The sequence below is a fragment of the Python bivittatus genome, unplaced genomic scaffold (genome assembly GCF_059951505.1).
Source record: "Python bivittatus isolate LINGU-HERP-01145 unplaced genomic scaffold, Pbiv_v1 ctg000700_np1212, whole genome shotgun sequence".
Classification (NCBI taxonomy): Eukaryota; Metazoa; Chordata; class Lepidosauria; order Squamata; family Pythonidae; genus Python; species Python bivittatus.
Genome location: NW_028277098.1, coordinates 16,940,621 through 17,228,978, shown reverse-complemented (window position 1 = coordinate 17,228,978; position 288,358 = coordinate 16,940,621). Strand labels below are relative to the sequence as shown.

The 288,358-nt window shown below is 38.4% G+C and overlaps 2 protein-coding genes across 4 annotated transcripts; one reads left to right on the top strand and one right to left on the bottom strand.

Moving 5' to 3' along the window:
- The first annotated feature begins 40,429 nt into the window (after nucleotides 1-40,429).
- Nucleotides 40,430-55,153, top strand: ZNF281 (zinc finger protein 281). Its single transcript, XM_088153712.1, has one exon. It carries the CDS (start codon nucleotides 40,776-40,778, stop codon nucleotides 43,497-43,499), a length of 2,724 nt encoding a protein of 907 aa, XP_088009838.1. The 5' UTR covers nucleotides 40,430-40,775; the 3' UTR covers nucleotides 43,500-55,153.
- Nucleotides 55,154-131,908: 76,755 nt separating this feature from the next.
- Nucleotides 131,909-252,422, bottom strand: NR5A2 (nuclear receptor subfamily 5 group A member 2). Of its 3 annotated transcripts, none has more exons than XM_015889777.3 (7): nucleotides 252,121-252,422; nucleotides 230,864-230,982; nucleotides 228,986-229,127; nucleotides 224,559-225,208; nucleotides 171,817-171,936; nucleotides 162,728-162,875; nucleotides 131,909-136,674 (listed from the first exon to the last, which is right to left on the bottom strand). In XM_015889777.3, exons 1-7 carry the CDS (start codon nucleotides 252,182-252,184, stop codon nucleotides 136,427-136,429), a joined length of 1,491 nt encoding a protein of 496 aa, XP_015745263.2. In that variant the 5' UTR covers nucleotides 252,185-252,422; the 3' UTR covers nucleotides 131,909-136,426. The 3 variants fall into 3 exon arrangements, with proteins under 3 accessions (XP_015745263.2, XP_025029104.1, XP_088009436.1); XM_025173336.2 differs by lacking the exon at nucleotides 252,121-252,422 and adding an exon at nucleotides 238,524-238,659; XM_088153310.1 differs by lacking the exon at nucleotides 252,121-252,422 and adding an exon at nucleotides 237,404-237,753.
- Between the last annotated feature and the right edge of the window lie 35,936 nt (nucleotides 252,423-288,358).

Sequence of the window (288,358 nt, the reverse complement as noted above, 5' to 3'; positions counted from 1 at the left end):
GCTATAATGACAGTATGTGGGGAATACATTTTAGTAAGATGCTATCTTTGAGAATGAATATTATGAAGATAACAAATAAAATATCACATTGTTACAATTTCTTCCATCTTATTGTGTATTTGTTCTTTTTATATCAAATCCAGCTCACAGCTAAAAATGTACCAGAAGATGAACCATCTCCTAATGGAAATGTTTGACTTTTGTTCTTTGAAAAATAGGTTCCATGCCAGGGGAAGCGGGAGTTCAACAATATCTGAAGGACCACAAGTTCCCCATCTCTTTTCTGTCCTTGAGAAGATCCCACTCTATTTGCAAGGGCATTTGGGATAGACACTGTTTTGGACACATAGATATAGTTGTACTAACAGTTCAGGCAGCCCTTGACTTATGACCATTTGCTTAATGACTGTTCGAAGTTATGACAACGCTGAAAAAAGTGACCTATGACTGGTCCTCGCACTTATGATCATTGCAGCATCCCCACAGTCACCTGATCAAAATTTGGGTGCCTGGCAACTGCCTTGTATTTACGACAGTTGCAGCATCCTGGGGTCACATGATCACCATTTGCGACCTTCCCAGAGGGCTTCCAACAAGCTAAATCAATGGGGGAAGCTGGATTCGCTTAATGACATGTGATTCACTTAATGACTGTGACAAAAATGGTCATAAAATCAGGCACAACTCACTTAATGACCGCATTGCTTAGCAATGGAGCTTCTGGTCCCCGTTGTGGTCATAAGTCGATAACTATCTGTAGGATCATAACCATATTGCCACCTACATGCCTAATATTTAAGACTGAAATATATTCCATTTCATGGACTAAGAACTCAGTTGGGTTGCATATTAATACTCTTGCATAAATATTCTTATATGGCATTGAATTCTTGGAGATGAACAGTAAAAGTATCCTTTACCCCAGGGAGCTTTCATATTAAATGTTGATTGTACCAGTGATGATTTGTCATACTGGAATGTTCAAAAAGATTCTGTGGGTTTTCTTGCATGTTATATAAGCAATATAATGGTTAGTGTTCGCGATATAAATGTTGCTCGTCAATGACAGAGTATTGTTAGAGCTCTTCTTCATTTCTCAGAATGTCAGCTGAGTTGATGATGTATCAGCATGAGTCTGGTGTATCAATTACCTAATAAAGCATGTTACAAAGCTTTGAAAAGAGGATGAATTTGCCCTGCTATCTTAACAAAGTGCTCAAATAATTCTGAAGAATGAGTAATGATCTATAATTGCCACTACTTGAATCCACCTCTTGAGGAAAGATGTTATACTTTCAAACCTGTTTGTTCCTTACCACCTACAATATGGAGTGATGACTGAATTAAGAAGTAGGCAGTCAACTAGATAATTACTCTAAAATTATTTTTGAGATTAGATATTTAATTATGTACTTAACACAACAACATTGTACGCAGTTCGAGAGATCACTAACTTATTTTCTAACTTTTAACAATTATTTAAAAGTAAACATGCAGTATTTGATTATTTTGTATTTTATACAGACTGTTTACTCTTCTAAAGGCTTATCATGAATTCAAGTTTATATGAATGAGTCAGTGCACATGTGAATGTAAATGTGAGTCAGTGCAACTGAGATAGAATTTCATCTCTGTTCATCTCAACCTCAGTATTATATATGTGATCTCCATTTCCAGAATATAGAAGGTCTACAGACTCCTGTAGGTTCCAAGGAATCTACAGTTTAACTTCCAATACAGGAAATGAGAAGAAGGCTTAATTCCTATCAACCCTGCATACAGCTCTGCTCACATGAAACGATTAACTGAGTATTGAAGGGCGGGTTAGTGTGTTGGGTGAACTAAAAAATTAATTGATCCAGCCAGTTAACCCTGACGGAGTTAGTTAGCCCCCAAAATTCAGGTTTGTTTGACACTAATTTAATTTTCTCTAGTCAATAAACTGCCACTCTGTTCTGTGAACTACTTAACCCAACATAAATAATTTCCAACATCTGTGATTGAGACAAATCCTACTATTCCATTTCTGTAGCTATTTCACCCCACATGGGAGGGGCTAAAAAAGGGACACAAACAGGTGGGCAGGGGTTCCATGGATGTGCTGACCCAAATCTTGAATCACAGATTTTAAAATGTTTTTTTCTCACTGCAGCATAAGTAAATAAATAAATAAACAAACACAAGGAGTGGTAAGGGCAACAATAGCCTCTTGATCTCCTTTGCAGTGGCTAGGAGGATTAAAAATAGGGTTGTTCCATGATTGCCTGAGATATCCCAGATCATATACTGCTGGTGCACAGAATTTGGCCAGGGGAATGAGATTAGACAGCTGTGAAAAAAAAATCCAATGTATGAATTATGTAAAATGCAGCTGACCCCTCTTAACTTCCTACCTTCTTTAAACTAAAATCTAAAACACAAAATTTTTAGGCTTATTAGTAGCATGCCACAGGCCATATGCCAAAAAAGGTCAGGAAAAAGAAGACACGGTGTAGGAATAAAAACTAAATTTGATTTAATTTTAATGATAATTTAATTTTACTTACACTTGCATTAGTTAAATAACATTATTTATTCCCATGTATTTAATATCTCTATGATACCTCCAAAGTTAGCATTTTTGGACAACTTTTGTAGGGCTTTGGGGGTTATGTGTGACACCTGAGATCTGAGGTTAGGGTTCCAAGTGTAAAGTAGCAGGACTGGGCCCTGGTTTGGGCCCTGGTGCACGGATTTGAAAACTTTAAATTTTCCCACCAACTGCTTGCTTCCTCAATCTCTACCACTCAAGATTTTTTTTTTTAATCAATTGATGTTGATGCTAAATTTAAGAGACACTCCTAACTGAAATTATTTTCATTCAGCAGAAAAAGAAACCCAACCCCTACCTTTAATACATTTAAATTTAAATTCCTTTATCATAAGTTGTTTCTCTTTGTACTGTTTGTATTTTCACTGTTTCAAGAGAAAACATTGTGATTGTGGACACTTAAGGCCTGGGTTGCTATATGAACTAAACAGTTTGGTGGAGTCTGGATGTGGCCATTTTCACTTGGTGTGCTCAATATAGCTGAAAACAGGCAAAGCTTTGATCGCAGTGTTCTGGCCACCATTTTGACTTTTTTGATCACACTCTGCAGAAACCCCTGTCTGCCTCCTTTATTGTAAGAAGTGAACTGGCTACTAAATGGGGTGGCCAGGGCACAGCATGCAGGGAATAATTATGGTATCATTAGCACTGGTACCTGAAATAGCAAAATATTTAGTTGGAGTATAACTTCACTGACTTCTGTTGCTCTGATTTTTATGTCAACATCATTAAAATATCAGTGATATTAAACAGATTATGAGCCTCAACCAAGAATAACTGAAACCGTGAGAAAGACAAAACAGATAAAGTAACTAGTCAAGGAGAGTGGAATAATATAACACTTTTTATTTTGGAATGATCAATTGTGTTTTATATATTTCTAATACAAGTAAGTTAAAATATGTTCCAAGTTGGAAATTGGAAGGTATTCCATTTTTCCAAGCAAAATGTTATTATTGATGTATTTGTTAGATTATTGACGTATTTGTTAGATTTATATCCCACCTTTCCTCTAACAATTCAAGGTGACATATATATAGCACTCCCTATTCCATTCATTCCCCACCATCACAGTCTCATGGAAGACATTGGGCTGAGACACAATGTTTGTTCCAAAGTCACTAAGTGAATTTTCACGGCTGAGAGTAAACCTGAACCTGGGTCTCCTCATTCCTATTCTAGCACCTTAACTACAATAGCATGCCTACATTCATTAAAGATTTTAGTTTGTTTCTGTTGTTGATTTTATAGTTGCTGAGATTTTACTATTACTCTGAGAACTGCTCTGGAATTTTTAATATAAAAAATTTAAATGCCAGGTAGGCTACTTTGCATTATATGGTAATTAAGATGACCAGATGTGGCTGCTGGAAAATGGCAACTCTGCTCAGGACCTTTTCACAACACTCAGTTAAACTATTATCCATCAATCCTTGAGTTTGCATAACACTATACTGGTATAACATTTTCGGCCTTTGTTGCCAATCCCTATTTGCCTTTGTTATCTCTGATCTAAGTCACTTCTGAATGCTGTTCTGGTAATACATGTGCTGGACAGGCTAGGAATAGCTCTTGGTTGTGCTCTCTCTTCAACATGTCATTACTTGCCAGATAAAACATCTGCCAATCACAACAGGAACAGGATGGGTCAAGCATCTCTAGGTCTCTTTGGCTGTTCTTCCTCCTAGACTCCATTTTATCAATAAAGTGAGAGAGAGAAAAAAGATAAAACAGAACTGAGTTTGGAGAGAACATTCTTATTTAGGATTTCTTTTGTTTCTTCTTCGCTTCTCTTTTTCTTCATCATCACCATTTGCCACCCCCCTCCCCAGTTCCTCTGTGTTATGAGGCAAAAGGGGGTAGTAGTGAGTTGGCCATGATGTTTCACTGTTATGCTTTTGCAGACTGTTACATGATTATGCTCTTCTGCGATTATACTGTTATTCTATTTCACAGTTATGCTATTATACTGTTATGCCTTTTAAGATCAACATTATATGCCAAGTCTTTTCTTAATGTTTCCCACACTGCTAGGTCCAATCTCTGTTGGGAGTGGGTAGCAAAATAGCAGAAGACGACACTCAAAGGGGACCAGAAGGGAAGAACCTAAAACGGCCCATTAGGCCTCTCTCTGATCATTCCCACTACTGGTTATTTAACTTCACCTTCAACCAGGCGTGATGAAATCTAACAGGTTTTATATACCTTGAGGCTGCTGCTGGAGGTTGTTGGCATAAGGGAGAAAATATGACTTTAACCCCAGTTCATCTAAGGATGACATAAGCCTATCTCTCTCACGGGCTGGGGGAAAGATGAGGGCAATGTTGCAGGGGTAAGGAGAAAAAGGCGGTGTCAAGGAACGGTTAAGTGCAAGTGGGGACATGTAAGCATAGATACTTACTTTTGATTAAGATTATTTTAAAATTTAAGCCCTGGTTTAGCACACTGCGATAATGAGTATCTTTATGAGCTCTGCAACAAATTTTATGGTGAGCCGCCTCTCCCCGATTCCATGCACCAGTTATTTACTCAATATCATTTCATTTTTACTGAATGTATCTTACTCTAATATTAAACATTCTGTTTTTGTAGTCAAGATCTGGCAAACCAAATACAGGATTAAGAAGCCAGAAAATATGCTGTTACAAGACTATTGGCAGCATGCTTCTCCCAGCTAAATTAGGCTATGATTGTTGATGTACTTCAAAACCTACAGTTTATGGTGATGCTGTTTTGCAGTGGTGGAGGGCAGAGGGTCCTACTAAATCTAGGAAACGTTGTGGTTAAGGCCCTGTTTTCTGTTTACTGTCTGGAACACCAGCTTTGACTCTAAACAGGCTCTGCAGAATGAGTGGTTGTCCCTCCATGTAACACATAAAGACAGCTGTGGAGAGTTTTCAAAGCAGCCATATGAGCCTTCCAAAGGACATGGCTACTTTAATGCTAACACACATTGTAAAGTGTTTCTCTTGAATGCTTTGCATAGCTTTACTAAACAGTGCTATGACACAAAATCCCTAAGAAGCCAAACTGCAGAGAAAAGAGTTTAACAGAGTTGGAGTTGTTAACAACAACTAAGACAATAGAGATATCATTATCCCAGATATAGGCACACATTTCTCTTGTCTCAGTATCACCCTACTCAAACAGGTTTTGCAGGTTTTAAAACATGACATCATGAAAGACCTTCTAATAGAAATTACAGTGGAATTAATGTCTGAATTGGCACCTATCTTCTACAACACTCTGAGAAAAAAAATCCATCATTGCCTGCCTGTGGTCCTTTATTCAACTTCAAGTGTTCTTAGTTGACAGTTCTCAGTGCATAATTGCTGACGTATTTTTTTGTGATATTATTTTCATAGCTTGATCTCCGAGCCTTAATTAATTTCCTTACATACCCCTAGGATACATTTTTAATGACTCGCTTCATTCTGGCTAGGGTAAAGGTTAGCTTGTAATTTAGTCACAGTAAACAGATGGGATTTAGGCTGCCAACAATGAAAAGTCTGCAGTAACACGTACAGCAAAGCACCCCTCACATGAAAATTAAACAAGACATTTTTGAAAGAAATGGTGAGAGAGTGCAAAAGAGTCCTACAAGGTAAAAGGCTTGTAAACATGCTTTTTAAAAGAAAGAACAAAAGGGAAGAATTGCATTAATACTTGGACCATAACTAGGAACAACGGTTCTTCTGTCACTTCCTCAGATGAACAGTTTTTCAAATGGATTACAAGGCTGAGCAGTCAGTTTTTGAGAGGTGGAGTGCAGTAGATCTGGGGGGCCTGCTGAGATTGCCATTGATTAATGCGTGTTGTGATAAGCAGGGAAAAAGATCAGTGTGGGCTTATCCTGATTTCAGCTGTTACAGCTGCATCTCTTCACTCTTCTAACTCTATCTGTCTCTCTGGGAGCTTTTAAACTACCTCCTTTTTTTTGGCAAATAATTTAATCAGATGCCAAAGTACCCAGAAACAGCTGTTTCTTTGGAAATTTGCTTCAGGCTTACATATTTGGTATGGGTAAGAATATTGCTTGCAGCAATGACTTCTTGTGGAAATGGTGACTAGGGTGTGTTAGGGCCCTGAGGATTGTGGTTTATCAAAAGCAGTTTAGTAAAAGGTAGCATTTTGGAACAGCAAGTGTCCATTCTCTCTTTTGGATTTCTCATAAAACAACACAATATTTAATATATGAATGTGGGTGTATCATTGATCTGTGCAATGTAAACTTCTGTACTGAAACATAATTTGAAATGTAATGAAAGTCCAACAGTGTTGAATCAGTGTTTGCTGTTCCACATATGCAAGTTTTGACTGAAAGATGAGGGGAAGTTATGGTAACAGCAGGGCTGGTTTCAGTTTGTTTAATTTTGTTCATGAGAATTGTCCCGCTGATGTCAATTGACCTACTTATCTGAGCATACTATAGTCGTCTTTTAATGTGCATTTATATACTAAACGTCCGTTTTGAAACCCTTTGACGCTTGGAATGACTGCAGTGGAATTATGTATTCAAGATGCCGGAAGGTACTAAATGTTTGTATCTCAAAGTTTTTCCTACCTGCTGCTATTCAGAGGTACTAGAATGCATCTAACATTATCTCCAACCATCATATGGAGAGCACTGATTTGGGACTGGAAGCATGTGAGAACTACATCTATAAAAACTAGCTAGAAACCATATGCAGGTCACTCTAAGCTTTCTGAAAGCAGAATAGGGTATGAATCAACCTCTTCCAGTATAATTCTCCCCCCTTTGAACATGATCAAAGAAATGATGGGAACTGAAGTAACGAGTGTTGTTAGAGAGAGATTAGTATAATATATAAAAGAGAGTTGGGATCCAATGAATTTCTAAGTATGAAACCAGAGAATTTTTACTATTTTTCATTAAATACAGAAGCTGTCTTTTCTTCCTTAACAAGGTGAAGATTTCACTGAGTCACTCTTGGATGTCTACAAGGATGTGTCCATGTTGTTTTCTTGGCAACAGTTTACCATACCACATATTATTTTTGATATTCACAGAGACATATTGGAAGATGACAATTAAGTGACAATAAGTTCTGAATTTCTGATGGATTAGGAGAGCTTAATAAGGTGGTAGCTGTGAATTATAAACATGTAAAAATTATAAGAGGACGACAATTTTTATATAGATAGACAGGGTGAACATTTTTAGTGATTTAAAGTAACGATTTTCAGACAGAACCAGCAAAATTCAAACACACACATAAACACACAAACATACACACCACTCATGGTAGAATAAAAACATTTGGAATCTAATGAATCAATGGATTTGTGTTTCGCACACACTGCCTCTCCTCAAAGGTACCACATAAACTCTTTTTATAATTGAGGGACTTAAAAAGCATATTGTTACATGACGTAGATGTGGAGGTGGGTGGGAAACAGTTCATTTTTCATTTAAGTTAAAATGTCAATAAACCTGTTCTTTAAATTCTAGCCTTTGAGCATGTTTAAAATCAAGGACCTTATCAATCCATAATTTGCCACTTGGAATTTCCAGAAAGTTCTCCTGAATTCCTTGGGAGAACTAAGTACACCCTTATAATTATTTCACTAAAATGAATGAAATTTGATTTCCAGATCTTCATTTTGCCTTGGTTGTGCCCTAAGATTTCAACAAAATGACTACATTCTTCTGCAACCAAATTCAAATTGAGTAACTTATTGCCTGTTCTATCATTATGGCCTTTTGCTGCTATAGGTTTTTGCTCCTTTTCTGTTGGAAAATTGCTTGCTACTTTTTCCATAGCGTATGCTAGCACTTATATATGACAAACCTTACTTTAGTTATTTGTAGCTGAGCAAGACACATTTGATGGAAACCTATTCCATTTGCATCAAACAAGCAAATAAATCTTGGGCTTTAAAAAAGAACATTACTTTACAAAACATATCTAAGAACCTTTGTATTTCAAAATCAAGCTATTTATTTATTCAAGTATAATACCATGTGTCAGCCATGTCTTGTAATGTCTTCTGTCATATAAAAGCAAACAAAGTCATGTTACATTAATGCCTTGTCTGAGATCATATGACTGACTGGCTATAATTCCATGCCCCTTTGCTATTAAAAACATGACCCTGAATGTTAAGCAGCATTTGAATAAAAGCACCTACATTTTGGACACGGTTACAAAAGCTGGTGAGATTATTTATGATTTCAATGTTTGTACTGTGTATGTTTGTTTGAATTATCTCATGCATCCCATGAATGTTACTGAAATTGGATAGGAATAAATTCTTTTTTTAACAGATGTGCACCACAATTGTATACTTGTTTACTCGGAATTAAATCCCATATATGTATTTTTCTCAAGTAAGTATGCATTGGATTACCACCTTTAAACCTGCAGGTTTTTAATACTACAAAATCCATGAAACTCCTTTCAAGATGCTTTCAAGATTCTGTAACATACAGTTGTTTCTTGGGAATGAAGTACATATTTCTTCACCTTGGAGACAAAGTACAAATTTGGTTGAATCCCTCTCTTACATGATAAGAAAATCAACTTTGTGTGTGCCATTTTATGAAGAGCTATTGCTGGCAAGGAAAGGGTTGAGCTCTAAGCTTCCTGTCCAACCTTCATGTTCAATCTTTAGCTACTGCTTTTTTTATAGGTGGGAAAATTAAACTTAAGAACTCTGTGAAACATGTAGCCAGATTGAAGGCACCCAAATGGCTGTAGTTTTCTTACTGAACATTCTCAACCTCTTTCATGAAGTATATTCCAGCTTAAAACCACAAATATTTCATATAAACAAAGTTATGTTTACATTCACCTTAATTAAATGAAGATTTTAGTTTAGAGCTTTATAAACTCAAAGAAAGTCAAGTTTTTTTTTTCATGTGAAACAAAGATCTTGGTTTTTCAATATTTAGGTCCCTTACTAGAAAAAAAAATCCATGCAATTTCTCCCACACTTTTGTCTTTCCTGTTATTCCAGCCTGACCATATCCCTCTTTCCCTGCTCCAGCAAGCGAATGTGCTCACTTTTACAATAATTCCCTTCAGCATGAAGCAGATTTTATTCTCTTCAACAAGTGTTTATGGGAAAGTGTTGATGCTTATTAATCTGTTTCTTGTCTAGCAAGTGGGTTTGTGCATGATTTGTGGCAAAACTGGCATTTCTGCTAGCTCTCAATGTGTGCTGCAGGGTGGTTACACTGAACAGATGTGGTTTGGAATTGTTGTTCTTTGTAATTACCCTCATTAAATGAAAGCATGTGTCAATCAGCTATGTACTTTATACACACCAATCACTTGCAAGAGATTTACATGTATATATTTTATACACATATGTGGGAAAAATATCTAAACAATGTGAGTACTTCATTAGATTTAATAATTTGGCAAACAAATGCTAGTTACTTGAGATCTGTTGATAAATAACTACCAATTGGTTTCAGTTAAGAACTGGCAATTCCTTTGTGGGCTGCAATATTACACCCTTTATGCATGAATATTATGGATTGAATCCTTCAGAATAAAATTCTATCTATCTATCTATCTATCTATCTATCTATCTATCTATCTATCTATCTATCTATCGGATAGGAGAACCATACACAACCCTGGAGTGCAATAAAATAACTATTTCTTCCTTAAAACATACCAGCAGATCTAGCTCCCTTCAGATATTTAAAAGTTATAAATATGGAAAAAGCAAAGGACACACATTCTAGTTTTATTTCTCTCCTCCCTACATTGAATGAAAATCAAGTCATTCTGCAGGAGCAAACAGCAGTACTCTTTCTCCAGTTTTTCCCCACAATAACATTGGTAGGGCTGGTACATATTCTCTTGCTATTTACACATTTTGAATGCCAGAAGATTTGGGGGAGACCCATTTCTAATCTAGTAAAGCGTAATATAGCTACCACATAGGTCCAATTTGTCTACTTTCTTTCAGTATTCATACACACACACACACACACACACACACACAAGAATATATAATATTCCTTGCCTCCTTATCAAGGAATCAAAGAATGAATATATATAATATTTTCCTCTCTCCCCGACTGTGCAAACGATTATATTTTATTTGTTATACTTTATCTGTGAGGGTCAGTGACTGTAATAAAAAACTGAACTAAATGTAGAAGTAATTATTAGACCTTCACGGTATATAATACATAGTCAAGAGGTCTTTTTTTTTTTTAGTGTGGTGAAGTATGTAGTGGATCAGCATTTGAAAAATCTCTCTAAAATGCCTACCACCTGACAGGAAAGGAATCATAGGCCCATGCCAAATGGCTCAGTATTATTTAATACAATAACAAGTGGTATCCCTCCGACTGCACAACCTATTTTTAGATGGCCTTTCTCCAAAAAGACTTAAGTCCTCCAAAAATATGTCATCAATTCCATTCTCTATGGCTGTGCATGCTTCAAAAATCATTAGGAAAAAGTGCTTCAGACTTCACATGAATAGAGCACCTCTCTGGTATTTGTTAAAGCAATCCAACTTTTTTCAGGCTTCTATGTGAGCTTGAAAACAGATATCACTGCTCTAAGGAGTCTTCTGTTTAAAGGTAATGAAACTCTTAAATTGGTGGTACCTGTTTTTCAGACTCTTTGCAGAAGCTTGAAAAGATTCAGGCTGGTTTAATAATAGCAGGGAGATGCTCATGTGAGGTCTAAAGGACATTTTCAATGCATGCATGGCTGTATCGGAGTCCATGTTTTGCCACAGGATCCAAAGACAACCTGAATATCTAAAAGTAGACACTTTCGCTTGTTTCACACTTAAAAGCAATGATGGTGTGTCCTTGGTTTGTATTTGAACTGGGCCTAGGAAATACGTTTCAAAGATTTCTCTTGAATAAGGATATTAATTATCCTTACAGTGGAGGATGCAAGTGAAGATGTTTTGGATTACTCAATTATCTAACTATAGATGATGGGTATGAAGGTGAATAGATCCTCATCTGTAGAAGACAATGTATTTTTCCAACTTTTGAAAGTACAGTGTTCATATGGACAGGTGTGAATACAGTGAATTTGAGCAAATTTGTGGCAAAAAGAAAACAGAATGCAGCACATCCATTATGTTGAGGAGAAGGAGGAGGATCAGGAAGAGAAGGAGAAGAATTTTTGATTACTATTGTTATTATTATCATTATTAAAAGCAGCCACAGCAGTCTCAGAGCATCATTCTGTACTGTTTCCTGGATTTAATTTGCTCTCCAAACCTAGTAGCTCTCCAAAACTAGTAGCCAGTGGAGAAAAAACTCTGCAAACCCTGTGAAATGCATACATGAATATTCACAGGAAGTTTTGGGGATAGGGATACAGTGGTCTTGCAATTTAGGATGCAATTATAATGTATAATTATACCACTACAAGATGCCAAACCATGTTCTTTGTGTGTATACCCAGAAATATTTTAGATATTTTCTGATGATGCCACCTTTTTTATACTTTTGACAACTTCACAATATTTATCATGAAAAAGTCCTCAACAGAAGGTTGAGAAGATGTTTAATATTGTTTAACTTCACCAGCTCACATCTTGCTAAGTCACTTGTTGAATAACGCATGCTAGCAGAGTTCACAAATCATCCTAAGCCATCAACCATGATTGCCTAACCACAATTACTAGGTTTAGTCAGCACACCAAACTGCAATGGAACAAACCAGGGTATAGTTTAGTGTGAAGTGTGGACTTAGCCTAAGGCTGCCAGAATTGGGCTGGAAAAGAACATTTCTCTGCATGTTTGCACTCCAGATTTGGCAGCCCTAAGTACCTAGCCAGTGTTTGGCAATAGTAATCTGGGGTTTCAGAGCAGAGCCTTTCTCTCTCCTACTTGGAATGGTAAGGGATAAAACTGGGTTTTCATGTTCTTTTAGCGTGTTGCTCAAATTCAACTAGAACCTCCAGCAGCAGATTTAAATACTTTTTTAAAAAAATAAAACATTGGGAGATCAAGGTCTTCTGCATCATATACAGTATCTTTATCTTTAGATTTGCCTCTGAAACAATACATTAGAAGTATTTTGTCATTTTAATTATTTCTGGCAATAGGAATACCTACTGTATGTTCTGGAGCCCTGATGCCATTGGCAAAAGAAATGAAAGGGGGTTATTAACATTTTTTCCCTTGTCCAGTTATCTCCCTCCTCTAATCTACGGAGCTCAGATGTGTGTTTAAAAAGAGCAGGTGGGATCCAGATTAAAGTTTCAGTGTTTATTAATGGGGCTTGCAAATTCTCTGACAGATCTCTACATTCATTGTTTCAACTTTCTTTGATACCTTTTTATATCTTTAAACTTTTTAATACGCCTTTTACTTTCCTATATATCCAGTTATACCATTTGATTTCATATTCAATGTATTTGAATTTACTATAAATTTGGATAGGGCTTTTTTGGTGCTTGACTCCTGGTGACTGGCTGGACTATCCCTGAAGTTTTCTTGGCAAGATTTTTGGAAGTAGTTTGCCATTGCCTCCTTCCTAGGGCTGAGAGAGAGTGGCTGGCCCAAGGTCACCCAGCTGGCTTTGTGCCTAAGGCTGAACTAGAATTCACGCTCTTCTGATTTCTAGTCTGGCGCCTTAACCACTACACCACAGTGGCTCTCAATGTGGGTAATACTAACAGTAATTATTAGGCATACTCCTGAAATGAAGCTAAATGTCCTACTGTAATAATAATGCATAATAAAGATAGGCCTGATATGGTAGCCTGGTACCAATCTATCCTGGTTTTCTATACTGAAAGCTCTCATTTTAGAGAAGCAGCATTACAGGTGGGGGTACAGAATCTTTCTTTGTTTTACAAGGTCCATCATGGGAAAATAACCTATTTTATTTATTCTCAGAACCTGGCCTTTGTATTTTCTACTGGACAACTAATTACAAGTTTCTTTGGAATTTGGAATCTTTACTCAAATGGGATCAGCTGATGTATAGTGTTAAGAATATAAAACATCATAAAAATCAACACATTATGACCACTATCCCTATTAGCATGTATATGTAATTCTCAGTATTATTAATTATAATTATGAGACTATAGCCCAACATATGTTATAGGCAGTAATTATTAACAACTTTGGCAGACAAGTACATGATATACAATTGAAATATGTACAAAGGTCTTAGCCAAGGTAGTAACATTTTTCTTCATTTGTTTTCTTTGGTGATTACTTTTTAGAATATAATTGCCTTCTTTTGATAACCTTCCTTCCTTCCCTCCCTCCCTCTAACCCTAACCCTAACCCTTAGATGTATATTGATGTATGTTCAAAAGCAGCTGTCAGAATGTAATGAAAGAAAAAAAAAATTTTTTTCTGACCTATATGTTAAAATCTGAGTTTTGATAAACTTTTTTTCTCATGCTGAAAAGTAATACTTCTCTTTCTCATAAAATAATCAATCTATGTGGTTTTTGTGTGTGTATATATGCCAGTGTCTATGTTATATGCAGAGTACTATAATTGTATTTTGAAATCAATCAAGAATCTTGGTTTGGCAAAAATGGTCACTTAGGCAACAAGGTGGCTTAAGATACAGTTCAAAATAAGAGGGAAGCTTCTTCCTTATTTGCCTTAACTAACTCCCCTGTCAGAGGGAAACAGAATTTCATAATAAAAGGACCACAGGAAGAGATGAAAACCTATGTTTAGAATCTTTTCTTTTCTTTTTTAAGAGCACATGTTTTGTTTAAATGCGTGCACATCCTCCTGGCTGGAACATCTGTTTCTAACTGGTTGTTCCTCTTGGCTGCTTTTCAATTGGATTTCCTTGAGCAGGTCCAAAGCTTGTCACCTTAGCCAGGGTCTGTTAGCTATCACCACTGGTCCCACATTAAGTAGGAGGTTCAGGGCTAAGCTAATAACTCTTCTGCCTTTCTGACTGATCACAGCATTTCTTGTGGTGGCTGCTTATCATGTTAGGCTCCTCAGGGAAGTTGCCTTCTTTGTCTGCATCTTTCAGCAGAAACTGTCCTCTTTCGTCATTCCTGCAGTTGCATTACGAATAGCAAGAGAATTCTTGCTTGCATGAAAACACTGTTTAAGCCTCACCTGCTGTCTGCATGCCACTCCAGCCCACTTAGTGCTGCCTTTTACATCTAAATTATCGGCCTACCTATATTCCTGCCTCCTTTCCCCCCTCCATGGTCACTTATGATGAAAGAAACAAAATGGAGTGCCTGTGAAAGTGAGGTTGCTGCTATGCGAACAAGGGCTGGTTTTCAGCTCAGCCAGCCCTTATTAGCATAGCAGCAACGTCACTTTTGATGATTATTTTCAATTTACTGAACTGTTTAATTTGGTAGGGAGTTTTTTCCCTCCTCTCTCTTTCCTGCTCTCCTTCTAGAATATCTAAACAGATATTTCACACATGCAGCTATGAAAAAATCTAGCAGCCTTGAGATTTCCACTGTAACCTCTGAATTCTGATGTTGCCCCATTTTTTTCTCATCTAAACAAAGAGGGGGCTTCAGGATGGATTATTCTAATATACTAGGTATTTTGCCTTGTCCTAATACAAAGGCATTGGGTGGCTATACCATCTTTTCCTTCTTAATGGATTTGTTTGTGTGTATGATAAGAAAAGCAGTGGAAGAAAAACATTTAATTCCTATTCTAGCCCTTAGGGGAAGAGCCAGCTCTTTCTGCCTCTCCAGAAGGTTAAGAGGGTGGGGGCCTGCCAGATCTCCAGGGGAAGGGTGTTCCATAGGACAGGGGCTGCCACAGAAAAGGCATGCTTCATAGGGCCCACTTGAAGGCAACATTTAAGGAAAGGGGCCTGGAGCATGCCCCCTCTATCCATCTGGTGGGATGGGCAGATACCCTCAGGGAACAGACAGAAGATGACCCCATCCTAACCACATTTTTCCCTGTCCAATCCTTCATAAAATTAAATATTGGAATTAGGGCAACCACTAGGCTGGGCTGCAAAAATCAGGACAATCACTAGATGACAACAGAGATACAGAACATGCTAACTCTTTGTTGTCATCTAATGGTCATCTGGACTTTTGCAGTCCAGAAATGGCACCCCAAGCTGAAGAGAGTAATAACATACTCTTCTTTTCCTCCAGTATTTATGTAAGGGAGCTAGAACATGATGTAAGTTACAGTTACTATGGGGGGAAAAACAGACATAAAAAGTGCTTTAACAAAAAAATACAAGAGAGGAAAAAAAAGTGTTAATATGTCATTATAACAATAAATAATTAAAATTCTATATATGCTTATCTAATGCAAATATTATTCAAATATATATATATATATATATATATATATATATATATATTTAATAGATTTATAAGACTATCATTTTTAACCTACTGTGTTTTGTATAAATGAGTCCCATATTTCATTATACTTGTCCATACAAAACCTACATCTATAGGCAATCTGTTCATAAGTGGCAAGTGCAATCAGGTCTTCAATCCGTTGAATAAACTGAGCCATACATTTATCTTTCCAGTGCTGCAATATCAGTCTTTTGGCCATAGTAAGGGCACAGAGAATCCATTTATGTTGTCCAGATGTCAAATTCCATGTACTAGGTATATAGTTCAAAAGAATATTATCCTTTGAAAATTTTAGCTTTTGTCGCACAATTATATTTATATAGTCCACTCCTTTCTCCCAAAATTGAGTAAGTATAGGACACTGTAAAAACATATGCTTTAAAGAGTCACTGTCTTTATTACATCTCCAACAAAATGCTGTTTTTGACAATCCTTTTCTATACAGATGGAAGTCCAAAAAATTCTAAATATTTTTTGTTGTATAAGTCATAGTTTGAGGTCCACTGACCTTCTTGCTATATAGAAACCTCTAATTCTTTATTCCATTCATCCCTTAATATCTGCATATCAAATTGATTTATTGATAATAAATATACAAACTAATAGTAGGTTTTTTAGTTTTAAAGGATTTAACAAGTTGTTCTAATAACACAGGTGTCTCAGAAGCTGAAAATGCTGCTGGTCCAAACAATGTTGTTAAATGTTGTAACTGTAAATATTGCCATTGGGTTACATCTGATAGATGATATTTATCTCTTAACACAGCATATGTTAAAAATTCATCTTTATCATCTATCAGTTGGTCCAAAGTTAATATCTCCACTTCCATCCAATTTTTCCATATCACCATCTTTTTCCCAGTGTTTAAATTTGGGTTTCCCCATTAAGTCAATTTGGCACGGGAAAAAGGGTCAAACTTTTTTTTATTAGACATTACATTCTATAGCTTTCTAACTGATGAAACTGGTTGTAGCGTCTTGCTAAAACCAGCTGACTCTCCATATTCTTTACCTGTGGTAACAATCGGACAACACATGGAATTAAGTTAAACTATGGAGTTAGCCTTGTAATTTGTTGAGGATCATATGCCAATAGTGGATGGGACTGAAACAAGTTGAGATGCTAAATTAATGTACTTTCTGTCTGACCACACTTGGAACACCTTCTTGTCTCTTTCCTAAGCAGGCTGTCAGGGAAGGAAGGCTACTTTTTACCACCAGTCTGACCTGAGTTCCTATAGAGGACTTTTGAAATTAGCCAAAGGGCTGCATTAAATTTGGGTTGAGGCTATCAGATTAACCTTGCCTGTTGTAGACTAGATGTACATTACCTGAAGCTCCAGAGTTGTAGCTAGTCCTTGAAAGCCTTTAGTGTGGCCCTACAGACCTCAGCAAATGACCAAATTATGTCAGAAGGGGAAAATTATGAAATATCTTAAAAATATTTAAGGTATTTCAAATATTTTTTAAAAAATTATGAAATAAATATATCGATAACGTTGATCTTATTTACTTTTCATTAACATTTGAAATGTGAATGACCATCACATTAAGGTTTGCCCTGGCTCCACCTGCTACTTTTTGAAGTGTGGCTTTAGCAAAATATGCATGTGAATTCTGCCAAACTTCTAGCTGAGAGCAGAGATAGCTTTGTGGTCTCTATGGTAACTGGGTTAAGAGTTCAGGTGATTTTCTGGCTCTTGTAACCTTCAGTCTGATAGACTACATTACTATTTTGTATATGTTATAGCCAATATAGCTAGATTTTATATTGTCTTTTGATGCTGATTTTATGAATGTTCTAAGACATGTCGATGTAGCAATAGTATATAATTTCACATGCAACTTTCTCCAGTTATACGATTCAGTTATGCCTAGTTATACGATCAGACCTACAGAGTTGCATGTACGTCTTTCTGTGTGTAGAAATAATGGATGGTAGGAGGAAAACAGAAGGGAATATGTATTAATAGGCCGATAATGATATGGAGTTTACTTGGGAAGATTGAAGTAAAATTTAATGGATCATAAATAGCAAATCCATTATGTTTTTAATATTCAGGTTATAATAACACCATATAACAACTTTATAGTACTATTAGTACCACTTAATCCTGGGCCTAACTTAGAAATGAACATTCTAGATTTTTTTTTTCCAGATTTAAATGGCCAAATAGATTTGTTACAAAAAATAAAGATTACCTATTATTGCTTTGCGGATAAGGATACAAGTAGTCTTTATTTTAAGTTTATGTTAACACAAGACTTACTCATTGTTATTACAAGTTCTTAAAAGCCACATCAAGATGAAAGGTCAGATCCTCAGTTAGAATGATACACAATCATAAAGTCATTTGTCACTCAGCCTGTATTAATAACTACAAATCTGTTGAGCCTAAGAAATGTGCATGGTTATTAAATATGAATTTATAATAAGTACTTACAATTACATGTATATATAACATTTGTTAGCATGAATGTTAATCTTCAAAATATATACTAAAGTTGCAGTTTTAAATTTGGAATCAGAACAGAATCTGAGGTTGGACATTAGAGCGACTAGCAAAATGCTAGTAAAATATTAATAACTCAAATGAATACTTTAGCTTATTGAAATGCACACACGTATACACCCAAGATGATAATAAGTATTCAGAGCTCTTCATGTTGCTTTGGAAGGTTAAAGAGAACGTGCCAAAATGTTTCCCATTAACATGCTTTAATTATTCTAAAGGGTTCTTTCTTGATGTTGATTTTAATAATTCATTTCTGCCTTCAGGTCATTATAAAATAAATACCTGATTGGGGAGACAGTCCGTTCTATGAAGAATGCTATGATAATTCTGTCACATATTGTCTTAAGTCTTTGCATCACTGTAACATGGCAACGACAAGTCTATGTTGATAATTAATAATATACTTGGCCTTTTCTACACCTTTCATGTGATAGTAGAGCTTTGTTTCAGCATGCAGTCCTTTAAAGAGATGGTCGGTTTTGAGATAGGGTTACCAGGTGACTAAAACTGTTGGACGGCCAGACCCTCCTTTGGACTATGCTATCATTCACTACTGGGTGTCCTTGAGGGCCCTTGAGTGAAGTGATAATTCTGAAGAGTCCTCTGTGATAACACAATGTGTTAGGGAGGAATGCAAGTCAAACCAGAAGATTGCCCTGGCTGGCACTTTTCCCTGAATGAAGTTGTCTGAGGCCAGCAGCTTCACGAGCCATATGGTGTGGAGAAGCAAGGGCAGCTCAAGAGAAGCTAGGAGAGCAATCTTAAGATCCAAATGATCATCTTTGTTTCAGTTTTTTGAGATACTTGCCTTATGTTATTATTTGTGGAACTTCTACTTGTATATCTATTCAGTTAGCATTTTATAAATGGAAATGTAAGCATTGTATGAGAAGACTGAGTGATTTATGTGATAGAAGACTGGGAGCTTTCCAATGAACCATGTAAAACAGTTCATTAAAATGTTTATGCATTTGGCTGCTTAATGAAACGGAAGTTTTATTGCTGACTTATACAACCTTGGCAATGTTTAGGCTAAAGTAAAAGGGAATTGATTGTTATTTAATCCAAGTTGTGATCATCTTCGTCTTCTCAAGTTCACATCATCATCATTTTCATCATTATGACAAGCCATTATTGAATTTTGATGTTAGTGATTCTGACTCCTTAGGAAAAGATAAACATACTTGGTATTTGTAGTCCCATGTGGGCAAGAGATCTCCCCCATTCAAGACTAAAAAAATACACCATCTAGATTCCTCAAAAAAAAAAAAAATCTCTACATCCCTAAAGCTCCCTTGTGTACAGTAGGGAGAGTGAGAGTTGGTCCCATAGAATGGGGATCCACAGAGAAGGTGCCTCTCTGTTAAATGGTCAAATGACAGCCTTTAAACTGTGGCACAGAAGCCTGGGAGGCTGCTACCAGTGGAAAACTACTTTTAGGCTCCAACTGGTTAACAATTTTAAATACTATTGGTAGTCCTTGAGTTACAATGGCAATTGGGGCTGGAATTTCCATTGCTAAGCAATGCGGTTGTAAAGTGTGATGTCACGTGACTGCATTGCTTAGTGAAGGCAATCCTGGCAGTTCTGGTTATTATCATAACCCCAGGACTGTATGGGTCATTAAGCAGGAAGAGACGGGAGTCCCAGGCAAGCAGGCCGGTGGGTGAGAGCTGTGAGTGAGAGCTACAGGCGGGTGGGTGAGTGCTGTGGGCAGGCGTTATGGAGCACAAGTGAATGTGCAGGCACTGCAGGAGTGTGAGCAGGTGTACAGATGCTGCAGGAGGGTGGATGGGTGCCGCGGGCAGGTGCTATGGAGTGCAGGCAGGTGGGTGGGTGCTGCTGGCAGGCAAAAAAGTGCCAGGAGTGGGAGTGACTTGCAACCACCTGCCAGTTTTCCCACTGACTTTGCTTGTGGGAAGCTGGCAGGGAAGGTTGCAAATGTGACTGTGGGATGCTGTAATTGTCGAAATTACAAGCCAGTTGCCAAGCACCTGAATTGCGATCACATGACTGTGGGGAGGTGCACCGACTGCAATTTTGCAGACTGGTTGTAAGTCTGGCTCATTCAGTGCCATTGTAACTTTGAACAGTCGCTGAACAAGTGGTTGTAACCCGAGGACTACCATTAATTCCAAATATCTCAAGGCCACTGTCAAAACAGCCAGTCTGCATCTTGCCCTAAGAAGCTTCTATCTGGGCCTAAAAGCCAACACTTTCTCTTCCTTATTCCATATTCAGAACTATATTCATTCTGAAGATGGAGATTCCATTTAGCATTCAAAATCTTTATTCCAGCAGTAATAATTCTCAGTTGTGAAATAAAAAATATAAATAACAAGTAGCAATTATCCATGCAAAATGCTTAATCCTTAAAAAAATAATCTGATAAGAGACTGATAATGTGAATGGGGAAATCTGAAATGAAAAAAATGGGCCAAATTCAAAGTACTGATCATGCCAGCAAGGAATAAAATCTCTCTTTCTCTGTCTGTGTGATGTCAGATTGGGTGGTTTTGTGGAAAAGCAGGTGTTTGATCTGACTAATCCAAAGCAAACTGAAGAAAATTTTGTTAGCACTTTGAGGCAGTCCAGACAAGAAGCACAACCATGCGTACAAACCCTGTCTTTATTGTAAGGTTACATTAACAGAATCTTGCAAGACTGAAAGTATTTCTCCCCTCCTCTCCTTTTACTCTCTGGAAAACTAGGGAGGGTCCCTTCTGAAATGCTTCCCATGCCCCCACTCTCCTTCTGTGGATTGAGATGTCTTTTACATGAAGATTGTCCAGTCTGCAGCTCTTCCTCCTGTCCCCCAAGGCCGTTCCCGCATACCATTACAATTATTTATATTATTGAACACAGAAAGGCAGAGGTTTCCATGATAATAATTGCGAGACTTCTGAGTGAGCATTCTACCATCTTGAATTTTCAGCAAGCAGAGAGAAGGCTCTGTTATACCCAAAACAGTATCCTGTTATCAGTTATATATAAATATACTATATCTCTTGGATTGCATTGGGAGACCCAATAAGTGTCAGAAAGAAATTCCTAATGCATTTATAAATAATAAATTCTCATATTCCAGTTGCAAAGATTCTTGTGCAGTAGTTCTTAATCACAGTTTTAAAAAAACTTGCATTAAAGGGAGCTTTGAAACTGCCTGTTGCCAGACTAAGCATCAAGTTTCTAAATGGCCACTCTCTTCTCATCCTACTTGAATGAACATAGGCCATCAATTTCTTTGTAAGGTGAAGGAAATGTAAAGCAGTGGTTTAGCATCCTATACATTATCTTGCTTTTATGGTTACAAATTGGGCACTTACGTGCACTGACCCATATCTCATACTGGTTATCAGTAGCTAGTTGCAGGTTACTTTCCAATTGTGTATTAGGGCCTCAAAATGAAATCTGGTCCCAAACATATCTAATGCAATTGTGTGATTGGGACAATTTTGTTGTTTATCATAGTTGTGAACTATACATTGCGACAGGGATTTAAAAAATTGGAGCAAAAGAATGTATATATGAAACCCAATGAAAGGCCAATTCATTGAAATAATTGTCTCAATTAATATTCACCTTTTCTGGTTCCACACTTTATAAACTTACTTTAAGAGAGCTGAAACCTCTTTTTTTTACCCATTCTGGGTTTCCCCAAACTCTACTGACTTTAATTGCAAACGTAAATGCCCCTTGGTCCTGGACCATATCAACTTGATGTCTATAATTGATAGGCAAACATTTTTTACAGCCTCCTAAATGGTAAGACTAAAATATTATATATATATAATGTTGATTAAAGTACTTTTGTACAAAGGGGTCAGAGACATTAGGAAGTTAAAAGAGAGTGTGAGCTCTGCTTTTGCACTTTTAACCTGTTTGCTTGATGTGTTTCCATAATTGATCCCATACGCTGGCTTTTAGAGCATTTCTTGTCAAATATCAAACTGCAAAAAATCAAATTTATTTAGAAAGGAACTCACATTTGGATTGGGACACTACACAGAATGCCCAGCAATTCAGATTGCTCATTTAATAATAGAAATGATTACAAAGGGAGCAATTGAAAGCACCACAGTAGCTTATAATTGCCTCTCTTGATATCACAATTTTAGGTGAGAAAGAAAGAAAGAAAGAAAGAAAGAAAGAAAGAAAGAAAGAAAGAAAGAAAGAAAGAAAGAGAAAGAAAGAAAGAAAGAAAGAAAAGTCCTAATTTAACAGTAAATCTGAAATGGATTAAAATGGATCCCTGCATGATAATTGCTACATAATTTTGTTTGGATTGTAATTTGTGGTGTTATTTTTATGGCTGACATGAGACATAATATGTTTTCCGGGTTTTGCAATTGCCAGCCAACAAATGGAATCTGTCACAAAATATTTGCAGCTTCCCTTTGTGAAGGTTGTAAGACTCTGGAATACAAGTGCATACCACAATTATTTAATACAGAGATCCATGAAATACTGCTCTAACAAAGTAAAAATAACTACAGTCAGATTCAGCATAATATTCTTGTTCATTATACTTTACTTCCAGCAGTAGATTTATTTTACAGGATTTCAGATCAGCATCTCTTTCATTCTGCAAACAGAAGCATTCCTCTATGCTCAGCACTACATATCAACCAGATATAAAAAAACCCAACCCCAAACCCTAACAGTGTCATGATGTTAGGAAATCCTAATTTCAGGACAAGGATTGCCTTTTTTTTTTTAAAGACTACAGTTCCTGTTAAACACTAGAGTCAATTCTTTCGAAGAGTGACCTGACCAAATCAAACTGCTACCAAAGTGGGCACCAAATGCTTATTATCTATGATGCTTGCATTTATTTTATATAAAGTTTTGGGGATGGCTGGTTCCCTAGTCCTACCTGACCAATATTATCTGGTCACAGGCTGCAACAATACCACCATCGCTTGGATTTTATCATATTTAATAATTGTATTTTATGCTGTACTATTTCTGTTTTTATTGGTTTTAACTGTTTGGTTGTGAACTGCCCAGAGTCCCTCCTTGTGGGGGAGTTGGGCGGTGATATAAATTTGATTTATAAATAAATAACAAACAGAAAGGTGTAGCCCATTGCAAAAATAGTAATTGTATTTTAGATATAAAATTATAAGCATCTTAACTTCCCAAATTTAGAGCTTGCACCCTGTTTCTATTTTCTAGTCTCTGTTCCTACTTTACCCTCTTTTGAGGGACATGCTGAAAAGAAATGGGTTGATAGCTTTTAAAAATCCAAATAACAGACACGTGTCTATTGGACTTCTTTGGGTTTCAGCCCTCCACACATCTATTTCATCTCTGACTGAACAGCAGATACATCTAAATTCAACTTCACACTGATATAAAATACTGTATGGGCAGATGTTACATAATAAGATACATAAGTTCTTACTTAAGTTCCATAAGTTCTATCCAAATCATATATGTTACTGATTTTATTTGAGGATGTGAAGACTGGGCCTTGTGTATGCAATTCATGTGAGCCAGGGGCAGGGAACTAGGAAACAGGGAGGACCTAGTAGTGAACCCTGAAGAGGAAACCAAGATGCAGTTTTGTTCTGCAATCAGAACTAACAGATAAAGAAGGATCAAAGAACAGTATATCACAGTCAAAGGTGAATAATAACCAAAGATATAGGACTATATTAGAACTCAATAGGATTTTTTCAAAGAATCATAGAGATGGAAGGGGTCATCTAAGTCAAATTCCTGCTCAGTGCAGGATCCATGAAACCATCTCTGACAGATAACCATCCAACCTTTGTTTGAAAACCTCTAGTGACCTCACCACATCAAATGGCAACCTGTTTCACTGGCTGTAAAGAGTAAGGAAGATGACCTTGATAGACATAGGTCAGATCCGTTACCAAAGCAACAAGGAAAAAAACAAAGAAGCAGAAAGTATGTGTAAACGGCTCAGACAGAAACCTCCCTAATTCACATGGCTGTAAGAAGGGGAGGATACATAACACAATCAGACTTGCAAGATTCTGTTCTTATAGCTACTCTCAATAAAAGTAGTCTTAGCTTTCCTTTGGAGTTGATTCTAGGTCTGATCTACCTGGTGGGACTGACACTGGCTGACAACTTGTATAGTCAAGAAAGAGTGCTGGATGGAAATATGTACTTTAATTCATCAGCAATGTACCACAAGGAGGCTGATTTTATTCTTTATTTTTTATTATTAATTTAGTTAGATGTTAGAATGTTATTCTTTGACAGGCATGAGTTTTTAAAACCCTAGTGATGTACTGAGGCCAGAAAAAAGAGGTGCTTGAAGATGAAGAAAAAGGAAATAATAGTTAAATGCAAAAGCTTTAAGTAAGATGTACAATTATTCAAATAAGTTATGTGAAATTGAACTGGTTTGAACTCAGTTGTAAACTAGGTGAACCAACTGCTTTGACAGTACAGTAAATTAAAAAAATGCGTATGATAGATTTTTTAAAAATAAAAAACATTTATTTATAAACCACAGAAACAAGTAGTGATGCACATAATATTTATTTATTTTTTATTTTAAATAGACTGACTTTAAGGCCACTACTGTTTTTCTCTATTTATCTTATACTGTTTTGGCATTTATACTTATTGAAAATTAGTTATGTTTCCAACTGAATAATTTTCAGATCAGAAGCTCATTAATTCAGTCATGACTGGCTTTGGCAGAAGTTTCATTTAAGGGACAAGAGCGCTGAAGTTAGAAACATGTTTGTGTCTTTTTTTCATGAATAGCCTATGTCTATTCTCTATGAAATTGATGTCAAAAAAGTATTATATATTTTCTGTGGGAAATAGAAGGCTGCCCTCTACTATCCTTGTCAGGTCGTCGTATCCTTTTAATCATACTTTTCATTTCAGTACATTGAAATTTCCGTTACCAAGGACAACATCATAAATAAAAGTGTTTGTGAAATTTTTACCTGCAGCTTCCTAACTTTGTGCATTAAGCATGAGACTAGCAGAGAGGTGGTCAAATGTGAAAATTTATAATCATTTATTACGTACGGCTGAAGCGAGAAGGGAATAAAAGCGTGAAGGCATACATCTATAAACTGGAGCAGAAAAGCTTAAATGAAAAGTAAAGTGAATTTCTGTGTCTTGTCATAAAGTAATGAGAAGCTAGAGCTTTTATTCATAGCAACCCAAGATGCATTTACTCTCAATCTAGCTTTAGCAGTAAATGCTCCTCTGATGTATTGCTTCACACTTACAAAGAAATATTTGTGCTCTACATAATCGTATAGTTAGGAGAATTACTGCACGGTTGAGAAGATTCTATAAAGGTTTATAGCTGATGATGTTACTGTAATTTAATCATGATCTAGCTAATGTAGTACTTTAATATCATAGGTTACTTTTTTATTTACCATTTATTAGTAACTGACAGAGTCAATCATCACTACATCATAAACAAATCATGGAGAATTCTGCTGGAACCTTACAATCCTGGAACAGATGTAGTGTAGTGTTTTTATAGAAGGAGTTCCATAATGAGTTAACCATCAAATTGTTATTTAACTGAGTAGCCATATAAGTGAGTATTGCTCTTCTCAATCCACTGGTCAGTGAAAACCCTGGGGTGCATTTACTCTATGAAAACAATTAGTACTGTATATGGTACAAACACACCAAAACATGCTGGCAATCATTATTTGCAGTGTTGAGGGTTGACATCTCAAGCAGTTTAAGCATCTCAAAAAATATTAAGCAAGCTTGTAAAGAGGGCTTCCAAGATTCTTCTCTCTTAGGATTCATGTAAGTTTTATTCCCCATGATCAATATGTCAATCCAAACTAGTTGATGGTTGTCTTTGACTGGAATTTCGGTGACTGTGTGTTTTCCACTGGGTGTTTTCTGGTATTCCAAAGATAGGATTCATGTGAACTGATAATATTGACTACTGTTGATGGTTTTCCCTTATATTATTTGCCTAGCTTAAGCTGTCCTTCTAAAATTATTACTAGTACCACTGAGAGAAAGCAACAACACAGATGCAGAGCATTAGTACAATTTGGTCTTGAATCTTGGTGACAATTGCTTTAATATAACCCAACCTTCCACATCACGGTGTTACCAAATGGGGTGGGATTACAAGACCCAGTGTTCTCAGCGAGCAAGGCCATCATCAGATAATTCTTTTGAATTTCTTTTGCGCATGGGACAGTGTCATTGCATAATGTCCATCTTCTAAGGTTATTAGATGGAATGGGAAATTAATATAAATTAATATATTGAATATGCTTGTAAATGTAATTAAGATGAGCCTGTTATATGAATGAGTGTCTTGGACTGTGGAGTTAATGTAATGACACATATTAAAAAAAGCGATAAGAGCATGCAGCTACCAGGATTTTATTCATTTAAATTATTTGCATAGTAAGTGTTACTTATTTACTTGATGACTCTTAATAATTTGGGAGATTATATTTATTTTATAAAGTAGTTATATGTATTTTGCACAGCAGTAGAAAGCAGAAAGGTGAAATGATAGCACAGGTTTTATGAAAGCTCTGAAGACAAAGGCCGAGAGCTGTTTGGTAGTATATGTGACACCTTCAACTAGTCTAGTGTTTGCTGTGATAAAGATGTAGAGTATGAATGGAAGATGCACCACTCTGAACACTGTATTTGTCTCAGATCACCACGCATGGCTATGGTATATTGGAAATGTGTGCAAGAAAAAAGTGTTTTATAGCAGAAAATGCTTTTAGAAATTTTAAAAAAATGTTAAAATGAAATACATTTATTGTAATATTTTGTCTCCTTATTCTGAAAGATCAGCTGAGCTTTTCAAATAAATAAATAAATAGTTAAAAATGCCAGCCAGAATAGGATAACATGGAGAATCCTAAGGTATCTTATTTTGAATATATGTCACTTGGGGAAGTGAAAGTGAGGAAGCCTAAAAGGAAAATAAGATGCTACGGTATTTGCAGCTTCTGTAGAAATGAAACCATCCACTCTCAGCTGTCATAACCCTGAGCATACCTTCAAAAACCAAACACTTATTTCATTGCACATCACACGTATCATATTTTTAGGTAAAGCAATTTTAGCTATGAATATGTGCTTTAGAAATCTTAGCTATAAATATAAAAGCTAGTTTCACTTACACAAAGCAAAATAAAATATAGTTGGACATCTGATTTCATAGGAAAAAATTGCATAGGGAAAAATTCTCAGCACCACAGCATACCCTCTCAATATCTTGCTATCCAGTCCTTCCTCCAAGGAACCGAGGACACACAATGAGTCCCCCCTCCCCCCACTTTATTTACACAATATCTGATGAGATAAGTTAGAGGTCATAGTTTAACTCGGCTATGATCATTCTGCAAGCCTTAAGGCTGAGCAGAGTTTAGATCCTGATCTTTTCCTCCATGTATTCCACTATCTATCTGATAGTGAGATGAGATGAGCTGAACCTGGATGGGCAGGATTGCCTCCTTCAAACTTCTGATGAGTTGGATGATATCCAGAAAAGCTCCTGACCTGAAGCCTAGTATCTAATACCCTCCAGGAATCCTCCTGCTATCAAACTTCCAGTGACTGCTCCCTTGGTGCTTCTGAGTAAAGAAAGGCAGCATTCCTCTGTTCAGCCAGACATTGGGAGCCACCAGCTCATCTTCCCTGTGCTATATGGAATCAGTTCTCCCTCTGCTCTGAGAGTACTGAAACCCAAAGGAAGGAAGGAACAATGACTTTATCTTCTTTCTCTGCCCTGTAGAGGAATGGCATGGAGGTATAATTTGGGGAGGTGGAGGGACCTTCCTCCTGATCTCTGCTGCAACCAGGTGTGGTTGCTTCAGAAACTGCATCTAGCATCCTGGTCCCAGGATGGAGCTTCCCCCCCTGCTGCACTAAACCATATTCTGAGGCATGCCAAATCTATCCGGCCATTAGTTTCCTCCTATTTTAATCAAGCTCTTCGTTTCTTACTAACTTAATCCTGGAAATGTGGAGGTGCAGCAGTTTGGAAAGCTAGCATGAATGGGGATCAAGGAAGGAAGGAAGGAAGGAAAATGTGTATAGCTAGGACTTTTAAAATGTATTTATTACTGTCAGTTTAGATACTGCTGAGGGAGCTCAGTTGTTGAAGGTTTCTCTGAAATTCTTTTAATTTTATTTTTACTTTAGAGATACCCCACTCATCAAACCAAAATGGTTGAACTGAATGGGGATCTCCAAGCACTCAGCATATTAAATAATAGTGCTTGCAAACCGTTAGAAGAAGTGCAAACTTACCCAGGAGGAGAATGTATATTGGCCTGTATTTCTATGAGTTTTTTTTGGGGGGGGGGGGGGATTGCAAAGCCAAGGACTGGGATTACTTGCTCACTTACTTAATTAATGGGATTTATCTACCACTGCTGTTCTAACAGACTTAGATTTCTGGTATTTGGAAACTGGTCCCAGGGCTTTTTTTTATATATATAAAGAGGATGGCAAAAATATTTTTAAATTAAGTAAATTGAAAAGTATAACTTGTAATGGATAATGTAGGTGAAGAAGCAGGAAGGGCAACAGGGTATCTATCATGTGTAAGTAGATTCTGATCTGCAAAAGGTTTAAGATCAGCCGTGCCACCCAATCTGTAGGGAAATGTACAGGTAGCCATGCAAGTGCTCTTAGGGTGATACAATGAGCAATTTTGATATGGGACTGAGGAAACATGTTGTGATACCCTAGTACAGTGTTGTCCAAACTTGGCCACTTTAAGATGAGTGGACTTCAACTCCCAGAATTCCCTAGCCAGCATGGCTGGCTGGGGAATTCTGGGAGTTGAAGTCCACTCATCTTAAAGTGGCCAAGTTTGGACAACACTGCCCTAGTACATCTATCCAGTCTGCTGAAATCATATGGTTCCCTTGACTGAGTCCAATTGCTGACATCCTGCACAAGTTCTTATAATTTCAGTAATACCTTCAAGATGCAACAGTGAGATTCTCACATGAATGTAAATTTAAGATAGGTTAACAGTTAAATTAAGAAATATTTTTTTAGCTCGTGTCTAACAGCCCACGTACTGAACTAGCAGCCCTGTCCTCATTGATGCATAGCCAAGAAGGAATATAGCATGGCGCATGGCCCAGAAATGATAAAATATTTTATACATGTACCTTCATCAGGAACAATAGTCGATATGATTTCCTGTGATATCTGCTGCATTATTTGCATATATAATGTGACAATTTCTTAATCCAAAAAGGCAGTTTTTAAAGATTATAGCTGATAAATGCTAAGGTAAAACATGCCCTCACACTTATTCATGACATAAATAAATATATTCAATTATTTGTGTTTTCATATAAATGCTTGCCTTTCTTTGCCTAACTACCCATGCTATTCTTTATATAACTGTTAAGTTTCAGTATAGGAGCTTATTTCCTCTAATAAACAGTTTTATTAGATTGTTAACATCAAATGCATTTGTTAAAGTGGTCTTCATTTATTCATATTGATAGTTTATTTGCTAAGGGTGTTATTCTGACTTTGTGTATTTCCTTCCTGTTTTATTTTAGTAACTGAAAAATGTAAGCATTGAAGCGAAGGCTGCCGACAGGTAAAGGCCTTCACTGTGTTTTAACTGTCCTGTTTTTAACTGATTGGTCAATTACACAATTAAAATATTGTTACATCCAAGCATACATGCAATTAACATTTTAAGAATATCTATGATTCTAAAGAAACCTTATCTATGATTCCTTTTTTTGAGAAATTATTTTGAAAACAAAATGCATGGAAATTTAAAATGAATGGCACAATTCACTGATCCTTTGTGTATATGCATGTGCACACAGATTTCCTTGAAGTAAATAAAACGAGACTTTCTGTTGAACAATTTCAGTTCATGCCTAGAAGTGCTACTTGAGAGTGACCAGTATTTTTATTATGTTCACAAAAACATTCCCAGGAAGTTACAGGAGCCTTTGAAAGCAGCTTCTGGTGCAGCCAAAGGAGCTCCAATCAAAAATCCAAGTAGGGCTAGTACATGCGCAAGGGATATTGTATATGGATTAAAGAGCTTTTGTAGTTACTAACACTGAAAGCTTTAACAAGAGAGAACTGAAATTAAAAATATGGATATGTAATTTCTAATTTATGTACTGATACTTTCAGTCAACAATCAAATCTGAATGCCTATTTGGAAGGCAGGACTCAGAAAACAGTGCTGGCATACTGCTTTTCTACCTTATAATATTTAATCTGTAGGATACACATTCATTATCTCATGTTACATCATATCAATATTCTGCTGTTTCCTCCATTGGTATCTCTCTTTATTATATTTCTGCAAAAGTAGGTAGTCTTGACAGAGAATGGTTCAAAGTCACCTTGTAGGTTCCCATGACTAAGGGGAATTTGGGTCTTTTCAATCCTAATCCAGTCCTAATCTAATACTTTAGCCACTACAATGGTTGCCTTGCCCACCCTCATAGATACATTCCCAGGAATATACCAAATTGTAGTCATAACATATCTGCATATCACTAAATTGGCAAACCTGCTTAACTTTATGAAACTTCTGGAGAAGATTATCCAGACAGTCGGTTTGAGATAGTACCAGGAAGCAAGCATCACATGACGTTCCCTCTGATTCCTATAATTTGATCTCACGAGGCAGTAGTAGTTATCAATCTATTTTAGGAAGCAGTACATGGATATGGTTAATAAACTGAAATTTATTTTAGGTAAGATGGAAGTACTATTAAAGAATTTTAGGGATCTATCCCTTCAAGGTAAGTCAGATCAGGAAACAGGCACTGCAAGGATTACAGCAATATTACTTTATTGTGGGGTATAACAGAATATTGAAAACCTGCCTGAGGTTCTGTCTGCCCCCTTTTATACCTAACAGAATCAAGGCAGGTTATTCTTAATTTAATTCTCATGCCTTTCCCAGAACTGAGTACCCTACCCCTCTTCATCCTTTCATTAAAGTTATCTCCACAATCCTTTAAAGATATTTAGCTTGGTAGACCTCTTTGATCTATCACTGTCCACATGGTTGGTGTGATGGTCTTCAGTTGCATAGTTGTACAATCGGCAAGCCCCAAAGTTTTTTAGGTATCTCATAGCCCTTCCTCGACTGTTGCCAATGTTGGTACATTACAATTAAACTTAGTGATTTTAAGATTGGATTAGATGAAGAGAGGAAAGTAGGAGAAAATCAACATGAGTGGATTTAGGAAAAATGTGGTTTTTAACTCTGATCATTCCCAATTTGACCCACTTTTCCCTTGTGTGTGTGGTCCCCAGTGCATTCCCCAAGGCTCATTTTTGGCCTTTGATCTAAAAGAAGGTTGTGGTACACCACCTGTATATTCTCTGGGAGAAAGCAAGTTTGCTTTACTTTGCTTTTAGTTATTTTCAGATAGGATTATTGCAAAGCAGTTTACTTAGAGTTCAGACTTTTCTCATTGCAATCCTTAGAATAATTCAGGTCTTCCATATCAGATTAATGGTTTAATGGGACAAAGAAATGTTGTCATGGTTACTGTCCTGCCTGGCTAATATAATGTATTGTCTTCATTGATGGGGGAAGAATATTTTGAGGGTGCTGATTGGCTGATAAATAGCCAATGACATATATTACTCACAAGAGACACAGACACCTCTCCAGGAATCTACCAATGACTGTTCATAATGGTATCTGACCAATAAACATATTTCTCTGAAAAAATGTGGGGAAACTGTATACAACAGCCCTGCCCTTACTGAAGCAGGAATTAACCAATTATTTTTCAGAATGGGAAGATTTAGCAAAAAGTGTTTAAATTGAAGGTTGTGGGGATAAAGGTGACATAAGACAAGTATTTTGTAACCAAAGGGCAATACAGTGTTGAGATTACCAGGATAATCTGGTGCTGATGTTAATGGCAAGTGATGAAAGTACATTTGACAACAGTCTGAAAATTTAAATTTGTACAAAATGTGGTAGCTCAACTTGGTTCAGTATTTGCAGTTTTAAGTATGGAACTCAGCCATATGCTAATTCCATTATTTTGCTATTTGCTTCTGGGACCAACAGAGATCTGGACTTTAAAGACTACGTTGGTTTTGGGCCAAGTACTAACTTGTTGTTTGATGCTACAACTTCTAGCTCATTAATGGAGTACGTCATGGGCTGCCAACCAGCTGTGTGCAATTTTTGGTTCTTATTCTACTATTTTAAAACCATTTTTTATGATAGTTCTTTTTTTTCTTGATTGTGTGATCTTGTGATAGTGACTGCAGCATGAAAACACTTTGGGTTATTCTATTACTTGCAGTGGCTCCGGTCTACAGTGCCAATTTGGCAACCTTCCTCCCCACCTTCACTTTCTACTTTGAGCTGCAGGAATGGTTCTGTGGATGGAAAAGAAGGATCCGTCCTCCGTTAGCTGGCTGTTTTCAACCAGGCTAAATATCAGCCATTAATTTTTTTTTTATTTTTCTATGTGTACCTACTGAGATTCACAACTATGATTAACTGTGCATTTTCTTTTAATGTGTATGCAAAAATGGTTCTATAGAATTGGGTGTCATTTATCCTTCACGCACACATTTGAAATAATGCCTCTGATACAGTATGTAGCCAAAGTGAATGGCACTGTTGAACGGTTTCCCTTTGAAAAGCTTTCCTTGCATTCTTTCTATCTTCCTGCTTTGTGCCTTGGATGGGAAGCACTTTTCTACACAGTAATCATTTTCCCCACCAATCCAATGCAAGATCATACTTGCATCACCCAAAATGCCTTAATTGCTGGAGGTCAGGGAACCTCATCAATTGACCAGTGTTCCCTCCAGTTGCCAGTGACAAGAATGCAATAATCAACACTCCAGCCAGCATGCCACATGTCTTTGCTTCACATTTGTTGTGTAGAAAGAGGGGTGAATAGTTATTATATGGGTAACTTAAAGGCTGCCCCTCAGATTCATTGGAAAGGATGAAGATTGGTGTCAAGGCAATATGACAACTTGACTCTGAGGGAGAGGGGGGAATCCAAGGAGCTGTGAGGTGGAACAAGATGAATTTCTGTCAAAGATAAACCAAGGATCCTCCAGAGGAAATGCTGTAGTATGATTTTGCAAAAAGTTTCCTTTGGAGCAGCAGCTGAGCCTTTTCATTCCATGTTTCTCTCCCTCAAAAAACTACTAAGAATCTGTCCTACATCAGCTGGAGAGTAAAAAAGAACTGCTAAAAAGCTAACATAATGCATGCTTATTCAAAAGTAAGTCTTATTGGTTTTAATAATTCTTACTCCTATGGACATGGGTATGGAGACAGAAGGAGACATTACAAATGGGTAATAAAGAAAACAAACACTGATTACTTTTTGTAAGGGTTCAGGGAGTTGTAGAATGCCGTTTGATGGTGGGGGAGAGCAGAACATAAGGTGGACTTTGGGGGAAAGGAAAGAGAGAAAATAGCCTACACATTACTGTTCCCTTATGGCAGCAAAGAGGAGTAAGATCTTTAGAAAACTCCAATACCTCTAAAATTTTGAGTAGCAGGTGTAGTAATAAAGCACTTGTTTTGAAAAGCCGTGGGTATGTATCATAGAGAGCCCAAACCTAATATTCCAGATAAGTAAATGAAAATACATTATTTTATTGGGTTCATGAATTGATATTTGCTAAAAAAAAAAAAAAATCCATTCTGCTCCTCTGCTGTGATCTACAAGTACATCTTTAGGGTTACTTATTACTAAACTCAGTGGCAATTCCAAGGATATGTGCACTGGACTGAGCTGCAATAGGCATATAAAAGAATATTAAGAACTAGTAATTCTTTGAACTAACAGTGGAGAGTTTTTTAATTATTGGAACTTCTATTCAGTGCTTAATAAAATGTACTGACTGACTACAAATTTAAGGCATTGTCAGAAGTATCCATGGTTATACTGCTATATGAAGTGTCGGTATTATATTGCTCAAACCTGTAGGGTGACATATTATTGATTTTTCCCTTTAGTTTGTAAACACGGAAACCAGTTTAAGATCACTGCAAGGTACACTAAATTTGGCATGAAAGATTCTGTCTCAAAGTATCAGCTGAACATAGATGTTAACATAGCCTGAACAATTGCAAAAATTTTACAGCTGCAGTGTTCAAGAATAAGGAACTTTATGAAGCTACTATAGACTACACTACAATATAGTCATTTTAAACTCTGCTACATCATCCATTGTTTTTTAATATTTCTAGATGTTTCAAGTTATTCATAATGCAATTTAACCCAAACCCAACTATATACCAGCTAATCAGGAAATCATTCTGGTTAACCTAAAGCATGAGCTGATGTGAAAACACTGACAGGATGCATTGATCATCGTTCTATTATACCAGATTCTGCAAATGCCCAACTGCAAAATGTAATCAGTGTTTCTCAACCTCAACAACTTTAAGGTGTGTGGACTTCAGTTCCCAAAATTCCCCAGCCAGTATGCAAGCTGGGGAATTCTGGGAGTTGAAGTCTACACATCTTAAAGTTGCTGAGGTTGAGAAACAGAACATCAAATCATAGCAGAGGTACCATATTATGTGGGAAAGGCTGGATGTCAGTGTCAGGACTTCTGCTTTCCTTGGGAATGGTCCTGGAGACATCTGTGTAGTGCCGGAAGCATCCTTATCTGAATCCTTGTACAACCAAGGTAGGTAATTTGAGATGAATTCTCTTGCTCTCAGTGATAGACACAATGTGCTCTTTAACAGGGATTTTACAAGTGAGAATGTTAGTGTCTGCAATACCCAGAGAAGCTGCATCAACTATAAGTAATTATTTTATAATTATAAACATAAGAATCTGGCATATTGAGGCTGGCTTTTGTAACAGCCAACATACCTGTCCTTAAACTAGTGTAGATCCTTGATCTATTTTCCTGAATTTAACAGTGTGATTCTGTATTTATTTGAAAATTAATACACTTTCACCAAGAATCCCAGGAACACTGTAGCTTATGATTCATTGATTTAACTCAATGTGATCTTCCATTGTTGTCCTTGAGAGCAAGAGAATTAGGTTGAATTCTCTTCTAACTATAGCAACTTCTTTATTCAATAATTGAAATACTTTGGACCTTGTTTGCTAACAGAAAGCTAAGTTATGTGCAAAAGTAACTTTACTATAGAATGTAAACTTGTGTTACCAAAACTTCAGTGCAACAATAACTGTTTCAACAAAGCAACAAAACCTCTTTGAATTGCTGATGTTTAAAATGTTAAAAGAAGCTAGCGTTAAGTTTAAACTGCAAAGAGTTGTGGCCCCTTTAAAACCAGCCAATTTACTATGATGCAAGTATTGGGGAGTCTCTGTGCTTATGAGTGTAGTATGTTTACTCAGAAGGTCCACTGAGCTCAAGAGGGCTTATTTTTAAGGAAGCACATTTTGAGATTGCAGTGCAATCACGCCTTTTTGTCAGAATTCACTGCTTTTCTTAAGCAACTGTAATTATTCCTACGATACAAAATAACTGTCTTGTACTTGAAGCAGATGCATTTTTGTAGAATCCTGCAGATAACTGCTTCTTGATATTGAAGTAATTTTCATACCTATAAAACTGTATGCGGGTTTTTGAATGCATTTTACTGGCTATTCCTTCTTTATCTGTGAACACTGTAGTGTTACATTTGCAGAAAATAATTTTTAAAAAGCCATATAATGGAAGATAGTCATGCAATTTGTGACAGGGGCTTGAATACAGGACATTAAGTCTATTTTCACATATTTCTTTCAGACCATTGCATGTAAAAATCAGAAATGATTCTTCCTATAAAGAAACAGCACTCTGCTTGTATATTATTTATACTATTGTTATATTTTGCTTAAAATTTAGGTGAATTTAGTACTGTTTTGCATAGTTGTGAGGACTTAATTTTGAAAGTGCAGAGCTCTGAGCAAGTATTTAAACAAATTAATAATGAACTCAATTCTCTTTTGTACTTGAAAATATATATTTCTTTAGTCTAAACAAGCAGGTTCTCTTAACTAAAGTATATTGTATTATAATCTTTTTTTGTTTGTGAATGGTACTTTTGTTGCAAATCTATTCGTCTTTAAAACTGACAATAAGGTTTGTTAAAGTAAAAAATGGGCCAGTTTAGTCCCAAATTTTAGTAAAACCGCTTCTTATGCAGCAGTAAATACTGAGAGGTTTTCAAACATAATTTAATAATTTATATATTATGTCTCCTAAGGTACAATCACAAAGATTTTAAGCTTTTTGTTAATCATTAATCATTACTTGTTATTAATGATTATTTAGATATTGTCTGCATTTCTCTAATGAATATTTTAGATCTTTGATCTCTTTTATGCCAAATTGTTCAACAGCACACCTACAGTACACAATTCACTCCCATGTTATCAAATAAATGCTCAAGGTACACTTTATAATGTTGAAAAATAGAAAAATAAATTGACCTTGATGAAGTGTGTCTTCTTTTGTCTGTTCCCAGGAAAGTTTATTTCAGGTATTTCTACTGCTGAAATGATTAGAGTTAACAGCTTTTTCCCTCCATTTTATTTTACAGGGTCTCTTCATCTTCCTGATATATGGGGTGTACAACACAGAGGTAAGTCTGCTCAGAGTATCTCAAGGCTGACAGAGTGAATGAGAGAAATGACAGGTTTCTTATCTTGATAACTGAGGGACAAAGTTGGCTTCCCATATGAGTGTCCTACTGCCCTTCATGCTTGGGCTAGCTTATATGCATCCCAGCTTACCATTAAACACATACACCCTGAATAAAGGGACAGACTCATTTCTCATAGACATTGACTAATATTTTACTGCTGCTTTAAGTTTTTGAATTCCCAGTCTTTTTAACACTCCACTACACTTGACAGTCTTAAAACTTCTCAGACTCAGAGCATAGGTTATATCCGGCAGGTGAACTTTCCCACATTGTTTAAGAAGAGGAGGGATGGCACAAATATTGTCCCAAAGTCTCAAACTGGTTCAGAATGTGCACGTGCAAATGCTCCTAGCTCTGGTAGCATGAAACAGCATGCAAATTCAGTTGGATCACTGCCACTCTAGGCTGCCTTCTTTTGCATATGCTAGTTATGTGGTTTATGGCTGCATGCACACACCCATGTCACTCTTTTGTGAGTATGTCAGACAATCTTATGCAAGACAATTTGATCCCTCAGCTTGAAGATAAGAGGGAAATAGATAAATGCTAAATCTTTCCTTGGTTATCAGCTGCAGAAGTTATGTTTGATAGGCCTAAAAGATTCCAGTGTGATTTACATAGATGGATAATAATACGTTATAAACTGTTGGAGAAAACCATTTCTAATTTTATTATTCTCTGGTTGGTAGTCGAGTAGCAAAACCAAAAGAGGAAAAGAAGGAGGAAGAGGAAAAAATGTCACTTTCAGTTTGATCTTTTTATGAGTAGATCCCAGTTGGTTTAGTGGGACTTATTCCCAAGCAAACATGCACAGAGAATTTAATTACTTTAATTCCTTTTCGTTAGTTGGCTGTAATGAATAGTATTTTGAGGTTCACCCTTATATTTGCTTGCATTTAATAATTCTAAATTTTGGTTTTCTCTTTTATCCGAGAAAACACATTTGCAGTGAGTTTGTCCTCATGAATTTACCTGCAAATTTATTTAATTGAATAGCTTCATTCTGTGTAGTTTTGGTTTTCAAAGCAATTACTTACATAATGTTTGATGCCCACTGTCTCCTCATGCATATTAAAAATATGCATAGTTCATTTTATAATGGCAGTCTTATACAATTTGTACAGTGAAGTATAATATGTCAGTATATTACACATACACACAGTCTACAGCTGCCAGCATGATAAATAATTTGAACTTAATTCTACAACAACAGATTTTGATAAGATTGAGTGATAGACGCCAGAAAAAACTTCCTGTGTATAAACAATGTGATAAACTATAGATCCTAGTGTCAGGCCTTTTATCAGATATATTAGGGTAAAGGATTGTGGAATGATATGTATGATGTGTTTAATTTTATGCCGAACAATCTAAATGTATGTAGCCTAATACGTTTCATCTTATCTAATACTGTATATGCATTTCATTCGGTTTTATAACATTTATAAAATGTTATCTAAATTATTTGTCAGTTATCTTAGTGCTATTGCACTTGCTAGTTAGAACATGGAAAGCTGGAGGCTGCATCCTACTAACTAGTTGTACAGAATATTGCCTCCACTCTTAAGTCAACATAAGTAGGGGATCACTGAAAATTTAGGGAAGGGCCTGCAATATATTGGAGGGTGCATGTCAACCCTATGTTTATAATACAGTAGATTCATATGCACAAATAGAACACTGAAATATTATCTGAACAAAATAGATATAATCAGAGTTTGGAATGATTTGATGTCCCTATATAATCAATATGGATAAAATATACTCCAGCTTTGCATCCTTTTTTTTTTCATATAGAGTGGTCTTTATAAAACTTGAGGTTGGGAAAATAAAAACAGGTGAGCTATGTTTAGCTGATCAAATAATTAGAGCAGAAGTATATTGGACTGGATAAGTAACAGTGTCAGGGACTACTGAACATCAATATAGTAATGAGAAATACTGCTTTCCACACTAGCTTGTATTAGGACATTCCTAAAGCAGTTATTTTGTGGTGTGATGAGCATTTTTTTCTTTACACATTTCTCCATCTACACTTCTGCCAACGCTGTTTTTAATAACTCCCTGTTGAAACATGTTTCTGCTCACTTGTACTGGGATTTGGAATATTTCATTACAAATTTGTTTCATGCTAACTATAGTTCTTTGATGTTGCCTTATTTAATTTTATAGAAGTTGTCTTTTAATTTGTGAAGGAACTTAAATTGTTTGCACACGTCTTAGCTTTTCTCTGTCATTTGGCAGAACAAAGAAATATATCCTGAAGGTTTGTTGACAGTGACTCCCCTTTTCTAGGATAGCGATTAGACTAACATTGTTTTAAAACTGCAGAGCACATGGAAATGCAGAATATAGGATAAATGTTTTCTATTAGTATTCTTTGCACCTGGCATCTTTCCCTAAAGATTTTTTACTTTCAAAGTGGCTGTGACCTACCATATAAAATTGGCTCTCAAGCATGATTTGGGGGCAGTTAGAATAGGACTGATTCTTCGATATCATATCTCTATCTCTCTTTTAGTAAACAGGCAAGAAACATGAGGCAGGAAGTGTGGTAGGAACTTGCAGATTCCTTAATTTAATTCAGCAATTACAGAATGCATGAAATTTGAATTGATGGATAGCTCATCCCATTACTGAAAAATGCTATCCACAGAGGGGATTCCACAGCTTCCATTCTCAGTGTGATCTGTTGCACAATACTGGCTTTACAGTCAGGAAGTATTTCCCTGTATCCAGTCTGAACCTGCACAGTAGTAGCCTTTTCAACATTTAAACCTCCCTTTGGCAAAATAGTCTTGCTCAAGTCATGGACTTCGATGGTTGGCTGCAGAAAACACAAGTGATAGCATTTCTCCCACACCAGACACTTCATGCATGCTTTACTGGGGAAGAAGCCCTTTGCATACAGTGGCATTTACGTTTGACTAAGATGCACCCCGTTACAACCCGAGGAACATTTGTAACCCCTGGGCCAAACGTGGGCTGGATAAGATTCCGGTCCCGCTCCAAACATGTAGAAACTATGCAGTAGATAGCTGCATACGTGTGAAGCTGTGTTCATTTACATCCCGCTATGGAGGGAGAGAGAACTCCATTTATTCCCATGAGGCCAACTGACCCCTAACGCGGGCACTAGTGTCCCTTTTGGAGACAGTACCCTGCCGGGAACGACCGAGACTAGCCCGATCGCGGTGACAGTGAGGTAATGCGCTCGAGGGAACCAACCAGGGGGAGGGGGCGCGCGAGGGAGATGCAGGGGGTCAACCCGCGCCTGCGCCTTTCTGCCTCCCCCAACACTACTGCCCTCCTGACTGGGCAATCCTTCCCAGCATGCCGCGCGTGGCGCATGTGCAGTAAAGGCCTTCCAGGGGGCTCTGCTAATTCCATTGTGGCGATATTTTTAACTGGAGGCGGCGGCCGTCAGGAGGAAGCAGCGGCGGAGGCGGCGGGACGAGGTTGGGCCGGGTGGGGCCGAGCGGCGACGAAGGATGCGCCCGGCTGTCGGCGGCCGCGCCTGGCGGGCTTAGCGGGTGCTAAAGCACGGAGCGCGAAAGAGACCGGGCCGGCCGGCCAGCCGGCGGGTGAGTGAGTCAAAAGCGAGCGAGCGAGCGAGCGGCGCAGCTGCGGAGTCCGGCAGCGGGAGCAGCCCCTAAGGGCCGCGCCTCCGCCTCTTTCTCTTCCCCGGCTTTGCGGTTCCCCTTCCTGCCTCCGAGCGGAATATGAAACTCGGCAGCGGCTTCTTGGGCGGCGGCGGTTCTTCCAAGAGGACGGCGATGGAGCCCACCTTCCCCCCCAGCATGGTCATGTTCAATCACCGCCTGCCGCCAGTCACCAGCTTCACTCGGCCGGCCGCACCCCCCCAGCATTGTGGGCTGACTTCGGTCTCTGCTACCGCCACCGCCGCCTCCTCTTCTTCATCGTCATCTTCGTCTTCCTCTTCTGCCACCGCGACCACTGCCTCGGCCGCTGAGACCCCCGCCCCCCCGCCTCCTCCTCCCCACCCTCAGGGCATGACTTTCAAGAAAGAGCCGGCAGGAGGGTTTCCTCTCACTGCCACCTCCTCGTCGTCCCAGAGGAGCTCATGGGGTTTCTTCCATTCCCTGGTGAACATCAAGCAGGAGAAGCCCAGCGATCAAGAGGATGAAGAGCAGCAGCAGCACCATCACCACCACCATCACCATTATGGGGGTCTCTTTGGCATAGCTGGGGAGGAGAGGCACCCCACTCTTGGTGGAGGAGGAGGAGGAGGAGGAGTGGAAGGGGGCAACCAGAGTGTGATCCAGGACCTCAGTCTTTTTCACCACCTGCATCATCATCCCCATAGAGGAGATTTGCTATTGGGCATCAGAAGCAGTGGTGAAGTAAGTGCTGCTGGCTCAGATGAGCCTAAACAAGATGCCCAGGCCAGGAAGGTGAAGAGGCCAAAGTCAGAATCTCAGGGAAACAAAGCCAAGAAGAAGCCGAGCACTTCAACCAAGGCTCTTGTGGCAGGAGACGGAGAAGCTGCCATGCTATCCCCTAGCCAGAAACCTCATGTCTGTGAACACTGTAGTGCTGCCTTCAGGAGCTCCTATCATCTGCGCAGGCATGTGCTCATCCATACTGGTGAGAGGCCTTTCCAGTGTAGTCAGTGCAACATGGGTTTCATTCAGAAGTATTTGCTTCAGAGGCATGAAAAGATCCACAGCAGGGAGAAGCCATTTGGGTGTGACCAATGCAGTATGAAGTTCATCCAGAAGTATCACATGGAGAGGCACAAGAGAACGCACAGCGGAGAAAAGCCATACAAATGTGAAACCTGTCAGCAGTATTTTTCAAGAACTGATAGACTTTTGAAGCACAGACGTACGTGTGGAGAAGCCATAGGGAAAGCAGGTGCTGGAATGGATCCTGGGCCATCAAATCATAGCATGGGCAACTTGTCTATGTTGTCTCAGGGAAATACAGGTTCATCAAAGAGAAAAAGCAAAGCAAAATGTATACCCACTGAAAACAAAGAACATAAGCCTAGTCATAAAATACCTGAATCTCAAATTGCATCTAATATGTCCTTGCAGAATTATGCGGTAGAGATTCCTATAGTGTCTTCCAGTGGTGGCTTGATTGGCACTGGGTTAGAAGAGCTACAGAAAAAGGTGCCAAAACTAATCTTTAAAAAAGGAAACCGGAAAAGTGCAGATAAGAGCTTTCTTAATTTTATGTCACCATTACCAGACCTCCTTGGTCAGAAGCAATTTTCTGGAAAACCGAGTAGCTCTCTTGGCATAGTCGCAAATTCCAGTGTAGATGCTATTGGCCTTCTCCAAGCAGCAAGTGGCAAATCAGGTCAAATAAGTAGCAATTATGATGATGCCATGCAGTTTTCAAAGAAAAGAAGATATTTGCAAACCGCCAGCAGTAACAGTGCCTTTTCTATAAATGTTGGGCATATGGCCTCCCAACCGTCTGTTATTCAGTCTGCAGGGGTAAGTGTTATGGACAGTGAGACCCCTTTATCTCTTATTGACCCAACATCTCTTAATGCTGACATCAAATCCTGTCATGATAAGTCTGGCATTCCTGATGAAGTCTTACAAAGTCTTTTAGAGCAGTACTCTCACAAGTCAGAAGGCCAGAAAGAAGATCCCTTCAGCATCACTGAACAGCGTGTGGACTTACAAGCTTCAGGAGAACATACAGAGATGGTTCAAGAGGAGAACCTGAGTCCTAGTTCCCAGGCAGCTTCAAATGACAAAGCAAGCATGTTGCAAGAATACTCAAAATACCTCCAACATGCTTTTGAAAGAACAACCAATAGCACTGGTTTTGCTTTTGGTCCCAGTTTCCAATTTGTAAGTTTGTCTTCAAGCCTTCATAACCATACTTTGTTTCAAGACAAACAAGTGTACACTACGTCCCCACTTGAGTGTGGTTTCAGCCAATCTGTTACCTCAGTGTTGCCATCTGCATTGTCAAAGCCTCCTTTTGGGATGTTGCTTGGATCTCAGCCGGGTTTTTATTTGTCTGCTTTGGAGGCAACCCATCAACAGTTGACTCCTTCCCAAGAACTAGATGACCTGATAGACTCTCAAAAAAGCATAGACACTTCATCAGGCTATCAATCTACACCTCAAAAATTGAATAGCCAGAAAGAACAAAAAACCCTAGAATCTTCAACGAGCTTTCCAATTCCATCTCAGGAGCTAGCTAACCAGATAGATCCTCAGAAGGACCTAGAACATCGAGCAACATATCAGATAGAGACCTTTGCACAAGCATTTGGTTCTCAGTTTAAGACGGGCAGCAGGGTGCCAATGACTTTTATTGCTAACTCTAATGGAGAAGTGGACCATAGAGTAAGGACTTCAGTATCAGATTTCTCAGGGTATTCAAATATAATGTCTGATGTTAGTGAGCCATGTAGTACAAGAGTAAAGACCCCAACTAGCCAAAGTTATAGGTAGAATCTCAAGTATGACTAGGCTTAGGGGTGGTCTTAATGTATTAGTTTTATTTTGATAACACTGCCATTGGAATGTTTCTACATGATCCTAATACAAATAATGTAACACGCCCTTTCAATGCAACTTTTCATATTTAGTTTTTGTTAATATAATTTTAGATTGGTTTGTATTATGATTTTTAATCAGATCAATAGACATTATAGTTTGCATTTTTTGTGTTTAGCAATCAAACTTACTTAACTTAGATTGTCAGGGAATAGCCCAAAAATTGCAACTGCAAAAAAGAAAAAAAAAATTAAAAACCAAGACAAAAAAAAATCACTTTTGTTTTAGGATTAAGGTTTATGTTAATTGCTTTACTCTCAGGAAAATGTAATGAAGCAAGGAGATTCTGTACACTGTTGGTGTATTGGAGTTTTGAATTTACAAATAAGTGGTAACTCTATTCTGCCATTTAACAAAGGGTTTTAAGACATTGCAAATTGCTGTCTTGTATCTGGGTGATATAAAATTCTGAGAATTTAGCTGCCTAAAGCTTGTTTTATAGTTTTTAACATACTACTTTATTTCTTTTTCCAGAGGATAATACCCATTCCATACTTTTAGGGTAGCTACTCTCAGATTCTTGGTATGTTTTCTGGAATGATAGCTTTAAGAAAAATAATGTCCACCCCTATTCCTCCCTGCCCCTAGGAGATTATAATTCTGTAAAGAGATATTAATGATATAATCCATAAGAGGATTTTTGAATTAGTAATTTGATGTCATTGTAGCCCCAAATTCAAATTACAGTAATAATTTATATACACTTTGGAATGCATTATTTATTATATATTTTTAAAATTCCCTTTGATTGGCCTCCAACCTTTTCTTTCCCTTTGCTCAATTTTTTAATTTTTACTATCTTAGGCTGTCTTCTTTTATCATCTGTTTTCTGTACCAAGTTTGTTTGCCATGATTTGTGATCTTTTTCTTGTCCCTTAGCTTAACAGCTGGAATTTTAGAAGATATACATTCCAGAAGATTGCATAACTTATTATGTATTTTCAGATGTCTCGTGACATCAGGAGTTAAACAATTGAATGCCCCTTTATTTTAGAAGGCTATAAAGTTTTCTATATAAGATACAGTAAGGAACAATTAGTTGTACATAGAAAGGTCTCCCAGTATGCATTGGGATTTGCATCCACAAGCTGTCTTGAGTATTTTGGGGTGGGGTGGGGTTCAGATTACGTATGGGTTTAAGGATGTGTAGAAGACACTTTGCAGGCTTGGGTCATGAGACTTCACTTGGATTCAGAGATTGGCCTAAACATATGAACCATGTGACAGGTACCTATGTGGTTTATTGTAGCCAGAATCTTCCTAAGGAATTGTTGCTCAAATTAATGTATATTTTGTGGTACATTATTTATGATATGTGAATCTTGATTAAAGCCTGTGGAGCCACAAAAACCTGCTAGAGAACTTAGTGGCTATTTTAAAACTGCTAAAAAGCAGTTGCACTGTCCAGAACCACTTTTTTTTTTTTGCAGATTTTTTAAAAATTAGTTTTTAAATGTAATTTTGGTGATGTTTTTGCAGATTTTTTAAATGTACTTTTGGTGATACTTCTGTCTTATGTACTTTCTGAAGGCAGAAAAGTACCAGTGGTTGTTTGCAGTCTTATTGTGTAATTGGCCTGTTTCAGGCGTTCATGTATAATAAAGTGATTAACATTGTGCAAGTGTAAAACACTTCAGTTATGAAGATGTATTACAAGAACTATGAAATTCTTAAATTGTTACAGAATGCTAAACATACCCATTTTCCCTCTTCTTCCTGCCTACCAAATCAACTTGAACTTGAGACATCACCTTATTACTAATGCATAATTAATTAAATCCCATTTAAGTATATATATATTTGATAATGTATTTCCCGTCCTTCAAATTAGTGCTGTTAATTTCCCCTGCCATCTAGTTATAGAGCACAACTTATCATCAAGGGATGGAGTATATCTTAACCACTGTGTAGTTCTGCTATGGGTTTTTCTTTGTCTTTTGGGGTATTTTGTTCCACTGCAGTTATTTCTTTTCTTTATATTGTGTATACTGGATAGTGTGGATAGGGATTGTTTGCTTTAGACTGTGACCAATTAAAATGCTGTTCACACAACTAAGGAAAGAAGATGCTGTTGTATTATCTATCCAGTTACACCTCTGGCTTTGTCAAGACAATTCCATAAAATGCTTGAAACTAAACGCTGGAACAATAGAAGAGTAACTTGCTTGCTTTTAAAAGGTATTTTTATTGTAAAATTTCTTTAGGTGAACAATAAAAACACAGTTTTTCGTTATTTTGAGCTTTAAATTATTTATCTTACTCTGCTTGGGTTAGGGTTTTTTTCTTTGAAGATGCTTTTGAAATGAATGAAGTATTAGATCGCTTACACTAATGGGTAGAATTTGACACATACTTACAATACTGAGAACTGTTAATGATTTGGTTTTATTTTAGTGACCCTGGAATTCTGTTGAAGAGTAGGATAAATTACAGTATTCCATTGCCTCATCCTGCTATAATTTTAGATATAGGGAAGTAATTAACTCAATAGGACACCTTGAATTGGAAGGGAAACATGGTTTCAAGTGTTAGGTTAAGCCATGGTTTATTTTAACCATTAATTGTTGAATTATGATCAGATATTTAGTAGAGAACCAGAAGGCTGAATTCAGTTTCACTTGATTTCCTAGACCCACCAGAAAGCTGATGGAAGATTTTTGCTCTTAAAAAAGAGGCTCTAGGCATGCGAAGGGCAAATATTTTAATATCCAAATGAACATCAAAATGATTAAACTTTAGGCCTAGGTAGAGCTTGGTTGGGTTGCATCAACATGGTGCTTCTCTGAGGCATATTACTCTGCCTTGAGGCTGGTCTGACTTGATTTGGTTGCTTTGCTCCAACAGCTAGCAACTGTTCCTGGGATAAATATATACAAAAACCATTTTTATTCAGCAAATGAAGCATTGTGGCAGCTCTGCTACAATAGTTAGAACCAGGCCAACGCAGCACTTTAGGGGCACTCAAAGGGTGCTTCCTTTGAACCGTTGTCACAATGAAGTGCTGCTTTGAAAACTGACAACTCTACTAATGATCTACTTGACTAGTCATGAATGTCAGCAAGTTTTGTTTTCCAAATTTGGTAAGGAGGACAGCTTTCAAAGGTGGAGATTAATAGAAAAGCATGGGGGGGGGGGTCAGAGTTACTCACTGCATGCTACTTAGAGTGATAAATTTTTTATAGCATATATGTAGTACGTTATGGTATAGTCCTTGCAGCAGGTGGTGGTTTAAACGTTTGTATTTTTAAAAAGATAACACATTCAGTTTAAACATGTTTAAGTTGATTTGTAGCAAATGTTAATATCCTGAAACAAGAAAAGTATAATTTCTTATGGTTCCCAAATAACCAGCAGGAAAAATACATCCTAGGGCTAATATATAAATAAACCTATTGTAAGACTCTTGCACCAAATATAATGGTAAGGTGGCTGTTGAAAACAAGGCAAAGAAAGATATTTCTAAGGGAAGATCTCTTGAGTTTTTAGGATTAATGTTTTTCATGCAGATCTTTTTTATTTTCATGCTGGTGGTTTGCCTGATTCTGGTATTTTAGATTGCAATAATGGGAAAAGTACCGAAATACTTCGGAATAGGGAGCATAAGAACCTATTTATGGAATTAAGGTATCCCTATCCATATCTTTTAGTCCCATTTTCTGTTCTTGCTCCTTTAATTTATACCTTGGTAGTATGGTGCTTAAAAGTTTGTGAACCCTTTTGGATTTTCAACATTTTTGCATAAATCTGATCTAAAACGTGACCTGTTCTCCACAGATAAAGAGAATTTAATTTAATGTTAACTCAATTAAATGAGTTAAAAACATTATACTTGTTCATTTATTTGTTAAGGAAAATGATCCAAAACTGCATATTTGTGTATGGCAAAAGTATGTGAACCTCTAAGATTATCAGTTCATTTAAAGGGGGAATTAGAGTCAGGTGTTTCAATCAATGGGATGACAGGTGTGAGGGGGAGGTCTTGCCTTATTTAAAGAACAGAATTCTGGGTATTCCCTATTAAAGTCTGATCTTCATAACACAGGTACATGGAAGTGTTTCATGGCTCAAACAAAGGAGATTTTTGAGGACCTCTGAAAAACAGTTGCTGATGCTCACCAGGCTGGAAAAGGTTACAAAACTCTTTTCACCAATCCACTGTCAGACAGATTGTGTATAAATGGAGGAAATTCAGTGCCATTGTTACCCTCCCCAGGAGTGGTTGACTAACCAAGATCATACCAACAGCAAGGCATGTAATACTCTGGGCGGTCTCAAAGAACCCCAAGGTAATGTCTAAGGATCTAAAGGCCTTTCTTGCATTGGTGAATGTCAGGGTTCATGAAACCACCATCAAGGGAACATTGAACAACAATGGTGTGTGTGGCAGAGTTTCAAGGAGAAAACCACTACTCTCCAAAAAGAACATTGATGCCCGCTACAGTTTATGAAAGATCAGGTGGATAAGTCAGAAGGCTATTGGAAGAATCTTCTGTGGATGGATGAGATAAAAATAGAATTTTTTGGCTTGAAAATGTTGAAAATACAAAAGGGTTCACAAATTTGAAAGCCACAAACTTTAAAGCAGCACTGTACATACTGTAAAATTTACTGCAAACTTGAATTAGATTTGACAAAGTATACATTTTGGCATATTATAATTCTATAAACAGGATATTTCTGAATTTTTTCTTATGCTTGCTTCCCCTGTTTGCCAGGAAGAGGTGAATTAGATAACAAAGATGGCTACTAAGTGTCCTGGGGCAGTGTGGCACTAGCAGGGAAGTAATTGTTCTTTCATGGTGATTTTTTGTTGAGGAGTTGATCTGCTGCTGTATGTTTTTTGCCTCTCCAGAAAAAAAAAATGTTTTTTTTCCCTTTAAATGATTCATGGAGGCTTGGAGTGTAATTTGCATACATTTCCAGAAAAAATATTCTTGAGAATATTTGTGAAATGCACTCTTAAGTTCAGTGTGACTTCCAGTGACTAACTGCACATGTCCATGTTCTCCTGAGTTGCCTTAGGACAGGGAACCAATTGATGGTCAGGGAACCATTGATATCCTGGTGATGATGATGGTAGTAATAATAATAATAGCCAGTATCTCACATAATCAAGAAATCTTGTTGAAATTTGCCTTTTGGTCCAAAAAGATTTCACTTGAGAACATCAAAATCTTGTGAAATTTGGTGAATTCCCAAGATTTTAGCCATATGTAGATTAAAAAAAAACAACAGCCTAGGCACCTGAAGGGTTACTTGTGTTGTGATACCCATATGGACCATGTTGCTAATTCCTAGCTTAAGCAGTGATCCTCAAAAGGTCTGTGACAGTAGAGTGATATGCATGAAGGCTTCAAGAAACCCTGGGAATTAAGGTAGCAGGATACACATCTTTAAATATCCCATTTCATAAAATACCATCAGATGTATTTTGTATGGACAATAAATAATTGGAAATAGTCTGTCTTTCCAAGATGCACATTCCATGATAACACAGTGCCCGTGTATCTTGCTGGGCAAAGTTTCCTTGGCCTTTACAAGTGCTGTTTTTACAGGGTAGATATTTTGATCTGTGCTACCTACAGATAGCTAATCAGGCAGTAAAAAGGAAAAATCCCTCCCCCTGCCCATTATTAGTGATGGCAACATACTGAGAATTTACCTGTTATTTTCTCAGAATTGTACAGTATTAGACTTCATCCTCTTTTGAAAGTTCCTGTATATATGATGTGTTGAAATTTGGGAGAAAAATAAAAATGGTCTATTCTTCCCCTACAGTTCTGCACATAGCCTTAGTTTATTGGCTTAGTGTGCTGTATGACTCCGGCCAATACCTTGTTTTGCCATAAACCAGAGCCACACTGAGCTCATGAACCAATTTATGAGTCTTTCAAGGCAACTGAAAGCAAGTGCTCTTTGGGTATATTACACTTAGCCTCTTGCAGAAAAGATGATGATGTGCATCTCTTTCTGTACTGGACTCTGAAGTTGGGCTTAATGAAATACATCCACTCTCAGCCTTTGAATTGGCTTTATATAGATGGAAAAAAAGATTGGACAATAGGATTCCTTGTGGTTTAAGAACAATTCATTTAAATTAATTTAAATTTAATTATCAAAATTGAGTTGTATTTTGTATAAAGACATAACCAATGTTCTTATGTTGTAGAAAAATACATTTTATTATTGTATTATATTTTTTATTTTATTCCATTTCTTTTTTCTACCTGGGTTACTTGTTAGTTTTTATCATTTAATTTTAAATATATATACTTTAATTCAGTTTGTTTGAATTGATTATGCAAGTTCTGCTTTTCTATTTCTGTCTTATTTCTATTCTTTAGGCGAATCAATTACATTATTTTTTCAAAAAGTGACTCAATCTTCTGAAAGCTTGCACCATGCATATTCTCTGCATATTCAAAAGAATTGGGAATAGGTTTTAGTTTTGGACAGAATGAAATACTTTTGGCCCTCTCCCCCATTTTAAAAGAGAAAGTAGGCCATGAGAATGTCTGTGGTTGGTCTGACCTATATTCATTTTGATTTTGCACCTCCACTGGCAGGGGCCATGGTGGCAAACTCATCTCCTATAGTTAAACTCTGTACTAGTACTCAGCAAGTATGCATTGTATTGTAGGCATTCCCAACTTGACATAGGTTGTTTTGGATTACGATTCCTATAATCCTTGTCTGGCTAGGTATAATGGGAATTGTGGATCAGCACATCTGGAGGACACCAGGTTGGGCATAGCTATTGGAACTTAACTGTCTCAGATGGGCCTAAAATGGAGGTAGAAGATAACCTACTATCTTCCTTGTTTCCCTCCAATCTTTTTTTTTTTTTTTAAATTCTATATGTTGGTTGGCACTTTCACACAGGGATTTAATGTTAATCTGGATCAGCAGCGTACTCCTGCATTTCCACACAGTTGATCTGTTTTGAGCAGCTGACCTGTGGTGCATTGTGAATTGGGAATGTACCAGTTTATTTTTTTGAGATGAGCTTTCCTTTGGTAGAAACTCATTTCATTCCATCCTCCTGCCACCCTGTAAGTAACCAAGCACTACTGCTTAGCCAATTTTAATAGATCAAAAGGTAGAGGATCTTGTCGCATTTTCCTTGTGGTGACACTGTGGTTTATAAAACGTGACAAACCAGTCATTGTACTGAAGACTGGGTTAGGACACTGATAGAGTGCCATTTTTGCACTCTGGTCGGCTGGGTGATATGAGGATGACAACAGTGAAAACCACTTTAAACTTTCACAGGGTGTGCATATGTGTTGGAAAACAGTGGCAGTGGCAATTTCAAATCAAATCCATCTTTATTACAGTGATAGACAAGCATAACAGTAACAGCATGGAAGTGCCAAAAATGAATTTCTGATCTTAACTCTACTAGTTTCAAACCTGTGTCAGTGACATACTTTTCTTTTTGGGTAGGTCAGTTAGAGATCCTGTGAATAATTATGTCCTACCATTGCCCTTTTTCAGTTACTAGGTTTCATTACAAGGCAGATACCTAAGCTGCTGAGAGTCTTTGATTGTGGCAGGATAGAAATGTGAAAAATAAATAAAATATTGTTACCAAATTAACATATTAAACTTGATTGTACAATATTTTAAATGTGGACGCATATTATCCCCTTGGATATTATTTTCTCCAAAGGATGCAAATAATTTTTCATGCCTGTTTGCCTGTTCTAATCTAAACAGCATGAACTAAGTAGGAATACTCAATAGGCTGAGAAGTATATTGAAGATGGACCAGATATCTGTGAATATGTGTTGTAGTTTCAACTAGTAATACCAAGAGGTTCAGATGGCAGTTCTAATAAGGTGGATTTTTCCTTCTTATCATTTTTTCTCTTCTTACCCACTTTATATGGTATGTATAAAAATGCTTCACTGGAGTATTCTTAATTAAAAATGTTGACTTTAATATAAATTTTACTTGATATTAGTCTAGGGGGATTTTAACCCAGTTACTCATCCCCTGAAAGGTTAGAACCTCTCAATTTTATGAGATTACAATCAATTTCTGAGCAGATGAGTTCAAATCTGACTTGCAGAGACTGGAGGATGTCTTTGTGCACCAGAAAATATCTTTCTATTTTATTTCCATCTGGGCTCCTATTCAGATCAATTTTTTTAATAGGACATGCTAAACTTAATACTTTGTTAAAGGGCAGAATATTCAGAAGATCGTTAAGCTTGATCCGTGAAGGAGAGAGCCTGTTTCCAAGGTGGAATTTATTTTTATTGGAGTGGGTTTTTTTGTTTTGTTTTTTTACTGGAGGGTAAAATGGCAAGTAAAACTGAATAAAATGGCTTCTATTGATGATAATTTTTAACTAGACTATATTTTGTTCTGAGGAAAGGTTTGGTGGCCTGATAATTATAATGAGCGTTAGAATGTTTTATTTGGTTTATCATGCTGTATGAAGCCAGTTATAGGAATTCATAAACCCTTATAGGTTAGCATGATATATGAACTCCATACATCATATAATTGCAGCTTACTCAACAAATCTTATTTAAACTGTGGCTTAGTCTTAATGTGTTATGATAACCCAGCCATAGTCTCTTTCTTTTCCAAAAGAAGGAAGCATAAAGGCAACTTGTGGCCTTTATGAGCAATTGATTTTCTTAAGGAGGAATGCTGGCCTGGCCTGGAGCCAGTTGATGTTCACATAGGAGCAAAAAATGTCTGAGGCACTTCAGGAAAGGGAGGAGACATTGTGGAATCCAAAACGTGTGTTCCAATTCAGCCAAGGACTTTCAATTGCTGTCTGGAAATAGCTATCATTTGTGCTGGCAGCATCCTCCATATCTTTCACCTAAAACAAACCAGCTGAGGCATGAAAAGTCTCCTTATATATCAATAGCATTAGTTAGATTCGGACATTGTTCCAAACTAGGTTGGAGGAGGTGGAGTGGTCTCTAGTGGACTTTTGTTAATGATGGAGTCTGGTGGGCTTACCTTAAGGTGGCAGGGCTAGATGGTAGCCATGCTCTGAGCAGTGCAGTCATCAATGAGTCCAAACACTTAAAAAGGGAAGGTTAGGGCATGATCAGACACAGAGTCTATTAAGGCATTTAGCCTTAGAAGCTGCCTGCCAAATTGGAATGTCAGTTCTGCTTAAAAACTTGAAAAATCTATTTCCATCTGAACATACTGCTTCAGTCCAGAAAGAGATACTCAGCCTTGCATTGGGTCGTATCTGCACCTTTCAAGTTGGGCGTAATGTACCTTTTGATACAGATTAGGACTGATGTGGTCATCTTGAGCATGAGTATTTGACTGCAGCTAAAGCTGGATTGGGACTATGTTTTATGATGAACTCAAAACAGCCCCTTCCGTATGCTCCTTTCCATTTTATCTACCTAAATTTGCTATATGAAAGGAAAGTCTTGGAGAAATTGTGTTTTGCATGTCTGTGAAAGGACATCAGCATCTCTGCATTATCTTAAATAGGGTGTTTCTGGGTGTTTTTCCCCTTAATGTTAAATTCATCTTTGCTCAGTGTAAACTTTCTTTAAAAAATACACCCAACGGTTTTGTTTGTTTGTATTTTTTTTCTTTGAATCAAAAGTATAACTGTCTTTTAATGAATGATTGTGCAGTCGTGACACAGTTGAGGTGAAGATTTAGCTTCAAATAAATCATTTCCGCATTCTTGCTTAAGTGGCTGTTTTAGACTAGGGAAATAGATTTGCTATTGGGATCTAATACTGAGATTTCCTTGACCCAAGGTCTGAACAATTTTTGAACAATATAGGTTAACTTAACCAGAAAAAGAATGACAAAAATATTATAAATAAAATATGTAAAATTGATGAATTTAAATAATGAATGTAAGCATTTTTAAAAATATATTTTGACAGAGAAAAGTTTCTGTGATTTCCTGGAATAAAATTCTATGGTATATGAAAATAATGGAAAAAATTATAATCTGTGACTGAGAGAGGCAATGTCATATCATCCAAATGGTTTTTTTTAGAAAACTTCCCACTAGACCTGGGTTGAATGGCCAGTGATAAGAAATTTTCATAATCCAAAACATCTGGAAATCACCAGGTTGCCTATCCCTGATCTAGGAATTGGATTTTACCATACTTAAAATTTACCATACTTAAAATAGGCCCATTGGAAAAAATGGGATTGAAATTAGTCATTGATTTTATTATAGCTATTCTAAGATAGATCCAGACCATTACCATCATAAATATTGATGTTGCCATAATCGTGATCACTTGGTGATTTTTTAACTTTTCCTCATCAAACTGTTTGCAAATCTCTGTACTGTTCACACAGGAAAGAATAAATGGTTGCTAATATAAATATTCTACTAATATAAAAATACTGTCTAGTTAAAACAGATCAAGGCCTTCTTGTCCTGCATTTAGCCGTGTCCTATGTGTGTTAGAAGCATTTGGCGATGGCAAGAAAGGAACAACCATTCTGTATTACTGAGCTCTGCATAAGATGTTCCTTTTTCCACTCCCTAAGGGAGAATAGTATGGGGAAGGCACGAAAACCTTTCCAATTTCTACTTGTAGGCATAAAAACACTAGGGTGAGTAATCTGGTAATGTATTCATGTATCAAATTTGAACTTGAATCTTATTTGAACTTGAATCTTATTTGCCAGTTATTACACCCACCTATAAATGATAGGTGCTGTACAGAAATTAGAAATGACACACAGGCCCTAAACTGCCACTGACTTCTGCCCTGTTAAAAATCTTGAAATGGTTGTTAGCAAGCTGATTATCTAATAGCTGAACAAAAGACTAATAGAAATATAAAGATGCCTCTTATTGGACAGATGGGTTATAATGTCTGGGGGCCACTGGGTACCCTAATCTCTTAAGAATAGCGGCTGAGAGCTTTTTCTTCTGTCTGTGTGTTGGCCCTGAGAGTGAAAATTTAGGATATTTATCTAGCAAAGGAGATAGGTTTGAGGTTTTGTAGTTATGTGCAAGCATGTCCTGTTTACTTTGGAAGAGTGAGTCTAGAGCTGTTTTAAATATTAGCATTGTATGTCAAACTGCTTCCTGCACCTCTATTTATATGCAGCATATTCATAAATAGATGTTACAGAGAAGTCACTAATCTCTAGTTCTTTTATTTTAGATGAAAACTGACCTTGTAAAAGGTAGAGCTCGTGAATATTCCTATGGGAAACTGGGTATCTAAGATTGCCTAGCTGGTAGAAGAAATAGAAATTCTGCAAAGTGCTTATTTGGAAATTCTTAGTGACATGTACAATAGTGGAACATTTTTTTCTCATTTAGCAGGAAATCATTTCACGACACCTATTTCTGCTAAATGCAAAACTTTCAAAATAATTTGGCCTCATAGTACTCAGAAATATAAACAGGCATACAAAACCATGTCTCCTGTTACAGTGCCCATAATAAAATTGAGTTAAATTGCAAAAGCAGAAGATGACTTTAAAGTGTAAGATTGTTGTAACTGTAAGATTATTGTTTTGTTATTCGAGGAAGTTGTAAATCTGCTCCTTTTGGTCAACTAATAAAGATACAATACTACACAATATTGCTTATTTCCTTCCAAAATTACAGAGTAAAAATGTGGATGTAGACACATTTTTACCAAATTTGTCTGAGAAAGAACAATGCTTATTTTATAATTGCATTTCAAATTTAATGAGTTAGGGAAATAAATGATATAGTTTAGTTTCACTTAAGTACAGCTGGAAAAACTGAAGCTTTCTCTTTTGTAATTTTTGTTTCAGAAGAAATCATTGCCAAGTATTGTTCACTCCTAGAGATGTCTATTCTGGCTTCCATGGGATATATTCCTTATTCTATTTATATAGGATGGCAGCTTTTATTTCATGATTCCCTTTTGTTATTTATTTGTTTATTATTTGTTTATTAAGTTTATATGGCTGCCCAACTCACACATGGTGACTCCGGGCAGCTTACAGAATTAAAACCTGTAATACAAAAAACCCACAAAACCCAATAACCCCCACCCCCACCCCCATGGCAGCAATGGACACAGTCAAATTAACGATTTGATCGGCTCCATAGCAGCCTGAAGTCCCCAAACCTGCTGACCAAACCACGCCTTCAGGGCCTTCTGGAAAAGTATCAGAGTGGGGACCAGTCTTATCTCCGGGGGAATTATATTCCATAGGGAAGGACTCACCACGGAGAAGGCTCTGTTTCTTGGTCCCATTAGATGTACCTCCTTCATTGAAGGGGCCCACCACATACCCTGCCTTCCCCGCTCTGGTGGGCTTGGTAGATGTAACTGGGGAAAGGCGGTCCTTCAAATAACCTGACCTCAAGCCATGTAGGGCTTTAAAAGTAATAACCAGCACTTTGAATTGGACCTGGAAGCAAATTGGCAACAGTGCAGCTTCCGCAAAAGAGGCAACACGTGCAAATCTAGGCTTGCACAAAACTGTGTGGGTCACCGTATTTTGAACCAACTGAAGCTTCTGGATACTCCTCAAGGGCAGCCCCATGTAGAGCATGTTACAATAGTCCAAATGGGAGGTGACTAGGGCGTGGGTGACTGTGAGAAGGGCAGGTTAGTCCAGGAATGGGGGGAGTTGCACAAAGGCCCTCCTGGCCACGACTGCCACCTGTTCCTTGAGCAGGAGTCGCTAGTCCAGGAGAACCCCCAGATTACGTACTGGGTCCATCTGGACCAGTGCAACCCCAACCAAGACCAAAGATGGTAATTATCCAGAAACCAAAGAGCCCTGAACCCAAAGCCACTTTGACTTGCCAGGGTTCAGTTTCAGCCTGTTGTTCCCCATCCAGACCTCACAGCTTCCAGGTACTGAGAAAGGGTGGTCATGGTATCACTTAACTCACCATGGGCAGAGACGTACAAGTGAGTATCATTTGCATACTGACGATATCTCACCCATGGTGATGGATGATCTCACCTAGTGGCTTCATGTAGATGTTAAACAGAATCAGAGAAACACCAACCCCTGTGGAACCCTACAAAGCAGAGGCTGAGGGCTGGACCTCTCGCCCCCAATCAGCACTGACTGAGAATGGCCTTGGAGGAAGGAGGTGAACCAGGACAACACAATGCCCCCCACTCCCAACTCCTGAAGCCGGTCCAGAAGGATACCATGGTTGATGGTATCAAAAGCTGCAGAGAGATCAAGTAGGGCAAGGATGGACATGCTACCCCCATCCTGCTCCTGCCAGAGATCATCAAAAAGCACAACCAATGCCGTTTCTGTCCCATATCCAGGCCTGAATCCTGACTGGAAGGGGTCCAGATAATCCATTTCATCCAGGATCCTCTGGAGCTGCAGTACGACTACCTTCTCAACAACCTTTCCCAAAAAGGGAAGGTTGGAGACAGGACGAAAATTGTCCATCAGGGTGGGAAACTAGCGATGGCTTCTTAAGAAAGGGGTGAACCACAGCCTCTTTAACTTTTTATTTATCTATAGTTTAAAAAAATAAAGAACAAAAACATGAGCTTTAGTTATCCAAGAAAATATCAACAAAGAAAGATCTGAAAGAGGAAGACTTGCATATTGTATCCAAGTACGCATGACTATGATTTCTCTAATTTCTCTCAGATCCCCAGTCCAACCATAAGCCCCCATTCAATCTCAGACTTCTCCAAGGTAAAAAATCCTTGTAAACTAGTGACCGTACTGAACCAATGGCTTACATGATAAAATTGTTTGGGGGGCATAATCTTTTTTTCTGGTTTGCTCTCCTCTCCCACACGAATTGTTTATTGATTTACAGCATTTATACTCTTCACATTCAAAGGTTCTAAGCCCAGCTTTCAAAATGATAAAAGCAAGATGGCCCCTGATTCAAGTTTACATCATTAGAAGACAATGTAAAAGGAAGAGAGGATGGGGTGGGAGGAAGAAAACAAAAAACACAAGGCACTAGTTCTTTTTGGTTTATTGTTTCTATAATCTTGGATGGAAATGGGCTGTCTAAAGTCCTGCCACTCTTCTTCCCATGAGAGTTGATCCAATGACCTCTGTGAGGAGCAGCTCAAACCATTTGGTAGTAGCAAGCAGGGATGGCCCTTTCTTGCTGTTAGCTGGTATTTCTCTTCCTTGCAGAGCAGCTGATCTTCATTCTTGGTGACAGAAAGAATGCATTCCACTTCCCTGAATGTAAAACCTCTGAAAAACAACATTGGGGTTGGTCAACTCCATGTTCAGTTGCTGTCCTGTAGAGATTGAGGCTAGGAGCCTGAAAGCCCTTGGCAAGGAGCCATCCTGAAATACTGGATTTGCTCCCTCTCACCCAGGAAAGATAAATGAGATGGGCTGTATGCAGCATTTCTGATGAATCAGGCATGATTTTGCAATGACCAGGTTTGTACAGATTAGTGAAATGGAAAAACAAAAAAACCAAAAGGAATCTAGATACGGCCTGATGCCTTTTAGGTCATCACGCGGTGTTGCAGCATTTGCATTGCTGGAGGATTATGTGTACTTTCAAATTCAGGGGAAAAAATATGGCTAAAGAGATAGTCTCTTGCTTTTGTACAGATGTTGCTATATGAGGATAGAAAGCTATACAGAAGTGCATTGTTTTCCTTTAATCTCCATGTCTATGGGATAAAACAGCTCATTAAAGCTATTTTAAAAACAGTGCTCTGTCTTAGAATAACAATACTGTGGAATACTATGTCTGGAAAAAAGTATTTTTACTTTCACATTTCTTTCTTTTCTTGATAGTGCAGGTCCAAGTCTGAAGGGCGTTGTCAGTATGTATATATGAGAAGTACTGTTATAGGGCTACTTTATCTTTTGGGCCATTTCAGATTTCAGTGATTGGGATGAATATAAACTAAAGTTTCAGCAAAGAATTATTGAGCAAAGGCCTCCCCTTTCAGGTTAAATGGGAAATCTGGACTATATTAAGCTAATTTATTTAGTTAGTTGATTTATAGAGTTGCTCATCTTGCAGCTGTGACTCTGGGTGGCAAACATATAATTAAAAGCCCATAGAAACAATACAAGCAAAGCAAATAATAATAACACAATAATACATAATGACACAATAATATATTTTCATTTATTTTGTTTTTAGAGTTTTCTGTAACTCTATGGCAATGCCATCTATATAGGACAAATATAGAGCTTAATAGATCTGATTTTTCTTTTTTGCTTGCTAGTTCTCATTTAGAATCCCAGCTTTGTTTGGATAGCTTTACACAAGTTTGTTCGTTTGTTTTTAAATTTATCATATTTATATACTGACAGCAATGTTTAGTGTGTTAGAAAAATGTCTCTATCAACTAAAGTTTTTAAAAGGTTTGATATCTGTAAGACTTAATAGAACAATAAAGAATGCATGCAGGATTCCTGGAAATGCCTGTGGTTGACTTAGTACAATTGTCCCTTATTAGGGTTCTTTTCTTATTCTCTTCTTCTGATTTAATATAGTTTATACCTGAGGCCATTGTTATGCTATCAGACTGGTTTATCAGCTCAGGCATTCTCAGTTTTTATCTCCTGATTGCTTTAGTGAATTCTAGCATAAAGGCAGAATGGCACCAAGGGCTGACCTAATCATTAGGTCCAAAGTGAGACTCAAGATTTTTTCCCCCCTTTGAGAACCAGTTTAGGCATAAAGAGTCTCCTAAAAGTAGAGCATATTCAAATAGCCACACCATAAATGGCTAGGCTGAGTTACTGTGGCAACTAGAAGCTGGGAATATTTAATAGTGAATACTTTGGAATAGTCTAGATAAGAAAAGCACTCAATTCTTTTACTTGCTTAAAAAATAACCATGTTCTTGTAGTAGCCTTGCCTCTGGTCAATTTCCCTGAAATAGAAAAATGAAACTTTCTCTGCATTTCCACTCTCCCCCCTTTCCTGGCCTGGTGTTAAGGGCACAGGAGAAGCTGCAACACAACTGAAGAAATGGAAGCACTGAGAAACCCACTAAATCACTCTGTGTGTGTGTGTATGTGTGTGTGTGTGTGTGTGTGTGTGTGTGTGTGTGTTGCAAGTATTCATTATTCCAAATTCTTTTTTCCAAGGATGGAGAGAACATTCAGGGCATATTCACTTATAATATCACATGTTTATTAACTAGCTTCTTCCTGTGCCTTTAATTGCAATTTGAGATGCAGACATTAATCAAAGCTTACATATATGCACTATAATCTGGTAGAGTTCCTCTACCAGGGATTTTTAACAGCTTTTATGTCAGTTTCTGATTCATCTGAGGACAAACAGGATGCAATGTTGGGGAAAACCTTGCCTGCTGGGCATCTGCTTGTCATGTACTGGGAAAGATACAAGAATCCTTTCAACAAATGATACAGTCAAGTTATGTTTACAGAATTCCAACAGTCTGTTAAAGAAGTTAATCTCTTTATCCCTTTTTCTTTGAATTGATCTCTTTATGATTTGCTCTAGAATTTCCCCAGGTATCAATGTCAGGCTGATCTATAGTTTGTTGGATCTTCCTTCTTCCCCCTGTTTGAAGGTAGGGACAACATTTCCAGTCATCTGGCAATTCACCAGTTCTTCAGGTTGTCTCAAAGACAATATGTAATTGTCCAGACAGACAAATAGCTGATTCCTTCAGTACTGGAGGATGCATTTCATCTGGTCCTGGAAACCTGTTCAAAGGAAAAAGGTACTGTGACCGTTTTAACAATCTTAAACTTCAATCCTACTCTATACAATTTGCTGATAAAACACAGTTTTTGTTGTTGTTGTTGTTGCTGTTGTTGGTGGAGAAGCTGAAACAAAATAGGAGTGGTGTGGCTTTGCCTTTTCTTATCTGTTAGAATGTTACATCATCATCACCATAATTTTATTCTGAACATATCTGAAACATTTTTTGTTATTTTTAACAGACTTCAATAATCTCAGCTCATTCTGAATTTTTGCTTTCCAAACACCAGCTAACTTTTTTGCAGCCTTTCTTGAGGACTTTGATTTCTTTCTATTTCCTGTATATGTCCTTGTTTTATTTTTAGATCTTCACTAAACTTTTTGTGTTCTTCATCCTCCCCATTGGAATTGTTTGGAATTGTGCTTTTAAGATTTCCTTCAGGAACTTCCACCCATCTTGAGCAACTATCTCATTAGCTTCTCCTGTCATGGGATCCTACCTATCATGCTCTGAGTTTATTAAAATCCACTCTATGTAAAATGCACCTTATGTAATACTGTGTCAGTTATGTATTTCTTAGTTGCTTCATAACTTAAGTACTCCTTCAAATAGAATTTATCTCAAGCAGCCATAAGGCATCATGGTGGGTCATCTCAGTTCTTGGACAGAAAAGGAGTGATTTGCAGAACCTGGAATATTAATTAACTTATAGTCTACACTCAGTAACTAAAAGATAGGCAAGCGCTTTGGATATTTTGGCATCAATAGGTAGACAATCTTAACTGTTGCCTAAATCATACATATAGTGATGGTGGAGCCTGGAAGCTCCACACTGAGATGCTGATTCATACATTTTATATTTCACGTAATGCCTGCTGGATTTTGAGCGAATCAGTAGCTCTGGACAGACTTTCAGGCTGTCCTATCAGATCCATGGCTATCTGAATTATGTGATGTACTCAGAATCATGCTTCCAGAACTATGAGTGAGATTGTAAGTCATTGTCAGCTTTACCAGGTAAACCAGACAGGAAACATGACCAGATAAACTGATTCCACTTTATTGTAAACTTAACATTAACAGAACCTGCAAATCTGAAAGTACAATTCTCCTGCCTTCTCCTTTACAGCCCGAAAACTTAGGGAGGGTCCCTTCTGAGCCTCTTGCTGCCCCCACTATGCAGCTGCAGGCTATGCTGTCTCTTATCTGACCATTCCCTAGACAGGATCTCTTCCCCCCACCCTTCCCTGTCTCCCAAGGTCTTTCCCACATACCATTATAGTCATGTGCTGAAATCTTAAACTAAGTAGCTTCCCCAGCTGGATATTTCCACTTCCATTATCCTAGCCCATTTGGCCAGTAGGTGTGTTGACTGGGAATATGGATATTATAGTCTAATATTTCAGGGAGTGCTGATGAACCAGGTCGGGGAAGATTGTGTTAGGGATTCTCAGTTGAGTTTGGGGTTCTCAAGCCTCTTTTGAGAACCTGAATGATAAGATGGGCCAAAAGTTTCAGAAATCATCTGTGAAGTAATTGGTCACCTGATTTTACAGGTAGCATAGAGACCTATAGCTGCATAAGCAACTGTGTCCATACAACGGGTGGCTCACAATGTGGCCTTTTTATTGATGAGCCAAGAACATCGTATCACCCAGTGTGGAGAATTTATTTGAACTTGCATCCCCTGAACCCTACATTTACTGGCCCTCTTATATCTGAAACCGGCATGTACATTTTCATCCCTCAAGTTGCTACAGGACTTCTGGGTAGCTTGGAGCCTAAATTAATTCACTAGTGCCTTCTGTGTTCCATAGGAAATCCTGCAGAGACAGTTTGCAACTTTCCTCTGGAGTTGCAGATGGGATGGTTTCTAACCGCCTTATCCTGCCTCCTGGAATGTACCTTTCCACCAGTTAGAAGGCACCATCATGTCTTTGCAACCATCCCTCTAATTTCTACATTGCACCAAGGGCTGGCTTTGCTTCACCCCTCTGTTCTGCCAATGGTTGGTCAGGATTTTAATTTTTCTTTTCTCACTGTGCGTCCATTTTAATTTTTAATGTGGTAAATATCGATAAATATAACCCATACAATCAAAAGCTCTTTTGGGGCCCTCCATAAATTTTAAAAGTGGGAAAGGGTCCTAAGAGCAAAAGGTTTAAGAAAAACTGCTTTAAACAATGGGTTAGAGGCCCTAAATCACAGTAAAAAGTACAGGCGCTGCTGGGGGTGGGGAAGTAGGGGACAGGGGTGGAAGGGAAGCGTCTCCTCCTGAGGCAACTAACATACCTTGCTGGAGCTATGAATTATCACTGAACTGTAAAATGTAAATTAAAATCCAGCTGCAGCCTTAAACATGTGAACTTGAAATGTGTTCACTCCACCAAAATTAATGCAAACTTTCTTCAGAGATCATTTTGCTTCTTCAGAAATCTCATGTGTGGGACAAAATTAGTCCTCACTAAAATACACTTTGTCCCCTCTGTGGGCTGTTCTTCATGGGCACATTAATGTGCTCTTCTCCAGTCCTTGAGTTGACAGAACAGGATGTGGCATAAATTGTGCTGCCTCAGGAACAAGGCCAGTGAGTGGTGCTGTCCTTTCTGTTTAATGCCAGAGATGTTAAGGAAAGCATAGTGGATTCCCCTTGCTTTGCCTCCATTCCTACCTAGCATCTCCGGCTAGTGGGACATGCAGCCAAGCAGGCTTGGACAAGTGTTGGAAATAGCTGGGACATGGAGTTTAACCCTCTTTCTAATTGCTCAAGCAACAGGTTGCAGGTGCAGAAGTATTTTGTGCCTGCAACCTGTTGGGTTATTTCTGAACATGAGTCTACCACACATGTTCAGAGGGCTAAACCTGTATCCAGAAATAGCTCAACTGACAGATCACAGGCTTGAAAGAGAGGCATGGATGGGGTGAAGCGGGAAGGAGTGCTCCCGATATTCAGATCCTTTAGGATTTGCCCTTATGACTTAAGTACATTTTGTATTCCTCTGGCTTTCAAATTCATATATGTATAATTGTTCTGTATTCCCAAATTGCTCTATCTATATATAGTAAATACAGTATTTATAATTAAATCAGTATAATAGAGACCAGAGGCATTTATTTTTCTTAGTGCACAGAATGCTGTTTTTTCCTCACTTTTTCAATCATTTGTTGTAAGGATACCTTGCTATCAATTCTCTTAAATGAACTAGGTATCCGTAATCCATGATGAAAAGAAACAAAAATGTCAACCACAAACTACTCCTGATGTTAAAACAACGGCTTTCAATTAACCTCTGAAACAGAGGTACAAATTTTCTTCACAGGGCCTTAGGAACTACATATGTTCTAAGGCATTCTTTTCTATTTGCAAATTAACTCACAGAATAGTTAGATGAATGCAAATAAAAGTTTTCAACTTCTCTGATGTTCTCGGTGGACATCATTTGGAGGCCACACACCTGATTATTATTAGTGATGAATCCGACTTCACCTTCTGTAGGTTCACTCAAGAAATCTGGTGCAGATACATACCCTGCTGAAATGTTCTTTCCAGAGAGACAATCCATCAAGCTTTGAATATAAAACAATGGCAGCTGCGTTTGAAACCGAAGCAGTATGGGTTCATTGAAATATAATGCAGGAGTTGTGTGTGTGTGTTTTCCCCGCAGCAGGAACTTAGAAGTAGTTGATCATGGCAACTTGCTGCCTCGTATTCCATATGGGAACGAATCATTGATACCATGTAAATCTGAGCAATCTGTTCATCCTTAATTAGCAGGGGCATTAATTTCATGCATTTGCTATGTGAAACTGGCATGTTTGGACTCTTAAACATGTCGTGGTATGAAAAACTACTGATGGCATCTCTCTTTCCAATTACTAGAAAACTACTATTACTTACAGCTCCAGAGTGAATGCAGATGACTCACATAGTAGATACTTAATAGCCCATGTCACCTGCCCTGCATTGGCCAGATCACTATCTTTAGCTTCTGACCATGTATTTAAGTTGCACTGCCATTGTAATCCTTCACACACAAAGGATGCATTTACTCCCTTCTAATGTTACATAGAAAGAAGCTTCACTCCGGACGTTATACACGCAAAGCATCACCCTTCCTACTAAGGCAGTAATAGGCAAACTTTTCCAGCCTAAGAGCCGTACTTCCTCTCTAGGAGCTGCAGAGATGTAGCTAGGGGCATTACAATGTCCCTGAAGTAAAGAGGTCTGAAATTTTCAGTCCCCCATCCATTTTTTGTTTTGTTTTGGAGTCTTTAGAAGCTTTTAAGGGTTGAAATTGGGGTCTCAAGAAAATTGGTTTATTTGGGGGGGACATTTCAGAGCTTTTTTTTGGGTTAAAATTATATATATATATATATATATATATATATATATATATATATATATAAATTATTGGTAAGTATTTCAGAGCTTTAAGGGGTTCTGTGGTATCTCAACATTCCATCCTTATAGTGGAAAACAAAGGGTCGTGAAAGTTCTGGCCTTGCCCATGTTGGGGTCTGCTGGAAGGCTCTGTGTTGCCACAAATTTGCTTTCCTTGCGCTAACAGATGGTTAGTTTAGTGATGATAAGAACTAGCATGGCGTAGATTCTTCCTGGGCTAAACTGGGACTTTAAAGAACATGGGCCAGGAATAAGGCTTCTTCTTAAATGCTACTGCTGTTTTTTGAAGGATGGTGATTGGATTCCAGCACAATGTTAGGTGATGGACGCTAGAAGAAGCTGGACCTTTTCAGCACAAAAAAGGGCATCTAGTCAGTGTGCAACCCCAAATAGTGAGGAGATACTGGCCTCCTATCTCACAATAATCTCTGTCTGTGGCAAAAGTTTCTGATGTGAGATATGATTGCTATCAGATCCTTGGACATTGCACTGAGGATGAGCTCCTCCTGCTAAACTCTGGACTCCTCTTGATGTGCCATCCATGTTACCAGACCTCTGCTCCTCTCTTCTCTCTGAGTTGGTTCTGTTCCTGCCCTTTGCCACACAATTCACCTATTAAAATTGTCTTTTTCCTGGGTGGGTACCAGTGGCACTCTTAAATGGGAGTGAGTCCCATTCAACAGCACCATAACTCATCCTGGAAAATATTCAAGGCTGGTCTGGTGAGGTGAGTAGCTGGCAGCCCTAGCGGACAGCAGAAATCCTGAATGGAAGCAGCACCTTTTTATCAGCCACTTACCCTTTTTGATGACTTCAGGTGGAATGCTTCTTGTCAAATTAAGCATTGCATTTTAGGATGATCTAAGATGGCAAGTGTCTGAACAACTGAGCTTCTTCAGGAGTGTTGCTGCCCATCAATGCTGTGCGCTATGGAGCAGCAAGGCTGGGAACAGATAGGTCCTTTTCAGCCCCAGGGCAGTCATCTGCTAATTCTAGCACCCTGATGTTCAGCAAAACAGAAAGTATAGTAACTCTGAGAGGCCTCCTAGGTGATGGTGCAGTCCTGACAGTAGGGCAGCTTGCTGTCCTGCTGATCACTGTGGGGTTGCGGTTACAACTTGTTACTGCTGTCAGTGCTTTTTTTTCCTCTTCCTTTGCAAAGGGAAATGCTATTTCAAGGCAGTGAATGCCCTTCACAAATGGCAATCTATGTTAGGCATCAGGTGCTAGGCATTGTTAGAGATCGTGCTTGCCTTGCCCCATCTGCTGCCTCCCTTGCTTTCCTCCTGGTAACTTGCTGCCTTGGGCAGGTATGCCAGTTTTGCAAGTTGCAGAGGCTTAGAAGGTTACAAGAGTCTGTCTTGGTGAGTGGGAAGCTTTTGAGGGGTTGCACTTCAGTTGTGTATACTGTATAAGCCTCTCCTCACACAGTTCCGCTGCAAAGTACCTCTGGGATTTTGGCATGACAATGAGCAACTGTTCACAGACACATGTATGGAAATAAATGGTATATAAGAGAAGGTGGAGCGTAGATTTGCTTTTTATTTTTATTTTTTAAGTTTTTTGGTGAATAAGGGAAGAAATGGTTATTTGGGCACAGGTCTGGTGATGGGTCTGAAACAACTTGAAATAATAGGAAGCAAGCACTGACTGGCTCTTAATTATCTGGGTTCAGTTATTGACCAGAAGGCGCAAACATTGATCAGCTGCAAACTCTAGATTCACCATGTAGATCTGCCTTTGCCCATAGTATCTTGTTGTCTAACTAGATCCATAAATAATCAGAACAGCCCAGATCAGTCTCAGGTATATTTTAAACTGGATTGAAAATAATAGAACATGAAAGGTGCACCCTTTGGATGATTTTTGAATCAGGCCATTGGTCCATCCAACTAGTATTCTGTACCTGGGTGGCCAGCAGTTTTCCAAAGATGAGGCAGAGATTTCCTGAGTTCACATGTTTTAGTTCCTTTAAACCGGAGAAGCTGTGCATTGAACTTGGAATTCTATCTGCAAAGCATTTTTTTAATTACTAGGCGACATAGACTATTGTGGACTACATAGCTTCACAGCACACATAGGTTTTTAAACAGAAGTCAGTGGAACATTTTTAAAAATGGGAAAACTAAATCTCGGAAGGCCATTCCACTGAGATCAAGCACAGTGTTTAACTTAATGTATTTTAGCATGCATAATTAGATTTTTAAATATTACTGCTGCCCCTTGAGATTAATAATTAATGCGTATGTAAACATAATGCATAGAATTTCTGCTTTATGTCTAAATCTGAACTCCCTGAAAAAGTGGAATGTTTTAATTTAGACTCTATGTACATATATTTGAAAATATTGTTGTTGAATGTGAATGGTATAATCCATATTGCATTTCATTATTCTACACAGAGAGCCAGATTTCTCTTCTTCTATATGACTGGCTAACATTGTGGCCTGGTTTGAGGGTAGCCGCAACATAAGTTAGGGAACTCTGAACTCTGTAGCTTCAGATTAGGGAAAGGGAAAACCTTAACTAAGGGCTCCCAACTAAAAAGGAACAAGAAAAAAGAATGAAAAGAAAAACTACCATCACCACAACAAACTTTCAGGTGCTTGGAAAGCTAGAATGTCAGGAAGAGAGGTTTTATTTAGTCTTCTCCCTAACGTATTACATTTCTATGAAGTGTGATTTCTTGGAGCAACTCCCTTAGCTCCTGCTTGCAGTCTGGAGTGCAGTATCTGTTTTTAAAATATCTGATGGTCAAGTCTTCTTGGAGTTACTTTTATAGACTTACTTTCACATTAGGAGCTGCTTGATGTTCCTACATGAATAGTGCTGTAGTTATAAGCCCATTAGAGGCTTTAAAATTCTTGCTATAACTTTCCTGCTGTGCTATAGTAAGTCGTTTTAAACTCTGAAATATTTCAGTTCTGCATGCGCTGGCTGCCTGTTTTAGTTTAGTCTCTGTTTTTCAATGATTGCTGTGTTGCTTTGTATTTTTGGAGTTGGATTTTTAAACATGGATTGCATGTTTAAAAATAACTTTACTGCATATCATCATGAGAATGATTTTCTATTGGACCACTAATACATTTTAGAAATATATTTTAGAAATACTGCAGGGACTTTCTGTTGTGCAACATTTTATAATCTGACATTGTAAAATTGACATTTTCTCCCTTGCCAAATTGTTTCAAGCAAAACTTTCAAAATGTACAAATAAGATAAAGCTGTTCCTCCCATCTCCCTAATCGTGGTACAAATATGCCGCAGTGACTGTTTTTTCTGTAATACCATCATGACATTACCTTTGTCTCCTCTCCAGTCCAAAGTTGAAACAGGTTAAAGTTGTCTTCAGCTGTTCCAATTTCAAAGGAGCATTTTCCCTCTTCTCCTGAGACAATTTTTGCTGTGGAAATGATCTAGAACACTTTGTTCATGGTGTGGGTACCAGTACAGTCAGGATCGCTCTAGTTTCTTTCGGCCAGTTTAAGCTGTGTTGGGCCCACTTCCTCCCCACTGGTGGCTGGGCACTGCCCTCTACGGACATTTTGGTCTGGGCTACAGGAGAAACTAAACAGCTGGTTTCCACAGCATTTGTCCATCTAAAGCCTGACATGTGCTTTCCAACGTAGGCTTCTTAAGTGGTGTGCTGGAGCCGACCTGCACCGGCTCGTGAGAGCTGATTGTTAATTATTCTGGAATTCTGCAAGCTGGTTGAGAGAAGAGCTGAGCCACAACACCTAGCCCACTGCTCCATTCAGTGGCTAGCAGCACGGCGTGGCAGTGACAACGGAGCCAGCAGAATGGGTTGTTAACCACTTACCAGCATACCACTGGCTTCTCATATGCACAGGTTTAGTGCTCTTTGGAAAGAATGCTAAACCTTTTTTTTAAAAACGGGTTTAGCACGTTGAAAGAATGCTAGACTTGTGTTAAAAAACAGGAGAGCGCCAGTCCTGTGATGCACAGAAAGTTGAATTAAACCTGGAAAGAGTGCTGGGTTATGCCAGTTGTGTCTTGTTCGTTCTATCAATAAATGAATTAGAGATTTTCTACAGCTTCCCTTGACTGGGAATTTTACACGGCCATTCTTTTTGCTATTCCTTTTGCTATTAAAACGGGTTTAGCATTTGAAAGAATGCTAGACTTGTGTTAAAAAACAGGAGAGCGCCAGTCCTGTGATGCACAAAAAGTTGAATTAAACCTGGAAAGAGTGCTGGGTTATGCCAGTTGTGTCTTGTTCGTTCTATCAATAAATGAATTAGAGATTTTCTACAGCTTCCCTTAACTGGGAATTTTACACGGCCATTCTTTTTGCTATTCTGTAGCCATTTTGCCTACTCCATGGCCTTCTTACGGGTGCTGCCAACCATGGCCACTTGCTGCCAGCACTGCCTTTGTAGCAGTTGTCAAGGACAGAGTTTGCTTGTTATGGATTGCTTTCTCCCCATTTCATTCTCCACTGCTTCTCTGTGCCTGCGACCTGTCAGCCAGGCTATTTTTGGATACAGGTTTAGCACCCGGGACTTGTAGACAGAAATAGTCTGACTGACAGGTAATGGAGATAGAACACCTCTGTGGCTGCATTCCGTTTGTGAAACAAACTTTTTTTTTAATGATAACTTTATTAAATTTTTTAAAAAGAACAATAAAAACTAACAAAAGCTAATATTGAGAAAAGGATATGGAAAGAAAGAAAGATTAGAAATGAGAGAGAGACAAGATTAAAAAGTATGAAAAACAAGAAAAAGAAGAGGAAAATCAAAAGAAAAAAAATGGACTTCTAACCCTCCTCACAACAGATATAAGTAACAATATACATCCAACTAAGGTTAAAACATAACTTCCATTATTTCTATTAATCCATATTATTTCTAATCATAAAATCCATAAAACAAAATTTTATTTTTTCCCATATCTTAACGGGTGGATTACACTGACTCCACTCACCTCACCATATGTTTAGGGGAGCGATTGGTCTTTTTTTCTCTCTGGCAGTTGATATTTGATGAAAGGGAAAACACAACCAGGGGAATCCACCAGTTGCTTTCCTTAACTGGTCCCTCATTAAAATAGTAAAGACAGGACCATGCTCTGGCCTTGTTATTGAGACAGGTTAGGGATTGAGAGCAGTGTAGTTTATGCTGGCATACTTTTCTAGCATAGTTTAGTTCATGCTGTGTAACTTATGCTTAGTTTATGCTGACAAACTTTTCTACCTACTCACAGACTGGAGGATAGACTGTTGACATAGCCGTCTGGATGTGCCCATAGGCAAATCTTTGCATAATCATGTTTAATATCTCCCATTTAAAGTTGTTAAACAGGTCTGAAGATATTTCCTTCCAAAACAAGAGAAGTGGTCCAAGAGCACTGACCAGGGAAAAGGATTAAGGTTTATAGAGTAGTGTGCGGCCTTTGTCATCAGAACACAGTTTGAGTTAATGCAGAGTTGAAATTCAGGAAAGAACCCCAACTACCTTAACCCTTCCTTCAACAACTACACTATTGGGTTACACAGTTTTAATCCCGGAGGAGTTGTCTCTTAACATTAAACTGTCCAAATAGTATTTATATCTAGTGCTGCCTTGCAAGATCACTTAACCCTGCACAGCAGTTTAAAAGTAGTTAATGACAGCCCCAGCTTGACTTGTCCCTTATGAATGATCACATAAGTTCGACCTGTGCTGTCATGGTTTATGGAGGAAGGCAGTTTGTCCATAGCCTGCTGCTTCAGCCCAAGCAGGTAATTTGAAATGAAATGAGACAGTTTCTACAAGCAGATTGATTTGGGAATCTTGCCTGTTCTTCCCTTTGACCCTTGACAAGTTGACACTACAAAGATTGTGACTTTAAAAAATGATTGGGTGCAAATACATTTAGGTAGATGATTTACCGCATGTTAAAGCAAGGACAGTGCGTCCAGAGCGAAGCTCGACAGGAAGGTAATTGTGAACTTTAACAACTCATGTTTTATGTTTCTGTATTTCATTAATTATCTGACCAGATGAATCCACTGATAAGAAGTAGATAGAGTGCAATGTCGGTGGCAGCCATTGGAGAGATTTCAGTTTGGGTGATTGGTTAACAAAGAAATCTGTGACCATTAAAATGCCTCTTCACAAAGGTTACTGTGGCAATCCTGTTGAAGCCTATGGCATTTGGTCAGTTGGAATGGCCGAAAACTGAAAACAAAGGGTTAAGTCTCAAGATAATGTAGGGTGAGTTGCTCTTTGAAAAATATGAATTCCCAGCTCTGACTCACTTTTAAATCCGCCTTCTCTAAATGCTTTTGCAAACATGCGATAATGGAACTGTGAATATGTGTTCCCATAGAACAATGCCAGAAAGAGCAATCATGACAACAAGAAACCTCTGTTGCCCATGAAAAATATTTATTGGAGCTAATTAAAAATAACTCAGAGGGGCCGCACATACTGTGTATGCAGAGGGCTGCAATTCCTATCTTGGCATCTTCAGTAGGACTGGAAAAAGTCCTGCCTGAAGCTGTGGCGAATTGCTTCCAGTCTGTATCAAGAACAGTGAGTTGGAGAAGTCAGTAGAGACTGAAAGAGGCCATTTCCTAAGATCTTCTTAGCTTTTCAGTGTTGCTCCATGGACACCCACCCCCTCCAGTATTTTTAGTTCAGTTTCTTTGTCTAGAACTGAAGTTAAGCTTAATTAGTAAAGGACAAACTTGACTTTCCTACAGCTGTTTATGAAACCTAGAAATCCTTTATTCTAATGAATGGCTTGCTAGATGTGCTGTTACATTTTTCTAAATGCTGATTTTTTTAAGCGTTGTAAAATTAGATTCCTTATAAATGAGTCACACTTAATCTCATTAAAATCAGTATCTATATGGCTAAGTTAAACCCCATTCATTTCAGTGCAGCTGAAATACAGTTCACTTCTTTTTTGGATTCTCTGGATCAGATCTGGAAAGATGCAGAATGGAAGCCACCAGCTGGATTTTGACAATGAAAGTATCTTAAACACAATATTACAAGTGATATTTTTTAAAGTAGAAAATAAATGCAAAGCTGCTTTGAAATAAGGGTTTGTTAGTGCCCTGAAAGTTTACTAGTACTAGTACATTCAAAAGGAATGTTGCATTTTTGCTGGTGTCAGCATGAAATGTCTATGCCTTAATGAAGAATTACTGCCTTCATCTCTTGAGCACATTATTCTAAAAATCTTGGATAAAGTGATGGGGGAACAAGGGGAGAAGCAAGAGTCACCTCACATTGGAACAAAAAAGTGATTGTTACTACATCCTTGAACAGAGATCTCCAAATATCTTGGGGCAGTGAACATATCTGAGAATGTCTTCAACATTTTTATGAAATCACTGTAGCAGGAAATGCATTACTACCCATAAGTGCCACATTTGGGATCCAGGACAGAACTTATTACTGTAATTTTATGAAATTTATTGTCCACTTTTCATTAGAGCTCAGTTCCATAACAGGGATGGATTTAAAATCCTCACCGTCCTAAAGAATTACAATGCCATAAAATCTGGAGAACAAGCATGGCAACAGATAGATCGACGTAGATTCAAATAAATAAGTTTTCATCTGGTAGCAAATCTTACAACCTTTGGTGCAAGCTACAAGTGAATAGGAATGGTGCAAAATTTCCATTCCAAAGAAAGTATATTCTATTCTTCTCCAGGCTATGCCAATCTGGCCATTCTGGGATGAAGGAACCATTCTGGGGATGGTCCAGCTGTTCTGGGGAATGGTTAGAATACCATGGACAAAAAAATATAACATTCCAGGGTTCCCAGAACATTTCAACTCTGGAATGGAACATTTTGTATCAAGACACTGCCCACCATTATTACTTTAAGTTGCCAGCAGGAAAGTTTGAAAAATGCGACACCATCAAGGAAGCATCCTCACCTATTCTAAGTAATGAGACTTGTAGCTAATCAGTCAAGTATCCAGATATACAGCATGTAGGGTTTTATATGGAAATATAAGTACCCTTTGCTGTGGTTTTGTTATTATTATTATTATTTTGTTTGCAAACTGGCACCCAGTTCAGCTCTTCAAAACAATATGTTTACAGTAGAATTGTTAGGTAAGGTTTTACTGACATAGGTTGCATAGTATGTTAAAAATTATTTCATTTATTATGAAAATATTTTTAAAGTATAAAGGAATGGCAAAGCAGAAATAACCTAACAGTTCACGTGGCAATCGAACCATTCTAATTGATCAAGCAAAACATACATGTTAAAGCAAAGAACAGATAAAACAAAAGAATTAAACAAAACAAAACACCCAGGAGCAGAATATACCAATGTTAAAGCTTTGAAGAATAAAAAGGGTTTGTGTTTACTTAAAGCCAACTGAATTTCTCTAGGGAGAGAATTGCACAGTTCCTTAGCACAATAGAAAAGGGTCTGTCTTTTACATCCAATCAATTGCCCTGTGAAAAAATGGTTGGAGGCACAGTAGACAGCATTCCCCCAAATAGTCCTATCCCAAACCAGGTTATGGTTAAGAGGAACCAGCATTTTTAATTGTGCCTGGAAATAAACTCGAAGCCAGTGGAGATGGAACAAAACAGAGAAATATAATCAGAAAATGGGCTCCTGGAACCATCCTGGTTGTGGTGTTTTTAAACTGAAATATGGTTGTTAAACAATTAAGTATTGGCTTACCTTGAAAGAAATGCAAGAAACAAAATAAAATAATGTATGAGTTCCCGTGGCTATTACCAGCACCAGACAGCTACACTGATTTTTCTGAAAGATTTCCAACGTTGTCATTATTATTCATTTAATTCTAAATATTTGTTGCTGGATTTTTTTTTTCTTCCTATTCTCAAAATGCGGGGATCTGACTTCCATGCTGGCATCATTTTAAATTATTTACTACTCCTTCCACTCATATTTTCATTGAACTATGTTAAAAATATTTTGCTGGAATGTTTCTTTATGTTGTCCATTGCCTTTAATAGACGTGCCATTTAATAAGCTCTCTACCTGTAAGGATAGACTATTTGACCTCTGTGACCTGCCACTGGTAGACATAGTATAAGATTGCTTTGTGAAATAAAGCTGTCGGTAACATCAACAAAATAAAAAATGATCGTATTCCAATACTCTCTGCTGAGTACTATGACAGCACTGAAATATGGAATAAAATTGAAAGTAGATTAGTTTTGGGCCCTAAGTCATGTTTTGACAAGATATAAGAGAAGCGAACATATCTTTGAACTTTTAGTTTTAAAGTTTTTTAATGAAAATATTTATCATTTTGTAAGGTTCCTTTCTTTATCACAGCTGGACTGTATAACCTTAAAACAATCCATTCTCTTATTGTGAGGGATATAAATACTGGGCTATCTTCTTTTATATTAAGCATCATAAAGGATCCGTGCACAGACAGCATGGAATTGTATGGCATTCATATCAATACTTGTACCATGAGGATGATAATAATAGTAATCTTATTGAGAAGGTTGAAAAATCAAGTCCTAATAAGCCACGTATTTTAAAATTACATAGTACAGGTAAAATACTCTAAGCAAGAAAGTTTTTTTTTTTTTTGGCATATTTTCTGCTTACTCTTGGAAAGATCTTAGATCTGAAGGAATGGGATAAAAGTGTTTGACTGGATTAAGTTCTTAGGAGGAACTGAATTTTCAATGTTAGAAACATTTGCAAATGCGTGCATTTACATAAACGTTTTTTAGATCCTTACTACTTGTTTGAAGGCATGATGTTTTAAGTGTTGTTGTCCCACAGCACTTGAGGGGTTTCCTCAGGTGGATCTGAACTGTCAGTTAGATCAAGGATGTAAGAAAATCTGACTCTGTTTAAAATGGTTTCATCCATGGGATTTGGATAGCATTTATCCTAATGAAAATATGCTAGCCCAGGTTCCCTTGAATAAAACAAAATATTTATATCAACCTTCCTCATTCTGGCTCATCATGAGATGTACTGGACAACCACTTCCAGAATTTTTATTTATTCAGTGTGTATGCCACCAAATCCAAATGGACTTCTTACAATATCACCAAAAAACATGTTTGGATTTCTCCAAAGATGTCCTAGTTTAGTAGCAATCAGGTTCTGGTAAGCATAGTTAGTCTAGGGCAGTGTTGTCCAAACTTGGCCACTTTAAGATGAGTGGACTTCAACTCCCAGAATTCCCCAGCCAGCCATGCTGGCTGGGGAATTCTGGGAGTTGAAGTCCACTCATCTTAAAGTGGCCAAGTTTGGATAACACTGGTCTAGGGGGTAGGGGAGAGTTACAAAAAATGCATTATGCACTGTGATGCAAATTCTGCCCCTTACGTACCTGTGCAAGTATACATGGGTGGAACTTATCCGATACATGCATTTTGAGTTAGGAACAGGCAGTTCTGCTGGGAAGAAAAATTACCCTGAAATGTCTGGGCATAAATGAGCAGTAATGGGCAGTGGCAATCAGGAGGAACAGGGAGGACAGTAGGACTTTCCAGCTGTAGGATCTGAGAAAGACACTTGCCCCTGTTGTATCCTGATTTTTGAGTGAAAGTAAAGAGTATATGGGCAGTGAGAAATCTTTCAATTTTATTTTTGGTGCACAGATATAGCCTATTGTAAAAAGAAATGTTCCTTGCATTATTTATATATCATATATGTCGCTACCATTACGTTAAAGGTTTAAGTGATTACAGATACTCCTCCCAGTGTATTTCCCAGATCTTTTGAGAAACAATTCTATCCATTGCAAATATAATACGCTGCTTGCAGAGTGATAAACTCTGCTTCTGCTAAAGTAGAGTTTTCAGATAGAAGGAGAAATAAAAGAATTAACAGAGGCTGGGTAGCTTCAATGATGTTGTTTAATCCACTTTATTAGACAGTATTAGCTCTATAAATGTGACAATGAATCACTGTAATCCTCAGATTAATACACTGCTTCATAATCTGTGCTGCTTTAATAAATTATGCTGTCGTCTGCTTTCATTTTAGACTCCAGGTAAGGAGGTCAGGATAAAGTACAAGGATCCCATTTTGATATGTTCCGTTCACAAAGCCCCAGATCAAGCTAATGCTCACCCTCAAGCAATGATCAGGAAACGTTCTTACCTCTTTCATACCGTAAAATAAAATGTTCCATAATGTAATATTTGAATATTGTTACATGTTTATGTATGATGATGATGACGCATATTCATGGATGATGGTGATGATGGTGACGATGACGATAGCAAACTCCTATTTGCTCCATCCTTCTTTTGGCCAAAAGTAGCTTATTGGTAATAACATGTTTATCCATTTTGATTCAGACAAGTCAAATCCCCCGTGCTGTGGAGTATATGTGCTGCTATCCACCTGTTGAAAAGACCTAGATGCTTGGAAGATATTACACAATTTTTAAGCATAAGGAAAAGTTTATTAATATTCTCCAATCTTGCATTTAAGATTGGACACGGTTGAGTCATAACATTTTGCTCACTATGTGCACAGATGCTGCATGTGAGTAGCTTCTATGGATTGCTACGGCCAACAGTGTGGCAAACTATTTTTTTGTGGGGGCAGATGGGAGGAGACAGTTCCTCACTGAGGTATGGAGTTAGATGGAGAAAGTAGATGTCACTTGAAGCAGGACATAAAGTGGGAAGAGTAGCCAGCAGAAATTAATTCTCAGAGGGAGGAAAAAGATCAAAAGTCTAATCTTTCAAGAATTTGGATAGAGTTGTGTGAGCTCTGGACAGCCACCCTTTTTATGAAATAAGCAGCACCTGGAAATGTTTGACTGTAATAAGAGCTTGCACCTTTTGGTCTGAAGTAGTACTTTAAAATATGGGGTATTTTGTTTGTCAGAACACTGTTTAAAGCAGAGTAGGTGAAAATTCAAGAGAAATTGGGAAGGAAGGATACATCTTGACACAGAAGGCACGTGCTCTTTCTAATATAGTCCAATCCTATAAATAACTCAGTAAATGGATTTAAAAAAAAAAATCACAACTGCTATGATGCACAATAATGATTCATTTTCATTTCCCAAATCCACCACATTTTCCTGGACTTTATTTTAATAAAGAACTAAACTATGTATATATGCTTTTTAAAAAACAAAAAAAAAGTTGAATTATTGCATCACTTGAATGCATAAATGAATGAATGACATCTCACATCTCTCAAATTAATGATCATAGAAGATTTACGGTACCGGCTTCTAATTTAATCATTTTCAGGGGAGATAATACACATACTTAAGACTTCTGTAATCATGTGATAAAGAGATTAAGCAATGGACAGGCATCTTTGAACTAACCTGGTTCAAAGAATACTTCCTTATTTTTTTCAGCCAGATGCCAAATTATCAAGCAGGTATCTTTTACATTTTTACATTTTACCAGTATCTCTGTTTCATACTGTCTTCGGCTGCAGTCTCTTCATCTTGCCACTAATAGCAATGTTGCATCTTCTTACACTCTGATATTGAAATTGCCTGATTTGTTTAACTTCATTAGTTAATTAATAATTTTATTTTTTTCATCTAGTAATAGAAAGTGTACTTGGAACTCTCTTTCTCTGTCACACTCTTAACACAGATGACCAAGAGATGGCAGCACTGTCTCCATTGTCTTTGCCCTCCGTGACTGCTTCTCCTTTTAAAGAAGGCTGCTAAACAAGCTATCTATCTATGGCCAGTCATAAAACAAAGGCTCAATAGTGTTGTGAGTTGTGAATTTCAATTGTTAACAACATTTTCTTGTAAAATGCTGATTAGACAAGTAATAACAATGCCACATTTTTCTTTAATCACTGACTGTGTAAATGTATAATGAAAGATATATGTGGCATTCAAGTACTGACTTGTAGAACTAGACACAGACTAGTGATAGGCATGCAGACGCTTTTGCAATACACACGAGGCTCAATTGAGCCAGTTTGGTTTGCTACGATGACTCTGAGTTCAAAAAGCAATAGAATCCCTAAAACCTCAACACAGAGGTTCCCAATCTTTTTCAGTGGGTTGATACATTCGGAATTGAGATGTTCTATTGGAGGTACACTTGCAGCAAAATGGAAGGAAGGTCTTGCATATTCACAAAATGGTTATTATAATGACATTATGAGATACCAAGAACCTATTTGTTGGGCTGCTCTCATCCCCACTCTGCGCAGGATGCTGTCTACTGTCTCTCCTTTCCTTTATTCATTTCCTAGGTAGCTGATCAAGCTTCCACACGAAGTTTTTTTTTTTTCCTAAAAAAGTGAATGCAATCTATTTGGGGTCCAGAAGCATAAAACCAGCTGAAGATTTGCTTTCCAATATGCTACTCTTTGCTTTTTAAAATTAAAATAATACTTTTAAAATGTACGTGTCACTTGGGCGAGGGAGTGTGATCAAAGACGGCCTTCATAGGTACAGGGCTGCCTCCAGATGCATGGTGGGGACCAAGCTTTACCAGCACATTTATCAAATATTTCTGCTTTCCCAACCTGTAATGAAATGCAAACGAAGATAGGATTTCTGCACTTCGGTAAAGAACAGGACGAAGTTTCCTGCACATTTTACAAAATAAACAAAAAGGAACAGGAAAGGAAATTGTATAAAGTGTTGTTTCCCACTCTCCTTGCTAAGCTGCATTATTCAAATGCTTTATTGAATAGTGCTTGTCCATCTTTGTGTCTACACATTCTGACCCTCTACTTTGCTCTCATTCAGTACCATGCAGACATAGGAAGAATTCACATTTGTACAGGGGTTGTGGCTTTATTTCCACTTTTTTTTTTCATGAAGATTTTTGTCTCCCTGCCATCCATAATTTGTATTTCAGAGGAGCAATGCCTAATGCAAAGAAACATGTTTTAGCAAGATTGTGGGTGTTTTGCACAACACACTGAACCATGGTTAATTCAGTTAACCAATTAATTAGCTAGTAGGGCAGAACAAAAGATCCAAAGAGAGGCTTTGCATATAAGGCATTCTTCTCACAGTTAGAAGATGTTGGCTCCTCTGGAAGACTTAGCATGACTGCTCCAAGGGCTTTCAAAGTACACAGACAACACTGCCATTGGGTATACACAGGTAGAGTTGGCTTGGGAAACTTCTCAAACTAGCGTGACCAAGTCTTACAAAACATCAACACTTAGAAGAAGGGCACTTCACTTGGTCCAAATTGCTTCATGAAGCTTCCTTTACACAACTCTACTAGTTAGCTGCATTTTCCCTAGTACTGTATCTTGTGTGAACTCAGCAATGAAATGTTTATGGCTTCTTAAAGCTACATGAAAAAATATCTAGTCCCAACAGATCAACTTCCTCCTTGAAAAAATGGCAGCAGTAACAAAGCATATGATGCTTGTCGAATATTTGAGGATACTCTTGAGCAATAAGAGGTATCTTATTATACTGTCCCACTGGGGTTGGATCAACTTGATTTCTTCCTAACTTCAGCTCACATGACCAGGGACCAAAGGCATCATGATGGATGGATGAATGTTAGTTTCTTAAATGGCAGTGCAACACTGAGAACTACAGCTAAGTTGCCAGCTTGCTGAGGCATCATGGTAGAGTAGAGGCATCATGCAGAATTAATGTATATCTGAAATTCTAAAGACCATCTCTGGGAATTATTCTTTTATAGCTCTGTCTTTCTTGCACTTTTCTTATTTTAAATAAATTTAATATTATCAGGAGGTGATGACATAAAGGCATATATCTTATCAGCACTAGATATTTTTCCAGAGTTCCAGCTACATTTCTGTAAAGCAGGAGAAAGCAGTAATGGAAGGTCTGTGAATTAATGTTTATGGTGTTTTGGAAGATTGGGTTAGTTCCTGTCAAAGATAACTTGTTAAAAATAGTCAATGCATGGTATGGTATATTGAGTTGTTAAAGAACTGGCAAAACTTACAAGTTGTTTATAAATTTATAAGTTATAAACTTATAACTTCTGATTGTATTCCAGAATTGAAGATACCTTGATGGGGAAACTCAAAAGATGTAAGTTTTTCTGAAGAAGAAGAAGAAGAGGAAGAAGAAGAAGAAGAAGAAGAAGAAGAAGAAGAAGAAGAAGAAGAAGAAGAAGAAGAAGAAGAAGAAGATGAAGAAGAAGAAGAAGAAGAAGAAGAAGAAGAAGGGGGGAGGGTGAGGAGGAATAGTATTGTTTCTTTAGTATCAGATTGATTCAACTACAGTAATCTCCAAGGTAGTGGCTGAGAGCTTACTGCACAAAACTCATTGCAATTTCAGAAATATATTATTGATTGATTGATTGATTATGTGCCATCAAGTTGATGTCAACTCCTAGAGACCACATGGATAGCTTTTCTCCATGGCAATCTGTCCCTAATTGGGTCTTTCAGGTCTTCCAATGGTGATTATTATAATACATTGTAATATATTCAGTAGTATATGAAAAAGCTCAGATATGTCCAGATATCAGTTTGGACCTTTTCACCTATTATGGATCACATCTAATGCCAGTGTGAGCACAAACTGTTTACAGAAGGGGAACCTTCTGATTTTTTTTTTGCTCAATGATTTTTTTTTTTCTGTACAGTACTTAGAAGCTAGACACTCTCAGCCCTGGAAGAAAAAAAGGGAGAGTTGCACTGAAAGGTGGAGTTGAGAAAATGTTTAGTAATCATGTGCTATTCCAGGAAGCATCAAGAAACAAGCCTCTACTTTTAAAAACCTAAAGGGACATAGAGCCTTATACATTTTACTAGATAAATGTAGAAAATCCACCACCAGACGCAATATAGTTTTGTAAGAAAAAAAATCAGTTTGAAAATTTCCCAGGCTGGAAATCTGGTCCTGAAAACAGGATGTTACATGGAATAGACCAATATGGTCTGCTCATTCTTGCTTACACTTTGTACATATAGTCACTCTTTGCATGGCTGCAGTTGTATGCCATAGAAAGAAGCCGAGGGACCCCTGGCTTCACCAGTCATATGAATGCGTTAGGATTAGCGTCCTGTTTTTGTATTTCTCAATCATAACAAAAGAAAACAAGCCAGTAAATGAAATGGGGCAGAGTGAAGTGGCCTACAAGCCCCAGTAGAAGAATAAAATAAAAATAACCAGCAGTAAAGTACAACAGTAAAAACGTAGTTTGTAGAATTAAAGGGCAGCTATGACCAGAGGTGAACCTCTGAAGGCTGAACATGTTTTGTCTTTGCTGAAAAAGCAAAGGTATGCTTAAGCAGACTTTGTTTTGGCCCTGGAGCAGCAGATTGTCCTTTCTGTCTCGTTTGTTTTCAATCTATTAGTCCTGATGAATCCCATTACATGTATGTCGAACACCATGATGGACAAATCCTGCATGTCAGTGATGGCATTCCCTTTTTAAAAAAATGAAAACTTAGTGACTGCCCTTTCAGAACTCAGAGATGTTTGGGGGGAGTGAAGGTGTTAGCAGCAGTTAGGACCAAGGATGAATATTTATGCCTGCTTCTGCCTACTTTTGGGGCACCTTACAAAAGGAACTCATCAGGTTGGTCCTGGGGCAAGTGGCATTTTGCCCAAAGTCTTCCTATACTTGGTGACAGCTTTAACTTCTTTAGAGCAGGTAGTTGTGGGAATGGAGAAAGGGAAGGAAAGTGTTTTTTCGAACTGATTGATCATGTTTTTAAATATATACTCCCTATATATTTAGGTATTTAGGGATTATTTTAATGACAATAGTTTTTTAAAAATTTCTAATGACCATCAAATTAGGAGTCAATTTAATTCATGTTTCAGAAAGGTTAACATCATAGGACTGTCAATTTTTAATGGGGCTTCCAAAGTGACATTAAAGTATACTGTATGTAAGCAGTGCTCTGACACCGAGTGTGATCGTTAGCAGGCACACAGCACTCAAGAGTTCCAATTTGCCTCTCATTTTCGGAAGGGAGATGTTACCCTTCTTGTTGTTATCAGCATCCTTCTTTTGAGAATGGAAGACTGAGGCATGGCTGCTCACCTAAAGTCCCAGCAGAAGTCATAGTTTAGCAAGAAGCTTCCTAGTTCATCACTCAGCTTTCTAACTCATGAGTCTTGCAACATGCCTGTTGTCTTTACAAGAATTTAATGGACTCTGCACTGGGGTAGCAAGGAACTGTAATTGGGGGCCTGGTCACTGGATCTTGTCATACCAGATAAGGAGGTTGATTTTAAAGAGTAGAGAGGATTCCCAAGGGGAGTCAAATCTGAAGAAAAGGTTCCAGATGACTGAGCATGGTCCATTAGGTTCACTTTGTTGGAATTACTGCAAACCAGTTCCTGAAATCTAATCTAATGAAAAAAGTGTAAGGAGAAATTTTGTGGCTACTACAACAATGGAGCTGTGGGGAATGTAAGATGGGCTCAGAAAATCCAAGCTAGCTTTTCTTAAGGCAGAGTTTTACTGTCAATCACATCCTTGTTCCCTGTGGCCATCCACATTCTTGTGTATGTGTGTGTGTGTGTATGAAATGATAGGATAGATAACATAAAAAGTGCACTTTTCAACATAAGCCTGAGAGAGAATGATGGTATCAGTAAACTCTATCATTGTATCATTTGGGGAGACCAAATACAATTAAGTACTTGTGGCTTTCAGGAAAAAAATCACAGTTTATTAAATAAATATACTTTTTTAAATTTATCACATTTATAGTCTATTGCAACTCTAAATGACTTATCTAAATGATAAAATATACAACACCAGCACACAGTTAAAATATCCACTTGCCAATTAAATAAGCATAATATACAAATTATATAAGCAAAACCAACCTGTGACCCAACCAAGGTAGCATCAAGGCCCAAGAGCCCTCTGGAAGAACTCCAGTTTGAGCTGCTTCTGGAAGGCAGTCAAAATGGGAGCCAATCGAATGTCCACTGGGAGGCTGTTCCAAATGTTCAGTACCACCACTGAAAAGCAGCCTCAATCCCCTCACCTCCCTAAAGTGAGGAACCTTCAGCAGCTTCTCCAAGGTAGATCAAACTGGCTGGGCCAATTCTAATGCAAAACCATGTAGGGCTATAGAGGTTAGCACTAGCACTTAAAAATTGCACCTGGAGGCCTATTGATATCAGTGTAGAGGCACAGCATGGTGTAATGTGTTCCTACTCAGCAAAACCGGTTAACATACAGGCCATGGCACTTTGTATGAACTGTAGCTTTTGCGTGGGTTCTAAAGACAGTCTTGTGGTAGTCTTGATGGGTGGTGACAAAGGCATGAATCACTGTAGCAAAGTGCTTCAAAGCTGGGGTGAAACCCCCCTTGGTTGTAGCCTCTATCTGCTGTTATACCAGGAGCTGCAGGCCCAGGAGGAATCCAAGTCGCAGTCCTGTTCTGTAGAGAGTAAGGAAGATGGCCTTGACAGAAATATGCAGGGAAACAGGCAAAAGGGGTTGAAAGATTTTTTATATCCAGAACAACAAGATAACATTCGGAAGTGGCTTAGGCAGACACCTCCCTAATTCACTGGAGTATAAGAAGACCAGGAGGGTTAGGGTTTTAATCAGCCTTGCAAGTTTCTATTATTACAGACAATCTCAGTACAAATAGTTTTAGCCTTCCTGTGGAATTTTCTAGTCTAGTCCACATATTGGGGCTGATGTGCTCCTTCAGAAGAAGTGCCATCCATGAAGAGATACTATTGGGGCAGACAGAGAACCCACATGGAGAAACAGTAACTCCATCTTGCTAGGATTCAGTTTAGGCCTTTTCTCTCCCACCCAAACCTTCACAGTAGATCTGCCTTTTCATCTACCACTAGATCATGAAAGGATATGGTTTCACTACAAACAGACCTGGTGTTTACTAGCAGCACCTTAATCCCAGGTGCACTGACATCTGGCCATCAGGTTACTAGGCTGGAGTTACCAAGTTGGAAGAGGGGTTAGCCACTAAGTTGAAGACCTCTCCTCTCCTGGAATAGCTTACCCTCCACTCTGCCTCCTGTCACCACCCTCCAGCAATTGCAATGACTGCAACCATTACTGCTACCATTGCCGCTCTGGAGTGGCGATTCCATACCACTCCTCCTTCCATCTACTGATCATCCACAAGTTGGTAACTTCTCACCAGTGGCTTCAATGGCATCCCCAACAGCTCCAGTGGCCTCAGTGGCTCCAGGGGGTCAACAAAGAGCTCTGGCAAAACTATAGGCAGCTCAGCAACTTTTTGACTAACAGTAAATAACTCAGTAAGTAATTCAGTAACAGTAAGAAGGCCAAGTCCTTCTGCCCTCTTCTTATCCTTAGCCTTGTACAGAACATTCACCCTAATTTTCACTCTCATTCTAACCTGCACATTTCTCATGCTACATTCGTTTTTCCACACCTCTGTCTTCCAAACAGTGCTAACCAACTACCCTCCCTGGTACCATTCAGGGTGGGTGTGTTTTCTTTGCCATAGGTTGCTAACATTAAGAAACAGCTAGAAGTTCATGGATGAATTATTAGTATTTCAACCAGCATATTCTTCTGTCTCTGCGAATCTGTTTGAAATATCTCATTCTCTGCCAGCAAGCTTGAGTGATGCAAAGTATTTCCACGTTTACAGATCTGAGTTTTATTATCTCCTGGGGTCATATAAGTTTCTAGGCTAACTTTCCACACCTAAATTTCAATATTGAAAACCATAGGTAAAGCTGGCAATTTCACATTTTCATACATTGGCATTTTAATCTTTTCATCCTATTATCAGAAAAGAAATGAAACAAAATTCTCAGCCATATCCAATCATTTCACAGAGAAACAACAATGCTAATAAAAAATCAGCAATAATTTGGATCCTGCAGGCTACTCGGTTGCTCTATGAAGCTTAGCATTCACAGCATGTTTATTATTGTCATCATATTGATCATGCTCTTTTGTTCCAATTTTTAATAAAATGTATTATAAGGAATAGCCAACACAGGTTTGGTAGGACACTTATACTCCCTGAACATTTCCACAGTGCCTGCAGACAGTTGTCTGAAAATAAGTGTCATCACTTTCATGTGTAAGTATGGTCCTCATATGTAGGCAGATGCACTCAAAACTCTGACAAAACTCTGACAAAAATGAGTTTGCCTATCAATGACTTCTTTCGAGGTGGTGTATCAGAAATCTCCAAAGATTAACAGATCAGTTTTTAAAAAAGAAAATAACATAACTTAGAACAAAGCAAAATCATTATGATTCAGCACTCACTGTGCATACTGAACTTTATCACAATGAACAAATAAGCTGGAGAGAAAAGCCTCTTCCTCTTTAGTGGTAAATGCTTGACAATGTTCAAAATGCTTTTGAAATGCTTCCGCGTTCATAATTACATAGATGTTTGATATGCAAAAGTCCACTCAGCAAGATCATTCCTGTAGGTTCCTCCTCTGTGCCAAATCCATTTTCTTAAGAGTATATTTGTTGTTTGCCATTGAGATAAGACGCTTAGTGTAAACAACAGTTCACTTTCATTATCTTGTTTTTGCCGCAACAATCACATGGTAGGTTGAAATCCGAGCCTAACAAACAGAGAATCTGATAAGCCACTCCAGAGTTAAAATCCAAGAGACAGTTGAGTGTGGCAATGCTTGTTCTTGATGCCTTTGCTATTTATTATCTCTAGTAGCATCATGTTAAAGTTTAGTTTTTGGTTTTGCCAGCCTAATCTGGGAATTCAGTACAAATGTAGGAATAAAGTATATATTGTGTTCAATAGGGCCTAAGTGCATATAGGATTGCAGCCTAATCCTTTGGAAGTCTTTACATTTAGGTCACCTGGCTTTTTAAACCAATAAATAAATTATAGCAAAATAACTTTTTTTTTTTTATGCTAGGCCAAATCTACATCATATATGGAATCATTCCATTGCAAAAGAATCCTGTCTTTTGCATTAAAAACCAGAAGCAAAAATTACTCTCACTATTGCTAGAAGGAATCAGAAATTGAGATATCCCAATTCCTTCCATCTGTGCAAGAATTTATAAAATAATCATATCCCACAAGATATTTGAAAAGGTGTTTACTACTTTATGACACATCTAGTATACTTTTGTGGGGTTTTTTTTATAGTGATATCTCATCCTTCTTTCAAGGAATTCAGGGCAGTGATCGAACAATTGTCCCCATCAGATCAAATGAAGTGAGGTACAGTATATTAGAATAAGAATCCCTAACTGATCCAATAAGATTCTTGTGGCTGCACAGTTTTATCCAGATTTACACAGTTTAATGCTCTGTTACGACATATCATTTCTTGCTAACCTTAATTTAAAATCCTTTATCTGTAATAGGGTAATTTCTTCATGAGATCCAATGAAAATAGCATACAACACTGAGCAACGCTGTTGTTGTTCCAGAACTCTTACTTAGGCAAATGGGATGGCAAACAAGGAAGATCCTCCAAAATTAGACCAGGAGTTTCAGCCATAAAGCCTGCAATTTAATACCAGTCTCAAGGAGGAGAATTTTGCATCAACGCATGAGTCAGTGGCAAGGGTTAGGGTGTTGAGGGTCAGAGAAATCTGTGGCTGTACCAAAGTGGCAGCCATTTTTCAACTGTTTTGCCCACTTTAAAACAAGTTGTTTTATTCAGCTGTATTTTGGGATTGAGATGAATTTTCATTTCAGGAAAAAAATTGGGAACAATTGACATTTTATTTTACTGTTATTTCAGGGTATGCTATGAGTTTTGGTAAATTAAAGATGGTGACTCCCAACATTGGCTGCCTCCTTTAGCACTACAGTTTACCAGATCTTTGTTGCAAAAATCCAACAACTGCTAGACAGCAATGGAGAGTTAGGGTTGTCTGTCTCTTTTTGCTTCCATCTAGTGGTCATCCAGATTTCTGCAGCCCAGAACTTGTAGATCTTACTCACTGGAGGCCAAACACAGATCCAAAGGTTATGTTCCACATCATAGTTTTTTTTAAAGGGAGTAGGGAAAAAAGGCATTGACAGATTAGACACATAGTCCTAGGCGCATCTAAAGGAAGGTCCACTGAATTCAGGAAACCTTAAGCCTCCTGGACTGTTTTTTTCTGGATTAATTCTTCAAATACATGAAATAGAAAGCTACCTAGGGAAGAATAGCTTTCTAGATACAGAGGTAAGTGCTTAATAAGGGAAATAAAATCAAATCCAAATAACAACATCCATGAGATTCCTTTGATAAAGAGGAATACAGATACAGAAGATTGTGCAAAGGTTTGCCATGTGGGAAGGTCTCTCCTGTTGACATAACAACAACACTAACAACAGAACCGTTTTGGGAGTTTTATAAAGGGTCCCAGCAAAGTGAAATAAAATGTTCTCTGTTCTATTTCTCCCTGGCCCTTTGAATTTAAAATCCAAGGAAAGAAGAAACAACACAGAGAAATTAGTTATAATGGTTGCTTTATTGATTTATTCAAATGAAATGTTTGTGAATGGACTTTTTTTTGGAATGAATTATATTCATGGTAAACGAGTGAGCAGTTGGATAGAGTGGAAGACAGGAAGACAGATAATACTATTTATAAAGAGGCATATGACAGATGATGGCATAACTCAAATTTTAAATAAATGTAGCACTTACTAAAAGTACTGCATTGCCAGTGACTGATATTGCTCTGAATGCTGGAACAATGCAACTATAGCAGCATTTTTTCAATTGATTTGGTTGCTTTGGCAGAAGGTGACAATGCACTCTATGACCTGTATAATCAATGTTGTATGGCAATGGCTCTTCAACTTGAACCTAGAACCATTCCTATGTGGTTTACTATTTCAGTACAGCCCCTCCTAGATTTTAAGGATGATTCCAATCAGAGACAAATCAGATGAGCATTAAGATGAGTTATTAATTGATTGAAAGCCTACTAGCCACCTATGACATAAGGGAAGTGGTATTTGATTTATGTAACTTTTGAGCAAGTTTTCTGCATTCCCTGACAATCTAGCTGGGTCCTTAAGTAAGTTTATCACTAATAGTGAGCATGGATAATACTGAGAAGGGAAGCTCTGAGCACGGTGGTTGCAGTACTCACCTATATCTTTATTTTCCCAGAATCCTTCTGCGCTCTCTCTCTGTTCTGGAGACATGAAGGTGGTGGTATTTCCTGCCACCCATCCTATTGCTGCCAACTATTGGGTTGTAAACAAGCAAATTATCTTAACAATTGGGATTAAATGAGTGGGTTGGGTACATGAGGTCTGGCATTCATTCTGCTCGGTTAAGCTCTGATACTGGGTTTTCCAAGAAGTTGCACAGAGCTCATCTATTGGGGGTTGTTGAAATTACATAGTTTGAACCCCATTCCTCTGATCTATCACTACAGACTAGATGTTAGGGGAAAAGATAGTGCAGTCCAGTTTACCCCCATAAGTGCTATAATTCCACTGTCCTGTATATAACATTGTTGATTCCTGCACAGACTTAGTTTTCCTTCTGTATGTGCAAAGAACACCAGAAAGATGATGTGGAATGTCATCTATTAGGTCTAAATGAAATGTAACAGCAACTGTAATCCAAGTCTGATTTTTATAAATGTAAAGTGTATATGAAATTCACATCCAGGACCATAATGCATAGCGAGGAAGGTGAAAAGCCATAATTCACTGAATTTTATTACAGGCATCTTATGTAAGGCAGGCATTATTTTGTTCTAGAAAGGGAATCTAAGCATAACTTGAGATGTCCTCAAAACCCGCAAATATCTTCTAGCCATTAATGCCACTTGTGAAATTTTTATAGCTATCAATGGTCTTTTGCAATTCCCTTCCTTCCTTCCTTCCTTCCTTCCTTCCTTCCTTCCTTCCTTCCTTCCTTCCTTCCTTCCTTCTTTCCTTCTTTCCTTCTTTCCTTCTTTCCTTCTTTCCTTCTTTCCTTTCTGGGTTTGGAAGCTTAAGCAGGTTTGGATCTGATCGGTATTTGGGTGATAGACCATTAGTCTCAGAACTGTTGTCTGCACTGGAAAGTCAAAACATACATCTCTTCCAGAAGAAGGCAATAGCAAGCCATTTTCATATTGTTGTCAAGAAAACTACACAGACCTGCTCATAAAGTCACAAGGAGCTGAACTCGACTCAAGGGAGTCTTTATAACTGGCACATGTATATTGCCCTTGATATTTCATGCAGATTACTATATTGATAGATTTAATGAACTGATTCTTCTGGGTTGTTAACAATGCATACTTTAAATAATGTTGGAAACGAGGGCACCATTCACATTGTCACTGACATTGTCAGATATTATAATATATTTGTGTTTAGTAGGAAGTCATATTGAAATCACATGCAAAATCTTCATTTTTCCAGCCTTCCTTTCAGTTGCCAATAAAGGAAAAAACCCTTCTGATTCAAAGTCATACAAGTTACCAGAATCATTATTTGTATTCATTCATGTTTCTAGATACTACATCTGTGTTTTGGTGACTCTGTAGAAAGGTCTTCACAGTTTTAATACTGTAAGACATAAAGAGGTTTTTAGTTGTTTCTGTGTACAAATCTTTCACAAAGAAATCCCTTGACATTGAAGAGACTAATTCTAGATAGATAGATGATAGATAGATAGATAGATAGATAGATAGATAGATAGATAGATAGATAGATAGATAGATAGATATTAATTGTGGCCTCCTACACTGAAACAGAGGCTTGACTGTTTTGGTTTTTAGGCCTGGCTTATGAGTTTCATAGTCTTGTAGGATCAAAAGCCTGCCTACAACCCCCCACCCCCACCCCATACACTAAAATACGGATTAAAAACACACACAAGTACTAGGTATCTTCATGATAAATGAATGAATTACGTGGCAGGGAAAAATTGGAATTTCAGAAGTGGTCTAGCTGTTTCTATGTACTATCTTGCATTAAGTGAATTCTGCTTCTAACAAAGTTCTACAGTAACCTGGATTGAAACTACCATTCTTTTTTTAGAGGGCATCTGGAGTCCATCAGATGCTAATGTCATTCATTCACAGCTGAACTAGGCTGGCTAAGAACCAATGATCCAGAGGCAAAAAGCTTTCCTAACCCATAACCAATCTCCCGGAGCCACCCAGACTCTTACGGTTCACTCATTTTTCTGCTTTCATAGCTCTCATAAGTTAATTTTTCTTCCCCTATGTCTAATGTGATAATCTTTCTTCTCCTACATATCTCCCTTTGACTTTCTTGACAGTAAGGCTGACAAACACCCTTTGCAGTCCCCCCCCCTTTTTTTTTTTTGGTGCAGAAATATTAGTGAGGAGTAGGATTTGAAATAAAGCTGAAGTATGAAAATCAAAAGCTCATGACCTGGTAGGTATTAAACTTTTGCATTAGCAAAGAGTTCTCTGTGTGTTTCTTAAACCACCCATTTTGATAATGAACTGATCACTAGCAGGCAATATGACAAAGATGGTAGCTCTGGTACAGGGACAAGGAAAGAAAGGGATTGGGACATTGGAGGAGCTTGACAAAAATAGGATGAATCATAGGGATTTGGAGCTAATTGCAAATTCATAAAATCTAGTCCAGCTCATCTGGGGCAGCTCTCATTTACTTCAGTGCAAGGTGCAACTCCTCCACCCCAAACAGAAGGCAACCCAGCCTTGTTAAATACCTCCAGAAAAAGCGAACGCCCTCAAGGCAGTCTCTACACTACTAGAACCTCAGAAGATTCTCTTTTCACCACCTGGTTTTAGTCCTGGCCTTCAGAACAATCCAGAATTATCTCCTGCCTGACTGCCTTTCAGATACTTGAAACCTCCCCTTAATCATGTCTTCTTCTCTTCAAGCCCAACTCTTTGATCTTTCCTTGGAAGAATGGCAAGCAATGCTTTTTTTCTTTTCTTTTTCTTTGCAACATTACGATAAGCTAGCTGTTGTTGTTTTTTTTCATTATTTCTTTGTCAATGGGTAGAACAGAGATTGCCAAATTCCTGATGGCATATCTTTCCTCTCTAGATTAAATAATAACAACAACAATGCTTCCTTAAAAAGTTTAAGCTTGTAAAAAGAAAGGATGTTTGTTCTTTATAACATGCCCAAGACTTTCAGTTAAACAGTAACTTAGTAATAACTAAAATATTTAAACTGCTTGCAGTCCTTACCCTGCCTCGGTCCCAGGCTAACTCCTGCTTCTGATCTCTCTCTCTTTCTCTCTGTCCCCTGCATTGCCCTTGACCATATGATGTATTGATATCTCACTAATGAGATCACATTTTACTAATTTTCCTGTTTGAGGCATAAATTCGCTCCAGGTAATCCACAAATAAAATTTCAATTTCCTGTATTTCCTGTTTCAAACGACTAATTCTGAGGTAAATTAATCTTCTCTAATAGCGTGGGGAGATGATTCTGATCCATAAATGCTTGCCACTATCCACATCTACTAGCCTTTTTAACAACACAGGTTTTCAGATCACCCTGCCTATAGCATTCAGAGATTTCATGCTTGAAGACCAGAAATATTAATCTATTGATAATGAATGTTGAATGTTGTCATCTCTTGAAATGCTTGTGAATGTGAAAACTGCTGCTTTACTGGAACTCTCACAAATTTCTTCTGTTCCTCTTAACTGTGCCATTGTTAAGATCAACAGAAATATCTGATTGAAGTATTTGACACTGTTCACTAATAGTGGCTGGTTCTGACCATCCATTCCAGTCTTCTAATTTAATTCGCACTGGAGCTCTTGGATGAAATCTGGCCAAATGTGCGCTCTGTAAGATTTATCAGAGTGGAATTTGTATGCTTATTTTGCATCTGACAAACAGAATTCCTCAAAATCTGTCCAGACTGCAGATTTGTTTCCAAGGTAGAAACTAGAGTCTCTAGCTGTTGATTCATGATTAGTTATGCTGGGCTATACTGAGCAGTGTGGATGGAAATAGCTCAAACATTTAATAAAGCTGTATCTTCTGGTGCTAGAATTCACTTTGCAGTGTTAATCACTCTTTCTGCTTTCCAATCACTTGTGGATAGTGGGGGCTGATTATAATATGAACAAAGTTATACACAAACATTCCCATTGTCTGTTATGAGTTCATCAAGGCAATTAACATATTGTTCCTCACTTGCCACTAAACATGGCACAAACTTGCCCTGGTAGCCTCTTGTTTCTGCCTCTTGCTCATTGTCAGCCCATACCTCAGGTAGCTTAAATTTGTCCTTAACTGTTCCAGTTTAAAGTATATCCTTTTACCTCTCCCCCTGACACAATTTTTGTCATGGATGTGATAAAGCATACTTCACTGACCATTTAGCTGCTGACACAGTCAAGGGTTGGGATGTGCTGAACTCTCTTTAACAACTTTAAGCTACTAGATATGCATCTCCTCCTTTCTGGTCACTGAACACTTCCTGAGAGACTGGATACTTGGCTTCCACAGAACTGTCTGCACATGTAATGTGTGAATGATGCTTTCCATAGCACTTCCATAGTACTTGTCAGGTCTTAGTCAGGCTCTTTCTAAATATGGGTTTTAGCACTTTCTTGAAGGAATGGTAGCCTTGTGCTGCATCGAAGGTCAATATAAACTGGGAAAGAGAGTCAGGTTCTGGCATCTGTGCATTCTGTTATCATTTAGGATGGCTCGTCTGGTATTTGTCTTAGAGAAACTTGTCTTAACTTGAAGGCATATCCATTTTTGGTGATTGAAATAGGATAATGTCTGTGGAAGGCATAATATTCTAGTTCAGCCTTCACCAACCTGGTACCCTTCAGTAATGCCAGGAATGCAGATCCAAAATTGCCAGGCAGCCCATCAAACAGGAAATTCTGGTAACTTTGCTCCCAACTCATCTATCGGGTACCAGATGGAAGAAGGCTGTTGTAGTTAGTTAATAAAATCTGCTCTGCATGTCTTCTCTGATGCATTTCATGATTTATCTCTTTAGGAACAATTGCGACTTATCATTACAGTTTTTAATACTACCCCAGGGAATACATTTTTTATTTCTGCAAACCATCTCCAGAAATAGATTTTTGTTGTTACTGAAAGCTGTTTATTTTTAATAATATGTATTGACTTTTAAAGCCTGATTCCTTCTGGAATCATAAAACACAAACTAATTCCAGCATCTGCCTTCCTTTCTTTGTCAACTTTCTACCAGATGTGCTGGACTGCCTATAAGTAACTGATCATTGGAAACAGGACTGTGCTAAAACAGAAACATTGCTTTGCTTGAGCACAATTTCCAGCACCCTAGGATTAGTGGGATATTCTTGGAGGTTCATAAGACATGGATGGTACACATAGGTATCTCCTGCACCTGACCTCCAGCTTGTTGTAATTCAGTGTAGACTGCTTGAATAGAATTTCTGTTTTGGCTTTTGTGTTAGACTGCTTTTTAATATATGCCCTTCTCACACTGTCCTTCCTAGAACTTTAATATATGCCCTTCCCATATTGTCCTTCCTTCTACTTTAATATATGCCCTTCCCTTATTGTTTTTCCTTGTACTTTAATATATGCACTTCACATTTTGTCCTTCCTACTACTTTCTGAGCTCTACTGTGTGTCATAATACAGGAATAATCATCCCTTGCTATCCAGTAGATGGACTTGCTGTTGCTGAACATGGGAATGATCCGGAATCATCTAAAAATGATAACGTGTGTTCTTCAACTTGTTTTTTATTATTCTATATGTGTGAACAATAAGAATAAAAAGGATTAAAGTAGTAATAATTGCTCATTAAACAAGTCTTTACACTTAGAAACTGGTAAAAAAGAGACAAAATCCCAAAATGAAAAAGAAGCAATTGATGAAATTAATAGTAAGTTCTGTGTCAGGGGCTGGCAAGCTCTGCAATTCCCAACCCCCTTTTTTGAAGCTTAAGGAGTCTTATCTGAAAGTGCCAGATTTGGGTGGTTTGATTGCTGAGAGTTGGTAGTGTGGTTTGTCTTCCCATGACTGATGACAATAATTCAAAATTTTGCTCCAACCAAAACTTTTGTAAATGTTTGGGGGAACCCCCCAGCAAGCTACTAAAAGGCCAAGTGTAGCTTTGATAGGGTGGTGGTAGTTCACCTTTTGGTAAATAGTTATTATAGGACTGGTCTTATCATAATTCACATTGTCAAGATTGCTCTTTGTATTCTTGTGTATAGTCCCCCATGGGCCCCCATGGAAGCTACTCTGTGAGCACCTCTACTACTGGCTCTCAAAATCCTAAATGTGTCACTAGCCAAGACAGGTTTACCAATCCCGCTATACTCTTTACTTGCAGGGGGACTATTCTAATCCATTAATTTGTTTGATTATCCCTAGCATAGAATTTCCATGTTTTAGAAAAGACATACCCTGGACTAAAACTTACAGAAGCCATACTCTGAACTATCCCTTATATCTCCTAGGTTTCCTTCACTCAGACTCCTTTAATATATATGTGAAGTTCAGTGTGCATCGCTTTGCACTTGCTTAAATTGAACTGCTTTTGCTATTCTTAGAACTATTCACCCAGCTTGAAGAAATCCCTCTAGAACTGTTTGCAATCTCTTCTTGATTATTTTACACTGAATAATTGGTGTCATTGTCAAACTTGGCCATCTCACTGATCTTATTAATCTGCTCTAAGTCCTGGTCATATACAAATAAGTCAAAAAGCAGCAGTCTTAGTAGAGATCCTTAAGGAATCCCACTTTATACATCCTTCCATTTATTCATTCTCTATGCTTTCTTTCTGTTTTTAACCAGTTACCACCTCAAGGATTGCTTGCCAAGGCTTGTCAGAAGTAAGAGACGCCGTCAGAGGCTTTCTGAAAGGTTAACTATTCCATCTATCTATCATCTATCTATCTCAGATTATTCCTATTTACACATTTGATACAATCCTCAAAACCGTCGAGGTTAGTAAGGCAAGCCTAATTCTTGCAGAAGCCACCTTGTTTCTTCTATGACAAGACTATTATTATCATTACATTATTATTATTATTATTATTATTATTATTATTATTATTATTATTATTACATTTTTCTTTCAAGCAGACCTTAAAATAATGGGCTGAGTAATTTTCTAAATCTCTCTAAATCCTTTAATTGGGGTTGTACTGGCTATTTGCCAATCCTTGGAGATGGATGCCTATCTTAGCAAAATGTGTCGTTGTTGCTATTGTTAGAATATTAGGAATTTCACTCTGGAGTCCTTTAAGTGAATATTGTTGGATATTTGCTGTATTGTTTATTTTTAATCTGTCAATGGAAGGCCCATAACCATTTTTTACCATCTCTATTTGCCTTAGTTCATACAATTTGTTTCCTGGAAAAAAACAAAACACAAAACCTTCAGTTGCTGTCATCTACTCTACATTCTCTGCAATGAAGCTTATCCTGTCCTGGGTATATTTAAATAATTTTCTTTGGTTAATCTTAATGTTCTTTGCCATATGATCTTCAAAATCTTCTGACTCCTTTATTCTGGGTTTCCATTTTTTTTTTTTTTTTTTTTGCCCTGTTGGAGGGAGAGTGTTGGCCAGATCAACTTTTTGGATTCCAATAGGATTGATTTATGTCTTAACAGTCCACCTGTGTTTAACTATTTGGTAAAGTTTCTTGGTTGATCTCAAAAGTTAAGCACAGTTAGACATGGTTAGTGATTATGATATGGCTACTAGATATGGCTACAAAAATCTAGATGGTCAGTTGAGGGCTGGAAAGAGATATAGAAAAAATTGACTCTGCTGCTCGCTAAAGGTTGTCCATATTTCTGGTAGCATCTCTGGCTGGGAGAATGGTTAAATATCTGCTGGACTATCAAAAGTGCCTTTTAATGTTCATCATATTGCTGATCTGATACATTCAATCACTTTCTTAGGTAGACATTACTGGGTGGGCAACCTCTGGCTATCTGTATGTTGCTGAACTTTGATTCCTAAAGACCTCAACTAGCGTAGATAATGTAAGGGAATCTGGGAGCTGTAGTTCAGCTGTATCTGGAGGGCCACAGAATACTTAATCTTGACTGAATTCCATATTAGTTGTCAAAAATGTGGGTGAACAAGATACATGTTTGTACTGTGTATTCTTTTTGTTTAATAATACAGATTTGTTTAGTTGATTCCAAATTATAGATTTGCAAGTGATGTTGTTCACCCAGCTTGGTACCAGTTTTAAATGACTAATTTATGCATTTTTAGTCTATTAAAAATGTATTTTAAATTTTTTTTGGAGTATTGCGTCGAGAAAGCTTTTCTATCAATAGTAGTAATTTTGGCTTTATTTTGAAAGAGAATGACTCACGCAAGCATTATTAAATGTAAAAGGAGATGGATGTTAAATCTCAACAAGCATCTAATGCAAGCAGAATAAAGGCCAAATGCAACTTTTTTACAGGTTAAAAGAAAGACATGCAAAAAATCATTTTGGCTAACAGATAAGAGATGAGGCTGAAAGACAAATTGAAAACATTCATTTGCATACCTAGACACTGGAAACAATAGTGGGGTTTTGACCAGGAGCTTGTTCATGCTTAGCGGCCTTGTCATAATCCCCTGGCCACCGGAGAGAGTTTTGCTCCTGAAACCTTTGGAGCACACTCTTGCACACGTCAATTCAGAAGTAAGACTTAGGGCATTCAACAGAAATTCATTTCAGGAAAGTGGGCACAGGACTGTGGCCTTTAAGAAAGAAAGAGTCTTGAAAAGATAAAGAAAAGTAAATAGAGACCCTCAGAATTCCTTACCCATCTTTAATGCTTACCTATTTTTAAGCCTGGTTGGTGCATATACCTTTCAGCAGAAATAAAGCCAGATAAGGCAATAGTAGCAGGGAGCTAATACAAATGCACGTATTTCCTCTGAATTGTTATATACAAATTAAATACTTATCAGCTCTCTATGATCAGAAAGAATTTGTTACCATTCCTGGGTGTGTTTTTGTACAAATTCTCCCTTCCTTCCTTCCTTCCTTCCTTCCTTCCTTCCTTCCTTCCTTCCTTCCTTCCTTCCTTCCTTCCTTCCTTCCTTCCTTCCTTCCTTCCTTCTTCTCTCCCTCCCTCCCCATCCCTCCCCTCCCCTTCCCCTCTCCCTCCCTTATCATAACACGTAGCCAACTGCATGGCTGACAAGCAAAATGAAGTAAGCCGTTTGGAATATGAAGAGTAACCGGACTACTCAGCCAAGACAACTATTCTGCCAAGTGAGAGTAGAATACAGGGAGACCTGCTTAGTATTTGCTCCTGGGTAGTGAAATGTCTTTCCAAGAGACCCTGTCCAAGAGCAAGCATCTTCTGTGTCCTCCAGAAGTGGCACAACACTTCCTAATTCAGACTGAATTTTAGTAGGTAGCATTAAGCCAATAGCCAGGAATTAATTAACAATCTATTCTTTTCCCTTAAATCTAAAAATGTTTTAAATCTTTGCACTGTTTTGCTTATTGATGAGTTGGTGGTGTGTTTCACTTTGTGGTCTGTAGTTTTTGTTTTATTATTTTATGTTTCAAGCTTTTACTTTAATTTATTTGTATATCATTCAGATTACTTTGAATATTCGTTAGTCTAAAACAGTAATAAACAGATGAATAAAGTAACAATTCAGCCCTATGCATGGCTGCTCAGAAGGAAGCCCCATTGCGGCCAGTGAATCTGATTCCCAGTGAAGTATCTGTAAACTTCTGTATTATAAAAGTTATGGCCAGAGTCCATATTTGGTGCCTATATTCACATGTGAATATCGACCATCTCATCTGAATTTTGTGAGTGTCTAAAACTAATTTATGCTGATGTGAGTAAACTGCATATGTCTGAAAACTTGGGAAATCTTCCCCTCTCTCTTTGGCCTCATGAAATTCAATAGGGATTGCCATATTCATAGGCAAATGTTGCCATTCTTCAAATTCTTCATGTTTATTTCATCACATCTAGAGTATTCTTAAAAGAAAAAGAAAAAAACAGTAAGACTTTGTATCTTAAACTCTTGTGAACTGCCCTGCGCTGGGGGAAGAAACACTACAGAAGCTGGAATTTTTATGACTCTAAAAATAACTTCTCAGATAGATTCCTAGCTGTTCAAAAACATGAGTTTTGTTTATCTTTAATGTGCATGGTTTGCATTGCTGATCTGTTGCAGAAGTGACATTCTACTTATGACTACAAACCGCCTGTGTGCAGTTTTGTTCCTGAAAATCCTTTGGAGTCTCGAGTGTCATCCCAGCTCCTATAAGTAATACCAGCAACAGAGGTAGATGGATCTGACAGGGCTGAGGACTAACAGCGTGTCAGACGCTTTTCTCCAATGAAGGCTATAGATCAGAGCTAGGAATCTGCTGGAACCAGAGAGGGTGACAAGGGAATAACATCCTTTTCTCTTCCATCGACAGGGGTAATAACTCCTAGCTCTCGAGGGACAGATTGTAAAAGCCAATAGCTAGGAGCTATGAAGCAGGGAGGGCAGAAGAATTGAAAATTAAAGAGGGAGTGAAAATTTGGTGTAAGGCTTTTCTGAGAGGCTGGAATAAAACATCAAATGTCACTTATTTAATTGTCTTATTGTTGATATGAGGGGTGGGGGGACTTGAAATTTTAATTTTTATGACTTTAAACAGCCCAGTTAAAATGATTAAATAGCACATACTGTGTTTGTAATAGGTCAATCTCTCTCTCTCTCTCTCTCTGGCACACAGACACAGATACACACACAGAAAATATCTATTTTAAATTCTTTCTACTAATTGTTAAAGTAGCAGGAAATGATAGGTAACCATTTTAGGAGTTATTGCATGTGTTAATTTGAAGGTCATAAAAAGGTATTTTCTCTTTTGTGCATAGATTTGAGCATCATCTGGTGTACTCTGTATTCAGAATATATACTATGCCAGATGCATTTGAAACAAATGCTCATATTTTATTTATAACATTAGAAATATGATATTTTGCTTTAATGTCAGGAAGATGCAAAACCTAGACCATTTCTTATATTTAAAGTTAAATTTATGATAGACGATGTATATTTAAGCGGTTGCCTGACTTATTTATTATAAAAGTTGCTACACTGGTTTATGTAATTATAGTTTATTTAAGATGTAAGCCCTGCATTTCTGAATTTGCTAACTTGTATGCATGTTTTCAAGAACGATGGTAAAATATTTAGCATTAGATTTCTGGGGTGAAGGTAAAAAGAGCTACTGAGTCAGATTCTCTGTAAATAAAAAGCTTTAAATAAATCTTAGCCTTGTCCTAGCACTGAGATCTTTACAGAGTTTCCTTATTACTGTATATTGCACTGTCCCATTTTAATGTTCTGCTACAGGTGCAGTTACGAACCGTCTTATTCTGGATCGACCCCCTTTCCTGCTAAACAATTAGGCTATAGTAAATAATTACTCCCGAGTTATTTATGCCCCTACAGTGTCCAAATGACATCTGGTATTACAAATAACCAGTGGCTACAAAGTGCCTTTGAAGAAGTGATGTGCTCAAAGGTTATCTTTGTTATATGAGAGATGTACTTATTTCGTTTTTAAAGTGCGACTGGTGTTTAGTTAAATCTTTTACAGGCTCAGTTCACTGAAGGTGACAGAAGTACTCACTTGAGCTCCACGAGAAGTAGACGGGCAGTAAATTTCTCAGCCCCAGACAGGGGATCTTGTTATAGAAGTCAGGACGGGGGTCAGGCAGAGCCTGTTGATGATTGAGGAAAAGAGAAGTAAATTCATTCTGCTCCAGGCACTTTGTCAAGTGCCAGTAGCTTACCATTGAGAACTAGTCACCCGTTGGAGTCTTACAGCCCTAGAGGTCACTCATTTGATATAAATCATAGCACTGCATAGGCTCAGCAACCATTGCCATTCGGGATGAAAATAAAAAAGAAGAATGCAGCCTTCTGAATGGAAATGACGCTGAACATCCCACCACATGTTGCTGTTTAATGCAATATGCAGCTTGATATTGATCTCCCGAATCAAGTCATTAAAATGTGCTGGGTTTTTTGTTTATTGGAATGAAGCAATTAAATGGTTCAGTTATGCTAGACCTTACCTTTTCTGATGAAAACTATTGATTTCTTGCCACAGCTTTATAAGCGACAATGTTTTTGATTACTCTTGACAAACCTCCTTGGAGTGTTAATTAAAATTGTACCAGATGAGCAGGTGTGGGAGATCATTAGATTGCCCGGATCACACACCACACTTCATATTCTGCAGCCTTGCATAATGAATAGGGCACAAGAGGGGTAAAACAATATCTTAATCAGCAGAATTAGCATCTTCGCTCAACTCTCTCCCCCCCCCCCACTACGTCCCCACAACTAGGTGGCATTCAGTTTTACAGCCCTGACATCTATCAGCTGCTGGAGACATTCAGTGTCACCAAATACACTTCCTCCTGTATAATAGTAATTTGTTTCAAAGGACAAGATGAGTCCCTTTTATTTTTAAAGCATGAACCTATTACAGCACGCTAGAAAGACAAGAGATTGGTGGCAGACAAACTTAGCTTTGATAAAGCCATTAATCAAATAATTTAATTTATGCAAAAATACAATACCTTTTTGCCAGCAGAAATATTTTGACATGTATCTTACCAATTTCTTTTCTCTGGTTGCTTAACTGTATGTTTTGATACTTGTGTCACAAAAAATTGGTCTGGCTGACTGGTTATTTTATCATGTATAATTATGATGGTTGACTTTTTTGTAATTAAGGCACTGTAGCCGTATTCTTTCTACACGGAGCCTGATTTTATTCCTAAATTCAGTGACGACTTACTGTCAACTGGAATGTCTTTATGCTTGTTTTCAAAAAGGCTTTTCGACATTAAAAATCTAATATTTGGAATTAAGGCATTAGTAACAAAAGGTATTAGCTGAGGTAGATGGTTGTATTCAGACAAAATGAAATGGAAGAAGAATTATCAAAGGAGAAAGTAAATGAGACTGCAGAACCTCAGGCACAGGATTGAATCTTGGAGTGATAGAAATGGGTAAAACATCTGTTCACAAAATACCTGCCTTGTAAGTAAATGGAAAGCTTCAGGTTCCATTAATTTGATTGGTGAAGTTTAGTCAGCAGTAACTAAAATCCTGTGTGATGGTCTTGTACTTCATCCTATGCTACATTTGAATAGATAATTTGGAATTGTTTTTTTTTAAACAAAGCCCTATATGAGCAGTCCAGATAAGAAACAAAAAAGCATGAAATTCCGCTGTGGTATATTTGTCTTAGTAGAAGCATTCAGAATGGATGCTGGAAATTCCACCTTAAAATAACCAGTAGAGTAAAAAAAAAAAAAAATCTTTTTTACATGCACAGTACAAATAAATAAAGGTGATTGAATCAGCCATCACATTTGAGTTTTGTTAAAATGCCAAGAGAATTTATTGTAGTTTCACAATTGCAGTGATATATTTTAGTTTTACATAGAACAGCATGCATTTTTTTTATAATATGCATTTTCTTAAGTTTTTAAAAAATATACTAGTTTAACAAACCTTCCGCTTTGAGACACTAAGCCAAAGAAAAAAGAAAAATAAAAAAAGGGGGGGGATAAATATGTGTATGTGGTGGGGTTATGATTCTAAAATGGATGTTGCTATGTAACTGTTGAGTTTTTTTGACTATCAACTACTGTATTATTAATCTGTGATGTAGTGGATATCATACTGAACTTGGATCAAGAAGACCACAGTGTTGTCTCCTTTTCATCATAGTCACTGGTGGTGGTGGATAAGGTTCAGCCTACACTACCTCATAGAGTTATTGAGAGAAAAACAAACTTCATTCTGATTATTTTGTAATAGGTCTGAATAGGTCAAATGATCCCTTAAGGATCTTTTGTATCTATCTAATTGTTTAATCTAAGATTTCCACAAACACAGTTAATGATTTCTGTGAATAATGCTAGGAATGGTGCCCCTCTTCATTATTTACTGAATCCTAATAAAGGACACTTAATAATGATGGTAATGTTTCAATGGCCTAAACTGTGTTCTGTATTTGCCTGAAAAGAAGATTATGTTTTTGCCCAAATAATTTACCTTTCAAATGGTTGGAATTGTCTTTGATTCATTGACAATATATTAATGGAAGCAGGTGAGTTTTTTTTTCCCTCTCTAATTCTCCTTTCTTTAGAGGTATTGTCTTAAATTCAGGGTCATCTTCCTTTTGGTTAAACATATTAAGCATTTAAAGGAAGATTTCATCTTTTTGGTCTAATAGGGCAGTTTATCGTATAATTTTAGTCTCTGCTGGGCCTGGGAGTGAAATGGAAACCGACAGCTGACTTTGGTCTCCTCAGGCAGTCCCCTATGGCAGTTTTGCTTCCTTTACAGTACTGATGGGGGATTGCTACCCGTTTGAATGCTGATTCAGTGAACTCTTATGCCTTGCCTGTTACATGTTGATAACCGAACCTTAAATCACACAACCAACACCAGTTTTTCTTAAGGAAATCTGAACCTTGAAAATGGTCATCGCTCAGAGGCAGTACATGTATTTAATAATATAATAAATAAACAGCATTTGTCTATGCACAGGAAACTTAAAATGTGCATTTCAATTGGGTAATTAAAAGGTCATGTATTAATTACTCCCTTTTTACTCATAGTAGCCCAGCTATCCTTTTACATTTTAGTTTGGCACACAACATTGTTACCGTATTGGCTTAGAGGCTAAATATCAGTTTGCAGGTATTAAGTTACTCAGGCCTAGTTCTCATAAGCATACCAATCACCCGTATTACCAGGTTTCTCTACACTTAAATATTATATACTAGAATCCTATATCTCTGAAGTATGAAGCATTGAACTCATGGGAAGATGTACTGGGAATAAAGTGTCAAAATCTTTCTGCCATTTCTCAAAATCCTCTTTCTCTAGGAAAGAAGCTTCTGGTGGTCTATCTCATCCTTAGGTGCTGTAGAATATGTTAAAGGCTTTATTCATCAGTATTTCTGAGCTTATTTTATCATTCTGTGGGTTCACCTGCCTTCTGATCTATCATGATGACTTCGTTTGGGATTTGGGTAAAGGTTAAAAAGCCAGCAAGGCTGCAGACTGCGGAAGAGACCATTGTACAGTGAGCAATAGGATACTTATATACATACTCTTTGATCATTCTAGAATTGACATATTGGAAGAACCTTATATCCTGCCATTTCACCACATTTCTTTTTTTTCCCTTGGAAGAAATAATGCAAAGCTATTTTCCCCCATCTGATTGAAGACAATGGTGTTTAAAAATGCTGAAGCAGCCCTTCCATGCAAATTAATTCCTGGTGTTGCCTACAGTATACATTGTCATAGCTATAAAGTGCAAACCATTGTTTTATGTGGATGGAAGAGCCTCCCCCACCTTGGCCCCATCTAGCTGTCTTGGGATTATGAATTCCAGAATTCCCAGCCAACGTTGCCAAAGCCATCCAGCTGGACATCCTGAGATTGGCAGCCCCAACACATCTGGGAAGAGCTGGGTTGCATAGCACTAGTCTAACATGTTTAAAAATATGAATTTCCTCTCTTCTCTCATTACAGTAAATTGTTACTACTTTCTGACAGCTTCATTTGTTGGGCTGGTTACAAGCTGTAGAGGCCAAAACCTCTCAGAATGAATGACTCTCTTGCGTTATCTGTTGAGCCCTCCTGGAAATCGTTCCCATCAGTTGATAGTCTCGGAGTTGCTTGAAAGAACTTTGGCATTGTTGGCCGAACCCTCCAAACAGTAAAAGCTGTAGTGCACTCGCCTTTGATTAAAAATAATAACAAAGGCAGAGGACTCTGGCAGGGACCCATTAAGGATGCAGGCGATGCAGTAGCAGCTGACAGAATATTTCACAAAACAGTACAAGTTCTCCTGAGGGTCCTTTGAAATGGGTTGTGGCGTTTTGCTTGTACTTAGCATACATCAACTGCCACCCCACAGCAGTCAGTGTTGGACTGCGCACAATGGAACACCCAGATGGGCTAAACAAAGTGAACAAATGTTCAATTCTATTAAAAGCTGTTTACATCAACTTCCAGTATTTCATGTGGTAAAGTTTATATTGTGTCACCTCTCTTAGCTCCATCCTCTCCTTGCAGATCACTTTTGTAAACTATTGTTGCTCATGTGTTAAAATAGCGGCATGAAAATGCGTTAGCTCTACGTGCTCGGCAGCATTAAAAACAGCAGGAAATGGGGCATTGTATGCTAATGGCTCACTCTTGAATATGCTCAGCGAGTCTTTTCTTCCATTTCCACTGAATTGATCCTCTTGCAAATGAGTCTCCCACTTCATCGTTCTCCAAACTTACAAGCCCCAACATGGCAAGAGTCAAGCTGTTTTATCTTATGGTTTTATCTCAAAGCCAGAAGGAATATGTGCTAGATCAGACCAAAGACTTATTGTATTGTATTCCCACAGTAGCCAATGGGAAGTCTACAAGCAGGATATGAGGAGACTAGCACATCAGTGCTTGTGCTCCCAAGCAACTGGTATTGAGAGGTCTCATTGGAGATAATATACAGCCATTGATGGCCTTATCCTGCATGAAATCCCCTTGTAAAGCATAAGCTAGGGTTGCTCAGTTGAGGTATGAGGCCAGGCGAAGACAAAGCCCGGAAAAAAAAGAGGAAAAATCAAAACAATGCAATTAATGAAAATGAGAGGCTTCAAGGGCATTCTGATGTGTTAATTTTTGGGGTCAGCAGGTGGCAGAGTTTCAAATCCCTGTTAGTGCTTCCCCATTTTTTTTTTTTTAATTATTATTTTGAAGCTGGATTTGGAGTGAGTGAGTCATGGAGGAGTTGTGTTATTGTCTTCTGTGGTGAACCACCAAGAGGATAAGATCAGAAGGTTTCCTGGAGTGTTGTGTGGCTAGGCTCTTCTAGGATTCCACCTTCCCAGACCAGTCACTATATCCCAGCCAGAAACTATAAAGTCAAACTGGGATATTGCCTGGACAACCAGAGTCTTAACTCACATTCTTGTCCAAGATAGATTTGGGCAGCTGGAAGGCTGGGGTCAAGACAGTTACTTAAGGTCTATGGTGGAAAATACATTACACTGACTACCGAGAAGCACCCCATGACCAGTTTCATCCTTACTGGGACTCCATAGATATAGCTGGCCAGATGTTATTTTATAGGGTTCAAACCCTCTTCCAGAAATTGGACTTACAGACCTTTGCACTTCAGATGATTACATACAATGCATTAGCTTTAGGAACCATCTAGGTCCTGGGCAGTCCACCTTCCCTTAAGCTCTCAGAGCAGAGGGATATAGATGTTATGTCATGCCCCATGTATGGGGTTTTACTTAATTTCCACCCTCCCTCTTGGAGGAGAGGGAATTTCTCTGTTGTTACACTATAAAAACACTATGTGCCATTTTCAGTTACATTGACCACTAGGAGTCACCATGTAGCTGATTTCATCCTTATTGGGACTCCTCAGATGTGGGTAACCAGATGTTATTTAAAACTCTTTCTCTCTCTCTCTTCAACATGGGTAGTTATTTGTGGTTTCTCTTCCTGTCTGTTGTCTAATCCAGTGTTCCTCAACCTCAGCTACTTTTAAGATACATGGACTTCAACTCCTAGAATTATGCTGGCTGGGGAATTCTGGGAGTTGAAGTCCACATATCTTAAAGTTGCCAAGGCTGAGAAACACTGATCTAATCAATTTCCCTGGGGAAAAGGCTACAATTCAGTGGTTTGAATGCAGAAGGATCCAGTTCAAAAGACCTGCATACCAGATAAAACTGGGAAATACCCCTGTCTGAAACCCAGGAGTCATTAATGCCTGTGTAATCTGCCTTTCCCAATTGAATGCCCTCCAGATATGTCCAGGTTACATCTCCCAGAATTCTCACCTGATATTGCCAGCTGGCTTGGACTTCTGATAGTTGCATCCCAGAAGTACATGAAGACACCAGTTTGGGGAAGGCTAGTGTTTGCTAGATGTTTGGTTTTATGTTTGCTCTTGCAGCTGCTCATTATTTATAGCCATCTGTCAAATTTCTTTTATTGAACATAATTTATTCTTTAATTCCAGAAATATTTGCTTTCTAATCTCACTCTTGGCTTCCTCCCATGTGTCTTTCCCAAGCAGTCTGCTTGAAATCCAGAGGACATGGATGGGTTTTATTTCACAAAAATTATTTTTTTAAAAAAATCAGGATAAGCATGTATGAAGGGCTGCGCTTGGGATCAAACTCAAGTGAGCAGAATTGTCTTGATGCTTGATAGAGGGCACGAATTTGTTTCTTCTCATCAGCTGAGCCCTTCTGAGGAGAGCAAGCAGTATGGGCTTAGAGATGTCCACTTTTCTTCCCAGGATGTGTTTTCTGTATGACCTGTATCTTCAAGGTGTCAGCTTATCAGACCCTCGCATAGCCTCCATATATTCATGCTTGACAGAGGTCAAACCTTGGGCCGGTCAATGAGTCCTTGGAGCCAGATCGTCAGTCCAAATGCATGTTGCTCTACTTCCTGTTTATACTGCTGCCGAGTCACATATCCGGACTTGCTTGCCTTCAGCTGCAGGTTTTTCCATAATCCCTGGGAGATCCCTTCCTTATAATGGTTTCTTATCACTTAAGTAAGCTGCTGGAAGTTTGCTTAATCCTGTTTCACTTAGCACATGCTAACTATTGTATTAACCCAAACCATATTGTCTTACAAAAGGATAAGTCAACTGCTTGTATTAACAGAAAGGATGTTAACTGTAGCATTTTGATTTGAAATTTATTACTTCTCAACAATACTTCCTAAAAGTGAAATTAGGTACAACTGAAGCTTTAGATGTGGATAAAGAATATTCACACAGTTTTGTTGGTGGCAGCATCTTTAAAAAAGGCGATTACACAATTCTTACAGTTTTATCCTTACGTTTTGTTGACATGAACTGACTGTTTTAATTACCTTTGTTTAGATCTGGGTGGATTCTCCAGTTAGCATATCCCATCCCCTATGCTGGCATCAAAGTATTCAGCTAAGTGATAAAAGAAATTCCTACTTCAGATGGTGAAGGGGCAGACTATCTGGGCTCTATAAAGAGCTGAACGACTTACCCATAACTTCCTGGGGCTGAGGCTTGGTAAGAACAACCTAAGGCCTGAGGACCACAAGCAGTCTCAGTCTGCACACCGTCATTCCAAAAATTGTTACTGATATATGGTTTCTAAAGTGACGAAAGAAAATATACAGGGAAGAATAATATTAACTGTATTTAATTACATTTAATATTAATTCAATTTCACTGAAACAAAATGAAATTTCATTCTTGTCCAGATCCAACCTACTTTTTTGGAGCATAGTTCCTGGCACATCCTTCTGAAAAATAGGTTGCATATCTCCACCTTAGAATATTACATATAAATTATCTATATTTTTCTACTGTTGCTAGGGGAGAAAAGTCAGATGTTGAAAATTATGTGGTCATCAAGGACTGGGCATAAAGCTTGATACTGATACCATATATAAGAAATATGAGGGCAATCCTCCACTGAGCAAACGTGTGACATTTGAAAACTTGGCCCTTTGTATATAATAAGTTGTTTTTGTTATTCTTTTGGTGACTTTGAGTCAGTGTTGACTCCTGGCAATTGCCTGGACTAGTCTCTGGAGTTTTCTTGGCAAGATTTTTCAGAAGTTATTTACCCTTGCCTCCTTCCTAGGACTGAAAGAGAGTGACTGGCCCAAGGTCACCCAGCTGGCTTTGTGCCTATGGCAGGACTAGAACTTACAGACTCCCAGTTTCTAGCCTGGTGCCTTAACCACTACTCCAAACTGGCTCTGATGGAATAATTAGCCTCTGGCAAAGTTACAGGAAATGATTTCTGAATAAATATTCAACCACTTGTAGTAGAAATGCTAGATGAAGTCCTGGTTGAAGTAGCAAGTTATATGCAAAGAGCTTGGTTTTGGAGTTCTGATCCATGTACCTTCTCAAGTATCTCAGTATCTCTTTTACTTTGGTGAGTGGAGGGAATACCATAAAGATTCTTTTGAAAGCATGTAGCAAAGATGCATCTTTATGCCTAAGTCTCCTCCATATACTGTATGTGTATGTATGTATGTATGTATGTATGTATGTATGTAGGCATGTGTGTGTTTGTGTGTGTGCATTGCTCTTGAAAATATGTGTCAAATATCTTGTTTAGACATAGATTAGGATACATTTTGGGTTTCTGGTGGGAATTCTTAGTGAACTAGATGTCCCTGAATGAATAGAGATGGCATTGTGGTGAAGATTAGTGGCCAGATGGTGAAGCCTCATTTCTTAACCACTTTCGGATGTAACTAATTTACAGCTAAAGAGAGATTTTCTGAGTGGTGGGATAAGAAAATTCCACTTGGTGAGTCAACATTCTTTCTGGATTACAAAGGGGGAAAAAAAAGGTTTTAAAGATTTAAAAACTTTTGGCAAAAAGCTTAACAAGGAGTCAATGTAAGTAAGTTTAAAACAGATTAAGGGGACCGTTATTTTGAAAGATTATTTGTTGGTGAAAGTGCTTTTGAACAAATTGGAATTAAATTAGAGAAATGAACCAGACTTTCGTGGGAATGTTTTTTGTTTACTATTAAAGAGTGCAGACAATTGGTGGATTTTACAAAACAAAAGATAAAGGCAATATGAGCCAGACGGTGATGCTGACTATAACCACGGAGTTATTCACTGTGATGCTGATGGTAACTACAGAGTGCCACATGAGACGAAAGTATTAAGGGCACACTACAGAAAGACAAAAGAGAAAAAAAGGGGGAAGGTTGCCTTCTCTTTTTCCCTTGTTTGAGATACTTTCATCTTTGGGTTATAATATCATCATGGCAACCACCAGAAAAGAGACAAAAGTGAAGGGGAGTAAAGGATCACTAGACCAACCTGCAGTGAGGAGAATTACACCCGATTTACTTCAGGAGATGTGAACAACAAGAAGTGACATTTTATCATGTTTGGTGGACATGTAAAAAAGCTAGAAACTTCTGGATTCAAATGTATACACTGATTAGAGGATTTTAAAGATGAATATACAATTGAGACCAGAGGTTTTTCTTTTGGGATTGATGGACAAACGGAAAAAAGTTATGGAACTTTGTTTTTGTACATGATAACTGCAGTGAGATTATTGTATGCCCAAAGATGAAAGATTTGGCATTACCCACAATGGAGGAATGGTTGGTGAAGATGGTGGAACTTGGTGAGATGGCTAAATTGGCTTATCTGATTTGAGAAAAGACAACATCTATGTTTACTGCTGACTGGAAACCCCTTATGGACTTTTTGCGTGAAACAGAAAAAAATGAGCTTATGATTTATGGTTTTGATGATTAGACAGGATAGATTATAGAAAGAAGAAATTTCTATAAATTTATAACTGTACTTAGAACTGCAGTAAAGAAGTTCGGAAGTGACTTCTCTGAACCTTTTTTCTTTCTTTTCTATTTTTCTTTTACTTCCCCCCCCCCTTTCTTGCACTTAGCTTTCTCTTTGATTTCTTTCTTTTTCTTACTTCATATTAATTTGTATTAGTTTTTATCTTTCTTTTTAAAAAATCTTTAATAAAATTATACACTCACACACACATATATACACACATAGATTAGAATACATTTTAATGCAATCATGGCTTATTTTGCATTAAGATTTTTCACTTATAAAGGGGTGAATGTGTCTTTCTTAAATATTGGAGAAGACATATTGAACAAAAAGCTCTGCATGTGGAGACCCCTCTTTCCCCATTTACTTTGGAGCCCAAGTTATTTTACTACTCAAAGTTGAGAACAAGATTGCCTGTTGAATCATACTTTAAAATATTCCTATGATGAAAGCTTTTGTATATACAGTGGTGAGAGTTAGTATAGTATAGTGGTGAAGTTGTTGGAATTAAATCAGGAAGACCCATCTCATTGGGTGACTTTGGGCTAGTTGGGTGACTTTCAGCCCAACCTGCTTTATAAAGTTATTCTGGTGGGAAAAACATTAGGGAAACCATTTGTCAATTACAGGAAAAGGTGACATATAAATAAAGGTGCCTTTTGAGAATTTGAAAGCTACATAACTAGAAAAAATGATTATTTTTAATATTTTCTTTTTTATTTCCCAGCTCCCAGACAGTCTAAAAAACTAAGCAACAAAATCAATATAACTTTAATTCTTATCTACCCTGGTTAAAAATGTGTTTTCATTAATAAATCAAGTAATGATAAATCTTCTTATTAATCCAAAAACATTTAGATGATTTTAGACATATGGGATTAATTTCTTTAAGATATAACTATAACTTTTCTTGGGCTGCTACAATTAAGGTTGAAATCTCTCTGAGATGGCATTTTGATTTATAAAAAAGAGAAGATTAAAGTTTGAAGGATTTTATTAGTTGAACAGCAGTATTCCACAAAATATAATTGACACATGGTATCTGCCCAGAGACTATGTAATAAAAAGGGCAAGGTAATGTGGGCACATAGAGATTGAAAAAAACCCCACACACCTCTTCATTCCTTCATAAATTGTGACCCCAGATTTCATATTTAGCTGTTTGAAAGAGTCATATGTCATGTTTGAAAGAGTCTTCTACTTCAATTAAATAAAAGTTTCCAGGTGGTTCCAAACACTCTCATTGAATTGCAGTAACGATAAAGCAGAACGGAGCAATAGTAACTGGCAGCATTAACAATCATGAAAAATTTACAATGAGAATTAGAAACACCAGAAAATATGTCACTGCATTTTTTCATGCCTGAAAATAACGTAATAATGAGACCCTGAGCCAGCATACAGCATTCTCGGTCAGAAGGCCCCAGTGGGTGCCCTAGGTTGCTATTTGATTATTCCACCACAGCTCCAATCAGCCCTGGACAGGTGACTCCTGAGCCAACAGTGTATATTTCCCATATCTCTGGAAAGTATTTTGAAACGAACTTGGTGACTTCTTCAGTTGTCATATTCGGAGCATTTTGACAAATGAAGATGGCAGCCGCCAGTTTCAACTATTCAAGGCTGTTCAGAATGCAGCCATGTTGTGTTATATATTTTATTGAGTACTCAGTGGCGTTCTTAATTCCCGCCACTCTCAATGAGTCAGATTAACTGAACTCATTAACACTAGCAAGGATATGATATGTTCTACTGTAGACAGCTTGTATGAAAAATGAAATAATGGCTTCAGTGTCTCTACTATCATGTTGTATGAATCTGTTTGCATCCTTAAATATTTGTTCTTAAAACAGTGCTTTAAAACATATTTTCTAGGATACTGGTTTTAAAATTTGAGTCTAGACTAGATTTCCCAAATCTAATGTCTTATAGATATACTGAAGTTGAAGGCTCAGAATTCTCAGCCAGCATGGCCAACAAATGTATTGGCTGGGAATTCTGAAAGTGTATATGTAACTTGTCTGGAAAGCTGCAGGTTGGGAAAGGCTGGACTGGATTTTATCGTAACTATTAGTGCTGATCCCAAGTACCCCTTTTATCTTCTGGCCATTTGTCATAATGCTTATATTTCTTTTATAATAAAGATGTGTAAGGTTTTTTCAGAAGCAGCTGGAATGAATACAAACACATCTACCAAGTTTGGCAAGCAGGTGAACAGAGTAGCTTGTTATGAGCTTCAAAGGAGTCTTCTATCATTGATGGTAGGATGGTAAATGATGCTGGGAAAATCTGATTTCCATTTTTAACGTTGAATGAGCAAGTTGATGGACAATGTCAGAAACATTCAGGGGTGGGCTGCCGATTTGTTAACAAGGGAATCTCTAGTCACAGGGGACAAGAACATATTTTATTTGATGGCCCAGAAAAACAAAGGTATCCTGTTTATCTCACTTTCCCTTATCTGCTACTTGTCTGGAACCAGGTTAGATGGGAGGGACAAGAAGGATTAATACTGTCAAAGTAATAAAAGGTGAGCCTGTTCTCTGCCTGGTCTTTCTCAAGTGGTATCCCACCAAACATCCCACTTGCAGGATTGAACCGCAGCCCTTGTGGCAACCCACCTTTCTTCCTTTATCCCTGCAGATTTTCTCAAGGTTCCTCTCCACAATGTCTCACCATCTTCCATCATAGTCACAATGTTAAGTTTTACTTGTATCCTGGTTACAATTCTAATCTTGGAGAACTTTTAAAGATATATATCATTATCATTAATTATTGTTGATTCATTATGGTCAGAGGTTTTTAAGGGTTGGGTGGGTTGGTAAAAAAAATATTCTGATGTTTATGAGAATTTTCTCTTTGCAAATGAAGAAAATGTGAGGACAGTAAACCCCACTAAACCTATCACAGATACTGTTAAGATACAGAACAGTATAGTGCTTTAAATTCTTATCTGCTATGTTTTCAACTGATTTTATTTTTAAATTTCGCTATAAAATTCATTCATGTTTCATGCATTTTGTATATTAATTTCAGTGGCTTGTGGTTGATAGAAATGCATTTTTTCAATGTTTTTTGAAATGCTTTGCTAAAACCTATTTCTGGAGAAATGCTGTGCATTTATACAGTTCAATATGTATAATGTTGTCTAAATGTGCATTAGTACAACATCCAGTTTGATTTCTAAGTGAACAAGAAATATGCTTGCTCATTCAGAAACTTCTGTTTACAACAAAGTTCTTGGCACTCAGTAAGTATTCCAAGTAGCTGGAAAATAATCCAAAGTGATGTCAATAATTTTAAAATGCAGTCCTAGACCCACTTATTTGGAAATAAAGTCAATAGGATTGTACTGTTACAAGAATGATTTGCTCTAAGTCTGTGGTTTGTTCTCTGCTCCAAGCTTTCCTGTTGATTATTTGATTCCATTTTCCTAAAAAGTTAAATTCATAAGGATAACAAAATATGTAGGTACAGGCAGCCCCTTTATCATTTGAAACATCTTGTCCCCCCCAGACTTTGGAATAAATAGACTTCTCCGTTTACCACTGACACATGTGTGAGGAACAGCCCATAACGTGATTGAACTCCATTGATTTTTCATAAAAGTTTAATAAGACGATACAGGTCAAAAGCTTTGCAAAATTTGCAATAAATTTTGGTGGCTATTTGAACCAGACTTCTCTGGAAAAGCTGATATAAGAGGAGGAGGCGTAGCTAGTAGTCTGAAACGTTGGATCCTTTCTTTAAAAAGTCCTTTACACTGACATGGTTCCTCATCAAATTAGATTCTTCTGTGTAGAGATTTCTTTCACTAGATAATAGATTCTGTTATCCAATCATCTACATTATACAGTAAAGACATCTTCCTAACAGTGCTGCCCTAAGACATCATGTCAAAGCAGATGGTCCCAATGATACTTCTATTTATAATATTTATTCGTTCTTTATTACAGTTATGCCCTGTCTTTCCTCTAGGAGCTGAAATAATGAGACTTCTCTCCTTTTGTCTTCACAACAATCACCTAGTGAAGCTAAGGAGTAGCAACTAGCTCAAAGTACCCAAGAAATTTAATGGCTAAATGGATACTTATACCTTCAGACTTAAGGTGTCTCATCCTGGAGCCTTTGCAGCAAAAACAGCTCTGATCCCTATCTTCTGTTGGAGAGTGGAATTATTATTATTTTTAGGTCCCTGCTGGTTTACTTGAAATTGGGAGAAATCTTTAATCTTTAACTAAATTTATTTAACACTGTTTACACACTACCCCCAACAAGTGAAAACTCTGGGAGAACTCTGCAGAGCTTATGCGTGCATTCATTCTCTAATTGGTGAGGTTCTTTGTTGGTTCAGTTATTAGTTTCAATACCTGCACTTACATATATGGAAAATGTTGGGCTGCAGACTTTTGGGCTGCAGACCTTTTTACCCATGAAAAGTTTACTTTATGGGATATACTTTAAAAATAGCTGATAAATCTGCCTTTTTGCTTTGGTAAATTGGGTTATCAGTACTTAGTTGTAATGTAGGTGCTTTAACATCTTTACAGAACTATTAAAATATAGGATTATCTAAGAGTACTTCTGGTAGTTTATTTGTGTGCATTTGCTTGGGTATTTCAGCCTGAGGACACCACTGTCTCTGAAGTTTCATGGTTGTTAAAGGCTTTGGAGTAATCAGTTGAGGCCTCTATAAGACACTGAAGAAAGTTTATGAAATTGAATTAGCCATTTACATGAACTCTGGAATAATGAACTTTAATGTTCTTTTTCTGTAAACCTGGAGAAGGTTACTTCAGAGAATGTGGAATTAGTTTCTTTTGACTTAAAACATCAGAAAATTCTACTTAGGGTATAGTGGACAAATTTGAGACTGCTGGATCTTTATACTGGCGATGCAATTTAGAAATTGGAAAATTAAGTCATTGGTCTGGATGTATCCTAACACTGTTATATTTTGGGCTGAGATCTTCAGGACTGTATGGCATATAGACTGATCATTGCTGGATAAGGATGCACGTACTAAGTTTTGTTATTCTCAGCTTCTGGAATCAATGAAGACAACAAGAGCCATGCATGAGGACAGCTCCCCCCCCCAAATTATGCAATACTTTTTAAAAATAAGCCTTTCTTATATATCTTTATATAAGATATATTGTTAAGCAGTTATTTAAAATAAAAGTCATAACTAAATCTCTCATTGGCTCCAGTGGCTGTCAGGCCTCCCAAAGGTCTTCCACAATGCCTTCTGGTGGCTCAGGGAGAATAGTTTTGGGTGTATCTCCTGCTCCTCTGTCAATCTCGGGGGTTGTGTAGGAGAAGCATGGCATACCTAGCCAGCCAAGGAGTATTCTCTCTCTCTCTCTCTCTCTCTCTCTCTCTCACACACACACACACACACACACACGTGCACCTCTGCTACCTGCTAGTTGGGAAGTGCACACCAAGCCTCCTCAGTAGCTTGCCTCACTGTCAGCTTGTTCTTCCCTAAGTAAAAAAAAAGAAAAGAAAAAGAAAAGTGGGTGTGGAGGGGAGATTTCCCAGACAGGTTGTCCTGGCAGAATGAACTCTTCTTCAGCTGTGACTCTGCTGGCCAATTTTGGGCAATTAACATGACCGCATGCTGAGATTTCCACGATCTCATGTAAAAATGCTCAACTTTTGCAAGATGTGCAAGAATGGGGAAATCTCTTGAGATCTGGGGATTTCTTATTTCCTAGAATTCGTTTTTATTTAATCCCAGGAGGGAGATTGCAGGCACCTTATTAAAATTTGATAAACACCTGGTGGCCCTTGTCACCATACTGTCATCCAACTTTAAATTAATATATGTCTCAGTGAATTTTGAATGAATTTAAACATGGTTTCAGTATCTAATGTATCTTATTCCAGTATCATTTTTCATATTTCAGCTGCCAAGAGTAGCTTCACAGCATAGCCTTTTCTCTAGGATGGCTTAGATATGAACGCTGTCCCTTACCTCTTCTCTCTGCCTCTATTCCATCATCCCCACTCCCTTTATTTTGCCAGTAAAATGTGTTTTATTTTCTAAAGCAGTGTTTCTTAAAGGGTGGTCTAGGACCCCTGGGGGTCCCCCAAGACCCTCTCAGGGGTTGCAAAATCAAAACTCTTTGCCAGCCTATGTTGAAAAATAATACAAGATTAAAATCCCATCAAACAATTGTGAGAAACAGTAGTAGCTGCAAGTGTGTCCATTTTAAGTTTAATAAGGTAAATATCGATAAATATACCTCATACAGTCCAAAGCTTTTTTGGGGCCCTCCATAATTTTTAAAAGTGGGAAGGGGTCCTGAAAGAAAGAAGTGTAAGAAACACGGTTCTAAAGCAAGCAGTTGGAATGGGCCCAGTAGGCAGGATTCAGACTCCAGACAGCGCAAAGCATCTGAATTGGTCCCTGGTCTTCGTGAGCGGCATGTTATGCTAACTCTCAGCTTCCTGAATGGATTGCCAAACAAGTACAGCTGGAGATAGTAGGAACTTTTGGCTTACTGATAACAGCAATGCTGGCGTGATGTCCCTTTCCGACATCTATCCGGAAGGCATGTCTTTGCTGAAACCTGAGTGTTGCAGAAAACAACCCACAAACAAGCAGAGGATGCTAACACCAGCAGGAAGGAAGGCTAAGAACAGACAAAAAGGAAACAATTTCACTGGGAGACCCCAATTATGTTTGTAAGAGTTGGACTATGTTTTGGAAAGAAAGAAAGAAAGAAAGAAAGAAAGAAAGAAAGAAAGAAAGAAAGAAAGAAAGAAAGAAAGAAAGCAAGCAAGCAAGCAAGCAAGCAGGCAGAAGGAAGGAAGGAAGGAAGGAAGGAAGGAAGGAAGGAAGGAAGGAAGGAAGGAAGGAAGGAAGGAAGGAAGGAAGGAAGGAAAGGAGGGAGGGAGGGAGGGAGGAAGGAGGGAGGGAGGGAGGGAGGGAGGGAAGGAGGGAAGGAAGGAAAAATGGCCTTGAAACATCACATGAACTGAGCTTTGCAGAAATGGCTTATGGCATGACTATGACAGCCTTTTCTGAACAGGTGCCCTCCAGATGCCTGGACTGCAATTCCCACAGTTCCCAGGCCAGCCTAAAGTTTGGCCGAAAAGATTAAGGGAGAACATAGCAGGTGGAGGAAATCTGGCTTCAGTTTGCTCTTTGAGTGCTACGAACAGGTCTTTCACAATGGGTTTGTCTTCAAGTGATGCCTGTGACTAAATTCAAATTCAAATTCAAATTCAAATTTCAAATTCAAACCTTTATTGGCATTGCAAACATTAAAATACAAGGAATTAGCATATCATAAGGATGACAGCAGGAAAACAATACTCAAAGAAGAGTTTGGTTACATTTCCTTTTGAACACTTCCTCCAGGAACTTAGCAACAATTTGGGTAATCTCAGGTATAGCATCACAGAGCAAATACCGGCAGGATGACACAGGATCCACATCGTTCAGAGGATATTTGCCCTGCAAAGGTCTTAGAAGCAAATCATGTCGAAGAGACACAAATAAATAACAATCAAAAATGATATGATAGATTTTATCTGGGCCGCCACAAAGACAGAGCCTGTCATGGATGGGAATGCGTTTATACCTTCCAAGGAGCACCTTAGAAGGAAAAGCATTCACTCTAGCCAAGAAAAAGGTCCTTCGCTGGGAAGGTAACACAAGATCGTTGAAATAATGCGCCATCTTGCCCAATTGATTTTCTATACCAAGCATGGCAGGGGAGCATACACGAGGTTGGGCTGGTCTGAATTTGTGGTATTCTAAGTCCAAAAGTCTCTGTTTAATAGTGCTAAATACAAAGCTTTAATCTGAAAGGTATAGGTCCTCAATTGCAATCCCAATCAGCTTAAGCTTGGATATAATATGTTGCGACCACAGTGAGATGTATTTATCTTTTTTGAGATATGATAGCAGACTTCGAGGAGCTGCTCTATATAAGATTCTGAGCCAATATTTAATTGTTAAAATCCAGGCTTTAGTTTCAATTAAACTTTGACCCGTTTCTAGGCAGATTATGGGATAAGAGACGCAATTAGGAGCCCCTAAAAGCTGCCTCAGAAAGGAAGCCTGTATACCTTCCACTTTAGCATTAAAAGCTCTCAACCAAAGAGAAATACCATAAAGTATTTGAGAGAGAGATTTGGCTTTGAATATCCTAATTGCTGCTGGTACAAATTGATTGCCTCTTGTAAAATAGAACTGTTTGATCTGGGCAGCGGAACAATTGGCTAAGTGAATTGACTTATTACGATGAGTTACCCAAGAAAGATTATAACTAAAAGTAATGCCAAGGTATTTAAAAGTTTTAACTTGTTCAATTTCTATACTGCCCATAGACCATCTCGCCAGGTGCCATCTTTTAGCAAATATTATTACCTTTGATTTGGAAAAATTAATAGTGAGTTACTTTGGCAATATTATAAAATGCCGCCAAATATCTTCGTAAGCCCACCCTTGAGCAGGAAAGAACTGTAGTATCATCAGCATAAAGTAACAATGGAGTAGGGAGACCTCCAAGGCACGGGGGGTGACCATTAACTGAACTAAGGGAGTGGGCCAAGTCATTCAAGAAAAGATTAAAAAGGTGAGGAGCAAGGACACAGCCCTGCTTAACTCCCTTCTGTATAGGTATTCTCTCTGTTAAATGACCCTTAGTTGAATATTTAACTTGGCAAGAGGTGTCTGTATGTAGTTTCTTTAGTAGGAACAGCAACCTCAGGTCTATTCCTTGTTTCTTCAGTTTAGACCATAGTACATCCCTCGGAATTGAGTCAAAAGCACTTTTAAGATCTATAAAAGCTACAAAAAGCTTTTTCCTTCCTAAGTTCAGGTATTTTTCAATTAGGAAGTTCAATGTGAGACAATTTCCTTTGCAGAGGCCTATCTGTTCAGGCCTGATTACTTCATTTGTATACATCCAATCTAGTAAACGGCGTTCAAGATGTTTAGCGTAAAGCTTGCCTAAAATAGATAAAAGACTGATTGGACGAAAATTACCAGGCTGGTCAAACCCACCTTTTTTGTAAATTGGAATTATTATTGAATTGAGCCAAGTATTCGGAATTTTGCCATAATGATCAATGAGCGTAAATAAGGAAGCCAACGGCTGGGCCCACCAATCAACATGATTTTTAAGTACTTCAGCTGGGAGCCCGTCCAGGCCAGGCGATTTTCCCAATTTTAGATCAACAATTAATTCAATGATTTCATCTGTGCTCACCAGAGGCCACGGTGGTAGATCTAAGGCAGTGGAATCATCTTCCTCATTGTAGGGAGCTACAGGCGCATCATACAATGTTGAGAAGTGTGCCACCCATTGCTGAGATGTAATAGCAGGGGTGGCAAAAGAGGAGTTAGCACTGGAATTGCTCGAAGTAAGTTTCCAGAAAGATTTACTATCCTTACATTTGATAGCCCTATACAATCGGTCCCATTTACCCTGAAAAAATAATTTTTTTTTCTTAATGATAAGGTCTTGGAAGCTTTCCTTATGTTTTAAGAATTCATTATATTTACTAAAGTCCCCAGCCTGGCGTAATTCTTTAAATATGCATCTTAATTCCTTTTTCCGGATATGGCATTCCAGATCAAACCAAGTGGAAGATTTTGAGACAGCTACCTCAGCAGGTTTAGCTTTTAGACTACATTTGCTAATTAAGCGAGAGAAGATAGAAAGAGCATCTTCAACTGAAGTTGAGTTAGTTAAATCCACTCGCAAGTTGATCATTGGTTCAGATCCAAGTAAAACATGGAAATCCTTTTCTAAAGCTACAGACCATCTAATTCTTTTAAAGATATTATTGGAGGCATGACTGTCATAAAGCGATATGCGTGCAAGGTTTGATGAGTTACATTTTAAAACTATAGTCAAAGGCAGATGGTCACTTTTGATGCGAGATTCGATAGTAAAATAGGAAATATTGGGCAATAGGCTATACGCACAGAGCATATAATCTATAACACTTTGACCCCACCTGTGACTAAAAAGCTTTCTCAGCAGTTATGGATAACTTTTGAATAGGCAATAAGCCTCTAGAGATAAGTCAGAGACGATTCCTCAGCAAACTGTTGGACAGATGAACCCAGTGAGTTGACTGATGGTGAAATACTGAAGGTTCAGGATCTCTTCTTTGGGGGAATCTAATAAGAATGGGGGAACCCCTCACTCTTCAGATACTTCTGTGGTGGCTCTTCCATGCTGTCTTTGTACAATGAACTGCCACATCAAAAGGAAACAATATTGACTAGTTCTGCCTCAGAGTGCCTTGCCCGTCAGGGCGATTGACAGCATGTACCACACAGTAGTATTTTAAACTGTAGGATAATAAGCCTAAAGGTGACATTTCTGTTATTGTTAAGGGGAGAAGGCATCCTAAGGCTACAAGACCGATATTATGAATATATTCCAAAAAAGGAGAAGCTATTGATTAGTCTTAGCTAAGATGGAGTCTTGTTAATGTCTATGCAAGTATTGACACGTCACATCCCCCATTTAGTACTGGGGATTTGCCGAAACTCCTACTTTATAGGTTTCCTGGGACTGCGAAAGAAGAGGGTTTTTAGGTGTCTTGCCTGTTGATGTCAACCTGTTTGCAACCTGGAAATTCACTAAGGGTTTCTGAGCCATGGTTTCTCTGAGTCCCATTTCTTTCCTTGATCTCTATATTGCCTTTTCCCTATATTGTCTTGGGTCTTGGTTGGATTCCTGCTTATGATTGCAGTTGGGGAGGAATGGGGGGAAAAGAAGGGCTCTGAATAGGGAGAACATGCCATGGCTGATTTGTTTCCAGCTTTATAAAGATGCTTATCTGTACAGAGCCTTTGTTAAACTAAAGATGACATGTCAGTTTAAATTGGTCTCCCCCCAATCTGATGCTGGACATTAACTGGTGGCCAGGCTATGTGGGAGATGAAAGTCCAGCACATCTAAAAGACTTGATGTTTGGGCAAGGCTTCCTTAAGTTTTGGGCATCATATGCAATATGCATCTTGTATGGTAAAAGTATACCGTCTCCTTGGTTATGCTCTCAAGAAGAGTTCATTGATGTAAGTCCTGAAGCTGATCCAATATATGTAAACATATGCGTAGTACTCAATTTATGAGGATCTTTTAGGATTAGCTAAAAAGATGCCTGTGTTTTTCTCCCACCTTTCAATTCCACTATAACCTTGACTTTAAGTCTATAATTCTTTTTTCCTGCAACATAGAACAACTTTAGAGATTAGCCTGGGGTTGGACTGGGGCTAAAATATAGATGTGGGACTAGAAGATAGGGTTTCTCTCCACAATGGAGCATGGATCAAAGAAGTGGCACACTGCTTTTTTTTTTTAGGTTGAAACATTGTTGGCAACTCCCAAGCATCCCATTCTCATATCAGGTCTAGTTTGACCTGGTATTACTGCATAACATTGAATATTGTGTTTTGGGATTTTTTTAAAAAAAATAGAGATTCCTAGATTTTCTATCTCTCAGTGAAGAATTATATAATCCTTACAAAGAGAAGAAGAGAAGAAGACTTGAGGTGGGCTCCATTTACTTCATTGAGTTAATTACATGTGTTAATGTTTGTAACAAAAACTTCCTTTCATATTACCTGATTATCTCTTCTCCAGCCTTATTTTGTGTTCATGGTTATGTTGTCTTGAATTTTAAACATGTGGACATTTTTCTCAGCATTTCTTCTTCTTTTCCCCTCTTAGATCTTTTTAAAATATAAAAAGCAAATTCCGTGCTCCAAATATACTTGCATATAATACTTCAGCCAACTTCCTATCGCTCTGTATCCATCCATCAGGCTGTTGATTGGTCTGCCATGGAAAACAATGCAAGGAAGCATCTTGGACAGACCAGCTTAGATTGCACAGGCTGTCAAATGTATTTAAATAATAAGATGAATTGCTCAACAGTTTATTTAAAGAATTCACTTTCGCCTTGTTACCATTTACACACTGATGGTGAGTCTGACTGCTTGCCTCCATAAGAATGACTGAATAGTTCCAGGCTTGACTGGATTTGCACAACTGATATTTTAAATGTTATTTGTTTGTTTGTTTATTTATTTATTTTCATTCATTCATTCAATTTATATGGCCAACCATCTCAAGCATATGACTCTAGGTGGCTAACAGAGAATTAAAAACAAGGTAAAAACATCATAAAAAACAAATAACAAATACAGAAAATGAGATAAAAAGCAACCAGCACCAACATAACCCAGTTACAGTCTCAACCGCACAAATCAAGAAAGGTGTAGTTAGAATAGGTCCCATAATGTCACTGTCTTCTTATCCCAATTGTACACAGTGGATTGGCACTGCTGAGGTCCCTTATCACTGATTCAGTCTCTGATCTGCTAAGTTACCAATAGTACTAGGTGAAGTCATCATGTTAGTGATTACACTGTCATAGCACACTCATTTTCTTATAGAGCTAAGTTACCTATTACTGCCATAACAGTAATAGCAAACATATTTGTTTTTATGTTGGCATAGCAGCTCATACATCTGAAGCATTTGGAGAAACAGCAAAGCAGCTTTGGTGAGAATGACTGCTGGATTTGCTGGTGCAAAAATAGACAAATGGGGACCTTCAGGTGTTTTGGACCCCAACAACTCACACAATGTCGTTGGCCATGCTGGGAGTTCCAAGCATCTGGGGAAAATAAAGTTGCCTACTTAATCTACAGAATGGGCACATGGGACAGTTCTGCTCCTGAACTAGATCTGAATTTACTCTTAAATCCAATTTTCCCCAGAGATTCCCCTAATACTTGGGGAAAAAAACAGTGTCAAATGTAGTGTAACATGTAAAGAGAATGAGTGAGTATGATATTAGATGCTGATCTGACTATAGAATAGCAATGATATAACACATGAAACAATTCTCATAATAGCTATTTTAATGGCGGCCATATTATCTTAGAGTCTTTGTCCTCAGCATTGCCAAGTAAGCTGGTTTGTTTGACAATGCTAGCATTTGTACTGCAGGTTTGGGAAAACGATTCTGTTCTGTGTGTGTGTATATTTTCCTAAGAGACTTTAAAAGATCAGGTACTGTAAAATTATATCAGTATAACCATATTATTAGTGTAAGAGTATTTTTGCAATTCCTGCTAAAAGATTATTGGCATGCTGTATTTGAGAACTTGGATATGTGGTGCAGAAAATAGGGAGTGTGGTTTTGTCACACAAAGTATATTGCTATCAATGGAGCTTTTTCATTGGCTTTATCTATATAGATTGAAGTGGAGGGAGACTCAGATTGAAAAAAAAAAGCATACTATTGCATAGAATCTGACATAAAAATTATGGCTTTGGAACATTTTGTAAACAGGTGGTGATGCCTTCTCTAATTCACATGGTAAATTAAATTTTCTGTTGAGCTTTGTTCCTGCAAAGATATACTGGTCTTTTAAAATTTATTTATTTTTTCTTATTTTAATGTTAATTATTAAAGGAAGACACAGTAACATTTTAAGAAAACTAAAAAAACCCACAATTTATTCTGATCTTTCTAAGCGTTGCTAAGTATTTGAGTAATATGATGTCAAACCTATGGCATTCTTAGGATGTATTAAACTCATACTTCATAAGTATGCCAAAGCCCTGATGATATATTAATGTTATACATCATTAGGGCACTATTGCTTTTTTGACATATAGCTCAAATAGTGTTAGTGGCATGCCTAGAGCATCTAGATTTGCTAGACCTGGAAAGGTAAGAAACTGAATTTTTTTTGCAAAGGAGATGCACAAATGCTATTAAATTGGATTTGTGTGGAGGAACTAAGACCATACAGGACTTTCACAAAATGAAATTAAAAAGAGACAGAACTAAACTTAGAAAGCCTGCCTGAAAAACAAGCAATCAGAAATGCTGAGAGAAGTGCTAGTTCTGGTGTAATGTGCAAAGTAAAACTCAGGTACCTAATCAAAAGTGCATACCTTATAAAGATTTCCATAAAGATATACTATATCTGAATAGTCTCCTATGGATAAAACAGAAGCTTGAGGTAGGATCAGGAATTTCAGCTGGGAAAATTTTACATGAAAAAGCAACTAATTAGCCTTTCTGACCCTGTAAGCTTCTGTATCTTTTGTTGTTGTTGCTAGTACTGTTTTAAAAGAATTGTAAAAAAAACCCTAGCCATTATTCTCTTATGACACATATGCTTATGCTGTCAGAATGTGCAAGATAACCCCCCCCCCTTTATATGATCAAGAGAGAATTTAAGGCATCCTTTCCAATTTTTTTTTTTTTTTTGCACCTACATGTCAGCATTGATGCCTGGTGGCTGCCTGGACTAGTCCCTGCAAGTTTCTTGGCAAGATTTTGGAAGTGGTTTGCCCTTGCCTCCTTCCTAGGGCTTAGAGAAAGTGACTGGCCCAAGGTCACCCAGCTGGCTTTGTGCCTAAGGCAGGACTAGAACTCACCGTCTCCCGGTTTCTAACCTGATGCCTTAACCACTACACCAAGCTGGCTCTGCAATACCATCAGCAATTTAGTGTAATATTTGAAGTTGTTTTCTGCTATTGGAGAGGTCTAAATAGTTTGACCTGCACAATAACCTTTGACTAGTGCCTCAGTTGTATCAGAGTATTGCAATGCACTCTATAGCAGTGTTGTCCAAACTTGGCCACTTTAAGATGAGTGGACTTCAACTCCCAGAATTCCCCAGCCAGCCATGAGTTGAAGTCCACTCATCTTAAAGTGGCCAAGTTTGGACAACACTGCTCTATAGTAAGCTGCTTTGAAATGCTCTTCAGAAGCTTCCACTTGTCCAGGATGCAGCCATTGTAATGCACATGGGTGCATAGCTGTGTGAGTATATCCCACCCATTACTAATGCATTCTGGGTAATATGTCTAAAACTCTAAATAACATGGCTCCAGGGTCCCATTTCATCCCACATGCACAATAAAATACCAAGGAGGACTTGAAGCCCCTCTCTGCATTCCACTATGGATGGATGCTAACTTAGTTGGGATTTATGGAAATAAACTTTTCTAGAAACTCCACTCTCCTGCCCCCAATTATTTTATTGGCTTTTTCTTCTTCTTTTTTTAAATTTCTCAGCCAAAAGAAATGAAGACATTTTACTGCTGCTGCTGTTGTTTGTATTGCTTAGGTGATCTTTCCATTCATTTTGAGCTGACTGTTTAATTCATCTGCTGCGCTGCTCCTAAGTTTGTTACTCTTTTTAATTTTTAAAATGATTTAAATATTGATTGCTTTCTTCAGTGGTGAATATTTTTAATTGCTTGACACCTACTTCAGTAGGCAAAAAGTATCACGTTACCATAAGGCTGTGATCTGATGATTCCTGGGAAGAGGCTCCAGGATCTCAGTGCATTTTCTGTTCCATCTGCAGATAGGGAAATCACTGAAGATCTCCTGGCGAGCCTCACTGTTATGGGGATGAAAAGCTTGGCTGGATCTGCTTGGGAACTGCTAGAAAGGATGGACAGTGGTTCCAAAATAACACAGCAGAAGAGGAGGGCTAGGAAGGAGAAACTCTAGCAGCAACAATAACAGCGGTAAGAGCTTGGCTGGGATTTAGATTTTGGCAACCCTTCTGTCTTGGGTCTTCTTCTCCCTTCTCTGATGGATTGCTTTCCCCATGGAAACCTGCAGCATTGTTGTGCGTCCGATAGTTGTCTATGCATTTCCCCAGTTAAGTTCAACATATGACGTGTGCTTATAAGACATTCTGCCCGTTTAGCAGAAGAAGGGCATTGGTGCTACTCATAATACCTGAATAAATAATCGCAGAAGCTCAGCCATAGCTGTTACATCTCTGTCCATGTTATTCTTATGAGAACCAATAATGCCTATACGGCCCTCTTTTGTTGATTCTTTAAAGACGCATGGTGGGCACACTGTGTGCAAATTTTTGCTTCTAAAATAGCTTCGTAAGTAAATTTCTATGACAGCATGTTAGTCATACCTGAGATGTTTCCTTTTGGAATATGAGAAAAAAAGAAAAAGAAGGGAAAAAAAAAGAGTGTGTGAGAGAAAGGATGATTCTAGTCACTCAAACTATGTTATATTGCTCTACTTTGCACATGATTTCTTTGTTTCCATATGTTTAGCTGCTATAGCTTAGCTAGGGGACAAAAACAATGCTCTATAGAATACTCACTATTTTTAATCACAGAGAAAAAGAAAAGCCTGCCGTTCAAAAGATGAAAAAGGAGGGAAAAAAAACACTTTTGCTTTTCAGTTTCATAGGTGTTTTTCTCCTCTGTGGTATATCATTTTAGATAACACAGTGGCTCAAAGTAGTCCTTCTCTACATAACCCTACTCTGCGTGTGTGTGATGGTTCTTGAGAGCCTTTTTTCGTTTTGACAGCAACTTGAGTAGGGTGGTAGTTACAAGTAGTTGTGATAGGTCACAGGCAGCTTTGACAGTTTGGCACATGTAATGATGAGAAGCAGTTCCTTCAGTCTAACAGATGCTATTCCGCTATTCTCTTTGATCACTACATGGCTGCTTAAGAGGTCCTGCTGATGCAAGTGTGTCATTTTCATTAGAGAGGTGGATGACTTCTGATATCAAGTGACTACTTCTGGGACTGAAAGAGCGGCCTGCATTCCACAGGAACAAGGTGTGTCCTTAGGGCATGTGATAGACACAATACAGAATTTCCTCTGCCCAATGATCCTATTTCTGCTGGAATATTTATGTTCAAAAAGAGAGGGGATTAGCAGAATACACCCTCTTTGGGAGAGCACAAAGGACCTCTTGAAGTTAAGCTAACAAATAAACATATCAGCAAGCATTATCTCTTCCAAAGATTTCTCTCTTCCAAATTTGTAGAGATTAGATTATACAGTGCAAATTAATCATACAGAAATTGCTTGGGACCAGACCGCGATGTTTCACATTTGGGTACATTTTGCTTAGCATAGCTGATGTTTACCTCCTGAGTTCCATGAAAGGTGGAAAGCTGATATATACCCGCTGATATAATAACTGGCAAAGGGGAGGCGGGCACAAAAAATAAAAAATAAAATGGTTTAGGATTGCTCAGATATTTGAAGTATCTAAAGGAATGTTGAACTACTTTTTTCTTCCAGCAGCAGAGTCCCATGGATGAATATCAGACCTTGTGTTTGAAAAGTAATTCCCTTGTCTTCCTCACATAGCTTGTCATGGGATCTAGAAGAACTGATTATTTGAGAAGCATAAATGTTGAGATCCAAATGGTGGCACTAAGAAGACCTATCAGAGCAAGAGGTTTCTCCAAGCAAATCCCCTCCATTGTCTACAGATGGGCATCATCATCAAGTGTGAAGGGTCCCCAATGGTCTCTTAGTTCCATATTGCTGTTTTTCATTTTGTAAAGCTTCCCACAGTGGTCTGGAAGGGAACAGCCTATAAATCCAAGGAGGGAGGGAGGGAGGGAGGAAGGCAGGCAAGCCAGCAGGCCATGAAGATAAAATAGGTGCAAATCAACACTGGGAAAAATCCTTAGAGGAATTTTTTTTACCTTTTGTTCTGGAGAGCATGTCTCCCCATCCCTTGCTGCTTTTGGAAGTCCTGTCAGATTTCGGGGGTTGCTAAGTAATACAAGGGCTGGAGTTGAAGCAATAAGACAAAACCTTCTGCAAGTGCACTGAACTGAATCCTCCTTCTCCACACATATCCCATCTTTTCTTTGAGTGTTCAAGGTAGCTCACAAGAGGCTATTTGCTAATTTCTTCTCTCTTCCCCCTGGCCCCCACAACTTTGTGAGTTTGGCTGAGCTGAGAGAACATAACTGGCCCAAAGTCATCTGCTAACCTTTGTGATCTGGGTGGGGACTTGAACCTAAGTTTCTCCAGCTCAAATCATAACTGCTAACTCTATGTTGGTCTTTTGGATCCCAAGCTATATTAAAAGGCAAAGTGTTAGAAAGGTACCGTCTCTCTTTCTGGAGTGGAAAAGGCCAGCCTGTAGCAATACCGCTTCTACTGCAGCTGATCTTCACAGGGGTCCATTCTAATTTTCAGGGCTTTTCTTTCATAGGTTGGACCCAGTTTGTGAACAATCTTGCATATGTGAGGCTGTCTTGTTGAAAAAAGCCAATCTCTTCACTGTAAGAAGGAAAAGTAGTAACTTCCAAGGCGAAATGCTGTCATCCTGACCAATGACCTTTCCTTGTCTTTTGGCCAGATTAGTCATCCACCTAGCCCGATAACTTTTATGTGTTGTTTTTCCTGTTTTGACATTTTCTGGCAATTTCTGTACTTGTGATCACATAGCAAGTTTCCCCCTTTCATTCTTGAGTCTGTTTGTTGGATATAAGAATGTATAATGGTACTTTCCGCTTGTACTCACGATCATTCATGCAATTGATTTGTGGCACCAAAAAAAGAGAAAAGAGAAAAGAGAAAAGAGAAAAGAGAGAGAGAGAGAGAGAGAGAGAGAGAGAGAGAGAGAGAGAGAGAGAATGTTTTAAAAAGAAAAGGTGAATATCTCCTAAGAGGAAGGAATCGCAAAGGCGAAATTGGAGAGGGTGAGCAACAGGATAGTTTTCGCTCTATGGGGTTCTAATTAAAATATTGGGGGAAGGATGGGGAAGAAGAGGGAAGAATTTTACTTATTTATTTATAAAATTTATATTGCTGACCATCTCATGAATGTTACTCTGGGCAATTTATAATAAAACAGAACAATTAAAAATAAAACTTAAAAAATAAAACTTAAAAACTTAAGTTAAAACATAAATACAGCAGTTTCAAGCACAAGTCTATGCATTTGAATTAAAATTGCCATTACCTTTGATAATTGTGAAGGGCAGATATGCTATAATGTTCTGAAAGTGTGATGGGTATAAAATTCCAGAGTTCATTATTTATGAGTCCTTGACTTGAGAAGCCGAACAAGTTTTATGCCAAGGATCCAAATATGGCAAAAGTCTAGTTTTGCCATCCTGATGGGGCATTTTATAATTGGAGTTCTAAATGTGAAAATCAGCATGTGAAAATCCAGAAGCAAGTATTGTACACTTGTCAATATCTGTTGTTTTCTTTAATTTTCAGGAATTATCTTATGTGAAATTTTGGAAGCTTTTCACTGATAATTATTTTTTTTGAAAAAAATATTGAATCAAATATTTATCATGCACTGATATGTATAATTGAATTCACAAGGTGATATAACACTTAAAGGAAAAATAAAACCAAACAGAAGAAGAAACAAGTCCTAGAGATTATATAAAAGAGAAAACTTGTCCAGAATTACTTTAAACTCCTTTTCTTTGCTTCTTTGAGAAGTAAGTCCTGCCAATTACTGTTAGAAATGCAATGCAATTATATATCAATCACTTAATACTAACTAGCAAATATTATCAGATGCTAAATTCACATGCATGTCAAATATTGTCAGAATACTAATTCTGACACAACAGATATCAAATGGTATTTTAAAAAGTAGCATTTAATTCTATGAATATTCAGGTTTGGTAATATGAATCAGTTGTAATCACTCCCTAAGCTTCCCCAATCTTCTGTCTTCTAGTGTGACCACGCTGGCTGGGGATGATGGGAGTTGTAGTGTAATACATCTGGAGGGGAGTAGGTTTGGATAGGCTGCCCTAGATTACCTGCCAGCCTTGAGCCAATACCCCATTACCTGTCCTTTAATGTCAATGAAAATCTTCACCAGATTCAGTAGAGGAGCATGCATTTATGTGTTTCCTTAGATTAGTGTTTCTCAACCTTGGCAACTTTAAGAAATCTGGACTGGGGAATTCTGGGAGTTGAAGTCCAGACATCTTAAAGTTGCTAAGATTGAGAAACACTGCCCTAAATCAAGGTTTCAACAAACTTGGATGAGGTAGCCTTCTGCTCCTAATGAAGGTGAAGACTTCTAAATTGCTTCCATACTGTGAAGCATATGAACTCCACAGCTTCAGACCATTGTGGCCAAAATTATTTTCATGGGAAAGGAGGATGAAGGCAACATTGTATTACCAAAAATTGGCTGTGTTTTAGGGCAGTATGTTCGGGGAAAAAGAAATTCCACTTTGGAATGCTATTTTTGCCCAATGTGTATAAAGTGACTTTTTAAACATTTAAATCTAATATTAGTCCATTTCCTAACTTTGTTCTGCAAAAAAGTCTGAATGGAATAATTAATCATTATAATGTTTTATTCCTCAAAGTTGAATATGCCAACATATTTTTGTTAATATTTCAGCACAGCTATAATACAGCCCATTTTATTGTTGTGTTTCTTGTAGATGAAAAGAGAATCAGATTAAATAGAATGTTAATGCATCTAATGAATGTTATGCTTGATGATTTTTGTGAATTTTCTTTGTCTTTTCTCCATGTTATGTTAAAATAGAGTAACTGAGAACATGACTGAAAAATTCAGGCAATCCAGATGATTGCTGTTAGCCTGGTATACTGGTAGTGGCTGTCTTTTGGACCACTTTGTCCTCTAGATCAGTTCCTACGAGGATCTTATGAGCATGGATGTGAGGTCAAAAGAGCAATTAATAACTTCAACATTAAATATGTTTTGTGTCCTGCACCTCCCATTTCCTTATCCCAGTCCTACCTACACTTGGAGATACGGCGCAGAACTTGCAACTGGAAGACTGTGCTCCTAAACCAGAAAGCTTTCTGCCCATCAGAATGGTAAAGATGATCACCAGCAGTAGTATTTGATTGATGCCCTCCAGAGTGAAGCTGCTTCTGAGCAGGTCAGATTCAGATAGCAAGCTGGAGTTGCTGGCACCAGCACCACCTGGCTACCTGGCAGTCTCTCTGGACAATTGTTTAGAAAGCTCAGGAATGTCCCTGGTTCATATTGATGGGAGGTTATTTGAAACCTCTAAGATTGCTACCACTGTTCGTTCATCTAGTCATTCCTTGCTTTCCCCTGCTGCAGGTCACAACCCACAGGGAAAACTGAGAGTAGGCTTTTGAGTTATACTTACAACGGAACCCTAGGCATTTACATGACACACACGCGCACGTGCACGCACACACATACCCCAAAGTAATCTCTCCAGGAGTTCCATCTCAGATAAGTGGGTATCTGATTCCAAGCACGAGATTATGCATTAAGCATGATTTATTTAATCAACCTTTATTAAATACACCATATGGTAATTCAGAAACTATGGCTTACAAACCATTATGACCTGATTCATAAACGACGCTAAGTCCAAACTAAACAAACTATATTATAGTTCGGTTTAATGGTGCCTAACCTATGGCCTGTGTTCACTGCAGGCCATTCCTGGGATAGGGGAAGATAATGCAATGTCAGCTCACGTACCTCATATGCACCATGAGCAATGTGACATTATTATTCACACTGTAGTTTGCTTTACAAATATCCTGGCATAATGTAATATTCTTTGAACTGTAGCCTGTTTGTGAGGAAGCATACCAAATTATTACAAAATAGCTGTGTTTTGAATGATAAAAGTTAATGTTATGTGATTCACAAAGTTTGCAGAAATGTTCTGGGGCAGTTTCAGTGTAAAATGTGACTCTAATCTGCAGGCAGACCACTTGCCCCCGGCAACCTCTCTGTCCAAACTTTTTGACAGCGTCACCTGATGTAGCAGGAAAAGGTTCCTAAAATAGGAACATAGGAAGTTGCCTGAGTCAGACCATTAGTTCATCCAACTCTACACTGACAGCTGCTGTCCAGAATTTGGTTTTAGTTGTAGGGAAGGTGTAACATGGGGTCTATAGACTGCATAATACAGCTTCAATCTAGCCAGGGGAGAACCGAATGTTTGAACAATCTCCCACATTGAAAGGCACCTGCACAGGAATACGTATGCATCCCTCTTCCTACATGCAAACATAAGAAAATGATGTTCTTGAGTTTTTGGTTTTTAAATTCAGAAAGTTATGTACAAGCAAGAGCAATTAATTTCCTTCTGCCAACTGCTGAACAACAACGTTTGTATCTTCTGAGCCTGCTCAATGTGAGTTTTGGCTCTAAGCCATGATATGATATATTTGAAAAGGCAAAAGCAGGACTTTAATTTCCCACCGTTGTTCAGATCCTATTTTTTAAAAGAAATGCTAAAGGAAAACTATTATTATTATTATTATTATTATTATTATTATTATTATTATTATTATTTTGTTTAACATTGACAGAGAGAGGAATATGTAGCTCTACAAATGCTGAATACAATTCCATGGTTGCTCATCACTGCCAAGTTGGATTGTTGCAAACTATTTCATCCCCAAGAAGCCAATTTCTATCCTAGAAGAAAAGAAGGAGCAGTGGGAAAAACACAGGAAGATATAACATCCTCTCTGGACCTTAAAAGTCCATAAGTGGGATAGAATCCTTGCACATAAAAGACCCTACTGGAAGCAGTCAATGTTATAAGGTTGGTAAGTATCAATCAATCAATCAATCAATCAAAATTTATTTATGGTCCAAGACCAAACCCATTGATCAGTATGATAAGACCAGTTAAGCTAGAACTACTTGAGTCAAATACAACCAGCTTTCAATATCTAGCATCTCCTCTGGTTTTGATCAACTGTGCTTTGCTGCCAAGAACCAAAAGACAAGGGAATTATAACTTACCTCCCAATCCACAATCCTTGATTGGTGAGTGGCATTGCTTGATGGATCAAATCTTGTGAAGGTCTGGGACAGAGACACCAAGAAGATGCTGCTAGGAATCAAATCAGCAACACATTTCTCCTCTGAGAACTCTAATCCAGCTTCTCCTTCTTCGACTGCTTTATAATAAATCAGCCCCAGAGCATTGGTCTGTTAGTCCAAGGTTTCCTATTCTGTCCAGCAGCAGTTTCTAAGATCTCCATCTGAGATGTTTTGACAGCTCTGCCATCCTTTTAATTAAAGGCGTTAGGGACTTAACTTTATGCTGTCTGCATGCCACACCATTAGTAGAGTTCACTGGGAGTTTTGCAATATATAATATCATTGTAATGACACCACCTGAAACTTTGGAGAGAGAGGTTTTTCATGCATTTTGCATCCCTGTGTTTTCTACTCTTACTTGAAGAATTTTTTAAAATAATATTTAATGTTTTTTTTGAAGAATGATATCAGAAAAACAATTTTAAAGTAATCAGAATGGCCATATCAATATTTATTGAAATACTGGAAATAAAAATCCATTAGTGTTGAGAAAATTCCTGGCAAGGACTGACATGAGACAACATGAACGTCACAGATACATTCAGAGAACTTCAACAAGTAACTAACTGCACAGTTTAAAGGGTTGCATGGATTCAAATGCCAGGTAGCTGTGGAACATATTGGTAATACAAATATTCAGACGCTACAGGTTGTCTGATTACAAACACTGAAACAACGATAAGAAACCAGCCAAAGCCAAAACCTTTGCATTTTAGTCTGCTTTTACTAATATGTAATCAATAAAGCAACTGTAAGTTAACTGTCTTGTTACAAAGTGGTTAACAATTAACATTCATTTTGCAAACTTGGGCAATCAGATGAGTTCCTGGAACCTCCGATGTTGGCTAATGTGTGTGAAAATTTATTTGTGACTTTGCCCAACAATCATTCTTGGCCCTTAATATCCAGGTGAATGATCTGGTTGTGTCCACTGAAAATTGTGCTCTGTTAGTGGCATTAGTCTGTTTTCAGCTTTGAAGTGAAATCTGCCATGGTGTTTCAACAAAAAAGTTAAGGATTTTACAAGACACCCATGTGAAAAATCTGAATTAAATCATTTTATAATCAACCTTAAATACCACAGATGATTACTTGAATTTTCTTTAAAGCAATGTTCCTGTTTTTATAGGAAATATAAAACGTAAGTATCGACATAAGTTCCCTAAGATAGAGCTGTTAGTAGTTGCCACTGGAGAATCACTGGAGAATTCCAGAGTACTGGGCTTCATCAAGTTTCTCAGCCTCATATCCCCACTTCAATGGCACACAGAAGAATTCTAGACCCTTTCTAGAATAATTAGGAAATAATTGTCAATACTGCTTCAACCATATTAACATACTTAGGGTACCGAAGATGGAGATATTTCCAACATTCGATAAGGTGACACAGTTGACTTTTTGGTACCAAGGAAGTCTATCAAGAAAGTTCATTTAATATATCATGGGCTTGGATACTAAGAGGTATGTTGTACACAGCCAACAGCTTGGGTTTACCTTGTGAAACTTCTGACTTTGCTTTCTCTTTTAACAGTAGATTCTCAAACTTGTTTTGAAGCCTCTTTCACTGCTTTAAAATAAGTTTTCTATTTGGCATGGAAATACAGAAGCCCAACCCATTTGCAGAATGAACTGAATGGGCTGGGACTTAGCTATCTGGCTGCTACTTTGATTTCCACTTTAAGTTGCCTCTCAGTAAGACTCCTGAAATTCATGGACTGAATTATCCATGTTATCAATAGCAGGGAATTGCAGAAGTAAGGTAGCAGGAACTATTTGGGGTCAGAGAAATATCCTTTTGAATGAGCAAAGATGACTTCTTCTCTGTCTCTCCTGCCCCCTCTCCATGAAAAGGTTGGCATTTAAAAACAACCAAATTCACATGGTGGTAAAGTATTCGAATACTAATTCGACAGACATAAGTGTTGTCTTTGGTATACAATGTCCACTGCTTAAAAAAATGTTCAGATAAGAATGCACCTTTCTCTGTTCACATGAAACAAAGAAAAGTGCAAATCACAAAACTTACAATAGATTTTAAATAAACAATATTTAGGATTATGAAAATGTATAAACATTTAATCAAAAAACTGATTTTAGACTGAAAAGACCCTTGAGTATCCCTGAACTATGAACTATGAGTTGAAGACATGCTGTAATAAACACATATATTTGGCTTCTTTATTCTGCCTATATTTTCATATAAAGATGAAACTGAGGAACAATAAATTAGCATCATAATTGTCTACAATGAAAATGGTGTTATACAATATAAATAAACTATTTAAAAGCCAGCAATCTTCATGAAAACAAATGAACAAACAAACAAAGCTTGTGGATTAGAAGTTTGATACAATTTCTACAAGTGATTGTACAGCCAATAATCCAACAGAAAAATAAAGCAATTAACACATAAATGAGATTCCCTTTTTGATTTTAGTGTCTCACGACATACAGTAATTAAGTACTGGTAAAGCTAGTTACCAATCTAGAAAGCAACATTAAGGAAATCACGGTTTTGCAACATTATCATGGGATCCCCCCTCCCACCAGGACCTCACAAATGTAAACACAATAATTTTTTTTATTTTCTTCAAAACTGTAAAGTATTAATACTTCCACCCCAAACATATATTGATCCACATTTGTACAGTTACCATTCAGAATTCTGAAATAAGGCAAAGCTTTTATTACGGTGGCATATTTTATAATACTGATAAGTTCATTTTGGATAGAATTATTTGTCCTTCTCTGATATTTGTTCTGCAGCAGACTTTGGTTTACATAGACTTGGCAGTATCACTCTTCATTTAGCACACCAAAGGTTTTTGCTTGAATCATTGTTTTAAACTGTGTTTTCTGTTTCCAAAGGATATACAAAAATGATGCCGATTTTCAAACTACAACTAATATGAACCATCTGCTTGATTTCATCAGCTGATCTATTTGTATCAATAGGACTAACTTGTTATTGCCTTTCAAGAAATCTGACCCCAAAGTAAGATAAAGCTGAAGAATGTGGCTTTCTGAATGGACAAGGTGAAACAGGAAAGAGAATGTGTGATTGTATTACTTGGTGTTTTGCCTTCTTGCATAAGGGTAGGCCTGGATCTTTCAAAAATACATCAAGAATGTGAGGCTGAGAAGGAGAAACAGAGATATGTTTCTGTTATCTCTGATCAAGGCAGATCAAGGCAGAATGAAGAAATCAGGTTATAGTGAGGGCATAAATGGATACATGTTAGGACCAAACTAGCATCTTTGATCATGCCTAGATTCAGGATAAATTCTGAAAAAGGTGTGTTGAAAGCCAGATCTAGCTTCTGCACTTAGCACCCTTAATCATCTTCCAGTTCTCAGTGCCTCAGCAGGACCTGTATATTGTTGGCTATTTTAAATTTCTCACAATGCCTCTTCCTCCCATTCTTCCCAGAAAAGTTAATTGAAATTTAATATCATGCCCCTTCCATTGCCAAAAGTTAAGCTTTGAGCCCAGGGCCTGCTAAAATAAGAGAAGAGCCCTAGGAGAACAATCTGAGGATGGTCCCCTTAAATCTGAAAGTGCCTTCTCCTGACATTCTTTTTTTTTCAAGCCCCAGTTCTGGTTAGCTGTCAGGACCTGGTTTCATTAGTCAGACAGTCAATGTGAATTCAGCCTACTGACTAGCATGGCCATCTAGATACCTTTTGTTCTTTGCTATGTAGATCGAGCAGGAAAACCAGGAGGCTGATTATGATTATACAGGGGTACAGCAGTGGCTGTCTTTGACCTGAAGACTCCAAAGTCATGCTAGCCTGCTCTTGAGCTGCGTGTGCAGATGGTTCATGAATAACCCCCAACTGAGAAACATGTGGGAAAAGAAAGGTCGCAGCGAAGATAGACAGTGGGATATGATTTGAATTCACTAACCTGGTTTCTCTGAAATCCAAGTACTAGACTGGCGATTAAGTGTGACAAGTAAAGAGATGCTACTGCTTGAAGTAATGTTTTATTTTAGGCAGTGGTCAAATAGTAGCCACAAGGTGATCTGGCTCTAAAAGCTTTGAGAAGCCATTCCAGTAATGTTTGAGTTGAGCCTGGAATTAAGGTCCCCTATCGATTGCTCTGGAGCAGCTTACGTCCAATACTTGGTCACTGGTGGAAGAGGGATACTGCCTAGCTGAACAACATGAACACAATGACAAAAGCAACCTTAGAAAACATATTAAGAATGTCACACTAACCTTATGAACAAAATTATTTTCTCATGTTTGTTATCTGCAGGTCAGAGTCACAGACTGACAAAAATCCAGGCTGTATTTATTTGCTTGCTTGTGACACTATTCTCTCTGTGTGTGTGTGTGTGTGTGTGTGGCCTACTCCAGATTTTTTAATATAGATGGGCGCCACACATTCCTTTTGGAAGGAGAAATAAGAATTCAGTCTTTGGAAAGATGACACAGGGAAACTGCAGTGTTGCTTCCTTCCTTTAGAGGTGTTTTCAGTCCTGCTAAACAGTGAAGGGTTGTAGTGCATGCAGATCCCCTTGATCTGTTAGCTGAAGAACACAGATAAAACTTGTTCCTAAATTTCTCCATAGTGGTAACTGGAAAAGTTTTTTTTTTTTTTAACTTATAAGAATTGTTCTTTCCTTTCCTTTCCTTTTTTTTTTTTTGCCTTGATTGACACTGATGATGGTAGCCTTTCCACTTGTAAATCTCCTTTCATTCCAGTGATAAAGTCCTATACAAGTTCCTTTGGGGAGACTGTGTAGCATTTGATTCACAGTTGGCAATGCAGATACCCTGATACATCACTTATTTACTATTAAGTATTTGATTATTATAACATTAATTTTTTTTGCAAAGTTTCTTTAAACCAAGTTATTTCAATTAGTGTCACTTGGAGAACTTCAGAGTATTTTTTTTTTCTTTTTTGAAAAGCAGAAGCTGTATCAAAGGCTATAATTTATGCTCTCTTTGCATGCAGCATTTCAATGAGAAGGTTATTACATGGCACATCCCCATTTAGGTGTTTGTAGTAGAGGTACTCTTCAGCCTGCATACTGATCGCCCGGATTTCTGGGAGTCGCAGGAGAAGCTGCCCAAATTTGTCTGTCTGCTGTGGATAGTTGCACATGGTATAGTCCAGCAAAGCAGCATTCACTTGTTCTTGGACACCTTCCACCAGCTGGAAGTTCTCTAGATTTTTGACATCTGAGTAAAAAAAAAAAAAAAAAAAAAGATTATGATCATGGCATTTTTAGATTATTAAAGTGGTATCTCCCTAATATGTTTTTCTCTGGATAAACAAATGGTTTTCATGCTCCTGAACGTTCAGTTGAATCCCTCTGCCAAGTTTCTTGAGGGAAAAGTGGTCACGGCCTAGCTTTAGAACGCTGGGTTGAAATTCTGCATACAGCTTAGATCAGTTAGATACCAATGGGTTTTGAACAAGGTCAACTCTTTCTTTTCCATGTATCTTACTGAGAAAAAGGTTGAAGATGCCTAACATTCAGAACTGTAATATATAGTCAGCAAATGAGTCCCCTGAGAGGAAGGCGTAGCTTTAACCCGACATATTACACAATTCATATAATTCTGTATTAATTCTTCTGATCCAAGGTGAAATCTCTGTCTATGGTATGCTGTAGTTAATTCTAATAAAAAATGACAGGCTTCTTGTTTCTTTTTGACATTTTTCTAAATTATTCTGAAAGACTTTGACTTGTCCATCCTTATGCTAATGAACCATCTGGAACATTCCAGTGACTGCCAAAATAACCTGCCTGACCCACAAATGTGTGTGTGTGTGTCTGTTTCTGAATTCCAGAACTGTTGCCCTTTAGGCAAATTGAGAAGAGCATTTAATAGTTTTTGGGTATGGATAAATTCCTTCTTCCTACTGGATGGCTTTAACTTCTTTAGTTAAGTTCTTCTTAACTTCTTCTTAAGTTAGACTCAGGATGTGGAATAGTTTGCAAATATTTTCATTTATTATATTTATTCCTCCACTTCACTATCAACAACTCTAAACTCCTGGAATAAAGTGATACCCAGAAGGTCTTTCCCTTATCAACTCATGGCTCTCCTAGCCGGCCTTCACTCTAGGACTTCTTAGAGCTTGTAATATCCTCAAGTAGAATTCTGGAACTCACTAAGGCATAATCTTTGTCTAACAGAGTAAGACTGGCAGTCCTACATACAAGTAGATTCTCTCCTACATGTTTAATTTCCAGACAGGACTTTGGGGCACAAATCTAGGGCCCTGTTCAAGTGCACCTCTTTCAGTTTTCTTTTTGACTCAGCACCATCTCCTTTACTATCTTTGGCCATGAAATGACAGGTAAATCCATCCCTTAGTAACATTTCATTAGAAGTAGAGCAAGAGTGAGTTTGATGTGGGCACCAGGCTAGAAACCAGGAGGCTGTGAATTCGGGCTCTGCCTTAGACATGGAAGTCAGCTGGGTAATTTTGATCCAGTCACTCTTTCCCAGCCCTAGAAAGGAGGCAATGGCAAACCACTTCCAAAAATGTTGCTAAGAAAACTTCAAGGACTAGTGCGGACAGTTGCTGGGAGTCAATGCTGACTTGAAGGCATGAAAGAAAAAAAAAAGATGTATAGTATGCAACTGAAAGCATTTTTATACATCTGCGGGGTTGTATGATCCATGTAAAAATGATACATTCAAGTATATATTTCTTGACTGTGTATTAAAGAAAGTCACTTTGGACAAATCTCCCTATTTGGGTGTCGGGGTTAGGTTTATCAAAAAGAAACCAAATATTTTTCCATTGCATCTGGTAATATGATGCAATTCTTGTGAATGTTGCCCAGCTTCCTCCATTTGAATCGGTAAAACCATATTTCTTTTATTATGTTAAATTTACTACATGATGCATTCGTAAATTTTAACAGCCAATCCCTATATGTGCTTCAGCCCATAGCAGACTCCTTCAAAACAATGAAATATGCATGTATAAAGATGGCATCGAACTTATGACAGAGGTTTTGGATCTGGAAGGGTCTTTCATTCGTAAAGCATTCCATGCCTTGAAGGTCGTGTTACTAGAATTCAAGCAAAACCCATTTGCTCTATAGCAATTGGTAAATAAATGAAGAGGCAAAATCAACTCTAGGAAGAAAAAAGCACCCTCTTATCAGTCCTAGAGAGATCATGCACTCCAACACTGGATGAGTACTCAGTTGCAAAGTCCTAAGATCCTATTTTATATTGGAATTTATCCATAATTTTGCATTGAAAATGCGTGGCTTTTTAAAAAAATGCCTTCTGATTTTTTTAAAGCAAAGTAATTAAAAAAAAACATTTTGGCAAGACTAACACTGAAAGGAAAATATTAAATAGACGGTGCTTCTGAAAGAATGTTTGGTGGCTCTTACACAGATTACCTTTAAAGCAAAACTCATACTAAGATGAGTTATTAAACTACTTGAATAATGCCTTGCCACGCATTAAACTGTAGATTAAATGATCTTAATTAAACGATGTGATTATATGGTAAAAGGTAAGAAATTGGATAACAAAAAATCTTGTTTTATTGAGGCTTTAAAATGTCTTTTAGGTGCACCTACTGCTGCAGAGAGCTTTGATTTATTTACAGAAAATTATTTACCTTCTGGGAGAAAACAGCCTCTGTGAAAACATAATGGCAAATCTTGAAAAAATACAATTCATTGTCAGTAGGACTCTTTTGGGGTCAGCACTGCCCTGAAATCAAATCTGTTCCTTTAACAAAGCAATCCTGGGAACTTAGAGCACATTTTCTTCTGCGTCCAAGTGTTTGGTAGATGGAGGCAGAGATCTGAGAATCCATGTGTTATGCATAATCTAAGAAATCAGCATTTTCAAGTTCTGAGAGGCTTGCGTAAAAAAAAAAGAAAAAAAAGAAAGAAAATAGGCTCCTTCTTGCTGTATACTCTTTCAGTTCTAAGTACAAGAAAGGGAAAAATAGTATCAACCTCTTATCTCTTCCACTTTATTCACTCAGGGACTAATTACCAATTTTTAATATGAAACAGTCTTACCGCATGTTCACAGTGGGACGCATCTCTTTTCCCATCCTTACAGGAGAGTAAACCCTGAAGTCTTGTAGAATATATTGTATTTTTGCAAGCTCTTGCAATAGTATCTTTGTCAAACAGAGAATATATCTTTTTATAATTTACTTCTAAAGATCAAGTTTTTTAAAAAACTAAAAGTGCCATTCTTAGCTCTGCAGTCACTCTAAAAGTCTGCCAGCATCTCCTTAAAATTCCTATTTCTCACAGGTTATCCCATCATCACAAAATAAAGATGCTTAGCTCAAAGTCTGCATATTGAATAAGTCTAGAAAAGAGTATGTTCCCATTTTTGTAAAAACACAATGGGTCTTGGCCTTCAGAGAAGAAAAATATTTAGGTTACACAGACGCTTCCTTTTCTCATATTTGAGGAGCTGAAATTCAGTGCAGAATTAATTGATGGAAAATGCATGTAGTTTGGGAATTCTGAAGAGGGAAACTAAAATTAAATGGCAGTTATATTTTGAAAAGTGGTTGCTGTGCAAAAGCTAAGTAAGTAGTTTCCAAAGAAAAACAACTATACTCATTGCACAACTTGGATATCTGACTGCTATGCTCAAGGAACCCCGAGGTTTTCATGCTCAGTTATACTGGTGTGTAATTAAAAGATGAAATGCTGGTGGCTTCTAAGAAATTGGTGTCTTGTTTTATATCATTACAGTATTTAGAAGACTGATATGCCACTGTCCTCTTAAAAGAATGGCACAACTTACAAAGGTAAAATAAAAACACACTGAGAATTACGGGGAAAAAATGCTGGTTAATAAAGCATAACACTAAAACGAACATTAGAAAGCCTGACAAAATAAAGATTTTGATTCTCCTCTTAAACTATAATAAGAAGGAGACTTCTTTACAATCTAGGGGGAGTTGGTTGGATAATATGGGCCCTGCGACAAGAAAGCAGAAATGATCATTGACACAACATGAACCTACAGCAAGGGCCAGTCTGGTGTAGTAGTTAAGATACAATGCTAGAAACCAGGAGACTATGAGTTCTAGCTCCACCTTAGGCATTAAGCCATCTGGGTGACCTTGAGCCAGTCACTCTCTCTCAGCCCTAGGAAGGAGGCAATGGCAGATCACTTCTGAAAAATCTTGCCAAGAAAAGTGCAGGGACTAGTCCAGGCAGTCACCAGGAGACTGACTCAAAGGCACAAACATATATGAATGCATGTCTTGCTAATGAGCCAAGAGTGTGGGATGGACCATATAGTAACATACAAACAAACCTGTAAAGCTTTTGTGAACACTTTGAACTGGGAATTGGAGGGCAACCATGAAGCTGTTTCAACGTGGGGGAGTGTGGAACCTCGAAGAAGCACCACTCAACAACACTGCTGCCACATCCTGGACCACTTGCAGTTTCTAGACTATCTTTCAGGACTGTTCTATGCCATAGTCACTCTTGAGATTATCAGCAAACGAATAACCAGTTCTGAGCTCTGAGGTTACCAACACATGACTACTCAGCACATGAGCATCAAAGCCAGGCCTCTCTTTTGGGTAAGGACACATCTGATTTATCAACCAAATTGACAAAAGCACTCCACCACAGATATTACATGGCCAGAATATAGCCAAATATTTCAGGACAACATCTTTAGGAAAGACACTGCAACCATAAAGGATGTCCTGGTGCAATCTGGCCTTTCCCCTGAGTGCAAATGTACCACTCAGAGAACAAAAGAAGACATGGTTTTGTACAAGATTTGCATGAACTAACTCATATGCATAGATGCAAATTTAGAAAATATTTAAATAGTCACACCATGATACGGTGCTCAGTCAGCCTGCTGTCCAAATACAATTGTTGATGTGCAGCTTCAAGGGCCCTGCTCTCCCTCTTAAGCTGCTTTATCTTTAAAATTGGATTGTAAAGGGAGGGCACCCTGTAAATAGAAGATGCCTTCAAACAGAGAATGGTCATCTGGTAACTAGGACCCACAGTTCTCCTGTATGTTGCTGCTGTTGCTCCTATGAGATAATTCCCACACAAAGGAGCGGTGACACTGACACAAGTAAACAATTTTCATACAATAGCCTTTGGGAGGCTTATATTTCAGATACAGGTAGTCCTTGTGTTACGATGGCAATTGGGACTGGGATTGCCATCGCTAAGTGATGCAGCCATAAAGCACAATGTCATGTGACCACATCGCTTAGTGACAGCAATCCCGGGCAGTCCCAGTTGCTATCATAACCCCAAGATGCATGGGTTGTTAAGCAGGAAGAGAAAGAAGGCCCATGTAAGGAGCATGGGGGTGCTGCTGGGGAATGGGGGTGCTGTAGGGAGGTGTGGGAGGGACAGGGAGGGCTGGTGCAGGCCACATGCGAGTTGCAGAAGGCCGGATGAGGGTCTGGGAGGGCCAGTGCAGGCAGCATGCCAGTTGTGGGAGGCCAGGCTGGGCCTGGGAGGTCCAGTGGGGGCTGTGTGTGGGCAGGGGGTGCTGTGGATGGGAGAAAAAGTGGGAGCGACTTACTGGAGTGACTTGTGACCTTCCCTGCTGGTTTCCCCTTAACTCTGTTTGTGGGAAGCTGGCAGGGAAGGTTGCAAATGGTGATCATGTGACCGTGGCTCCCTGCGACATTGTAATTGCTAGCCAGGCACCTGAGCACCCGGATCGTGATCATGTGACTGTGGGGGTGCTGTGAGGTCCTGAACTTCAAGGACCAGTCATACGTCCATTTTTTCAACAGCGCTGTAACTTTGAATGGTTGCTGAACAAAGGGACATAAACCAAGGACTACCTGTAATGCACCACAGATAGAACACATGTGTTCCTTCTTATGGACTCTGTACTGTAGCTTAGTTTTAAAGAGGAATTTGCATCTTATACCTTCCCTTCTGCTTTCTTAGTTGAGAATATCCAGCTAATATAAAGGTGGTACTTTAATCAATGTGCCCTGATTTCCAAGTTTAGGACAAAACTAGCTTTTGGGATAAGTGAAAACTTTCCCAGAGTGCTGTGTTCACATGTTCATCTTTTATGATTTTTGCCCAACTGATGGTTTATTTAATTAGTGATAGTGGCGAATTCACCTAATCAAATATCTTATAGCAAATGTTGCCAATACATGCTAATAATAAAAGTTTCATAATTGGGGCAGTTTACAAGTACTGTAAAGCAAAGAAGTAAATAAATAGCAATATGATCCTTGTGATGTTATTGGGATGAGCAACAGACAATGATGGCAACTGAAATAAATGAATGCAATAACAAAGAGCACTTTTTTCAATTCCCCTCCCTGCCCCATTTCTTTTCCACTTCTAAAGTTGTCTGTGAAAGTCCTGGAGGAATCACAAATTAACAGCTCCAAAGGGTATCTTCTAGTTCAGCAGTTCTCAAAGTGTGGTCTGGAGACCCCTGGGGGTCCCTGAGACCCTTTCAGTGGACCCGCAAAGTCAAATAAATAAATAAATAAATAAATAAATAAATAAATAATTTAAAATTTCTCAGTTTAATTTCTAATACATTAAATATTGATAGATATAACCTGCAACAAGAAGATTTTTTTCTATGACTGATGATCTCCTAGAACCCATACCACAAGAGATACCTTCCCCTGGAGTCAATAGTTCCAAATCATGCCCTTAAGCCACACTCCTACGTTTCTACATGTTGGGTTGTTGATTGTCATACCATGCAAAGAATAAGAACCCAAATCCACCTTGAACTGTTGTTTAGCTACAGTTTGTATCTTCACTATTTGTCAAGCTAAGGTTGCTGGGAGTGGTAATTCAGCAACATGGGACACAAGATCCACATTCATCTGCTATACAGATTTTGTCCTTTGAATGGATATGAACCAGTTCTCAAAATCCTGGGCAAAGAGAAAGGAAAACTAAGTGGGGGACAATAATGCTTCACAGACAATGTAAAGTAGAAGAAGCATAGCAGTGGAAACGGTACATAGCAGGAGATCAGAAAGCTATTAGCTGTTCTTCAAAAAAGGACCAATGAAAAAGACATGATTATGATGACACATTGCTGTAACACCCTGCTATGATGGGGGCAGTACAGTCACCTTTTGTGGTATTCTTTATGAAGAAGTGTAATGTAAATGTAAAGGCATTAATTATGTTTTAAGAGGAAAAAAAAATCCAACTCCCAGCAAGTGGGCAGGAAACTTCAACCAATGCACAACTGGTAAGTGACCTCATTTGCTATGTGAGAACAAGGATGGTGGCCTTTAACATTTATCAAGAGGAGTGAACACACAAGGTGAACAAGCTGGCCAAGGCAAGTACTGATACTTAATATTTTTATTACTTGCCTGAGTAAGTTTTGGACACTGTCTCTTTATTGTGGCCATAAAATATTTTTGAAGTTCAATGAAATGTTAAATAATACTTAGATTGTTTTTGGAGTTTTGCCTTTTTAAAGTGCTTTACAACAACTCATGAGTTTCCATTCATGCAGAAATAATAGGTTCGACTCAACGATACTTGCTTTTAAATGCAGAATAAGATGCTTATATGGTAAGGAAATGCTGGAATTATTGGTGTGAATCCTATTTAACTCCAACTATTAAGGATAGTTAGAACCACAATTTGTTACAGACCAGTTCACAAGTCAAATAAAAGCACATTTTACAACATTTTATGGCATCAAGCTGCCAGGTGTATTATTTAAAATTATATTTCTTTTTTCTTTTCTTTTTTAAAAAGCATGTAAAATGGTACTTTCCTACACAACAGATCAGCTACGCCTTCTTTCCTTTGCTAGATTGGAAACCCTCTGAACCAGGAAAATGTCTTTTGAGGTCAAAGGAGGAGAGTTTTGATATATCTCCTATAACAAATGGTTACAAATCACAACAAATAAAATTAAACTGTTCACTCCTGGAATTTGTTTCCCCTACCACACAAGCATTTTGAACATGGTCAGATAGACTATAAAGGAGAGAAAAGAAATGGGGGGATTTCATTGCATCTCTTCCCAAGTGGCAGTGAAACCATTCCAGCAGCTGGTTGGAAGTAGAGTTGAAATCTATACTTGTTTTTTTTTTCCCCCTCCTCCCTCCTCATTCTCTTTTCCTTGTTAAACAAGCTTCTTAGGTCTGTCTCATAGCATTTTCTGCTTAAAGGATAGATTAAAATAATGAATAATATGCCAAAATTGTTTCTCTATCGCTGGCAAAATAGGCTTCCTTAAACCATACATGGAGCCAACAGTGGCTCCTTTTGTATTATAAAGACCAGGGCCCCTTTGAAGTGAATAGGAGCTGTAGGTTCATTAGAGCACCAACTGACTGGAACCAATGGAAACTGGGGCGTCTAGACTGTGCTACTTGAAGAGCTATAAAAAAAGGGGCAGGGCTTTGATTGTGTGGTTACAAATAATTTTTTTGACCTCTGCGGTAGGTACCTTCAACTGGAAATTTAACTTTTAATTATTTTCAAATTATTCTGAAGATGCCAGAGCAGTCTAGCCAGATTGATGAATATATAAGAAGAAATACAAGGATTTTCATTTACTTTCTGAAGACATTTCTCTCGATACATTTTTCTTACATTAAAGCAAAGCCCTCTTTTGAGTATAATATGTGCATTCATAAAATTAATCTGTATCTACTAAATTGGAGGGGGGACCCAAGAACACAAAAACAGCTTTACCTAATTGCGGGGGGGGGGGGGGAATCTGTCATCGGTTTAGAAAATAAACCAAATCTCAAACTTTTCGTTTTATTTTCACTGATGAACTCATATTTGTTTCTCTTTTTCTCTCCTCCCTCCCAAGTTTTCTTATGCTCTTGGAATAAGATGCGTAGTTTGGTTTGTTCAGGTGGCAAGTCCAGACTATGAATAAACTAGTGTTATCATATGAAAGAGAATTAAATAGGCAGATCCAAGTGGGGATATATTAAGCGAAAATGCAAGCTCCAGTTGCTGAATTTAGCTGGTACTAGATGTCTGGCTTGCCTCAGGATAAATTCAGCTAATCGAATGAGGAAAACAGCCTCAGGTATGATAAAAATTACAAGAGTTCTCAGTCGAACACTTCTTGTTATAAATATTCTCAAAGGCATTCTTCTGGTTCTTGGGAAGAGAATGATATTTGCATGTAATTATGGCATTCAAGCTTTTATGAGCTTGGCTAAATACATTGGCTTAGATAATTATTTCATGGGACTGGGAATTCTACCATGCTAGTGACCTCTCCAAACAATACGAGATGCTTCATAAGACAAATCTGAAAAGCCACAGGTGTCAAGAGAAATGTATAACATGCTGAGTGCAGAATATGTCAAAATGAGTGAAAGGAAAGTCTATGCCCATTTCCTTCTCAAATGGAAATTTCATGCTGATTTCTGGATTCTTTCTGCCCACCTTGTTTTGTTTTGAAACTCTTATTTATCTCCTTGACCTTTTGTTTGGAAATTATTATTTTAGCCCTTTTTCCACATTTAAGATCTACTCTGAGAAGGTAGAAGAGGTGACTTCGTGAATGGCAATGTTCCTCCCAAAGCCTTCACTTTGTTTTTTTAAAGGGTTTCAAACAGCATTTATGTTTCAAAAACTTTTCAGAGAAGATTGGTAGGCTTGGGAAAGGATGCTCATCAATGGTGCACCACAGTGATATCAAGATGATAAACAAAGTAACATAAGCAGATAAGAAATAATTTACTGCTGCCTCAGTTTCTTCCAAAATTCAATAAACCATATGGAAGTGCTCTAGTTCTGGCCAAGGGGGCTTTATCCATCAATTGCCTAAGCTATCTTTAATCCTGTTGCAGCATTGGAAGAAAATGTTTCAACATTTATAATCCCAGTTTGCATTAAGCCAAGAATGATCGAACTTCAGCAGTTATTATGTGTTTCCTCTTCCTTGAAGAAATAAGCTTATAAGCCAAAAGAAAGGAAAGACAATTTGGAGATTGACTATCATTTTCATTCTAAGCAAACAGCTACAAGGAGATGACAGTTAAACTGTTGTCTTGATATCCTAAAGAAGCCATTAACACCAAACATATATTTATAATTTTGTGACTGAATGGATAAAATCCAAAGAACTCCATTACAAGCAAAAAGAACATTGGTGTGTGTGTGTACGCACAAGTAGGGCATGCAGAGGGTCACCAATTTTGTAACTGCATTCCCTTGTGATTCATTAACTGCTTTTGCAGAAGGTTGTCTAACCTTCAAAAGGAGAAAGAGGCCCCAATGAGAAGTGTGTAGGCTGGAAGAGACTCATAGTGCGAGTGGAACACTTACCAGCCCTTGGATCTTGGCCTATGTAAATTAAAAATGTATCTAATTGCCATAGGAAATACATAAATTTGCCTTGTGCACAGCAGAACATGTGGACTAACCACAGAAAGCTGACACTTAAAGGGTGGGTGATTTGGGACTGGATTTAACAAAATGAGTCATTAAAAAAAAAAAGAGTTAGAAATAGCTAATTTTTTCCAGCTCCTGTTCCAAATTCAGAAACTTAGCCACATTCCTGATGATATTGTCAGAAACACAACATAATCTTTCTCCTGCTTCCCTTTCCACCAAACATCTGATGTTAGCAGGGCAGGACCAGTTCAGGTGTCCTAATGAACTAGGTTTCTCCATCTAGCAACTACAGGTCAGATTGTGTCCATCAGCTTACAAAATGTTGGAGGCAGCTGAAAGACTGAACAACAACAGAGTACCAGAGTGTCTTTGGTGTTGTGTTGCCTCTGACGTTACTGTTACTACTGCTATACTGCCGCTGCCAAGGATTTATGGGGCAGGGTTAATACCAGTGATGAAGTTTCACAGTCTTACATTTTAATTTTATGAATGAATCACCACATAAAAATTAGTGGAAGAAGTGGCACCTTGAAGTGATGTTACCTCTTTAAAATATTAATCACAGAAACACAAATTTCTATATAGATATTGATATTGATCCCTGAGGAATGATCTGGTTTTGGACACTAAGGCAAGATAAATTTCCCTGATGTCTCCAACTGCTGGTAAATCTTTATAGATGATAAGGTGTTCCTGAATACTACTTCAGTAGGCCTGAAGTAATTCTGAAACATGAATGGAAATTAATAAACATTCAGCAATCACCACAGAGACAAAGCAATCTTTCCCAACATGCTGTCCTACAAGATATATTCAAACATATAAGGTCCGTCATTCCCAGAACTCCCAGCTGGTAGTATTGTGCATACATGACCAGGAAATTTGATATGGGGAAAAAAAAGATCTCAGATAGCTTCAATAGCCTAAAGTCTTTTCCAAGGCATTCCATTGCTGATGCCAGATGCAATCTCCAGCCTTACATTAATTCATTTTTAATGAAGTTTTGAAGCAGTTTCTCCTAACTCCTGCTTATCAAAGTGCACAAGCCTCAGATGATTGCTCTGCTCATCCTAGAGTAAAGCACCCTTTTGAGATATAGTGAACCTCCCTACAATTAAAATGTCCAGTTCAGGTCAGGTGAGCATGCCAGAAGGCTTGTGACACAATTTACAGAAAAACGCCATCTGCAGTTCTCATTTAGCTTTTTTGTTTTGTCTTTAATCCAGGTCTCATTGTTGGAAAGACAGATCCGTCTTGCTCCTTGCCTCAAGGAAGAACTGCTAGCTAAGCTAACCTGACCTAAGCTTTGGTTGTGTCCAGAATTGGAGATGCTTGATGTTTCAAATTCAGACATCTTTCATTTAGACCAAAATAACAGACATTTATTGTGTACCTTGCAGTCAGTGACTATTTAACAGCAAGACTCTCACAGCGTGGCCCTCTTTTACTTTATGTTCTCAGTAATGAAAGTCCACTATTGATTTTTCTGTAGCTGCTTGTAACTATTATAGTTGATACATCAATAGAAAAGGAAAGCACAATGTTTCATAGAGAGGCAGAAAATCAGAGAATACACCATGCTGGGACTGTAAATCATGCCATAATCTCTAGAATTGATAGATGGTTACTGCTAACTTGAAACCCATGGCTTTTTCTGAAAAGACTGGCCTATAATCACCCAATATGTCCTAACAGACTGAGTGCCCATAATAGCACTAAAGGACATAACACAATATTTCATTGTGTGTGGGTTTTTTTTAGATTGCCAAAATTTGTCTACTTTATATAGGAAAAATCAACTCACTATGAATTTATATCTTGCAGTCCAAATAGGAAGGCAAAAATACATTAATTAGAAGAAACTACTGATGAATTAATTGCTGATGAATTAATTGAAATCTGTGGATTTGATTAGAACTGGATGTTTCTTCATGATTCTAAGTGTGATTCTGTTTAAAGGCATTAATTTAGAAGACAATTTTATCCTTGCAGCAGAATGGGTAGGATGGAGTAATTATAGGTTCAGAAAATTCCACTACTCTTCTAGCTTTGACCCTGAGCAGAGTTGTGATCCCTGAATAGAGATGGTCTGCAATATGGGGATCTTCTGGGATTCATGACTCTTGTTTCAAGGACAGGTGAAGCAAGAGAGCCTTGGCCTAGCTCTACACGTTATGCCAACCATAGCCATTCTTGGATTGGGACACTTTTCTGATAGTCACTCATGCCTTTGTGACCTTATATATGGACAATTGCAATATACTCTACATGAAGCGCCTGTCTCTGAAGATTATCTGGAAGCATTTGCTGGTCCAGAATACAACAGTCCAAGTAATAACTGGGTCCAGTCTGTTTGCTAATGACATCACTATTTTGGGAGCTGTACTAACTGCCAGTAGGCTTCTGAGTACAATTAAGGTACTGGTTATTATTATCTTTAAAATTATGCATGGGTCAGGACCTGGCTGTCTGCAGAACTGGCTCTCTGGGTGGAATCTGCCTATCCAATAAGATTGAACAGAGGAGGTTTGCTGTGGGTCCCAGTCCCTAGAGAAAGTTGACACAGAACCCTGGAGTACCCCCAGAGAGAAGGGTGGCTTCCTCCTTGCTTCTGTATTTGAAGGGAAATTATGATCTGGCTCTTCTGGGTCCTCTGGGAATAGTATGGAAGGAATAATGAAGCCCAAAGAAGTGAAGCCTGTTGGAGATTGGGAGAGTTTTTGTTATGATTGTTGGCTGTTTTGTTTTGTTTTCTTTTACTAATAAGTTGATTGTGACCTTAATGGTACTCTTTAAATCTAATCAATGCATTCTGGAGTGAATGCTACATACAGAGTCATTTTTTAATTAGTCATTTTTACATATACACCCTATATATAAAGAAATACATTTTGATTCAACAGAGAAGACAGGTCTATGAGTGCCAATCTATGGATACATAGATCTATTGAACTGATTTCTGCAGTTCAAAAGCAGAATTTCTTACTAGAGTGGTAATCTATATTAAGACTCTCCATAACTGTTAAGTGTAACAAATCCTAAAATTGGCATTCCAATAATCCTAAAAATGTATATTGAAGCCCAATTTCCCCCCCTCTAATAATTAGCATGAGATAAAACCATAAACACCAGCTCCCTTTGACACCCAATATGATTTTGTGTTTTAGCCAGTATTTAACTAAATTTTGGCTTTCCAATCATGGTTAGTGCATATGTCTTTGTGCTTTATAAAAATTATTTTGCTGGAGGTTTTGTTTCTTCAGCAATACATTTTACTTTATGTAATCATTGATATTAATTATCAAAACCTAGAATAAAGTATTTGATCCCTAACATCAGAAAAAGTGAAATGAAAACATTGCAAAGCATACATATATAAGATTCTAGGTTCATTCTTGGCATTTTCAGTTTTTAAAACATTGTTATAAATAAGCAGGATTTATAACAACCCTTACAAACATACATCATTTTCAGTCCTCAGCCCCCACCCCCAAACTGGTACTTTCCAACCACAATTTTTCACATGCCAAAATCTCAGAATGAGTCAACCAGTGCTCTCTTCAACTGGTCAACAGGAGACCCTGCTTCACCTATGGTTGCTTACATGGTGATTATACAAATCATGACTGGCCACTGGGCTGGAGAGCATCAATATTATTTCTCTGCTTAATTTAAAAGAAACAATAATGTGGTGTTGAGGCACATAGCACTTTGACAGCAGGAAAGTCAAGGAGCCAGGATGCAAGACAAGGTGAGATGGAAAACTGCCTACCTTGCAGGAACAGTGTAAACACTGCAAACCTAACTTTTGATATATGTTGTTTTCTTCTTAATTTTTTTTTTCAAACTTGTAACCCTCCCAAGTTGTGGAGTCAGGTGGCCTCGAAATTGAAATATTACATTAAATATAAAATAAAATAGAATAAAATATATGATTGATATATACAACTATGGTCGTATTTTCAAGTGCCAAGCAAAAAACATAGAGGGAAGAAAATGTAGAAAAGCATAGGTACCTGAGATGTGGCATTTGAACCACTCCTGAATCAGCCCCATATCCCTGTGATCCCATCCCATTGTCTCAGGTGGGTAGGACTACTGGATTGGTCTGAAAAAATCCAGATGACTGCTAGATGGCCACAAAGGGTTGGCAAGGTTTTTAAAATCTCTTTTCAGCTATCTAGTGGTCATGTGGATTTTCACAGCCCCTATAGCCAAATTCAAGCTACATTTTAAAATTGTGGTTTGCTGGCCTTACTATGATTTGTTTGTTCAGACTTCATTCATTCATTCATTCATTCATTCATTCATTCATTCATTCATTCATTCATTCATTCATATTTTAAATTTAGTCCCTTCCCATCTCACTCAATGAGCAACTCTGCCACAGTTAAGCTTCTTTAAGCATGATGTGACATGGTGTCTGAAAGGAGCCTCTATTTTCTTCATTATATAATTAGTGGCCTGCAGATTTTTTTTTTTTTTTTTGTCTGCGCTCAGTCATTGCTGACCCTGCAGTGACTGCTTGGACGAGTCCTTGCAGTTTTCAAGGCAATTGTTTTTCGGAAGTGGTTTGCCAGAGCCTCCTTCCTACAGCAGAGCCCAGCTGGCGAGCGCAGGAGGCGGGGTTTCCGTTGCTTCGCGCCCTTTTCGGGTGCGCACGGTTTTTCGCGCTTACCGGCAACTGCTCCCAACTCCTTTTTGCAAGGCGCCGCCAGCATTTTTCCTCCCACCGGAGTGAGAGTACCCATTTATCTACTCACGTGAGTTTTCGACCTGTTGGGTTGACAGGAACTGGGGAGGAAACAGGAGCGCACCCTGCTAGGAAAAATGAGTTTGAGGCCCTAGATAAGAAGTTGTGCATGGAGTTTCCTCTCCCCTTAGCCTTCCCCCCCTTGTTCAAGAAGGAATAGTAATGCGTAGTCAAATCCATCTAGGATTTTAACAACTTTAGGAATTACTGTTCATTTTATGTTATGCTTTTCCTGTTGATAGGTATACCATATGGGATTTGACACTGGTGCTTTGGTTTTGTTAGTTTCCTTGTAAATAAATTCAAAAAGCAAAGACTGGGAAAAGCCTACATTCAGTAATCAATGTGGCTTTAAACTGGCTAAAGATAATCACAGGACACTGATACGTGTTCAGTTGATATTAAAAAAAATCAAATCAATAAACACTTCTCTTTGGCTGTACTGCAAAATCACAGTTGTACGTGTCAAGAATAATGAGGCACATCCCATTCTCTTCCTCTTCTACCCACATGCGTACAAAAGCTTTCTGGTAGCCTGTACACATGATCAGAGTTGATGGAAAGAAGAGTAGGAGGAAATAGACTTTTAATGTAGGGATGGATATCATGTGACTGCCCAGATGACAGTGAAATAAAATTTCCATTAGCCTTAGTCAGCGTGGCCAATCACAATGGATTGGTAGGACAGCAATCCAACATCTGGAGGGTTGCAAGCTACTTGCCCCTGACACCATGGTTTAATGTTATTCAGTGAAGTTGAAACATTACTGAAAGTGTATATTTGAAGGCTCTAACTGATGTTAAATGTGTGAAATACCATCAGGAAGTAACTATTCAGTTTCAGACAATGAAGTGTAAGGGAAGTATATAGATTGTTATATATCCTACTTATGTAGCAGTAAGAAAAATATTGAATTTGACCATATTGAAAGGGAATAAATCCTATACAATAATGAATTCTTCACTATTGGATGGGTTCTGAGATGACTGTGATTTCTTTCCTTCTGGCCTGTCAGCTTTTATACATATACACCAAATGGTTCAAATGCGGTATACATATTGTATATATTAGAATAAGAACTATAGGCAGTATAAACCCACACTTAGTTTGTTATATTTTTTCACTGTACTGAAAAATAAGCTACCAATTAAGAAGAACAATTGTAATAAAAGCCCTCAGATAAATGTTCGTCATAAGTATTTGGGGGGAAAATGTATATTCTAAACTAATAGAAGTTTTTTATATAAGCATAAGTGTTTTTTTTTTCATTTATTCACCTAAAGTTTCATCTATTACTGTTAACTACAACTGTGTAATACATGTTATTCACTTTTTCTTGTTATAATTATTTATTGAGTTTAAATTTGGATCTTCAGAATGAGTTATTGTATATCTGGTTACTACTGAACTGCTTAACTCCTACCCCCGCAAAACCCACTGTACTTAACACCTATCATACTGCTTAAATTAAGACAAGCTTCACCTTTCTGTAGAATTGTTTGCTTCAGTCAGCTCTCTGTGATGTAAACAATGAGCAGTCAGCTCTCTTGAATGCGTAATCCTTTCTCCTTTCAGAATTCTAAACATTTCCATAAATTTCAAGAGAAATGTATTTGCTGGCATCACCATTCAATACACATGTTATTCAGGAACAAAGGCCAAGAGAGACTTCAATTTAGATATTTTTCCCAGGTGATAATATTATGGGCAGGAAGTTAATGAAATGTAAATTTTAACAGTAGTAGAAACATTAAGATAGTCTACCTGGATTTTGGAAAGTAATAGCTGAAGAAGTGTGAAGCATATGTGACAAGGACTTTCAGTGTCTTTTACAAATATAAAAAAGCTCCTCCCTTAAGTACTGATGCAGATTAAAAGAGAAATTTTAAGATGTTCAAGGCAACCAAATTAATTCATTCAGAGCAAGTTGTTTTTACAATATTATGGTGCAGGTCTCTGAAGAGCAATTTGAAATTGCTAACCACAATTTCCTGGCCACAATAGCTTCAATACATGGGCACATGCCAACAGAGGTGAACTGTGAAAAAGTGCGTGGATATCCACAGAGCTTCTCCCAGTATGAGTCACCAGGTACGAAAGATTTGATGCCTTCTTAATCCTGATATGGCAGCAAGTGAACTAGAAGGAGGAATCCTTCTAATTCTTGTTACCCAGAGCTGGATCTCTGGCTTTCAGAAGCTTCATTTCTGGGCAAGGCTTGAGAAATTCTGATGATAAGTGGCTATGTTGCTTAATAGGAATCAGTGAATGTTACTGACAAACCTTCAAAGCAAATGAAATGTGGAACTTCTCATCTATCAACCCCATCAGTGTTTTATCTCCCAGTTGTCCTAATTCACTGTTTGCCTTCCAAGACTTCCATGCAGTTGTTAGGTAAATATACAGAATGACAGTCAATATAGAATTGCATATCTCCTACTTGTAATGAGTGAACTCTTAAAGCAGACTAAAGTATATTTTATTTATACCTCACAGTATTTCAATGTTATATACTGTAATCCATGCTATATGAAAAACACTTAAAGGGTTTAATATTCTGTGTTTGTCCTATGTGTCATTTCATGTACCAACCTGCCCATGGAGACTTCAGCTGAAACATATTAGGGCTTGCAAAAAACTGTGTCGGATTCTTATCCATAGTTCACAGGTATTCTTCATTTTTACTAAACGTTCATTGGAAATCTGCCAATGATCTCATGGGACTTTATTTATTTATTTATATTTATTTTAAAGCAATAAACCATACATACAGATGGAACTGATAATGGGCAACAGATATGACTAGCAAGAGTGGTATTTCTGATTGTGGGGAACTGATTAGATTAATAAAAAATTACTTAAGAAAAAATTACCTTAATAAAAAATTACTCATGAGGTACTATTTTAGAAAAAATGTGTTATAAAATCTTTTACTGCAGAATGGATGCATGGAACAAGAAAAGCTCCAGTTTGCCGTAATTTATTTTTAAATCTGACATTGTTTCAATTTTGTTGCTCTTAAAACATTTACAATAAACAATAAAATATGACCAGCAAAAAAACTTTTAAATACTTTCTGGTAAATAATTATGTGAGCTATTCCCCCCCTCAAAATAAAAATTAGCTTACCAAATTAGCCTCACTATCATATAATGGCAGAAAAATCAATGCGTTTTGAGAAGAAATCACTAAGTTACAGACAGAAGATTTCCTAAATATGGAAAAACCTAATTAGGAATAAACACAAAAGGGAATAAACTATTAAAAAAAAAAAACATAAGTGAAGCTTTCAAAATGAAGCCACCTAGAAGAGTTGCAACACCTTTTTCTACAAGCAGAGGAAAAAGATAAAAAACTCATTCAAACGGCCTAATTTAACAAGTGGCAGAATTCTGTATTCACAGTATTCATACAGTTTAGGTGACAGTGGCTTAAATTTAGTTGTGTTTGTTTGCACAAACTGCTCACAAGTGTTGCAAAAGGAGGCACCAGAGTCTACGTGAAAACTGAGGCTTTCTCTGTGTTCAGGAAGAGCCTGTTGTTTACCATACATAATGATTAAATGTTTATCATTTGTACAAGTTCCAGTGGTCTCTTGTTAAGTGAGACGTGGATCAATAGTTGCTCTGCAATTATTTGCTCATTGATAAAGCCTTCATTTCTTAAATGAAGTACATTTATCTGTAGTCTTGACAGTGATAAGAAAACAGTGCCCATCAGTCGCTGCCTATCCTAGCATTAAGCCTGGTGGACAGACAAGTGACTGGACATGGGTCAAGTGATGTCTAACTTTCCTTGTATTGGCATTTCACTTTACAAGCTGTTCCGATGGAAGCTTTGACAAATCATCCTTGCTGACTTCAAATAAGGAAAGCTAGAAGGACAAATGGAAAATTTTGGGGAAAAGAAAACAAGGACTGGATTGCTGTTGACATGGCTGGGACTGCCAGAAAGAGGACACGCTAAACAAGGGAAAAGGCCAGGCCTGCCTAAACAAGAACAGTCTACATTTATATTTTTAAGAAAGGGGAAAAGAAGTTTTTATCTTCTATTAACTGTTTAACAGAACGCATTATAGCTTTGTGGTGGCTGAATGGTTGCGTCTCCAAGATTTATTCCCTGGGGATGTCCATGCCTTTGAAATGATTTAGGAGAAGCCTCAGAACAGCACACAACTTTTTCAGGTTTTTGTGCGAGTCTGAAAAAAACAAGCTGCTCGTTTAAGTTAATGCTGCTCTTACCTTTAACCTTTTGTGGGCTCGTGTGGAAGCCTGAAAAGGAACACGCAGCTGCTCTAATGAAGAGCGGAAAGGCGCTATGCTTGTACTTGGGTGAAGTTTGAACTGCTCTATGCCCAATAAGAATATTTAATTTTGAGTTGCAATTTTATGTTTGCCAAGAAAAAAATGCAATTAAATTAAATTAAGTCATATGATTGTTCCCCACATATTAAACAATTAACCTCTTCTGCCTTCACAAGGGGCTACGTATGGCACAAAGGCCTTTGGATGTAAACTGCTGTCATAAATGTTCTGGACTAGATTAAGGGATACCATTTCTCACCTATATTTGTACAGATAATTGCTTGATTTGTATACTCCTTCCATCTGATATTTCGGTGGTGATGTGGAATCTGTGCAATATCTGTCTACCTTTTAAAAATATAGCAACTGGCTATTATTCATAATTTTATCTTTTGGGGGTTTGTTTGTTTGCTTATCCAATAAATATAGCTGCCCGCTTGACATGTGACTCAGGGTAGCATACATAATTAAAAAATCCTGTAGCAAAAAAAAAAAAAAAATCAATAAAATATAGTAAAACCTATTGTATCCTAGGTGGTTTAGATAATTAGGAATAATCAATCAAGATGGGCTCACCAAATCTCCTGACTCACCCTGGGGGAAAAGCCAGGTCTTCAGAACCTTTCAGAAAGGTGGCAGGGGTTGGATTTCAGGGATATGCTGTTCCTCCCCATCCATACCTCCATAGCCTCCAGACAATCTCTTGGCCTCTACTCATCCAGAGAGGCTCCATTGGCCCGGGCTTGTGGCCTGGCCATCTATCTCCATCATAGGATCATCTCCATTCCTTCGGAGATGTCTTAGTCTGCCATTACTTCACCTGGAAGTCTCACAGCCTCCAGACAGAGCTTCAGTGGCATTGCTTGGTCAGCCAAGGTTTCAGATATTTAATTATACCCATGCTGATATATGATCTCACCCAGCGGCAACTTCACAGTAGTATTACAGAGAGAATTGAATCCTGAGCCATCCCACAAAGCAAGGATCGAGGGCAAGACCTCTCCCTGCATCAACACCAACTGGAACTGGCTCTGGAAGAAGGAGGAGAACCACTGTAACTCCTGCTCCCTATCTGCCCCCAGAGCCATTCCAGAAGAATACCATGATCAATGTTATTGAAGGCTACCAAGAGATCAAGGAGGGACAGGAAGGAGGAATCATTCTCATCTCAATCTGCTATAAGTCATCCACAAGCATGATGAATGCAATCTCAGTACAATAATTGCCCAAGCCTGAAACCCAACTGGAAGGGATCAAGATAGTCAACTTCCTCTAGAGCTCTTTGAAGCTGCAACCTGACCACTGTTTCAGCAAACTTCCACAGAAAAGGAAAGTTGGAGATGGGCCAGAAATTGTCCAATGCTGGGGGATTCAATGATGGCTTCTTGAGGAGGAGGCAGATCAATGCTTCCTTAAGCACAGGCAGACCGCCCCCCCATCACTCAAGGATGAAACCCGCCCATCACTCAAGGATGGATCTAACCTTAACCAATGAGGTGGGACATGGATCTAATGAACAGGTGGCTGCACTTACAGCCTTAAGTACATTTCCACTTCGCTGGGACCAATAGGTTCAAACTCTTCTCAGATAACATGTCCTATCTGTTCCCTACAGCCCAACTTCACAAACAGGATCTCACATCATATTATTTGTGGAATAGTGCCTCTGAAAGTAGAAGGCATCTCTGGGATGGCAATAACCACTCCCTCGTTCCTGCTCTAGGGTCATGGCTGATGCCGTGCTCAAAATGCAGGTAGGTACATTTTTGAGAGGGGAACCTCCCTTCTGTGCCTATCAAGGTGTAGGTAATAGTTCTATCATATATACTTGCATATAAACCCATCCGTGGATAAGCCAACCCTCAAAATTTTCTTATGTTTTAATTTTCACAGTTAGCTTATCCATGGGTAACTTGTGCTTATCCATGGGTGGGACATTTTTCATAGTATTTTGGTTAAAAATTCAAGAGTCTGCTTATCCACAAATGGGCTTATCCACAAGGATAATACTTTTAAAAAAGTATTACTGCATATACTCATGGATAATCCCATCTGCAGATAAGCCAAACCCATTTTGGGGGTGTATTTTTGCACCTAAAATGCTCGGCTTATCTGTGAATATATACAATGCTTTTAATATTTGTATTGTTTGTTATCTTATGTTATGTTATATTATGTTATTTATTAGTCACATTCATATAGCTGCCTATCTTATACAAAGCAACTCTGGGCGGCATTATTGTTTTATCCCCTTTTGTTTCTTTAATGTTGTTTTTAGCTTATATTGTTTAACCATTATAAATGTTTTAGAAAAATAAAGATCTGAATGGGAGAACAAAGTCCCTACTGTGTGATTCACAGTTTGTTCCTCAATTAACGTGCAGCCAGGTAGTCTAAAAAATAAGAGCAATGAATAACAGGCATTCTAAATAAATGAACGTACTTGAAGTGGCCGATGAAAGTGACAACATGTAATAATTATTTAAAATAAATGTGAGCACTTTTCAGATATAATTCAGATGTTCAGCTGTTTAGAATATCACTGAAGTATGAAGAGTTGCTTTAAATATTTCATCACAGAGCAAGCTACATAACTCCTTAGACATTTCTGCTGCATTGCCTAACACGTGTGAAAATATCTTACATGCAAAATTATGGCAAGAGGTGCTGTGCTATCTAGCTAGTTAATTTATAAGAAAATAATAATTCCTCTGCAACAGTAGTGTTTTTATTTCCTAGTCATCAACATCTGGAAAGAGTCAGTAACCTCCAATTCAGAACTTTAAGATTAGCTAATGCCTAACTTTGTTCTAATTTTTTCAGATTTGTGATTCTAAAAAGCTAATGCATATAATTCACCAAACAGATTTTTAAACCGAATCTATATGCTATTATAGTTAACAATACAGATGCAACATTAAGAGACACAACAGATTTTTCAGGATTCCTAAATTCTCTGGATTGAATCTATACTGCCTTTAAAATTGAAAATTTCATTCCATCCTGGAAGGGCAAAAAACCAGCAGAAGGAAGTGGGAACAATTTTAGCAAAATCTGCCTTATCTGACCACTTGCCACCACCTTTCAGCATTTGGCATCACAATGGTTAATCCACTCAGGGTAGAACCACTCAGTTTTATCCACTGATTCAATGTGGAGATTCCTTATACCTAGTAACCATCTTGATCTCTTAAATAATCAGCACTGATTATAGATACATCAGGATGCTTCTATGAGTATAGCATTGCATGTGTTTTCAGAAGGATTTAAAGAAAACATGTCTTTTTTTTTTTTTGCCTTAAATTTGTGCTTTAAACTGATGTGTGTGTATCTCTCTGCGTAGTTTGATTTAAATATTCTTGGCTAAATCAGAGGCGGGAAAGTTGTGGCTTTTCAGAAGTCGCTGAACTTTATTTCCAGCAGTCCCAGCCATAAAGGATCACGGTGAAGGATGCAGGGAGTTGTAGTTCAACGGCATCTCAGCTGAATCAGCCCACCATGGTTTATAATATGAACAAAGGCAACGTGTTTGGTCCTGCCTGCCACAAGCAAGAATGAGTTATAAAGTGAGGGAAAGTCTGAAGAGTAAGTTAGAATTCTGGAAGTTAAGAAGGTTATTTGTACTTCAGGCAGGATTGAAGATAAGTAGTCTAAATCTTCTGAGGGCAGACTTCTTAAAGCAGGACAAAGTGCACTGTGTAGATCATGGGCCTGCAATTGCACTCCATGGCTAGAAGGTTATAACTTATGTTTCTATTTAATATACGTACAATAATAGCTTTCAGCCATATGGTGTTTATAACAAAACCTTGCTATACGGCATTTGATTTTGTTTCTTGTATACATTTTAGGGAACAGTTCCTAACCCAGACAAGTTCTTTCTTAGCCACCAAACTAGTTACAATTAAAATATGTAATTTTTAATATATAGATACTGCTATATTACCTTTCGTTAGTTGCAGTAGACTACCGTGGATATATATTTTAATAAGTGCAATATTATGATACTTGGAGTTCCAAGATACTATGGATTTTTCTCTTGGTAGGCAGAGAAGGAGATCCAGCTACAAAGAGAGATGTTTGCTGTGGAAGTCCTCCTGATCAGCAGCAAATAAATCTTAGTTGCCTTGTTTGCCACACTAATGCACAAATGGCCAGAACAAAAAAGAGGCATTCAGGGAGTGAGATAAGAGGAGATTGGAGGAATTTTTAGAATTCATTCAGTCCAAACCTTCCTAGTTTTCTGGACACATTTGGAATTGAGACAAAAACAATAAGAAAGGATATTCAGGCCAATAAAACAGCCAAGAAAAAGGGAAGGAGGGAGGCAAAAAGATCAATCCTCACCTTTCAACTTATCTTGTGCAGACTCCATAACAGCTGAGTCTGAGTGCCTACAAGAGCCTAATTTTCATTTTTTTTATTGCTTTATTTTTTAAAATTGGGAACCTCACACATTGCAAAGCAAAACACCAGCCTCAGGCATAGTCTGAATTTCCAGCAAGGTATCTATGCTATTGGGAAAATGAAGTGGAAGCACTGTGGGACGATGGGGGTGAAGGTTAGGAAGGAACATCAAGAGTTAGCTTTCCAGTAAGTAAATACAGGCATTTTGTGAGAATGCCCATAAAATGTTCATCCAACAGCTTTGACATGGGATTTCCTCTCTTTTGGAACCCATCAAAATCGAGATTGATTGATAGATTATATATCATCAGATGCTAAACAAAAAATAGATCCAGTAGTGTATATAATAGTCTGTGTGGTATATATAATTAGTCATATAGGTTTTTTAAAAAAAATTACATTAATTTAATTTAGGAGCTTTTTTTACTTCTGACTTCCGAGTTTTTCTTCTGACTCATGCTTAGCTTTCTTTCCACTGTCCCTCCATACTGCATGCATAGGCTAGTCTATACATGGAAGCTGAATGGGGAGGTATCTAGCTGAGTAACAGAACAGACTGCAATTCTTCAGACTGAGAATATGCCCAGATAGCTGTTTAACCTGCTTTCTTCAAGGTGATGCAAAAATATGCCAGCTGAGCTCTGTTTTGCCTTGGTAATGAAACTGGTTAGTGGTGCTGTCCTGGCAGCTTTTATGGGAGACAAATTAAGTGATTTGTGATTGATGGATCTCTTGCTGGTGGGAAGAACAACTTTCATTTGTTCTTACTAGCCTGGAGTAGGGCTGGGGAAAGTGGAACTTTTGACCAGTGGGTTTAATTGTCTGTCAGAACTCCAGGAGGACTGGAGGCTTCCTGCTTCTCTTACTTTATCAGAAACCTGCAGCCAACCCCTATTAAGGCAGTGCAGTCCCACCAACCCTGTAGGTAATTCATGGATTATTTCTCTTGCTCTTTTACACTGTCTTTCTTGCTAGACATGTATGCTTGGTCTTTTTCCTTGCTTGTCCTCTTGTTCTTATCACCTCCTCCACTGACTTCTCTTGCTCTATTGCCTCTTTATCACTTGCTTCATCACCTACTTTCACTCTATCATCTGCTCTATTGCATAGTCTTGTACCCTCCATCATCCTTTTTTCTACTGCTTGCTCCCATCACCTCTTCTCTTGACTGCTCTACCATCCACCCTTGCTCTACCATCTACTCCATTATCCTCTCTTGGTCTATCACTTGCTCTATCACCTATTCTATTGCCTCCTCCATTGGTTGCTCTGTCTCATGCTTAACAAGTCTGTCTCACTCACTGTCACTCACTCCATTACTCTTGCTTCATTTATCTCGTGTTTTCTTACTGTCATACCTCTCTCTTCTACTATCAATTTGCTGCTTTATATCTATTGCTCCTCTCTTCTGTTTACCTTTCTCTAACTTTCTCTCATTTGCTGTATTGCTTTCTCTATTACTCTCTTGATCTCTTGCTTGTTCTCTCTCTCTCTTGTTGTCTCTCTTGCTCTGTTTAAAAGCACCTGTTGGGGGATTGTTGAGATGAGCCGATGGGAGGATTCTCCCACTTCAGTATTATCCCATTGGCATACCAACTGGGCATTGTTCTGTCTGTGTAGATAAGACACTGGTATACTTTGCATCAGACGACTGGTCCTGGTCCTGATAACTCATGATGCTCAAGGCAAAACGGTCATGGAGGGAAGCCACCAGTAGTTAGAGAGGAGGGGTGTGTCTGAAGTAGCCAGACATAGCCGATAGGAGCTGGGCAGACCTGAGCCCCCACTGCACCATCAACCCAATTGTTGCTGAGGTGCACGAATCATGCATACAGCAAATATTGGTTGAGAGAAGATGGGAAACGTCACTCTAACATCAGATCAGATAAATCTGGAGTTAGATAGTCTCAGCTATGGACTGAGATGAAAGCCAAGTCATTAGGCCATCTCCTTAAAAACATTTTTAACATTAGGTATTTTCCAGCTGCAGTGAGGAAGATCTGTGGATGAGCTTTGAGTGTCACATTCTATGCTCTCCCATATAACCCCATAAAACAGAACACCAACAGTCAGCAAAGGAATGAACTAGACCTCTCTCTTTAGTTGTTAGATTTCTATTCTCATCTCATTCTGTTGCATAATAGAAAACTTCATAATATATTGACTCATACTGCCACTGAGATGTAATATATATCCAAAGGAAAAAGATGTGGTCCTGTTCTGTTCAATTTTCAGAGAGTAATCTTGCTGATAGAAAGAGAGAGAGAGAGAGAGATGGACAGAGTTCTGAGCTCCTTAATGTAATTCCTTTCCAACATTCTGTTGGGCTGGAGAGAATAAAAAGAACCTGCTTACACAATTGGGAAAGATTAAACAGCAGAATAAAGTCAATCTATTTTCATCTGAGTAAAGATTAAGTAATAAGGGTACATACCTAAACTGAACAGCACCAAAAATTTGAGACACACAAATTCTCGTAGATCAAACTGCAGAGATCGTAGTTTAGCTACCAGCTCCTGTGCGTGGCTCATGAGACTGTTGAGGGTGGCACCTGCCTGAGATGCGATTACAGAATAATCCACCTGTAAAAGGGTATCAGAATTTTGTTGGCTCTCCTTAACCAGGCACATTGCTTTTAGTTCATACATTTGTTAAACTGATTCATTTTACCACATGTGGGGTTCTGAAGTGCTGGGAGAAGAAGAGGAGGAGGAGGAGGAGGAGGAGGAGAAAGGGGGGCATTTTCATAGAAAGTTTTTGTTAGATAGATGAAATAAATAAATAGATGAAATCAATCAATCAATCAATCAATCAATCAATCAATCTGTTCGTACAGTTTTCAGGCTGTTCCTGGCCTGGCGAACTCTGAACCGCACCCTTCAATCTTGGATGACAATCATCATCACACAGTCAGTACATTATCCCAGAGATGTTATTTAACTTAGATAGCAGCTCATCAGACACAGTCTTAGTTGTCCTTCCTGCATTTTCTTTCCAAGCAGGAAAAATAATACTGTTTTGGTTTTGTTGATTTATGGTGCCCCAAAATTTAACTATCAGTTCTCAGAAAATGGATCAAATTGGCTAGATAACACCTCTGTCTTGTTTTGCCTATCTGTGAGATAAGAGTTAAACACTTATCTCATCTCATCTTATCTACTCTTTCTGTTCTCAAGAGGTCGGCTGAAGTAAAATCTTGACCTTTCTAGATAAACATACTGTACACACAGACACATGTCTCTTACTGTCATATACAGTAGTTCTTTTTTTAATCTGTATTTTTCATCTGTTAATTTATTGTTTTGTTTGTATGGACCATTCTGTGGTAACATCCTCTATTTGTAAAATTGTGACATGAATACTATTGCTTATGTAGCCAGATTATATCACCTCAACACAAAAATGAAGTATGAACAAGGCAGGGAGTATTTTGGTTTGAACAAATATTAAAAAACAATACAGGGAAAAAACAGTGGAGTAGGTAATTGTAAAAATCAGCAGGGAGGTACAGGGACAAATGGAACTGAGTTGTTTAAGAGGAATGCATAGCTGAACGACTCAACAGTGAACAGGAGTATTTTGAGCTACAACATTTTATTGCAGAATGACTTATTTAAACCAACCTTCTCCAACTTAATGAGTAACAAATGTGCTGGATTTCAGCTTCCAGAAAAGAAGTAATTGTATATTAACAGGAGATATGTTTACTTGAATACTCTGTTTAAATTATCTTCATGACAGTTCTTAAAGCTACTGTTTAAATCTACCTGGCCTCAATGTGATTGTCTGTATTATCTTAAGACAATGGAAAGTAAGTATGGTCTTTTTTTTTTTTTTTACAAGTTAGAAAACTAAGATAAGGAATCACATGTAGGTAAACTCAGTGTTTAAAGTTACATTTATGTTGAGAGGCCTTTCTGCTCCCCAGTTCTGGCTCATGAACTATCTATAATTTGAAATCACATCTGAATATATAAAGATTCACAGCTACACTTCCAGAGTAAACAAATGTTTCTAAATACGATGGCCTTTTAACATCCTATTTGTGGGCTGTAACTAGCAAAAGTAGAATTGCTGCAAAGACATATTAAATGCTGCCAATTTCCTCTCTGCAATTTGTCAGGAAAGTAGACTGGGAAGGGGTTATCCCTGGATAAGGTAACCAGTTGTATTTGGTTTTATAAAAGAGAACATACCATCTTCTCTTCCTAATAATACGTCAGGATTTTCCAGTGAATCTCATGAATACTACTGGAGCTATACTCTTCCAATGATAATGTAATGGGAAACCCCAATAGATAGATTCTCTTACCCACTGCTACTGGTGGGCTCTTAGGCACTAACTCCTCTTTCAGACGCATTTAATATTTGCAGAACCAGCAGATTTGTCTGGGAGGCAAGTCTTCATCTGCCACTCAACCAGAGCCGACTGTATTAAATTTTTATATTTATTGACATTTCATTACCATAATTGACTGCACTTGGTTCCCTAGTAGAAGGCACAGGGATGCCTCCTAAGCAGGAGAATTGGTCCCTTGAGTCAGATTTGCAATTAAAAACAAGGCAGAATGGATTTTTTTTATTGTGTAAATATGATGAGTTGAATTTTCAGCTTTAGCTAGAGAATACGGAGAGCCAAGAAAATCTTTTTCACGAGTGAGCAAAATTATGACTCAGTGGAAAGATGACCCCCAAAGGTGTCAATCAGTTTATATAAACTCAACGGTGCATGAAAAGCCCCAGTTAATGTCTCTTGGAGTGGGGGTGGGGGGAGCGTTCTTGTTAAAGGGAATATTATCTCTGCTGCCTAGTCAATGGCCTAGATGCCAATGAAAGAAACATATCCTTTGGAGCTAATATTTAGCTCAGAATGTATAATTGAAAATCATGGGGGGAAATGCAGGCTGAATCCTGATGTTGAATCTGATCTACAGAGAAATTTTACTCTGATATTTAAGACTTACCCTTGACTGACTTCACTGAATGATTCCTTATAGAACAACATCTGTGAGATGTTATCATCATAATTTGTGCATTATAATACTGCCATTAACAGAAAAATTGGGTTGCTGTTCTGGGACCCCAGGGATGATATTCTAGAAGCAATAGGATAATTCAGATTTTTCCCTTTGAGATCCAAGAGGAATGACAACCTCAGAGGGGAAATGCAATACTGAAAATAGTTGGGAATTATAGGAGTTGCAGTACAATATATCTGGACTGTCACTGGCTGGAAAAACTGCACTCATCTTACTACATTCTTCTTACTATACTTACTATCTTATAAGATGCATTCATAAGATAGTAACTCCCAGCTGTTAGGATGTATTAAGAAAAAATCAAAGGAGTATGAATCAAATAGGCAAGGAACAGGTAATTACAAAGTTCGGCTATTTTACCCCTTCCCAAATCCCATCACAAAGGAAAGGCTTATAAAGATGCTATGGGCAGTAGAAGTGGGCTTGAAATGATAATAGTTTAATTGAAGGATGATAATGATGATACTGATATGTTGTTAGAAAATTATTTTCTTTATTAGAATAAATAGAAGTGGGAATTGGAAGTTAAAATTAATGGTCCATGTAGTTAATGAGAAAGCAGTAATTTATTTAATTATTTCTTAAATCAATCTATATATCACTTTCCTTATAATATATTTCTAGTTATAAAAATAAAAACCACTTTGAGACAAATACGTATTTGTGCTCATTTCATTGTTTTAGTTTGTGATTTAGTTTCCTATGGTTGCATATTTATAAAAAATGTGTTGTATATTTATAAAATAACCAGCTTCTAAACACTTTGACAAGTATCTGGGCTTGGAATAAGTTCTATTTCACAAGTAATTTCATCTGTTTGGTTGCTTAATGCATTTCTTAGTTGACTTTCAAGAGTGCAGTTTTCTTATCTAAAAGCAGATATCTAGATATCTATCTTTGGGGGCTTTTTCCCTTTGACAAATAATTTCAATCCAGATTATATTGATCAGTGAAATTAATTTAATATTCCATAAAGACAAATCTGCATTACCAAGAATACATTATGCAGATTATTTAAATTATATGAAAATATATATTTTTTCAAGAAATATTTTTAAAGAGATACTATATATTAATTTACAAAAATATTTCCAGCAAGTGGTTTTGGGGAACAAAGCAGAGTCTTTTCAAATATTCTGTGTGAAAAAGGGTTCAGTCTACACAGGGGTTCATCCTACACAGAGACAGCAGGCAGAATGAAATCAGCTTTCATTAAATTAATTAAAATTTTGATGACTTGTACAATATACAATGCCTGTCATTTTAACATGATATGCCAATAACAGAAGATAATGAATTAAGTTCTGCACAGACCTCTCCCTCTGGATGATGTTAGAGAGGTTGCTAATTAGTTCTAATATGCAAATAGTAAAACTGATAACTCTTCAAAGTGATATAAAACATCTAGTAAGTTTATGGACTGTGATTATATTAAGAGAGAATTAAAAAAAAAAAACTAGCCCCAATTTCATTTATCCAGATGACTGTATACACTCGTATTCCATCTCATGAAATGTAGACTGGTACAAAATTGCTAATCTGTATGTAAGTTTCCTTTGTTTATGTACACCTAGGTGGATGTATCCACGGTTCCTGCTTTTATTTATTTAATTATTTTAAATCTCTCCTTTTCTCAGAGAACTTTCTTCATTTCAACTGTGCAACAACACCTGGGCTAAGGAGAAGTGACTAATTTAAAGTTATGTAGTGAACTTCCATGACTGAGGGCGGATTTGAATCTGGGTCATTCATTAAATGGGTCATCCATTAAAATTAGTCCTGACTCTTTACATAAAGAAGTTTTGGTCTATAGTGTCAGTTTGGTAAAGGTGTGACCCATCAAGCAAAATGCATCTCACCAGCCAGATAAGAAAACCTGAAAAATCTATTTTTGCTGATGGGCAGAAATCCCTGAGATGTGGACAGTACTTTGTATCAGGCACAGCGGGTTGCATCCTGCAAGTCAGATCTACTATCTAAACAAATTAAAGCTTGCCATTGTAAAGAATGCCTATGATAGTTCTTGCCAGGTGCTAGGGCTAGATTTAGAGACAGCAATCCTGTGAAACTGGGCTTGAGGGTGCCTGTTGTTGTTATCTGCTCAATTATGGGCTCAACAGCTGAAACAAACAGTGTGAGCAGTTCATCATCATTTCGAGAGCTGGCAGCAGTGAACTGCATCGTCAGCACTGTGTGAACATTTGTTGGTATGCATGTTATATTTGGGGAAAATTTACAGTGTTGGTGCCTATTCAAAAATGGCACGCATGTGAGGGGTTGTGATCAGATCCATGCATACCAAATCATATGGCAGAGATAAATCTTGCATGCCTAGAGCGCATTAGTATTGTGAAATGGGGTACAAGGGGAGTAAGCAATAAGCTATTCCAGAATGGAACAAATGGAAGGAAATCGCCCCTCTCTTGGGGGGCCATTTGTTCAAAGGCTGGTCCTGCCAGAAGCTGTATAAATAAGGAGCTTTATTCTTGAAACTACCAGTTTCAGTTGTAACAATGGTTGAACTAAGTTATGCTGTGAAGCAGAGCTCTGCATCTTTAACATGGGACAAGTGAAGATCTATCTTATGAAAGTTAATCAACAAGTCAAACATACCACATGCGCTAGGGTCTGAAAGATTTATGGCCAGAAGCCTCAAACCATAGACCCTGGCTACGGAGGCTACTGTACCAGCACAATGTTAACAGCTGCCACTTTGCAAGAAGAAAAAGTGTTTACACACCCACAATGGCATATGGGCCAATTCACCAGCCAGTTTAACTAAAGGCACCATTCATGTATGCCTTTGCATGCAGATCTGCCCAGGAAGAAAGTAAGAGTTAATACCAGGTCTAATGCACAGTAGAGCATTCTCTAGATCTTCCAACAACCCAGGACGGTGTAAAGAAAAGGTGACCCATAGGGAGGTTTTCTAATCTATTATTCGAAGATGGGATTGTGTGTGTGTGACTTTGTCTTCTGCGCACAAATGATATTGGAAGGTCCGACTGTTATGTTAGAGGAATGCTAGGCTTTTCTAAAGAGGAAGGATTTTTATTCCCAGATTTCTGCACATTACAGAGTTTTGTTGGAGAAATAACACTGGATGAAAACAAAATGAGTTGAGCTGGGATCCCTCTCAGGGTAATAAGAGTAGCAACCATGTAGTAAATGTGGCATCTGCTGATCCTACCTTTGTGGGCTGGCCATAGCTGGTAATAGGGAAGAACTAAGAGAAGATGGCAATTCTGACAAGTGCACTTGGCATCACGCTCTGCAATTTGGGGAAATGAAAATTGAAAGCTGGCTCCGATATGAGTGAAGAAACCTTACAGTACTGTGCATTTCACAAGGAACAGTACCTTTTTTTAAAAAAAAAATCAGAAATGATAACTGCAGTTGGGCAGCATTTATTACAGGAGTGGTAATGAGGGATCACAGTCCACGTGTAGACCCCAGTCCCTGTTCTTCAGTCCCCAGAAGATTCTCAAGTTTGCACTGTCAAAACTATCTTTAAAGGTACAACAAATAAAACAGCTATTCTTATTAAAAGTCTGAAACACAAGAAACAAAACAAAAAGTGGGACTTTAATAATTTTGGTCCTACCCATGTGGTGACAACACCATGTCACTACTACAAATCCTATATGTTTTTCAGCCTCCCCCACAAAGATTTTTTAAAAATCAATATATCACTGCATAAATGTTGCCTGTCCCTAATTTAATATCAGATGGGGTGGGGTAGGGGGATGCAAAATCTGATTTCAAGGAATACCTGAAAAGTCATAATTCTTAATGTCAGAATTTGTATATTAAATTTGCTTATTTCCTCTTCCATTCCCATCCCTCTTTCCATTTGTATTTATAATTAAATTTTAAGTTTATGAAAGAGATTATATGATGACTAAAATTGAAAATGAAATCTGCACAGCCTTCAAGGTTACTGTGATGAATGCCATCAGAAACATATGTGATATTGGGTCGAAAATAGCTTGACAAGGCAGGGCCAAAAGTGAAGCTAGTCCAATCTAGACATGATTTTGATTTAGCTGGAGACTGTATCTCTGCCTAAGAATAAAAGAAACAAACATTTCTAAAGATTCCTCAAGTTCACAGTTAGTGCTTGTGCCTATTATTTAAATGTGACTAAATGCTTTATTATATTGTAGCAATCCGTGCTCCTTTATTAGTGGCTTTGAAAGTGATTTGTGAAAATACCTGGCAGGGGTTTGAACAAAGAAATTGGCAGCTCTTGGAAAATTGTCCCATATGATACAATCTATGAGGCAGTCTATTCTTGGCCTCATGCATTCTACCTGTGTTGGGACCACATCACCCAGAGTTCCCAACCAGAACTGAGGCACTATAATTCCAACATGTCTAGAGGAAAGTTCTCCTAAGAAAGAGCTGTTCAACTTCCACCAGCTCAAGAGCCATAGCTTGCTTTGCATGCCACATTGAGGGTTGCACTCCAAACTGGACTGGATTAGATCCCATTTTGGGAGGGGATTTCATGTATTTTAATGGATGAAATGGTGCCTTAATCTTTTCAAAGGCTCAAAGGACCCATTTTACCCCTTGAATCTCCCCCCCCCCCGCAAAAAAGGGCCCACATTTTCAGGGGGGAACTGAAGCATATTGTTTATTGACATCAATGGGTTTTTAAACATCTTAATTTTGACCACGGCCATGGTTAATGAAGCTGCGATCAAAGGGTTGAACTCACCTGCTTCATATATAATGTATGTCTCTTTACCTAATGTATAGCACATACAACAATCCATATAAATGCAAACGAATGACCTACATGGTTTAAATTAGGGCTTAGACTCTCTATGTAAATTTTGGAGAGCAATTGAATAATGTGGATTGCAGTCAAAACAAGCAACTGTTTCCTCATATGTATTTAAATTGAGGCAGTTTAGGTTTCAGCTACTTAAATGCCAGTGGACCATCATTTGGTTTCACTTTGAATCAGAAATAAAATGCACAAAATCCACTCTGCCTTCCCATGACACTGTACATTCTTTTCCATTAGAGCTGAAATAAATGTTCAAAGGGTAAGGTTTTGATTTAATTTGCCTTGTCACTCTCATTTATTTTACTTGAAAATTATAAATGAGTATGGCCACGACACAAGGATGTTCTCTTGTGACAACCTATCAAGCTGTAGTGCTCCGGAGCAGGCTGCATTCACTTTATTCAGGACGGTGCAAGGGAACTTCCTGAAGAAATGAACCCTACAGGGCATTTGTTTTCACTTTTAAAGCTGTTTCTGATTCCCTAATTTGACCCGCCTTTCCCTCTCGTATTCATACAAGCCCTCAATTTTCAATAACACAAATGTCCCAACTTTGTCCCATTCTTCAAGTCTCTGGACTGCGCTTCAGTTGCAGGACAGCAACACTTGAGACAATAGTGGAGTGGAATAGAATGGAATAGAATGGAATAGAATGGAATAGAATAGAACAGAACAGAACAGAACAGAACAGAACAGAACAGAACAGAACAGAACAGAACAGAACAGAACAGAACAATGTAGATTGGTTGCATGCACTCCACAATTAAAATGATTAGGTAAGTAAATGCAAATTCTGTGGATGCTATATGAATTATCTTACCTATGTGAGTTGTGCACACTGAACAGATGCGTGAATATGCTTAACTTCTCCTAATTTATCCAGTCTTTTGAGAGCCATGGGGAAGAGGAAAGAGCCGTCCGTGGTGCTGACAGCTTTATTCTGACAACTGGACATTCTGCTCAGTCTCATCTAATTGTAAGATTTGTGCCAGCGCTGCATGTTTGTATTTCAGCGTGTTTTTGCTCTCTTATGCTTTAGGCATTTTTGCCTGCAATGTATCTGAACTGAACTCTGTATTCAGTTCAACATTCTATATTTGTAGAGTGTGCAGACCAACTCTTGAAGAAAATAGAAAGATTCCTATGCTGTAAGTTATATAAGTTAAACAGTTTCAGGAGGTTTTCCTTCAATACTTATCATCACAAATGATCTATCTAGTCTCCTCTGCACTAAATATTGTTTTCCTAAGAGAGCATATTATCTGCTTTAAATTCAACTAAACTAATTCTTTCTATAAAAGTTGTACAATTAGCAAAGGGCTAGCCTGATCCATGATTTACTTGACATAAATCCATGGAAATAAAGGGAAAATGACATTTATTTCACTGTAATTTCTTCTAGCTCCAGGCATTTGCTACAGATTTCATCCTCTATATCTACCATATGAATACATTTTAAAAATAAACTATATACATTATGATTTTGTTTATTTTTATGTATAACTTTATTGTTGGGCCCAACAGAGAGAACACTTTTCATTTTACTTATAGTCTGCTGGAACCTATATCTCAATTCAGTGGAAAATGCTTTCAGTGTGACCCAGCGGTGCTTCTGATGTATTTAAAATCGGACTATTTGCAAGATAATTAATACCAAAATGCAGTGATTTTACTATGCAAACTCACTTGTTGCCCCGTGACTAGAAGGATGGAGCCTTCTTTCCCATGTACCACTTGCCGATAAATATGATCTAGAATTAAGAGTTCACTCCAGCAGTTCTGAAGGAGCTTCATTTGGTCATCAACCTATGTATCAAAACAAACAAACAAGCAGAAAGATACCTTGGGGTTATTGTTGTTGTTCTCTTTTGATTTTTTTTTTTAAATCATGCAATTCAGCCACCATTTAAACATGATCAAAAACACATTGGGAGGTACTTTCTCAAAAATTCTTTCATGCTGCTGTTGTAATATCTTGCAACTGAATTAATGAGTTTTACTGCAACTGTCCATTCGGCAAAAGCATTTCCCTTCTAGAAAAGGGTACTCATGTTACTGTAAGTCTTTAAAGCTGAAATCATTTTCCCAGTTGGGATAAGTCCTATTGAACTTAATAGGTCTTTTTTTTCTGAGTAGATACAATTGCAGCATCATGAGATAAATGGATATTAAGTTTTCATGAGAGTTCATATTTCCAGTTTACATCCTCCTGGTATTTTACTAATCTTCAGTGGGTTATTTCTGTACTTTTTTTTTTCCTACTGTACAAACTTTGGCATTCAATTGAGTCTGCTTAGTCTCTCTCTTGTGTAAGGATGTACCTATGAAAGAAATGACACTGAGAGCCAAAAAAGGAGAAGGGATTATCTTCTTTCTTTGAAAAAAAAATCTATCTTAGAACTAGTTTAAGGTGGCTAATAAGATCAATAATGAAAACCACAAAAATGATTCAATTGCAGAGGTACACAGTATAAAACAGAGAAATAAAATACATGCTGTAGAAATAGCATTGAAAGAGAGAATTAAAGCAATGTAAATTAATATCTTAAAAGGCCAGCATAAAATAGTATCAATAACCTTCCAGCATTATCATTACAAGCTTCAGTTTTTTATGTCACAAATCAAAGACCATCCCGAAAAAGAAACAGGCTTTGCCAACCAGTAAAATTTCAAAAGAGAAGGGACAAGTTGAACTTCCTTTGGGGAATCAGTTATTCCAGATGGTGGACGAGCATCTCTTGCATGCATGCTACATGAAACAAGTTGTGTCAATTAAGTATTAGTTTCAGAAAAAGGATGGACACAACTGAATAATTTTTAGTTTAGTTTATATAGTAAAGTTTATATGTAACATAATTTGTGGTTCAGGGGACGATCAATCTAATGAACAGTATTTCATAATTTTGTAAACTGTTTAAGAATTGACTTCCGTAAAAAGCCACGTAAAAATATAACATGTTCAGAATGAGCTGTTCTCTTATGAAAAATGAGAACTTGAGGAACAATGTGTGACCCTATGTGAAAGCTTTCATATGAACATGTGAAATTACTGCTTGGCTTTTTGTGAATGAGTTTGGTTTGCTGCAACCAACGAAATAATGGAACACAGTGAATAGACAAATAAAATAAAACATAGCTAACATAAAAATATGATTGATATAAAGCAACCTGGCATTTGTCAGACGTGTAAAATTACATCCACTATCTGTACCAGCTGTTGGCTTGTGAGAGCAGTATTCCAGCAGATCTGGAAGGTGCCACATTGGGGAAGGCTGATATCAAGAATGCAATTTCCTCATAATTAGGAAAATTACAGAGATTCTTGGGATCAAGGAAAGTGATTTAAATGCAATCTAGAGTAGAGATTATCAAACTCTGGCAACCTCAACGGAAGGAAGTCCATATTTTTTAATATTTCATCTTAGGCATTGCTGTTGAGCTTGCACTTGGAGTTTTGAGCTTTATTAAGCTTAAAAAGAGTTTTCCAATTGCTTCCTTTTCTTAGTAGTGATACAAAAAATTTGCAAGCACCACCAACATTGTATTTTTTAAATTTGTCCTATAAAATGTTATTTTGCAATGTGTTTTATAATCACATACCTGTTTTCCAAAATATTTACATGTATTGATTAAAAATGGCATGGGCATCTTTATTGTTTTAAACTGTTTATATTATTAGTCTTAACACTTGTAAGCAGCACAGAGTTTTGTATAAGTGGGCAGCTGCAGAGATGGAACATTGAATATTAATAAATAAATATTAGTCATTTGCCCAGAACTACATATTAGTGAAGTTCAGTACTGTAATCCATGTTTATGTCATAAAGTTGTAATATTCTATCAGTATGTGTGTGTGTTTATTTTCAGAGAAAGGTCCCATAAATTTATTTACCAGTTTAGAGATTCACAGTATCACAGAACCCTTTTCCTAGAAGATTTATTAAAAATTGAGAATAAAACTCTTTTTTCCAGACATATAGAACATCCATTATAAATATTTCTGTTGGTATCTTGAATATACATATTTATTCTGGTGGAATGTGTATCTTTTATGTTTTTGTGGAGTACAGAAGCATCATCTGGTAGCTTTAAGTAGAGTTTTATGAATAGCAGTGTTATCATAACAGTAAACACATTCTAAGATTAAGATTAAGGTCAGTCAATTCTCCACTATTTAAGCATTGGACTTGCCTTGTAGTACCTTCATGCAACATCATAATTAATTGCAGGAGGCGGCATTCAATAGAGGAAGCTGCCAGCTTTTGCCACAGCCGTTCATGAAGGATTGAATCAAATGCCGCTTTCAGATCTATAAAAACAGCATAAAGGGCACCTCCAGGAGAGTTAGTGTACTTCGCAGAGAGGTGGTGCAAAGTGATACATTGGTCAGTGATCGAAAAATGTGATCTGAAGCCAGCCTCTTCCACTGCTAGAATTCTTTCTTGAACCGTCCAATCGTAGGGGCAACAATTACGTGTCCACAGCAATTAAACATTTTACAGCTAAAGTGCCAAGGCTCTTGCTGTATACTGTGCAAGGCTATGCCTGTAAGGATACTTGTATGTTGGAAGCTTTCAGCCTAAATTCTTCAGATCTCTACTTTGAGTCCCCTGCATTGTAGCTAAGGGAATTTTCCAGCTTTTTAGCTGAGGCTGGGTTAGTACTCTGCCAGCTGAAGTACTGGCTTAAACAAATTTGGGGGGGGGGGTGTTGCATCTAGTCTTACTAGTTTTCATAAGCAGATACCAGTCTCCCTGGAAGAAACAAATAATGGATAATCTGGCTCACCCCAGTCTGTATCTATGCTAGGCATGAACAAAGCTTGAAGAATGTTCAGGCAAAGAATTTTAGATCTTGTTTTACAAAGAGATAGAACCAACACTTCTCTTCTCCACTAGAATGAGCTCATGCACTCTTCCATCATTATTCCCAAATATCAATATCATTTATTAGTTCTGGCTTTCATACTGGCACATCCGAATGCTCTCCCCTTAATGGTACTGCTGGGTAGATTCAAGGGTACTCCTTATCAAGAGCATTTATGTATTTGCTCAGATTCTGAAATTGAAACAGTAGCGCACATATTTCTGAACTGCCCTGTCTACCACTCTTTAGAGTTAATCTCCCCTTTTATTACAAAATTTTTAGATAGTTCTCACAACACTACCTATTCAATGAACAGGATTGGGAAGTCTCAAGAATTGTAGCTAAATTTTGTACCATAGCAATGGCAGTGAAAAGTTGCTGGACTCGATCAATCTCCTAGGTGCATGCATCTCAGGCATAAATAGGCTTTTAAACAAGCATCTGTGTTATGTACTTTTTTTAAAAAATGTGTGTTTGGTCTGTGACTGTATATTTTAATAAACAAAACTAATTAAGGTTAGGAGTTTGGAATTTCATTTGGTGTAAATCAGCAAGGAAACTGTTTCAAATTTTAGTAAGTTGGAGAGAAAATTCACAGCAAAGTTCAAAAGCTTTCATTTTGTATGAGCATTTCTTTTAAAATACCTCATGATAACAATGAATATTGAAGCTCCCTTTGTTAAAGCTGATTTATCATTCTCCAGACATGTTATATTCCTACTGAATTGTATAGTTTATATCTGAAGTCACTTTGAGAAGGCTGTTGAAAATACTAAAAGTTTGACAAACCCTATAACAATAGCAACAATAATATTTTTTAAGGTATTTATCTAGTGACTCTGGGCAGTTTTCAGTAAGAACAGAATAAATATTAATTAAAATAAAATTTAATTATTTAATTAAAATATACCACCGCAACAAACTTCCCATATAATAATGCTAGCAGCAACAACAATAGCAGCAATTCTAACAGCCATTGTAGTAAAATATGATCTGAAACTCAAGTATCTATTTAAATGGTACATCTGTCATTTAGTGGAATAGTTCATGAGAAATTGAAAGAGAATCTCCAAATATGAAAGATTGCACTATGATACCTTTGGAACTTGGTAACCTGTTTCTACCTCCATCTACTTGGATTCTGCTTGTATTCCTAGTACAGTAGTGCCAATATTTAAAACATGAACATTTAAAAAGTAACGCATGGCAGGCTTTCCTTTGATTTTGGAGTAAAAAATGGCAGATGCATCCCCCACCTTTTTCTAGGTTCAGTCAACAGAATTTGCTCTTTTTATAACATCATTTTCTATGCATCTACGCTAAGACTTCATATTATGGTTGTTACTTTTAGGGGACAGGAAGGCAAGCTCAAAGTCCACGATATCATAGCAATCCAATGTGAATTGTTCTGGAAGTTACAGGGATGGCAGAGGAGCCTAAAACTTGTTTTTGGTAATAGCTATATGTTGAAAATTGTTATTTAATTTAGCCTGAGTAAAACTATTAATTAACACACTGGACTCAGCAGTACCACGTCGTCTGTCAAGGGATCGTGTGAGTTTTCAACAGCACCTAGTATAGTCGCCAGCACAGGCAATTAATTATCATTACTCTACCACTGCATACCAGTCACACCCCACTTTGGCAATATGGTTGGATGAAAGAAAGAGGAAGAGTGGGAGATAGCAGATGGATACATGATAAGTCAAAATGTAGCCTGTGTTATGACAGGAACAACCTTGGTCTGCCCCCACACTATATGAATATCATAATGATAATTCATTTCTATGTAGATAACAGAATAAGGTTGAACCTATACTTTGCAAAAAACAACATTTGTTTTACTCTGTCCTGTTGCATTTCTCTATCTCGTGCCAGTCTTAACAAAGCCAACAGTCAACTGGAAGAGAAGAGTGCATCAGGCCTTGTCAAAAAAGGATGAATCCCAGGTCCTCAGCATCTCTTCCCCAAACGTCCTATCAGTTTTAGTTTAGAACACTTTTTGGTGCTATTTTATTGGAGGGTGAAGATAAATTATAACTATCTTTAAGACTGATAGTTGACAGGCTAGGAATAAATAGAGCTGTCTATCTACAGTATGTTCCAAAATATATCTTGCAACAAAATGCACCCCCCCACACACACACATACACAAACTGTGTGCTGTGCAGCAATCTCAATTTAAAGGGCAAGGTGTGATTGCAACAGCATGGTGTTTGATGAGTACCTGTTGGGAACACCTTAAACAAAATGTGCTTTTCCAGGATTGTGTGTCAGTTGTGGAGGACAGCTGCAGAAACCCTATCTAGACCACTGCACAGCCATTCTCTCTCCCTCTCCCCTCCCCCCACTTCAAATCTCAGTAATCAATATTACTAGGGTGATGTCAGCCCTACATGGTAGACCAGACTAAGAAACCTATGCCATATAAGTCAGGACTACTTTTAATGTAACAGCCATAGTAACAGAATCTTGTGATTCTGAATGTGCTCCCTCCTCCCTCATTTTATCTTTGTGTGAATTGGGGTGGGAGGGACAATGGGCTTTTCTGGGATGTTTTCTCCAGTTTACTTCCTTAGCCTGGGCTCAAGCCCCTCTTATCTGACTGTTGCCTTGATAGTGGCTCTTCCTTCTTCGTCTAGGTCATTCCCTATGCCCTGTACATCCAATCATTGGGTATCATGACTTTATAAATTATTTGGCTATAAATGTATTAAATAAGAATATATCACATATCACATATAAAATGTAACAAATAAATAGAGTTAAAACCATTCTAATGAGAAATGCTGGGAGGCTAAAACTGCATCAAGAAATTATCAGTGCATTATCAAAAAGACCCTGGGCAATCTTCTGCAGGGGAAAGCTATCTGAATACAGAAGTTCCAGTATTAGAATTGTAACTCTTGGAATTTCCACCCAGCACAGAAGTTTTGAAAGCTGCCATTTTAACATCTCAGGAGAGTGCCAAAATAGCAAGAGTTTGTACAGAAAGGCAGCATGAGTACAATTCCCACCTTACTAATTGGTGTGTTCAATTATAATCTTACATCATTCACAATCAGCAGTTATCTATTATGCTTACTGGCAATTATGAGTTATGTCATCCAATATGGTCAGGTTTGAAGAAAGCTTCTCAATTTGTATTGTGCAATGCATATGCCCTTCCCCTGTACAAAGTGCCTATTGAGGAATGGCCATATACAATCAAGAACAAAAGCATTTAAAAGATCATAAATAATGCAAAAAGTTGTAAATAAGGCTAAAAGAAATTGCTTTTATGAAACAGGTAGCATTTTGGGTAACCCCCAATTTACTTTGCCTCAAAGACATGTAGAATTTTGTGGACGGTGTTCTAAGCCTGAAACGTCCCATTTGGTTCTAATAGGAAGTGTTATGAAGTTGTTCTGAACTTACTTGAAGTGTTCCAACTCTAAAACATTCCCACCTATGTTTCACAGTTGGAATTGTCTATATATATCCATCACTCAGGGTATGACTACAGTACAGATATTAGGATAGAAAAAGCCATATTATTTTTAACTTTTAATGCTGCCATCATTAGTTTGTGAAATCTCACAAAAATTATTTCTTTGTCATTGATACAATGATTTTTAATTTACTGAATTTTGTATTTTCAATATATAATTTCATCTCTGTTTTACCGTTAGCTAGCTTGGGCACTATTTTAGCAGAAAGATGGAACTTTAATTAATTAAACAAACTGAATATCTAGATACAAAACCATTGAAAATATTAAAAAAAAAATTTTCAATTGCACAAGACTATGTTGGACATAATTAATAAATGCTTCCATATTGTCTTTTGAGGGATACATCCTTACCCTGTGCTTCACATTTGCTTCATACTGGGTTTTAATCATTAAGAACAAGCCTCACCCTCTGCCCCATTAACCCTCTGAAAAGAGATGATCAAATTTTCATTAAAGGAGACCAAGACATTAGATTCTGGAAGGGAACCCCAATTTGGAAGGGAACCACATTCCCCTATGATAAACTATAATCCCATAATTTGCATTTTCTCTCATGCTAATAAAATGATTTTCAGTCCTTCTGAGACTCACACATCAGGCAAAAAATTTAGGCTATTACTTATGCTGTCCATCTAGATTGTGAAGAATGTATTCTACTTCTGCCTTTCAATGTTTTTATCCAGTGAATAATGTCATAATTATTGTCAGAAGGAAAGGAGGGAATCAAGTTGATAATCCCAGTTTCTGCCTGAGAAGAAACTTTGCAACTGTCTAGTTTATTTCAAACCTTTCTTCAAAAAAACCTCTCTGGTGGAGACATTATTTCCCTCCTCTGCACATACATTAGTACTCACAGAATTTTAGTGTATTGCTGTTTGAAACATAATAGATATCCAAAATCTAAAAGTAGCATCAAAGTTGGGAGTTGAAAACATGGAGCCCTTTCATTGACTAAATAAATAAATCCTAAATGTCTAAGCACATGAAAAAGAAAGAAAACTTGTGGAGAAAGCATGGGTTTTGCCAGCTGTGCAGAATAGTCTGATACTGTTATATCCAATTAACTGTGGGTGGGGAAGTTAGAGTAGCATACAACATTCTTGTAATGTAGGCCAGTATTAACCAGTTTCTCAACATGATAGATTTCTTTTTTGAGGAAGGGAGAAAAAGCATCTGAAGTTGATTATAGCAGCAGATTAATTGATTAAAAGAAGCAGGGAATGAACAGAGAAATTCAGACATTGCTGGATAGGTGTCAAATTACTAGTGCTATTTACTGATGAACAGTAGTTCTAATTCATGGGTTTGGACAGAGGAAGACAAGACGCTATTCTTTTAAATATTTAGTTACATGGAGTAAATGTGTGAGTAAGCACAGAACATACATCTCATTAATTAACAAATAAAGATCTGGCAACCAGACTAGCTTCCTACCAATCGAGAAACCCCCCTTGCAAGTGTATATTCCAAAATGGACTTGGACACTAATTAATGAATCACGAACTATGATCAGACTTTTATGCAATACAGAGTGAGACAGCTATTGCTTTCTTTCCTGCAGTGCTCTTAGCCTACCTCAGCTGATTATTCACTAGGAATTTGTGACCTGTTTTTTTTTTTTTTATGCCACTGCTTTTGCACCCTTGAAACGGAAGTGATTCAAAGCAGCCAAGATTGACTATGATACTAGGCAAGGTTTGATGTTTACGTTAGGGAGCACTTGGATGGGAACCACAAATGAGCAGCGTTCTCTTCTCTGAACCATCTTGCAAAGGAGAGGCAGAAGAAAGGCAGGAATTTTGATAGAAGGGAGGTAAGAAAGAGGAAGGGAAATCATCAGTAAATACCACTGGTAATTCACTACAATGAATCTTAAAATCCTCTTTGAATTCCCTTCAGTTTTCCTCTTTCTTATCTCCCTTCTGACAATTTTCCTCTTTCTTACCTCCCTTCTGACAATTCACTATAATGCCAAATAAAACTGATAAGGTTTAGTATCCTGTGCAGTTTGATTTTCTGTTGATCCCTAGAAAGCTAAGCATACTGGTTGCAACAAAAATAAAATAAAATAAAATTTAAAAAATAGAGATATTTTTAGGTACCTGATACAAAGACTTCCCTTACCGCCACCAAAAGTCATGCCAGTTATTTGTCTAATCACTTATATCTGAAACATATCTTTTCCATGTTAATATTTCTGTGCGTGAGATGGTTTTTAAAATGTTGTCGGGTCTCCACCTATTTCAAAAACTGAAGGTCACCGTCAACTGCTGCTGCAGTATCATCTGTGAACTATTTTGTTGCTTTGATAAGCAGAGACCTGACCTCAGTCTGTGTAGATCTGGGATAGGCAGATTACGTCCTCCAGGTGTTTTACTGAACCACACAGTAGTTAAAATGTTGGATTAGGTTTGAGGAGACCTACTTTCAGCTCACCGGTTATGGAGCTCACTAAGTAACTTTGATCGATCACACTCTCAAACCAACCTTCCTCCCAGTGTTGTTGCTGGTAAGGTAAAATGAAGGGACTCCTCCAGACACTGGAGTTCATGGGTGAGGATAAGGGAAGGAAAGACCACACTTGAACATCATCACTCATGATATGCCTTATGTAGTTGTGTCAGATGTCATGATATGAGTGACACAAATTACATAATCATGTCATTTGCATGATGGTGGCAAGATGCATGTGTCATTTTGACATCATTATATCTTGTTACAAATGCCTATGCCCCCATTGTGCCACCTTAAGGTCCTAGAAGACAAATGGGATACAAATGAAATTAACTGCATATGTAGTCTTATCAGTACATCAGATCAAATGAATGTGCCTCACTACTTCTCTCTTCGTTGAGTTTGTGCTGTGAATCTGTGTAAGAGACAAGCTGATGGAATAAGAATATCTTTTTGTCACATAATTAAAGATCCATTCCATGCCACAAAATTACCAATTGAACTAATGGAATTATTACTATTCCTCAACAATGTTTGTGTATAGTCCAGCATGGACTGATATTTGTAGTTTGATTCTCTCCAAATGTCTCTCACTTAATGTAATAAAACTGACATCTAAATATCTAGATAGAGGATTATAGGTGTCAATTATTTCTTTATTGGGCTTGGGCTCATACATATAGATTCCTTAACGATTCAGTGAAAGATCTGATTGCTGTAAATTTACAAATAATCTGTATCACTGGCAAGAAAAAATACAGAATCAAAATAGAGGAAAAAAAAAAGTCTAGAATTTCTTCTCAGAGAAGTGCTACTGGAAATACTAGGTTTTTGTTAATACCCAAATCCAGAAACTAGATATCAATTATAGTTAAAATGAAGACTTATCTCAGAAAAGCTGATCACACATTTGAAAAATGCTTTATGCTGGCATTATAAATGAGCAAGGATAGAACAACACAAAGGTTATATTGTCAGAGAGTTCTGCCTTCCCACAATCCAGAGCCTATCAAACATCCTAAACGTTTGTTTCTGAAGCTTTCTCAGCACCAGAAAAAGAGGTGGGGGGGCATGTAGAGTTTACTGAAAGACATTTGGTCTTCTATGAAAATCACTTTTCACCTTAAAAAAAATTAAAGTGATATTTAATAATTGCAATAACAAAAACATACTTTGCAGAATTGACCAAAATAGTTAAAAGCAGGGGTACTTCCAGAAGCATACACCCCATTTCCCAAGATACAGAGGCACTTCCACTATTGCAAGCGGGTAAATATTCCAGAAAAGCAGATAAAACTCCATTTGTAATGCCTAAGATCTGAAACCTTAGTTAAGGTTATTATTATTTTTTCTATGATTTCTTTCTGTTTAAAGGGCCTGAGCCTGTTTCACAGCACTATAAAATGCAGCATCAAACTAGGTTACATTCAGATTAAGACTGCAATTCCTTTGCTATGTTAGTCTTCCCAGCCATTTTAAGCCCGCTGTTAAATGCTACATGAAAGCAGGAAATCAAATATAATAGTAGCAGAGATGATTTTCTTTTACAGATGTTTCAGTTTGTCATAGAAGTAGTTATCAGTCTAACGTTCAGGCAGATTGGATATTTACTTATGTACTGGCGAAGTGAACCAAACATTCAAAAGTCAAGAAACCAATTTCTGCCCTGAGCATAAGCAAAGTTGTCAAGTTAACAGGACTTCAGCCTGCTTGCATTAGCTTTGATTTTTTTTTTCAACAGAGCATATTTTTTATAGAAGCGTGCTTTGTAATATAATGAAAGTATACACTTTGACTATGACTATTAATTCCCTGTGGTGGGAGATGGAACCAGAAATGGGGTTTTCAAGTTACAATTTAAATAAGAGCATTTAATATTGGACAAACTTTTTAAATGGTCATTTCTGTATTCAAATTAAGTTTTGCTTTTATATTGAATTTCAAAAGATGATACAGGACGCACTGGGTAGCTTTTGAGCTGCTGCAGAATCTGAACTGAATAAAAATAATTCAAAACTGGGTCACTGATTTGTGCCCTTTTCCCCCTCAACCCAAGCGCTAATGATTAGTTCGGTGTAAAGACAGAAAGACCTAATTTATTTTTATAAATAATTAAAATATTTTATATTATTTATTATTATTATTATTATTATTATTTAATTATTATTTATTATTTAATTTGTTATTTCCTTGCTATTATAAATCATGGTTTATAAAACCAAGCAAAATTTGTGTTCCTCCCTTGCCTTTCTTTCCTATCTCCTAGTTTCTGAGCTTTATTTGAGTTTTGCATTAAATCAATATTTCCTATTGTATCTGAATTTTAGGACTTTGATGGGAGGCTATCTCTGGCTATCTCCTACACCTACTAGATCATACTAGATCATAGATAATAGATCATTGGCTATTAGTCTCTGTTAATGGCTGCTAGTTTTGATAGCTGTTTACTATCTCTGGTTTCAAGGCAGTGTATCTTAAATGCAGCTGCCAGTGGCTATTGACCTCCTCACCATGCTTCTGAACTTTCTACAGGCATCTGGTTCACCGGTAGTATTTGATAGGCTCTTGGCCTGATCCAGAATATCATCTTATGTTCTTAAAACTCAGTGCTGATGGTCCTTTCCTCCAAGACAATGAGGAGACAATTGTAGCCTTTGTGGCCACCAATTCTTGCTAACCAGAAGTAGAGACAGACAAGTGTGTGGTTGTGCCACTGAAATGAATGCTGAGCCAATTGAAAGGCTGTTTGGAACAGATAGAGACTCTTTGCCTATGTCTCCCTCTAGCTCAAGGCAACAGAATTTAGCAGCCCTTTTTATCCAGCTTGGGTAGATAAAACAGTAATGGTGGCAATCAGCAGCTCCTAGTGGTGTTTACTTGGTGGCAAGGAAGGAAGGGAGGGAGGGAGGAAGGAGTAGTCACTACAGCACAGGAAAACAAAAAAATTCAGGAGGCTGAAGACACTGGAAAATAAAAAATGGCTCTGCCTCTTGCTTTAGATCACTGTCTGATAACCCCAAACTCTGAAACTATCCCAGACTGATGTACTAAGGATTGGTATCAATATTTTAAATAAAATCAGTACCATTTACATGTATTGATAATGCATAAATATAGGGCATATTAACCCCATGTTGAAGAAGTCAAAGGAACACTAGCAAATACACATATAGAGGGAAAACATTTAGAAATTCTTATATTATTTTCATAATTAATAATGCACCTCTGAAGTTATGCTTTGGTATAGGATAAACCATTTTAGGCATCTAGATGCTCCTGCGTATTTTCCCCTTTGGGGTAAATAGCATCATTTGGAAACATGTCCAGGGGAAAAATTATTTCTCCTTCTCCCAGTGGTGTGCAGCTGATAGAGATTCCCTTTTAGTTGTTATTAACACTAAGATCTTATTTAATCATGTTATGTCTTATTTGGCAGGTTTGCTAAAAGTCTGGTTGGCCCATTGGAAGTAAAACAATCATCCATATCAATCCAACTCCCACACGTCAAGAGAGTCATGTGATTTTTTAAAAAGGGGAAAGAAAATACCAGAAGACAAAGCCTTACTCTTCAAATTTCCTAATATGATTGGGCACATATTGAATGTACTCAGAGCATTCTGAATGTACTCAGGCAATTTATTCCAAATGGATAGTTGACACCCTCAATGAATCATGAAAGGCCTTGTTGTTGCAGTCACTAGGCTACCAGAAATCGATGCTTTGAAATATTATTTCAAAAACCTAAAGCAGTAGAAAAACAACAGAACTGAATCAAACGGGGTTAGAGTGGCATTGGGAGATGTCTCTTATTTGGCTGACCTGGACCCATGGTGTAGTGCACCAATCATGCCTATAACAAAGCATGTCATTCAGCAATCTAATGCATATTTTTGGGGTGTCACTGTCCATTTGTGTGGGGCCAGGAATTCATTTACCAGCTCCATATGAGTCATATCCTCTGACCAAGGCCTATATGCCAGTGTTAGCTCCAGCAGGAACAAAACCCAAGGAAAATCAGAAACTGCAACATTAGCTAGGTTGTGCAACAAGACAGCTAGGACCTCTAGCCTGGAAGTCTCCAGAGGTTTACTAAATAATCCTAGCCATCATCTAAGCAACAGATGGTAGTATGGTGTTAAGTCAACCTGGCCAGAGAAGAACATCCAACATTTGATCCAGATACTTAAGTGGCATAGTATCCATCTAAAGGTTCTCCAAACAGTGATCCTGTTGTTTGGGGATTCTAAGAATTGCAGTACATGCACATCAAAAAGGTCAGGTTGGGAAAAGCTATTCTACATGGAGGTTTGCTTCCAGGCTGATGGAATTATACATGAGTACAAACATATCCCTCCAGAAGTTTGGAAAAACACTGAATAAAACAATCTTATCCCAATATAGCTTGTTTCTCTCTCCCTACTCCCTCTTTATGTGATGCTGATTTTCAACAGAAGTTCAGACTGCTGAAGAATAGACAAATATAAGTTCTTAGCATTTCATACAAGACTATGGATGATTTTTAAATGTACGTATGTAAGTATGCATGTATGTATATATGTGTGTCCGTGTGTGTGTTTGTAACTTATCTATCCATCCATCCATCAGCAGGTACTTGGATTATGCAAAGCATCAAATGTAGTTCCTGGCATTTAAAATGTGCTTTTGTGGGCTTTTTGATTTGATTATGCTTTGCTTGCTAGATCAAATGTAGGTTATCCATGTATGACACTGAGCATTACTTATGATGAATTATAAATATAATTTCAACAGTTTCTTTTCCTTTTTTTTAAAGGCAGAATTTTAAAAAGAAAATCCCATTGAAAGCAGATTATTTAGGCGCTGTTTGATATAAAAAAAGTGCTTTGCCAACATTCTTGAAAAGAGCTAGATATTTAGAGTTCCTACTCTTTCTTTTTAATTATTATTTTTGTTTTACCTAGGCAGTAATTCCAGTGAGATCACTGAAACCTAAATTAGGATAACCAGATATAGGTTGCAAAAATCCAGATGACCATGATACAGCAATGCAGAGTTTTCTGCATCTCTTTGCAGCCATCTGGTGATTATCCAGATTTTGACAGCCCAGATCTGGTAGCTCTAACTAAATATGTCTTGTGAAACAGATTTATTAGACTCATTAGGATACAATCATACAACGATACAAGTAAGAGATTTTTAGCATTCAGAATGGTCATAGACTTGAATGTTGTCCCATGAAAAAGTCAGACAAAACCCTTCTACATGATGAGTTCCATCATTTTAAGAAGAAATGTAGAAATATAGCTTATATTTCTATTTTTTTTACTAGTTTTCTTTGCAAAAGAAATTAATTGTGATTCATCTAGTGCAGCAGTGTAAAAAAGTGGCTTTTGGGCTGCACACAGCCCACCAGTATCCCTTTTATAACCCCTAGAGCCCTCTCAGTGGGTAAGGCCTAACATTTAATCCCACTTTTTGCATTTTTGGAGTACCAGAGTAAGTTAGGTGGCAAAATTAGTGCCTTTGGAATATATCTTTTGACATGTCTGCAATGCTGGTGCAGCCTCCAGTTGATAGCATAATGCTAGGACAAATAGTTAAGAAAGGACACAGTGCTAGGAAGTATGTATAGTGTTGACTGCTTCTTCTCTTGGGGTTCTTCTCTTGTGAAGCAAATGAGTTAGTTGCTTCAGATGGCAGATCACCACCACCACTGCATTTCTCTTGCAGGTTGTGGCTGTTGCCATTTGTCCACCAGATTATGCCCATCAGAGGAAGCACAGTTTTCTGGGCTGTGGAGCATCCCTCAGAATAAGACATTAGGGAGGCCCTCCAGAGAGACAGGCTGCACTAATGCCCTACTCTAAGGCAGTGATCACGAACTTTTTGGCCTTGGCATGTCAAACATTCTGAAAATGCCTAACTTGATTTTGCTGGTGTGTCACACCCCCACCCCCACCCCCGAACATATTCATTTGTTTAAAAAAAAAACAGTCCAATCATTATTTGATGTTTCTTTATACATAGTATAATAGTATATATATATAGTATAATATAATACTATATGTAGTATTATACGTAGTATAAAGAAATGTCAAATAATTACAAAAATGAAATACGAGTAAAATAAACTCAGTTTCTTTGGTAACTCAAACAGGGAGAATAGTTGTTGTTGGGTGTTGGTCAATGCTGGCATGTCATCCAAAACGTCATGGCGTGTCACCTTTGACACGCATGTCACAGATTCACCATCGCTGTTCTAAGGTGACCCTGGACATTGCCTGTGTTTGGTAGCAAGTGCATTCTCCATGGCTGTCTCACCTATAATGCTTCCAACTGAAGAAAACCCCTTCATGGTGAACCTTCCCTGTAAGGCTTTCTTGACTTGACCTCTTGTACTTTATACCTATCAACCTCAGCCAGAATGACTTGGCTTAGCTGTGCTGTTCAGGAAAAAAGGAGTAATAATAGGAGGGAAATAGATTGGAAAAAACTTCGCCAACCCACCACCCTCCAGATATGGAAGAACTCCCAGAATTCCTAGCTGCTGGCCATGCTCTCTGATAATTGCAGATCATCTGGAGAGCATCAGGTTAGAACAGAATGAATTCTACTAATGGGTACAATAAAACAGGTTAGAGATGAATGAAAAATTTAAAATATCAGTAGTGAATATATTCTGAGCATATTGTATCAAAAATTAGCAATAGACCACAATATATTATAAATACTTCTGATTTTGTGTTTTTCTCCTGTTTTTCAATGTATCCAATGTAATTCTCTCATTGTTCTCCACAGCAATTTTTCAAATGGAATAGGTTTCAATAAATTACGTATATGTAAAGCTTTCCACTTACATATTTTACAAAAGAACGAACCAAAATCTTACAGCTTTTCCAAACAAAATGATTTATTGCGCAAAACAAATGGCACTTTTTATTGGGAATCACGATTCCAAACTTTTGAACATTTCTTCATTTCTGACTAGCCCACCTACTGAGGATAAATTATAGTTCTCTCATAATAAATTGCAGTGGCAAAATGTTAGTACTTTTTGAAGTATCGTATCTGTTGTATTTTCAGCTATTAGGGCCCTCAGGCACTCTGAAGAACCTTTTTGCTTTTGAAGCTGAAGCACTGTAGAGCCCTAGTTTGTATAAAGGTTGCCTCAGTGACAAGGGCACTATTGTCTAGCTCCTGTGACATCCCTGGAGGTGACACAATTTTCCTTGCTTCAGGTTTCTTTGTAATGAGGAGCACAGTAGAAACATTTTTAATAGAACAAATAAATAATCAGTGTGTATCAGTCTGAAAAGTACTAATTTTTTTTTTTAGTAATTAAGCATTACACTCTTTCAAAGGCCATTTCATCTCTCCAAAGAAATGTTCGAGTACTTTTTTGAAATTTTGAACCAAACCAAAGGAAATGTATATTGTAGTAAAGCTAGTCATCCTTTGGCAAAATATCTCTTTCTTTGTTTTGAGTCTAGAACTGGAGTACACTTAAAGGTTATATTCCAAATACTCCAACAGAATAATATGTGGAAGATGGCTGCAGCTGCAGTTTGGGGAATGCTGTCTTAATCCGCTGTGTGAAGAGAAAATGCTGCATTGCTACTGCTAGATGTGAAAGAGAAATGCTTCAGTGGAAAAGCAAAAAGAAAAACCCTTTTCTCATACTGCCCATCTAACCATTGCTGTGTTGATAGAACAGTCCAGAAGAGTCATGAAAATAGGGTTTTATTGCTGGATAATGCTATATTGCTGTATGATGCACAAAACAGGTAATGGCCCAAATTAACCAAAGTTACAGACTTTGACACTGATGGAATTACATAGATATAGTTCTTCTAAAACATACAGTACTTCCAGTAATTTAATGTAAAGTCATATATAACACATGATATAAAAGGTTGCATGATACAATGAGTGACCGAAAATCAATTATTACTGGGGATTTGTTTAGTAATTTAAAAAAAGGAAAACATTTGTCCTGATAAAAATTATTTCCCTTCCCCTTTTGTAGAAATCCATTTAATAAGCACTAGGTATTCCATTATGGAGATTTCAGTACTCTCTGTTTCTCTCTCACTCTCCATACACAAACATACTGTAATGAAGTCTCTTTGAACCAAGGAAGAAAGTGAGGTGAAACTTTAATAAATGCAATAAAAATGTAGCAGTTTCCTGTTCAAAATAAGGGGAGTCCCATGCTTTTTGCTTCTTGGATGGATGAAATAGTCAATTAGGATGAAAGGAAAGAGGACACCAGGTTATCTGAGGGAACATACATACATATTATACGCATTTCTGCTTCCACGCATAAGCTATGCTTCTTTCAGTACAAAGTCTTGGGTGTCAAATTCAACCTCTTGTGGTCTTTCAGTGTTGCAGTTATTATTATTATTTTAAAGAATGTGTTTAGCTCCTTATACTTCAGGAGATAATGTATAAAAGCATTCTTGCTGAAATATCCTGGCTGAATCAAATATCTAAGTGACTGAAACTAGACTTTAAAATTTATGTCTTCTTTTTTGGTTTTTGTGCCTTTGAGTCGGGGTTGACTCCTGGTGACTGCCTGGACAAAGAAAGACCACAAGAGGTTGAATTTGACACCTAAGACTTTGTATTGATAGAAGCATAGCTTATGCGTGGAAGCAGAAATGTGTACAATATGTATGTATGTTCCCTCAGATAACCTGGTGTCCTCTTTCCTACAGTTTTCCAGGAGGGCTTTGCCATTGCCTTCTTCTTCCTAGGGCTGAGAGAGACTGAGTGGTCCAAAATTATCCAGCTGGCTTTATGGCTAAGGAAAGACTACAATTCATGGTTTCCTGGTTTCTAGCCTGGGGCCTTAGCTATTACCCCAAACTGGCTCTTGTCTTGCTATAAAGTTAGTAAAAAGTACACAAATCATGCTTGGAAGCCAGTTATGCAAAATAAATAATATAATACAATCCCAAACCGAATAGCTGAAACAGATTGCAGAATTCAGCTTTTTCTCAGCCGAGAATTTTTTATTTTATTTTATTTTATTTTATTTTATTTTATTTATTTTATTTTATTTTAGAGCTTTGAAAGCATCACATGACACTTCTTTGAAAGGTACTGTGTATCAGTGCTACCCCCTGTATGCTATACCAACTTTTACATATTACATGTTTATATCTGACAAAGCAAAAGTACGGAGAATGATAAGCAAAGCAGCAGTTATTCACACTGCAGAAAAAAATCTTTAGGGTTTAATAAAATATTTACTAAATGTGGATTTCCATAAATAAACCCTGATATTGTGCATGTACTGTTTATTTGCTTAAATATAATCGATACATTATATATGAAGCATTATGCCTGGCAGGTTTATGAATGAATGCGTATGTTAACCAGGTTGTTTCATTTTTGATCAGCTGACCTTATTGATTTTGACCTCTGTTAAAAAGGAAACAATACTGAATAGTTTCTTACATCACTTCTCCATTTCAAAAGTCCCTGCCAGAACCTTGATGCACACTTCGTGGAATTTAGGTATTTTCTATTGTAATTGCTTAGGATATAGGTTTTACGATATCTGTGGGGAATAATGTGAACTTTGATACTGGGGAATTTATGTGAATGATCAAGAATCGGAAAAACACAGTTGTACAGATGCAGACATACCCTAAGGCAAAAAGATCGCATTTGTATCCTTTAACTAGCTGAAAGCGTTGTCTACTTTCAGAAGGGCTGTTCCTGATCAAGGGGAACTTCCCTGTTTGGAAAAAGTGACTACAAATCCAGAAAAGCTTGAGAGCTCACGCATGCACACACTTCAGAACTTCCTGCTATCCTAGGTTTCTACCTGTAGACTTTTTAAAGCATTCAAAAATATTACCTCTTGTTTCAACAAGTCATAGTTAATGTTAGCCAATTAGACCTTTGAAAGGCCTAATAAGCTTTGGCGATTAAATGTACTACAAGATATATACTTAAGAGAAAGGCCTCATTCAACCCCATCATGATAATAATCACTACTTAATGTGACATCTAAACACTAAACAAAGCTACATCCTCTTAAGAATAGATTCCAACTGTTACCCATACATTTCTTTCAAAAGAGTGAGTAGACTTTGGACTATAGGACTTTCATCTTCATGGAGTGACGTAGCGATTCTTCCTGTATCCTGAACTGGAACAGTCTAGCAGCAGATTAAACTGCATAAAATGACTATTCATTCCAGCAGTGGCTGGTGAGAATGGTGTAGTGTGTAGTTTTGTGTATAGAGATAAATGTGGACATGTGGCTAATGGGTAGGAAATCAGAGAGTAAATAGATCCCTAATTCAATGTTTCTTTGTGAGTTTGAATGGCCACTTAAAATAATACTTTTCTCTTATAATGAATGGTCATAGGAATTCTGGGAAATCATCTCTGTGAAACCAGGATATGTGAATGGGTATGCCAGGAATATCACCAGTACTATTGTGGCATCAGTAATGCTAATGAAAACCATGTTGTTGTTGTTGCTGCTGCTGCTGTTAATTCTAATATGAATTTGTATCCTGCCTTTACACCTAGAGAACAATCAAAGGAAGCATGTAAATTATTACATTGGTTTGTAATTAAGATGATTAACTTTGACTTATTGATACCGAATATCTTTTCTTCATAAGTCTATGCTTTAGATGTCCTTAATTCTTGCGAAACTAACCAGAATTTAAAATTTAAAACATGAGGCGCCTTAGTTTAACTGGATTCATAATAATAAAAGTCTGTCCTAATCTCATCCGAAACAAAATCCTCAGGGTCAGAGATCTATCAATCATTTTTCACACTTGAGCTAACCAATCCATGAAGCGAAGTGCCAATGAGGTATTAGATCAATATGATGAAGCATGAAAATTGATCTTATCCCAACACAACTCCATTAACAGACCAGTAGGAGAATGACCTCTCACCTGCAGTGCAAATTATCTTCAGTTCTGCAAACCACCTATCTGAACAAAGGCCTCTGAGTATTGTACTTTTAATAAATATGTTCCATTGTTAGGCAATATAACTAAAGTCAAAGAAGAGCAAAATAAGTGGGTCTCAGTGAGATGACTAACTAGATCTGGATACTCACTTTTACCCATAAATGAGTGTACGTATGGGTGAATTTCAAGATTTTCTACATGAATAGTGCAATATACTTGCTACACTACTGTCCCACTATTATAATGAGGGGGAATCATATATTGAAAGAGAGAATTGAAAAAAAAAATCCTCCTTAGTCCTGTATGGCTGAAACTGTGATGTCAAATAATGGGTGCTTTTCTTCTGACTCCACTGAACTCACATAAGGAAGATACCCCTGGATAGCTGATCCCTCGAGAATCATGCTAACTGGTATATAGATTTTCTAATGAGCCCTCATCTAAACATTGACTGGCACCAAAACATAGAACTAGCTCCCTTTGAAGCTAGTCTGGACAGGAAAACAGCCTACTTCATTGTAAATACAACTTCTATAGAAGACTCAGAGCTGAAACCCTGCATATCCATACACAGCTTGTTTATGCTCATTAAACAGTTGTAACAGTTCATACCTCTTATGCAGTGACTCATACAGTATTTTCAGTTTTAAAAAGATTAATCATTTGTTTAATGGGGAGTGTGGGGCTGCCCATCAACACTGTGAATCGCAATCCATCTAAAATGAAGCATTCTTTAAAAGCTAGATTTAACTCCCTAGTCCAAATAAATGTATTAGGTATATCTTCTATACATTTGGAAATAATATTTTGTACTCAACAGGTGTAGGCCTGTTTACTAGTAAATAAATGTATGTCAGAAACTAATATGGGCAGTACAGAATATCATGGCTAATTGGTGCGAGGAAATTTCTTGACTTTTGTGATTTTTCTGACTCTAGTGATCACAATGACTGTGGATTATTGGCAGAATCCTCACCTATAGTTATGTAATCCCAGATTCAGGACTCTCTGTAGAACTGTGTTGATGCAATCTTTTACGAATGTTGATTGAACTGTGCTCATCTTTTCTGAATTTTTTTTTTAATATAGTTTGTTTTTTCTTAAAAGATATTCCATTAACATCTCTAAAAAATACACCTCTTATACATAAAACATAGTTTTTAATACTCTGTTTTTATTCTACCAAAATGTCTTTATCTTTCAGAGTATAATTGAATCAATGAATTAGAGGAAGGTTACTAAAAAAAGGATTGATGCATTTTTAATGATACAGAATGATATAACTTCTGTTATTCACTAAGAATAATGGCAGATCTATCAGGTTTGTACAGATAAGAGCTGGGTAAGTTTATCTGAAAGCCTCATAATGGCTCTCATTTAGCCATAACTGGTGGTGGGGGTGGGGGGAAGGAGCGGTAGACATCCCATTTACTTTCTGATTCATTGTTTATTTATATGAGCTTTCTTCTATCTTACAACCAGTTCAGAAGCCTAAACAAAGAAATAAAAATTTGTTTAATAAATATACATTATTGATTCACCTTAATATGCATTTTAAGATATTCTTATAGAATCAAGATGTAAGGGCTGAAATGCTCAGACCTCACCATAGGGATTTGCATCTGCACTTTGGGGTTATATTACATAAGATAATGTGCAGTAACAATGAAAAATATTTCAATTTGTGCAGAATTCTGATTCCTCATTGCCTTGACATGGTCGATAGCTGACTAATGTAGGCCTTGGAGATCAGAATAGCCAACTATTACTATGATGTTTATAGTTTTACTATGATGGTGATTACTATGATGATTGTTGTGACCTATAAAGACCTTCATTGCACAGTGACTGGTTATTTAAGAGACTACCTGTCTCTGATTACTTATGCCTATAAGTTCTGATAGGATGGGAGTGTTCCAGCTCCCATCAGTTAAGTAGAGTCATATGGTGGGGCTCAGGAGATGAGCCTTCTCTGTTTCTATGACTACCCTATGGAGCAACATTCCCCCTGAGAGTAGGATGGCCCCAACCCTGGCCACCTTTCAGATCCCCCCAGGCACTGGGTCAGAAGTTTTGTGCTTGTTTTGATTGCTCTTGAATTCTTCTTGGTTGGATGAAGTTGCCTCAGGTGCAAAATCTTTTTATTATTTTTAATGTTTTATTAAATGTTGTTTTTATTTGTGGACTGCCTTGAGTTTCATGTTGAGTGAGGGACCATATATATCGATTCAATCAATCAATCAATCAGTCAATCAACCAACTAACCAATAATAACATTTATGCATCACTTCTGGGCATTCAAATTCCTTCTGTAGTACAACTATTAGAAGCAGAGAGGTAAGGAACTGATCTGGTCTCAGCTTACAGTGATATTTTGGAAGGATACAACAATCATAATTTGCCAGTTCAGCTGTATGGAAGCCTATGATTTGATTGAAAAAGGAAGCAGGGAATGAAAATTACTTCACAGAACTCATTGACAATTTCTCTACCCATGGTTTGCCTGAATATAAACAGTGAATTACAATGTGCCTTTCGATATAAAACAACCAGGCATGGGATCAGTTTGCATTCCATTCCTGTCACCTAACCTAGAAATTGCCATTTTAATATTGTATAATATTCTGCATTAAAACTGCTACTATTATAGCCTGTCACCAGGGTCCATCAAATAGATTTTGGCTCACTAGGAAGTACTTAGTCATGGGCCTCCTGAAGTTTGAAGCCAGCCCAAAGGAATGAGAAAATACTTGTGGCCAAGGATTATAAGTATGTATTTTAATTAATAAATTCATCAGTTTATAAACTTTTTAAACAAAAGGATTCTGGTACATAATGTTATGTACTGTATAACAACAACAAAAATCTACACTACAATTAAAAAGCAATACCTAAAGCAATATGTAGCAGTGCAGTAAAACTGAAAGGAGCAATACAATTCATCCCATTGGAAATGCCTGCATTTAATATGCCTGGGCAAATAAGAAGAGGTGAAGTTGGTGCTGAAAATTATAAGTTGGTGCAGATCAAGCATGCCTCCCTTGGGGAGATCCAAAATGTGGGTGAAACCGCAGAGAAGGGTCTCTCTCTCTCTATGACATGTAACACGTATCTCTTAAAGTACACATGTGAAGATGGGCCTCCTCTAGCAATCTTAATGCATTGGCAGCATGGCATGAAAAAGGTGTGCCTTCAGGTATTAGTCTCCTCCACCATAAGACATTTAGTTCTGTTAAAGTATTTAACTTAAATTTAACTAGTATTTTGAACTGGGCTTTGTAAATGTTTAGGGTGTTATTAAGGAATGTTTTTAAGTTCTACGTTTCTCCCGTTCTTTAAATGGAATGATTCTTTTCTCTTTCCACTACAAGTGTATGCGTTTTGGTAATAAATATTTGTTCATAATAAATATTTTACAAAGTGGATTAATAGGATTGAAACAGAATGCCCAAGGGTTTGATTATGCCCAGGAAGATATTTATTTTTAATAGCAGACAATCCTACCCCAGGCCTTACAAGAAACTCCTTTGGAAACATCCTTTAGTTTCAAAAGAGGTGGGACGAGATACAATCCTGATAGCTGTATGAGGGCCAAACTGGACACGTGGGAGGATCAACGTACATTTGATCAATTCATGTATAGAGGAGGAGAGTAGGTGTGGATGTCTATTTCTCACATAAAAAGAAAAATGCCAGGAGTGAAACACAGCCTCCCTCCAATTTAAATCCAGCATTCTCTTAAAGTTGTCCTTTGGCCATAATTCTAAGATATAAACAAAGATCTAGTTGGGCCCTGAACCCTTTTAGGTTACAGAACTAGTCATTCAGTCCTTTGGTTTTTATTCCTTAATCTGCAGTGATGGATATATAATATAGTGGCCTTTCCTCACACCAAAGCCCTTCTGATAATACGCATTTTCCTTTAATTGCCAAACAAAGGTGGTTTCTTTGGGCAAGATGTCCTGGAAAGCCATCATCTAATTAAGCCAGCTTGATTTGACTGAAGACTGACTATGCTGTTCAATTATTCAGATGAGTATTATGTACCTAAATATGGGGATTTGTTTTCCCATAAGTAGAATCCCCAAATAACAACTATCCCCTTGCCCCTGTTATGTATAGTGAATGGACAGGACTGAACTAACATAGCTCAGTTACAGCTACCTTCCTTGGTTTGTCTGAAAACTCTAGGGCCTTGACCCAACAAGGAGGTGAATGAGCCTCATGCAGAAGCAGATGGATGCCCTCTTCTGCTATCACAGGTGTAAGAAGGGCAAGCCTGCCATCAGGCAGCAAGTAAACATTGCCCATCAGTCTACGAAGTACCTGATCATCCTCAGGTTTTACTGGTAGCCTAAGATTACACAAACTGGAGTCACTGGAAGCACACTTAGTATGCCACAGCATGTAGCTGGTAGACTGGGTCACATGTTGTACATCCTGTCAATCTGGAGTTTAGTCTGCACCATTCAAGCCAGTGGGCTGGTGGATAAAACATAAGAAAAAAAGACTCAACATAGCCACTGAAACAAATTAAAATACTACAGAATGCTACCTATTGGTAAATACTACAAAATACTAAAAACACTGCAATGCAATGGGAATAAATAACTGGGCTGCGAAGGTGCAAATCCATACCTTCAAAGCAGCTCTGAAAAATCTGCAGCCTCATGGTCCATGGACCCATTTTAACAGGTTCTGGAGGCCTCTCTCACTGTGACTGTCAAAAATCAATGGGATGGAGTCAAGCCATTTTGAGTCGGGAAAGCCACAGAAAATGCAGGGTACGGCTAAAACTGGCTTAACCTTCTCATTCCTCCCCCACTCCATCTTGATCCTGCCAACAAGCATCCTGTAGCTGCACCAACCTATTATGGCCCTTGTTCCTCTCCCAGATGTTAAATACCCCTAGCTATCAAAGTTAATTACCACTCTTCTGCAGGCAGCTGCCACAGTGGTCAAAAAAGGGCAGGTTTGCCATCCTGACCAAAATGTCAAGAGGAAAATTTTTAAAAATTAAAAAACCTGCAGAAAGCTAAACGCATGCCGCTGTGATCCTTGACCTCCCCTAACCTTCTTCCATCCTTTTTGAGTAAAAGCTCTATCCTTAATTCTTTCTTTTTTATATTAAAATAGCTATCCATCCATTTTGCATCCTGAGTGCATATGGCATGTAACCTCCTTGTAGGGGATGCAACATTTTCTCTAGATTAGAGAACCTAGCTTGCATAGGATAGGGTAAGCATGCTTGGAGTAAAATTAGGCTTTGGTTGTGCTTGTGGCATAATAGCTAAAATGTGTTCAAACTAAGCAGTACTTATCTTTACCAACTAGTTTACATCTTCTCTATTTTACTAAAGGTGTCATATGTACACCTTGATTGACCAAAGCCATGATAGGCAGTAGAGGTCATCATCTATGGTGCCCACCTAGTGAAACTAAATTTAATTTCTCTTCCTTTTTTTTTTTTTATTACTTCAGACCACAATTTCTTTGCTCTGCTATTTTTTGCTTCTCTTCTGAACTCTGCATAATTGCTTTTTGTGAGAGGAACAATACAGTGCTCAGCATGTATGTATCCTGCTCTTCTAGAGCATATGCCTTACTTGGGGTGAGGGGCTCAAAGCATTTAAAAGCAATGCAAACTTTAAAATGATTAAAAGACGGAACAATAACCCCAAAGAAAAAGCTAAAAACCTGAGTAAAAACAAAGCAGGAGTTTCTAAGAAACAGAGTAAAGGAGGCTGGAGATAGCATTTCAGTTGCTTGGGGAAAGAATGCTTTTTTTGAAAAACAGTCTTCCAAAGATTCCAACTGGGCCATTTCACTATATTTCTTTGCCCCAATCCGACATGACTTTGTTACAGTTGGGACAAAAGAAAAGACATCTCCGTCAGAACTTAGGAAGCAAATACACCAATATGCAGGAGGCAGTCCTGGATGAATCTGGGACCTAAATTGTTTAGGGCTTTAAAAATAATGATCAACACTTTGAATTTGAATTGTGCCAGAAACAAACTAGTAACCAGGGCAGACTTTGCAGGAGTAAGTTACTACAGTTCTGATTAGGAGTACCACCAACATTCTTGCAGCTGCATTCTGGACCCAGAGGCCTGTGTGTGTGTGTGTGTGTGTGTGTGTGTGTGTGAACAATGAATATGAAAGTAGTGTCCTGCCACACGCTCTGTCCCTTTTGTAGTTGTGTCGTGATACGTTATGCCTCTATGAAAGATGAGGGGCTTGCAATGTGACAGTGGAACATTGCTTTCATCATCGTGATCAAAGCATCCAATCGTGTGTTCGCCTCCATCTGGACTAATGGCATTTCCCAAACACTTTTAAAACATAGCCCCAAGTAAAGCACATTGCAATAATCCAATCTAGATTAACTGATGCATGTGTCCCTGTAGCCAGTCCTGATTTCATCAGGAATAGAAGCAGTTGATAATTTGTTCAAAGGAAGGACAGGAGATAAGATCTATACATACGATGTCTGTAACTATTTGCGCAATACTCCCAATCCAGTGTGGGGCTTCCTTTTTTGCTCAGCAGAAAGGGAGAGACTTTGGAGAAAGAGCTATCTGCATTTGTTTGTCATTTTATCCTGCAATCTGTAAAAAAAGCAGGGTTTTAAAAGGACATCAGAAATAGACATGACCAGCCACCTGCTGATGAACAGTGACAAATTCCACTGACACAACCATGACCCCCAGTTTGTCAAGATTTAATTAAGGATATAATTAAGTCAGTGGAACAGAACACTAATGAGTGGTTCTCTTTCTTTTTAATATGGGTAATTACACCTAAGAATATAAAGTAAGACAAGGCTCTAAATATGTCATTAAAATGAAGAATGCAAGTTTCTAGTGGCTCAGTTTTGACAAAGCATTTCCATTTACAGCCAGCTAGTTTTGTAGCCATTTCAAGATTAAAATTCATTCAGTTTCTCTGGGAATTTTCCCAAGGAGAATCTGGAATGTGCCTTGATCAACTTGTTTCTAGCCATAAAGCACATTGTTATTATATAAATGGAACATACAGTGTTTTAATGTTAAATATGTTTCTGTATATTTTTCACGATACAAATTTGGTGAATGTTAATATTGATAGGCAATTGTCAGGATTTTAACATGTTTACATACTTTGGTGCCCACAGAATATTTTCAATAAAGATAGGAGCAGACCATCCAGAAAATCTGCTCGTGTTGCTCTTCCAACCCTTAGCCCTCCTTGGTAAATGGCACTTGACAAGTGAGATGAATATTGAAGCTTTCACATAACACTTTGAATAAGATAGGGAAGGTGTAGACTAGGTAACTAGCCTAGTGCCACATGCAGCAACTTAAAACCGGTAACAATTTACCATTCAGTTCTGACACACTTTGGCCAGTACATTACAAGCACAACCAAAGCTACTTTATCCCAAGCATGCTCATGTTACGCTAAGCAAGCTAGGATCTCTAATCTAGACTCTGTTGTGGTCCACCATACTGTTGTCCGTATCCACAAACTAGGGGGTCTATGCAGTGTACTGACGCACGCTAAGGATTTAATGTATGAAGCGCTTCATGGATAAGGTAGAAGCAAGAATAGTTTGTAAAGACAGATAGGTATGGTGAGACATTGTGAATGGTGCTGGTGTAAGCTAGTATTAGCTCTCTCCCCCCCCCCCCCCCATCTCATGCTTTTAATTTCTTTGGCTTATGTTTATTACTTCTTTTCTGTGCTCTACTTAATTTGCTTGCTCCAGAAAGAAATGGTATGGTGCATATATATGTATGTAATGATATGAAAATGATGAGATGTGATGTGATGTCCTGGATGATAGTTTTCCACATATACAAGCAGCTGCCAGGGAACTCCAAGCCAAACCGTTCAAATCTTATAACATCTTTTTTTCATAAAATACTTCCATATTACCATATTTCACCAGTAAACGTTTTATCATGTTTTGGGATAAATGTGAAAAGCTACACTGATGCTGAGAACATTTTTGACATGTCCCCACCAAAACAAAACAAATTGTAAGAATGGTTGGTAAATGTCTACATTCATACAGCGTTTTGACTTTTGTGATTCATAACATGAAAGGGATTGAAAAAATGTTTGGGGTATATATTTTTAAATAATCACAATGGTAATTGATATTATAATTATTTAAACCAGAGTACAAGGATATGGATGTCCAAGTAAGATATGAACTGATCTAACAATCTGTCACATTTTTATTTCTAATCCTCCAAAAATCATTTTATGGGCATACCAATCCTATGTGATTGATTAGAATCATCAATTTATGTAAGACCTCCCAGTGAGAGCTGATGCATATTTTACAAATCAGTTGTGTTGAAAGGACATCGACACTTCAGTAGTCTTTGGTGTGGTAGCAAATCTCTTCCAATGCACAATTAAACTCAAATGAGAGCCACAATCAGTCATTGCTTCATAGAATGTTTACCCTAGCCTGGTTCTTACAAAGTGCAGATGAGGTCAGCAACCCACATTTTTGTATTGTCATATCAAGATCATATGACAGAATGCTCCATCATGGGGGGAAAAATTCCTATACATGGAAAGCTAGTATCTCACCAAAAAAATCAGACTTAAACTCTTTGCTCTGATATTTTGTTTATCAAGTTTAGGTCAATTTAGTATGGAAGAGCATTCAGGTCATATAAACCTCCACCACAGCTTTCTGCAGTAGTATGGAGTCTCCTTAAACATATGAAAATGGCCCATGTACATAGAAGCATGGGGGAATCTCTCTCTCTTTCACAAGTTTAGTGCAGCAAACAGTGACTAGCTTGCAGCAAACATGAATACTGCAAAACATGTGAACTGAGATTTGGAGTTCCTCATCTGCAGATTGATGAGAGCTACAGGAAAATGGGGAGGGGGCAGTGGGCCATTTAAACATGATTACATGTCAAAACTGAAAGCAGTTTTCATATACTGTGTTCTCAACTCATACTAATTCAATGTTACTCAAACAAATATGGGTGTCCATTCTTTGTGCCTAGCAAGATTTTATCTTTGAAATTACTGTAATTTGAAGTGGGCCAAACAAAGTAATTCTTTACATTCCAGCATTTCCTCTCCACGGGGAGCTAGAATGGGAAGAAATTATGTCATTGGGCCAAACTTAGGGCTGAATGATATAGTGGATGATGTACCAGTAGAGTAAATTTGGACTGGCCTTGAATATCAGTTCCCATGTCATTCTAGAAATTCTAGAAACCCTGCTCTCCTAACCCTTTTGCAGATAAATCCCTTATATCTGATTGGTCTTAGTCTTCATGTAAACACAGAGGCAGAATATTCTTTAAATTTGTCTGGTTGTAGATGGATCTCAGCTGTTATGATCCTTGGATGTAAAAAAGATGAAGGCTATCTAGTGCTATCAATCAGAAGGCCTTGTGCAACTTTTCCATCTTCTCCCTTTTTCCACTTTTTCAGGGAAAAAAGGAAGGAAATGATGGGGAAATGGGAAATTTATAAATACATCATCCAAACCCTTCCAAAAATTCCATGAAATTCCCTGTTAGGCTTCTATTCAATAGAAGCCTAAAAGGGAATATCTCTGTTTTACATTGCCACTGTAAATATCTTGAATTATTTCTTGAATTCAGCAATAGATTGCAAGAGGATGAATAAACTGAAGCTCAGTCTAGGCACGATGAGATGCTGTTATGTTGCCACACCAATAATATGGTATTTTACTTCCTCTGGACAGTGCTGCACTTCAGTTTAAGGTAGCTAGAGAAAACTCTGAGATTCATTGAGGCTACTCGTTATGCCGTTAACTTTAATGGCCTTTCACCAATGTTAGTTAGTCACAAATGGCTTCGCTATTTGAAGAATCGCTGCTGAGTGATGGGCAGCCATATAAATCACCTAAATCAATAAATAAAAAGAGAGGGGCTGAACATATTAATATGCCTATGCTAGACTGTTGTAATGTATTATATATATATAGACTAACTGTGAAAAATGCTCAGAAGCTTCATCTGATGCAGTACACAGTGATTAGCTCATTTAATGGGGCAGCAGATACAATTGCTGTCTTAGCAATAAAGAGATCTACAGTTGCAAAATAGGCTAGGCGGCTCTTATTATTATTATTATTAATATTATGCCTTCTCTGACATGAACCAGTTTGCCAATTAAGATCTCCCTTTGATGCCCTTCTTTAATAACCTCCATGTTTGGAAATTAGAGAAATGCTCAGAGAGGACCTTTTCAAATTATTGTATTACATTTCTAGACATGTTTTCCTTACACCCACTACTGTTACCTTTCAAATACCAGGCACTCTGTTGTGTTATCGTGAAGCTTTAATAGCTTTTAAATAGGAGTCCCACCTTCTTGACCTGGTTTTATTGGCTTATGATTATTGTTTTATCAGCTGCTTCTTATCATTGTTTTATTGTTGTTTGCTTTATTGTATAGTATGGTATTTCTTATGTTTTTTTTGGAAGCCAACCTGATGTTATTGTGGAGTGAGAATGTTTGCCAAAATTAAGAGTCAAACAAACAAATGCCCAGGGGAGTGGGTTGTAGTTATAATTCCTTAAACGTTCTGGCCCTTTATCATTCTGTTCAGATCAACCCCCAGAAATCCATCAAAGATGGCTATATGTTTCACCTGATGCTGTAGAATTATGGGAATCTTCATTCAGTTGAGTGCTTGGTCAAAGAGCAGAGTGGGGTCAATGAAAAATTAATTGAAAGAAAACCTGTAAGGCTTCCTCTACGGGAAGGGAAGATGGTTTCCTCCCGTCCCCCTCCCCAATTAGGGAGGATGTCTGTGATATAAACAACTCCTTTGTATTCTCCACAATAGATAAGGTTGATACGAAAGTTGTTTTTTTATAGTACTGAGCAACCAGACTTTCTGCTGAGATTATACTGTCCGTTCCCAGCTGGTAACTTATATTTCATGACAGCCTTTTATCCATTATCAAAGCAACAAGTAGAAAAGCAGATTCTCCTGATCTCTAATGCGCTCTCTTCAGTTTCCTCTGTAGAGTTTCGGATGCTATATCTTCCTGTTAACAAGCCCTCGGATTTCCTTGCTGTTGCTGCTGCCTGCTCTAAAGATTCTGTCCACTCCTTAGCTTGCTTGTCTAACCTAAACGCAGCAGAAATCCACAGGAATGGAGAATCATTTGTTTTTACAACTGTATATTATCTACAGAGAGGGAGTGGGAGCGGGAAAAGGAAGATATCACCCTGCCCCTCCTGCAACCCTAGTGTGTTTTTCCAGTGACTGTAGCAGAAACAGGAGCGTACCCTGAAATGATAGGTAAAATTGTACGGAGCAGTATATCTCTTTGAAGTTTATAACTGTGCTGGCCTCATCTTATCTCAGACTTTAATATCTCTTAACAAACAATGTAGAACAAAGCAAACACAAAATGTCCAGAGAACAGAAAGGGCATCTCTCTCTAGGACAGGTTGCTATGCTATTGGTTAGATATTGCAATGCTAAACTGGCAACGCTACAAATGCCACAATCTTTCATACTCTTGATTCTGAACAGAAGCATGTTAGTGAACTGACCATTATAATTCAGAACGTTAAAGCATCTTTAACTCACACTCACAGAGGGTATCTGATTATGTTCATTATAGAACAGCTTCAAGCCATATGAATTATTCAGTGTTTTTTAGTTCAAGGGTACACAACTTGTTTGGACTAAGGGCTGCATTTGGCCTTTGAATGGCCTGCTGGGGGCTATACTCAAAAGTCATTGGGGCCAGGAAAAAACCAAGTCTGTTTCAATGTAATTTAAATTTAATGAAAGCCTGATTACATTAATTAAATATATTTAGTATGATTTTCTTCAAGTGTTTAATTATTTTTCCCTGTCCCATTAGAAATAAGTTTGTGACAACTTTGGAAGCCTTTGTGGGCTGCACTGAACAGGGATTTCAAGTTGTGTATCTCCAATTTACTGTTTGGGAAATATAACAGTGAAGCAGAAAGATAGAAAAACAATGCAACAGAATTTTATACTCATAAGGTTTTCCTGTGGCATTGCCCCAATCCTACCTTGTTATCTTAAGTTGCCATAGTGGAGCTTTGATTCAACTCCTCTCACTGCAGTTGGGAGAATGTCTTTTATATGGTGGCATCAGTACTTGTTATGCATATGTATTTGATCTTTGCTTATTAAAATGTTTTTAGCATTTTTCTGTTTTTACTGTTTTAATTGCTTTGCAAGCCATTCAAGAAACTCCTGTTATTGGCCAAATTGACTAATAAAATAAAATAAAATAACATTTCTGAAGGCAACAATTTCCAGCTGTTGTGATATTTGCATTTAGGGAGTTTGCTTAATGGCATGTCTCCTGCAGCATAAACAACTACCCCCCCCCCACCTTTTCAGGGGATGTTGTCAGGGGTCATCATGCTTTACTTATATTAAGAATAGTGAACAGTTGATTCTACAGTAGCTGTTATTGTACTAAGTACAGAAAAGCTGCATTGAAATATATTCCATAGCCATTACAATTAGGACAAGATGTTCTAGGGTAAGAGGGAGAGGAATGAATACAATGGGACTTTCTACTTTCTCCATTAACTGATTTGCATACGATCCAAGTTCAAAAAGTATCTACTGCCCATTCAGATGTTTAACTTCTAGAGGTCCAGGGAAGGAGGCTGAAGAACGGCAACACTAACAACCTACATACTACATTGAAAAATTATTATTTAAAGTCTCTCCAGTATCTGGAATATGAATCATTATTTACCAGGGACAGATACCAGAAAATTAGGAGCTGTTTGCAATATATTGCCTATGTTTAAAGGTAGGTAACTGGAAAGCAGCGCCAGCCAAAAAGAAAGAGAGAGCAAGAGAACAAGTTTGCTGTGTTATGGAGTTTTTGGGGGGTTTTTTTGGACAACTGCTTCGTATTAACCCTAAGAATAGGTGTTGCCACACTCAGTTTGCTGTTGAATAATTGTTGTTATTTATGAACAACCTACATGAAACTGGGGAGAAAAGATTAGGCAAAGATAGTATATTTATGGAATGGGGAAGAGGACAGGATATCTGAAACTTTATGGATGCATTCTGCATTATTTAACGTGAAGAGTAACAGAAGCAAAATAAGGTCATGACTCTTTGGAGATTTAAGTGGGAAGACATCTAAAGAATAGGGAAGAAGTGAAGAAAGAGTAAACGAACCAAGGCCAAAAAAAAAAAAAAATGAGACTAAATTCACAAGGAATGCCTTTTTTCAAACATCCATTAGAGAAGTACTTACATCCTCTTCAAATTCATTTCTGAACACAGTAACAGAAATACCTAAACTAGGTCCAGCATGAATACGCAGGAAATTATCAATTTAGGTAAAATTTGTCATAGCATGTATGGAACAGACTAATCAAATCATTATAGAGTTGCTCCCCTATTTCATTTACCCATTTTTAGTTTTCATTTATTTAAAATCACATCTAGAGGAGCTTCGCTACCTTTCCTTAAAATTGTCGGCAATGCAGGAAATAAAATAGAAATTCTACAGAAGCCAAGCTCATTGGCTGGCTCAGGTTTCCTGCAAGCCAATTGAATGAATAACACCTTTGAAGAATCCAACACACTGAAGTCCACAAATATAATATTTATAATAATTGCAAGCATGAGAACACTAAGATGTCAGTGCAGATACCAGATTGGAGAAGGGACAAATCTGTAGCAGAGTCCCTAGTAGATTAAATTCAGGTCCACCGAACCATAGACCAATATGCACTTTTTTTTTTTAGTACAAATTGGAAAATTCTAGCTTGTGAGGAAGATACTATATTTGAATGTTTAGGTTTTCAAAATGATAGCAGATCTGGTTTGAATTTTGACATTTTCATTAAATTAACCTAAAACATGAAAGGTAGTCAACAATCTTTCTGCACAGTAATAAAGTTTTTATATAGTTCAGAGTACTCTGTGGTTTTTACACTCAAATCATGTTCCTGTTAGTAAGAGAAGCAAAAGCTGAAGGACGTATCATAAACTTACCCTGTTAAAACAGCTTGTTCCTGAAAGAGTGAACTAGAATAGGAATGATACAGGACAGCTTAGAGGCTTCCATGTGGGTTGGATATCAACTTCCACAATTCTCAAGCAACACAGAAATAATGGGAGCTGAAGTCCAATGTGATATGGGAGAATCCAAGTGAACATTTCTGGAGGGCAAGTGAAGAAGAATTATGTACAATGAATATGTATGGAGCAAGGCAAGGGACATAGTGTCTTCATTTAAAAAATTAATGAAACTGACCCAGTACTTCAAAGAAAAATTGGTATTTAATGAAATGGCCACTTTTCCAACTTGAGATTAAGTTCCATTCATCCCAACTGACCTTATTTCTCACTAGTTGTGCACAAGAATTCACTATTTATTTCTGAAACCCTCTCACATTAGTGCGGGAATTCTTTTAAACCATAGATCTCCTTTTCATTTAAACATCTTTGCTTTTGTTTGGGATGATTTGTTTGTTCTTTTGTCAATATAAAAATGTATATTGCATGGCTTAGTACCTTGGGTTTAAAAATAGTTTAGTTAAAAATAGTTAGTATAAACTTTTTTATAAGTTTCATCAATACCTTTAATTTCGAGGGATATTTAATAAAACCCCACTTAGAGGAAATGAGTGACTGGAATAATGTTCTGTCTGCTCCTCAAAAGCATTTATTTATTTTAGACTGATTTATTTATTTTAGACTCCCTTGAACTGCAAAGAAGGTCACTTCCTAAAATGGTGGCAGCCATTTTGAGTCCCCCCGTTCAAAAAGTGCTTCAAAAAGAGGCTTACTGACAAAAACAAAAATTGGCTGTTCCAATTTCCTTCCTTTCCTACAAAAAATGTATCTGAAGCCAAACAAATGATTCCAAGCTAGATGAAATAACGTAAGCCGTCCTTACCAGTTTGCTGTGGCACACTTGAATAGGCTATGCTTCAATGTGTAGAAATGCTGTGAGTATGGATGTGCACCCCTTTCTCTGTACCATTAAGTATACAGAAATAAAGTGGCCGGGGGTGGGAGGGCAGCGATACCAAGAAGGAGTACAAGTGGCTGGGACCTCAGCCCTCCATTCCAAACCTTTGGACATAAGCTGGGGCTTTCTTCAAACACAATTTTGTTAACATAAAATCATTGTTGTCCAAACTTGGCCACTTTAAGATGAGTGGACTTCAACTCCCAGAATTCCCCAGCCAGCATGGCTGGCTGGGGAATTCTGGGAGTTGAAGTCCACTCATCTTAAAGTGGCCAAGTTTGGACAACACTGCATAAAATGATCCAAGCCAATGTTAGTGATTTATGACCCAGTTCTAAACCTAACCCCACAATGACGTATATACACTGGACATTCCAGTCTGTGGAGCTAGCATATAGGGAACCACGTTGGCACTGCTATGACGTTTCACTAGTTTGCAGCCAGATAGATGGCAGATATGACTAGTGTACAGATGCAAGCTACACCAATATTCAAAGCTGCATTTGTGACACAGCACAAAATGGAATTCTATATTGTATTGAGGGCTTTATCTTCGTTCAGCGGGTCTTCATCCATCTTGGTGTAGGATAAAATATACAACTAATTTCCTAAGTAAAGTCTCCTGCAGTCATTAAGAATGCAAGCAGCAGCATCAGTGGGGAGGGGAGGTGTCACACTTGGCAAGATGGTGGCGAAAGGTTATCACACAAGCCCATTCCTTTTGAACATGTGTGCAATGTTGGCGCACATGCAAAAGAGATGGGCTTTGCACGGCAACCCTCTGAATACCATCTTGCCAATTATGATCTACCCTGTGTATCTTGCTGGATGCTTCCCTGCTCCTGCACAAACATCCTAAAAAGAGGGCATTCTGAACACAAAGGAACCCCACCAAATTTTGAAAACTTCAGAGGCAGGAGTTTTCTCCACTACCTTTCAGCCCACATTTGATAGTGGAATTGCTCTTATATATACATTTCCCCCAACCATCAAACCAAGCCTGCTTTTCAGGATTTTTTTTTTTTTTAAATTTCTAAGATGGTACACTGGTCTCAAGAGAGAAGGCTACAGCATTCATTGGATGCAGTACCTGAAATGAATGGTGTAGCCCCTGAGAACCAGAATATCATCAGGGTGAAGTTCCTGCTTCAAGAACAGCTCATGAAGTTTCCTTTACACAAGTTACTATCCCTCACTATCAAGTGTCTTTTGGTAATAGAAAGATGAAAAGACCCATTGTGCAAACAAACATTCAAAGTCAAAGTAGTAATCCATCCAGTCCATAATTTCAAACCAATACTGATATTCTAGTTTTTCAGTCTGTCCAGAGGCTAGGACTCAACCTGGACATGTCTATCCCCCTAATATGTACTCTAAGACTAAGATTCTCTCCAATTCTGAGTGGATGAAATAAGAATTAGTAGATTGGATCCAGTCTTAATTATGCTTAGAGTAGCCTCACTGAAATTGTCAGGGTGAGTTCCTTAAATTTGATTGGGTCTACTCTTGCATCACTAAGCTTGGATTCTACCTGGTAAATTGGTGTAGTTAAAATGCCTTGAGCCCTGCTCAAATATTAAATATTGTCTCCATGCATTGCTTTAAAACCCTTTCTTAAAATTAGCTATACTGGAACTGCATTCAAGGAATGATAGAAACTGATGAAACAAAGTGCAGATAATTGACTTGAGTTGTCCTGATGTGTTCAACTATTCAATCTGAATCACATTTCTCTGTTGCATTTTCGTTAGCAGAATTATTATTTAATTATTCCATTTTTTAAAAAATCCAGAAATATTAAACATTTGTTTAATAAGAAAATTGTTTTTACAGTAATGAGGTTATGCAGCGAGTTATTGCTTAATATTACAAAGGGGACAAAGAACCAAACTGTGGATCTCAGAGGGCTAAGATGTGTTAGAATCAGTGAGATTTGTTTGCAAATATATACATGCAGGTTTTAATAAGCTTTTAAAGGAGAGAAAAGGAAAAGAAATGGTACTTCGTATTAACTAACCTCTGGATCAGGATTATTTGTTCAGTCATGCTGAAAAACAAGGAAATAACATCTTGCACAAAAGCTATAATAATTGTCAAAAATATAGAAGGCTGGCTTATTCTTAGAAGCTCTAAAATGTTTGTTCCAAGCATTTTTATGTACACATCAGCCCCTATAAAGCCTTTCATTAAAGATTTCTTCTTCCCAGCACATGGAGACGTACGCACAATTGATTCCTAACATTGTTTCTGTTTTCCTTTTGCAAGGCCGCCCCTTATCAAGTTATGTATGAATGAACAGAAGGGCCTTTCATCCCCCTCCCCCTCCACTCAAACTTGCCTTAGTGTTTCAAAAGGAATGACTAAAATAGCAGCGACAAAAATCCAGCCTACAGCCTGCCAGAAGAACACGCACACGTCCCATCCTTAAGGCATGTGAAAGGTTGAAGAGCTCAGCAAAATTTTTATGTACGGGAGCAGGCCCAAGGAAAACTCACACGCCATAACCAATTGTGGACAGAGTATCATCTATCAGCAGACAAATGCAGGATCTCCAGAATGTCTCTCCTCAAATGAAATAATATATCTTTGAAAGCCAATGCCTGTTTTAGGCCCGTGGCCCATATATCAAGCCCGAGAGGCTTGTGGATACGCTCTACGGCCATTAACCTTCCACCTGTTTCCCCTTGTCCTTCAGGAGGAGACCCTGCCCTTGATTTTACTCCCTTCCCTTGTTCATCTTCCGACAGAGTGCAAATGTAAAGCAAAGGGCCTGCGAAATAATTCAAAGGCAATGGACCAGGGACATGGTTACAAATCTCTGCCACTGGCACTGTGACTTATGCAGGCAGTTTGTCACACATGAGCCAGGTGACCTCTATGACATAACAGAGAAAAATATGGCCAGAGATCAAAAGAGGAGACACGGAGGGCTGTAGCTAACTTCGGGGGGGGGTGCAGTTTGCAAAGTGATATTAAACAATATCTGAAGCGTCCCCTTTTCTGAAAAACTCTTCCCCCCTCCCTTGATAAGGGAAGGAAGGGTGTCCTTAGCCGCAGATATTTTTAAATTTGGAGAAGGAAAAAATGACTTCTCCAAGTCTTTAGAGTGATTCCCCCCCTCTCCACTCCCCCCAATTAAGTTTCATATATCTGCAACATTTCACAAGTGGAAATCTTGCGTACAGTACTTGTTAATGCCCTCATATTTTACAACAAGGATCATTACTTGAGGTACAACCACATATATGCTTATACAAATAGACAGCATTGTAGAGGGCTCTTAGCCAGCTCTATGTGATTTTTGTACAGCAGTAGCCTCTTGCTGTTGCTAATAGCCTCTCTGGAGCAGCCTGGATCATTCGTGTTTCCTACAATATTAAATCTCAGAGTAATGGACCTGACTATAGTTCTAGCATCTGAAATACAGCCAGCAGGGTTTACTATATTGAATATAAGGGTAAGAAGGAAGGAGCACATTGGCATCGTGAGCCATATTGTATGCATATACACAGTTCTATGGCACTGTGTATATGCATATAATGCACAATCACAGGTCTTATGCACATACCCAGTTCTGTGAATATCTGCTAGATGCATCTCTGTTTCTCAAGATGCTTCTCACCATTTGGAGGTTTGTATTTCTAAAGAGCAGGAACGGGGGGACTGCAACCAGACAAAAACTAAGCCTGGGCATATACAGTGACGATGGTTTGAAAAAGGAGTGCCACCATAATTGCTCCAAGAGGCAGAGAGAAGGGATAACTCTCACAGAATGGTAGGGAAAATACTTACACACTCTACATGACAGCCAGTGTACTCTGGTGTAATGCTAAGGTGCTGGACTAGGAATGGGGAAACCCAGGTTCTAGTCCTTGTTTAGGCAAAGAAGCTGGCTGGGTGACTTCAGACCAGTCAGTCTATCAGCTCTGGACTGGGAGATAGAAACAACAACACATACTGAACTAGTATGGTAGATCAGTGTTCCTCAACCTTGGCAGCTTGAAGATGTATGGACTTCAACTCCCAGAATTCCCCAGCCAGCATAGGGAGGGAGTTGGAAGTCCACACATCTTCAAGCTGCCAAGGTTGAGGAACACCGTGGTAGATAATCCATCACTTTCAGTGAAGTGGCCTTCATTTTGCAGTGGATTCATTCAAGCTGATAACAACAACACGTACAAATATAATATATGCACATATACATACATATACACAAACATATGAAATTATACATGGACAGATACAGATATGCAAAATGTGCCATGAACCAGCTTTCCTTTTTCTGTTTTGTGAAATGTAGCAAGTCTGCATATGGTTTGGTGCTACAGTAGCTGCTTAAGAGCTCTTTTTAAAAACATTTGAATTCTGATTAGTGACACACTTTATCAGTATGATTAGGAAAGAAAAATGGCCCAGTTATTTTTGGCCCACTCAGAAAAGGCAGCACTGATCAACCTTGATTGTGTGAAGTTGTACAAACATGATATTGGATGGACATATTGGCCAAGCTACAGCCACATGACTTGGGGGGGAGTGAGGTTTTTAGAGGTTCTTGCTTTTAATTTTAAAATTAAAATTACAGTTATAGATTAGTGTATCTTTTGTTACAGATATGATGCAGCTAGTCTGGTGAAGGAGAGGGGAAAAGAGAGTTGATTAATAAATTCACAGTGCATAGTTTGCCAACCTTACAACCATGAACTAAATTCTTTTTTGTGATTCAAGTATGTAATTTTAAAATTACAGATAAAGAGCTGGAAAATAGGCATATGAATTCTCTCTGCATGTGTTTGTATCTTGGCAAATGACAAGATAACCATAATTATGAAATATTAATAAATTCTGAAACTGTATGATCTATTTTTCAAAATGCTCTCAACCTTATAAATGTGTCGGAGTATGTATGTATGTGTATGTATGTATGTACATATACGTACACACACATTCTTAAGATTAAATTAAAGGAGTTTCAAGGAATACTTATTAAAAAAAAGGACTTGCAGACAACTGAAACTATATTCATGCCACAGAAACACTTAATGTGCAACACAACCCTGCTTTACCCATGTATGCTATGTAAAGTTATGGCCCTAAACTTCAGGAAATGGTCATCCGGAAAGGAACAAGCCTTAATCAAAATTAATTTCTACTTTCGATTCAACAATTCAAGTTGTACAATACATGACACTTCACAGCTGTTTTATACATTGAAGATTTCTCTGTTGGATGCAGTTGAAAGAAAGTTCTAATACAACCCACCTTCACCCCTGCTGTGACTTTAATGGCTTGTCTGGTATGGACATTTATTTTTTTTTCTTTTTCATAAATTATTACCTGCTATTATGATCCAGATATGGTGATGATGAAATTTACATTCTAAATGTAAATGTTATTGCAATTCATTCTCAGGCACTCAAGTACATTAAGTAGTGAAAGTCCAACTAGATTAGATAGCAGAGACCTGAAATAAAAATGCCCATTTTTTTCTTTTAAAAAGTGCAACATCAGTTTGAAATGGGACTGTGGCACTGCAGGAAGTGTTTGAGTCTTTATTTTAATTGGCTTTTTCTCAAATGTTAGGGAAATGTGTACTGTATGTATATATTTTCCCTAATGGAGCAAACAGTAGCTCCAGAAGTTGGAAGAATTTACATAGAGAAGATGCTAATTATACGAATGGTCTCCTAGGTCTTTCTAGACTGTCTCTTCCAGATTTTTTTTAAGGCAAGTATTAAAGTATTTTAAGGCAAGTATTAAATGTGATGGGAGACCTCATCACAGACCTCTACAATTTGTCTAACAAGGCAGACTTCTTGTTGTTCTTATTATTATTGTTTATATTACAAATTATATTGCAGATTATGGTACTCTAAATGGTCTACAATTAAAAAGAAGACAAAAACTCATTTTACATGTAAATGATCTAAGAACTGTATAACATTATTTATTTATTACACCCCAGAAAGGGTGCCCCAAATGAAAATTTAAAGGCCAATTTCTGAAGATGTATCTCTACATGGCTATGATGGGACTTCATTCTTTCTTTAAGGATTGGTAGAGATAAAATGACTGACTTTTTAAAATTCACACTGAACTTTGGGGCTCTAGCATACAATTGATCTAGATGGCACGTTTGATATGTTTGTGGCCATCACCTCTTATCAGTACCTCTCCTGTTGGTCTATGACAGAGTTGCTCAACCTTGGCATCTTTAAGATGCATGGACTTCAACTCCCAGACTTCACCAGACAGGGAGTTGAAGTCTATGCATTTTAAAGTTGCCAAGGTTGAGAAACACTGGTCTATGGTAAATAAAGGCTAATGGAAGATTTAGTTTAAACCTTCCTGGAAGTGCCAATGCTGAAGAAGGCTGATCTCAAAACATAAAGGGCAAAATTTATATATAAATCAGACTTCTCTAAGAGTCAAAGTTGTGTCATCAGACAGGAAGGAAATATAAAGTACAGCGGGGATTGGACTGATGTGGTAAGTTGGTGGTGCTGAGGAGGAAAGTTAACCTGCACTCTTCCCCTCTTGGTTTATTTCTGTTGTTTTCTTCTGTTGTGGGCTCCGTTAGAATTAACACTGCTGTGAGAAAAATGGCTTTAAAAAGGAAGAAAAAAAAAAGACAAAAGAATTGAAAGAATGTACCATCCCTGCTCACAAGGCTACACTTTAAATCTCTTTCTATACCATTTTCTTGGGAATTAACACAATTTAGGACGCTTTGCCTAGTTTTAGCTTAAACTGGGAGACCCCTGGATTCAAAATATGTTTATATGCCTGAATTCATGTTCCTTTTCTCTTATATATATCCCGTTCTATTTAACATTTTCTCCCTCTTCTCTATAGGCTGCTCTTGGCTCAGTGATAGCTTTTTTACAGCCCAAACTTTTCCAGAAGGCCACTGGTGGTGGTGGTGGTAGTGGGGCAATTGTTGCCATTATGATGTGATTATTCACTTATTATCATTTTTTTTTTGTCCTTACTGTGTGCTGTGTTACTTTCTTATTGTGAATTATTCTTCTGTCTTTAATATGCCATTGTAAGTTGCCATGATTCTCAAAGATTCAGCAGCATATAAAATGAATTAATAACAACAACAACAACAACAATAATATTTTGCCAAAGATTCTGTTTAAGAACAAGATATCAGTAAAATAGAGATGGGAGGCATGAATGATTGAATACTGAGATTTATAAGAAAGATGTACATATACCTACATGAGATTTTTCCTGCTATTTGCATGACCCAAGAAAACCTGGCTGATAAGTTTATTCCATTTCTCATTATAACATTTGTTCAACTAGAAGAGTTAACAGCTGGAGCTAAGGTTGTCTCCAGCTTAAAATCTAATTAAGTTACTCTTAAGGAGTCTATTGAAGTGGGCAAACATAATAAAATTAATAAAATAATAAAAACATTTTAAAAATGTGGAATTAAATACTGTTCCAGAGTTCCTGAGAATGACAACCACAGAGGGTCACCTAGTTCTGTAAGGGCAATTAATACTATAACAATGTTCCAAGGTCGTTGTAGTTCTGGAAGAATACATATTCCATATCTGAGAATATCGGAAGCTTGTTTTGATTTTGCCGATAATTTGGAAAAGAATGAGTTTCAGTACAAACATAATATTAATTCACTGAAAACGTGTGTGTTAGAGAAGTATTTCCTTTGCTCTCCCCTTTTCCACAGAACATTTATTTTGCCGTTCCTCCAGGAAGTTAACAACCATGTTATGTCCAGACACAGCTTCTAAGTGTGCTGAAGCAATAGTTTGAAGTGAGTTTTCAAATGATGGTTAAGGGAGAACCTGATTAGTTTTAATCATTCCTTATGTCAGTACAGGTGTAGCTATATATTATCAACTGATGCTAAGAAGAGGAGAATAGAAGTTTGACTCGGCAATGAGAGGAGGAAAGAGGGGTACTTTCTTCAAGACCAGATCTTGATTTGCAAACCCTGGTTTAAAAGAAGCCAGACCGATAACTACATTAGACAACATTCACACAGAGAAAAGATATCCCTTCAGATCTATGCTTTCCATTACCTAAGTCGTGTGTTTATTTATTCTCTTCTTACCACAAATGAAAATAGAAAGTGAAGCTGCCCATCTAAAGGAAATCATTTAATGAAACCACCATTTACTGTTAACAATACACTCTGAGATTATGTCTATCACTATAAAGATTTCTGGAAACCTGAACAATCTTTGAAAAGGATGATGTGACAGATAAATATAATATACTCTGAAGTTCATTTTCTTCCGACAAAAAGCATTTCTAGTATCCTATAGCAAACATCACTAAACATTAATCTATCTGGCTTAGAATGCCAGTAAACATAAATGCCCTTTTAATAAAAGAAAATAGAGCAAACTATTATTTGGATGGCATTATAATTTTCTACCCATATTTGAGGTTTGTAACAATAGATGAATGCTAGATCAAAATAGCTATTGTACAGATAGTCCTTGAGTTATGACTACAATTGGGAGCAGGATTGCCATCGCTAAATGATGTGGTCATAAAGCATGACGTCATGAGACTGCATCGCTTAGCAACAGCAATCCAGGTGGTCCCAATTGTCATAGTAACCCAAGACGCATGGGTCATTAAGTGGGAAGCAGAGGGAGTCTCAGGTAAGGAGCATGGGGGTGCCGCAGGGGGGTGGGGGAGGCCCTGGGAGGCCTGGCACAGGCCATGCACAAGTCGTGGGAGGGATTGCTTGGTGCAGCGTGAGCTCAGAAATGCTGGGGAATGAGGGCGTGGGGTGCATGCGATCGCAGGGAAGCTGTGGAAAGAAGGCACGGGATGCATTCATGTGTGCACATGCAGTTGCAGGGAGGCCAAGGAAAGGGGGTGTGGGGTGTGTGCAGTCACAGGGAGGCCGTGGAAAGAGAGCGCAGGGTGCATGTGACTGCAGGGAGGCCATGGAATGAGGGTACGGGGGTCCATGCATGCTTGTGTGCGAGTGCAGGGAAGCCAGAGAAAGAGGGCACGGGGATACATATGTGCAATCGCAGGGAGGCTGTGGAAAGAGGGCATGAGGTCCATGCGTGCATGTGTGAGTGCAAGGAGGCAGAGGAAAGAGGGCATGGGGTGCATGTGATTGCAGGGAGGCCATGGAAAGAGGGCGTGGGGTACGTGTGAGTGAAGGGGGGAAGGAGGCACGGTGTGTGCGAGCAAGGAAAGCTGGGTGGGGTAGTATTACCCCAGCAACTTGCGACCTTCCTTGCCAGCTTCCCATTGACTTTGCTTGGGGGAAGCTGTCAGGGAAGGTCCCAAATGGTGATCATGTGACTGTGGGATGCTGCAACTGGTTGTAAGTGCACACTTTTGTTCGCGTGACCACAGGGACACTGCAATGGCTGGAATTTCGAGGACCAGACCTAAGTCCCTTTGTTCAGCACTGTCGTAAGTGTGAACGGTAACTGAATGAATGGTCATAACTTGAGGTCTACCTATATACATCAAAGTAAGTTTTGTGATTGCCTGACATTTATCTTTTATCAGCTGATTAGTATTTTAAACCATTTTTTAAAAATTAAAGTTTATATCCAAGTACTGTTGGATAAACAGAATCACATAAACTGGATTCTCCAAATAAAATGAAAACTATGCCTAACATTTATATTAGAAATCATATTATGTATCTTTTAAAAATAAATACTTATGGATAGGGAAAATTATTCCAGATTTGGAGAATGTTTTCTCCACAGCTAAATAGAGTATAACAATGAGTTTCTGAGAATTTTTTTTTCTCTCAGAGAGAGAGAGAGAGAAAAAAGAATTTTAAAAGGACATGCGCAAACTGTATTGATTTCTCAATACAAACTTTTTGTTCCACTGAGTCTGGAACAAGATGGGTTATTTTTACCATAGCCAGCATTTAGACCACAATATTTTTTTAAAAAAAAATACTTTCTACCTTTAAACTGATATGCCTCTGTAAGCCCGCTAAATCTTCCCCTGTTGTTAAATTGACTGTATGCCCACATCTCCCCAACTGAAATCAACAAGTAAGAAGAATGCTAAAGTTTGGGTGGATTACGTGGTTTCATAAGAATTCTGGGAACTGAGAAAGCTCTGAACAAACACAGAGGTGAATGTGGCAAAATATTTATTACATACTAATCAAATCTAAATAGCCAATGCCCTTCATTGTGATTGCTAAGACCACTCTTGTTTCACAATTTGTTCTTTAGAATGGGCACTGCAGCTAGAGAAAGAAATATAAACCCTTTGTGATATGATCCCTCCCCCCCACCATGCCCCCACCATTACATTCTTTTCCATCCACAAACAATTTCCGTTGGGAACAGGGCCATGTAATATTGACAGTGACAACAAATTGTATAGCCTGGTGAACATCTGTTTCCCGGCTCCCTCACTGATACTGCAGGTTGGTTACTTAGGAGTGACTTTGTCTTCACAAGTTGTCCAGCTACAAAGGAACTGGAAACTGCTGGTACAGAATGGACAGGCTTTATTATTGGAACACAGGAAAGCTTTATCAGCATGCTGGGATGTTCTGTATCTTTCTCAAAGACTAGGAGCAGAGGTTATATTAAGCACACTTGCCTATGGGAAGATTGCTTCTAGTGGAAGTATGGGAAAAAACAGCTTCTTGTGTTATCCATCCTTGAACAGACTGGATATAAAACTATCCAGCATCAATCTTATTTCATATTCATTTTTACAGTGGCAAAAATTGTAAGAAAAGCTCAAGATGTGATGGAGACTCAGCATATACTCCAACCCATCTTTACCATATAATACAACACGATTTAAAAACAACCACATAACACGGCTACAGATAGTGTTAAATTGGAGAAGGTGGCAATGACACAAGAATTTGACAAGACCAAGATAGAAGGAGCTTTTTGCTCTCGTTGTATTACAATTTTTGCAACCAGTCCTTTTACTATTTAAAACTACTAACCTTGGGCACTCCAAAAGTGCAACATAAACATGAAATATTCCTATAAATACTAGGAGACCCCTACAAGCCATCAAATCAGCAACGCAGCAACCACAGAATGAAGATGGATGTTGCCATCTCATCCAATGACACCCCCAGAGGCTGATATTTCCTCTGTTTAGCAAACAGGCCTGTTAAGGAATTTCCTTGGCAAACGGACAACATGGAAACATCCTTCAACTCCGCAGAACTCATGAGCCAGCTAAAACCATTTCCTATGCTATGGCAACAATATCTGCGTAAGGTTAAACAAGACATTTCATACTATCCCTTACTCAGGCCACCGTATCTATTTCTGGATGTCTTCTTTTGTTCAACCTTTGCTAATAATAGTGACCTAGCTTAGGTGGTATTTATAGCCTTTAAAGACTTGTGCCTGCCTCTTCAGAACACTTTATTCATGTATATTTCCTTTGTTTATTGTTACCTTAACGCTTTTTTTTATCATCATTAAGATGTTTCTGATCCAAGGTTTTTATTTAGCAACTCATTTTCACAGAAACCTTCCCATTATCAAACGAGCAAGCCAGATTTGGTCAAAGCGTTTAACTTCACCCTTGGGTAGACACAGCCTATGCGCGTTTAGTTAGAACGTCCCCTGTGAACTGAGAAAAATGTGGGTATCGCTTTCATGTCAAAGAAGAGAGCTTTCTGTTTCTTGCCAGTTGTTAAGAGCAGGACTAGAACTTGCGGCAATAAATAAAAAGTTTTACTAAAAGCTTTTTTGTCCATCTGGCCAACCTTTTTTTTAATACTCAATTTCCTCCCAGAATATTTCCACAAATACTATCATTTGCTACATTATCCGGTTGGATTTCCTCTTTTACTGGCACAAACTTAAATTCTGAGGCATGGCAAGAAGAGGTTGGCAAAGCAGTCATGGTCTAACACTCCACTCTAAGACCTTAAAAAAAATTGGTTAATTGAGTCCTGGGGTACTGCTCTGCAGGTAAGTCACATGGCTATGTTCACACTTCATACTATACTGGGGGGAAAAAAACATAGCTTAATGTGATGCATAAATCAAATCAGCATCACAAATGGGACTAAGAGGTTAGTGTAGCTGACCATACACTATACAAGTAATCAGATGGCAGCCTCCCCTATTAAACAGAATAAGAAGGCCTACCTCATTTGGCAGATCAAGGGCTGCAAATCATCATTAATGTATATTTGTCATCATGGAATCCCATTTCGATGTTACCTCAGTCACAGTAATGGCTGAGGCTGTCTCTAGAAGAAACCTAAAATTTGTAATTCTACCTACTTGCAAAGTTGGTCTTTTGTAAAAGTAATTCAAGAGACAGAATGAATTGGACTACTGCTTTTTTGTCCCCCCTGCCTCTGCCAATATTTCAATATTGGCAAGATGCTAATCACTTTCCAAATAATTACAAATATACTTATAATAATTGAATCATCAGTCCAGGTCCACCCAAGCATCTTTGTTTGTGAGAATTATGAAAGTTTGGGCGGGGGGGGACAAACAAGAAAGCAAAGTTGATTTGAAATAAAAAATTGCAGTCAAGTTGGGCCTATCTTTTGGAAAAGTTTGAAAATCTGCAATGGTTGCTACTTTAGTGCATTTGATACTATTGTATATGCATCCTCTCCTAATTATGCCACCATCTAGCCAGTTGAATTTAGAGAAGTCTGTTTTTAATGTTATACTTTAAGTGCCATGTAGATAGATTTCTTGTTTATTGATTGATTTAAAATATTTGTTAGCTGCTTATCAGCCCAGACTGGTTTCCAAATAAAGCATATCGATACAATGCAATGACATAAATCATACAACTAACAGCAAACAATAAAATTCACTGTGAAAACAATCATATAAAAGAACTTTCAAAAGATCCCGTGACATCCATGGGCAGAAGTGCAAAAATAAAGGGGTTCTCTTATTCACAGACACATATATGCAAAACAGTTCCCAGCAATCACACCGGTATGAATAAGAAATTCATTTTATGACAAGGGCTATTCAGAAAGTTCCTGTTGGCAAAGCCTACTGGATTAATTGCCTTTAAAAAAATAACACACTGTCTTCAGAAGCCGAAAGCATTGTATTAATGATAATCTAATGTTTTTTTTGTCTCTAGGATGATAATACAGTAGAAATTCTTAATGGAACAAATGATCCAGTTGTTGAGTGCTCCTGTTGCTTCCGCACACACGCACACACTCGAACAATGTAAGAGTTCTGCTCATCTTTTTCAGTTGTGGCTAATCTGTTGCTCCTGGTAAACTGAGAAGCAGGGCACTAAAGCACAGCCATTTATTATTTGTTTTCTGCATTTATTAGTCAGAGGCATATTGCTGCTGAACATGGAGGCTCCGCTGAGCAAAAAAGCTAAATTACCATCAGTTGCAAAGTGTTTCAACAGTCAGTAACTGGAGGAGCTAGGTATAAGAGCACACCTTTCATATCCACAAAAATAAACATCTGCTTGAATATTCATGTTGTTTGTAGTGGTTAAAGCTATTAAAACCTCCTTGTTTTCAGTACAAATTTTGAAACTGAACTTTCTCAGAATTATGCTGTATAGCAAGTATACTCAGAATCTTTAGGAGGAAAAAAAATCTGTATGAGAAAAAAAGAAAAAAACACCTCACTAAGGACTAAGCATCATTACCCTAAGAAATGCTGTTGGTAGAAATGTGTAAATAGATATTCTGGCAGCATGTAGCTGACCATGACTCAACTTAAAAGTAAGTTGGGTAGGCCCTGAGTAATACTTGGATGGGTGACTGCCTGGGCTACTGAGAAGCTGAAAAAACTTCCTAAAAGAAGCCACTGTCATGACATTGCCCAGGATTCAATCATTCACTAGTCAATCATTCTATTCGAGGGTGTGTAAAACAAATATTCTAGAAAATTTAATTCAGATTTTTTTTTTTTTGGTGCCACATCTGAATTTACTACTACATTCTTCATAGTGTATGGAACCGAGAGATTGATTCCTTGCTTTTCATTTTGGCCACGATTGGCCCAGACAGCCCATACTGAGAGAGCATGGCCATATAATTTGGAAATCTGCCTGGATCTTCTTGTTGTTGGTATCAAGTTTGAAAAGAAAACCAGTGAAATCCATTTCTGCTACTTCGTGCCTGATTACACAGTACTGTGGTTATCTCCTCATTAGTTAAGGTAGGATATGCAGTGTGATATTCATGGACACCATTAGGCTTATAGATACAGCCCATAGCACCTACTGGATTTTAATATTTAAAAAAAAATACTTTAATTAAAAAGCAGGGATATGCAATCTCATTATAAATGGATGTTTTATGGCTGGCCATGCCCATCACAGCAGCCATTTTGTGCATATGCAAATTCTTCCCATGACAATTAATTATGAAAGTGTCTTGTGGTGCCCTTAATATTCCAAATCTGCCCACTAATCTAAAAAAAGTTGCTGAAAGTCTGTCTGGAATAGCTGTTTCAGAATTGTCCGTGGCGTTTAACATTTCCATAAAAGAAGATGGTATTTCAAGAAAAATCTCTTGCCAGCTTTACTACATTGGTTAACATAATTAGATGGGAAGCCAATGCGAAAGAATAACACAGAAGTCTGTGGGATTTAGGAGCTTCCCCAAGACAGGGTTTGAGAGCACATGGTACCATGATCATGCTGCAACTAAGCAAACCTGGCCAGTATTTGGCTGGGTTAATCCCTCTGAATCATGTATATGCTGCTTTGAATTTCATTGATGACTAGGAATAAAAAATGAACAAGGGAGCCTTCTCTAACAAAATGTTGCAGCTTGGTACATTTGTGTTCAGGATGTCAGCTGTGTCCTCTTCCAGAATAAAGGCAGACATCCTTGCTCCTACCCAAGGTGATGAAATGTGCGCTGTAATATTGCAATGCAAATCCTGCCCTTTTGCACTTGTGTCATGATGTCACATACAGGTACGTAAGGGGCAGAGTTTCTGTCACATTCTTGGACTGCATGTTTAGATGCTTGCCCCTGTGAAGATGCCTATGGCAGGCTTCTTTGTAGAGGAAGTAAAGAGAGAAGTGACATCATGCATAATAGCACTGAGCACATTATGCAACTAATGCACCATATGTCATTCATATTATGATGCAACTGATGCAAATTAAATAATTTGCATGATTTGCTTGATGAGGTCATGATGCATGTGACATTGTGGCTTCTATCAAATGCATATAGTGAAATCCAGGGAATTTGAACACTCAATCCTCACTATTTTCCATCAATTTTTGGACCCTATTTCTTGAACTTTCCTTCACCAATGATGTCTATGACTGTATCAACTCCAACATTCTTTCACATAACAAATAAAAGACTACCCACAAACCTCCCAAGCACACAGAAAACTAATAAGTGGGAAAAAATGTAGTCGTACTCCATAATGTGATAATTTATTATCACACAGGAACTTTTGATGGTGCAAAACCGCAGACCTTCAGCAATACATTCCAGAAGAATGCGACATAGATAGCCCATAGCTTTGGTAACCATATATTGGGAACTTCCAGATTAGAAGAAGACCGTAAAAGTTTTGGGAAGATTTCCTAAAAATAGTTTCCAAAAAAATCTGTTTAAATCACAATTGAACGGGTTGATTACGTAGACTGGATATTCTGATCATAATCTGCTAGTACCCATTGTGCCTTTCGTATTATGCATCTCAGTATGTGAACATCAAAAGCAGAAGGAGTTATGTGGGTATCCTATGCCCCAGGTGAATGGAGAGAATCTACTGCAGTGGCACTCCAGTTAGGAAATGTTATTTTCAGAGAGCCTCTTTGCAATGCTGGGCCTTTATATTTTCCACAGCTTTAAGATAGCATTTTAGTTCTCAACTTAACCTGGTTTTTAGCATCTTGCTTTCTTTTCCCATACGCTGTCCTTTGAATTATTCAAGTGCACGTTATATGTACATTTAAAAAAAAAATCCTCTTAAGCTCTTTTGAGGTAGCATAAAAATAACTATAATAAATAAAATAAATATGCAGTCTACCCACAAAAAGTGCTACATAGTGCAAAATAACTCTTGGAAGAGGGAATGTTATGAATTTCAGGAAAAGCAGAAAGTATGTCTCTGGGCAATAAGGAACAATGTCCTAAGTAAAAAATTATGCTACAAAAATGAATCTCTGGATTTAGCTAATATCTGTCATGGTTCTGCTGTCTCTGTCTTTTCTTGAAGTGTGGCACAATCCATGTAGCATTTTGGAGCAGAAGACTTAAAACTGAAGGGGTTCTAAAAGGCTAGTCTTTTACCCTAGGAAAGACATGTGAAATCTGAGATCCTTTTCCAAATTTCACCAAAAGGCCATTCCCAGTCTCTCCTAATACTTACTTGTTTTTATGTGTGAATAGCTTATACAGCACTGTTTTCTCCAAATAAAAATAATTCTCCTGCTATTTAAACCCATTGTTTGTCCTATCATCAATGGATTGCAATTATATTTCCCCACTTTCCCTGTCTTCTTTAAAGCAGTCCATCTTCTCATCCCACATTATTTCTTCTACAGGCCAAAAAGATTCAGTTATGATTTTGCTCTGATTCTTCTTCTCGGCTTGCTCACCAATTAGTTAGCCTGCTACTCCAGAATATGGATTTTTTTGTTGGGCTTCGAGCAGGAACTTCAGCAGTTTGTCTAGAGACCTGTTTTTGTAACGTTTTTCAAAAGACTCCGGAGCTGTTACATACTAACAGGATATTTGTTTCTCTATCAAACGTGTATGCAATACTCATGGACCCTGCATTCTGTCTTGAACATACTGCACATATGGAGCACTCAAAGTATATTATTTTCAGTTAATGCACGTATTACTATTCTCCTATCTACCAGTTGCTTTTTCTTGTGTGTTTCCCTCAAAACATCCTGAATCCAGTAACCAGAATAACAACTCTTATTTCATAATATCTCTGATCAGAGAACTAGGCTTAGCCTTAGACATTTGTTATCTTATGTAACAAGTGCACATAGCTTATTTTTCAGCATAGTTGAAAGTTCATGGATCCAACACAGATATCAGTTTTTTCTGGTTTTATGACTCACTGACAATAGCTTAAAGGATTGGTTAATAGGAGTGGGAACCTGGGAGATCTGCAGATGTTCTGGACTCCAACTTCTAGCAGGCCAAGTCAGAATGGTGGTGAAGTTCAAGCAACATCTGGAGGCCCTAGGTTCCTCATCCTAGTTTATATTTTTAATCCTTTCTTTCAGGAGTCATAGGACCTATGAATATTTTTCTCCCAATATTGCTTCCAAAATATCTTATATGTGGTTTTTTTGTCTGTCTCTCTATCATTACCCCTCTTTTTCTGTCTCCACTTCCAAGAAACAAGCAAACATGCAATATGGAAGCAAAGGGAGAGCTTTTCATACCCCCTGCAGCAACTGTTCTGTCCTACTTCTTCTGTTCTTATTCAACAGCTGCCTATAATCATAATAAAGTCAGCCGGGCAAGGTATATTGTAAGAGAAACCTCAGAGCTCCCCCAAATTTCTTAGATTTAGAAAAAAATTGATTTGAACATCAGAGACCTGGCTTTGCCACTAAGAACTAGTGAGAAAATAAAAAATGTCATAACATTTTGAAACATCTCTTTCAACAGCTTTTTGTCAAAGAACAATACATGAATATAAGCTCTGTGAACCAAATGCAAACCACATTTTCTTATACCAAAATCCATGTCGCATGACATACCTTAAGTTCTCTGAAGAATATGCTACTCCTGGCCCACTCGACAATTGAGAAGAGGGTTTGGTCAGCCATTTTGCACATAAGCCCAAAAGTGTTGAGCTTTTCATGCTTGCTTCTGTTGGCCTGCTCTTGCTGCAAGTAGGCCATAATCTTGGCCTGGACTTGAGGCTCATCTGGCTCACACTTCAGGAGTTCCAAAATCAGATGAGGAATACTTGCTGGCGAGCTGGTCTGATGGTAACCATCCATGTACGAGTAGCCCATTATCGACTCTGGAGAGCTAGTATAAGGATCGGGGTACTCAGATTTGATAGCACGGCTTGGAAAGTGACTGTAGCTCTGATAACCTTGTAGGCTACCATGTGGTGGCATTGTCATGCTAATCGGAGAGGTTACAAAAGGACTTCGGTCATAGTCTGTGGGAGGCAAGGCTGTATGGTTCAGAGGTAGGCCCTTGGAGGCAGAATGGATGTTCTGGATTGCAGAAGATATTGTTAGATCAGTGGGCATTGCTTGAATCACCTGAGTCATGGCTTCTAATTTGAGTCCATTTGCTCGGATGAGAGCTTTCTTCTGCTGCTTCAGTGCCCTGTCCCTCTTGTACATGGGTCCAAATTTGTTCCGACCCCCACGCATTCGGTCAGCTCTCACGGCTGTTGAATGTAGCAGTGAAAAAAGTTATAGGCATCACATTACAGATATGACACAAATACAAGTATTGACACGAATCTCGTCATTTTTAGCCCCTGATCAACCTGTAGCACAAAATTTATATTGTAGGGATTTAATGTTACTGTTTTAAGGATTTTTATTTTCTTTTAATGTGCTTTATTGTGATTTCAATTTTGATGAGCCACCTGAGAAGGTCTAACACTGTGAATAAATATATTGTATTAATTTGCAAAGCATTTACTGTTTTCCTGTTATATAGCTGGATGAAAAAACACTGGTGAGGAATCCAAAGAGCATAATTCAAGCTTAGTGCTTTAAATTTTCTAGTAAATCTAACAGGAGAAGGCTAAGAAATTCTTCCACTAGGCACAACAGGACTCAAAACTGCTTATTTGGTGCTGTACAAGACCTTTTAATAACAGCTTTTTAAAATGCTCATGATTTAATTTTCCTAACTATTTTTTTATCACCTTTTGGCTTAACCCATTGAGTGGATGTTATTCAAAGGCATTTAATGCTCTTCACATTGGCCCTTACTCTGAAAATATGAAGCCTGGCAATTTTGAAGAGAGGTAATAAATTGCACTACTGTTAGTTCCTCAGTTAGATTGCATATGATAAAGAGCAAAGTGTCACCCATGCCAAAAATGGATGGATTTTGCAACTTCCAATGCATTCATATCATATCAGAATTAGGATTGTGGAGAAAAAGTGTTGGTCTTGGTTACAGTACTATGTTGCCAAAACATGTTTTGAAAGCAGCAGTATTTTACCAAGACTATCCTTCCCAAAGGCATTCAGACGGTAAGAAGGCCTTTGACAGCTTGGTGACATGCTGAGATCGCTGGAGGTTATGTTACTAAGCTTTTATCTTACGGATTAGCATGCCATTAAAAATGTATTAGAAATCCTAGGTATACAGAGACCTATAAAACTATCATAAAGATGTTAACAATTAATGATTTGATCCTAAAATGTAATTTATGAACTAGAATGTAAGACTATGTATCATAATCAAGGAAACATGCATATAAATATCGTGAACATTTACAGCTGAAAGCATGAGTTCCTTCCCATCCTGCTGATAACAAAGAGGAAGCCTGTTTGTATAGGAGAATAGTAGCAAAGTAATCTTTAATAAATAACTAAATAAGCAAACAAACATTGGTCAGAAACACATCCTCTCTTAACTTTCTGCTGGCAAAGAAAAGGTATGCGGCCCTTTTTTCTTAATTATCATCTCCACACAAAAGCTGTAACAACACATTCAGCAAAGAAGTCGGGTCCTGTTTCTTTTGAAAACTAGCACTTAAAAGTCTCTGTGCACTATTTAGTATGAGCAGCAGGTTTTTAGCTCTGTGGACCTCAATGAACAAGAAGATTAGGGGCTGTATGTAAAATGGTAAATAGGATTCGTTAGTGTATTCACAGAAGTTTTATGCACAGGCACCCTCCTAACATAACTATCATTTCTAACTTTGTTCCAGAATATTCATGTTTTCAGTGATATAATCTGTCACATCCTTCTGTTATAGTTTTGTGTTCCTTATTGGTTTTTTTTTTTTTTAATGGAAAGACTATTAAGCCAGTAGTAGATATCATAGCTTCTCTGGTTAAGACAAAGGTAGAAAATATCAAAACATTTCTGTGTAATACTAATATAGAGAGGGAGAGCCCTTCTGAGAAGAATTTGTAGACAGGTGCTTATATCCTATCTTCTTGTTCCCCTTCCAAATCTTCGAAATATCTTTTGCTCCTAAACAAGGAGCAAGCCTGCCTTGGGCACAGGGGGGGCGGGGGGATGACCTTGTAAGATGCATTTGCAAAAGAGGAGTAGAAGGTATAGGATAACTTGAGAATGTTTTCCATCTACCCACCAGATGCCCCTTTACTGTATTAGCATTATCTTGGAAAACACAGATTTCAAAACATACATTTGATGTGATCACTTTATCTCTACTCTGATATTCTTTGTTGATTCCAATCTAGGTTGCTGTAGTTCAAGGGGTTTTAACAGCTTCAAAGTTAGGTTTAATTGGCATAAACAGAAGTATTCTGAAATAAGCAGTTTATGGACTGCAATCTGTATTCACATGGTCTTCATCTACACATAAGAAAATGGACAACTTCTAATGGAGAAAATTAGCTGATTTGCTGCTTTGATCTTGGTAACTAATGAACAGAACCCTCAGCGCCCTTAAATAAACTGACACCAATGCTGGTGATTTTTTGAAATGGCAAATATAGTGTAAGAATTTTTACAATTAAATAATAATAACAATCCCTAACTCATTTTCAGACAACAAATATTTCACATTATCTGAGAATTAAAGCAACTTCAAAAAATAAACAAATGTCCCTACCAATAAACAAACTCAAGCTTTAAGTTACTGATTTGTTGACTAAAGATTGCATTTATTAATAATTACATTATAGTTTCCCATCTTTAAAAACACACTAAAACTAAAAATAATAAACAGCACAGTACTAAATGTTTTTGTTAGAAGTAAGATCAGTTGTAATCAATGGGATTTTCTCTGTGCTTTGTTTGCAGCTGGACTATTAAATATCAATGAAGAAAAGTAGTGAAGAATTAGCCAACCATGGCATCTGTGACAAATATATTAGAATACGTAACTGGGGTCATATATCTAAATGTAAATATTTGGGATGAGAATTTACTCCCCCATCATTTGAATCCTTACAAACTAATGAAAATGACATACAGCATTATTTTCAAACTAGCAGTGATTTAACCTAATTGAAGTAGAACCAAGTTGACTGTTGAATTTGTAGTTATAAAAAAAGGCAAACGGGAATCCCATCAATATTCACTGTTAAAAAATACTTCTAATTATCTTTGCAGAGCACATATTTATCCAAAAAGTTTTGAAACTTTTTGACAGCAGCATTAAATGCTACTTATTTTTCAAGCTAACTTTTGTTTCCTTGTAGATATGAATGATTTTCAGACTCTGCAATAGTAACTTACTCTGAATACAATAATCTGACAAGATGTAGCCCGTAGTCTGACAATGGACTATTAAGCATTATAATATAGCTGAAAAATTTCATAAAAACTGAAATCCATTCTATTGGATATATAACGAGGTTTTTTTGTTTTTGTTTTTGTTTTTTTGAGAAAAGAAATCTGGGGTCTGTTTCTGTGAAGTGCTAAATGATTGTTTAGGCAATGATTAGTCCAGTTGCATAACCCCTCCATGTGAAGAATTCCACAGATAAATAAAAATGAGCAATTGTCCCTAAGAGGAAAAAATGCCCATTATGCTGTATTGTATTTATAAATCTCAGATAGGACTGAAATGGTTTCAGTTTAGAAATCATGATCAAATTCTCCCTCAATAATGTATTTTGCCTATCCTGACTGAATTTTGTTTGCCTAAAGGAATCAGTGTTATTTGTTCTAAGTATTTATAGCTAATGCTGGATAGTCTGCATTCTTTGGGAATACTGTAATTGTAAAATTATACATATTGACCCTGCAAGTTCTGATGCTCACATCTGAAATGAGCCTTGAAGTACCACAGCAGCAAATGTGTCAAGGAAGCCTTCAAAGCTCTTTGACGTAAAGTTGTAGTAGTGAATTGTAAGCCTCAATTCTTTTTGACACATCATATGCAATAATCCTCTGGAATAATGCCTCAAATGACAGCAGTTTAAATAGTGTACATAGAAGGATCTGTATATAATATGTAATGATTTTTTTATACCTATGTGGAAACAACTGTAGACCTTACCTTCTAACTTCATCCCAACACTTAGACATTTTTGAAACCGACAATAAGGACAGCGCTTTCTTTGAGTTTTGTCAATCTGGCAGCTTTGATTTTCTATGCATGTGTACCTTTTGTTGTTCTGGACTGTTCGTTTAAAGAATCCCTGTAAAATAGATAGAACATATTTACAAATTTGGTACAAATGGCTTGAGCCAGGTATTTACTTCAGATTATGAAAACAGTCACCAAATCCTTTCTTCTACTTTCATCATGCTAATTCAGCATTTCTGAAATGGCTGGTTTGGTTCCAGATTTCCTTGGAGGAAACCCACTAGGCCACAGGCAGAAATTTTCCGAGGCTAGTCTGCACTGGTATTGATTTACATCAGATCCTGGCAAGGCATCTTCATTGTTTCCCTAGCCATCATCTACGAATAGCAAGCTGTCATATTTGTAGAATGAATTAAAATTCTTTCAAATTATCCTAACATTTTTAGAGTGGCCTTTTTTAATGCAGCACTTTAAGACAAACTTTCCCAAGATGTAAAAAAACAAACTAGTATTCGCCTATTTCTTTAGGCTTCATCAATATGAATCCTAACTCAGCCTTAAACCCCAAATGAAACTGTGCCTAAGTATGCTTCCCCCATCTACCACTTGTTATTATGGTCACTCCTGTTTCCGCTGGTGTACGACAGTATTCTTCACTTTATCTTCCACCACTCCTTCTGCATCGTCTTCAGCTATTTGGGATATGTGTGTGTGTGTGTGTGTGTGTGTGTATGTGTTATTTGCAAGGCTCTTTTTCTCCCCCACCCCCCAACACTAGGTACAGCTGCATAAATTATTACTTCTGGTGGTAATGATGATTGAAATCATATGCTAAACAACAAACAGATATTCTGTTTCTCATGTCTCTTTATGGTCTGGGAATAGTGGATGATAAGCATATTTACACAAGAAGTAATATTATAATGTGATTAACTTTTGATTCAGCATGAATATTGACTTGCTCAATATTTCCTTTATCTAAGTGGAACTTCCTTCTATGTAACATTGGCAGGTACAGGTTGCTATTGCATAAATATTTCTATAGAGTCCTAAAATTATGTATGTGTCACTCCAGAAAGCCGTGTTAAAATGACATTCCTTTATTACTGTGAACTAAACAATTTGCTTGGTTTCTACACTGATACAGAATTATTTTACACAACTGCAATTATTTAGTCCAGATTTAAGGTATGGCTGTGCATGGCACTGACCTATAACTGAGACTTAGCCAGATATGCATAAAATGGAATGCATGAGCAAAAAATATTCTTCATAGTGATGTATGGCATTTAAAAATCATTTAATTGATTTCCACTTAATCACCTTGCAAATAAATATGGGCATAAAATGCTGTGTATGTATGAGTATGTGTGCACATTTATAAGTATGTGCAAGCATAAAAAGAATGACAACAGAAATTTACATTTGCATCCTGAAAGATGAAAAACTTGAAACAGTCGCCTTCAATATTGTAGCCCTGAAATTTATCAGGAACAAGATGCAGCAACAATAATACTCAATGTATATAAATCAACTAAAATCAATATTGAGGACAGCTGAGAATGAAAGTCTCTCTACAACTACATCACTTCACGACAACCAAATATTTAAAGGCAGTAAATATAGCCACTCTGTGCAGAACACCCTGGGCGAGTTTTTCTTTTCATTGGCTAAAAAAGAGACTCTTTGCATAACTTCTGCCTTCCAAGAATGCTAATGTGCATCTTCATAATATTCTTTTTCCATTAAAACAAAAAAACAAAAAACAGAAGCATGATTATCTAGCATTTTTCTTGCTCTGATTTTCAGCTCCCCCCTCTTTTTCCATGAAAATAAATTGTACAAAACCTTGCAACTTTCACAGGTAAGGAGTCCATAGTGATACCCAGACACTTTATCTCCACAGACTGGACACAGTTCTTCAAGATCTTCATCATAAGAGTAATTCACCATTTTAAACTGAGACACTGGGGAAAAAAGAAGAAAAATAGGGGGAAAATTAAACCCCATGAGAATGTATAAAAAACTTTTGATGCATTATTTCTTCACTAGGGAAACAATTCCAGGACATCCATGGGTTTTATTTCCCTTTAAATCCTCAAAACAGGAAAGCCCAATTTTGAAACAACAGATTTTTATTAGCAACCAAAAAATATTATCTCCAAATTCAATTTAGGAAAATAAAATCTGTTAAAACTACCCACAGTTCTAAACACAGTAAGCATTTTATCTTACTAATCCAAAAACCTGGTTTTCCAAAATATTAAACTCTTAGCTCACTCCTATTTGTGCTTACACATAAGTAGGCAGGACTAGTTCAAGACATCCTACTCCGAAGTTTACATGCCTGAGGCTGCAGTCTTACTTTTCTTCAGTTTATTATTCTTAGGATAAAGATCACCATTTATTTGTAATATATTTAAAACGTAATTGCATTTAAAAATTAAAAATCAGATGACTAAGTGGAAAAGTAACTTTTGTCTCTATTTTGAAAGTTCTGCTATAACAAGTCACCTTTGAAAAAAAAACGTTTACCTAAACCCCATTTCAAAGTTACAAAACCAGTAGCCTGAGTGGAAAAAAATCAATAGCTTAAAACAGTATTTTAGAAAGAGGGATCAAGGGGAGGGGGGAGAGAACGAGCTGTAATTTTTACATATCCATCAAATTTGTCTTTAAAAAAGAAAACCTTCTTCTGCCTTAACTCTTTTTCTTGATATCTCAACTGGCCAGAGGAAATATATAAACTGTTCAAGGGTTTACATTTCCCTTCCAAACTCCTTCAAATGCTGGCAAAAGAAGAAAGTTTTACGGCAAGCTTGCTTGCTTTTCTTTCTTTCTTTCTTTCTTTCTTTCTTTCTTTCTTTCTTTCTTTCTTTCTTTCTTTCTTTCTGGGTGGGGGAGGTGAAATCTTTCTTTTTCTGAGAGAGAGGGGGAGGGAGGGAGGGAGAGAGAGAGAGAGAGAGAGAGAAACCTTGTGGTGCGATCCTAAGAATAAACTCGGTGGGGTGGAGGGTCCCAACTGATTTAGGAGCGAGATCCTCGCGAAACAACCCGGTTCCTGACCGGGGAGAGGGGGAGGGAATCGGTGTCCCACCGGCTCAAGGGGGAAAAAGCCTCCAGGAAGATCTGCAGGTCTGAGATCCCCACTCCCCAGCTTCCTGCCGCCCTTTGCAGCCTCCCGGGCTACCTGAGGCGAAAAACGGGCTGACCTCTTGAAGAGATCGCTCGCCTGTCTTCTGGCGGCCGAGGCGAAGAAAGAGTTATGCTGGACCCGGGTCGGCGCAGCCGGCCAGAGGCAAGGAAGGCCAGATGTTGTCCAGGTAGAGAGGGATCTTCCCCACCCCGAAGGAGCTTAGTCAGCTGATGGCTCCAGACCTACCGTTTCTGCCCCTGCCCACAGTTCCACCTCGTTTCCCACCGATTTGCTCCATCAAGGAAGGGACCCTTCCCCAGATGACCAGAATCCCAGGAAGGAGCTGTAAGAGATGACCGCGAACGTCTACTGAGGGGGTGGGTGGGTGGGAAGGAGGGAGGGAAAAGAGAAAAATGACCGAAGTCCCCTCTATTCCTCGACTGGGGTGGGAGTTTCCATCAAGCCCAGGGATTCAAAAGTTCGTCAAACTTCTCAGAACTGACCGAAAGGGAGCTTCGAAAAAGGAGAATGCGCCTGTCGAGGCGTCCCCAAGCTGCGGGGGTATGAAATGCGAGACTCCAGAGGAAAGAGAGAGGGATGAGAGGGGGGGAAACAAGGAATTTCTGAGAGGACTTTTGGCCAGGGAGAGAAGTAGCTAAAACCTGAACCCGGTCCCGTCGAGGAATAGGAGCGTGAGGCGTAATTTCAAAGGTGCGAAAAAACGGGGTAGTGCGAGAGTACGGGAGAACCGGGAGATCTGCGGTGCCGTTCCCTCCAAAAGCCTTTCCCGGGAGGCAGAGGGACTGCAGGCACACCGGAGCAGCGCAGGCAGACGATTGGCCCGACATGCCCGGCATTGGCGGCACTGACTGGCAGCGGCTTTTAGGCGGGAATTTTAGGCGGGACCTATGCAAATGCCGTAGGTCCGACCTGGGACCTTCAGCGTATACTCGGAAGTTAAATTCTTTCTTCTTTCTCTTTCGGATAGAGGAAGACAGAACAAATGCTGCGCGCAACCCCAAATTGTTCGGTACCCCAACATTCTTATCAGGGAAAGGCGAAGTGCAGATGCCACTGGACGGGTAGCAACTGCCCAGTTTTGCTTTGGGATCTTTTTAGGTAGGAGTTGGAGAATCTCTTTCTCACACACACACATGCACACAGGCACAGTGCCTGACTTGTAACTGGTTTTGGATCCCGACTGCGAACACGCAGTTCTTTTAGAGGTCGATTCCCAAAGGGGCTTCATCTCAAGGAAATGAAGGACGGAAAGCCACGCTGTCACTCCATCTCCAAATCCTTCGTTCGGGGCAAGCCACGAAAGGGAAACCTAAAATTGCCCGCCTGCCCTCCCCCCTTGCCGCTCCTCACGCACGCATCGCCGAGGACGCTTCGTACAGCCCCGCGCCTTCCTCTGGAGTTTCCGAAACGGGACGCGCGGCTGAATCGAGGGATGGACGGGCGGATCCGGGCAGAAGGCAGGAGCGGCGAAGGAATCGTCAGGATCTGAGAGCCAAGGGCTTTGCTTCTCCATCCGGGATGGGCGCCTGCAATTCTGCTTGCTCCGTCAGAAGGCCACTCTGAGCTGGCGGACACCATGCTCGCCAGGAAGAGGCTTTTAGTCACTTGTCCGCCCCTTCCGACTGCAGTTTTCCCTGCGGAGCCGTCAAAGCAAGACTTTAGCTGCCAACGGCCCCCGGAGAAGCAACAGGACGTCACCTAATGCTTGTGGTAGATGAAGTAAAGGGGAAGGCAGTCTTGTAGCTCATTCGCCCGCGAATCTCTTGGAGCATCTTCTGGCCTCCCCTAGCCGTCCTCGAGGTGGTGTAAAGCCTGCTGCTGGCGGGATGCCTCTAGAAGACGCCATAGGCGATTAGTGGGGACAGGCCAGGGTTTATAATTACCTTATTGTGTTTTCGGTCAGACTTTCACAGGAGAGAACGGACCCGCCCCTTCACTGCCATCCACGTTGACCCAACTATCCGTGTCCCTCTTATGCCGAAATAAAAGTGCTGTTGGCGATTCCTGCTGCCATCTTCTCCTTACGTACAGACACTCTAAGATCGGACAAGTGTGTTTCCTAAGGTGACAGAGATGCTCAGGAGCGGGCATCTCGGGGCATGACTTCATTTACACAACACACCCGCTTCACCAAGTTACTAAATTAACTCATTTTCTGGGTTGGCAGAAGCAGAAACTAACCAGACGGACTATGTTTGCACAGCACTTATGTTCCCCCTTCCCCCAAAGGTTCACCAGACTGAATACCAAACTTAGCATGTCGTGCGAATGCATCTACTAAGTCTCTACCTGAGCTGCTAGCATTTAATGGGGGAATACAGCCACTATGGTATCTACCGCAGCAGCAAATCACATTATCTCTTCCCTCCTCCTCCCTCAGTCAAAATTCATAGCACCAAGTTATTTTGAGACTTGAGGGGTTGGTTGGTTGGTTGGTTTTAATCCCATTGCACTTCTCCTCGCTGATAAATGGTAATCACAGTTTTCCGCCCTATTCTGATCCCACAAGTCAGCCTTCGCTTTGCATAATGGGAGCTTCCCCCTCCATCAGATTTGAAACTGGTACGAGTGCAGTCGACTTCCTCGCGATTCAGAGGCTTCCGCGAATTACTTGGCTAAGCCCTTCCAGAGAGCGTGTTGTATTAAGGAGCTACGCGCCAGTGTCACCAAGAGCCTTGGCAAACTTGCTGCTTGCCGACACCATGACTGGGAGTTCCAGATCCCCTCCCCCCCTTCGGATTAAATAAATGCAATTAAGAGCTTAGCCTGATGTGACTTCGGGCTCAAGTTGGGAGGAAACCCGATTGAAAACAACGGAATGAGGCTTCTCCCTAATACAAGTACTAGGGAGAGTTAACACCATGGAATTTAATGGGACTTTACCCCTAAACGTCTTCCTACGTCAATGATTTTACTTCCCTCCCCCGCCCCAATTGCCCCTATATCTTAACTGATCAGACCCCCAAGATAAGAACAGGGGAGGCTGTTAAAATGGATCTCAAACCCGCCCTTTGAATTTTCATTGAGGGAATCTAAGAGTGATGGAGGGGGCGGCGAGTCTGAAGAGATTGGCGACTAACAAAGTGACCAGAGGCGCTTCTGGTTTCCCCGTAGCAATTAGGCTCAAGCAACTTCCCCGCCCCCGATCCCTACTTTCTTTATCCCCGGCCCAGCTGTAACCAAAAGCACCTTGGCATTTTTTTCTGCCCTTCCTTTCGTAAAGTTTCCCAGACACTTTTGAAGCGAAGTCCCCTAACACGTTGGTATTGATTCGCCGCAGCTATTAAAAATAGTGACAAGCCAATCCACTGCCCCCAAGATTTTATATTCCCGGCGCGCAGGACCCCGGGGACAGCGACCTGAGCCCCGCGGCCCCGACAGAAAGCAAATGTGGATCTAGCACAGCAACAGACTCAACTCCAAAGTCACGAGGGCGGGGGGGGGGGGGAGAAGGAAAGAAGAGCCTGCACCATTGCAGGGAGCACTCCTTCGGGTCCCGTCCCCAGCCATCTCTAGGAGAGTTTTGCTCCAGAGGAAAGAAACTTAGAAAACTCCTTGCGATGTTTCCGCCCTTCCATTCCCCTGCTTGCTTCTCTCACCCTTGTGATCACTGGGATCTGTGAAATGGACGGCATAGGATCAACCAGATCCCTCCGGAACCTGAACTCTCTTTTGTTCATCCTTCTCAAGTTTAGAGAGATCTTCAAGTGACTTCCTCCTTCGGTGTCTTCGCCTCATCTGATCCTGGTAAAGGGGTACCTTACTGGTCCACTAAAGGGTGTCCCAACCCTCCGCTGCCCAAACCCATAAGCCGGGGCTTGCCGCACTAAACTCTCTGCCCTTCTGATGCTTCAGGGCACGCGGTTAGCAGCATTCAGACTCAGTCCCGGAAAAGGTGTGTGTGTGTGCGCGCGCGTGACAGAAAGAAAGAGAGAAGAGAAAGAGATTGGAGGGAACTTCCCGCTCGGTCTCCTTTTCCCAGGACCAATTCCTCATCCCCCAAACCCTTTGAATCACCTCCTCCGGCCGAAGTGGTCAAGCGCGCACACCCACCCTCTTGCCTTCTGTTGGGAAAGCGCTGGAGTTCCCTAGTTTAATCAGTCAAACGCTCGTTTTTTTTTCTTTTTAAAAACAACCCTGCCCCTGCAGGCAGGGCAATTTCCGTATAAATTCTTAGACGTTTCCTCGTCGGCCTTTCTTCCATCCTTCTTCATTCCGCCCCCCCCCCCCCATCAATCATACTAAAGCGAATGATTTGGAGCGACGCTGTTGGGAAGGCTGACCCTTCTCTTTCTGAGATAGAGACGGAGAGAGAGAAGGGGGGGGGGGAAGGAAGGAAGGTGGGCGAGTGCTTTCTTTCACACCGCGTCTCGTGAAGATTTTCTTCTTACTTGAAAGAGCGCAGTGCACATAGTCCATCAGAATTTTGTTTTAAAAGTGAAATATTTTCCCCCAAACGATTTAAACGCCTCCGTAACTTGAAAATAAGTCTCACGAATTAGTCTGCAATATCCCAGTTAGTCGTGGGCAGATGATTTCTTCAGTCTCCACCCCGTGCTCCTTGAAGGACGCCGACCTCCGAGTCAGCAGCGATCGGATCGGATTGTTTCTCATCCCCAAGAGATGTCAATTGCTCGGATCGCTTCTCAGCCTTTCTCGCAAGAAGGCCGGCTCCCAAGTCCTCTTTTTGGCCGCCCCCGCCGCCGCCGCCTCTGGTCCCCTCCTCCCCCGCCCTACATTCTCCCAGGAGAGAAGTCCCCTGGCGTTTTCAGGGAGGAACTTCCTTCGAAGTGCGCCTCCGGCGGCCGCTGGACCGCCAGCGCGTCCGACTTGAAAGTCGCTCGGACCGACTTTCAGGGCATTTACTTTCCTTTACTTTCCAGTAAAGGGGCGCCCGGGGTTGAGCACGAGGCGGCTTTGACAGCAGCCCTGCCAATAAGACGGGAGGAGGCTGCGATCAAGGCAGCCGAGGGCGAAGCAAGTCCCATATGGGACAAGGGCTTCCCGCGCTGGGAGCCGAGGATCGCAGCCCAAAGCAGGCAGCCTCTCGCGACGCGGCGACGCTTTCAAACCAGGAGCCGCCTGCAGCGAGCGAGCGAGTCCGCCCGGCACGCAGGAGAAAGAGGCGCCTGGGCTTAGCTTGTTCTCGCCCGCCTTCCGGCTGGGCACATCCAAGCCCTCTTGCCGGCCGGCCGGCCGGCCGGGCGCCCGCCAGTCCGCTCGCTCCTTACCTTGCATGTTTTCCGGCATGTGCCCCCGTTCCCCATTCGATCGGGCGAGTCCCAGGGCTTCCGTCTCCACTTTGGGCAGCATGTCAAGGCGGCCGCGGGCAGGGCTAGGCGGCGCGCCGGCTCTGTCAGTCCGGAGGCAGAGCAGCACCTGGAGGCGGGCAGGAGCGGCGAGTCGGGGAAGCGGGCGGAGGGAAAGCGGCGGGAAGACCGGGAAGCTGTAACTGGGAGAGCGCCTCGGCAGCGGCCGCTCCTGCCCACGGCCGCCGTCCTCGCAGCGGTCGCCGCGCCGGGGCAGGCTTGGCAGCCCTCGGGGTGGGGTCTCCGAGCGCCCCGATCCCAGATGGGAAAGGAGCGCTCGCTCGGCCTCTCAGCCCTCCCTCGGATCGGCTTAAAGAGATTGGGAGGAGCGGGCGGGAGCAAGTGGGGAGAGGCGCGACCTGCCCAGCCCGGCCATCTCTCCCTGTCCCAAGCGCCGCAGGGGCATGGCGAACTTACAAGCCTCCCTACTCCGGAGTCATTCTGCTTCTGCTTCGCGGATGGACTCCACTTGTACAAAAAGGAAGGGGCACTTCCCAGCCGAGGGAAGAGGAGGCGGGGGTTCGGGCCGAGCGTGTGAACGTGAGCGTTTGTGTGTCCAGGGGGGTGGGGGGAGAGGAAGGGGGGCGCTGACACTGCCCGTGCAGCCAATGAGGAAGACGCCCAATCAGACAGCGTTGTTAAACCTGCCTGACGGACGGTCGGTCCGCTTCCCAGTGGATGGGGGGAAACGCGCGCGCGCCGGTATTCTGCTCGGGCCGTGGCTGCGGAGTTTCTTTTCCTTTTTCTTTCCTACGGTCCCCCGTCCCGCAGCATTTCCGCTTCTCTTACTCTGCTGGGAGGGTTTAGGGGTAAAGGTCCGCCGTGACTGTGAATAGCTCCTTCCCCGGGCGAAGCGCGGAACAGGGGTGGCTGTTTCATTGCCTTAATTTCCCCCAGCACCCAGGAGTTGGTCCTCTGCTTCCCCGCCGCCGACTTCCGAGCAGCGAGGCCAGGGAGCTGCTGCAGCCCTGGGACCGCTTTTGCTGGGAAGGCGTTTCCGAGCGCGAATTCAAAGACCCGATTTCGTTCGGAAGAAACCTACGGAGGGCCGGGCTGTATTCCTCGGAGCAGAGGGATCCGTTTCCGAACCGCGGTCTACTCGGACCACCTCCAAGAGACGCGAGGCGGGGGTGTGGGAGGAGAGAGAGAGATGGGCGGTCATCCACTGCTCCCGGAGTAACGGACTTTGAGGCAGATAATCGTCCCCGAATCTACACCGAGCTATATGCATGGAGAGCAGTGTATAGGTTGAGAATGAGCTCATCCGTTGCGCTCGGTGCAAGCCTTGAGAGAGAGAGAGAGAGTGTGTGTGTGAGAGAGAGAATGAGAGTGGGAAAGAGAGAGCTCTAACCCTACTCTTTGTCAAAGCCCGCTTCTACCTCCCTCCCGTCTTTTTTGGGTTGTAACTCTGACTCGCAACAGTTTGAGATCCTCGTTAGGTCCCTGGATGCTGCAAAGTTGATCTTAACGTGCCCAAAGCTTTTCTTTTCCACCGTCTCCTTATTCACCATCCCCAATGACTCTTAATGTTTCCAGGACCCAGTTTAAAGAAATCAGAGGAGGTCCATGGGAATCCGCCTCTAGCGTTCTGCTTTCTGGCACACACAGCCCAAGGGAAACGCGTTTGCCTTCGATAGATTCCAACTGGGGAAACGTACTTAGTTGCTGTGTAAGACTTCCAGTGAAATCAGTGGGGCTTAAAGGTGTTAGCTTGTGTCCCACAAGCTGAAATAAAACAACCGAGCGAACTCAGCAGTGCGGTAAGCGGGTCAATCACCAAGCCGAAGCAAAACTTTTCTATGTTCTCCTGAACTCTCTCAGGTCGCCAGGGAATAAACGTTTAGCGTTTATATCCTGCAGTCCTAGTTTATGCGCGCACTTTCTTTGGGTGAGGAGAAACGTTCATTCTCACGTGTGACCCAATTTTTGGAGGCCCCGAACAGCTTCTAGCATTTGATTGCCATTCATATTTTTCGTACGACATTCAGACTTCCCCTACCGTTCAGATCTGAAACAATAACGCACCACACGCTACAAAGCTGAAATGTGCTGGCGAATTATGAATGAATTTTTAGGTTTACCAAAAAACAAATTCGTGCCGCAAGTGTATGCAAATTAGATCAATTTTGTTGAAACGAATACCCCTTAAAAAAGCAGTAGTCTTAATGTGGTATTAAAGACCTAGGGTTTATTGCACTGAGTTTTAGGAAATGCATTTCTAAATATCAGTGAAGCAGGTGCTGATTTTCTCATATACTAACATAATCCACAAAACTAGATCAGGGCAGACTTTTCTTAGAATGGCTACAAGACTGAAAACTGCATGCAAACTTTGGGGTTCTTCTCCAGAGCTCTTTATTAGTCACGATGTAAACAAAATAAGGAGAGGCAGAGAAATAGCTGATATTCAGACTATGCCCAAACTTCATGGCTTCTAGGCTCCAACCTCATCTTGCTTGAAAAGAGTCCCTGGAGAGCTGGGAAGTTTACACAGAATATTGTGACTGTTTTATGACTCTGAGGCTTTCAAAGATGTGATGTTCCTCGAATACAAATTTTTCATACTGGCTAGAACAACCCCTTTGGCTTCTACAAGGAAATTCACTTAAGGTCCTGATCGTTGGTTCTTTACTCAGTGGGGAGAGAATCTGCTTTCAAGAAATGACCTTCCTCCCTTCCCTCCTCTTGTTACTTTCCTAGAAGTGAGAGGAACCAGCCGCGCAGCAGACCTCCGGGTGGCTCGTGCAGCAAATTAAGGCCGCCAATTAGCAAAAACCCTGATCAGTCTTTCCTTCAAAGGGTCCTCCTTCCTTCTTTCCTTGCAACTTACTGCTTCTCAGCCCCATAGTGATGCTGCAAAAGGACCAGATGAACTTCTTCCTCTGGGGAGGGCCTCACACTGCTTTTTCGCACTCAAATTCAAATGAACTACACACTCAAATTCAGATTAGCAAAGCACACATGCTCTTTTCCCAACACATGTAATACTATGGCGAAGCCTTTTAATGGTTTCATATGATGGCCTGGTTCACACAACGTACTAAGACAATGGCTGGATTCCCACAACACACTGAACCACAAGCTATCCAGCTGTATTTTAACTTGGTCCAGCATGTTGTGTGAATCTAGCCTTGCGGTTATCTTTGGCATCATGCCCTATGGTGACAGTAATACTACTTAGCATTTGCACCACTTCCTGTGTACTTGTGTTACAATGGCCTTTCTTCCTAAAGGCACTTTTTTCTTTGGCCATTTCAGTGCTGACAAGCATGAACCAGTTTCTAATGTCCACCCTGACTCTGCTTTGAAGCATCTTTAAAAACTGGGTCACCACAGAAAAACTGCCACAGCAGGCTGTGGATACACCAACTGGAAAATACACTTGCATTTTACATGGCTTAGCTACACCAATGAGACTTATCGATGTGTTTTGCATTCAAAACCACCTGACCTGAACAGAAAGGGTTTAAATCCTCACCTTTGGAGCAGCATGGCTAGCGATCACCACATGTTCCAGTAATATTAAGAGGAGGAATGTGGAAGACACGCTATCAGGCTTGAACTATGGCAGCGTCTACAGTCAACCCCTCAATATTAAATACAATCATCAGAACTTGTGTATAGAACTTCTCCAGAAGCTAAGTCCTAGATCTGCTTGGAAAAACAAACTGGGCCCATTGCCTCCTCTCCCTTCAGAAAGGGGTGGTGGCACCCTTCTAACCTTATTTGTGGGGTGAGTACATTTGATAGCCAACCAGGGCATTATTTCTAGGCCACCCAATAGGAGGTGTTACTCTGTTCCTGTAGAGAGGCTCTCAAAGACTTTCTCTGGCAGGCAAAACCTGCTGTACCCGGGATGAAGGAGAGTTTAATCTTCTGAATGTCTGGTGCTCTCTCCTAAGTGATTTCAGACCCAGAATCAGTACCTTCTCTTACCTTCCCAGGGAAGCACTGATAATTTCCTAAAACCTTTGTGCCCATTGCCAAGAGAAGAGACTTCAGTGCCTGCAGCACTGAGTTTCTCAGAGGGCAGCCCCATGCATGCTAACTTGGGAACTTGCATCAGAAAGCACAGTGAGACTTGCAAGGCAAATGATCAGCTGGATTTAATGGGCACAGTAACAGTGGCATTTTCTCCACAGATGACAAAGATTTCCTAGGAAAAAAGACTAGGGCTGGCTGAATAGTTTTGGCCTCTTTTTGGATAACTGCCACTCTAAAGAGCCTTGAACTAAGGGCCATGGAATAAGATTTCACCCATACACAAAATAACTTGCTCACCTTTTCCTCACCTCCGTAATGAGCTACAACTGAGATTGTCCATTCACACACATTAGGCATGTATTTAAGAAATATGCACAGATTCTTTGGCCTGAACAGAAGAGGCAAGAATGGATGAGGTGTGGCCAGATATTGTGAACTCCTAATCCATCAACCTGGCATGTCCAGTGGTAAGGGATGATGAGAATCACAGTCCAACATCATTGTCCATCTTTTCTAAGTACTTAAGATTTATCTGGGGCACCTTGCTTAGACCAAATGCTAACTAATCAGGAGTAAGCGAGGAGGAGGAGGAGAGGAGGAGGCGGAGATGGATAGCTAGCCACTCTCTCAGGCCTCAAGGGAATGGGGACCACATACTTTAAGCACCAGCTTAGCCAGCTGCACTACTGTGAAGATGTTTTGGAGTACAAGGGTCTTCTGAAGCTGCCTTAAATGAAACCCACAACTTTTCCATGGCTACACTTGCCTCAGGCAATCTCGATTATTATTCTTGGTGAGGTGCTTCTTTCCTCACCCAGCACTCCAAACTTCTCTTCCTGGCGTGATGTATCTCTTTCTTGGTTGGTCGACCCTTGATTGATAAAAAAATGTTGTATGGCAGATCAAAAAATGAATGTTGGAAAGCCTTGGTCAGGAGAAGAAAGTAGGGATCTGTTCTCCTTTCCCCTCTAGACAGAAGGACCTTACTTAAAAATAATGATCCCTCTTGAAGTGAATAAAATGCATCTGACTTGTAAACTGAGTTCTCTGGGTTTGGTGTGCTTTTCAGCTTCAACCCTCCCAAAAGTTTCCAAATCTTGTTCTTTTCCAAAGTCTTAAAACTCAGCTTATAGCCAGCCATCAGTGTGCCGGAACAGATGCCCAACCATAAGTGGAGGGATCCAGGTTTAGGACTCAGTCCCTACCCCATGCAGCTGATTGGGCTGTTGTGGGAGCAATCAGGGATCCCTATGCCTCCAGATGTTTTAGAGTTTGATGCCCAGCTGTTTTGGAAATTGTAGTTCAATAACCAACTGGCCATCAGCCTCTGTAGCTCAGCAAAGCCCCCCTGAATCTATGTATTCAGCAATTTCTCACTACCTTCAATATGAATGATGGAACTGATGCCCATTCTCAAGCAGTGGAACTGCTAGGGCTGACTTTAGCAGACCAGAGCCTAAGAAGTCCCCAAATAAAACTCACCCCCCCACCCCACCCCACCCCACCCCAGCAGGAAGAGGCAATGCCAGCATCAGCACCAGGCCTGGCAGGCCTTCTCAGCACATCCTCTTTTTATTATTCCTATTTTAGAAGCATTGTGGAATTGGGGTGTGTGTGTGTAACAAGATGCCTCCTCCCACATTGGCCATATAGGGTAGTAAATACTCCGTTTATTATTTTTAACTTTAAATAAAATTATGCTTATCTTGAAAGTTAGTGATTCCCTAAATCACGGTAAATCATGTTTTTTGCCTGTGGTGACTCAAGGGAGTTTGAAATGCGCTACTCACTCAGAGAGGAGGTGTTGTAAAGTCATTAAGTCCAGAGAGGGCAATTTCCTGGCTAAACCACCATTCTTGAGCACATAGTGTTTCCAACTTCCCCACGAAAAGAAATAACATGACTGAATGGAATTGGACAGTGTGTCTTACTTCTGAGTAAACATACAGAAGATGGAGCAGAGGATGAAAACTAGATAATCCTATGGAAAGCAGCCTATTAAAACACTGAATACTCCAGAGCTCTTGAATACAGTGGATATACCTAATCCAGGTAATGTCTGCATTTCATTCCCTGCTCCCAAGGAGCTTACAATCCTCATTCAGCCTAATGGTCCGTAAATTTACTTAGATGATATTCCATCAAATTCACTGGTCTACTCTGAATATGCTGAGTTTGGCTTCCACCCCTGAGTTTGTGTCATAAACCGACCTGCTTTGATAATACTCCAGATAAGCAAACTTTTTCTCTAATTTCTCCATTAGATCATTATATCACAAAAGAATGGGGAAAAATGAGAAACTATGGGTGGTATCATTTTTCCTTCTGAGTAGATCAGTACTGCAAAGTAGAAGAAAGACACTTTATTTAATCCTAAATAATAAACTGTCCTCAGAAAGTAAGTTGGGTTGTTTTTCACTGGAACTTCTAACTCACTTCCAAACAAACATGATTAGATATGTGATGGCATCTATGGCCTCGCTAGCCAGCTTTGGATATGTCACTTATCTCGCAGTCTCAGCTGTCAGCTTGGATACGGTGACCTATCTTTCCAAGCTTTTTGTAAAAAGGTGCAACGTTAGACGCATAAAATTCAAAACAGAAAGAACTGCAGCAGTGGCTGCTACACCGTTGATAACCCACCTCTCTGCTGGATTTAAATAAGCAAAAATGCATATTTATTATTTACTTCAAAGTTCTACTATGGAATTCAGTAAGACATATATAGGGTAAATGTACTTAAGACTGCAGCCTTATTCCCCTTCCTCTGTACAATGAGGATTTATTTTCTTTTTTCCTTTCCCCCTCGTCACCAGGCGTTTTTTCCCAGTGGGCATACCGCAAACAACCCGCTTGCCAAGTTTATCTCCGTCCGGTGAACTTCCCCGAAAAGGATGCAAAGATCACATCAGCACACAAAGCGCGCGGGGGGCGGGATCGGGGGGGGGGGGTGTAGAAAAGATCGCCTTTTATTCCGCCAGGCGCGTGCAGAAGAGTCACTCTCAGTCGCTTCGTCCAGAGTCCACCCGGCGCTCCTTTCATAAACACGGCGCTCGGGTTGGGAGAAGGCTTGCGTGAACTCGACGGAGCGCGCTGCAGCCCAGGAAGACCAAAGAGCTCCGAGCAGCTTCGGCCCCTCAAGCTTTCAAGCTCCTCCTCCGCCTGTGGAAGTCCCCCCTCATCCCCTTGTATAGGGATCTCTGTAAAAGTCCGCCTCTCTCAAAAAGAAAAAATTCCACTCTGAATCGACCTGCCCCCCGAGCGGTCACGTAAACGCCGGCACGAAGCGAAACTTCTGAGGCGCGTTAGCACGCCGTGGCCTTTAGAAAGGAGAAGGAAGCGGAGGAGAGCGCAAACGCCACCGCCCGCTGTACCGAAGACTCCCGCCGCTGCCTAAGATCCTCCTCCACCACACCTGCCCGATCGCCGAATTGCTTATCCGGTGCAGATGCAATCAAAGACAACTGGCCCTTTGAAACTTGCATTCAACGGCGCCAACGGATGTCAGGGAGGCGCTTTCCCCCCCCCTCCGACCCCAAAACGCGCACGCGCGGGGCAAACTCGGAAAATACAGCATGGTGTATCTTCCCAGAAATGCGCCCCGTTGGCAAACTAGAAGACTTGCCATCCGGGGTTGAGCTGGAAAGAGTACTCCGCTCGTTTATTCTTGGGCAAGCGGGAAGAGTTACGCAATCTAAAGCTTGGAGGTAAACGCAGTTGAAAGCGTAGGAGTGAGTGTTAGGCCTCACTGCAACTTTTTATAATTCTCTCTCCCCGCCCCCTTGCAGCTCAAGATATTTCCAGTGTAATCCTCAAAAGCAGTTTGAAAACAACCGGTGATTAAACACTGAAAACAAGCTGTGGAAATCACTGGAGTTGCCCACGTTGTGCTAAGGAAGGAAAGCTTTCCCCAAGAGAAGGAATCTTCTCAGCTTGGTTTCTTTGGGCCACTGGGTGAGAGAAGCCAGCAATCAAGACAGTATTGCCCTTAAAGAACCCATTAGAGTCAGGAGCTGGGAGGTGACGCAAATCTTTCCTCCAGTGGCAAACAACCTGTCTCCAAACACCTGAGTTTCAGCTGTTGTGCTGCCGCTTAGCCAAAAGTGAATTCATTACCCCCTCAGTAAAAGAGCTCTGATTAGCGGGGTCTGGGAGGTGGGCCTTCTCTGCTGTAGCCCCCGCCCTTTGGAATATCTTGCCACCGAGGTGAGATTGGCCCCTTCACTCCTGGTCTTCTGGAGAGATCTGAAGACCTGGCTCTGCCACTTGGCCTGGGGTGGGGAGGGAAGTCACCAAGTGTGGGGATGGCTAGCCCCTTAGAGGCCTGTTGTCTGCAGCTCTGGTAACCATCAGCCTCTTGGACTTTTTCTTGTTTGGTAATGTTTTGTATAGTTTTTATGTTTTACATATTTATGTGAGCCGCCCAGAGTCCCCCATTTGGGGGAGATGGGTGGAGATAAATTTAATAAAATAAAATAAAAAATAAAATAAATAAATTTGGCTTCCGAAAAGCAATAATGATACCTGGGGTCACTGGTTTGAAGCTTATTTGGAAGCAGTCCAAACACTTCATATGGAAATGCCCTACAATCCTGTGCATACTTACAGGTGGTCCTTGAGTTATGACTGCAATTGGGACCAGGATTGCCATCACTAAGTGATGTGGTTGTAAAACATGAGGTCATGTGACTGCACCGCTTAGCGACAGGAATCCAGGCAGTCTCAGTTGTCCATAACCCATGCAGGTCATTAAATGGGAAGCAGAGGGAGTCCCAGGTAAGGAGCGTGGGGGTACCACAGGAGCTGGGGGAGGCCCTGGGTGTCCCAGCGCAGGCTGTGAGCAAGTCAGGGGAGGGGGGATGCTCAGTGCTATGTGAGCTCAACAAGGCCAGGGAATGACGGTGCGGGGTGCATGTGATCGCAGGGAGGCCAAGAAAAGAGGGCATGGGGTGTGTGTGAGCAAAGGGGGGAAGGTAGGTGTGTGAGCGAAGAAAGTGGGGAGACATGTCGCATTGACTTGCAACCTTCCTTGCTGGCTTCCCATTGACTGCTTGGGGGAAGCTGGTAGGGAAGGTTGCAAATGGTGATTATGTGATCACAGGGTGCTTGGCAACTGGTTGTAAGTGCAAATGGGTGCCAAGCACCCAGATCGCAATCACATGGCCATGTGGTTTTTGAGGACCTGTCATAAATCTCCTTTTTCAGCACTGGAGGACTACCTACTACATATCTGGAAGGAAGTCTTACTGAAAAGGCACCTTCACTCATAGGATTGAGCTAGCCTTCCCCTACCTTGGCTGGATAATTCTGGGAGTTAAGTCTACAGATCAGGAGGTTGAGAAAGGCTGGACTGAGCTTTCTCTTTGATTTCCCTTGGATATTAGGCTTACCATACCTGGGCTGCAAAAATCTAGAAGACCACGAGATTGCAATAAAGATCAGTTTTCTGTATCTCTTTCCTGCCATCTGTTGGTTATATGGTTTTTTAGAACCAAGACACAATATGCCTTAATGAATGAAACTGGGATTGTTAGGAATTTTAACGTATCCATTCTCAAACTGCTGCAATGAAGTACTTTACTTGGGTGATAAGCACAAGGAGTGAGAAGTTTGCTTATGATTTTAATGGTGTTCATCGCTGCCTTTAGTTGGATTAGAGTCGATGTGTTTAGATCCAGGTTTTCTTTTCGTAAGCTCTCTGTTTTTTGGAGTTAGGGTCACAGTTTGGGAATTAACTGGAAATCATGCAAAAATAATTAGGTTTCAGAGTTTTAAAAGCACTTGATCTACATTACACTTCAGTATAATATTTGTACAACAAGGGTTGCCTTGCTGTCCATCAGTTTTTTAATAACCGAAAAGAATTAAATATGTGGTTGGCATACTCTAAAGCAAAGTATTGGCTCGGGCAGCATAAATAAATAAATATTTTTCAGCAGGGTCTTTGGATCTCCCAAAACTCTCACTAGGGAGGTAGAGGGATCCTGGTTAATGGACTAGCCATGCTTAATATATGGCAGCCATTTTGTGAACAAATAAATCCTCCATGGTAGCCTGTTGTAAGGTTGGCTACTAAATACGCTCAAAATTCCAAATGTGCTATTGACTGAATAAAATTATCTGCCCCTGTTGTACAACAATGACATATAGGAATTTAAAGAAAATGGCTTTTGCCATATATTGGCTGGGTTCACCCAGTACCCTGTACCATAAAGCTTGTTTGACAAACCATGGTGGATGGGTACACACGTTTTGCTATATCGCACGCAAACCACATTACAGCTTAGCGTGGGGCATGAATCCTGCCATTGAATTTATAGTTTAGACAAGCTTTGCCATGTCTATAACTTCAGCAAGACCTAATGTTTGTTAGTATAATTAATAGTTCCCTTATTTATATGACTGAGTCATAATATTTATTGCTAAACAGTGTCCATTCGTTTACACAGTTCGCCTAGAGCCTGCCTATCAGTGGTATGCGGCTCTTAGAATAAAAAATGTTGCACCTGGTCTATAGAGTCACACTTTAAATCACTTCTGGGAGAAATGCAATACATGTGGTTTAAAGCAAACACATAAATGAAGGCAAATCCTTGCTCAAGCACTACCTCTCAATGATGGTGCTTAAGTGGACCTGTTTGGAAAGTTTCCCAGCAACAAGTTAATGCTTTAGGCGGCCATTTGTATTGGCAGGATGGCCATAAACATTATACAAGCTGTAGAATTTCACAGCAAAAGTGACGTGGTTTGTTTTCTCTTCCCACCTAGCTGGCTTGATTGCTAGCTGGCTGTCTTTCCTCCTTCTTTAGCCAAACGGGCAAAATTCCTTAATATTACAAATATATTATCAGAAAGCATGTGATTTTATAAGGGTTGAGGGGGAAAAAAAGAAATAATAGATATAACGCTTTAGAAGTTCAGGAGAGAACTCAGTATTTGAGACATTATTTCACATTGCCTCAAAGAACAATATTAAGAGTTGTGTATACTGTAAAAGCAAGAGGGGCAGAAAATGGGAAAAGTTTATATAAAATTGCTGAAGGCTGCTTTGTGGTATAGGGCCCACTGCTAACCCTGCAAAGTCTTTTGGCTCTCTTTCTCTTCATTGTTACTACTGACCTTTCTAGCAAGCAAGAAAAAGAAGAGCAAGGAACAAACTATTACATGCTTCATCCTTTCTCTCTGTAAAGAAGTTCTGTGCCTCTAAGGTACCGTGTTGCCTTCTGGTGCAAGGCATGATACTGAAATAAGATTCATCTGCTAATCTGGTATTGATATACAACATCTCCATTAAATGTGGATTTACAGCTTTAAGAAGAACTAGAAAAAAAATTGCTAGGCATGATTGTTGAAAGGATGCTCCTTATTCAGCAGTAGTATACCTCTAAACCAGTGTTTCTCAACCTTAACAACTTTAAGATGTGTGGACTCCAGCTCCCAGCATGCTAGCTAGGGAATTCTGGGAGTTGAAGTCCACACATATTAAAGTTGCCAAGGTTGAGAAACACTGCTCTAAACTCTAGAGTTTTAGAACTCAGTATTAGAAATGGAATTCTAAATTGGACGGATCTTGATCTGATTGAACTGCGCTCTTAAATTCTTATCCCATGAACAAAATCATATAATTCACATTTACCTGCCCAACTCACACTGAACATAAATTACTAGGGCAACAGCAATTAAAGTCAACTGTAGGATGATGATGATTTTTGTTGCATCTTGCAATTGCTGGAATTAGATACTTGTTAAATAATGGCAATAGCAGTCATATCTGAAACTGCAAAAACTCCACGAATGAACTCCAATGTCACTTCCTATTAGTTTCTAAATCTAATCTAAAATGACATTGTGGAAATACATAATTATGATAATGTATATTAAGACAACTGAAATCAAAATCACTCTATTTACTCCACATTTTCTTCTATTTCTTTTATCATGATAAAAGAAAACCAAAGTTTTATATCAGTTGATTTAATATAGGAATTAATTTAAATTTATTTCACTTTAACTTCAGGGTTAATTTTCTTTACTTGCAATATTTTTTTCTGCCCCATACAAATTGTTGAACTATTTGCGCACTGAACTATTTTCTGAATCTAGAATGAGATGTCAAACCTTGGTTTGGTCCAAGGGTTGTACTTAGTGGGTCAATAACACACCCCAGAAAATGGGCACAATGCTGATAAGAGCTAAAAGTGATATAATTTAATCAATTAAATAAAATTAATATGAATATGGTTCTGTGTGTTCAATAATCTTCCCATTCTGTCTCATTCAAAATTACAATTCATCAGCAACATTTGGAGAGGTTTTGCAGGCTCCAATGATGGTATTTGGGTGGAGATGAAATGTTTCTGTGGCTACTGGTTGTACACTGCTCCTGCAATACAGTACACACACACACACACACACACACACTTTCCATTAAGAATCTGATCTATATTCAAAAAATAGATAGCTAAAAAACCCAACCCAGTTTGACAATTAAGAGCAGTCTTCCAACTTGGGTGCCCTCCAGTTGTCTGGGCCAAGTCCCAGAATTCCCTGGCATACCTGTTGCTAAAATTCCTGGAGATTAAAATCCAAACCTGAAAGGTCTCCAATTTGTATGAAGTTGGTCAAGAATATTGTGGTTCAACCGTTTCAGCTGCTAGTCAAAGAAAGTGGATAGAGAGTATTTCAGAACTTCCCAGATTAGTAGCAACTGGAATTTGTAAAGAACACATGCTGATATTTGTCTAATTTGTAATAGCCATTATTTGTAATAGTCATTATTCAAATCTGTATATGTAAATTCAGCTACAGTGCATAATATGGTTGTGATAGGATTCATTCAGAAAGGGAGAGGGTATTAAACAAATAATTTGTTAAAAAAACCTTGATCATATATTGATCATTCAGGTTTATTTCAATATAACATTCATATAGTGAGTGACATATCTGTGTTCCCACTTATTTAGTTACCACCCACTTTTCATTAGAACATCTCTCCAGCTGATGCAACACTGATGATACAATCATTGCGGGAATTAAACATTTGTCTATGTAAAATTCCTACTGATGAGTATACAGTATAATTAGGGCAAATGATTGCAACTCTGTTGTTAGAGGTTGGTGCAAAACAGTGGTAAATTAAAATGCCAATGTTTACAGGCAGAAAAATATGTGGGGAAAAAAACACTTTAAAACAAGGTTAGGGAGGTTGGAAGTTCAGTTTTAAAACTTGGAAGATCAGCCCTGACAGGGGAGTGTAATATCTCCCTTGTAAATGTCCATGTAAGATAAGTCCTAGATACAATATTTGCTTTTCACTGAAATAAAAGAGAAAGATTTCATATGTTTTGTTTCCAAAGTGTTCTGCTGGATATATGTTATATTGAACAATTACCCATGTGCCTTGATTTTCATTGCAAGAAAAAACCCCCCTACATCTTAAAACAATTTCAGTATCAGAGCAGCATTATGCGTGTTACTCAGAAGTAAGTCCAACTGTGTTCAGAGAAGATCCTTCCTGTACTGAGGCACGAATCAGTACGAATCAAATGCATTTGCTGGCAAAGAATGCAGTCCTTTATATGTTACTGAAAGTATGTTCAGGACTGTAATCTTACATGTTTTGAAAGGAATAAATATCTGAGGATAAATCTATTGTCCCTAATTTTGTTATGTTACAGCCCATCTGTAATTACATATATAGGAAACTGACACAAAGCAAGTTTTTGGAAGTTTTGCCATTCACCTTGGGAAGACCACAAACCCAAAAGCAAGTACATGCACATATACGTAAACTTCCAGCCAGAGACCATAATATGACAAACTGTCACTGCATACAAGTCATATTTCACTTCAGTGAAATGAATCTAGTAAAATATTAATCCATGTTCCTTTCAAATGTCCAACATGACTTGAAAGTATCCAGAACTTTCCTGTTGATTAAACTGATAAATGAATTGGGCAGAATGTTTAGCAACACCCAGAAATGGGTTGCAAATTGCACATGAAAGATAAAAAATAACATATAACAATATGATAATCTAAAATGATACTATACAATCCTTTTTGGGTGCTTTCTCATTCCCATTTAGTATTTGATCTGTTTAAAATGCTATTTTATAACATGGTGCTTTAAAGATCAAATCATTCTAACTTAGAATGCTTTTAGATTTTGCCTAGTGCAGTTTTCCAAAGGTTTGCTTGACTTTCAGTTGCTATGAAAATATTTCTTTTACTATAAATGTTGGCTCAGAACTTCATATATAAATGCAGTATATCCAGTGTAATGTATAATATATGTTTTCTTTCTACTTTATTTCAGTAAGAATCTCTGAGCTTCAGTTTAAAACATTTACTCCTATTTACTTAACGATAGAGGTTTCAGCATATGTTCAGCTCCCTTGCTGAAGTAACTGGGACTTCAAGTTGTTTTTGATAAATTTATTGCACTTGAAGAAAAACAAGCTAATTCAACCATCAATATAATTGCTGTGTCCTTTTAAAAATATTTAATGCAACTGAATGCTTCTGAAGTATCAATTCATTAACTATGAAGAGATTCCATAATGATTATTCTCCATTGTGGCATGCCCAGTAAGGTTTGGATTTAATTCTGTCTGATAAGGTTTATCAAAACAGTCAGAAAAAGTCTTACTTACCACCTGGAAGAAGCCCATGTTTTATAGGTTCCTGAGTGTTGCTAGTATCCGAACCAGAAGACATAATTAAGCGCAAATATATAGTGCCCTTGGGTTGCAGGTATACAGCATTGAACGCAGCAAAAGGTGAGGCTTGTAAACTTCTCTGGCCTTGGGACAGCGGCTACAGTAACCTTCAGTGAAAGTCAGGAAGCAGTCCATCAACGGTGCGCACACACAAACACACACATGCAAACGAAAAATCCAATAATTCAGAAAGTAACAGGCCAGGCTTTCAATGGACTCTGTACTTTTTCCAGCATTAGTGACCCTCTGTAAACCAGCCATCCCATTTCATGATGGTCTCTAATCAGGAAAATCAGGAGCTGGGATAGGCTGGACTTGATCACGTGACCCCCAACAGGTTGATAAGCAGACCCTGTTATAAAGTGACAGCAAAAAGATAAGAACTCTTGGCAGATAGCAACAGAGAAATGATTAACTCTGTGTTGGAGAGGTGCTATGAAGCAGAGAGAAGAAGGCTGTAAACCTGTGGGGGTCAGAAGATCATACCGAGTGGATAACCTCCCCCATCTCCATCCCAATGTAAAGGGTAACACCTATAAACTCATGTTGGTGACCTGCCTCTTGATGTCATCATCTCTTTACTGAGTGGACAACAATGTTGAGCTCCTGGGGCTTCTGTAAATATCTGGGAAGCCACAGCAAGCAAACATTCCTGCCTTAACCTGGCCTGCAACATATTTATTGCTCCATATCCCAAAGCCATACTGTGGAGTAAACCCATGGTGATTTTCTGTCTGACACAAACATTTTATTGTACTTATTCATTAGACAGGAGACTAATCCCAGCTTGTTTGTCTGATAGGCAGCAGTTAAATGTATAAACTCTCTCTCCCCCATAACTTAAAAGCCCTTATTGCGTGGTTAAATATGATTGTCCAGGGAAAATTGTGGCATCCACACAGTTGCACTGATTTTTGTGTTTAGTTTGGTTACCTGACTTGAATAAAATATGTTTCAGGACTCCTCAAATCTCCTCAAACATTATACTGAGGCCCCAGCAACAGTGTTTTGCCTAAATTTCATCCCTGGCTCCTCCAGGTAGGATTGGGGGGGAAACTTCACGCAGTGTAGACTAAACTGGGTTGGATGAATAAGGGTCTTTGAATCTATAAGGCAGCTTCCTATGAAGTGATTCTTCTTTCCTAAATGATCACTTCATACCTGTGGGGCATGCTGTAGGATTATTCATTGCTGCCAACAAGGCAATTCATCCAGGGACTGGTTGTGACTCATCACCAATCAACTGTAATTCTAATGTGTGGGGAAATCATAATAATTAAAAGAATAAAACATAGAGATAATAATAACCACAATATTAACATTTTAACTGAAGCATTGCATTTAGGTGTCAAGTTATAATGCCTTTCACAACATTTAGCATTATTTATGATTCTTCTCATGCCAAATGACATTCAGTCTACTTCTGACATTCAGTGTGCAGGAGATTTAATCCTATACTTCCTTTCCTCCAAGTGAGCAAATTCTCAGTTAGAAAAACTGCCATTGGTGCCAAAAATGATAGGGTAAGGTAGATACCACTTGAGGTACTTCAATTTGAGCTGATGGGAAGTAATATTGTTGAAAGCTTTTCTCTGTAAATATCTTGCATGTAGTAAATCATACTGGACGTAATCTGTTCCTATAATCTGTACACATTTATTGGGGGAAAGGAACATACTTTGAGAAACATTCAGAAATATGATGTTTTGAGTGGTTCAGTCTGAATTTGGTAGGACGTTTCCTGGCACATTATCCTGCATAAACTAGGAAGTGACTTTAATCCAATTAATATTTTTCAGGCCCAGTTCTTTCTTCTCTGTTTTGTAGCATTTTCTTTTATTACAGTGCCACAATAAGACCTGTCAGGTTTTCATGTTTTCCATCTCTGGAGGTGTTTTTACACCGACTCATCTGTGAAGAAACTGTTCATCTCTGGTGCATTTTCTTGAGTAGGATACAGGCTGAGACTACTTAATCCCACTATCATCATGGATTGGAGGGAGCCCCTCAACAAGCCCCAGCCCTCTCCTGTAGCTGCATGTTGGCCAGGGAAGATTCATAACTCTGGGCTAGCTATCTTTTCTCGTTGCAATCCCCCCATACACATTTCTTGGAATCTGGTACTGTGCTGGAAATTTATTCTACGTTGTTTTCAATCATACTCACTTAATATGAGGGAAAAAGAAATTGCCTTTGGCTTTTCCATAGGAGAAGAACATTTCAGTGACATTCTTAGAGGTGGGGTGACATTCTCATGGGTGAAGTCACATTCTTATGGATGGATGTGAGTAGGTGGGGTGTCCTTTCAACCACAAAATTTCATTGTGTCAGAGTCATGCTAGTCTTTGAATGCTGTGTTAGGGGGCTTATTGCATGGGGCAATGGGGTGATATTAACAGATTTAAAAAGAGGTTGAAAATTAATTCAATATTAATATTATGTTCAATTGATTATTTGTCAGATTTCCACACTTATAATGATCTTCATCCTCTCACATCTCAACTAATTCCTAAATTTAAACTAAGAAATAATATGAACAAAAATGGAGAACCTATTATGTTATACACAGAGCCAAGTGTGATATAATAATTGAAGAATTAGATTGGCATTGGGGAGGATGAAGCTTTATGTATACTACCTAGAGCTCCTGAACAAAAGGCAGGATATAAATCTAACAAACAAGCAAATACTCTCCAAGTTACAGATACGTGGACATGAGTCTTATGTAAAGAAAGTAGGGTGATGCAGAGAGAGCTGGTTTAAGTGGGTGCGTGTGTGTGTAGTTAACTCTTTGTTGGGTCACATGTAGCCCTAAGCTGTGTAGGTTTATCCCTGCTTTACAACAATTTTACAATAGTTTGCACCAATATTGGCATTCCACATTTCAATTAAGTCCCCATGAAAAAATATAATTAGGGAGTTCTCACAGATCTGTTTCACATTGGAAAGCAGGTACAGCTAGGAAGCAGATATGTAACAGAATAAAATAAATCAGATTAATTCTTATTATCACAGCCAAAGGCCAGCCAAATAAAATGCTTATAATACTGAGCAATAATGTAAAAAATACTTAACTGGAGAATACTTATTCATCTATATATATACATTCACAGAAACATACATATAATACATATACACATTTTTAATCTAAAAACATTCCAAGACAGACAAAATAAAAATTAGATTGTGATCAACTAACAGTCAAATAGCCAATCCACAAATGGCCAATTCACAATTCACTAGATAAGATTTTATGCTATTATACAAATGTTGTGATACTTTATATAATGAAGTCATTTTTGTCTGATAACAGAGAAACACAGAATTGCTCTGATCATTCTGGAAAATGCAGAAGGGTTATGATATACTTGGTGTGATAGTTTCTATAAAAGATACAGTAGAGTAAAACATGAGCAGCATTTTTTAATCATTCCTCTTTCACAGACCAGATTCATTCCTTATAAAAAGTGTTTAAAAAGCAGCATGTTTTTTAAAAACATGCTCAAAAACTCAAGAAATTCCAAAGTATCCTGAAAATTAGTAGAAAAACAGAAGCCTCTTTTACAGAGGAATGAAACATCTAGGAAATTGGTGGACAGATATCTGAAGAGTATTAATTAACATTAAGCCACTGGGATTTCAGAATTCACTTGGGGAAGTGGAAGAAAGTTTGTGCATTTTATTGAGCATGAACACAATGATTTGTGTAATCACCTGGTACAGTAGTGTTAGTTCTAAAAGTTACATCATCTTAAGTCTAGACTTCATGCTTATACTGTATAATCGTCATTGTTTTTACCAGAATCTAGAGAATAGCAAGTGCAAAACTTAAGCATAAGCATGCCTTAAGAAATGTGGAAAAAAAATATGTTTTTGAGTGCATGTTTGGCTGGAGCTGTTTTCAGTACCAGAACTATACTCAAACTTTTGTCACACACTTATCTATTTCTGATTTTCCCCTAAAACTTTTAAATTTCAGCATCCTAACTGTACTCTTATCTGAGAGTAAATCCCATGGGCACAGTGGTATTTAGATTAAACACATACACACACAGACACAGAGGGACTGTTGGGAAGGGGAAATATTTATTGCTATTGTTAGATAGCTGGGAGTCAGAATCCTGGCTTGAGCTCCTGCAAATCATCTACTAGGTGGTAATCTATCTTCTGCTGATCCAAGTATGGGTTATTATCTGATGGAGCTGGTAATTTCAGCTACGTAGGTCAGAGATGGACAATCTCAGTCTCTCCAGAATTTGTAGAATTACAGTTCCCATGATCCCTATCCATGCTGGTTTGAGCTGATGGGAGTTGCAATTCAACAACATCTGGAAGACCCATGTTGTCCTTGCAGGAGAGAAATTCTTAGGCTGAACTAGTATTGCTATTATGTTTTTCATTCATAAAGGGAGGACTTATCCTATAATTAATTAAAAGAGTATTGACGGCTTTTGGCGATGAACAGGCTTAATATCCCGTATAGCTAGTCAGGAAATGGACAAATTGAACAGACAAAGATTGCTCAAACAACCTGTAACAACCACTCCTGTCCTCAGCTTCTAAAGACTTTTGAACCACTCCTCAGTCTAACTTATTGGCATGCTAAGAAAAATGATATTAATGAGTTACATTAGCTACATTAAGGCTTATCTGGAAGGCTCATTTGCTAGAAATGATAGTGTTGCAGATCACACTGTGAGAAAATGCCAGGTTTTTTTAGTCATTAAACAGGCAGGGGGTGGGAAAGAACCTGTATTTCTGGAACAAGCCACAGATGCTTGCCTTTCCATCAGTAGGTTAGGATGCCTGGAAAGTAGAAGCCACAGTCAGCCAAAACTAAAATAGGAATCTACCTAGAAATAGCAGAATAGGCATTATAATAGTGTGTCTTTATCTGTTCATATTCTAAAACTATGTTGGAGAAAAATGGTCACCCTCCATGTGTTCTTGGACATTTGTAATATAACACCAGCTCCAGTCAGTTTAGTGGGGTTTATAGTACAGTAACATCTGGAGGGGTACAGTCTGTCTATCTCTGATTTACAACTCCGGCATCTAACATCTTATTGGTATTTCATGATTTAAGGGTAACAGCTTAAAAAAGTCAATAGTGACTGTTGTTACACATTTACTAGGATTGTATTACATTGAAACAATCATGTAGTGTGTGTGTGTGAATGTGTGTTTACTGTATTTATAAATTTATATGTCAGCTATTCCAAGAGCTCTAGATGTCTGTCTGTCTGTCTGTCTGTCTCTCTCTCTCTCTCGCTTACACACACACACACACACACACACTTACACACAGAGCTATCCATTGTCAAAGACCGAGCTATCAAGTAGTTAGAAATGAAAGGAGGGATATTAAATGAATATATATTGTGTAAATGAATATATACAGTGGAGTGAGCTGGGAAGAGAGACAGGCTTGTATTGAATGGGCATGTTGGAGGTAGGACCATAGTATCATTGTGGCTGCAGGAAAATATTTATTTATTTCAACCTTTTTATAGTACTCTACTTTGAACAACTTAAGCTGATTTACACAGTAGAACTTTATGATAACTCAGTGTAATACAGAAAAGTTACCCCTGCAGCCTAGGTCCACTGTCTGTCAGGTCCACCAAAAGTCCATCAGAACATGGTGGTTTTCATGGCTTTGTGAAATGCAAGCATGATGGAGACTCCCAGTAACATTGAGGACAAGTATTCAATCAAGTGAAGGCCACCAAAAAGAAGCCTTCTCTGGCTTCCCACCCCCTTTATCTCATATGAGATGGGGACTTGGGCAGCCCCTCTTAAGTTAAATGTACAGGCCAAGTTGATTCTGGTTAGAAAAGATGATCCTGCATGTTGCCAAGCCATGAAAAATGTTAAACACTGCACCTTGAAATGTGCCTGGAACCCTATCGGTAACTGGTGAGGGTTAGGGTTAGGTTTATTGCCATAGTGCTGTTTTTTTTAAATAAGGGGACACCAGAAAATAGTTGGTGAAGAGCAGATGAGGAAGCGGCATGTTCAAGAAGAGATTTCAGAGCAGCTAATATTGAGGAGGTATGAGTAACCTGGAAGATATGTCAATTAGATTTATGAGCATCTTACCTGAAATTGTGAGAATTGCAGCACCTGGCATGAAAAATAATCAATTGTACAAAGTTCTAACCTCAGCCAGGAAGATACTGGAAAATACTAATCATTAAGCAGGATTAAACCTTCTTTTTTGCAGGGGGGAGAGGGCTTATGAAGGGATTGTTAAGGAGTACAAATGGATACATTAAAACTTGAAAGGCTTAGCTCAACCATAGCTGATCCTTGTTTTAGTGAGAAAACTGGAAAACAGGGAAAAGTCACACCATCACAAAACTGTACCTGCAGGCTGCCCAGCCTTGAGCTAAGAAATTACAGCAGATTTAAGCAGACCATTAGAAGAATTATCTTCTAGGGAGGTTAGTTCCTATTTTCTGAAAATCTTTAACCAGAGGCTGGTGGGCATCCATTGTGGACGTTCTGAATTCCTGCAATGAACAAGAATATAGACAATAGAAGCTTTATATGTGATGAGATATAAAACCCACTCTAACACTATAATTCTATGGTTGTACACTTGATATTAGGGATGAGCCTAATTGAAGCAGATCCATTCAGGGAAATGGAGGTTTTATTTATTTATTTATTCTGGTCAAGGAAGTTCCTTCCTTTGGCTATTCTGCTTCACTTGGCTTTACTCTGGCATCCACAGTAGAGTGGCTGGTCAAGGCAGGTTGGCCCTATTTTTGAAGGTGTATCACAGCACCTGCTGTGGTGCTTCCTTCTAAACCCTGAGGCACATTGCATTGCTACCAGCTCTTGAAGTAAAGTGCCAAGGTTGCATTGTATAGGCCAACTAGATATTTGTACACTGAAATTGAGAACTGCATTTATCTGTCATTATTGAAGGAACTTTGAGGAGGTCTGAGGAATGTTCAAAATTAGAAGCAACTGTAGAATATTTTTGAACAATTTGCCACCAGAGGCAGGTCATTGATATCTGAAAAGCTTGCCCCTTGAATGACTTTCCATGAAAGACCAAGAATTGCCAGTGAAAGAAAATATCCATATACTCCTCTAGATTATAGACTTGAAAGAACCTTACACATGGAGAAGGACCACTTTACAGCTTTTGCTACCCATCTACATATATTCTCTCTTTGAAATGAATGGTTTTTTTGAAAAAAATAACAAAAAAAAATTCTATGTCACTGGTATTATTGAGAGATGTGTTGGGAAATGGATAATGGTTTCAAGGTTCTGCAGTTGAATTGTTAACCCTCACGTAAGCATTCACTCTGGAAAATTTTCAACTGCATTTATTTGTTAGATGTACATCCCATCTTTTGTTCAAGAGCTGAGAATGGCACACATACCATCCTCCTCCCAAGTTCTTCTCAGACAATAACCCTGGGAGGTTTAGTAGGCTCTCACACTACAACAGTGAGAAGATAATAATGGTAAGCAACACATGCCCAAAACACATCTTGCTCACCACTGTTGTTTGCAGATAAAAAGGAACTGAGTTGTTTGATAGAGTGAACCCTGTGACCAAATGTTGCCACTTTGCCACTCTTGGCAGTATAATCTTGGAGGGAATTCCTTTGGAAGTTGCAAAAGAGGAATTGTGGGCTGAATGCGGTTCTGCTCATTCTAATTGTAGAGTCAACACTGCATTCGTTGTCCTGATGGCTTCCTTTAACATCTTTGCCTCTGCTGAAGACTTCATGCAATTACACCTCTGCTTTTTTTTTTTTTTAGTACAATCAATAGCTGTTGGTTTAATGAAGCCAAAGTGTATGCTTGGGATTGTGTGAGCTTTTAGCTCTGAACTAATGAGCTTCTCCAGTGGGAGCTTGTTTTATTCTCATGCTTGATGTTCTCTCTGGGTTGCTATCTGACATTCTTTTTCCCCTTCCTGAGTGAAAACGAAGGTGAAATGGCTATGATTCCATTAGTTTTTTAAAAATAGGTTAATAGGTTATGACTGTATCAGATGGAAAGTGATGGAAAGACCCCCCCCCCATGCTTTCTTTGGGTAAGGATCCCACTCTATCTATCGGCATGCAACATACAAATAGATATGAGAAGCCAGCAGACATTTACATCTTCTGTCTCTTGTTTCTATAACACTTGGTTCCACCACCCAATTGGATGAACTTCCATCCTGGCATAGCATGTTCAGAAACAGTTTTACCTCTCAGTTGGTGATAGTATGCTTAAAAGCTCATTTGACTATTATAATTGGAAGATCACATAGAACATTTACGGATATGAAGGCCTGTATGCTTCATATAATGTTCTATATGAAGTATACAACTTGAGAACACAGGGTTACATGCAGCCCTTGGAAGTTCTGGGTGTTGACCCCAGAGCCCTGCCAAAATAACCACTAAATTGGAAGTTTTAATGCAACAAATAAGTTAATGGTGTTAAATCAGATTTTAATTATATTTAAATGAAATGAAATCAAATTTAGTATTTATCCTGGCCTCACTAATATTTTTTTACCTGACCCTTTCTAAGCTGCAGTCCCTAGCACACCACCTGAAGCTGTGCATTCCTGCTTTAAAATATGATGGAATAGAAAGAAACAGATAACTGCATATTGTTGTAATTGCCGAGGGGGGAAAAAAAAGATATAATGCAACACATGTTTATTAGGAAATACATCTAATTTAAAATAGAGTAAATCTGATGAGAGTCAGTTTGGTGTAATGTTAAGGCGCCAGGTTAGAAACCAAGAGATTGTGAGTTGTAGTTCTGCCTTGGTCACAAAGCCAGCTGGATGTCTCTGGGCCAGTCACTCTTTCTCAGCCCTAGGAAGCAGGCTATGGCAAACCACTTTTGAAAAACCTTGCCAAGAAAATTGCAGGGACATGTCCAGTTCAGGAGTCAAGAATGACTCAAAGGTACACAAAACTTTCAACTTACTTCTGAGTAAACACACTTTGGAATACTTGCCAAATTGCAGTTTAAGATCTGTATTGATATGCAGCTTACTCTTACCCAGGTTTAAAATTCAATAGAAAATATACATAATTAATGCTCAACATTGCAGATGTACAGATTCTCTGCAAGTTTCCTCAGAAATAAATTCTACTATGTCATGTAATATATGATTGCAGATTAACAGTATAATCTTACTCATAGTTACTCAGAAGTAATTTCTATAAGGTACAGTAAGGCTTATCATCAGATAGGTATGCTTGGGTTGGCAGCATGAATCTCACCAATTAATTTTGGTGGGTTTCTTGTTGCTAATGGAACTTGGCAAATACCTAGAATAGAAAATTCAGTTGATTTTCCTTTATAAAAATGACAGGCTGACTGAAAGTTGTAAAAATGCAATCTAAGGATATATAAGAGAAATATTAAAATATTCTCATTTCAGTGATATTGAGCAGCCATGTATGTAGCATTTTTGTATCTATACTTATACATGGGTGTCCATGGGGAGTCAAATGGGGGCAAGCAACAAAATGTGTGTGTTACAATGCCAATACTGTGACTAGTGTACTTGCATTGGGATACTATAATTTTTGTAGTGACTTCCTGTGGATTCTGCTAGTTCTCTCTCTCTCTCTCTCTATTATTTTGATTTATATAGCTGCCCCTCGGACCAAAGTGACTCTGGATAGTGAAAAGAATTTAGGGTTAAAACAACAATATGAATAGTTGTAACAAACACAAAACATATCATCTAAAGAAAACAAGATGGCAGCTGACAATAAAAAATTAAAACTAAAATAAAAATTAAAAATTAATGGTAGAATACCACAATGCCTGGACAAATAGCCAGGTCTTAAGTGCTTTCCAGAAGGCCCACAGGGGGTAAGGTGTTCCAGAGGGTAGATGCCATGACCAAAAAGGCCCACTTCCTAGCAATCTTTAATTGGCAGGACCTGAACCATGCCCTTCCTGCCAGATTGAATAGAGGGGTGGGGACAAACTTAGGACAAGTGGTCCTTTCTCATTCTGTCTCTTTCTAGACACACATATATACAGATTATTTAAAAAAAGTCAGGCACTGGTATCTACAGCCTTTCATACCTGTCTCAGGAAGTGATCTTTCTAGGGCCCTGCTAAATTAGGGTTGCAAAAATCTGGATGACCAGCAGATGGCCACATACATAAAAACTTGATTTTTACCTTAACCCATATAGGGGCCATCTGGACCCTTACAGTTCAGAAATGCTAACCCTAACCATCCAAAGTTGGTTACATCCAAATGCATAAACAACATAACCTACCATTGTGATGTTGAGGTGAAAGCAAGCCCAACTACTGTATCCTGAAAGTGTTTCTGTGGATAATTTATATTTATTTCTTGAATTTATATAGCCACCCATCTCACTTGCATGTGACTCTGGGCGGCGTACACAGTTAAAACAAAAACTAAACAATCAATGTAATTTGTCCATTAAAAAACAATTAAAAACAGTTTAAAAAGTATAATAACAAAAAGACAGGGAGAATGCAGCCTAAACTTAAATCAGCCATTCAATGGCCAATGTGACGACTTACACAGAAAAGCTGGAATTTCTTCTTTCCCTCCCCCCAAAATCAAGCATTGCTATGAAAAATGAACAGCAAGAGAACCAAAAATGATGGCCAATGTTGATCATTTTTGGTTCTCTTGCTGTTCATTTTTCACAGCAGTGCTTGGTTTTGTGGGGAGGGAAAGAAGAAATTCCAGCTTTTCTATGATTGCAGATACATGAATTAAGAGACTGTGCATAAAAGAATCATATTTTGGTTCACTGAAAAGGTCCAAAAAGTTGCAGGAAAATCACTGACTCAGATCTTCCTTCTATTTTAGTCTTTCAAAAGGTGATTGCTTACAGGCATTTGCCATGAATCCCATGTCAGTACAATGAGGTAAGATGGTTGGAAACAGAAATAAAGGATTCATAAGATTTTAATATCCCACCAGTTTTTACTAAAAACCCTTGGCTCAATCAGGCGCATTTTATATGCTTAAGCCTTGCCCAGTAATTTCAAATTTGGGACTTAGACCAAATCTGTAGTCGAGTAATTTGTGTAATCAGTAAAAAGCCCCAGGGATTTGCATGAGTCTGATAATTTGCTTAGTAAATTGTCACATGATGTCATAGAACTGAAATTCCCAGGATTCCTTTGAGATTGGAAAACCTTCTTCTCTGAGTTTGGAACTAGAAGGGCCTGAACACACCTTAAGAGATACTGTTGCTGGAGTTTAAAAGAAATATTGCAAGTGAGGAATGGCAATCTTTTTGAAAAACATAATATATGTTCAAAGATTTAATTAAATCTTCCAAATGTGTTTAATTCTTGTGAGTTTTGTGACAATCATAAGTTTAAAGACTGTTCAAGCCCATGAAACATATTACTTTTCCCTTTTAATTAAAAAAAATGGAAACTAACTACCATTTCAAAAGGGCTGACAGGGGTCACATATGCTAATACCTCTGTGCTGCCACAGACAGTGATGTTCCCAAAGTGAGATATTAAATCATGTCTGGATATGTGTGTGCGCGTGTGTATCAGAGAGATAGTTGCAATGATCCTGCTCTGCAGCCAATTCAGTGTGCATCTCAAACCTTTTCTGCAACACTTCAGAACACAACAAACCTGAGCATTCATCCTCCTGAATGCTGCAGGGTTCAGTTTACAGAAAGTGAGGAAAGATTTAGGGAATCTCCCTGAAAGAATAGGGCTGTGTGTGATTTGATAATGACTTAGGTGTTCTCTGCTTTATCTTGTTTAATATGATCACCAACAATGTTGAAAGTGGCTGCTACGTGATGGTACTTTGTACTTTGCCTTAAGCCTCTATTGCTTCGACACCATTGTTTCAATAAGCTGTTTAGGGTATTTTGAGATGCACTGATGGCATAAGGTAGTCTTACAGACCTAAAGTACACAAAGTGCTTATTGTCCTTATAGGGGAATGTAGGAGGAATAGTCCAATTTACAGCTTTTTAAATATTAAATATTTTAAAATATTATTAAATGGTACCAAACTACCTCCCTTCCCACTAACACCCATGTTCGCCAGCAGAAACTGCTAATAGCCTCATTCCCCATGGCTTCCCAATGGGTAACAATGGCCTACTTTAAGCTTCCACCCATCTTAACATACATGGAGATAAGACATGGGAAAGTGTGATCTAGCAAGGCCTTGGACTTTGGAGTCTTTCATAAATATACCAGGATGCAAATCTGGTGTTTTACCAAAAAATGTTATGTATTTTTTTCTTCATCGGGATCCAGTAGAGTGGGATTGTAGATTGTTGAAAAGTACATCTGAACTGATAGGAATAGATATCCCTGTGGGTATGCATGAAAGAATGTCCCTCTGCTTCTTCGTTAAATTAAATTAAATTAAATTAAATTAAATTAAATTAAATTAAATTAAATTAAATTAATTATATAATAAAAGCTGACTGCAAACAGCATCTCAAGTATGTTTTGCAGCTAATTTGTCATTCATAGGCAGAGTGAGACTGTTGTCTCAGGCAGCAAATATTGGTAGACAACGATGGCAACCTCTTGCATTAGGGGTGCCACACAAGCTATTCTGGACTCCCTAAACTTAACCCGCTTCTCAGATGTGGAGGTTGCTATTCCTCTGGCAATGTTAAGGGCAGCCAAATCTGAGCTGCATAAATCTGGATGGGCACAAGATAGCAGCAAAGAGATACAGTATAGAAAGCTTACCATCTTGATTTTTACCGCCCAGATCAGATAGGCCTGCCAGTATTGAAGGCTTTCAGCCGGTTACTGTATATGGGTTGGAGCAGAGGTGCACTTGTCCTCCTTAAGTTCTACAACATTTTGGATTGACCCTACTGTTTTTTTTTTTTGCAAATAGGAGGCCTATGCTACTTTACATTTATATATTGAGATTTATCTTTTTAGGAGATGTTGAGTGTTGTGACCATTTTAAAAGCTAGATATTCACTGTTTGCCCAATGGCTTTAGGGATGAGAACCTGTGGTCAACAGAGGTCATAGTCCTAACTGCCCTAGTCCTTATGGCCAAAGGTGATGCTGGAAAGTGCAGTTTAGCAACATCTGGAGATCTTCAAATTCCCTACCCTTTCACAACCAATTCAAATGAAGCAGCATATAGAATTGATCTCAAATCCATTTGTAAAATTCTTGGAGTATAACTATGAATTTGAGCAGTTTAGCTGCCTGGGAAGACACCTTGGCTCAGCCAGGCCTATAAAACTGGAATTAAGAGAATAGTTGTGGTAGATCCATTTCTAAACATTTCCTTATCTTTCTCTGAAGCAGACATATTCATAATATGTCTAGTGTGATGGAAATCAGAACTATTTATGTCCAGAATAATCCTGATCTCTTCTCAATATGTGATTTCCTAATTCTTTTCCCCTTTGAATAGCCAACATCCCCATGGAGCTTAAGTGTGAATTATTTTTGCCTTTGGATTGTAAGTTTTGCCAACTATTTTCTCTGCTTTTATTAAACAAGATAGTAGCATGAGAAAATATAGAGTGCACATATGGAGCCGCTGAGCTCATTTAATCTTACTGTGGAGGAACCAGCTGGCAGCAGGGTTTCCTGAGCACCTGCACTACATTGACGGCTATTTCATCACATTAGTCAGAGAAACTGAAACATATAAAGCTTTCAACAGTGGCTAAACTCTACCAAATAGCAAGGGCTCTCCCAGCAGACATTTACTGCTCAGCTAGTTAATGGAGACCAATGTTGCTGGATTATCAACCAGCAGCCCGCTCTGTCCCAAGTGTCTCTTCATATATCATTTTTTGGCATTCTTTGAAGGGGTAGAAAAAAATTATATACAAACAAAAATCCTGTGCAATGTTGTGCTTTTCCACCTTGTCAGCTGAAACCAGTCCTGGAGACTCCCTGCTCCCCATAAATGTATGCATGTGATACTTGTATGCATAAATGTCTGTGCATGTAAATAATTTAATATATTTATTTAGATACTGTTCCTTTCCCAATCATTAACTTGACAAGTCACACAACTCCCCCCCCCCCCACTATTGACTGGAACCATCTATTTAGGAAGGAGAGGAAACACCTCAGGATGAGAGCCAGTTTGGAGTAGTGGTTAAGGTGCTGGCTTAGAAACAAGGAAACTTTGAGTTCTAGGCCTCCCTTACGCATGAAAAGCTCCCTTGGGCCAGTCACTCTCTCAGCCCAACCCACCTCACAGGGTTGTGGGGAAAATAAGAGACGAGAGCATTAAGTGTGTATGCCACTTTGAGCTATATATTAAAAAAGGTGGAAATCATCATCATCAATCCCAAAACATCTGGAGCACCACTTGAACACCATCAGCATTAACAAAATCACCATCGGTCAATTGCAAAAGGCAGCTTTACTTGGAACAGCTTATATCCTGCAGTGATAACTTTAACACCATCAAACAATAACATCTGCCTATCCCAGGTCCTTGGGAAGGACTCAATAGGTGGATAAAAAGGCCAAATGCAGTCTAAACATCTGGCAGACTGGGTGACCAACCATAATAATACCATGGCTGGTGTGGGTCTTCCGGGCTGTGTGGCCGTGTTCTGGAAGTTTTGTTTCCTAACGTTTCGCCAGCACCTGTGACCGGCATCTTCAGAGTGCAGGAGCACAGACAGGAGCAGTTCTCTCTGTGCCCGCTCAGAAGGATACCATGATCAGTGGTGTTGAAAACTTTTAAGAGGCCTAAAAAGAGCTGAAGGGGCACACACTCTCCTTCCAAGCCCCAAAGTTAATCCACTAGAATGATTAGTACTGAGCCCTGATTGGCTAAAATGTTCTGTAGCTGACATCCCACCACTTTCTTCAAAAATTTCCAAAATGGAAAGATTGGAGACTGGATGAAAGTTGTTCAATATGGCTACCTCAAGAGACAGCTCCTTCATAATAAGGTGACCCCTCCCCCCACAATTCCCAGGTGGCAATACAACCACACACACCAGCTGCCTAAAGCAGCCAGCCTGGGGATAGATACAGCCCGCAGGTAGTAGATAGAACTCATGCGACAGAGGAGACTATCCACTTCTTTGGAGTCCATGAGATCCAAAGAATCCCAGAACACATTGCAAGACGTTACCCTGCTCATCTCACCAGATTCGGCCCAAGAGGCATTTTACCTTGAGTGAATGTGAGTGACTTTGCAAGGAATCTCACAAACATGTCAGAGCAACCTGCAGGAGGAATATACTGCTTGCTCTTCCCTAATTAGAGCTTGACCATCCTGGAGCTAAGTTGTTTGATGAGAGTCTACAGACACAATAGGAGCAGAGAAGCATATTCATTTCACCACTCTTATCATCACAGTGTATGCCTGAATGCAGGCCTATACAGTATCTGTGCTTGGTTATAGTCATTCACAATTTTCGCCACTGTCAGTCTAGCTATATTTTTAGTCCTTTTATTTCCTGGAGCTCTTCTGTGAATCAAGGCAACTAGAGAGAGGCCATGTGGGGGCAATCCCATCCAGTGCTCTGGCTGGTCACTGCCTGGACTGGTCCCTGCAGTTTTCTTGCAAGATTTCGGAAGTGGTTTGTGATTCCCTCTTTCCTAGAGCGGAGAGAGAATGACTAGCCAAAGTCACCCAGCTGGCTTTGTGCCTCAGGCAGGACTAGAACTCACGGTCCCCTGATTGCTAGCCTGTTGCTTTAACCACTACATCAAACTAGCTCTCTTAGTATGATACACATTTATTTTAATTGCTTAAATAATGATTGATTAAAATTAATTGCCTGTAAAATAAGGCACACCATTTATATGATTAATTGATTCATACACACATTCCTTCTTTTCTTCCAGCAGAAAAAGCAAAGAGAGGAGGAAGAGAAAGGAAATGAATTAAAGGGAGGGAAGGAAATTAGAGAAGGGAAAGAGAAAAAGGAGGAACAAAACTAAATGGAGATGAAGTAAGGAACAGGGGAGTAAACATAGAAGGAAAAAAAGGAGAGAGAGAGAGGCCCTTTCTCAGGACAAGGAGCCCCTTAAAAACAGTTGAGGCTAACTCCAGATGCACTCAAAGTTTTCAGGAGCAATTATTTGCAGCTCTTTGCATCTTTATTGATTTACCTGGTCTTCTGTAACTCCCCACCATATTACAGATAGTTATTGGGGGGGAAAAGATCTCATTGCCTCAATTATTTTAAGATTATCTTCCTTCAAGGTACAGGATTGCAGTTACGTAAATTCTAGCAAGCCTCTGCTATGATGTGTCTTCTATTTTTCTCCTCCCTTGTTAGCAGGACTGTTGAATGCAGCTTAGATTAAAAGGCTGGGCATATGCTTTGTATGTAAAGTACATAGCTACATTTTTCCATGGGAATGAAATACTGAGAACTGCCTTTTGCTGTAGGATCATTTTGGGAATGTTCCGCATAAGAAAACCTGATCCAAGAAAGGGACAGATTTTTCTCTCTCCCAGCAAAGGATGGGATAATCCAGTTGTCTATATATTAACAAAGATAGCAGTTTGGAATCATAGGAGTGGAGAAACTTGAGGCAAACTTTGTAATATGTAAAATATGTATCATATTGTCTGGGAATCCAGTGAGTTGAACTCCCAATTGATCTAGAGAGGGACAACTTGGGAAAAGCTAGGATAGGACTTGATTTGTCCTCAGGAAAGAGGCAAGTGAAGGCAAGGGGCCTCCATTGGATGCAGTCCCTTGCAAACAGTATCTTCCTTGTTTTGCAGATGATGAATGGAAAACTCAGATTCATACTCCAGAGTCTAGCTTACCCCTTAGAGGTTGGGTTTACTCAGAACTCATCACTGATCAGAAGCTCTGTGTTATCATGCTCATTTGGCTGAATCTAATTTCATTTTGAAGTGATGTGTGCCTATTTGGAGAAGATTTCCAGTTTAAAGTATTCAAGTAAGGCAAAGACTGCAGAGAATAACATGCAGTGTCTGCAGGTGATACTATTTTGATGAACCAGAGCTCTTATTTGTAACTCTGTGTTTGATAGGTATGTTTCAATAAAGTCTTGAATGCTTACCATATTGGTCCCTTTCAACAGATGTACCAGTTGGGCTGCCTGTCTCATATTAATGGCTCCATAGTATGTTTAGCCATAACTCACAAATAATATTTAGATACATTTGGTTTTGGTAGGGGTGGATTAGGAAAAAATGTAAAGAAAATCTAATGCTAACTTGGAAAGATAGGCCGCTGAGGTTACTTCTGAAGCATCGCTTCATTTATGATAGCACAATTCTAAAAAATATGTAAATAATTGATATTAATGTATTGATATGTATATGAATAGATATATGCATATGTATATATACATGTGTATTTTAATATATGCTGGCTGGGCAATTCTGGGAGTTGAAGTCTACACATCTTAAGGTTGTTGAGGTTAAGAAACATTGTATTGACATATCCATATATTCATACATATTAATAATATGGAAACATGGAAACCTTATAGAAAGCATTGTACAGATATGTAATATAAATAATACATAAACTGTATGCATGCCATTTCATTGCATAAAGATGGAAACATGCAATTTTTGGTTTATCTACCTAATATTGTTCATTTGCAACAGAATTGGCTGGAATCCTCCCATTCTGTCTGGCAAAAAACAGTTTGGACAAAGGAAAAGAAAACCTATCCCACCAATAATTAATTGCAAAACAAGGTACTTTTTTTTCAGCTTTTATTGCCTAACATCTCCAGACTTCAATTCCCATTCTTCCTAATTAGCACTGGGTGTTGAACTCCCAGGGAAAGGCTGAGGATTATCTTATTTCGTTTTGCTTTTTGTACTGAGCTGTACACTACCAGGAACGATTTTGTTTGATGACTAGAGTAAAAATACTTTGAGTAAATAATAATTGAACTGTTAAGTGCCATCTTATGCAAGATTATTCTGAAGCTAGTCCCCTGACTCATGGGATATAGACTGCTGCTTTGATTTACTTCTGGAATCAGAACTGAACTAAATCAAAACCTGGATTTTTAATATTAGAAACAAACGGGAACCTTTTCTGAATATCTTATAGAAGCATATTATTGGTGGTATATTCATTTAGCATATTCAGTGCACACATAAAGGGAAGAGAGTGACATCCTAAAGATCCATTATGCACAATCTGAGAACAAATCTATAGAAACTTTCCTCTAACTTGGATCTCTCCAGATATTTCGCAACTGCAGCTCGCCCAGGCTGAACCCACCCCTTTCCATGAATGTACCATTGCCGATTCCACCTATCCAAACAGACTTTGGCCTTCCTGCTCTCAATCACATGTTTTGGACAGGATAAATGAAATAGAAATAGGGTGAACTTACACAGTTTATGTTTATAACACTTAAGATTCATCCAGGCTTGTTCTGGGAAAAAAAGCCCAGGATGCCAAAGCTATAGTTCAGTACAATTAAGTGTGAAAATAAGCAGCCTAGTGAAAAGAAGAAAAAAGAAAAGAATTCTGTGAACTTCAGAATTCCTCCTGTACTATTGCTCTGTAGCAATTCGTGACACTGTGTTTTTTTAAATGATCAGCTTTAAAGGACTGTTGACTTAGGATTGGATTCCGACTTAGGCTGGGTTCACATCTGGCAGAACGTTAAGTTGCAAATTCTTGGTTTTTCGCTTAATACAATATGTCACCCAGCCATCATAATGTGTAAATCATGCACAATTACGATTTATTTAATAAATCATGGTTAAAGAAACTGGCTGAATGTGATGGCTGAACCCTACCTTGCTGATGGTGAAAACTTGGTTAAAAATTGTCATAGTTATTCAAATAATGCATTGGCATGTATAGTTAAAACAATCGACAAATTGTGATTTAGTGTGGCATCTGAACCTGCCTTAAGGCTTAACCACACTGCCTGGTTGCCCTGCCACCTGAACAGGCCAGCAACCATTTTTGGAGGGAAATAATGAGCAACCCTGATATGTACTCAGCCGAACCCATCAGTATGTTAATCTATTCATATGCTTCCCAACAGTGGCTTTATTTATTTAATTAGGTTTTTTTAAAAACCTGCCTCTCATCTACAGCAGTGTTTCTCAAAGTGGGTTCCAAGGACCCCTGGGGCTCCCTCAAGATCCTCTCAGGGGACTGCAAACTCAAAATTATTTGCCAGCCTTTGTTGCAAAATAATACAATATTAAAATCCCATCAAACAATCATGAGAAGTGGTAGTAGCAGCAAATGCGTCAATTTTAATTTTTAGTATTGTAAATATTGATAAATATGACCCATAGAAACAAATACTCTTTTGGGGTACTCCATAATTTTTAAAAGAGGGAAAGGGTCCTGAGAGACAAAATTTAAGAAACACTGATCTAGAGCAGTTTGAAGATGTGTGGACTTCAACTCCCAGAATTCTGGCTGGGGGAATTCTGGGAGCTGAAGTCCACATATCTTCAAGCTACCAAGGTTGAGAAACACTGATCTAGAGCTCAAAGTAACATACACAGTACTCCCTCCTCCTGTTTTCCCCACAACAACAACCCTGTAAGTAGACATGCCATAGGTTTTTAGTTTGGAACCATAAACCCTGTATGTTAATGTTACACTCTTGCAGATTGGCTCCTAGAAGAAGGGTCACAAAGGGAGAAAAGATGGAGTTGTTCAGAGTAATGAAGACCTTTGGGTAGGTGAGAACGAGGTTGTGCAAAAAGAAGCATGAATGCCTGTTCCTCGCTTGGATCTAAATACTAATATTTTGAGAATTTTACTCAGAACCAAACACAGCCATTTTGAGTGCTGGTGTTTCAGAAGCTCTGAATTGTTCCGGATAATATCAGTACAATGTTATCTTATGTCTTGGGCCACTAATCACGTTGTTGCTACTTTTGGCTTAGGCTTGGTGGGATGATCTGGGAGGGGGGCTAAGAGTCCAGCAGCAGGTATTGAAACAGCATATGGCCCTGCAAGGAGACTTTCTGCATTGGGCTAGTAATGCTATCTTTGCTTATGTTGGAACTGGTGAGTGTGTCTGCTTCTGATGTTAACCTCATTCCTCTCATCCCATTTTAGTTCAAGTGTGTGCTGCTTTCTGGCTTTGTGTCCTGGTTTTAAAGTGAGGTATGAGGGATGATTAAAGAGAAGAAAGATTCCCACTCCCACCCACCGCATTTCTGTTTTGCCCCTTTAAAGCCGAAAGTCCATTTCCCATTCCACACCCCCACACCCCAGTTTTTCTTGCTTATTTGGGGAATTTAATTTTTCCAGCTAGGTGTTGTATGCATACAACAGTGGCAGCATTTCTGTGTTACTTGCTAACAACACACACACACACACACACACACACACTGAATACAACTATTGTTTCCTTTTAAACAGAAGCTTGCTTTTAAGGCTTTCCTCCTGATTCTACCAGTTCAGGGCTTGCTGAATAGTTGCATCTGCCTACCTTCACCATAAAAACACTCCACTCTCCCACATCATAAATGCAAGAGATGGAGGCTGAAGGCCAAGCAAAGATTGGTTGGTCAAGGGATGAGGGTGACAGCTTTGTAGAGGCTTAAATTCTCCAACAAGAAAAGCCTGCTCTTTCTGTGGCAGTAATGGTTCCATCACCTCAAATTGTGGGTGAAGCTGAGAAAGGGTTCTTCGTCTGCCCAAGCAGAGGAGGTAGAGATGCAAACTCTTCATCTAGTCATCTCATTATCTCCCATGATCAATGCAGGGGCCTGAGGGGCAGAGTCCAGAGGAGGAGTTACTCCTGTATCTAGGTCCATGGTTGATACTAGTGCCTAAAGTCACCAGAATACCTCCCATTGCCAAGAAGATGGCCATATTTGGTCCTGAGGGCAGAAAGAGATAGGAACCCTTCAAGCTTTAAGACCCATGCTACACCATGTAATAACCACTGCAAGGCACAGCTCAGCAGGAGGGAAAGACACTGAGCATCTTTTGATCTCAGAAATGTTTAAGCACCTGCTTAGGCGTCAGTCTGGCATCCTTGCCAGCACTGATAGAATATGCATTCTGTGTTCTGGCTGGAGGCAAAGAACCTACTTTCAAGCAAAGCAAGGTCCTGGCAAAGTGTTAAAACCACTGTCAAGAATAAGAGGTAGAGCAGTCCAAATACTTGACACAACTTTTAGATGATGTATCCTTCAAAATGATGGAAGTTGTTGGATTACAGCACCTCCTTTATCTGGTTGCCTCTGACTGCTCTGGTGCCATCTTCAGCAGACAAGTAGTGCACTCCTGTATCAGTAGTGCAAGCTGGGAGTGCTCAGGGGCTACTGCCAGTGGTGGGCCATAACACATTCATTTCTCTCAGACACAGTCCAATCAAAGTGGAGTGCATGTGTCTTACATTTCCCTTAACACACATTGGGCATATCTGTGACACAGAACCAGGCATAAATGGGTGATGCTTCACATCACGCTGCTGAATCTGGTTCATGTGACAGATGTGGCAAGTGTGACCATGATGCCCATGACTTAGCACTGGCTGTCTCAGATATGGCTTCATGGTTATGAACAGCAGAACCAACTTGCTTGAAGCAAGTTGGCACACTTTGTCAGCATCAGCTGCACTGACCATCTGATGGTACAAGACGGCACTGAAGTAGAGGAGACCAGCATTAAGATCATTTCAGGAGGCTCTGATGTTGCCACCAGTGCTTTTATGGACAAGTGCTATAAGATCATTGGTTATTTCCACTGCTGAGTGAAGGAGAGGAGAATGCTGGATAAGTGCTTGGTTCAGCTCTATCTGTTTTGAACAGTGATCCCTTAGATAGATGGGCTGCAATCAGATGATTATTTGAGGTAAAATAAAACACTTAAAATGTGTCACAGATAAAATATACCATACTGTATATGCTACTCCTTTGTATAATCCTAAAATATATTTTCAGAAATGCAACACAGTATTCCACAGGTTTACTTGGAGAAATTCTCACCCTCACTTTTCACTCAAGAAGCTCCAATTATCAGAAAAGAATTTAATTTTTCAGACTGAAGTTTATATTATAAGATGTATTTTCTATTTCAAGTCAGTAACACCTCTTATAATTTGGAGAGCCTTATAAGCCAATTATTTGGGGACACATGGAATTTTGCAGTCAGAAAATGTAGATTATATAGCATAAATGAAAACAATAAGAGAAATATAATGTATTTAATCACTTTCATATGAATTTGGCATATAAGTTAGACTCTAGGCACATAAAATTAGTAATGATAGTGTTCCAAGAAGGAAAAAAATAATAATATATCACCCAGCACTTCACAAATGCATAAACTCTGCAAATTTGAAATGCCAATTTATTCTGTTTAAGGGGGGAAAAAAAAAGCTTAAAAATAGAAAATGAACCAAACTAAAGTTCACAGAGATAATGTGAAAAAAGAAACTATAGAGTAAATGTGTCATTTTGTTAATATGTTAATTCACTTGCCCAGCTTGATATTTATCAAAATTGTAACTCATTAAAGATTTGTAGTTGATTAACCTCTGGAATGTATTGGATAGATCAGTTGATTTGTTAATTTGCTTATTAACAAGTCCCCAATTATCAATTTCAGCAATGAGAACTTGCTTACCTACTTTGCAATAGTGTATATTTGAAAGGCAATACATGAATGATGAATGTAACTACAAATAAAATTGACTGTTAGGTCAACACACCAAAATGAAAATGCTTTTACAAAAGTGCAATGTATCATTAATTTTCTGGGGTCAAAATTTGTCCTAGCCCCAGGGAATTAGTGAATGAAAGAAATGGGTTGATAAATCTATCCATTCCACAGATGGGCAAAACTAACTAAAGCCTGTCTATCCAGAAGTGATACTATGGAACTCAGTGGGGCTTACTTTCTCATAATTGTACTTAGATAGCAGCTGAAAGCTCACAGTCCTTGCATGTATTACTCAGCTGTATGAATGGACTTGCACATAAAAATCTGCCTTTTTTAATACCAGGATAAATAATTATGAGTAAACTCCATCCTCTGCAGGCAATTGTGTTGTGGTGAATTCTGTTTTTACAGACCACTTATTTCACAGGTAAGTAAATTTGGCATGGGCCTCTTTTATAGCCCTATCCCCCACCTTATCTCTCTTCTTGCTATATGCCACTCATTTAATTTAATTCTAATCAATAATTTTCAGAATGGGATCAGAATGTAGTGATCTCAGCCCATTAACTGTTGTCCTAGTAACTGCATTGTCAAGGCGGCAAAGGAAAGTTGGTGTTTCCCACAACAAGGTACAGGTCTGCGGTTCCGGTATTTTAAATGAGACTGGAATGAACAAATTCTAACTGGTTGGAAGTGGCCAGCGGACATTGCAGACTAGAAGAACATTTGAGTTGTGGGCAAAGAGTCATCATGGCTGTATTGATTTCAATGGATAGTTCCCCTGGAATCCCATCAGCTAGTTCATGACATCAGAGGTTTCATATTGATCTTGGCATTTCTCACTTGATCAATCAAGTGGACATTTGTCAGACTGGAATTTCTTTCTCCACTTTTGCCTGAGGGAGAGCAGCTTCTGCCTAGTGACAAAGAGATAAATAGTTTCATTTTATTATATTTGTCAGTTGCTCCCCTCTGTTTCTCTTTGGAAATGTATTATTTATTACATTTGCATCCCATCTTCATTTGAAGGGGCTCAGGACAGAATAAAGCATTTTTCCAAATTGTATCCTCACCGTAGTCTTTGGAGGTAAACTAGACCTAAGGGAGAAACTTAGGTTTCCCAGGATGCATTTTATGCAAACGCAGATTTTTCTGACATCACGATTACATTAGAGTCTTAAGTTGTGACTCTTGTTTCTGGCAAAAGCCAATCTTTAAATTAACCACAGTTGTAAGTGGATTGGAAATCTTATTTAATTCAGCCATGAACATTTTCGTGTGTACGAATGTGAATCAAAGGATGAGCAAAGAGACACATGTGTTGTCTCATATCTTCACTAACTGTATTTTTGTATGAGATCTTATATTATGAAGGCAGCCCGTGCATGCACGGATCACATTAGGAGTTGATATGAAATACCCATGGAAATTCACATTCCAGTAGTGCTCCTACTGCCAATCCTGATGTCTCTAAACTTTAGAATGCTTCCTGGTTTCAGGTGCTCCCCAGGGGGACAGTGACGACATTAGAAACAAGAAATAGAACTTCTCTCTCTCTGGGAGACAGTGCAATTGAGCCTAGAGGAGCAAGAAGTCAAATAGGCAGGCCTAGAGCTTAATTATTTGCAGGACTGTCTCTTCTGCTATGAACCTGTTTGTTTCTTAGATCAGCAAAAGAGGCCTTTCTGAAGATTCCCCCTCTGTCAGAAGCTTGGCAATCTGGAATGCAGGATCAGAGCCTTATTTGTGGCTCCCAGACTATGGAACACTTTCACCAAGATGATGAAAGCATCTCATTCTCCTAGTATATAAGAAAATGGCAAAAAAACGTGGTTTTTTTTTCTTTTTTTGCCAAGCCTTTAATTGTTAATTATGTTAATAAAACTGAATTTGATTTTCCTCGTTTTGATGTTAATCGCATCAGTTTTATTCTTCTGTTTTATATTCTGTAATTTATCATTGTAAGGCGCCTTGAATAGCGGTATAAACAGAAGGGTGTGTTGCAAATTAAATAATTAATAATAAATAGGAGCAAGAGTCCAGTACTCCTGCCCCCTTTCTTCATCGTCATATCCAAGCAAATGCTTAAAGGTTTTTACTCTTTCCCCCCTCCATATGGATACATGTATGAGAGCACTAATTATTTGCAGTAGAGTGGAAGTCTCAAATGACAAATTGCAGGTGGAGCTTTGCAGAGGTTTTGTGAATCAAGAGAGAGCAGTTTAGAGGTATCAGTCTTACCTAAGTGACTGTAAATTTATCCCAAATTGCCTTGGTACAATCCAGATTCAAATGGTGTCCTAGGTCTGAATACTATTGCAATTGGTGACCTGTTTGCGGGCTTCTCATAAGTATAAGTGCCCAGTTGGGGCAACATAGTGAGCTAGATAGGCAAGCCCAACTCGGTATATATTCTAGGCAGATGAGCCCACCTAGAGAGGTTCTCCAGTGAGGCTGGCCGCCTGTCACTATATTTCCCAGAAGTTCTTCCTAACTTCTGTCTACTACTAGCTTCATGACTCTGTACACTGAAGTTCCCATATGTGCAATGGAAGGAGCAACGACAGGCTCCTTGAAAATATTGTGAATCACTATGTATCGTAGGCTTCTGCCCTGTCATGCGAAAGTGCCTAACCACTCCAAATCTTTTCTTTTGTCATCAGTCCAATTTCATTTCTGAACAATAGCAGAGTCTTTGTTGAAATGACATCATTCTTTTGCATCTTGGTATCTGCAGTTCTGTGTTAAAAAATTGTTTTAGCAGGACTTAAGATGGGTGGGGTTTGGGGGACTTATTGCAGAGCTGTAAACCTTATCTTGGTAAATAACATAAAAACTGGCTAATGATCACCAATCTTATATTCTTTTCTTACAAAGAATGGGCTGAGGGGGGAGAGAGAATGAGAGGGTAGCTGTTTCTTTCAACAGTCCTGAAAGCATCTTAGAGAAAACAGACTTCCCTGTGAATCAATAAAGATAAGCAGTTCTTAAGAAAGCTGGCCACTCCTAGGCAAGTAGCTCTCATGAAACATGTAAAGCATGTATATAATTAAAGCTGACATTCCTTACCCATGCATAACTCCTATGAAAAGGAAGGGGAACCCATCTTGCATTAAGATCATAGGAGATTCAAACGAGAAAGAAGCAAGTTGAGTGTTGTCAGCTGGGAACTGCTGTCTGTTGCATGTGCAAGCGCATGCATGCGTTAATGCAGCTAGGAAGGTAGTTTAAATCCCATTAAATCTTTTTCACGATACTCCTCTATACATGAGAGGCAATGAACAGTACTGAAGGATTGGGTGGGTTGAAATGCACAAAGCGACCTGAATATAATGATCACTTCACATTGCACCAAGGAACTGTGTTTCTATAGTCTCTGCATTCCTCCACTTCAAAATAGTTCCTTCTGAATTTGAATTAAACTTTACAGTGAACATGCAGATAGGATTGAAAGGCCTTTGACTGTATAGTTTTCCTGCTCTTGACTTCCATATATCCCACTCATTCCAGAAATGGAATGGGTGGAATACAAATTCAAATAAAGTAAATAAATAAAGATATTCAGCCTATGTTATTGATACTAACGAGATTCTCTCTCTCTCTCTCTCTCTCTCTCTCTCTCTCTCTCATCAGTCAGTTCCACTGAACTTATTGTGAAAGATGAAAAAGAAAATATTATATATATTTTTATGAAGACGTCCATATTATACACAATGTTGGCTGCAATTTTTTCCAATAATAGGAATTTTGCACACAATTTTGCTAGTATATTCTTTTCTGTATACAACTTTTCACATATACATTTTTAAAAAATGTAATGGCTGATAACTATGCTTATTTGACATACAGCTTTCCCAATCTTGTGCAACATTTTTGAGCTGAGGATGATAGGTGCTGGCAAAATTCTATCTTCTATCTGTGCTGCAAGAAAGTCCCTACTTTTGCTCTTAAAGAAATCTGTGACAAGTTTCTTTTATACATATCCTCAGTGAATAAAGTGGGAAAATAAAAGAAACTAGCTGGTTTTGGATTTCTAAGTTGGCACAAAAAGGAAGTAGAATAGTTAAACTGAACTTGATTATAGCCCTTTGCAAAAACTGTTAATAATACAGGTTTGCCTTAAAATACATGGGAAGATACCCCCGCCTCCATAGAGCACTATATAGGATCTATGTCTATACATGTGGAAGGAAGCAGGACTGGGGACAATATGTGATCTTCCTTCACGCTACCTGTGTTAAGCTCATGACATTTGCTGTGTTATAAGCACGCACAACCTTTCACAAATAGAACACTATGCATTGATGAGCAGTAATAGACTGCTATAGAAACTTAGTGGATAGTGTATTCAAATAGACTTTATTATAGACTCTCTTATAAGCAAGAGAGTACTTCTGGGCACCATGGAATCCTCTCTTGGTGTCCACCAGCCACCTTTCTCTATCCAACTTAAATTTTGAGAATTATTTTAATTTAAAAGAAAACAAATTGGAACTACATTCTACAAAGCAAAGTGTCAGACTCCAGTACTCTCTTTAATTATGATAATGTTTCTGGGCTCCTCATAACATATTAGAAAATAAAAATGGTTGGTGGTGATGATCAGATTTCAGCTGCAAAAATCCAGAGGATCACTAGATTGTTTTCTACATCTCTTTGGTGCCCTTTAGTATTGTCTGGATTTTTGCAGCCAGATCTGGGAGCCCTAGGCTGCAGCTCAGGATGTTGTTTGAAAAAGTGCTTACCGGCCTGCAGAAGTGACAAAATCTAAGCTGGGCTAGTAAAAGGCATCCTGGGAGGTAGGCAGTGCTGAAGAGGATGCTGGGAAAACCATCACCTACTGTATTGGGAACAGATATGCTGCTTCATGACAGCCATTTGATATGCTCATGAGCCCCATGAAGACATAATTCCCATTGTGTTCATAAGCTCCCCAAATTCGCTATCCTTTACATTAGTAAGCAACAATTAAGTAGTGGTATATGGGGAAAAAAATCAGGATAGTAGTGTTCAGAAATAAAAAACCTTCCAGGGTAGAAGATTCCATCTTAATATCCACCCTAATGTTTCTGTTTAATCTAATCTGGAACAATTTGAGGAATTAACGCAATAACAGAGTGTAAATAAAGCCTAGCCATTGTTATTTAGGTATGCTTATATAATCTGTAAATCTAATCGGCGGGTGTTTAACTATTACAAGTTTCTGTTGTTTTTCATGTGTTGTCCTCTAACCTGCTTCTTCACATAAGGCAGAAAAGCATTCAGGTTCCTATCAGCTCCAGGTACTCTAAGCCAAAGTATGAGAAAGGCGTGGGCAGTGCTAGTTCTGGATTTGAGGAGGATCCTTGGTCAAGATAAGATTTATTTTAAAAAAAATCAACAAAATGGCTGACTATCAAAAAAGCAATTTAGACAGCTTATGTTCCTCAAAGAGCAGTTACTGATTTCAAAATGTTGGTTTATGAGACAGACACTGCTGTGGGTTTCATCATAAGGAATTTTGTGTAGGATTGCAGTCCTACACAGGAAATCTATGCATGTTGACTCAGAAATAGGTCCACTGCATTCAGTGTGGCCACAATTGGTGTAAAATACTGTATTTCCTTTACTCATCTCCTTTTTTACCTGCCTCTTCTCTGCATCCCCCCCCCCTTTTTTTTTCAAATGTTGTTCCTATATTAGCATCAGCAATGTGGATCATCTTACCCATTAATAGTGCCTCTGGGGAAGGATCTCTATCTCGGAGCAAGTTAAGTAGCAGGGTGGGAATTCTGGAGGCCCATTATCAACAACTGCTTTATGGGGAGAAAAATAAAAGTTACTTGTTTTTCAATTATATATATCAACTGGACATCGTGGTAGTAGACAAGGACCAGAAGACAGTGGTGGTAATAGATGTATCAGTGCCAAGTGACAGCAACATCAGGAAGAAGGAGTATGAGAAGCTGGAGGAGTACCAGGGCCTAAAGGAGGAACTAGAGATGATGTGGAAAGTAAAGGCCAAAGTGGTCCCAGAGTGCAGTGCTAGGAACAGCTAAGATACAGCGCAGAACCCTCAAACTCCCAGGCCTCTGGTAGAGGACTCGAGATTGAGGAAGATGCATACCCCCTATAGGGGTGAAAAGGGATTTTTTTTTAAAGTATATTTCTTTTGTATTTACACTACTTTACATTGCTTGTAAACTGTGTTGGCTGCATTGTATTGAAATATGAGATATAAATAATTGTAATTATGAAATAAGTAAATGTTCTGCTTAGATAGTTGCAGCGAGACAAGAAGAATGGATGGAGTAGGCGGTCTTGTGATGATGCAGGGAGGAAGGGAAGGAGGGGTTGTAGTGGTCAGTGTAGTGCTGCTGGTTCTGCTTAACCACTCCTTTGATTTATTGCCTGTGGCAACAGTCTCCACCGCTTTATGAGGAAGCTGGTCCTGAGTGGAGCTTAGTCCTGCCAAGGCAGATATCAGGTGTTAGCCTTAGTCAGCCAAATGCAATATTTTGTTGAGTCGACTGATGGCTTGTTTATACAATAACTGATCCAGGCAACAAATATTTGTATATCCCAGAGTATGGCAACATTTTCACAGCCTGACTACCATCATGCAATCTTGTGTCCTAAGCATTCCCCTGAATCTCATGAGATGTTGGTGATCTCACCCTACAGTTTTGATTGAGATTGTGTTAATAACAGCAACATCTCATGAGATCTCAGATAAGATCTCAGTAGTTTTGTGCAAGATCTCATGAGATGTTGGCGTTCTTGTGTGAGAATTCATGAGATGGCTGAAATCTTGGTGATTTAGTGAGATTTTGGCTTTTTAAATGTGTTAAAAGTGTTTGATTTTAATTTAATTCTGGGGGTGGGGCATTGTTTTGTGTTTTATCATTGCTTTGACATCTTCTGGTGCTGTGTGTCACCAACCTCTGGTATATAATTTCTATTCATTTTTCTCCATGAACATTAATTCAGGATGTTTCTATATTGCCATTCCAAGACAGCAATCATTATTTGCCAGGAACAAAAGAATTTTAAGTTCTTTAATAAGCTTTTAATACAATAGATTTATATTATTATAGTGGACAGAAGTGTTTTATTGCTGCATGCATTCAAATTACATGTAATTATCATCTCTCATATCAAAAATTAAACAGAAGCATAGCAAAGCTTGGGGTATCCTCCAGGAAGATTTTGTGAGGTACAGTGGTACCTGGATTCATTTTCTGTTCTTCCAAATAAATGTTAAGACCTCTTTGCCGAAAGGTTCCTGCAGATATTTTTATAGAATTGGACATTTTCATTCTTTTGAAAGGGGCTATAATGTTTGCCAATATCATGCAACCCCCAACCCCAAATAAAAAGAATTATAGATATTTGCTGATTTTCCTATTTTTGAAATCAATGGAGAAAAAAAAAACAGCTGGAGTTTCAAACTGAGTCAATGGACAGTTCTACACAGCAGCCTAAGCTGCTTGTCTCCCATGTTGTTCCTGACTGTTTCCTAAGCCAACTTCTGAAATTCCAGCCTGGATTGCAGTGGGCTGGCAACAGAGACAGGCTGGTGCTCAGTCTAGATACAGCCACTGTAGGACCTGATTGGTCATTCTCCTTGTTCTTCTCATCCCTGCAGGCTGTCTGGCTCCTGTGAGGACTGGATACCAGTGCCTGCCTTTTTCCTTTTAGGGATTGTTCCCTCCTGTACCTTTCCTTTGCTTTTTTCAGATGTTTGCACCCATGAATGCCTTCACATTCCACATATCTCCTTTGACACTAATGAAGACATTTTCTTTCTTCTTCTTCTTTCCTCTTATGGTGTATCATAGCTCCGATGCTACAGTAATCAAGGCAATACAGGTAGTCCTTGACTTAAGACCACAATTGGGACTGGAACTTCCATTGCTAAGTGAAACGGTTGTTAAATGAGTCGCATCCAATTTTATGATCTTTTTTGCCACGGTTGTTAAGTGACTCACATGGTTGCTAAGCAAATCTGGCTTCCCCCATTGACTTTGCTCATTGGAAGTCCCCTGGGAAGGTTGTAAATGGCAATCGTGACCTTGGGACACTGCAACCATTGAAAATACATGCTGGTTGCCAAGCACCCAATTGATCACGTGGCTGTGGGGATGCTGTGATGGTTGTATGTGTGAGGACAGCTTGTAAGTCACTTTTTTCAGCACTGTTGTAACTTCGAATGGTCAGTAAACAAATGGTCGTAAATTGAGGACTACCTGTAGAGATTAGGCTGTTCTTTCATTCCTGTGTAGATCTATAGAAACGTAGAAGGACTGATAGTTCAACTTCATGGAAACAAAGTAATAATGCTCCTACATTGCAACTTAAAGATGTTTAAAAAAATAAAGAAAAAGGGAAGGGAAGTGTTGCAGTACTATAAATAGTGGGTGGGAGTGAGGAACAAAGGGAAAATGTTTCACTCCACTTGAACAGAATGGAAAAAGGTGCCCACTGGAAGTTGTAACGGTCGAATAGAACATGAGCTTCTAGGGTTGAGGATAGTTCATTGACCTATCAGGCCATTGTTGGATCATTTGCAAGGTTATTAAGAAACAACTACTGCTGACCAGCAGAGAATGTAACAGCCCTGCAACCCAGGACAAATTACCATACAGGACTGAACAGCTGCTAAAGGTGTGTGCCAGGCAGCGGACTGCTGCTAGAAACAAAGAAGCACTGGGGACCACCTGCTCTGAAGAGCTTGAGATGGGTCAGGTTGGAAATCAGCAGTTTTGAACTGAAGCCAGAAGACATGGGTATGGGCTGCCTTTGCAATGGGCTGCAGACAGAAGATAATATCACTGATTCTGTACTTAGGAAGTGGTGAGTGGCCCTATTGGTGATAGGCAAGCAGAAAGAATTGATCTGAGCTAACTATGCTTTGGATCTGAATGAAAAGCATGCCCTAAGTCTACCTGCAATCTTAAGCCAGGCAGTAGAAGAGATTCTGAACTTGTTTTTTAAGCATAGTCCTAAAATATACACAAAAGCAATGCCTGCTGAATACAAGAGGACTTACTTCCAAGTAAACATGTGAATAATGAAAAGCACACACTCGGCTAGGAGTAAGTCTCATCAAACCGAATGAGATTTCCATCTGAGTTAACATGCCCAGGATTGCATTATAAGCTCCACTGAAAGTTAAGTTAATCATGCCTAACTTCTTCCATTTTTCACTTAGAACCAGGTCAAGAAGGATTTCAGTGGAATATGCTGTTTAGTTACTCATATTCAATTAACAGCAGGTAAGATATATGATGAGCAGTTTACTCTGAGCCTTCTTTTTGAAAGTTAATGCTGGAATGCAACAACTTTTCTTACATGATCCAGTTATTTCTTCCTCTCTCAGGAAAGGCCTAAAATGTGTGTGTATGATTTGTCTAGATTAATTCAAGAAATCTAACACTGTGAGTCTTTTTTGGGCTGGAAATGAACAATTTTTTTATGATGGCAACGTGCTTTGGACAATGGTTGGCAATTTTTTTCCCCTTGAGAAAGTAATCAATCTATCACCTGGGGGCTGGAGGTGAAAGAATCATTCTGTGACCTAAAAGAAGAAGCAAATTGTGGTTTTAGGTAAAAAAGAGAAACTTACCTATGAGGGTCATTTATCATGATAGCAAAATTGCTGGTTCTTTCTGAAGAGACCAGAAGGAAGGGCTGTAGTAAGCAAAATGAAGAAAAATTGCAATCAAAATATTTTAAACTGATTAATATGTTCTGGATTCACAAGCGATTAACATCTGTTATAGCTTATAATAAATACAATTGCTGTGATGTCTCTTATCAATATTTTTTTAATATTTTCAGTATTTATTTTTAAAAAACAAGACTTGTAAACAACAAATGGCATATCATAGAACATTATATTCAAGATATTAGCTGGATATTGGTATTCCAAACAGCCCCATAGTTATAGGAGTTCTTTTAGTACGCATGACAATGGATTCCATTTTAGTAAGCCGAAAGATATTGTCCATTACTGTAGTGCAGGCACATGGTGAAAGCATGAGTTACTGTTGTGAGGTTCTTCTGCCTTTGGCTGTAGCTGGTGCACAATTCTAGATACAGTGATCAAGATGTAGATTAATGTTAGTGATTTAATGAACTCCACGGTCTGTTATTTATTCACAGTGCTATTATTTTGGGATCTTTAATAAAGTTATTGGTGCTTTAGTCCATCTTGAAATCTGTGACATGACAGAACAACCCCAGTAACTGGGGTTATTGTAGGAAGGTTATGATAAAGAATGTAAAGGAAGAAATAATAGAATTTATTAATATTGGATGCAAGCATGGCCAACAGGTTTGCATTAAGTGTATTTCTGAAAGCGGCCTTCCACAAGTTGGAATCCTCCTGATGTGTTGGACCACAATTGGTTTTTGCTTTATGTTGTATTTTTATATGTGAGCCACTGAAAGTCATTTTTGATTGCAGTGGTATATAAATATGTCAGATAAGTAAGTAAACAAACAAACAAACAAACAAACTTCCTTAATTCTCTGCTTGGTTGGGGAATTCTGTCTTAATAGCTGAAATTGTCCTGTTGGTTTTCACTGTGACTTAACTTCTTTTCCTTGAAGAAAGAAAGAAAGAAAGAAATAACCCCCTTTTTGCAGGGGTTATTGATTTTTTAAGGAAACATTGTTAATAATGAATCTGGTTGTCTATTATATAAGTAAAATGCTTTCTAGTTGTAGTGTGTGTTTTTGAAGCGCACCCTGGCTACTAGATTCAGCCAAGTCAAGTTATTTTCCATTTATTTATAGGAACAGCTCTGCTTGCACTGTGCACTGGAGATTGGCATTTAGATGAGCTTCAGATAAGCGAATAATCAATCATATTGGGATAATAGACATCAGTGTTATTGCTCTGCAAGGTTTACTCTTTGATTTACACAAGTAGATTGTTTTTTATGGTGCTTTAAGAATATTTGTGGCTAAATAATGTTTTTACAACCAAGCCATGAAGGCAAAGCATTATTTTCTTTAAAACCATCAATCAACTGTATGATTACATCTGTACTTCAAGTTTGTTCGGGATGGGTTCCACCCAGCTTTGTTAGTGCATGAGAAAGCATTATGAAGTCTATACTTTCTCCTCTGTTATTGCCCTCTACACAGGGAAGTACATGTGTTACTTCTTGATGAGATTAAAATCAGCTTGTGGCATTTAACAAGGTCATCAGATTTTTCTTTCTTTGGTAAAAATTATAGAGTGGTAGGTCTAAAGATTCATGAAATATTCAGTAGAAATGAACTTAGGGACTCACCTAGAGCTCCTCATCAGAATGGGAAAGACAACTCCTAAACATATATAGTAATGCTCATTAACTGATTAAAAAAGGAGCCCTCCCCAATGAGATTATTATTTCCAAAGTCTAAATAATATGCCCCACTGGTGAACATCTAAAGATCTTGATTGTGAAACATCAAATGTTATGGAAATGATTAGGATTAGTTGAGTTACTGTAATATCAGTCAGATGGAACAAATTGTGATTTTTCTAGCCGACACTTGGCAATAGAAATCTGATTCTCAAAAAAAAAAAAAAAAAAAAAACAATGGAGGGAATGGAATACAAGAAACAAGGACATTTGAAAACTGTATATAGGAATTTGGGAAGGTAAATCATGTTAAATGGGTTTGGGAAAAGAAAGTTGGGAATAATTCAGATGAAATAGAAGGTTAGTGAGAGCAAGAAGGGAGAGAGAAGAAAGTTAAAGTGAATGGAAGGGAGGGAAAAAGCAACAGAGAAAGGAAGCAAAGTTCATATATTGATCTGAAATAATTTTAAATCATTGACTAGCAGCTCTTCCATGTCAACATTCAGTAACCACCCCTTGAGAAGTGTAATGAATTTAGCTGATGACATTCATTTTTAAAATAAAAAGTTAATAGTATAAACTCAATTAGTTGTTAACATTTACCTCTACACAGGTGCTGTAATCTGGCTACTGAATGCTTGTAGCAGTCCAAACATATCCAAAAACTGATGATTTTTGTAGTCCTTTTCCTATTTCATCTTGCTTAGTTTAGTTTTTGCGTGGCAACCATGTATTTACTCTTCAACATCCATTGCAAATTTGATTGAGCATCTAGAAGCTCTCCAGATTTGTGCCACACATTCTTTTAACTCTGCTACTAACAAGCTTATAGTCAGATTCTCATGAGAGAAAGGAAGTGGCTTGCTATTGCCAACATTTGATGTAATTACATTTAGGTCCATAGTTAGTGTGCACTTTTAATGTGTTTGGGCTTATCCCAATATTTGTCTATGGAGCGTACGCTATACATCTTTTAAATCTTCATGTTACATATCTTCAGCCACAAATCTCTCCTCTGTGCTGGGATTCAATACCATCTACTGGTGAAACTACTTCCCTCCATATAGCGTCTTCACTGGTCTGAGTATTCTTGAGATTTCATACACAAGGAAAATATGTCTGTAAGTCCCACTGCCCAAATTTTATCCTGGCTGGGAAGAAGGATGCTGGGAAGAAAGCCTGGCATGAATGAATTTCCAGGATCTCAAATGTAATGAAAATGCGGGTATTTTTACTCAGGAAAAAATGTATTCCCCATTGCTGTGGGAAGACAGGAATTACAGAATTCTCAGCATCACACTGCTCATGTCCCTGAGGATGGAGACACAGAATTTCTTACAATCATAGAGTTGGTGTGAGCTATGGAGCCTTAATGCTGATTAGTGCAGGAATCCAAATTCATTGGGAACTTTAGTTCTCAGTCTCCCTAACAATAGTGATTTCTTTTAAGCAGTCTAGTCTGTTTTCTTCCTGCTCAATACCATTTTAATGAATTAATGTAGTTGTATAATGAATTATTATTTTCTGCATTATTAGCAATGGTAAATTGGTAATCCTAGAGTCCATTTTGCATTGATGTGGTGGAACTAATTGCAAAAATTGTATAAATCTGTCAATCAATCCCATTGTTCATCATCTGTTCATTTCTTCTTATGATGTGTTAATATAGATCTCTTTCTTTCCTTTTATTTCTGTCTCTTGTCACCTGTTTATCATCTCTTCTCTGTTTGTTTGTTTTTTGAGTCATGCACAACAGAAAATAGTAACTGGGACATGATTTAATGATTATTAATTGGTCCAACATTTTGTTTCTAATAGTGCAAATAAGATTCTTCTTTGATGTACATGCTCTGCTCTGGCTCTGTGGACATGTTACAAGTAAGTCAAACATATATATGTATTATATTATGTTATAGCAACTGGATAGCCTAGTAGTTAGAGTGTTGCCCTTTGACATGGTAGAGTGGGGTTGGAATCCTGGCTGATACCTACTTTATCAGTAGGGGTGCTTGGGCAAAGACCCCCTAACGCTTCACTTGGTACCTCAGATATGAAAGTGACATGAACTAAGAGAGTCATGACAGCTCGGATGTTGCCTGGATTAACAAGGTCCATGCCAGATGTTGGGGAACCAGGACAATCTGATGAGAAGTGGGCTACTGGAACAAACCATACATGGACAAGACAAGAGAACCTGAAATTCATGGAGTGCTACTACAACAGTAGACCTAATGAGAGG

What these genes read in the sequence shown, in the direction of transcription:
- ZNF281 (XM_088153712.1), top strand. Translation starts at nt 40,776, where the DNA reads ATGAAACTCGGCAGCGGCTTCTTGGGCGGCGGCGGTTCTTCCAAGAGG.
- NR5A2 (XM_088153310.1), bottom strand. Translation starts at nt 237,485, where the DNA reads ATGCTGCCCAAAGTGGAGACGGAAGCCCTGGGACTCGCCCGATCGAAT. An exon ending in TTACCTGTGAAAGTTGCAAG is followed by an intron (nt 229,128 to 230,863) that starts GTTTTGTACAAT and finishes TCTATTTTACAG; the next exon opens with GGATTCTTTAAACGAACAGT. An exon ending in TTCTAGTCACGGGGCAACAA is followed by an intron (nt 162,876 to 171,816) that starts GTGAGTTTGCAT and finishes ACCCTTTTACAG; the next exon opens with GTGGATTATTCTGTAATCGC.